The sequence below is a fragment of the Erithacus rubecula genome (assembly GCF_903797595.1).
Source record: "Erithacus rubecula genome assembly, chromosome: 3".
In the NCBI taxonomy this organism is placed as follows: domain Eukaryota; kingdom Metazoa; phylum Chordata; class Aves; order Passeriformes; family Muscicapidae; genus Erithacus; species Erithacus rubecula.
The window spans coordinates 93,785,529-94,073,886 of NC_136689.1; the positions used below are offsets into that span (position 1 = coordinate 93,785,529).

General features: G+C 35.3%; 3 protein-coding genes across 10 annotated transcripts; 2 read left to right on the forward strand and 1 right to left on the reverse strand.

Annotated features, from left to right (window-relative positions):
- Window positions 1–502: 502 nt before the first annotated feature.
- CCDC102B (coiled-coil domain containing 102B) lies at window positions 503–174,625 on the reverse strand. 8 transcript variants are annotated; one of them, XM_079301100.1, is made up of 7 exons: window positions 174,522–174,573; window positions 164,006–164,096; window positions 158,425–159,027; window positions 156,383–156,591; window positions 151,716–151,824; window positions 132,804–132,908; window positions 39,236–40,263 (listed from the first exon to the last, which is right to left on the reverse strand). In XM_079301100.1, the coding sequence occupies exons 3-7, from the start codon at window positions 159,013–159,015 to the stop codon at window positions 40,174–40,176; spliced, it is 1,104 nt and encodes a 367-aa protein (XP_079157226.1). In that variant the 5' UTR covers window positions 159,016–159,027; window positions 164,006–164,096; window positions 174,522–174,573; the 3' UTR covers window positions 39,236–40,173. The 8 variants fall into 8 exon arrangements, with proteins under 8 accessions (XP_079157231.1, XP_079157226.1, XP_079157225.1 ...); XM_079301105.1 differs by lacking the exons at window positions 39,236–40,263; window positions 164,006–164,096 and adding an exon at window positions 503–607 and having other exon boundaries at window positions 174,522–174,625; XM_079301099.1 differs by lacking the exon at window positions 164,006–164,096 and having other exon boundaries at window positions 174,522–174,625.
- Window positions 174,626–205,385: 30,760 nt separating this feature from the next.
- TMX3 (thioredoxin related transmembrane protein 3) lies at window positions 205,386–231,474 on the forward strand. The gene is made up of 16 exons (XM_079302741.1): window positions 205,386–205,491; window positions 205,684–205,738; window positions 210,343–210,382; window positions 211,379–211,502; window positions 214,261–214,306; window positions 215,263–215,343; window positions 216,205–216,304; window positions 216,557–216,634; window positions 218,850–218,916; window positions 220,849–220,947; window positions 222,815–222,872; window positions 223,572–223,625; window positions 223,929–223,985; window positions 227,351–227,480; window positions 229,609–229,677; window positions 231,045–231,474. The coding sequence occupies exons 1-16, from the start codon at window positions 205,392–205,394 to the stop codon at window positions 231,309–231,311; spliced, it is 1,425 nt and encodes a 474-aa protein (XP_079158867.1). The 5' UTR covers window positions 205,386–205,391; the 3' UTR covers window positions 231,312–231,474.
- Window positions 231,475–254,881: 23,407 nt separating this feature from the next.
- On the forward strand, window positions 254,882–268,118 carry LOC306798964 (protein-glutamine gamma-glutamyltransferase 5-like; the record flags this gene model as incomplete). The annotated part of the gene is made up of 14 exons (XM_079299372.1): window positions 254,882–254,901; window positions 255,666–255,706; window positions 257,134–257,346; window positions 257,668–257,910; window positions 258,840–258,958; window positions 259,460–259,588; window positions 259,823–260,000; window positions 260,924–261,056; window positions 261,765–261,868; window positions 261,971–262,213; window positions 263,877–264,203; window positions 264,717–264,874; window positions 265,204–265,337; window positions 266,339–268,118. 14 exons carry the CDS (start codon window positions 254,882–254,884, stop codon window positions 267,990–267,992), a joined length of 3,696 nt encoding a protein of 1,231 aa, XP_079155498.1. The 3' UTR covers window positions 267,993–268,118.
- Window positions 268,119–288,358: the final 20,240 nt, after the last annotated feature.

A 288,358-nucleotide genomic window follows, 5' to 3' on the forward strand; every position in this document is an offset into this window, starting at 1 on the left:
TCATTTGCTTTTCCATCTATGCATGCAGGTATGTATGCATGTATATTCTTTCTATTTGGAACCAGGATGTGTGAAAGTACAGAGGTCAAGTGTTCTTTCTTCAGTAATTTATATTTTCCTACAAGCTGTGCTGTAAAATGAACATTATTGCAACTGTTTGATTAACTGCTGCATTAAAACTATTTATTCTGGAAAGGAAAAAAGCAGAAACAAAATCTTAATGTTTTGACTTTAGAAGGAAATGAGAGTCTTTCTCAGAAGGGCTGGGCAAGATGTGCATTGTTAAAGAACAGGGAAATAATTCTTTATCATCCAAACCTTATTTCTGTACCCTGAAGGATGTTTCATGTGAGCAAATAAGTGGGGACAAAGACTGCTAGTCCTTTATCTGTAGGATGTGGTGTGAGGAGTAAATAATCTGATGAAGGAACAGTATAAACATATACGGTATTTATCTTTCAACTTACTGTACACAGTGTTGCCACTTCTTACCTGCAGTTACTTGACTGCTTGTTGAATAAAGGCTTATGCTGTCCATACAGCAGCAATTGAAGTACTTGCCTCCTGCGTGGCTGCTTCTTAAACAATAAATGGACTACAGTTGCATCTGTGAAGAAAGAAACCCTTATATCAGGAAATGTTCAAAGAAATGCAACACTATTGAGAATTGGAGAGGATGTGAATGAATTTTTACAATAGGATTAGATTTATGGTGAGATGTTACTAATTTTAAAGCTATGTGTTTATCTATTTTTCTGATTTAATAACTATTTTTCAGTCATAGTTTGTCTATCCCAATGTTAGCAACAGTGCAAATTGAGCTTCCAGCATTTTAATATATTGTCACATGGTTGGAGTGAGCAGCATTTAGATCAGAAAACTGTTAACAATGGGATGAATATAGTGTTGAGAAAGAATGCTAATTTTCCCATCACTGATGCAATGTCAGTGATTAATAACTTAAGACAAATTCAATTATCGGTTCTAAACCAAACTCTACTAAAAGGACATATGGAAAATTAGAATTGAAAACCTGAGAAAAACCCTATGACTTTCTTTATAACTAAAAAGGTAAGTGACCACTCTTTAACAGAGTTAATAATATATTTTTATCTGTAATTTATTGCTGGAAGAGCAGCAGCTGAGGTTAAATACATTTCTAGTGTGTGGTACTAGAACAACAGGACTTCTTCGCCTCTTCTGAGTAAGCCAGTCAATATTAACATTATGCCAAATTTGAAATCTGTGTTGCCATTGTAAATCAGATCTAAAATGGATTAATTAGAATTTTAATTCTAGTAAGGAAAAGAATAATTTCAATGATCATCAGTTTTATTTACTTACTTCTTAATTCTTGCCTGCATAAAGGGAACAAAAACAACTTTATGAGGATAGAAGAAAGAAGACATCTTTCTAACCTCTAGTTCTTAAAAAATAAGTTTGGGTATTTTTTAAGAAATCTTAGAGTTTACTCTATTTTGGCAAGTTTTAGATATCATACTATTATGGTTAAAACCTAGAATAAATAATGTATCTAGACTAACTGGTCTGTACCTAGGTATGGAAAGTGACCAAGCAGAAAAATACCTGGGAGTGCTGGTTGGCAGCGGCTGAGCACGAGCAGTGCCCAAGTGGCCCAGAAAGCCAATGGCATCCTGGCTTGGATCAGCAATGATGTGGCCAGCAGAACTTGGGAAGTGATAGTTCCCTGATGCCAGCACTAGTGAGGCCACACCTCAAATCCTGTGCTCAGTTTTGGCCACTCAATTCAGAAAAGGCAATGCTGTAGCAAGCCTAGAGAAGGGCAGCAAAACTGGTGGAGGGTCTAGAGGGTAAATCCTATGAGGAGCAGCTGAGGGAGCTTGCCTTGGGAAAGATTAGAAAAGGGAGTTGGATGTTTTAAAATTTTTGATGGATTTTTTTCTTGAACTGTGTAAATGGATTTTTGCTAAGAACGCTACTGTGGAACATTTCTAGCTCCACTGAGCTGCTTGATATGAAGGTGAGTGATACTACAATATTATAATCAAACAAGAATAAAAAAAGGAAATTACTTTATACTTTGGACATATAGACTCAACCCTAGAAAGGTTGTGAATCTGAGAACTGAGTATCCATCTACTCATTTTATGAAATAATTATTCCTATTTTCAACTCGACCATTGCTCTACAGATTGCTGCTCATTTATCGACCTCCTTTCTAGGTCAATCTTTTAAAGCAGAGTGTTTGGCACTGGGAGCTATACACACTGTTGTCTGTGACATTCCTTTAGTGAACACTGTGCCAGGAAATTAGTATTTCTGAGCCTGCACAGTTTATTATGAAGTTGTGATAAATTTTCATTCATATTTCCCAGCACGGATCAGTTGGAAGATTGGGGAAGACAGTGACATTAGCATCAGCAGGGACTGTGTCTGAGTCACACTTTCAGAGGTGTTTGGAATAGTGGGTGTTGTGTTTCCAGGTCTGATAGTAGTTTGCCAGCACTGTCCTGAGGGAATGCTTACAATCCAGTATTGTTTCTCAAGCACAGCCGTCTAACAACAATTCTAAAAAGAATAACTAAATTTAGAATCCTCTATTGTATTCAGCTCTGCAATATTTAATTTATCCTTATCACAGTCTGGTGCATGGAGCAAACACTTCCATTATATTGATAAGAAAGCACAACACTGCCAATTTCCTGTGAGCTGCTGGTTGGAAAAGAGCAATTGTGTCTTGTTTACAGTGGTCAATCTTTCTGGAGTTTGGAGGTCTCTTTGAAGTCAAGGAGATATCCAAGCCTCTAACCTGGAGAAAAATTATTATCTCTGGGGCATCTAATATAAGGCTTGTCTTCAACTAAGATGGAGCCAAGCTCTGAAATTTGAATCCAGATTTCAGTCATTTGCTCTCAATTACAAGGGGGAAAAAACTGAAACAAAAATAATGCAAAGAAAGCATGGACCAATTTTATTGGTTTCATTCAGGTACAAAAAAAAAAAAAAAAATCCACAGAAATCAAAACCAATAACTTTTGAAAAACTATTCAACAAAACAGCATTTTTTAATGAAAATATATTTTGCTGAAAACTTTTTAAAAGCTTCAATTATTTTATTTCCAGTGTTTTACTATGTGATTTTATGTAGCATTTCATTATAAATTCTATGCAGCAGAAGTACTCTTATCTTTTTCACTGCTGAATATATATTCAAACACATTTATATAGGAAAAATATAATATATATATTATATATATATATATATATATATATATATGTTTCAGAAAACAATTGTTTTCTATGTATCAAAAAATAAAAATTATACATATTTTTAAAAGGCTTAAAATATGCATGTGGACAGATAACTACACACATATACTAGGAGTCAAAACTGACTTTGGTCCTAAATAAATGTGGATCCATTTATTTATAATACTGATACTGGGATGCAACATCCATGTGCTCCTTAGGCTGAGGTAATGGTAATATCCTGATACATGTCCAAAGTTAGACTAGCAGAAATAGGGCCAAGGAAATCAGCAGGGAAGAGTAGTGCCAAGACTTTTTGGGAGTATTAGGATACTGAACTGCAGACCAGACTACCCTGGGCTAGCAAAGTTTGACATTTCCAGACTAAGCTTGGGATATGAGAACAAGTAAATTGGAATGTAAATTTCTGGGTAGCAAGTGGGAAGAAAGACACTGAATATAAATGATGACAGAGAATGTAGACAGATATTGCAATGAGCAATCTGCTCACTTCAGTATAAAGATGCAAATAAGTGGGCTAAATGGAAGGCAAGAAAGCTTTTTTTGGGAAAAGTAAAGAGGAAAGCTTATTGTTTTGTGCTTTCATGCTGTGGGATATTTATTGTGAAAAAATACATTACAACCTGTCTACTCATAACTTTAATCACCCTGCTGTTCATAAGATGCTGGAGAGGAGAAAAAAAAAATTGCTTCTGAAAGGAGAGTTCAATTCATGTCTTCATTTACTTAACGTGGAGTTGTGCTGTTCCAGATTTAAGGTAAATTAAGGCAGTCAGATTTACAGTACACAGACTTAAGATGTATTTGAAGGAGCCTGACACTGCTAAAGCCAAAAAATACACAGCTAGTCATCTGCAGCTGATGTCTTGTTCAACATTTGAACAAGGAGTCAGAACAATTTTTTTGTTATGAGTAAAGGTAGAGCTTTAAAGAGTTTTGAACAGGGACTGTTGATGTAGGGACTGCTGCTATTACTGTCATTAGTGTTGTCATGACATGTATTTCATGCTGTCCAGAGACAGCAGAACTAGAACCTAATCTGCATTCTTCTGTATTTTTGTAGTTCACAAGAATATCTTAAGTCTATCAGGAAAAAAAATGATGAAGTTAAAAGCAGGAACACTAACTTGTTTTGTTGGGTGCTGTCTTCTAATACCACAAATCAAGAAGACATTCCAAATGAAGCAATGTAACCTTGTAGGAAAATAAATTTCCTTCCTATTCATCCTAATTCCTATTGGAATTCAGGCTGAAAACCAATTTGCAGGTACCTACTAAACAGGTATTCAGAGTTGATTGGGTCTTTAAGATTTGTTTTCATACCACAGCATAGTTCTTGTTAATTATTTGAAAAAAATTTTCATCAATGCTTTATAAATTAAAAAAGTAGAAATGTATTTATATAAATGCATGTATTAAATCTTTCTGGACCAGCATTTTGTCACACCACAACAGTGAAAATATTGACACAAAGAAACATGCTGTGTAAAATGGAGTAATTCAAAGGGGAAGAAAACCCCCAGCCCTGATTTCTTCAAGGCGCTGTGTAAACCATACAAAACACTGGATAGGAAAAGTAAACTTCAACTTAGTCCTAGAAGTGAAAGCTCAGCAGTTCTGTCAAGACAGTACGTAAAGAGGAAGTAGATCAAGGGAATTTGTCTATTTGCATTTACATCAGCTCTTTAGAATCTATTGTTTTTGTTAGAGTTAGTTGCAGTACCTGACTGAACAAAATAATTAATTCTTTTCAGTTCTGCTGAAAAAAACCTGGGCCCCTTGGGACCTTATGTCAGTGCAAAAAGTGTTGTAAGGGTCTATAGATCTCCTTCTTGATTTCTCTTTCAGTGTTTCCTTTCCTTCAGTTCGCACTTAAATTTAAAATTTCCTGTCTTGGGGTAACAAGTACTTTTTGAGTGCAAACCAAATAGGATGAGAGAGGAGGGGAGGGGAAGAGAGAGGAGGGGAGAACACAACTGCAGCGAAATTTATATACCTGGCAATATTTCACTGGAATAAGGGGCTTTACCTGCTGTTGTTTCACATGAAAAACACTAAGGAAGTTCCAAATCAGTGGAAAAAACTTCTAAATCATCTAATGAGCACGGCACCTGGAGTCACTCTCAATGAAATCAAGACATACAATTGGCTGTAGGCAATATTGGTGCCCACTGTGAATCAAGCCAGTCTGTTCCTGTATAGAGATCAGTATACATGGAAATTTTATTTTTGTTCTTGCCGTTCAGAAATTTTCTTCAGTGTGTAAGGAAGAAAATTCTGTATCTCAACAATGTGAAGTAAGCTTCAAGGCCAAAATGTCACCTTCAGCCTTTTAAAACTTTCTTTGACAACTTAAAGAAAAAAAAGAAAATGTTTGATTTGCAGCCAAGTGTTCTGACACTGCACAGTAGCCCTGAGATGAACTGCAGGATGTTCATCCAGTGTTCAGCACAGGGTTGGGAGTTCAAAAAGGTACTGGTGCTAGGGGATGCAAAGGCAGATGACTGGAATATATTTGTGTATATTTATTTTTATATGTTTATACATAATTACATATATATATATATGCATATATAGTGCTTTAAAAATAAACAACCCATCAACACTTATTGAGATTATTTACTGTAAGGAGAAAAAAATAATCTGATTCTAAAATATGGATGATTAGGAAAAATACATGCAGATTTTTCTGTATGAATTTAACTTACTCAAGTGGTAAATGAGGTAAGCACAAGGAAATAAACAGCAGTTCTATAATGCACAGGTCATGGCATACCAGATTTTGAAACACCTTTTCAAGTGCTTTAAGGTACAGAATTGTACTTTTATAATCTCTGGTGGACAGTAGCTCTGTATTTCATAGAGTATGCTGAGTTGGAAGGACCAATCAGGATGATGGAACATTTACTCTACATTCCTTTAAAATGGGAGAAACTTGTTTTGGTGAAACTCCCTAAAAAGGAGGAGCTTTATCCTTTTATTCTTTCCTGGAAGAAACTGAGTAAACTCAGTCCTTCAGACAGCAGATTTTGAGACAGGAAGATCTAATGCAAGGAGTTGGAAGTTTTGCAGCACAAAGAGAAATTGATGAGGAGAGCACACAGCAGTTAGGAAAATATCGTAAGTGACAGAAGGGGCTTTCTGAAGTATTTGTTGAAGTTTCTACAAGTGAAGTTATTCAAAACTTTCAATCCCTTCTTCCCTTATTTTGAATTTTCATGTTTTAATTTAAATTTTAATAATGATTGTATACATTGCTTAGTTATGGCATTTCATCTTGGGGATCTTAGTATGAAGAAGAAGCTAAAATATATTCATCCCAAAATTCCAGCTTAGCTTCATTTAGTCAGTCCATACCTTAAGGATTTTCATGACTCTATGACTGCCAAAAAAAAAAAAAAAAGAAAAATTCTTATCTCCTCTACACTATCTTTGTAGCCATATTCCTGTACCAAGAACCATCAGTAGTATCTTTGCCCCTCTCCCTCTTCTTGCTCTAGTTACTATAATGGTATGTATATAATATAAAAAGGTCTTAGAAATATTCTGGAACAGCAATTACTTTGGGTACTTGAAATTAAGGAAGCAAATTTCTTGCAGTTAAACCATGATGTGCCCCCTTGTGTTTATATCAAAAATAACTTTTCTACAGTGAAATGATTCATTCTGGTTTGGATGAAAGGTTCTGATATTCCAGGATGGCAAGTGGCTTACAGAGCAAGTAACAAAGGTCCTAAAACACTTCATTTCTGAGGCTATATTTTACTTTCACCGAATATTGCTCAAGAAATCTCAAATCTAATTTACATAAGAATTTAATATCTTTAGCATAAAGTTTAAAAATCTGAAAAATCAAATGTGGATCATTAGGTGGGAAGAAACAACATGAGCCATATGGTAATGTTATATGCAATACTATTTTTCTCCAGTCATGAGTGTTTTAGCTCTCACTTTAAAATTTAACATCTAAAAATGGAAGAAAAAAATCCTCAGTATTGTTTTCTAGGCTAGAATAAGATTACAGATGACCATGATTAAAAGGATAAAAGGGAATAAAGGTCTTTCAGGAGAGTGTGTCCTCTGGCCACAGGGACAAAATATCAATATTAATGAAAAATTATATTCCTTTGCAAAATTATTGCCACTGGACTTGGAGAAGTTATCACTTTAAAGTGAACATTGAGGGTTTAATGACTGCATCATTTTTCTTAAGTAGTAGTGTAACAATCTTTCTCTATAGATCAGGGTGGAGCTGAAAGCAAGAAAGAAAAAAATGTTAGTTAGAGCTTGCAGTTTTTCTAATACTTCATGCTATTTATTTGGTTTATGTTTAAGTCTGGCTTCCTGCCACATGAAAAAAAGAAATATGGTAGTTATCAGTGGCTTGAGAGCTGTGAGAGTACACACCATCTATTGCAGGGCAGTCAAAGTGACAAGAATGTGGTTGCCTGCCAGAGGGTATAAGGAAAGGAAGGAGACACTAAGAAGATAGTGAATTAAAGAACATACGGGGGAGAAAAATGGTAGAAAGGTTAATGTAGGTTCAGCACAGTGTCAGAAATCAAGTCAAAAGGCTAAACAGTGAGTTCACTACCCAAAAATGAAATCCAGTAGCAAGCTAGGCAATCAAACGAAACTTAGTTATTAGAAACCAAGAGATATTGTGCTACTCAAAACATTTGGGAAGGGATCCACCATTGGAGCTGGATAGCCAGTTATCTTAGCTATCTTAGCTGATCAGTCAGCATAAGAAGAAATAGATGAAGCATCAGTTATGTGTAGAACAGGTCCTACCTGGCAGACCAGGTAGTCAGCTAGGAGAGCAAAATGTTAAGGGCAGCAAATAGTCTAGTGGCCATTCCTTGTGCCAGTGGAGATTCACTTGTGTGAGTGTCTTCCAGATTGCCCATGACAGAAAAAGTGTGAAATAGGTGCCCCTGGTTCCAACCAGATATCATTACTAAAAATCACAAATGAGGAGAAAGATGCTTAAATGACTCATAAAAAATAGACATGAGAATCACAGGAATTATTCCCCAAAATCCATTTCGTATGTCACAGTCGTAACTGACACTGGGTGCACGTGTGCTTGAATATGTGTATATGTGCATGTCCCTGGTTTTGGTTTGTGTGGTTGGATATTTTTTTGCAAGAACTACTCTGATGCCAGATCTTTGCTTCTGGAAAGGCTTAGCCTTGTCTGTCTAATCTGCTCTCATAAGTGCAGCCATCCTCAACACTTTCAGACCTCTCAGTGACCTTGGAATCAGATCAATGCAGGCTGAATTAAAGCATTTAGATTTTTGAATTGCACTATTAAGCGTAAAACCCCCTGCTGTTTCTGTATGCTGCAGCTTTGGAATTTGGAATTTTTATATGTAATGTTTATTTTCAGAAAGATTTTGAGTTCTAATTCTTTCCTATGAACCGTATTTCTCATTTTCATGTCTGTATGTGAGAAATTGTCCTTAATGTTTAAAAACTAGTTTCTAATATTTTTTCCACTTCTTTTGCTGGCTTATTTTGTTTTCTTCCAAGTCAATATTAGGACTTCTGCATTATTTCAGATCAGAGACAGAATTTCTGGCTTTCTGAAATAGACTAGTTTGTTGAAGATCATTGCAATAATTTTAAGTTTCAATGGCATAAATTATAGAAAAAAGACCCTTAATATTCTGTTTATCTTATATTCTTTGTCTTTAACAGAAGCAAACTAACCAGGAATATACAGAGGCATCTGTTATAATGACATTTGTTTGTCAAATGACAGCTACATGATGTTTATCAAATGGTTTCTCCTCACTATGTCTTTGAAAATTTTTGTGAATAATTACCACTTTAGGTCACATCTGCTTTCCTATCCAATTCTACAGTTTGCACAATTAAATTAAGTAAACATGAAAGACAATTGCTTAAAAGGAAAAAAAAAAAAAAAAAACCCAAACATTATTTTGAGAAAGAATTTGGAAGAAACAACAGCTCTTATCTGTCATCAAAACTGTCAGTTTGATGCACAAAGAGAAAGCAAATGCTTCAGTGCTGCAATAATGACCTTAAACATTATTTCTTTGAACTTGAGCACTGCCTTTCTGAAATACTGTCCTTTGGTTCCATGCTGTAGAGAAAGAAAAGAAGATAAATAATGTGTGAATGCTTAACTAATGTGTGTTCAAAATTGATAAGGCAAATAAATACACATTTTTTTTCTCTTGTGCTGTGCAAATTTTAGATATCTTCAGCAAAAGAGAAGTTCTTTCTTTTCTTACGGAAGATTTATATTCTATAAAATAATGTAGTTTGGAAGGATAAAAATTTATGTAAAATTTAAACACAGCAATAAATTAGGGATAGGAAAAGAAGTATAGAATGGATAAAGGAGTGGATACTTGATGGAAGGAATTGGTAATATCTATCTTTTATATACAAGCCAATAATGTATAAGAGCAATAACTGAAAATAAAATAAGAATATTAAGTACAAACACTGGAAAATCATCATATTATATGAGAAGAACATTGGGGTTTTTTTCCCTACCTCATTTTTTTTCTTTTCTAACTAGAATGTTGCATGCTGAAGCATATTTCATGCAGGGAATGTTTTCTAAATTGTGATTTTTGTATGCATCAATGTGCACAATCAGTTAATATTTGCTGTCATGGAAAGAAAAAACTTTTTTTTTTTTTGTCAGATTCATTGTGACATCACTATGTTTCATTATATAAGGAGACATTTCTCAGAGCAAATGAAAGCATCTGAAACCTATCTTCAGTGTTATAAATATGTCTAACTGTTTTATTCTTTTTGTTATGTACAATGAATTCATTTTAATACGATTTTCCCCCTCCTCCTTTAAGTTCTTCACTATTGGCAAACCTTGTATATGATCAATTGAAATTAATTTCTAATTCATTGTGGATTCTCCTATTCAAGGAGAAGCTTTTAATTAGAAATTATATCAAAGATCCTATCACAGGTGCTGTTGACAAGCCTAATGAGTTTGTTACATCCTTGAGGCTGGTCTAAATAGTGCTGGGTTCTGGAAAAAACCTTTCTGATGACATGCACACTGGCCAGACTCCCTGTGAAACAAGCTGGAGTGATTCTGCTGATTTAGGGAGCTAGAGCATTGTTGGAGGTTATAAACAGCAATTTGCTGATTCTGTAAAAGTTTTCTGCTTTGGCTGCTTTTATGGAAACTAATGAGAATGTCTCTGCTAACATTCACATAACTAGGCTAATGGTCCCTGGCTTGGGAAACATAACCCAACAGAATATGGATCACATCAAAACCAGCAAAAATCTTGTAGAAGAGGTATTGTCAACTACAATATGCAATGGTTAACCAGCAAAAATACAGGCCAAAGCAAGATAATTTATCTGAAACCACAAAGAAATCTTTAAATAGCTTTAGAAATCAGACATAAAATATGTCCTGCCTGAAATCCATGGGCCTTGAAATGACATCAAGAAAAAAAGAAAAAGTTGTTAAAACAAAAATGAAAATCAAAACATATCTCATTGAAAGCACAAATAAAAACATATAAATCAAAATCAACAGTGAGATCCATATACAAATTTGAACCCAAAACTCTCAGTTAATTCATTGATTTGGATAATAGGATGGAGGGCAGCATTCTGAGCAGGTGCAAGATGGGAAAATATCCATGGCATACTTTTAATAAAATCTGTCTCCCTGGAAAGTTATCAAAATGACTTCAAGCCCGATGTCATCTCTAGCAGAAAAAGATCTAGCTAAACAGAGAGAGTAATAGCACTGGTGTTCTTTAATTCCCAAGAAATACCACACCAAACATGAAGCAATTTTGAGTAGACTGTCAGTTCTTCAGGTCAAAAGACATGTGTGTAGTTACCTAACAAACCAGGACAATATATCTATCAAAGTCTGAAGGAAGACTATTCTGTGCATCATTTGAATTAATATAATACTATTTTATAAGCAATTGGGCCCACAAAGAATATTTAAATTCTTATGTAATAATGCATTAACAGTTTTGCTGCTGCTAATCCCATTCTGCCTTAAACTAAAAGCCCAGCTCACTGCTTTCCATCTCTTTTATTCCCTGCCTCCTTTGAAAATAGTGGGTGGGTCTCCACCTTAAGTGATACCAGATCAAGTTATGAAGTCCATAGACAGTGTTAAATGATGATAATATACACGTAATTTTTTATAGACAAACATTTTTCAAATAATAGCAATCTCATTCTGATTTGTGTTTCTAAAAAGCCCAAAAAGACAAACTATCAAACCCATAGAATCTTCATAATTGCTACATCTTTCAGAATGCTTTTTATTTACTCCAGACTAATCCTTTGATATGTGAAAACAAGGGAACATGAATCTTTGGGTAGTATCATGAGACCTCGGATATTTGCCATTAGGCAAGACAGCTGAAATAAAAGCCATAGTTTCTACAAATCATTACCGCTTTTTTTCCTTCTTCTTTTTTTTTTTTTTTTTTTTTAATTGTGTTAATGCTTCTATAAAACATTCAGCAAAGAAAAGGAAAACCTTCATAGACCTAGAAACATTTAGGATTATTTCCCTGATGAAAGCATTATTATCCCCAAAATTCACTTTTGTGTCTCTCCTAGTAATCTGTCTCTTTACATCCTAATTCTATTTAGCAAACAATATAGTTCACTATAATTGCAACTTTATCAACAAAAGCATGGCTTTTTCACTAAATCTCAAGGCAAATTTTCATTAAATGTTAGCCTGTTATTTCTTTCACAGATATTTGTAAAAACCTGTGATTTTCCTGTCTAATATAATGGTAGCACATTTTTTCTTTTCCTTCATGTGGGGAAGGATTTTATTAGGTTTATGGTTTTTTGTTTTATTTAGCTTGAATTTAGACCTCCTGAGGTTTCTATTTCATTTGGAATGATCTTATAGTTGCACACAAACCTCAGTATTATCTGAAGACATAAAAACCATACATCTACCAGAGACTCAGCCTCAATCAGTAATTCTGTCACTGATCACTGTATTCTTTGAGTTTGAAAATCAACCCAAATTTTATACTGAAAATCTCATAAGGTTTTGTTCAAAGACCTCAAAAGAAAATACACGGAATATTTCAGGATCAGGAAGAAAAAGCCAACACCAGCTCTTGGCAAAAGCTTGACTGTGAGAAACTGGCTAAGGTTAAAAGCAATAATTCTTTTCAGGGGCTCACTTTTACTCTAGGCTTGTTCAGCTTCAGAAGACAACAAATGTTTCTGGATTTCTTATGAGAAATCTATTGTGCTGTTGCCTTTTCCCCAGTCTGGGAATGAAACTCGAAATAATTTTAGTAAGGAGGTAATGTAAAAGGGGGATATTCATTTTAAAACCTTCAGAAGCACTTATGGAAAAATGTCCACAAAAGTCCACCACCCCCCCAGGGGTGAGTGTATTTTATAGGTTTTAGGAATTTGGAATTTAGTAATTGATACAAAACACCAATTAGAAGGACAAGAGGTGATGCAATTCCCCCCAGGTCAAGCCCTTTCTCTGGAGCCCCCGTTCAGCACTAGCTGTACTTTGTCCCTGAGAATGAATCTCCAAGAGTTGTTCTCAGCCTTGGTTCCCAGGTAAAACCAAAATAGCACTGGAGCCTTGTACCCCCAGGGCTTGGAGCTCTGGAATTTGTTTTTCTCCTTAGAGAAACACTATGGAAAAGTACTGGGAAATCTGGTCACTGATACAATAGACTGCAGAGCTACAAATATATGTGTGAAGAATGCAGACAACATATAAAAGAAAAACGGCAAAACTTAAATGGCATCAGTGCATCTCTTAGCTCTGGCAGTGAATTATTTATCAGATTCCAAAGTTAGATTTAATTGTCTTTCATTCTTTACCAAAGCACTGTGACTACAAATTCAGTCAAAACATTTTCCCATTTCTAAGGGTAAACAGAGATACTACTTTTCTTCTTGGTAAAAGGAATCTAATTTAGGAAAGCTTTTGAAGAAAATCTTAATTGAGATCCTGGGGAGGATAAAAAGCAGTAAGACACACAAAAGCTGAAAATGGATTTCAGATGCTTTAAAACTGGGGGTTTAAAACTACGTATCAGTAGCTACCAAACTTGAGAGACTTACAAATATCTTTAGGGATGTAAGTTTTATCTTACAGTAGACTTCATATTTTACATCTCTCTGTTCTGAAGAAAGATATTCTACTGCAGACTGAACTATATGTCATGTCAGCCTGAGCCATATTTAGGAATTCTGCTCTGAAAATTTATTTTTGAAAGATGTCCATAGAAGTTGGAAAGAAGGGCCTCCCTGTGTTCAAGATACTGGTAGATCAGGATTTCTTTCAGCAGGTAACAGCTTACTGGTGCTTTCCTTTTTCTTTCTTAAACACCTATTATACACACACACAGACACACATACATAAATACATACATATGTATGTTCTACATATGAATATACATGCACACACACACACATATATATATGTGTGTATGTATGTATGTATGTATGTATGCATGTATGTATGTATGTATATGAGGTGCCAAACTAACATTCTGGATTTAAAAAGCAGGAAAATTATTTAAGTGCTCCACCTCTTGACATAATATGTGCTACTACTTTAGGCACTTCTCAGTTGACTTCCAGAGACTGTTAAGTGTCTCTACCTCTGTAAATTTGAGATTGAGGATATGATTCTTTATCAGGTGTATTCTTTTTATAATTGTCGTGTTGTATTTTCAGAACCTTCAGTTTCAGAACAAAATCTTACTGTATTTCTATATGTGCTTATATCTTAGTTCCAGGGATCCACCAACAAAGAATAAATGCATGCATGAGCCATTCAAAATATAGGTCTCTATAGCTCCATACATTTGCTAATTCTGATTTTTAAGTCTGAAAGGCCTGGTTCTTTGTGGTTGTCATGAGAAGGGCTGCAGCATAGAGTTATATAATAGGTGTACACCATTCATCCAATGGGCAAAATCACAGGACTACAGGGATGCTGGAGTCTTCCACTTTCCACTCCATGCTGTTTTCATCCTCATGCTCAGTTATCTCATGCCCTCCTCTCTAACTTTGTGTGTAACCAGAGCAAACCCTCCGGCCCTTAAAATACAACTGTGTAGTGTAAGAGGGTGATGGACTCAATGACAGGCAGCATAGGCACACTCAGTGCTTAGATGGGGGGACATAAGGCCCAAGGACTTAGAGAAGTGTGTGCATTTTTTTTTTTTTTTTTTTTTGTGTGTGTGTGTGTGTGTGTGTGTGTGAATCTCACTGTCTTGAGAAACCTCATGAAATTTGACAAGTCCAAGTGCAAGGTGCTGCTCCTGGACTGGGGTAATCCCAGACTGAGAGAACTCATTGGGACCAGTTCTGTGGAGAAGCACTTAGGAGTTCTCATGGATGAAGACATGGACATGAGTCAACCGCGTGCACTCAAGGCCCAGAAATCCAAACACTTTCTAGGTTACATCAAAAGCAGGGTGGCCAGCAGGTCAAGGGATTCTGCCCTTCCACTCTGCTCTCATAAGACCCCTCCTGGAGTGCTGCATCCAGCTCTGGGACACTTAGCAACAAAGACATGGTCCTGTTAGAGCAGGTCCAGAGGAGGCTGTGAATCAGAGGGCTGGAACACCTGTGTTATGGAGACAGGCTGAGAGAGATGGGGTTGTTCAGTCTGGAGAAGAAAAGGCTTTGGGGTCACCTCACTGAAGCAGTTCAGTACCTTAAGGGGGCTTATGAAAAGTGGGGAGAGGGACTTTTTATATAGCTAGATAGTGGTGATAGAACAAGGGTCAATGATTTTAAACTGAAAGAGGACAGGTTTAGATTAAATATGAGGTAGAAGTTCTGTACTTGGAGGGTGGTGAGGCACTGGAATAAGTTGCCCAGAAAAACTGTGGATGTTCCAACCCTGTCAAGTGTTCAAGGCCAGTCTGGATGAGAAACATGAGCAACCTGATCTGGTGAATGGCATCTCTACTCATGGCAGGAGGGCTGGAAGTAGATGATCTTTAAGATTCCTTCCAATCCTAACCATTTTATATGATTCTATGTCTAAAGTAAGAGCTACCCCTCAAAAAAAACCAAAATTGGCAGTGTAATGTCCAAATCAACTTGTGATATAAACTGGCTGTAATCTTCCACTGGCAAGGGTATCTCAATTCCCCAGGAGTGTCCCAGCCACTGGACTGTAGCATATTGAAAACAAGGTGAAGAAGAGGATTTGTCTTATGAAGAAAAATTGTGCCTGTTATTTTATGTGAAATATTTTATCTCAATTATATCACCCTGAACGCTCCTGAAGAGGAGGATGAATCATCTAAAATGTTTTATTCTCAAATCTTCTCCAGAATAAATAAACCAAGGGTTGAAAATGTGTCTACACAAAGTAGGATGGAGTTCTCTACAGCTGAGCTTCTAAGTCTTGGACAATTTTCTTTAGACCATCTTTTTCTCAGGGTCAAAAGAGTATTAATAATCCATAATCCTGAGAAATTTGACCCTATGTTTCTTATTATTCTGATGGCATAATTATTAGGATATTTTTAAGTATCTGTGCATTGCTGAGAACATTTTATCTTCTTATATTTGAAGTGTCAAGTATTTGCATAGGGTATAGTCATCAACAAACTAGATTTGGGGGGAAAATGCTTTTTTTACATTAGGGAATAAGGTGACTTACAGATCTATGCAATACATTTTATCCTATAAGTATTTATAAAATTGTTCCCTCTCCTAGATTTTTGTACTCTTTGCCTATTAGGACTTTTCTCACCTGTGTAATCTTTATGATGAGAGTGCATGGTCCACAAAGCCACTATTAATAAAAAACATGGTGATTTCAAAACTTCTGTTCACTTTATCTCAGTTTTCTTAAAGGCCTTTCTTCATAATCTGGGCTATGAGATTTAGATAATTGCAATAAAGTAACTGAGAAAGAGAAATTCATTGATTAATGTAAATCCCTGTACTTTAACTGACTAATAATCGCTGCCTGCATGTCAGAGTATGGGAATTTGCATACTATGAAAAATTACTAAGATAGAACTGTTCTATCATTATGCAAATATAAGTGCAGGAAAACGACTGACTAAGAAATAAGTATACCTACTAAGCTGCAAGGGTGAATCAGTCAAAACTGTAACAGCATTCCTGGATTCTTACTGGCTGAAACATTTCCAATTTTGAAGCAATAGTGCTGAGATAGTTAAAGTATGCAGAAATATAGAATAGGAAGGGGATAAAAGAGCCTGAAACAGATTTCAGTGACCTTCCTGGGAGATAATTTTCTTCACTATTCCTGTTGCAAAATGAAGATAACATTTGCCCACCTTATAAAGATGCCTGAGTTCTTAAACTAGTAATGAGCTCTGAGACCCTTAAAAGAAAGAGATAAGCTGGAATTCCTAGGTGCTATAACAAAAATTATTAACATTAGGAATGTGCCAAAAATTGTAGTTATTTTATTCATGCTCACATTTAAGTTTTTATTTGAGGAAAACTATATTTTCATGACATTTGAAAATAATGGAATTTTGACTCAGGCTTATTAATTCTGGTTATCGTGTGGACCAAAGTGTATCATAGAAATGAGACTTTTCTTATTCTTTACTCATATCATGTTTAAAGCATATTAAATGGTATGTTAAAGTGAACCTTCACTATGCAGTCTAGATATTCTAATTGTAAAGCAGACCCCACTTGTCTCAGACAAAAATCATGTGGTAACTACTGCTATGATGTCAAACCTGTTACACATGATATAATGATGGGTTCGAGGAAAGGAACAATTGTGTTGACTTCTGTATAAGATTTTCCTGGCATTTAAACAAAATTTTCATAGTAGAAATCTGCTGTTTGAGAATACAATCAACAATATTGATCATTAATTAAACTGCATGATTCAGTATAAAGTCTCCTGGCATCTAGACTATAGGACTTCAAGGAGTCTCAGTCTCTGGGAGATTCTCCCCTCACCTAATTGCTTGTTTCAGCAGCAGAACAAATAGCCAAGCCCATAAAATCTCCTTGGACACAGTAGCAAACACTAAAAGAACCAGTTATAGAAAACTGTGGAGAAACACTATGGTTTCTGCCATTGACATCATTAACATCTTATATTTTAAGTCAGACTTGCTTTGCTTTTCTCTATCCACTTTTCTAAACAGCAATCATGATTTCACTGCCAGAAACTATAAAATATCACAATTAATTTTTCATTGCTACAATTGTTGTCCTATGTCGCACTCTACAGGGATTTCTCACATTTTATGTCTGCACAGTCTCAGATTATATACTTCTTATTGTGCAAGGATTTCCTCTTCTGAATAAGAAACATTGTCTGAGCTCACCAAGAGGAGGAGGAAAGGGATAGAAATCAGGAGAACCAAATGTTTGTCTGTACATCCTAGCACCCATGAAATGCCATCAACCAGATCCTGTTGTTACTGTTTGTCAATGTTGTGTCTACTGCAGGTCAAAACTGTCAAGTATTTTGCTGTCAACATGGCACTTTACCTTCCTGTTGCTTGTTACTTTCCTAGAGAAAATGACAGACCCAAACAAGGCATTACTACATGTTTCAAAAAGCAGCAGCAGAACCTGGAGTCACTTGCCAGTGATTCTTCCTCCAAAGGCCTTAGTATAAAATTCACGTGGTGATGTCAGGGTTTAAAATAGTCTTCTTTTTCAGCAGTTGGAAATGATAAGGACATTCAGACTTCAAGGTTTTAGGCTTCAATGACTTTTTCTCATTCTGTGAAATGAAAAGTCATAGTCATATGCATAACGATGAGAGAAATAATCACTAATAATTTCAGAAAGCAAATGTGTAAGGACATCATGTGAAAGTGAGGATAGCAGTAGATTGCAAGAAAGATTAGAAGATAAAAATGTTGGATGTGAGGGGTTTAATTTCTCATCATATCTTGTCTCATCATGTCTTGTCTATGCTGCTGGCCAGGGTAAGCTACATGAAATAGAGACCATAAAAAATAGGGCACTTTAATGATTAACCTCCAGTTCTGGAGCTTTGAAATAGCCAAAATGCAATTACAACATTGACACTTGAAAAAAAATTCCTATGCTGAAATATCTCTTCACAACTTTTATTTTTCTAAGTTATACTGGAGGTAGGATTATATAAGAAAAAAAAAATACACCTGCAAACATTGAAATTCAGTCATATCTTAGTCTGAATTCCACTGATAATTTAATCTGAATAGCACAGTCAGAAATCATGTCAGCTGCAGAAACCTTTAAAGATATGATTCTGACATGCAGAAGTAAGCCAACTTAATTGCTAAATGTTAACTTTTAAACAATATGTTTCAGGTTTGCAAGCTTTTTAGTTAGATTTTTTTTTTTAGTTTGATATTGAAGAGATACATATTCATATGAGTATTTTTATGAATATTTATCTGTAACAAGAATATGATAATCAAATTAATTCTAAATTATCAAAAGCAGGTCTAAAATACTTATCTTTCAAATGTTTGCTTCTTTTCTTACTTTTTTTTTTCTTTTTTTGTTTTTTTGTTTTTTGTTTTTTTAAGTTCAATGTTGATCCTGTTCTCTCCTAGACAATTTTGGACTTGGAAAGCATGGAGAGAGAGTATAAGAAGATGCTGTGTTTCAGGTAAAACCACAACATTTTTCATGTATATTTGTCATTTTATCTCTTCATCTCAGCATTCAATGCATGTTGAATAATGTTAGGGAAGTGAACCATTGAAAGCTTTCCTGTGATGGAGACAGATTTTTCTAACAGTATATTAGATTCATTCTGACACAAAAAGAAGAAAGGACAATTTTATTGTCCTTTAATCTCACGTCATGATGATACAAAATATTTGTGAGAGAGTTGTGACAGGCATATTTCCTTTTTTGATGGCAAGATGAGGTATTAACCCCACTAATTTAATAAATAATGATACACAGTATTCTGATCTACATCTCAGTTAACAGCAACACATAGATAGACAATAGGCAATTTTTAGACAAGCAAGTTGAAGATTAGGGAACTGTACTCAGTCCATAGGTTGAGCTAGAGGAAAGAGAGAGTAGACAGCAGAGAAAAAGCTAGCAGAAATAAAACCAAGGAAATTTATTTTAGAAGAGTGAGCTGAGATAATGGCTAAAGACATGTGAGAGCAGCCTTCTTCAAGACAGGAGGGTTGTAAACAGTTTTGAAGCCAGAAACATTATGTTCCTGACAGTGATGTAACTGGAAAGTTCCTATGCTATATGTTTTAGAGCTGCAAGTCAGAGTAGAGGTTTCAAATAAGTGCTGATTGGGAGAAAGAGTTGGTTTGTATTAGCACTTTTGTGAAATGAAAGTTTGCCTCAAGGGAAAAAATAATTGGCATCCTTCATATAACCAGGACCACTCTTTCTCTGCCCAGCACTATCCATCATGCTTGTTATTGATCATTCTTTAAAGCAAGGAACAGCAATAGCAATCTAATGTCCTACCTTACAGCATCTAGGAGACAAACTGATGGCTTGATGAAATTGAAGCACAATTTAGGCTTAGATTCTGACAGAGACTCACTGGTTTGACAGTGCACTGCCTTTGTTCCTCCAAAAATGCATGTAAATTTTCACTACTCCAAGCAGCTAGCATGATTAACATAGAATTCAGACTCCTTGGCATTAAACACCCAACAGGCCAGTGGCAACTTTCTAGAGGATTGTTAAGGAAACTTTCCTGTGTGACTGTCCAGGAGCCACACTGGCAGTCACATCCTCACCACCAGAACTGGCCCTTTTCAGAGCCCAGCTCCACTGAGCCAACCCCACTCATCTCCCTACACACACACACTCACACAGCCAGATCAGGCTTCCTTACCAGCTCGACCCCAGCTTTCCCATAGCAGAATCTCAGATGTCTTGATCCTTAAAATAATTTGATCATGGTGCAACAATAGAGTAACAACTCAGTCTGGGTGCTTCCAAGGAAGGACCCTGAAAAAAAAGAACCCCTAGGTTTTTATCATCTTGCAGTCCAAGTGCATGAAAGTCTGGAGGGCCTTGGCTCCTGCTGTGTCTCTCAGTGTTCAATCCCCTGGCTGGGCCACAGGTTCCTGTGACCTTTGTTATGCAAAGGGCTGGTGCCAGGATTTCTAGTATGGGTGTTATTATGAAATATCAATAATGGTAGTGTACTTTGCACATTCCCTTAAATAATAGTTATTGGGGATGATCATACAAAAGAAATCTTGTGGTCTTGAGTTTTCTATAGGATACAAGAGAAATTAGGAGACTACATCAATCGACAAGAAAAATTGTTGATGTTGTTGATGTTGTTGATATGAAAATATTGTTTATGTATAAAAACTTTGACATAGCTCCCACAACACCTTTTTCTCTAAATTGGAGAGAAATAGATTTGATGCATGGACTGTTAGATGGCAAAGAAAGTGGTTGGGTGGTCACATCCAGAGGGTAGTGGTCAGTGTCTCAGAGTCATGATGGATGTCAGTGGCAAGTGGTGTCCCTCAGGGGTCCATGTGGGATGAGTGTTTTTTCATTTCTTCATTAATGACATAGACAAAGAGATCAAATGCACCTTCACCAAACTTGAAGATGACCCCAAGCTGAGGGTGCAGTTGACACATCTGAAGGATGGGATGCCATGCAGGGGGACCTGGACAAGCTTAAGAAGAGGGACAATGGGAATCTCTCAGGGTTTAATAAGACTCCCTGCCTAAAAAGTCAAATGTGTCCTGGGCTGCACCCAAGGCAGCATGGACAGCAGGGGAGGGAGGGGATTCTGCCCCTCTGTTCTGCTCTGCTCTGGTGAGACCCCACCTGCAGTGCTGCAGCCAGCTATGGGATCCCCAGCATGGGAAGATCATCAACCTATTGGAGCAAGTCTAGAGAAGGGACACCAAGATAATTAGAGAGCTGGAGCAGCCCCTGTACAAGGAAAAGCCTAGAGAATTGTGTTTGTTTAACCTGGAAAGGAGAAGGCTTTGAGATGGCCTAATTTTGACCTTCCTGTACCTGAAGTGAGACTACAAGAAAGACAGAAAGATTTTTTCCAAGAGCATGTAGAGACAGGACAAGTGGAATGGATCCAAACTGAAAGAGGGTAGGTTTAGATTAGATATTCAGATGAAATTCTTGACTGTGAGGGTGGTGAGGCACTGGAACATGTTGCCCAGAGGAGCTGTGGATGCCCCATCCCTGTAAGTGCTCAAAGCCAGGCTGGATGGGGCTCTGAGCATTCTGGTCTAGAGAAAAGTCTCCCTGCCCATGGCAGGAAGATTAGAACTATATAATCTTTAAGGTCCCTTCCAACTTAAACCACACTGACTCTATGGAATATTTCTAAAGGAACAATTCATATGGTGTTTCAACATTATTCAGTTAATACTCATCTCATCATTTCCCTAGGAAAGCTCAAAATAATTTTTTGTAACTCAAGTAATAATTAAGATTTTTACTAAGGAGAGACGATGAAAGCTTGCTTCGTATCTCTGTGTTGATATTTTAATATCAAAAGTGGAACAAATATTTTTATGTAGTATTTTTAAGGGAAATACAAAAATAGTACAATCTTTGCTCCTTTGTTCTTTGATGGAAAGGAACAAAAAATAACAATTTCTGAAAAAACGATACTTCTCAATCAAGGAGATATTTATTGCATGCTAGAAAATACCCCAACCAAACAAAAAAACAAACACCACAATTTACTGTATTTTTAAAGCCATTGAAATAAAGGTAGAGGATGTAAAATGTCCCCATTTGTTTATGTCAATAAAAATCTGAAAATCCTAGGGGAATTACCTGCAGAGTCTCTGTCAATTTTAAGAGACTTTATGAAAGCAATATATCATCATTTTTGTACTGAGACATCTATTTCATGTTGCACAAAGTCAATTGTCATAAATGGGAATCTGTATGTGAATTCATACCCTCCTGACACTGAGCAAGGTCTGACGTTTTATCTCCTAACCTCCTGTTTTAAAATAAGTTTTTGAACTGTGGCATTCAGCTCATTCAGCTTACTTGGCCTAACCAAAATGAATTTTATATTTCTATGTAGTCATAACAGAAATAAACAAGACTATGACTTAATTAAAAAAATGTCATGGAAGAGATCTGGCATTGCATGTTTAATAAAGGTCAGGTTTATGATTGAAATTTATTTGATCATTTTAATAGTTTCAAGGGACTGAAGCAGTCTTCCCAATCAGTACAATTTCTACTTAAGAAACAATAACTGGGGCTTACTGAAGGAGTAGAATCAACTGGCAAATATATATTGCAGATGCTTGCTTAAAGCATTCTAAAAGGTTCTTCATGAATTACAGGCTTCACCTGAATACTTTCTAAAAGAAACCCTCATTATATTGTTTCTGTCAGGAACTGACATTTTTCACAGTTAAACCTTGCCAGCAGTTTAATCATATTTAATTCACGTAGCAGAGACACTGGAACAGAGCAATATCTCCTGCTTCCTCAATTCCTCATTTCCTTGAAAATGCTATGCTATCCCTCTTCATTGGGATAATCAGAAAAGAGTTCATTTACAGGGCAGAGAGAGAAGAATAAAGTTCTGACTCAACAAACAGGTTTCAAGCATTTTGCATGTTCATGCCAAAAGTAAAGTGAGGAATATCGACATTGTCTCCTAAGGCCTTGGGAATTAAAAGAGAATTGTATTACAAAACCCTAATGCAAATCAGACTTCATACAGATTACTGTAATTGAGCAATACTATATTACTGCAGTTGAAGACATGTTCCACAAATGAATGTAGCACATGAAATACAAATCAATTTTCCATCTCCTCTTATATCCTAGAAGCTTGAGAGTATTTCAGAAATCAATCTAGGATCAGCCCTTTCTCTCTGGAGAGAATTATTTCCTATCAGGGGAACACTGAACTCTAATAGAGGGTGAAAAGGATATAATACTGTCGTTCTCCCTGATTTATGGTTTTATCATTAAATAAAACAGACAACAGTGTAGGATTACTGGCACTTCTATATTGCAGTTTTCAGCATGCTCAAGCAGAGGCTTGGCCAGAGTTGCTCAGGTAGCCCTGAGGTGTTGCCCTGACCCTGACTAGAAGGAAAGTGAATACAGATCTGAGGGGTAGTGTAAGCCTCTGGCTGCAAGTGATGCCATCTCATTGGCCACAAAATCCTGTGCAAGTTGCCCTTGGCCTGATATATTTAGAGAGATGCTGCATTTTGACTAACAGCCCCTGAGGAAATGTGCAAGAGCAAGCTGCTGTGCAGCCTGTTATATCTGCATGCTCACCCTGTGACTGCAATAAACACCCCACAGGCTGTCCAAACCTGCAGAGCACTAATGGCCTTAAATGATGGGAATGGCTGCAAACGACAGAGGATGGGTTTAGACTGGCTCTTAGGAAGACATTCCTTGCTGTGAGCCACTGGAAATGCTGCCCAGAGAAGGTGTGCATGCCCCATCCCTGGAAGTGTTCCAGGCCAGGTTAAAAGGGGTTTTGAGAAACACAGTCTAGTGGAAGGTGTCCCTGCCTCTGTCCATGTTCAGGCTAATTATATGTCATGCCATCCTTAGAAACTTAGAAGTCCTGTACTCAGGTAGGTAATTTTTATACATGAAAAGTTCCCAAATATTTATGATGCATATAATTTTTACTTTTAAAGGATATGTACTCTGCACAATTTTTCATTCTTATGAGTAATCATCTGGATTTAAAAAGTGGATAGTTCTTAGTAACAAACAAAACTTCACCGTGTAATATGAAATAGATAAATGCATTTACATTTGAAATAAACATAATAATTTTAGGTGATATAAACTGAAGGTTTTTGGATTTATGATAGACATAAATGAAAAAGATATGAAGATATAATATAAGATATAAGATGTAATATCTTTTATGAAGAAGATATTAAAAGAAAATAACACTGGTACATTTACAAAGAACCCTATTTTCATAGAGTGATTTACAACTCATTTAAAGAAACCTGATGTGATATTTACCAGTCTAAATTTTCCTATATGTGATAGAAGTATTGTTTTCATAATGAAGACAGAGTACTATAAAGAATTTTTTAATACTAAGAGAAACTAAAGCCAAATATTCAGGTTTTTAATGTAATTTTATGGATAATAAAATAAAGCAGTAAAGAATATCTTAAATGCAGAGAGAGAAACAGAATCAGAGAATTTCATAATTTATAATGAATAATCCTCAAAAGAACAAATATTCCATCTGAGGGGCTTTTTTTTCCAAGTTATGCATTGAGGAATAACAGGAGAAAATAAAGTTCTCTTAGTATTTTTACTGTCAATTTGATACCTTTAGCACTACATTCAAAACCAAAACTTGTCTGAAGCTCAAACTGGACCTTGATGATGCCACACTTAACACAGGAGATCATAATCTTGCAATGTTTTATGGATAAGTCAACAGAAATGCCTAATTATCACTATTGTCTGGGACTAAGACTGAAAAGTTTTTCTGAGTTTGCTCATCATGCATAATCAACTCAGCAATATCATTAAAGTATGTAAAACTATTCTTTTAATGTCAAAAAAGTGATCCAGCAATGAAAAAAAGGGTAAAAATATAAAAAAGATTTTAAAACACACTGTAAACACAAACACAAAGCAATATTTGTTTTAGAAAAATCTTATGGCTAACTACATATAGACATTTTCAGGTATTGTAATGACACAATAAGAGCTAAACTGAGTCCAAAGAAAACTCTAAGAAAAAAAGTCACTAGAATGATTTTCCATTGTTCATGTATCTGGAACAAAAAATACTTCCCTTCTCTTTTGGTGAACTTTGAGTAAATCACAGAGGGTGTTTTAGGACTCAGGTTTTGACTGGCACTTGAAGTTGCCATCTGGATTGCTGTTGTGGAAAAAAAAACCAAAAACACCCATATATTTTTTTAAAAAGTAAGCAATGTTTTCCTTACACTGCAATTCTTTGTGTTTTCTTGGTTGTGTTCCAAAAGCTTATAGGCCATAGCTGGCTTTGATATAACAGCTGGGTCCAAGTTGTTAAGCTTTACAAGACATAGACTTGGCAACTCTATTTGCTGTGAATGAAAACATTAAAATGTGGGCAGGCTTCTTCAGTGATCATTTGCACTTTCTGTAAACACATTAATAAAGGTAAAATCTGGGTAATAATTTATAATTTCCACAAGGAATGACTTTATGAACCTAAAGTCAGTTCAAAACTTTAACTACACAGTAGAGAGTAAAAAATCTATTATGTGGCTTGTTTGCTGGTATTGATTTGGGCTTGAGACATATTTTCACTCACTCTATTGCACCTCTACTATATGTTATTTATGCTAATCTATACTTTCTGCTTCTCTAAGTCCCATTCTCCTCTCCAAATTTCCTCAGGTTTCAAAGATTAAGATAGGTTTTTAATGATGAGTTGAGATTAGTATTTGTACCTTTGTGAAGGAGAATTTACTCCTGTTGTGTCAATCTGCAAGAAAAGATATGAAAACCCCAAAGCTGCTAATAGATAGGAAAGGGAACTTACAGCTGGAAATCTAAGCAGGGCTGGTGATACCAGGAATCTTGTTGCAGGAAATGGTAACCCATGTGGGGATTGTACTCCAATTGTACCTCTGTGAGACTTACCATCATTCTGGAGTGATGAGGCTTCCTTAAAACAGAGTCTCAACAGCTAATAAAAGCATAATGCTCAGAACACATGCAAAAATGGTCTAGGATTTTAAAATTCATAGTTCTCATAGAAACAAGAGCACAAAAGAAATTATTTCCAAGCAGACTATAATCTTTCTATTAACTTTATCCCATTAATATTCTACATATGTTAGGCACCTTTCTGTTACTCTCTCATGGGTTTCACAGATCTGTCTGTACAAAAGGATGAAGCAGGGCTAGCTTTGAGATGGGCTTACAATTATGGTCTGTGATTGTGCCATGGCTGCAGTCTGTTTTGGCTGCTTTCTCAGTCGCTGGCATGGCCCTTTACAGCCTTGGCTGCTGTCAGGTGGCTCTGGGTCCAAACAGAGCCTGGCACAAATGGCACACGAGGAGGACCATGCCACACTGGCAGTTTGGATGCTGCCATGGTTTTGGGGGACAAGAGACCATGAATATGTGCATGTGAGCTAAGCTATGTCATTTTGATCTTAGAGCCAGTGAAAAGGTTTTGACATCCTATGCACTTAGCCCCAGGGACCAATGAATGATCTCCATCTTCACAGAGAAGAGATGTGTTGGCTTCTCAAATGCTAATAAAGCTTTTAGGTTTTTAATTGATTTGTGAAAATAAAATAATCTATGGTTTCATGGATCTATTGCAGCCTCATTGCCATGTCCTTCTGCTTTTAATACAATTGTTAGCAGCTACACGTTGCAGACCCATAAACTGAAATTAAAAAACTACCATAGTTACAATAATGCTACCATGTAAAGATCATTTGGGAAAAAATTGCTTTTTCTGGGTATTTTTATAATGCTTTGGAGATTGGAAAAGATATATGATCAGGCTACACTTCTCTAACATGTAAAGTGAATGCATTATTTTAGAGTTCTGGATGGAAAGGATAATGGCTGAATCAATAAACGTCTGAAAATTGATTTAGATTTTGAATAGAGCAGTGGTGCTTCTGTCAAAAAAGGAAGGATATATATTTATATTAATGGTGCTTTAAAAAGTTATGCTATAATGTAATTTATTCCATTGTGATACATTCCTGTTTGCCAATTAAGAAAGGAACACTGCTAAAGAGCACACTGCTCCTTTCTTGTTTTAAAGTGAAGATGATGTGAACAATTACCAGATTTGGCAAAAAAGGGGAAATTCCATTTAATCAAAACCTTTAAGTTTAGAAAATAATTATTTTTTTGAGGAGGTGGAGGAAACAGAAGGTGTGCTGAGAAAAGGCCATACAGAAAATATAGCTCATGGCCTGGTGCTTATGGCTGTCATCTAATTTTGTGGATGGCTGAGGTCCAGACCCGATTATGTAGGAAACATGCAGAACATTTCAATGGATGAGCATATGTTGAACAACTCCCAGAGAGCACCAAATGTTTTAGTGGTTGCTCCCACATAGAGATCAATTCTCCTGCTGTTGTCTAAGAAGTAAAATGTCAATTTGCTATTGGGTAAGATAAGGTTGATGGCAACTTTACTGCTGTGAAATGAAGATGCAGAAGACAAAATTATTAATGCAAGTCTTTCCTGTCATCAGCCTTGTTATTGGAGGGGCAGAATTCAGGTCTCTCATGTCACTTAAAAGCATATTTGAATACTAAGTATTTAAGTATTATTACAACATTTGTCAAGAGAGTGAATGTGTTCTGTATTTACTTAAGTCTGAAACCATGGGTTATTTCAAAGCACAGAAGCACTACGACATACATATTAGATTATTATGCAACTTATGAGGTTAAAGAGAAGACCATTGACCTCTTTAACAGTTGAGAAAAACCTCTTCAGCCTCATGAAGTCCTTTCTCCCATGTAAGGCAGCAAGGCTCTTCTGTCCCCATGGGATGGAAGGATTTCCCCTGAGCTCTCTCCACAGCCAGGAGCAGGGTCCACACCATTGCCAGCACTGCTCAGCTCAGCTGCAGGCTGAGCTGGCAGGGGCAGAGCCAGCTGTTTGCTGCATCTGGTGATTAATCCTCATCAGAGATTCAGGGACATTTCAAACATGTCAGGAAACCTTTTCCATTCACTCTACAATCCCAGGTAAACAATTTACTCCTAATATCCCAAAGGGTGCAGAATTTCAGAGAGTAGATGAAGGATCCTTGTGGTTAATAGGACTATAGTACCACACTTTCCCCTCGCTTGGATATAATTTAATATTATCATTATTTCTACAGTTTGGCTACAATATTTCTTAAACATCTTGTAGAACAAGAATCTTGGAACAGCATGTTCCATGCTTGCATTACATTATTGCAGCAGGAACACAATGTTACAGCTTGCAGCTGGGTTGATGGATTACTGCAGCCATTCAATCACTTTCTATCTTTCCTAATACATCAGACTAAACTCACACATTAGACTCCAGAAGGTCTTGCAGTCCACATTTTCATCCCTGTTCTAACACCATGTAATACACAATACTTAAATTTTGATGGAAACTTTAAAAAAAATTGATTAAATCATTGTGTTGCTCATGTGTGACATATCATAACCCCACAAGAAAGAGCAGACACCTGGTTTTTATTTTGAAGACAAATCTTTCATAGTCAGTTGATGGTCCTGTCATTGTTGCATGGCCTATATTGTTGCTTTTGCCCACATCTAGTGTCTTACTGACTCCTCCTCAGCTTTCTACAGTAAAGTAAAAGGAGACAGTTCTTCTAGTCAAATATACCCACATTCTACTTAGTAGCCCTTGACTGCAAGTGTTTGAATTTGAATTCTATTTTTCTGAATAACCAGAATTCTATGTAGTTTTATTATGTATCCTCCAGTGCATTTCATTATTATTTCCTCTATTTACAGAAAAGTACTTCTGAAATCTTTTGACAGCTTTCTGTATATTTGAATATCTTTAAATTGCTCTGCAAAACTTTGTAACTCTGTGGTAGTTTAACCTGTTTTCCTAACTGATGTCAAGCCTAAAGATAAGTATGCAGTAAAGAAAAAAACTTGTATTTTAAGTTATGTGCTTCTACACACACACAAACACGCTCTCACACACACACACAGTGCTATTCTAAAAGCTTTTTTCCACATTTCTCATTGTTGGAATCTTTATATGAATAAGAGCAGAGGAAGACGAGTTTTGTGAACATAACAGGTATATTTTCTTATATTTTAATTCAGATGCATTCAACTATCCAGTGGTAGTTCATCAAGCCTCTTGATATCAGTGCCTTAAATTATGCTAAACGCATTCAATTTGAGATGGAATCAATCATGGGACATGCTGGTTTCTGGAGATGATGTACATTTCAAAAATATGTATAGCTCCAGCAAACCTTTAATTCTTTCTTCCTCATTACAACAAAACCCTGTTATTCTGGCCTGAACTGCTACAGTCCTTTGACCCATGAGTTACCAGATCTTTCTGCCTTTAGTACTTCTCTTCCATTCTGGTGTCATGCCTTTGGTCAGGTGGCTTTGATGGGCATAGGAAGAAGTTTGCATTCCTGTAGCACTTTCTTATGGCCTTTCCTACTTTCATGAAACAACATCTGCTTTTAAAATTCAATATAAATTTATTACAAGAATAAATTTCATTGAGAAGTTCAGAAAATAATAGTCCTAAATCTAAAAGTTTAGAACAGAGAATACAGAACTTCTATATTAAGAAAGCAAAAAAAACCAGTGAAATACACTCTGTGATATTCCCATTCAGCAAAAAAGCCTTATATCAGCTTCTCCTGGTCACAAAACTTTTGTATTATATGTTTCCAAGATTGAATAAAAAGTGCAATTAGCAGAATATTTTTCTTATTAAACCTCCCCAATTTTTCTGATTAGAGTTTTTTTATGGGTGCAAAATCATTCCTAATGTATGATCATGCTGTACATACATTATACACCCACCAAATCAATAAACTGTATTAGTTTGATATGCTTAAGCTAATAGCTGAGATGGCTACTTCATCAAGACCTTGATTGTATACTAATCTTGAGAAGAACCTATCCTTTGAAAATATTATAGGGTCAATATACTTTTGGCCAGATCAAACAAATATACCATTTAAACAGTGCTTCAGAAAATTGTGCTGTAAAAATAAAAAAATTAAAAAGAAAAGACTGTTTTTGGAGTTCTAGCATCTTCTTTTACTGTGTGAAAATTAGTTAGGAGTAAAAAAATAAGTCCTTGCCACTGTCCCACAGGGCTCCATCTAAAGAAAATGGTTAAATCTTCAGCAGCCAAATATATCTTTTCCTATGGGTGAAATGTTTTATTACGGGAAGTCAAGCCTGAAGAAATGGCAATTAAGGAGGACTTTGAGTTATACTGTGCATTAGTTCTAAAGCAAAATGAAGCAATTTTTTTCCCTTTAGGAGCAGCTTCAAGAGGGGGATATCAGTAACAGTAAAAGCTTTTTTCACAAAGTGATAGTAGTCTTTAGTCAGCCCTTTTCGTGTGACCCTTACCCAATGCTCAGGTTTAGAAACTCCTTCTTGTAGATCTATAAAAAAAGGCAACTGACTTAGCCAGGAGTTGATTTTTTTTTTCTCTACCATCCTGAATTTAAACGCAACTGACTAAACACAAAAGAAATTGTTTCTACATGACTCAGATCAGTTTGTAGAGAAATACTTAGTAATTCAATAAAGACACATAAAGTTTTCAAGATTCTAAGAAAAAAAAAACACATGGAAAACTGAATCTGACTTTTTTATCACCGGTGTGGACACAAAAGGCAAACTACAATGCTAAGTTTTGAAGGATTAAACTACGTCTTGCTGAGAGAGTTGACAGAACTGAAATGTTAATTTTGTATTTCCATATGTACAAAAAATGTGAACAAATGAAAGAATGGAAAAAAAAAAAGAATAAATTATACTTTATTAGTACTTTTGTGCCAGTGTTGTACCTGAGAATCTTTTTCCCTGAAAATTCTTGGGTCATCTCCTATTAAAAAGTACTATGAAAATGAAGTCTCTTTAAGAACCTATTTTCAGTTCCATGAGCAGTAGTTTAATATATAAATAATTAAAGAGCAGTCACATTTATAGTTTCTGTTTATATTTCTTAATGAAAGATATTTTAAACCAAATTTTAAATAGTCTTCCAAACCAGCTTGCAAGGTTTTCTCTTTCCCTGAATGCATTAAAAGACTCTAATTGAACACATAGATAATATTTTCTGTTTTCCCTCTCACATAGGCTGGAATGCAGATTGTTGAAACTGTGAGAATTTAAATGAGTTGAATGAATAAAAATTGCATGTTTGCTCCATTATCATTGAAGATCATGGTGATTTTTAGCTCTGAGCTATCTTGAATCTGCCAAGTTACATGTCTAGTCCTCATTCTCATTGAAGTCCTGGTTATATTCCAAAAACACTCCTTCATTTTCTAATATGTTTGAACATTTTTTTAATTTAACCCAGAATATACAAAAAAACCACGTCCGTTAAAAACACAGTCAAGATCTGACTACTTAGATGTCTCTGCCTGAATTAAGGTGCAAAGGAGACCATATGCCAAAATCAATAATATGGATTCTATTTAACAGTAAATCTGACATAGAGAGATAGAAAGAAATAGAAAAGAGAGTGGAGAGAGAGATCAAGCAGAAGACAGTCACCATCCATGGATTCAGTGACATCCTGTTTGTCCTTCCTCACCCTGGGCTTCTTGGTGGCGAGGGTCCTGTCATTCAAAACTTTTCACTCTTTACAGATTTCAACAAACAAAGGAATTAAAGTTCATTGGTTACACCTTTCTCTAATGCTAATTACTCCTCATGCTCAGGTTTTGTCTTCTTTTGAGTCAGTATTTTCTTGGGTCATTGGGCTGGGAGATGGTGATCACAATGTGCCCCTGGTAGAATTACATTTTGTCCAGTCAGAGATGACTTCAGCACAGCTGATGAACTGCCTTTCCTCGTGACCCATAAATTCCTCATTCTTTGTGTTCATTTTCTAGCTATATTAGCCTCCTCCTAAGTCTGAGGTAACACCTGGATAACAGTATCCCTTTATCTTATCTACAGTCCATGCTCCAGGTATGCACAGAGGAATATTTGCAGGGCATTCAGTGGTCATTGGTGGTCACAGAAGCCATCTGGGCATAACTTTCGCTGTTCTTTCTTTGTCTATCATCTTATATATGGTAACTCGAGATTCTCAAAGATGAATAGCATTCAAATTTTTTTGCCTGTAGAAGAGGAGGCTCTGATGTGACCTTACTGTAATCTTTCAGGACACAAGGGGAGCCTAGACAAAATCTGAAGAGGGATGATTTGCAGAGGCATGTAGTGATGGAACAGGGGTACTTGGCTTAAAATTGAAAGAGATTAGGCTTAGATATATTAAAAAGAAATTCCTTGCTGTGAAGTTGGCAAGGCACTGGAACACACAGAGAAGTTTTGGATGCTCCATCTCTGGAAGTGCTCAAAGCTGGGTTGGATGGGGTTCTGAGCACCCTGGTCCAGTGTAAGGCATCGTAGGCAATGTCAGGGAGGCTGGAACCAGGTGATTTTTAAGGTGCCTTCCAACCCACACTGGTCTAATTCTATGAACTCATACGAGTGGCTGTATTTTTATTAAGAGAACAGAAATGCACAGGATGGCTCTTTGAAAGCCATTTTACTTTGCTAACAACAAACTAAATAAAATTTCCTATGTTTTTTAACCAAATTGTGTCATTCTTGTGCTCTTTCAGTAATTAGTATAATGAATGGCAGCATTGGAAACAGCTCATCACCATAGAGAAGAATATAAAATTTGACCTCTTTGGAAGAGCTCACTATACTGCTACATAGCTAGGGTTGTATTGAATAATTCAGGTAGTCCTGGTACACTGGTTTATAAGAGATCACAACAACAGAATAATGGTATATTGAATCTGTTTGAATAAGACAAAAGTGTAAATTTGTTCTAAGTTATGGTTTTTCCACAGTTCCAATTAATCCAGAAGGAAGTGTTTTCTATTAGAATAAAAACCCTTCTATTGTGGCTTTGTGGCAAGGTTTTGTTAACAGGGAGGGGGCTATAGAGGTGGCCTTTGTGAGAAGAAAACAGAAACTGATCCCATGTCAGACAAAGTCAATTACAGACAACTGGTAAGAGGTCATGGCATTGGCCAAAGTTGTGCCCACCAGTGCTAGCTCCTCAGTGATAAATTTAAGAATGGGTAAAAATGATGCTCAGCAATTGTGACAAAGAAGAATGAGATAAAGTGAAATCAACAGCTCTGGAGACATCCATGTCACAGAAGTAAGGGAGAAGGTGCTTGTTGTGGTGCTTTTTGTACCATTTGAAGTTGAGCCTGTTTTGCCTTCCTCCTAATCCTATCTCACAACAGGAAAATTTCAAATTGGAGAACCAAAACCACTACACTAAATTGGTGTTTCTACCTGGTTATCAACTGAAACCAGGACATTGCTCCAGGCACTAGAACAAAGTGCCCTGCAGGAGGGCATGTCAGGAGGAAGGTGCAGCACTTGCAGACACCATGCAGGAGCAGATTTTCTGGCAGGAGCTGCAGTTCAGAACTCATGCTGGAGCAGTCTGTTCCTGCAGGACTGTGCCCCATGGAAAGGAGCTCATTGGAACAGTTCATGAAGGACTGCATCCATGGAAGGGACTGCAACCATGGAAGGGACTGCATGTCACAGCAGGGAACAGTGTGGGAAGGAAGGAGTGACAGGGAGGAGCCATTGTGGGCTGATGCATGCCCCATCTCCATCCTCCTGTGCCACTTGAGGGAAAGAGAAAATCAGCAGAATCAGCAGAAATCAGGTGTGAAGAACTGAAGCTGAACCTGGGAAGAAGAGGAAGGGGAAAGGACTTTTAGTTTAGTTTTTTATTTCTCACCATCTTATGCTGTTATAATTAGCAATAAGCTGAATTCCACCAAGTCAAATCTGTTTTGCTTATGAAACTAACTGGTAAGAAATCACCATGTTCTTAGTTTGATTCTAAAGTTCTTTAATCTTATTTTCTCCCTCTGTCCTGTGGAGGAGCATCTTGGTGAGCACCTGGCAGCCAGCCATGGCTAGCCCATAACACTGCAAAAAGAGAATATGATTGATGATTGTTTATATGCAATTACCTGCAAGCTTTTGCAGGGCATTTAATTTGGAAAACAAATTATTTTTCTATTAGATGTAGTATAGGCATTTAAATTTTCTACTCCTCAATATGATTTTTAACAAGACACCTGACAATATATAATAGGAATAATGATGCACAGTAAGGAAATAAGAAAATATGAGATTAATCACAAAAGTTTATATTCTTATCTTAAAAAGTTGGATTAATTTCCTTGTTGCTTGTAAAGGGAGATTTTTTAAAAAAAGATGTCTAAAAAAGATTTACAAGAAATTACATTAAAATAGTGCTTCTTTTTTTTTAAACTTCTAAGTGCAAACACCTAAGAGCATAATATTTTCCCTTATTCTGAATTGTTTCTTAGAAAATTGTCATGTCACAAATTACTCCACACAGGGTGTTTTGGTCATGTTTGTTTTGTTTTGCTTTTTCTAAGAGAGAGGTGCATGATTTTTTTGAGCTCTAGTCAATGGCCATTAAGAAACAACTAAGAGTCTCCAGAAATATGCTGCTATTTCAAAATTGTCAAAATGGTGCTTCTTAAAATCTATTTGTGGATGCCAATAAAGTCGTGCAATGTGTAATGAGAAGCTTGGTAATATGCTGGCTTTTAAATCCATTTGTGTTTTTATTGATTATCTGACTGGAAGAAAAGCATTATTTGTTAACAGAGTCTATTGTATGTTTACCATAGCATTTTGTTAAGATGATTGGTAAATCCACTTTTATCTTCTCATGTGTTCACTGATTGATGGTATGCTAAAATTTCACTTTAATCTCCCTTACAAAGATAAACCCCAAAGTTTAAATGGTAAATAACAGGGTTTTCTTTGTCCTGTTCTTATCTACATTTTATTCCTTTCAAATGTTAATAGTCTTAAGAAATAATTGATTGAATTTTGGCATAAGCAGTCATTCATGGCCCTTTTCTAATTATAATCAATAGATTCCTGAAATGGCATTGCATGGAAAATATTTTATTCATGATTAAAGGAGGCAATTGAATCACATTTGCAGTCTTACATAGTTATATGTGTTGAATATATTCAGAATATCCTTTGAAATTAGTGTTGGATTTCAAGTCATTTTGATTTAGATTGTACAAAATTCTGAATAGACCTTTTTTATCTCAATTGACTAAAATTGCCTGTCTTCTTCCTGAAATCACATGATAAAAGGCCTCTAATGACAAAAAAAGGCATCCAAGAATCTTCATGATTTCTGAGAAATAATTGCTTACTGGCATATTTTAAATTCAGTATTTAAGGTTTCTTTCCCTTTAAAATGGGGAAAATATACTCAGGTTATTCTGAGAAAATTTTTCAATTGAGAAAGTCATGGAAACAGCTGGATTGGGGAATACAAGGGTAGAGATTTCAGTAGGAAAAAGTTATCAGTTCTTAATGAAATTCTGATAGCTGCCACCCTACTGCAGACACAACTCTGGACTGGTCATAGACCCTTTGTAGTTATTCTCTACTGTTAACCAAGTCAGCAGTGGAATAAGTGCACATTATTTTGGCCAGTATCTTGAAAACTGTTTCAAAGTACTGTAGAGAGAGATTGAGACATCCCTCAGAAAATCAGCTCTTAATTCAGGAAGAAGGAAATCAATACGGTGCAGACAGCATAGGTTCACAAAGAGAAAGTCCAATATAACTAATTTGATGTATTTCTATGATGAAGTCATCTGCCAGTGTGTGAAAGGAAGGTGTTAGATGTAGTTTTTCTGGGTTTTACTAAGGCTGTTAATACAGTGCGTCACAGCATCCTTCTAAACAAGTTGTCCAACTGTGGGATGAGTGTTTTCAGGGTGTGCTGGGTGAAGAACTGGCTGAAGGGCAATGCTTAAAGGGTACTGAATGGGGCTACATCTGTCTGGCAACTGACCACCAGTAGTGTACCTCAGGGCTCAATTTTAGGGCCAGTTCTGCTCAATATATTTATCAATAGTATATCAATATATTTATTAACTATCTGGATGAAGGTGCTTAATACACCATTAGCAGGTTTGCTATTGATACCAAGTTGGGAGCTGCTGCTGACTCTCTTCAGCATAAGATGCCTTGCAGAGGGATCTAGATAGACTGGAACATCAAGTAATGATTAATGGGATGAAATTTAACAAGAACAAATACCACATTCTCCTAGGGTGGAGCAATTTTGGGCACAGTAATAAACTGGGAGAGGAATGGCTGGAGAATAGTCTTGGAGGAAGGAGCCTGGGAATCCTGGTGTGCAGCAGGCTCAGTGTGAGTCAGCAGAGTGACCTGGAAGTCACAGAATTCACAGAATCACTAGGTTGGAAGAGACCTTCAAGATGATCAAGTCCAACCCATGCCCTAACACCTCAACTAGACCATGGCACCAAGTGCCACATCCATTCTTTTTTTAAACACATCTGGGGATGGTGACTTCACCACCTCCCTGGGCAGACCATTCCAAATCCTGAGGGTAAATCCCATCCTGGGATGCCTGAAACTGTGTATCCAGCCTCACCTTGGACACTTCGTGCAATTCTGCACCCCACAATTCAAGGTCCCTGAATGAATCTAGAGAAGGAAGAAAAAAGGAGGTGAAAAGGCTGGAGAGAATGTCCTTGGAGGAGCAGCTAGGGATTTTAGGCTTGTCTAGTTTGGAGAAAAAGAGGTTGAGGGGCAGCCTGATTGCTCTCTGCAGCTTCCTGAGAAGGAACAGTGGAGAGGGAGGTGCTGAACCCTTCTCCCCAGTGTCCAGCAATGGTTTCAGGTAGTGCCAAGGGAGGTTTAGACTGGACATTAGGAAGCATTTCTTTACTGAGAATGTGGTCAAACACTGGAACAGGCTTCCTAGAGAGGTGGTCAATGCCACAAGACTATCAGTGTTTAAGAGGCATTTAGACAATACCCATAACAACATGCTTCAGCTTTTGGTCAGCTCTGAAGTGGTCAGGCAGTTGGTGTAGATGATCACTGTAGGTCTCTTCCAGATGAGCTATTTTATTCTATTTTATTCCAAACACAGTGTTACCCACTATTTCCATATCAACTAGTAGGGGACCACAAGACAACATAAATAATTCTTTCCTGTATTTCTGCACATACAACAATATTAAGTAATACACATGTTTATGGCATCAAACAAGGTTTAATTGAGCACTGTGAAAATTATTTCCATGTTTTTCTATCACTGTGTTTACAATCAGTTTGTAATATTGATCTACATTAAAGATTTATGCTATTTATTATCTTAAAAAAGAAAATAGGAAAGACTATTTTTTCTAGTGGCAATCCACTCTTTCAGGCACCACATCTTAAAAGATGAAGAAGAACAGCTCAGTTGTTTGCAACCAGATTTAAGTTTAGTTTTCATGGCTTTCCCATAATTACGCTTGGTGACCTTGAGCAAATCACACCTGCAGAAATCTGTGTATCTTCACTTCCCACATGTAAAATGTGAAGAGAAATGGGTGGGAATACTGGTATATAGCAAATATCATAGCTGTATATTTAAGATCAGGAAGCATACTAGTATTATTATGGAAAGGTCATAAATTAGCATTCTCAAACATTCTCAACTGCAGCCAGGGTAATCATGCATCATCTTATTTTGACTCACTTTCAACTGACTAATTTATGGGTTTATTTCTTCAGAGAGGCCTCTGAACTTCTCTGTGTATATAAAGATGAAATAAATATTTTATTTAGATAATGGAAGCACCTGAGTTTTCTCTGTCTCAGGGAATAGGGAGAAATTATGAAAAAATTATGGTCATCTTATGTGATCTATGAGATGTAAGAAAGAAAACTTAAAAAGTTCTATTCAGAAAGCACCTGAAAGTAAAATATCATCAATAAGTGATCAGAAAGCTAAATGTGGGATAAATGTCAATATTAACTACCCTGAAAGAAGCTAAAATTACCTCATGAGAAAGAAAAGATACTGTACTGACATTCTGAAACATAAATTTTAAAACTAGCATCCCATGATGATATTTTATTATCACCATGACTCTTTAGACCAACCAGGTGCATCCCACCTGCTGGGTAGTATGATACAGTGAGCACATATGAAATGGTTTATGGTAGAGTTAGAGCAGCAGAAACTAGATTCTGGTTAGATTTCCCTCAATATCCATGTTACACTACCAAGCTGTTAGCACAGAAATGTTCTTCAGCACCAATTAAACATTATTTGTTTTTCCTACAGATTTAGAAATAGAGACAGGAAAGACAGAAACCAAACTTCCCCAGTAATTCATAATATCGTTTGACTTGGTTTACCCACATTTATTACTGTGGGCTGAAAAGATACTCTGGAGCTTAAAGGTATTTTGACCAGTGCTGAAACCATACTTTATTGCTAAAATGGTTTGTCAGAGGGAAAAAAAGATAAAGGTTTTATCTCTAAAGTTTATCTAAATTATACAAGGTTTTATCAGTAGGCTGTTTTGTTGCCATATTTTCAAGCACTTCAGTGTACATAGGAGTACATTTGACTGTTTGAAAATCAATAATTGTGCACTTTCCATTTCCATTGTGCACATCAACGTTTTCAATGCAGCCATTTCACACACTGTGATGTCATGAAGATGCTGGCATAAGAAAAGCAGATGGAGTTTTAGAGAAAGTCAGTGTGTCATTTCACAATGCATGGAACAAGACCAGAGATCTTTTGTCTCATATAAAACCTTGAACCAGAGAGCTAATAAAGGGAGGAAGTTTGAAATATGAAAAAAGCAATTATTAGTCTTATTTTATTGTCAGTTCTTGTAAGTTTTACATGTTTAAACTCCAAAACAAATTGTCTCACAGTATCTCTGTACCTTGTTCAATAACTTGTGAATCAGGTATTGTCAACAAAGACAGAATTCTGTCCCTGCATCTCCCTTAGTGTGTCCTGAGGGGTAATGGCTGGGATTAGTTCAGCATTACAAACATGAAAGAGGGTTAAGAATATATAAAGACAGTCAAAACACAGGTACTTCTGCTCTAACATACCATCTCCAGCAGCAGCCTAAAGCTCAGAGAGGGTCATATAAACATTTTGTTCCCAGCTTCCAAGCATCTGCAGCTCAGAGAATTCCTGGGAAAAATGTGATTCCTGAGCAATCAATAATCTTTAATACTTTTCCCTTTTTGTATGGTGCTAGGTTACAAAAGCAATCAAGAGATCTCACAGTTCCCTCTTAGAAAGGACATAGCTTTAAATACAACTAGAGCCCACAGATAAGTTTTCAGTTTATAGGGATATAAGGAATTAAACAAACATATTGCTGAGCAATTAGAGCCCACAGATAAGTTTTCAGTTTATAGGGATATAAGGAATTAAACAAACATATTGCTGAGCAATTAGAGCAGTCCTTGTGAAACGGAAACTGCACATATTCATTATCAATTGCACATGGCAAACAAAATTATAATTTATGTCTCACTTGATGGCTGAAAATTGCAGATGTTTTTATAAATTGTGAATTTTCAAAGATTTTTAAAATCTGCTTTTCCAGTTTATCTTAACATATTTATGTTACTTTCTATGTGACATTTGTAATTTTTTAAATGGATAATTAATAAAGTAAATTTTAAATAAAAATGTGATATGTAGACAGTAAGGCAAATTTGAGATGCATTAATTTTATTATATGGTGAGTATAAGAAACACAAGGAATGGACATTTATTTAATCAAATTTGCATGTGATAATATTTGGGCATTCAAAATAAAATATTTTTATCTTCTTGTTTTTTTTTAATGAAAGAAAAATGTAATACACATATCACCCTGGTAAAACTGATGGTCTTATGATACAGATTTTTTTTTCCACTGCAGCATGAAAGCAAAATGCAAACAAAGCAAGAAACAAACCACTGACTTCTATTCCAGACTTTATGTCTTCCCAGGACAGATTGTGAACCTCTCTCATATACCATGCACATTCTAAAGTCTTTTTTCCCAAAGGCAAAGGGACAGTTTCACTAAAGTCCACCTTTTGCTTTGGAAGAGAACAGTTAGAACAACTGGAAAGGAATGACAATGGCCAACATAACTTCTGAATAGGTGCACCCTGACTCTAACAAATTTTGGTTCTTATAAAAAATCAGGAATACATAGAAACAATGCATACAGTATTCCTACATACATCTGACATGCACTTCTTTAATGAAACTTTATGAACAATGTTTGCCTCTCCTGTTAGCCTTGTTGCTGCAGGGCTTTTTGGTGATCTCCCACATCTTCACTCACTGTCGTGGTAGAATCTCCAACAGCAGGCAAGGAACTTTGTCTGATTCCAAATCCTGTGTTCTCTTTCTTCAGTCTCCTTACTCTGAAATGGAATTTTTAAAAAGGTGTGACCACAAAATGAAGAAGAAAAGTCAGGTCAAGTTTAAACAGTTGCAGCTCAAATTCCTTCTAAGAACAGATTTCAGTATGAGACATTAGGATTTAGATGAGAAAAACTTTCCATATTGTAAACACTGGATACTTTTTCAGCTGATTCCTTAACAAGAAATGAAAAAGTATAAGGTTTCAGAACAATTACTTGGAATTGTCTTTCACATTGAGAAGCAAGCTACACATTTGATGAGTAGGAACTATTATGTATTGATTGGCAGACCTATTTCTATTCAAGTTACATTTAAAGTACTTACTTTCAACTCACAAGCCTTTTTATGGCAAGAAAAGAAAGTGGGAAATAGTGTAAAAGATCAAATAGATTTCAAACTCCTCATTTGACAGAATTCTAGCACTGGCTTAGCATAACGTCTTCATATTAAATTAATAGCAATAAGGAGATATTATAAGCACTATTAAATTTCTCATCGAGCCATAACTATGCTAAAACTATATTAGTTTTTATAATTTTTGAATTGATAAACCACATTCCTAATAATCATGTGCAGCAGACCAAGAGCATCCACTAAAACTGGATGCCAGAAATTGGCTGTTACACTCTGGGGAATTTAGAGCACAGTGAACAGACAGAGAACAACAGAGATTTACCAAAATTTAGGACTCAATTATGCCCAAAGTAGCTACACTACAAACTGACTCAAGATGATGTGTAAGAATGAGGAAATCATGTCAGATTTAAACTGTTTCTGTTTGTTACTAGTTTTTATCTCATCTATGATTAATTTATTGTGATTTAATCTTAGGGACACATATCTCCAATTCCCTCTATGTCATCTTTGCACTTTCATTCAAATCCTGTCAATAGCCATGGTCCATTTACCGTGTTTCTTGTCCTCTTGAAAACCTTGAACAGATTTTCAGAAAAGGGAATTAAAAAATGCATTGGTTTACTCTTGATTCTAGGACCCCAATAGTCTAGTGAGCAGAGTCTGAATAAAATGTCAAGGAACCTGAGACTTTTTACCAAAATGTGGAGACTTTTTGCCCATGATGGTACTCAACTAACAAAGAGTTACTTCTTTGCAATTGTAATCCATTTGTAAATCCCTTCCGTGGCGGTGTGGACAGGTCAGTCATGCCACTGTGCACATGCAACTAATCTAATCTGCCTACTATTTATAAAACAACAATGTTCCTAGAAAAAACAGTGTCACATGTCAAAGGCATTTATGCTGCCAAAGTGTAAAAGCCTTTGAACTGGCATAGCAGTGCAATTGTTTATAACATCAGGGACCCCTTGATGTTCCTGTCTACTGATTAACATCCCCACTAATTATTCCAGATACAGACTGATTTCCAAGCCCTACATCAGTAAGAATCGATAAGCTGGCAAGTTCTTCACCCTGTTGGATACACAAGACTAGGCTGTGCAGCAACTTTGTTGCTGTTACTGAATTTACTGGGATTCTTTTGAAAGAGATGGCTGTTTCCTTTTTAATTACTTTCATTGAATGATTTCCAATAATGACTTTGCCTTATAAAGAATTCTAGGTAAGTCTTATAAGCAAGTCCTTACTAAATACTGTTTCAAAATTGCTCATAGTTCTATCCTTTCCCATTTCCAAAAGTGGAATTCTTAAAACTAGCAACCAAAAAAGTTATAAATTAAATTTAAAGAAAATAAACTAAAATATATGAAAAAATATAAGGTGTAACTGATGGCTATGGACTTAAACTACTTTTTGATTTCCTGGAAATACACATGATAAATCTTCAGGACAAATCAAGTTATTTATTTGTTATTAAATATTTGCTATTAATAATTTCAGAAACAATTAGTCTGGCATTGCTAGACATAATGTAAGATTATTAACTTCTATAAAAAGTTAGGAGACTTTAATTATGCCTTCTGTTTCACATTTAAACTAATGCAGCTACACATAATGAGCTGCTACCAGAACTGCTGTATGAATATTAGAATGGTAAGCTTTGAATGTTTGGACAAAAGTATTCACACTTGCCAGAAATGACAAAATCTTACTTATAAGACTAGCCCTGATCTGTAATGTCTTATAAGACTTAAGAGTATCTATTGACCAGCAATTGTACAATGTCCTTTAATTTCTGCACTGGTTTAAGCAGTATTCAAACACCTCCAGTAAGAAGCCCTGAGATCAGTGCTGTAATGAAAGAAAATTTTTGCCAGGATATTGGCAAAACTGTCACATGTATGTCAAAAGAATTTGGCTCTTCTCTGCTACATGATATATTTCCTCTGACTACTTCTGGACTTCTGTGACTTCAGTGTGTGCATGCCACATGATGAAAACAATGAACAACCCATTTATGAAGACTAGGCCATAAGAAAATTAAGGAAACCTTTCCCTTTTTTTGGTATTCTGCATCAGCAAACTTTGAAAACGTGGTATCCAGGAAATGACATTGCAAGAACAGGAAGGGCACTAGGAGCCAAGAGAAATGGGAAACTTTGCTGCCAGCTGGAGCTGGTTGAGCTTTCTTGGAGCAGTAAGAGACGAAGCCAGTTGCATGAGTGCTCAAGTAACAAGAAAGGGAATAAAGAAAATGGCCTCAAGTTGTGCCAGCAGAGGTTTAGATTGAATATTAGGAAAAATTTCTTTACTAGAAGGATTGTCAAGCACCAGTTGCCCATGGAAGTAGTTGTGTCATCATCCCTGCAGGTATTCAAAAGATGTGTAGATACAATGCTCAGGGACATGGCTCAGTGGTGCTGGGTTAACTGGTGAACTTAATGATCTTGAAGGTCTTTTCCAACATAAAGGGTTCTATAATTCTATGATTCTGTGGTTGTACCATCCTGGTTGTGCAAAGCCTGGTGAGCTTTGCAGCTGTTGCTGTTGCTTTAGCCATCTGTTTGGCCAGCACTGACAGTGAGTCGAAACCCATCTGCATGTGAAATACTCAACTGTATTTCAAATTATTGCCAGACAGGGACTAAGACTAGGAAAAGCTTAAAAATAAAAGTAATAAGAAAGAAAATTTGAAAGAAATTTGAAGAAATTTTTAAAAATGGGACACAAATTAATAAGTAAAATAAAGTGTTTGGGTTTCAAACTCCAGATAAATGGGGAAAACATTTTAAAGCCCTTTTCCTGAAAGCAGACAAATAGAAAATGCTATCAAAGTCAGCTAACAAAATCGTAAAAATACACAAGCATATAAAAAGGCAGCATGCCATATGTCCACCAATATCTGGTACAACAGAAACATTAAGAAAGCCATTAAGATACTGTCCCCATTGTGCCCAGGTATACAATAACATATGGTACATTTCCTGCTTCACTGTGCATTTCCTTGCTTTTGTTATTTAGCATCACCAATTTAGACCTCAATTAATATAATTTGTGCGTGTATTTTTCCACAGAATATTTTTTAAAATTTCACCACTGTTTAAATAAATATCTTTTTTTAGTGCAAGTGCACAGTAAGTATTAATGAAAGGTAGGATTCTTTCCATACCTTAATTAGATGGAAGAGTTAGATGGGACTGTTTTAAGGTAGCTACACATTATACTTAAATTATTATTGTCATCTTATTTAATCCTCACACAATTTGCTGTAATGATTCTACAGAGAGGCATTACAAGGTTGTTGTTTGTTTTAATCAATGATGACTTCCCAAGGACAGATGTGTGTATTTCTCAGGAGTATAGATTATAGGCAAAATCGTAAGGGATTAGTGTAACAGTGTTAAAAAAAATACAGCAAGAAATATAAGTGATAGTCTGATAAATATCCACCTGCACGTGTGGACAAGAGAGGGAAATGAAGGCATATGAAATATTTTTCTCATTTAAGAACATTTATTCTTGCAAAAATAAAGTTTAAGGAATATCCATATTTCCAAAAACAAGATGAAAGTTATTCATAAAGCATATTATCTCCCTCTTTGCATTTATAGATTCCATATACCTCTTAAACAAGCTGAATTTTGGCACACCGGCTCAATCCTACCAAGGTACCTATCTGTATACAGGATTCCTATGGAAACTGAAATAGAGTCCTCTTCTCAAAGGGGTACTCTTAACTATGTCATGAGCCTTTCTAAAAGCTCATGTACTGTGGCATGAGTTTGATATAGAAAAGGAAATAATGAAAATGAGCCCTTAGCATTAAAATCTCAAATTATTGCATCAGAAACCTTTTGATCAAATATTGTAGACCAAATAACTAATATCCCAGGCATGTAATTTTTAAATATAAAAGATGAGAGTTATAATCAATAATAACTTTCAGTTCAGAACCACTTCAATTTGTCATTTACTGTCTCAACAGTGTTGCTATGCTAATCTATTTTCATGTGTGGATACAGAAGAAAGGGATCTCTGGTAGGAAAATAAATCAGAGCTAAGAAAGGAAATCACTGTAAACTTGAACAAGCATTTACTGGTTTAAACTAAACTACAATTTTAGACATTTATTTATGGATAAAATAATTAATATTCTGAGTGGAATTACAGGTAATGCTCAAGTTACAAAACATGGATTTATGTCAGGTTCTGCTTTAATTAAAATATATTTGTCATTTAGCACTAGGGGACTGAAAGATTATGAGTGAACATATGGATATTGAATAAGGTTTCATATTTTTCCACTGCAGAAATTACTCAAGCCCTCTGTAAACTCACCCACTACGCCATTCCAATCTCTAAAAATACTGTATGTGCTCTCCAAGAGCACGACTTTTTTTTAAAAATGTTGTATTTCTTTGACATCCATAAGAGCACAAATTATGTTTTTCTGTATTTTTCATTATTAAAAAAAAATTATTTAACTTACGAAAAATTATGCGCTTTTTTTTTTTTTTCCCACAATAAAATGTCTGTGTTTTCCTATATAATTATAATCCCTTTTAACTTCAAAATTTATGTCTGAATAAATTTCCCAAGTGAATTGCTGGGTACAGTGTATTTCAATAGGTACTGCTCAAATTTATGCAATATTTTCCCTGAATTAAAAAAATAAAATATGCAAAAATGAATGCTTTGATCAAACTTCTGCTACTAACCCAAATCCTTTGCTTCTGTATCACACTAGCTGTGCTGAAATTCTGAATAATTTACCCACTGTATGAATAGTCTTTCATAAACTCAGGTCTTGTTAACTGTGATTTTCCAAAAGAAGTATAATTTCTATTTATAACATAAATATTTCACTGTTCTGACATATAATTCTGACATATAATAAGAATTAAAATGACCTTTAAAATAAAAGTTCTTCTTTTCTTACATTGATAATTCTCATATATTCACATATTTTTGCTCATAATAGTTTTGCGTAATAACATCTTTCTACAATGATAATATTTTAGAATATGACCATGACAGGATATGGGATTACCAAATAAGACCATTTTTCCTTTTGACTACATGATGACAGAAAAAAATCAATCCATTCTCCCCAACAAAATGAACACAATAAGTAAAAGTTCCACATTTAAGGGAGTGATAATAATAGAGGAGTCATGGCCTTTCTACCTTTGGTTTCTAGAATACTTTGAACATCCTGGAATGAACTGCAATACTGCTATCATCTGCTCTCAAAGTGAAAGAATTCACAAAAAAGTACATTCTTCAAAATTTGCCTGAAAATGCTTTATTTCTCCTATGTCCATCTCCATTTATCACTCATGAAATTTTGCCAATAAATATTTAATTATTTGCATATTACAATAAGCCATCAGAAAATTTCCTTATGTTTGAAAATAAAACGTTTTTCAGCATTTTTACTCTTGCTAAGCATGCATTTAGGCTAAATACAAACTGATTTTGCCATTTTTCTCATTATTCAAAACACTTTCTCACTATTCAAAGCTTTCCATTCGTATTGCAAGCACTCAAAATTTAAGTAACTTTGAAAGTAAAAATGGAAGAAGAGATATCAGGAATACTGAAGGATGAAGATAGTATAGGTGGCTGTTTTAGCACTTCTAGGTAGATAGAAGAAGTCTCACTTGTATAATATGCTTTAATACTCCTTTTAAATGCTTTTATTATTTATTTTTTAAAATAATTTTGAACACAGGAATAGCTGTTCTGGTCCTAAAAAGAAAAATATATAAATAATATATACATTCCTTTCTGCTTTAAGAAGTATGATATGCATATAATGTTTTCTGTGAGCAATTTTTTTAAGAATTGAAAAAAATTTAAGAAAGTGCACTTGGCACAAGCCCTCTTCTCATTCACTTTTTAATACATTAAGATTCACGTGCCACAATAATATCTTCACCTACATAATCTCCTGGCCAATAAAAATCATGATCATTTCCCTACCCAGCAATTACATGGTTGCCAGGTTCAATTTATTTCCTTTTACCCTTTCAGAATTCTTAATTTTTAACAGTTGCTCAGCATGCATCTTCATTGCTTTCTTCTTACTTCTTTCAGGTATAAACGATATACAACTCTGAAGCAGACATTAACTTTCCTTCCCATGTCCCTTATTCATTTTTATTTTCCATCCAAATATGTCAAGAAACTAAGTTAGGTTATTTTCAGAATTTTACTGGGGAGGTTCTTTGTACTTTTCACAATGAAAACACTACAGTGTGCTAAAACTTAGATTGGAAATCAATTCTCCCCAAAATAAGGAAAAAGTGCATGTGCACTCAAGAAAAGAAATTATTTAATTCCTGAAAAAATTGCTTAGCATATTGTGGTATCATTCAATATTATGCCTCCTAGTTCTAGTCATTGAATGAAAATTATGTGAGAGTTCTGGGAAGCCCTAGAGAGTTATGGGGTAGACCATGTTCTGGCTTGGATCATAGCCCAAAACACTGCTCATCTTTGACAGCATTAAAGTCTGGTATCTCTTGAACTGGTTGGAGTAGGAACAAATACCCAGCACAAGTGCTGTGCTGCGATTACACTCTGCAACAGTGAAAGCATTTCTTTTGAAACTTGCAGCACCAGAGATAGAACGTAAGTGTGTGCTTTGCAATTAGTCATTCTGCTCCCTTCCACTCCTCCCAGCTTCAAATTCTGACATGATAGCAGCTACTGTCTCACCAGCTGTTAAAGATAGCATGCAGCTAGAAAGTCATATAACTGGAAGTTGGAATCTCAGCTGTCAAATATCACAAAGCACTAATCTCCAGCTCTGTGGGTAGTAAGGTTTTGACTGATGAAATCATGTGGGAGCTGAAGTGAAAAGCAACAAATAGTGATGGTAATCTGGTGACATGAAGGTTTCATTATCTTAGGACCTACCCTGCCTGATAAAAAAGTACAAGGACTCTCAGGACCAGTAAAATTATCTTATGTATGCAAACAACAGGAAGAAAGCTCTGATGCCAAAGTGGCAGTAGAGCTGACAAAGACAAAAGCAGTGAAAGAGTAAAGTTGCTAAAGATGAGGTAAAATGCAAATAGATAAGATATAGAACATGCTTTTTTTTTATTTTCCCCTCATCCATTTTTTGTAGCATTGTTTTATCTATTCACCAACGTGTTAGGAAAACAAATTGGTATTTGCCAAATACTATGCATAGAGCTGGTAAAGATTGACAATAGCACTTTTCTAAATTTGGGGGATTTTTTTTTTTTTTTTTTTTTTTGTAAGAAAAGATGCCTGAAAATTTCCATATCTCAATTACATCATTGATGAGTCTAATTCACAGTGCATTTCAGGATAAGTTAGCCTTTCCTTTGAAAAGTCTAATTTGAGTGTGTCTGGATCACGACAGTGCCAGGACAAAATTAATAATTAAATGACTGAGTTTCTATTGTCTGTTTATCTGGTACTCCTCTAGCATCAAGAACTATTGCATCAGGAATGTCTGAGGATATGTTCCTGCTTAGTACTTTCAGGATTCTCTTATTGTCCTGTTGCCCAGAAATCAGATAACTAGTTCTGGATGCAGAAATTGCATTTATTGTCCTCAGTCTGCTTGGAAATGGTTTCCAGGTTTAGCTGTTACCTTTTTGGGGGTCTGACTGTCCTGTGGCTTCCCATCTCTACCTTCTGTCCCTTTCCATGCAAAAGGCTGTGCAAGCTTCTGCCTCTGTTTGCTGCTTCTGCTGTGCTTGCTCTCACCCAGGCTTCAGTGACCCAAATTTCTCACGTTTGGCCAAAGCAGTGCTATGCTCAGCTCACCTCCTGCCTGCATGATTCAGTAAACCTCCTTCACACCCCTCTCAGCTCTCTGTCTTCTAGTGCAACACCCCAAGACTCTTTCATTACAAAGCACCCAAAGCCTTCACTTGACCCTTTCAGCAGGTGGAGCACACACCAAACAACTCTTGGTTTGCTGCACACTTATGCTTAAAAGTTAACCCCCCACACCAAACATACATAGATTAAGATGGAGTATTAGTGGCTCCAATTGTATATAATTGAGTTTAATTTCACATCCTCTGCAATTTTACTTATAACTTCTAATGATAGAAAAGGTCTTACATCTTGAATGTTCTTTCAGCAACAATACAGAAATCTTGTATTTTTTCTTTATTTTATAGATTAATTTTGTTACTGTCACAACTCTCTGTTACTTTGCAATTCCTTGTTTTTTTCAGATATCTGAATTTTTTGCTACTTCCAATGATGAAATTTTTCAAACTATTCTTTAAATGGCTGTAAATTGCTACTTTTCAAAATTATATGTAATAAATAAAAAACAATTATAGTTCTATCTATATAATTAAAATCAATGGATATTGGATTGACATGCTTTGAAGCCTTTCTCTGACCAGAAACAGAATCCAGCTTTCTGCAATGTTTTTAAACAATCATAGCTGAATCAATGTATTCCTTTATTTCTTGAAAATTGTGAATCACAGCAGGGAACTTACAGTGAGCATCATTCTGCTGGGATCAGAAATATCAAAAACAGTCTGAGAATATTGTCAGCATGGTGGATTTTCTTAGATTTTAGGAATTTTTACAGAATTTTTTAGAAGGTTCAGAAGATCCATACAATATGAAGAATTCAGAGGAACATACATGAGTTGTGCTAAGTTTAAACACCACAAAAAGTTAAATGAAAGAAAGTTAGTTGTTTCATAACGTGGTTCTGAATTCTGCTCACACATTGTATGTGCTGGATTTGGTTGGTTCTGTGCCAAAATTACATTAACTGCATAAACTGATGCACAAAGAATATTTAAATTATTCACTGTGAGAGTGCAATAATGAGTGTACTTGCCATTTTGGTAAAGTAAAGCAGCTCATCTCTTTCAAGTTACATTAGATAGAAAGTCGAGCACAATACAATAATATGTGAAAACAGAAACATGTTTGTTACAAATATATGTATGTGCATGAGTAAATTTACCTCTGAACAGTAAGAGGCATGAACACAGTATTTAATTATTCCTAAACCTGATGGGAGAAATATACTTTTCCCCTGAAAATTGTGAAACTCTGACAGCTCTACATGGATGTATCTCTAACATTTATAGAGATATATTCACAAAAGTAATACAAATCCTGAGCATATGCAAATAATTTCTGTGGAACAACTCTTTTAGCATTAGTAAGAATTTCTAAGTTTTCTTAAGCCTCCCCTTCTTATAACCTAGAAATTTAGAAACAACATACAAAGAATATGAATAATCTTAGCTCAACTTAAACTTTGCAGTCTTTCAGTTTGGCACAACTATCATTTGGAAATTTTTCATGACAAGTGCAACTGTACTGCGAAGGGAAAGAAGCTCTTTAGTGGCAGTGTCATCTGCAGAATGAGGTATTTAAGTGCCTCTAAGAGGAATGCATTTGCATTCTCCAAGTGTGAGATGCTGTTCTACTTAAAAAATCTTATGTCTGGGTGAAGAACAGATTCAGCTATGAATCTAAAGCTGTAAGAACATTAGAACGTTGGATATGCTTTTCTCTATTAATTTTCTAAATTTTGGAGCACAGCTCAAGCACGACAACACAAATGAAAAAATAAGTGGCAAATATTTTACAAATAATAAAGAAGCACAAGCCTATAAATCCCACAAATGCTGACAGACTCATGCTGACAAGTTATTCTTTCTTGATACTCTTAATTTTGGTAGCAAAATAGATTTTTTTTTTTAAATAAGGCACACCATGCGTGAATATAGAAAAATACATTACCATTTCTCTGCCTAAAAAGATAAAAGTTAAAAGTGTAGTATTTAGAATTATAGGCTCAAGAAACAACTTTGCACATCATCATTCATGATTTCTAAACATGATAGTCTGAGATCAGTGAAGTGACAGTGAGTCCTATTCAGTGAAAGGAATCATCAGACTGTCAGGATTCAAAAAAAGAAGAAAAAAGTCATACGGAAATAACTAACTTCTGATCTTCTGATTAGTTATAGATAAGTAGATTATGATTAATCTTAAATAGCAGGAGTTGAAAACATCTGAAATATTCCACTTACCAAACTAATAGCTTTTTCTAGTTACCCTATTGATTTTCTAGTGAGAACATGTTGCTCTCTTCTTTGAAAGAGAAAGATTTATCATTATGCAGAATTTGAAAAGTGATTAGATGCTGCAACAATGTTCTAGAATCGTAAAGCATGAAAAAAGAAAAGTGGACTGCTAGAAAATAAGTGGGGTTCACAATATTTATGCTACTACATTAATCCCATAAAATGACTACACGATGAATACTGAATACAATATTTACTGTATCTGACAAGAAATCATGCCAAAACAAGAAAAGGTTTGCAGAACCATGCAGACATTTAATACATATCTGGTCTGGCTTGAACAGCAGAGGTGACTAAGCAAACTTCAGAATGCATATAATGGAGTGAACAGGAACAGGTCACAAACTCAATGAATACTGAATAAATTTTAACAGAGCATGAGTCTTAAGACCTCTTGTATTAAGCTGTTATAAAAGTTTAACAGGGGAGCAAAAAGCAGCTGAACAATTTAGTAGAAGAAAAGGCTTAAAAGATATCACTTCTGACTGAGGAGTTCTTGATGTTGATTTTCCTGGAAGCTTGCCTGGTACTTCTGGGAAGCCTGCTTTGTTGCTAAAGTATTGTAGAGAACTACCTTTTTCCATCCCAGGAAAAGGATATCAGTTTAGATGGAACTTTGTGTGGTGTTATTTTCTTGCACTGCTGAGCATTCAGAACAACATCTGAAATCAAGCAGATTTTTACAGACCCATACTTGAGGTGGCATCAGAATTGTAAATGTGAAATGAAGTCTGCCAAAACTTGGAAGGCTTTTTGGTTCTACTGTTTTGTTTAATCCAACTGAATTTAAGACACGTGTCCTCACTGATCAGGGAAAAGCATTCAGATTTATAGGAACGGGTTTCTTTTTTACTTTAAAGAACTATCAGTGTCTCAAAATGCAGCATAAGAAAACATAAAAATCTGTCTTTTTATTTCAGATTGTGATATCTCTCTGTCCAGTAAAACCCAGTGGAATTTTGCCTCTATTATGATTTCCAGGATAAGGTGAAGACTCTGGGCTATTATCACCCTTATACTTCATTGCAATCAATGCTAAATTTCTTTCTAATATTGATGAATTTAAGTCATTCAGATAATTGTAGTGAATTTTATTTCTTTTTTTGAGATTAAAAATGGCCTTAAAAATGTTGAAAAAACATATCCCTAGTTGCCATTTGAGAATTAAAATTTATTAGTTAGCACTGGACTCCAACAAAGCTCTGATTTGTTTAAATATTTAAATCTGGAAACATCATGACTCTGGTAATTTTTGCTCCAGTTTCACACGACTTAGCCTATATGGCACCCATTTTGCAATATTGCTTCTCTCACTCCACACTTTCCCATCATACCATCCAAAGATATTTCATTTTTCATATCTAATGAAACCAGCTTTATCTGGCCTTCTTAAAAGGGACGTGACTCTGGAATTTGGAAGTAAATCTTTGAAACACTTATGAAAATAATTAATCATTCAAATGATAGATTTTCAGGACCTTCTGCAAAGTGCATTAATGTTTATAAATCCCAGCACTTGGTCATACATCACTTTCTAATTATTGTTCCTCTTTTATATTACTTTTCACATTTTCTTTTTTCTGTTGCATCTATTTATTTTGAATATGCAAGTTATTTTTTTAATTATTCTGAAGTTATATATTTTTCAACAAATTGCAAGCTTCATGGTAAATCTGTTCTGGGTAGAAGTTTTAATTTTTCATTTAGATATCAAACCACAAAATTTTTAATGCTTCTGAAGACTTTAAACTTGTCTATTTAAAACTGCAATGCAATATATATATTTGTGAATTGGTTTTTGAAATTACATGCCATATAATCAAAAACTTATCTGTGTGTGTCAAGCAAATAGTTTTGCTTAAATATTGACAATCTGTACTTCCTCAAATTCTTAATACTGATTCCATGATTTGCTCATGCTTTGTCTAGTGATTTCAAATAAAGAAATTTTACTGAAAAGTAACTTCAGTCTGTTTGCTGCTGTGATGAAATGATGCTGCACCCTGGGGAATTTTCTCAGAAATTGTGGGTTATGTTGTGTAAGACTTATCATAAAATTATAATGGTGGTCACTTGCAGATGTATAATGATGCTTCAAAAACCATCCATGTTTTTTATTTGCTTCCACATCTTTAAACACACTTCCAGTGTGAGGAAGCAGACAAAATCCATTCCTTAAATACTTCTCAGGAACTTCTTTGAAGAAAAAGGAGTAACATACACTAGTATTTTTTTGCAAGTGACAGCAAATGCAAAGCAAAGAAGGAGGTTTTCAAGTATGGAACTGATGGATGACATACATCTTACCCTAAAAAAAAGCGTATATAATGTAATTTTTACTTTTTGGAAATGTTGTTGAAAGAAGCTATATAGTAAAAATTCTTCACATTACTATATGAAAACTAGAAGAAAGTGATTCTTCTGGTCCCCAGAATAAAATATAACTGAAATATGTGCTAAGAAGTGATAAGCACAGCTAAAAGATTTAATTAAAGCTCTCAGGAATAAAGAAAAGAGCTGCTGACACAGAAACTGTCATGAAAAATTATCTTTTGAGCAATCTTTAAGAACCAAAAAATGCACAGTTGACTACAGAAAATGTTTTAAAATTCTTGCTGAAGACCATTACCTAATCTCAGCCATGATACACATTTATACTGTTCAGCATAAAGTCATGCATTCAGAAAAGCTGAAATTTTAAATGATGCATACAAAGAAGTGTTTCTTTTATAAATGTTTTGCAACTTGTATCGTTCTTTAGAGAATTTTTGTAAAATCACATTTCAAGATAATGATATTTACTATCTCCAGTAAAGCATTTTGCTATTAATTACAAGTTAATAATCTTAATAATCATTCTACAAATGATATTTCTATATAGTGACAGAACAATTTCAGGAAGGATCAATTACTCATTTCAAGAACATTCACGGTGACACTCTATATTGAAAAAAATCATCCAAAACTTCAGGTTAGATTTCATAGTAATGCACTGGTTATATCTACTGAACATATGAGTTAAATTGAAATAAAATATGTCATTGCCATCATTAAAAAGATTAAGAAAAAAATGATATATATTCATATATTGAAAACTAATTTTTTTTTTTTTCTTAAAAACTGTTAGTGATGTAGCCAAAATCTTAGTCCATTAGTGACATAATAATTTCTAAATAATAGATTGAAATATAAAGGATTCCCATGAAATCATGTGTTCAGTTTTTCCTTTTGGAAAATTTATAGAATGATGTCAAAATGTTGATGCTTGGAAGGGTGTGTGTTTAGTTCAGACACAAAATTCAAGAGAATATAATATAAGAAAAAGAACCTTTCAGATAAGTAGATAATAATATAAAATGCTGCTGATATTGAAGGTAATCAGCATAGCATAAAAATATCCTCATATACTGAATTTTTCCAGGCCTGTAAGAAGCAACTCAGTTGATGCTGTGGACATCACAACATTGTCAGTGACAATGGAAAAAAATTAAAAAGGGCTTGAATTATTGGATTACTAAATGCTTTTTCTAGTATTGAAATTTACTTCTGCACTGACATTAAATCACTAACACAAAGAGTTTAGCTGCTTTTAATTCTTTAGGTGAAAACTTCCTATGAGAGGGGCTAAATGCAGAGAAGCAAGCTGCAGTTTCAGCAGGTCATTGACCAGACTCTTGTTTGGTTTTCCAATTTAAGAAAGAGGACAAATACAATTATACTGTGGTAAGCAACTCAAACAACATGGTAACTCTCCTTTTGTTATGTTCCCTTAAATGTTCATAAATATTCACCTTTGATCATCTCCTTACATTTGCTTCTGTGTAAGTTCTATTGATCATCAGGAAACTAAAGATTAGTGATAAGAAGAGAGGTATGCATCCAAACAACACAAAAGTATCTTATTAAATGCCCTCTCAAAATCAGCCTACATTCCTAAATTTTAGAAATCTCAAACTAAAGCATATTTTACAAATGTATTTCTCAGTTTGAAAAACCTATAGGTGAAAACAGTCAAATTAGTTAAGAAACTTACTAATTAAATTAAAAATATAGAATAATTTTTAAAAAATCAAAAGTTACCATTTAATTTCCTTAGTTGATTTCCCAAGTGAATTAAAGACCTGAGAAAATGGATTTTCATCTGCATCTGAAAAATAAATTCTCAGACTTTATGAATGAAAACAAGTCATCCAAGGTCTTAATAAATATGTTATTAGATAAATTCATCGCTGATGTCAGCTTAAAAAACATTCAATTTGAGAATGAAGGACATAGAAAATATATGTAATTATAAGTTTGAATTATCTGGAACACTGATTCTAAATATATAGACTAACAATATTAGTGTTTTACTTATTTTGCAGACACTAATAGCATCAGGATGCTGTGCAATTTGTCTTTTGCCTGGAATCTTTGAACTGGTAGAAAAAGTATGCAAGATCTTGTTTTTACAAAACTGTTATATATCACTCGATATTCTTTTACTGCATTCATTTTGCCCAGGACAATGTAACAGCTCATGTTCATTGAAATAGTATCCTTGTGATTCCTGGCTGCCACTTTGATATAGCAAAAATGTGAATAATTTAAGCTGTGGATAGAGGAAGGTTTGCTATGGTGCTAGAAGTTTAGAATTAATCAATCCCCATGAAGTGACCCATTTCCCAAGACCCACTGGCTCAGAGCTCTTTGAATTGCCAACACCATTATGAAAAACAAGTATTTCCATTAAAAAAACCCAACTACATGAAAAAAAACCCCAACTTTATGTCCTTTCAAGGTACTTAGTATCTCCACTTCAGAGGCAACAGCATCAAATGCAATTCTTCACACTTTTTTACTAAGGGGAAAAGATAATTTTTGGGACCCAACTTTCAAATAAAACTTCCACTTTGAATTTGATACAAGCATAAAAGTTTAGCAATGTTGCTGATGTTGCAATGTACTCATTTGTGGCCATAATTTACTGCTCCTGCAGAATATAATACTGTAGTATGCACACCATTCATATTTTGCATCTTTTAGCTTTGCCTGTTCCAAGTCCCAAGTATCTATGTGTATGTAATTGAAACCTTTACCTTTCGTCACTCCCTGAATCTGCTTAAACCTTTATTTTTAGAAGAAACACATTATTAAAATTATTACCACAATACTTAGTCTAAAGGTTTGTTGTTTAATGCTGCTGATAGGTGAATAAATGATAGAATTTTAATTAAACTTTTTTCATTCCTCTGTGTGTGTAAATGTCTAAATATCTAACCCTCACTGAAAGTCTCTATGCATTAAACACAAAAAATGGAAAAGAAAGCAAACTCAAAGTACTTAGTGTCTGAATATTGGCTGAATATTTGATGGCTATTTGAGAAGGAAAGTTCTCAGTGAAAGGTTAAACTACATCCAATAAGAATACTGCCCCTGTAAGCATCTGAATAATTCATTTTTCATATAGTCTGAAACCTGGAAACTTATCCCCAGATGTCAAATTTAATTTTAAGAAATTAAAATTTTATATATTCTTTTCAAACTGTTCTTCCACGGAGGTAACTCATACACTTTCAAGAAAGAACTGAGTTACACTGGATATCTGACTCCTGAGATCACAGACTGGAGTTAGGAAGTCCCTTGGTACAGAAAAACCACTTACTTTATTTCTTTCAATCCTATATAAAGAAAAAGTTAATTTTATTCAGTAAAGATGGAGATATTGATCAGTTTAGTCAGCTACATCATTCTGAAACATTAAGTTTGCCTTCTCCCTTACTCTTGGAAAGCATATTGTTACTGGCAGAAAGAGAGTCATTTTGGGTGGATAGAAGTGGTACAGAACTTCAGAATTTATTATCCACTGAGGACAGGGGAAAAAGTGAAAAATTCAAATTGTGGAGGAATTGTATGATAAGTAAGACTTATGGGTAGGCTCTCCTCTTGCCTCTTGCTCCAAAATCAAAACCCTTGAGTCTCCAATGCAGGAATTTGATTTCTGCAGGCTTCATCAGAATGTTCCATGTTTTAACAGGGAAGGCAAAAGGCATGTATCTGACAGCAGAACAATCAATTTACCTGAATTAAAGTCTCTGCTCTAAAGCACTGTCAGTCACAAAGTTTAAACTCACACATTATTTTAATGTAAGCAAATATGTGTGTTTTCATGGAGTCTGCAAAATCTGCCAAGTATAGGGGCTTTAAATAGCTGTATATACTCACAGAGACACATACACACAGCTTCAGGCCTCCCCAGACATTATCTGCCATGGAAATTTGTCAAAGATAAAATATAGAAATATGAAGTTGTTATCATCATCATCATTATCGTCATCATCATCATCATCATCATCATCATCATTGTATCTAGGTACAAAAATTGCTATAAACAGAAGCTGTTTTTAAACAAAGCTATATAAGAAGGGTTTTGTTTTGTTTTGTTTTTTTTGTTTTGTATTTTTTTTTTTTGTGCATGAGCAACTATTGGAACCTGTGCAAATAGAAGAGTCCATGAGATTGGACATCATCAAGAGTGATGCCTCCTGTATAAGCTGTACATGCATGCTACTCTGCTGGAGCAGGAGCAGAGGTTTTCAACATTTATAGGTGCTGGTTTACAGATGGCCGTAGTTTCTTTCTAACCTTCTAAACACAGAAGTAAAATTGTATTCATTGTACAACTGCATTTTTCATTAATTTCAGAGAGCTGCAGGTTTCTAAATAGCCACGAAGTCCTCTTCTGGCTTAAAGTCTAACATGAATACAGGAGCTAAAATCTTGCCATCCTTCCATAGTAAGCTGCAGGACAGGACATGAAGCTACCACGTTCTTTCCAATTTCCAAAAGCCCACACTTAAGTGTTACACTGTTAAAATTACAGAGGGAAGAATCAAAATAATAGAAATGTTAGTTCATGTATTTCAGAAGAGTATAATTGATTTTGAAGGGTAAAGATCATATTTTTATTTTAGAGAAAATCCTAAATGAAAATTTACATTATACTATATTCTGAAATATAATATTAAAAATAAAAAAAAAAAAAATTGTATTTTGTATTGTATCAAAATGTTCCTCTGATTAGCCACTCAAATTAATTTGGAAATATTTTACTGCTGTTTATTTGTTTTTAATCTTCTTTTATACTGTCTTATGTTTTTAAGTATATGGGAAATAGAGTAGATGAATAGCTTAACAAAAGGAACTTCAAAGGACATGTGAGTAAAGAATTTGAAGTCTAAATCATATGGGAGTTATCAAATGGTACTGATTTTACTGTGTTTTACTTGATTTATCCAAAGTTAAACCATAATCAGTTAAAAGATGTGGGCTTTTAGTACCAGGTGCTTGCCACCATCATTAACTCTCCAACCTGCTGACTCTTTCCCAGACTTAATTTGTTTTTGAGCTGAATACACTGGTACTATTTCTGTCCCCACTGTGCACAGAAAGAAGAAGCACAAGATAGCACAGTCAGGATCCTGTGACAAAACTCAGGAGCCCTCAGGGTGGCAAGGAGGGAGGGAGAAGTGGGATACTCATCAGATAAAACAGTAGAAATAACACTAGTTAAAAATGAACCAAAAGTAAATACACTGAAAAAGCTCTCCTGTTCAAGAATTCAAATAAAAGCTTCAAGTTCCCTGAAGAGTAAATGAACTTAAAAATATTACCTCCCTTGTTATTTCAGGTTTTTCTAAAAATGTAGGTATGACTGAAATACCTGAAAGGGTTTTATCTTAGGTAAAGTTATATATATTTTTTTTTTAATTTTGAAAAGTCTAATTGAATTTCAGTAATATCCAAAAGAGTATGAGTATTTTACAGAATTTGTGAAACACCTCTTAATTTTTTCAATTTTTCATTACTTAGTATATTACTTAGTGTAAACATTGTGTAAACAAAAGGAGCAGTATCAGTATCTTGTCTAAAAAGGAGATGCAGCTATGTCACTTGTTTTCCTCCTAAATGCTTTTATTTTGTGTTTGAAAATGCAGCTGTCTTCAGACACTACAATAGTTACACCAGATGTCCATGTTGATCAACCCAGCATAATTTTATAATTTTAGTGTGAATATTCCTCACAATCTGCAGAGAGAGCCAGCCATTATATATATATATATATATATATATATATATGTGTGTGTGTGTGTGTGTGTGTGTGTGTGTGTATGAATTCTGTTAAAATTTGGTTGGAAATAATTGAATAATTTTCTTGTTTAATAAAAGATATTTACTTTTTGCCTTAATCCTGGGTTTAAGAGTTTTATACATCCTTTCCACGATCTATATATACATGCTGACTCTGTGTTTTTATCCTTGCAAGGTTCCAATCCTTTGCAAATGCATTTGAAATTGTACTCATTAGTATCAGTGGTGCCACAGGCTTGAAAGGCATTTCCTAATAATTTACAACAGAGTTTAGCTGGGATAAAGATGCTAGGAACTCAATTCCTGTTACTGCTGCTTTCTTTTTGAGAAGATTCCCCATGTTCTTGGAGACAAGACTATTTTCTTCTCATTCATTTTATCCTCTGTTAAACAGACACATGTTGAAATATGCTGACAGTCCATCATTTTTCTCCAGATGCTTCTGGCAGTTCTTATAATGTAGATACATCAACATCTCTGGGCTACTCTCATTCATGGTTGCTGTGCTGTAAATAACAACAGCTATCACATAAGTTGATAAAATTCCATATAGTAACAAAACTCAAATTTTAAATTTTTTTCAGGATAGAAATATGGTACTTTCTAAAACTGCTACCTAAGGTCATTAAAATGACACAACACTGTTAGAGAGTACAGGTTTAAACTATTTTGCAATGTGCCTCAGAAAATTTTTTCTATGGCCTCACTACATTGAAATAATATTTTTTCTGAAATATTAGTTGTATTCACAAGTCTGTTAAACTGGTTTTGTTCTAAAAAACAGAACCCATTTAGTCTTATAAACAAAAAACATTTATGCTATTACACAGTGGGACATGAAACCTGGAGTCAGTGGACACTCTAGGGAAAGTCAAAAAAAGATGAAAGGAAAATTAACAAAACACATAAGAAACACTGTGAGGGCACCTCAGAACGTTTTTAAAGATATATTTCCAAACCAAGAAGAAAGTTTGGACAATACAAGATTTGGATTAGTGCAGCATACTTTGGAACACTGATGCCTGGGATCATTATAGAGATGTCTAAGTTATCTGCCAGTTATGGTGTAAATCTCTTCACCACAGACATGAATACAGTCTAATGATGCATATGGTCTGAACAGTACTTTATTTTTCCTCATTTATATTAGTTTGAAGCTTACAGAACCTTGAGAAAGATAACACAAAGTAAACCAGAACAAAAGATAAAATATCAGGGGATTTAATGTATGAAGAAATCAGTAAGATCACCCCTGGAACAGCTCGTTGGTACTCTGTATTACCAGCAGCAGGAGTCAGTCAGTGCATACTGAAAGGGGACAGGAGATGGAGAAGGAGTTACAGGTTATGGTGCTTTGCATGGACTGTTTTATCAATTTGCCTTTGGCCATACAGCAGATGTGCACTCTGAGCAGTAGCTGTTAGAATATATCATGGAGATGACCCTCCTGCATGTAATGCTCATCTCTCCACAGAGCCAGCTACTGAGATTCCAGCTCTACAAGGTGAGAATAAGGCATATCCCAGGAAAAGCAGAAGTGATGCCAGACACAGTATACCAACCTCAGAGCACCACACAGATGGCACTTTGGAACAGATATTTACATGGTGCTCTATCTTTGCTTCTAGGTCTGGTAAACCCAGCAGCTGAGACCCAACTGAGCAGGATGAGATGCTGTGGAGAGCAAAACACTTCATGTCCTACTGATTGTACAGACCACAAGTAATCAGGTCAAAAATCAGCTGTGAAGGAAAGCTGGAATTGCATTTACAAGTAAGCAAAGATTAATTCTACCATATGACATTAAAAAAAAAATAATAGAACAATCCTTGAGAAGCTAAACTTCAACTGTAGAAGGAATTCAGATTTGCAGAGAGTGAATGACAACAAAAGACAACACTTTTTTTTGTATTAGTACTCAGGAAGCATCCAATGATTCTTCTTTCTGACTTCCTGGTGTCTACAAATGAATGCAACAGATTATAATACACTGTATTAGCCCTTTTGTACTTTGTTTTTCAAGAATCACTTGGTGAAATGAAACCTTGTTCTGATGGAAAGGTTCTACATGAAACACAAAGCTCGTAAAGCTTGTAATAACATATTTAGGGAAGGAATTTGCAAGAAATGGTTATTCATAAAACTCTAACATATAAACAGTGATAGTGCATCATCACATCTATTACTTAAAAAAATATATCAACCAATAAAATTTTTAGGTGGGATGGTTTACTCTTCATTATTCTTTGCCTCCATTATTCTCATCATAGTTACTCAGTAACATGCAGTTTTAAATATAATAAACAAATATTTTATATGAGAGAATTTTATATGATGGATTTCAATTTACTAAAACTACTTAACCTCCAGTGATATAGTTATATGTATTGCTATATCTTTTTAGAAATAATCAAAAAGAAATGTCTTACTAAGAGAAGTTATGAACTGATTAATTAAAAAAACCCTAATAATAATTACTCTCATTTCAGCAAGTTCCCCACTTCAGCTAGAGTGTTATTGGTTTAGAATACCGGTGTTCTGGTTTTACCCATGCATTGCCATGGAAGGCTTGGAATAGTTAATGTCACAATTAGAGGAATACAAAAATGTTCTGATAATTTGAAGAGAAATATTGTTGGAAAACGACCGGCAGTGTGATGGCCAAGAATCATTAACAATCTGGTGCTTATTTTTGAACAGGTGTACAATTTAATTATCAAAGCCAATGGGCAATATTAATGCCAATTTTAGAGATGCAAAATAGTGCTGAAGGTTCTGAGCCAACGAGCAAATAAATATCTCATTTCAGTCAGACAATCTAGGATAATCAGGAGTAGCCAACAGTGCTGTGGAAAATACTGCAGGCAAGAAATAAAAAGGGTACTTCAATTCTTTGTAGCAAAAATAAGCAACCCTGGTCATACAGACACATTCCTGCCAAAGTATTTTGCCCTTCATTAGCTCCTGAGACAAATCCAGAACTCATGCAGAATTACAAGGGGCAAGATCTAAATAGATAAGATAGGCATAAGTACTACATGCTATTATTTGGATTGTTTTCCATGTTTATGTAACTGCTATAAGTCACAAGCTTCTAGAATTTTTGGCTAAGAATAATTTATCCAAGAAAAATGCATAGGATCTAGATGATGGAATTTGCTAGTGTCTTAAGGAAAAGCCTTTCCAGATGCTGGAATTAAAGAGCTCTTAATTGCAAACGTCATATTTTTTTAAGAATACCATTACATAGTAAAGAAAAATATTTTTAATTAATACTTCTTGAAAATTTCTTGAATAAATTATGTTAGTATCTTTGGATATTATTCATACCAAAAAGAAGTGCTGCTAATAAAGGAATAAACAGTTTAAATGATTTCCTCTTGAAACTAAAATCTTGTTCCTACAAATTCTTCCATCTAAACTTTCTAAAATTCTTTCAAATTTCTAACTTATGTTGTTCATAACGCATCAAATATTTTTGTACACTTTTTAATAAGTTATTTTTAAAAATCACCCTCTCCAGTCTAGTTTCATATACCAAAGTCAAAATCATTGTTTTTACACAGAGTGTTTTTCTTAGATATATATTTCTGCAGAGTAGAAGTAAATCTTCATTTAATGGATCTCAAATTTGTTTTTGAAAGTCTCACTGGAGTTTTGGGGATTAAATAACACAAAATGTATCCCTTTTGCAAAAAAAATATGCATTCTCTGGCTTTTATGAGCAAGACACATGGCACTTGTAAGGCCCAGGCAATGTGTAATAAATTTAAATGACCAAACATTTGAACCAGACAACATTGGTCAGTGTTTCGAGGTCTGCATGAGTTTTGCATAAACAGGCATAACTCAGCTAAATTAGGTGCTCTATGGTCTATAATCTGATTTTCCTGTTGCTATCATAGCTGAAAAACAGACACTACTGAAGCTGCTAATACAAGGTATTAAAAAAAAAAATTAAAAGAGGGAAAGACAGAGTGGGGAGAGAAAGAGTGAGTGAGGGGATGAGAGAGATGGAAGAGAGCTTGAGGGGAGAAGAGTTTGAGAGACAGGAATGAGGTGATAATATTTCTCTCTTAGCAGCTCTCTATTTTTGCATTCTTGCCTTGATCTGGCTGAAGTGGGATTTTTCAGCTTTCAGGACACATTGAAAAAGAAAATTTCCCCTAAATGTTCAGCTATGGTAGCTCTGTTCTGAATTTATATGGCTGGTGTGAAGCCTACTTTATCATTACTATACCTAATTTTTAAAACTAAAAATATTTGTAAGTGTATGTAGGTAAATACATTTTTTACATGACTGCACACTGATCAATTAAACAAATTATTTCTGTACACCATATTGTCACCAAAATTTTCCAAGAAAATATGTTAGAAGACAGCTGTCAGGTTAAAGACCAAATTATTTTTATAACATTGTCAAGGGTTTTATTTTCTTAAACTGCTTTGCTAAAACCAGTTTCCTACATACTTGAAAGATGATTTGCAATCTCTGCCTAATAAAGTGCACTGACATAGACCTTACCTAAGGAAGGGATCACCTTCAAATCACAGAGAGAAAAAGATGCATCACAGAATCATAGAAGGTAGGAGGAATTTTAAAGATGAAGCAGTTTCAACTTCCCTGCCCTGGGCAGAGACACCTTCCAGTAAGATCAGGTTGTTCAGGGAACTGAGATTTAAGACAGATTATGCCTTTATTCCAGCCAGACAAGCTTGGTCAAAGGGAATCACTTAAAAGTAAAATGAGGGATAAAAGGTATTATACCAAGGTGACAACCAAAGTTAGCCTTCTGTTCTCTCCTGACCACTCAGTTTGCATCAAGGAAGGTTAGGGATGGTGCTGTCATTGATGTATATCAGTTTTTTTGTGAATATCTACTCCTCATGGTCATATGCATATATCAGTTCTTCATATATTCAAATCACTTCTTGTCTACCACTGAATATTATTTATATAAGGTCACAGGAGATATACTAGTTTTAGGAAACTTGGAGAATATTAGTTTTGGAAAACTCAGAGAGCTATTTCACAATCTAATATGGCATCATGCCCTAAGTTTTTTGTATAATTGTGAGAAATATCAACCTCAGTTTGCTCTCATATTTCAGAAAATTGACTGTTCTCCTAAATCAATTTTTGAACTGCTAAGAAATGCACTTCAAGCAACTATGCTGTGACTGACTAATAAACTTGAGATAGAAAACCTTCCTAATACTATTTTTTAAAATACATTTAATGCACTATAGTGTGACATATAGTGGTACTATATATGGGGGCACTATAGTATGCCACTAATTGCTCTTCGTACAAAACCATGTTTTATTTAAAAAAGCAGAAAAAAATACCAACAACCAGACATTATGGGCAAATCAATTTATTTTTATTATTGTTCACTTGCTGATTTTATGGAAATAGACTACAGCCACTATGTCTTAAGAGTTCAATCAGAATTTGATCACAAACCAAGAAAACCTGCTTTGTATTATCTCTGTTATTGATAGCCTTGCCTGCAGTGATCACAAGACTCTGAACTTTGGACTCCTGCTGAGCACACTGAAGGCTGTTTCTAAGACAAAAGTTTCTGGGTTTAGAATAGGAAACTTCAGGTTGCTCAGTTTGGAGGGATTCAGCAAGAAGCTTAATGGAGGATAAAGGAGTTACTGAGTACTGGAACTTTTCAGGAGCGCTCTTGTGGAAGCACAAATACAGTTCATCCTCTTAAAGGTAAGGGAAAGCAGGGAAAGCAAGAGACTCCCTTGGCCTAACTGCAAGCATCTGAGTCTGCTCAAATGCAAAAAATGAAACATGCCAGAGATGGAAAAGTGCACATCACACATTGAGAACCACAAGGGCATTGCCAGGGCATGCAGAGATGGAGTTAGAATGCAAAAGCTCAGCTCAAATAGAAATTGGCCAGAGATGTCAAAAAATACAAGAAGGATTCTTCAGGTATGTAAATAACAATAAAAATCAGGAAAGAAGGAAAATATTTGCCTGATGTTAAAAAGCAGGTCTTGAAATGTAGATGTCCTCAACCGTCTCTTTACCACTGCCTGCTGGCTTCCTGGCCTTGGGAACAAAAATCCAGGTTGGTGAAAACAGAGCGACTGTCAGTGAGGGAAGAGTTGTATGCAAATGAATATATAAGCACAACCCCTAAAAACTGATAAGCCCTGACATTATCTATCCAAGGGTGTTAGGGGAGCTGGCTGACAATTGCCAGACCACTCTCCACAATCTGTGAGAGATTATGGAGGTCAGGAGACATCCTAGAAGAATTGAAGGAGGCTAATATCACCCCCATCAACACGAATGTCTTGAAGGAAGATCCAGGAATTTACAGGCCCATCAGGCTTACCTCACCCCAGGGAGACTTATGGAATGACTCCTGGAGGTTCTCAAAAGTCAGATGAAGCAGGGGATTGGGAAAAGCCAGCATAGGTTCACCAAGGGCAAATTGGGCTTGGCAAACCTGATCTCCTGCTACAACAGTGTTGGGTTGATGCAGGGTGAGTGGTGGATCTTGTCCACACAGTAATATCCACCTAAACACTTGAAATAACTTATTCTGTAATTAACCACATAAGTTACTTAATTATAATATTTCTCTCTTTTTCTAGAGTGGTATTAACTGTTTTTCATGTTTTTTTGTTTCCCTATGTTGCATTTTTTGTGTGTGTTACAATGAAGTTTATTCAGAATATTTGAAATCTTGAATATGATGAGCTTTTTAAGGGCTTCCCTTTGTATTTCTACATAATCTTAAATAAAATGTTTCTTCAATGGTTTGTCTTTAAAGGGTTTATATCTAGATTTAATCTTTGTTCCAGAAACATTTTTCACAAGCCCCATTATTTTCATGTCAGATTAAAAATTTAAGTATGAAATTTGAAACTTTTGGGATCATATGATGTCACTAGAGGTTGGCAATAGTGGAAGTTAGTTAAACAGCCTGCAACATTTTCTCATATGTTTTTTAAGACCAAAAAATGCAAAAATAATTTTCTCATGATGGGATATAAATATACTTCTATAACCACAGAAGTGAGGGGAGCTGGAAGTTTGTTGGTTTTGGTATTACAGAAAAACCTAACAGCACTGACACAGAAAAAAAAAAACCAAAAAAAAAAAAAACCAAACCAAAAACCAAAAAATCTGTGCTCCAGTTATTCCAAAACTATTTGCCTCTGAAGAAGGCAATCAGAACAAGAATAACTTAGTAAGGCAGTCCAGCAGTTTCATAGATGAGCACTGCTATTATGTAAGAAGAAAAAACAACAACCTAAAGCCCAGCCTTCTCATTCAGCAGGCTGAGTGGTGTCACTCCTGACAGTAATTATAGAGTGCTCTGCTACATACAGCACATCATTCTGTGTTTAGTTGACATTTGGGAATTACAGAAAAGCCAACCCAGCAGCTATATTTTTGAGTCATTTTAATAATTCTTTATTGCAAGTCTTTCAACTCATATTTACTTTAAACAACTCATGTTCACTATATTTCTAGTCATCAAATGCTTAATTAAAAAAGTAACTTTGCATAGTTTTTAAAATTTTTAAATCTTTTTTCAATGCTCAGGGTTTGATGATGAGATACAGCATATAGAAGTATATTACTCTGGAGCTTATAGACTGGGAAATCAAGGATTTAGGCCAATGCTAACTGAAAACTCAAGAAGCATAACTGATTTTGCAATCCACATAAGGCTGCCTACTGCTCACTATCTAAGAGTCTTTAGTAAACCCACAAAATATCACAATCCAAGACTGCTAAAATTTTGACTGTTCACATGGGAAGCTACACCTTTATGAAATATTGCCATGGATTTTTCTTAACGTGTCCAAACAGTTGCCTATATATTGATTACACATGAGAATTTCTCAACACTACTAGAAAAAAAAAAAAAATTCTTGTATTCTGATGAAATTGTCGCATTCATCTTATGTAAAAAAAGCGCAAAATCCTCTAAATCAGAACTGTAGATTAACATCCTTTTAGTGCTGTGAATGTTTAAGAAAGCTCTTGAGCTTTTGAAAGGGAATTGGAATTATGAACAAGTTAATGGATGCTGTAGATAATTCCGTTACAAGTGAATAATTTCAACCTCAAATTGTGTCTAATTTCAGAAGATATTACAAGTGTAACCTGAAGATGTGTTGATGAAGGTATCAGGTTATGGCAAGAAGGTCCCTAGTCAGAAAGGACACACAGTCTCCCAATGTTGTGAAAATATCACATTTTCTAAGCTGCTTTTTGCAGCACAGACCATGCAGGCTATGGAGGCTGTACTATACCTTGACTGGAGAAAGTATGAAAGTCTTACACAAGTCTGTTTTCCTTCAGAACTTTATTTCCTACAGATGATACGATAGAAGACTTTCAACTTGTTTTTCCAAACACTGCCTCTGAATCCAAAAACCTCAGAGGAATTTGTTATTGCCAATGTGTTCATCAAAAGAAAAGAGAGTGAAAAGAATGCATATAGATTTGACCATCTATATTGTTTGAAAGCTTTGGAAAGGTATAGTGAGTACTTTCACATGTAATCTATTATTTTATCTCAAATGAGTGTCTTCATCAGTATTTTTCTAAAGGCTGAAGTGAAGGAGGTTTGAAGGTGACCTGCTGTAAGTGTAAAACCAAAAGGGACACAATAACTTAATCTTTCACCGAAAAAAGGCTACAGGCTGGCATAGAATGTTTCTTGTTTTTCTCTTAGTCACCCCTTAAATATGTCTCTAGTTAAAACTTCTAGTTAAATTATGAACTACAACCAAAACTCTGTTCAATGCTTGTCATGGAGCACCAGTATATGAAAAAATCTGTTTATTTATTCAATTAATTTGTTGGCAAATAACTCCATTGCTGTAGAACTAAAATCAAGATAAACGTCTACTGTTTTGTGATTGAAAAATATGACCAATGGCTGTAGAAGTGAACATTTTTTTATATCTGATAAATTATTATAGATATTAATTGCAAAATAAGGGATTTTCTGTACTTGAATACTCATGCAGAATATGATTTGACAGACAGAAAATGTTACCATACTGAGGCTGGGAAAATGCAATGAGATAAAAGCCCAAATATTTGTGGGCTATTTTTGAGTTTTACATCTGGAACAACAAATTGCTAATCTGAGTAGAACAAAGTAGGAACCCAATCCATCATTTCCTGATCGTGATTCTCATTACTGAGCAATTACAAGGTGATAGGAACACAGGAAATTCCAGAGTGCAATACATTTTAAAGGAATAGGTATTGTTTGAGAACATGGGTAGTCCTAAATGGCTGCAATAGAAATCAAAATTCCAGCTAACAGCTTCTTTCCATCTTTTTTAATAAATGATGTGGAGCTGAATGACAGGAATACAGTATATATTAGCACATTATGTTTAGTATGATCCTGACTGAGGCTGTTATTAACAGATTACATTTGATTTTCAGTGTTATTTTTCTGAAATGTTGCATGATGTCATATTTACCTCTAGCTAGCCCTGGGAACCATTCGTAACACTGTTTGAGTTCCAGTATTAATTTCCACCCTTATCAGCTCCAAGTTTTCTAAAGGACCTAGCCTTGGGTTACATTTTCTTTTGAAAACCTAATTCTTGCTTTCTTTGCTTTCTGCAATTTTAAGCTTCATTTTTTATTCTAATTTTGACATGAAAAATTTCTCAGTACTTTTAGCTATAACTGCTATTGTAAAATGCAACGTTGTGAAGAAACTGGTTGTTATAACTCCTGTTATAACTCCTGTTATAACTTGTTATTAAAATAAAGCTGAAAGTGCCTTCAATTCTTGCTTCAATTCACATAGAAAAACCAGTTTTCAGGTTCATGGCTACTCAAATCAGAAAGGAGCAGGAGCAAGAGCAAGAGAAATAAAACAAGTCACAAAAGAAAAAAAAAGGTTCCTCTCAACTAGAGAGATGATATGTTGTGAGAATTTGTGAATTCAGAACACTTCTTCATTTAAAAAGTCAGAACAATAGTAGAAATAATAGAACTTATAACATCATCTGAAAAATTCCATAGACAATATTTATTTCCATTTTGCTCACTTTCTGATGCAAGTACTTCCATACTAGATTTCCATACTAGGAAGATATCTGTTAGCAACCCTTGCAATGACACAACACTGTGGGACTAAAACTCAATACATGATGTAGCACTGCACCTCCTAATATGTCCAAATGTCAGTTTGGTATCTGTTTTTCCCTTCATCATTCTGGAAGCACAATTGGAAGGTGCCAGAGGAAAGTTTTTCTTCCATAGTCTTTCAATTTTCTCCACTTTGCAAGTGCAAATATTCAGTATGAATTATTTAGAGGACTGCATAGTTATAAATAAGAAATGCCAAAGCAAAGTAAGGTTATCAGGCTATAAATATGATAGTAGTGTTCAAATATCTAGCTGGATGTAAAATTTGGATGCCAGGTCTTTCTCCCCAAATGGTAAGGGCAGTTCCAAAACAGCATATTACTTGCTTGAAACAATGTATAAACCAGTTCTAATTTGTCATTAACATATGCCTTGAATCACCACATAACTCTGACCTTCCTCTTCAATGTGAGCTCTTATTTAACTACAAAATTCATATTGGTCTATGCCCATGATTAACCATAGTCTGATTAGATATGGAAAAATACTGACTGATGAAAATCTCCCATTTGCTTTTACATTACTCTTTATTCCATGTTTCCTTTCTCAGCAAAAATTTCCATCAGCCCTAGTTTCCTGCCATTACTTTATGGTCTATGTAGCCCCCTTGAGCATGATGTATTGCCCATTAAGCAAAGCAAAAGTTCTGAATATTATCTGAGAGAAATGCAGCTGGTAGCAATGAGACCTCAATTAGTCCTATGCCATATCCTTCTATTACATTCCTAGAGAAAAGATGTTTGATCTCCAAAAATCTGTACTCCCAGTTTTGTTCCAAATGGCAAGTGGGTTTTGCAATTGTTGAGAAGCATAAAACTCAGGAAATTAGATTGTTGGAGATTACAGCTTTTGAAATATCAGTTCAAGGAGGATAACCCTGCTTGAAATCTCCCCCTGCTGACTGATCAACTGTGTTTTAACAACTGATACCTCCCTATTAGCTTCTTTTTCTCAGGCTTGTCCCTGAATGAAAATGTCCTTTTCCAGAATGCATATTCCTTCTGTGTAGGAGGACAGAGGGTAATTTTAGTATTGTACATTTGCATTTAAATTGCTGCAATGGAATATGGGGAATATATTGCTATTTATTTTTTTTCTTATAAAAAACTCATAGTATCAATATTCATTTATTGTGCTTCCTTCTCTATTAGCACAGCAGTACAGTGAGTCAATTAGTCATTTTAATAAAATGTGACTGTTCCCTAAAAGATAATTATTAAGCAGAAAATTGAAGCTTATCAGCAAAATACTGGCTTTTCTTCCCACAAATTTACTTTAAAAAATTGATTTGTCACTATAATGATTATTAGATTAATTTTCTCATGCTTTTCCTTTATTTATGCTAAAACTGAGCAACCATCATTTTTTCAAACTACTTTTTAAGGTTTATTAAGAATCTTTAATAGAAATAACATTTTTATTCATTAGTTACGTATGTTCATTGAATGCTGATGTGAAAATGTGACTTCAGTTTTACAAAATCAGCAGAACAGGACCATAATTAACACTTCAGTGCATGTATTAAGTGAGCATTTTTCACCTTTCCAGTTTCCTGAAATGAACTTACATTGGGCACTAGATCAATCTTCACTTATTCTGCAGAATATTGTCAAGAATTAGGAAGTACCAGCACTTTAATAATACATATTAAATTTTGATGAAAATACTGCGTTTCCCTTTCTCATCACCTAAGTTTGCATAGGTTTTTATGTATGTATCTGTAAAAAATAAAGTAGTGGAAGGAAACTACTAACACATTGAGACTAACCAGAATGGCCACCATAGCCCTATCCCTTTGCTCAGAATTTGTCTTTCCTCTTACATTGCATTTAGATTAAGAACTGCAGATTAACTATGGACAGCTGATGCTGATTTTATGTCCAGTTGAAGCTAGAAACCATTATCAAGTAAAAAAATGTACATCCCATTCTATGCAACCAAACTTTTCCCTGTCTATAATCCTACATTCTTTACATTTTCATATTCTATACATTTTCAATATTCAGAATTTGGGGATGTAGGGAAGAGAAAGATTAAGGCCAAATATAAAACACAAACAATAATTATATAAAGTACCTGCCTTTGTATTCTTATTTTAATTTCAGAAAAAAAATCACATTTCAAATTTTAATTCAACAATTTCAGTAATATTGGTTTTTTTTGTTGTTTTTATCCCCCTTTTTTATTATTTTCTGTGTTCTACATTTTCAACAATTACATCTGTACCCACTCGTTGACAAACAATGATACAAAAAACCCACAAGAACATTTTGCTTTAACCTCATCACTAATTAGGTCACAGTCACAGAGTTCATCCTAAACTGCAGTACAGAAGTTATACAGAATTCTGTTTTGCACATTTTTCAATGGTAGCAAGGAATTCAACAGTAATAAAACACAATTTACTATTATTTTAAAGATCTTTTGAAAAAAATTATGAAATCATAGGATTTTAAGGTTGAAATGCAGCTCATTCCTCTCTACAGTCTATTAACCATACCCAGGATTAATTCAGTTTCTCTGAGCATATACACATGTGGGACTTTTGTAAAAGTATAAATGAGATGTTCATGTTAAACTACCCTTATTTTAATCCTTTCTCAAGAGAAAAAATACATTGACTACATCAGTAGTCTAAATATAAACCTAACAATATGTTGTCATGATGAAAACATTTACTAAATGTTACTGATAATGAAATAAATTCTAAGCTTATGAAAGGCTTCAATTTATTGCCATCTCACTTTTACAGCACATTTTCTTGTGGAAATTTTTAGAAAATGCTAAAGCAATAGGGAAAATTAGATTCCACACCAGAGAATTATAGTCTTTGCAGATTACTGTATATAAATATATATAGGAATACAGGGTGGTTTGAGTTGGAAAGAATCTTAAAATCGTCTAGTTCCATCCTCACTGCAACAGCCAGAGAAACCTTCCACTAAGAGCAGGTTGCTCAGAGCTGTATCCAGCCTGACCTTGAGCATTCCCAGGGATAGGGCATCCACAAGTCACCTGGGCAACCTTTCTCCAGTGCCTAGAAATCTTAGGATTTCCTCTTAATAGTTTATCTAAGTCTATCCTCTTCCAGTTTAAAGACATTCTTCTTGCCCTGTAACTGCATGGCTTTTGCAAAAAGTCCCTGTCCAGCTTTCCAGTAGTCTCTCTTTAGGTACTGGATGCCTGCTGCAAGGTCTCTGTGGACCTTTGTGTTCTGACTGTGGAAGATATTTCCCGAGATACAATGTCTTCTGTATTTTAAAATTATATTATTCTATCTCTTATTAACTTTATAGACAAAAAAGTTGCTTTTTGCCTAGCAGCAAATATTAATATTACACAGCATTCACAGAGTGAAAGGAGGAAAATTTACAGACAGTGTTTCATGACTGCCTGAGAAGAACAGATGGTAGCTGCACAGATGCTGCTGAAGGCAGATGACTACTCCACTTTCTTGAAGTAAACAATGGTCTAATTACTGACAATGGTTTGTCATTGTAATAAGAGCAAACAGTAAAATAAAATTGAAGCATCATAATTTTCAGGAGCAGATGCATGCTCTAATCAAACTAAACAATACTAATTATTACATGTAAATTTTAATAGCATTACCATCGACAAAATATAAGCTGAGTTGAAGGAATAGCAGCTACAAAGAAATGTTTCCTCCCCTTGACTAGCTAACAGCAAAAGATGCTATATGTTTTAAAGGACACAAAAATGCATACTTTAAAAAAGACCCACACCAAGTATGACTACATATTGTCATACTCAAAAAGTTATGACTACAAATGAAGGACAATACAGACTTTTATCAAAGGGCACAGAAATACAGATATGTACTAGGATAGGAAAAGACAAGAAAATTAAATTAATTATGTTAGGAAGTAATATGCAAGATCATATCATTCTGGGGATACATATATTACTCAGTAAATAAACCAGAAATGCTAACAGAGATATTTTGCACACTGCATTTACTGAAAATACAAATGTACTTCATGTTTGTCCTTTACTCCTATTTTTTATTTTTACTTTCCATTGTCAGGTAAATTTCTAGGTAAAAATATTAGTCCAGTGGTGATATACAAATAGTCTTCTAGGTCACTAAGCTTGTAAAGGCTCAGTGCCCATTTGTTTTTTTTTTGAAATATGAATTCGTTGAATAGACAATAATTTATTATTGAAAACAAACCAAACAAACCAAAAAAAGCAACAAAAAAACCCCCAACAATGAAGTCAGACTCTTCCTCCATGATTGTGGAAGTATTATAAGTAAAAAGGACAAGGAAAGGACATTGTTTTGTTTGTGCTTGTTGCTTTGAATATTTGCTGTGTTGTATTTTTTCCTTTAGTTTGCCTTGCTTTGACTGACAGGAGCAATTGACATAAAAATGTAACTAAGTATTTGATAAATCTGCTCTCAGTGTTCAATTCTCATTTCAAGAGCATCCATACTTATGAAAAATGAGTACTATGACATTCAGCTCTTCACTTTTGGTATCTCAATAATAGCTCCTCATATTAATTTTGAATGACAGCCTCTAATGAAGGGTAACTCCATTAAAATGGAATCGTAAATGAGTTTACCTATGAAATCCATTTAATCATTTTGCAGATGGAACATTTATTCTTGGACCACAGGGAAAAATGATACAGTAAGCATCTGTGATTCAGACAGCTGCAGAAATGTTGTCTGTTTATTTTGACTGCAAGGTAATTGTTTTGTTCAGAACACAAACTTCAGAATTTTTCTTTTTGTCCTCTTGAGAGACAAATTCACTTTGGCACTGAGAATGTTTATTGACCATAGAAAAGTCTAAACAGAGACATTGTATATCTAGCCTCTTGTTCCATCCCAGTCCTGGTAGGAACAAATACATCTTGCCCTTTCCTTCAATGCTAGAGACAAAGATCCTTCTTGCTGACTGTAACAAAAACAGCATTAGCCCTAACCCCATTATGTGGTATCAGATATCAGTTTCTAAGTCTGAGAGTTTCTTATAAAAAAGAGAACTTACATTACACTCTTGCATCTTGTGGAAAAAAAATGGAGCCACCTTTTTCAATTTATCAAAGATTTTTCTCCTTATTTTATAGCACTGGTCTTGAAAGCCTTATAATTATTCATATTTTTGGCACATTTAATGAATGACAGTTGTCATAACCAATATGAAACCAGTATGAAAAAAAATATCAAAACTATTTATATAAGAGTTAAGAGGTCTTGAATAAATAAAATGTAATATTGAATGAATAAATAATTAGATGAAAAAACACTGAACATAAAATTAAAAACAAACTTAGTATGAGATTACAACTAACAAGGTTTAAAGAAGTTCCTGGGCTGATATAAAAATGCATTGCTTTGACTAAATCAATGGCATTAGACTTGCTTAAAATAGTTGCTGATTTATCCATTTCATTTACTGTCTTCCAATCTTTGGAATCTCCTCAAAAACTTTGCTTTATTACTGTAGAACTATTGCAAATATACAGGTAAATGGTATCTGAGAAGCACACTGTGCTTGTTTCCTCAGACAATATTTACTAATCATTTATTAATCAGTAGTGATATCATATATTGTGTTTAGGATGAGGATTCTTGTTGAATGCACACAGGTAAAGTTCCATAAAAAGAGGTGTTCTGGAGAAGTTGTGGCATCTCTGCTGCTGGAAACACCCAAATCATTGACTGGCCCTGAGCAACCCCATTTATCCTTGAAGTCAACTATTTGAGCATTTGGCTGAATCTCTTCATTTTCTTAGGTCCTTTCCAACTAAATTATAATCTGATTCAAAAATGCTACTGAAACTGAAATATTTATGTCTGACTAAAATGTAGAACTTATTTTTTCAGTTTTCCTTCTGATGAAAATGTAATGGTTGTTAAGGACTTTGAAAAGTTTTAAAAACACAGTATGTTGTTTGATTTTCATTATTGTATATTTTAATTAGCAATAAGAGATGATACTGGATTTTATGGCAGAGTGTCAGGAACACTTAGATTCATTGACTATTTTCCAGTGTGTTACTAAGCATAATGAGTGCAAATAGTATACATTAATTAGCTAGATTTAAAAAAATATATTGGGTTGATAATAAAATAGAATAAAAGTAGATGATTAATTTGTACAATTCAGTACTTAAGACTTAAGTGCTTTTGTAGATTGAAGATCAAATGCTATCAGTTTTAAATTTAGATTTGTATCAGTTGCAATTAATTTGGTTTAAAACATCCTGAAAATATAATTTCATTCTCTAAAATCTATATGAAGTCTAAAACTTCAATTATATTTCTTATTAATTTCTGAGAGAGAGGACCTACATTTCCAAAGACAAAAGGCATGAGCAGGGATTTGCTTATGTAAGAAGTATAATTTACTGAGACTATCAGATCCTCTGTTGTACAAATTGAAAATAAATTATTTGATGTATCAAGTTATACATATGAAGTATATTTACTCATATTAAGGAAAAATGTCAAAATAAACAGAATTTTAAAAGAAAATAAAAATTGTGAAATGCAATTCAAAGTTTAAAGGCATACTTTAAAAAATAAAGACTTTCTTTTTTTCCCTCCTCAAAACTTAGACTAGAATTGTTATTTAATTCTTAGTCTCTTTTCCTGATTATTCTGAACACAATTTACTTTTATGAAACAGTTAATTGGCCTGTTGCCTTCTTTAAACAGATTAATTTTTATTTTTGCTCAGAAGCCTTGCAGACTTTGGTCATTTCTGAAAGTAACAACAAAGAAAGAGTGATAAAACACAATGTGCTTCAACTTCTACTGCAGACATAAAATTCCACAGAATTTTTGGAGCAGTGAAACCTTCTAACAAGTGCAGCTTGAAACTAAACATGCCCTCTTTTACCTAAACAATTTCAGTCTGACAAGGAAGAAATCTGAAGAAGGAGAAAACCCCACAACTAATTAACCAAATTAATAAATTAAAAAGATTCTTGATGTTTAATAAAAAAAAAAATTAAGAAACACTGATGACTCATCTTGATCAGTGGATGAGTCAGGGACTCCTCACATAAAAAGATATCATCCAATAAGTAGGATTCTTTCCAGAGCAGCAACAGATACAGTATATGACAGTGTACCATTTTAATTATCCCCTTCAGCATAGAATTGCACTTAATATCCTTCACCTATCCATATAATGGCAGCAGTAAGAGTATTTTCTCAAAATTCCTCTTCTGCCATTTCTCTATATGTCAAATTTTCTGCATTAGCCCCAGGCTCACTGATGAAAATACCGAAACACTCCTTTGCAAACAATAAAGAACAACATCACCATAAAATATAGTAAGCAATTCCAGGTCCAATCCTATATATTTTACATTACAATGCAAACATTTTCTGGTGTTGTCTCTGCTACAAGAGTCCCTTTTGTTTCTTGTAATAAGGCAAAAAAACCCCCAAAAAACTAACAGAAAAGAAAAATACTCAGATTAAATTAATAAAGGAATTGGAGTTCTGTATTTTCATCATGAAATAATGGGAATAAACACATGCTCAGAGAACGATGCTAATTTCTGAAAGGAGTGGAATACAGAAAGGATTCAAGAGAGTGTAAAGCCAAGGGAGAAGACTGATAAAAAATATGTTTGTCCTGTCAGGGATGTCATACACCCTCTCAACCTTGAACCTGCACACTAAAAAGGAGTTTTTGATTTTGTTCCAGACTGGAATTCCTGGAAGTGGACTGGGTTTAATTTGACTATAAAACCAGTGTGTTATGAAGTGATGAATAAGGCTCTCAGGAAAAAAAAAGAGTATCAATAACCAATAATATTTTATATAATAGCAAAATACAGATATTCTATCAAAGAGAACAAAAAAAAAAAATTTCATAATGTAGTCAAGCCTTGGATGTAGAAGTTCATACTGACAAAATTTGAACTTGCAGAATCATGAAGAAGTGCATTGGAATAGACAAGGCTCTTAAAGCACTTAGTGCTTATAACCATTTAAACTTCAAAATAGACACAAACAGCAAAATAAATCTATCAGTGAACTAACAAATTGATGTGTTAGAGCAGTGACATTAAAATTTTTTCCTTGGAAACAGTCATACGACCAAGACAAGAAGAAAACATGGATAATCAAGTTGTCTGTCCACACAAATATTGAACTTGAAAGTCTTGAACACAAAAGTAAGAGAAGTGTGAACTTGCAGGAGTTAGAATAAATTATGTTTCAATTGCTATGCCATAACCTGAAAAGCAACATTGGTTTTATATGCAATGAGCAGATTTACATGAAACTAATGATCTACAAAAACTGAGCTTGGAAATCTCGGATGGTGTGAACTACAGCTGAGTCTTGGCAACTAAAGCCACAGCATTTAATGCTTTATGAGGGATGTGATGGAAAACAAACAAACCCAGGAATCCCAAAGTAGAAATCACCACAGAGAAGAGGGAACCAGCCTCCCTCCCCCCCACCTATTATTGTATTAATTATACTAGACAATGTGGTAAATGAATAATATAAAAAATAACAATGATTACTGAGGTCTACAGAATTCTTTATCCTAAGGACTTGAATTGGAATTTAAAAGCACCCTGAATTATTCTGAATATACTGTACAACTCAATATTATCATTTTATGCCAAAGGAGGTGTCACTTTAAGGACCTGTAAGTATTAAGAATATGAAACACATGTTAATTACCACAAATAATCTTGAATTTATGTGGTCAAATATTTATATTATTACTTTTTATTTGCTTTAAACTTCTATTTTCTGTCATTTGCAAGCTCCACATAAATTATTTTCTTTCATTATCCATGTGTTCTGTTTACAGGGCATACATGAATTTTCAGTCTTTCATTAAATTTCATAAAATCAATTTTAAATCTGAGGGGTTTTTAGAAAACCATATGTAAATTTAGTATTTTCAAGGCAGAACACCTCAAAAATCTCCATATCTCATTAGAAGCATGCTGCTAAATACTTTTTGATCAATTGCAAAGAAGATGTATTATTTGCAGGATCAGACAAAAATAAATTATTTCAAATGTAGAAGAACAGTGAATATAAATTTAAAAACTACAGAGGTAATTCAGCTTAATCATTGTTTTGTCGTATAATTCATGGAAATATATCAGAGAGCCTAAATCCATGAGGTCATAAATTCTTATTTATCCATGCAATTCTAAAAAAAATTGTTAACATTTTGATACATGAAAGATAATAAAAGACTGAATGGAATTAAGAAGGCAACTCATTATTCATATTAGGGAACATGAAACATTATCAGACTGAGAAATGTTAAATGCTGCTTCATTGCAAAAATTATTTCAAATATCTTTGTTATATTTTTGAAAAAGCAATTAAGATTTAATGTACAACTTGATAATTTGTTCATGAGGCTTGATTAAGTTTGATTTTATTTTAATTCCTTTGTGTCACAAAGAATTTAGTCAGTAGACTGTGGGTTTTTTCTTTTGTGTACTCTTCCCAGCCAACTCAGGCGATAAAACCAGAAAAAAAGTTCATTGAGGAAAAAAAAAAAAAAAGAAAACCTAACACAATTTAAAAATGATAGAAAGAAGTTTCTTTCTTGTTGAGATTTCTGCTCATTGTGTTTCAAAACCTCTGTTAGTAACAAATCTTTGCAGGTAGAGATTTGTAACAAACACTAAAAAGGATTCCCTAGCACACACCTAAATCTCTGCTCATCCACTCCACCCAGCCATACACTTAGAAGAACAAGAATATTCAGTGAAAATCTGGTCTATTTTTTGCAAGTATTAATCACAAAGAGCTTTGAAAGACAAAATATTCCATACTCTGTCCTTACTTTAATTAAATATCCACAGAACCATAACAGCCTACTGACTGTGCAGAGAGAAATTTATTTGAAATATTTTCAGAATATTTTGCTTTTTATTATTGTAGTTCAGTTCTCCATGAACTTATTTATGAAAAATCTCACTATGTCAATTTTTCATTGTAATATCACCAATGCACAGCAGCATGTCCCCATCTTTCACCAGAACTTTAATTACAATTGGACAGCAGTTCTAGATTCTAAAGGTAACATTTCATTAAACTTACAGTAAATATAAAAGCTTTTTTTTCTTAAGATAAGTCCAGTGGCACATAAAAATTCCTTCCCTAAAATTTTAGCTGAGAATAATGTCCAGACTCAGCACAGAAACTAAAGAAAACAGGAACACTTGCCTTTCTACAATACTAAAATGCATATTACTGATCTATGGTAGTCAAATTTAATTCAGTCTATTCCAATAAAAAATCATATTTATTGAAATGCAACACCATGTATTTGAATCTCAGAAATTTTTCCCTTGGCTTCAAATGCCACATAAATTTTATGTAAGCAGACACTGCTTAGAGTAATGGGAAGAATGATACTCAGAGATAAAGTGAAAAATCATTGATTTGAAGTAAAACATGATACTTGCACTGAGACATTTCATGTTTTCATGGAGAAATTTGTTAAATTTAGTTTTCAACTAGCAAAATACTTATTTTGGCAGTTTCTGTCTAAATTATTTCAGATTTTCTATAAAATTATTTAAAAGCAATACTGTACATAAAAGGCCAACATAAAAACAAATTCATCTTCCCTGGCTCTACTACAGTCTGGAAACATCAAAAGTTTGCCATATATATTGAGCAACTTTAGAAAAAAACCCTGTAAATAATAATATCTTAACTTTTTCTTCTGAAAATTTCTCTCCATGAAGGTATGAATACTATTTCCAAAGTCTGACTCCAAGTTTCAACTGCCACCTTTGTAAAAGGAATAATAAACTTGGTCCCAACATTTATTGCACATAAATGAATGTGAAATATGGCAAGTTGAACCATTTCTGTATGATTTGCCTAAAAATATTACACAGTTCAAATGGCTGTAATGGCAGGATTTCAGAAGTCAGACTTAAAATATATGAAGATATAAGGGCAACAAGCTACTGAGAGAGTCAGAGTACACCCAAGCCAACATTAAATTATACTGAAGTTCAAAATTATCACAGAGGGAACGGCATAGTCAGTGCTCACGGATACATTTCCATGGAATCTGACTCTGAGCTCAAGGAAGGAAAACATTTTAGTATACATGTAAAAACAAATAAGATATTGGCTATTAAAAAAAAAAAGGACTAGTTGGCAGAACAGTGCTGTAATGAGAAAATAGGAATAAAAGTGTTTCTGGATGATTTATTATCAGCATCCTCTCTAAAATGAGATGAAATGCCTGGAGAGATACATAGTCTACTCCCTGACCTTGCTGTGATATGTCTCGTGAACAGCAGAACCACAAAGCCCATTCTCTAAGGAGACCCATAATGTATTTATTATTTATTTAACTTTATTTAGTAGAACATGGTTTCTAGGTTATCATCCTACCCAGTGAGTAAAGAACTTAGTAAGTTAGTATAAACATTATGGATTGAATATCATTGATAGATGTTATTCAGATGTGAATTGGTATTACAAAGAAGACATCAAGTCAGGAAAACATATTTAAACATATTTCTTTCTCTAATTTTTAATCTGAGGACAGAGATATATCAGAGAAAGTACAAACAGAAAACTTATACACTCTGAAACTGAGCTATGATCAATTTTCAATGTCATCCAGCTCATTTGTCCTTCCTAGACCCATTCTGAATTTGGTATAATACAGTACTATTCTTGAATTTTATTTTGCAAGTATATTAATAATTTATAATTATTGTTAGAATTTATTCTATAGTGTAAGGTTGGGACTCTTTTCTACAGCAAAGTTACTATTAGTTACAGATAAATACAACTCACAAATAAATGAATAAGTAAAAATACTTTTGGTCCTTGGTACCCCATGTGCTCATATGTAGGCAGAATAGATTGCTCAAGACATTGAAATTAAGTTACTATTTTAAAATAAGCACAATACATCTTACTAAAAGTATAATTTCTGACTTCCCAGAAGATTTAATATATAAGAACTGTTGTGCTTTAATACTGTAATCACAGTTTATGTAAGGCATCAAAGTTCAAAAATCAGGACCTTCCTTTATGCTAAATTCTACTCCAAAACAACATCAAATCAGCTTCCTTCTCAGAAAGAATCAGTGCACATTGTTACCTGACTGTGAGACAGATCTTCATTTCCACCATGTCTAAACAAGTGCAGAGTAAAATATATGGATATTTTGTTTTCATTCTGTTCCCAGTTGATTGATCTGGAACTCATAAAACTGGCAGCAACATTTGACTTAATGGAGTTTGGTTTTATGCATCTTAGCACTTCATTTGTTACATGCACTGGCACAGCTATTCAAAACCTGGTATCTGAATGGAGTGCTGTGATAATCTGTACTTAAGAAAAACATCAATTTTACATTATCTAACTTCCAGTGGAGTCAAAATTCCTCTTAACAATTGAATTGATATTAAAAGACATGTGATAGCTTCCTGTCTTAAAAATAAAAAATAACAACAACAAACCCCACAAAACAAGGCTACCAAAGAAATGAGACTGAAGGAGAGAATAAAGGATTAACGCTTGGTGCCAAAACACCCCCAGGAAAGAAACAGAGGAATCAACAAGCTACTATGCAAAACAGAGAGAAGTGTTAACAACATGCTTTCTCCAATCAAATAGAAATTTGAATTTTAAAAAGAAAAAAAAAGAAAACCAAGTCAGGGTAAACAGTGGGGGAGAAGGGGAGAGCGAGAGGCTGAAACAGTAGCTGGCTGCAATATTTTTTTTTACTCCTCAAGATCACAAAAGATAAAAGCAGACTTGGAGGATCCTCCAACAATAAAATGAAGCGATGTTCTGAGACAAACTTTGTGCTAAATGTTTCAGAACTCAGCAGGCTAAATTTTTACAGCATTGACTCAGGAAAGTTATTTTATCTTAAACACTTCATATAATTGTAATTATCACAACCTCAGTGATTTTAAAAGTCCTTCAGGAATATTTATATGCTGAAGTGCTAAAATTACAGCGGAATTTAGATCCCAACTGTTCTAGATGCTAGAGAAGTGCATAATAGGGAGTATTTCACAGTCTAAAAAGACAGGAAATTAAAATTAAGAGACAAAGAGAGGATGAAAAAAGGGAAGAAGTGATTGATTCAAGAAGTGAGAATCATCAGAGAAATGATTGATCCAAGATCTACTGCAGAGTCATTGTCAGAGAGCAGCATGTCCCAAATCCTTGTGTAATCATACAACTGATAGCCCACAGCAGCAGCATTTGTGTCACCACAGTAAATGGGGCTTTCATAACACAGCCAAGATACCTTATTCAGTAGACATATATAATTACATGTAATGAGAAATGGGAAAAGCATTATAGGTTTGTTTCACATATAGACTGTTATTTTTCTTTTTGACATCACTACATTTTAGCTGAATCTTTTAGAGCTTTAGTTTTAGTTAAAACTAAATTTAGCTAGGACCTGCCTTTGCCTAAAAGTCGCAGCAGATCTAAGGGAGGCTTTTCAGTTTCACGCAGATTTTTTTGAGTTCAGACACACTTCAGTACCATTCCCAGCATAAATTTGTCATCCTTTTAATGTCAAACCTCAAATTTATCATAGGTATGCTGTTTCACATCTTTATTGGGAGCAAAAATCTGTTTTTCTGAGTAACACTCAAGAGCGAACCAATCTTAAAAAATATTGACAGACACTAAATTAGATGATTTCACAGCCAAGATTCTGACTGTGGAAAGGCTAAAATGTTAACACCTTGTGTCAATAAAAACTGACTTAAATTGAAATTGAAAATTCTTTCAAATTGAATCAGTGAACATTTAAAACTATAAACTTAGTCTAGTTAAGGGCAATGTGCAAGAGCAGTTGTGTGCCAACTTACTCCCTTGCAATCTAGTTTCTTGAATTTAATCTGTTATTCTATTAAATCTAGTGGGCATTTAAAGATACTTTTTAAAATATTATTTTATTTTAAACAAACATAAATTAAAAAAAAATTAAAAATATCAGCCAAAGTTGGATATATTTCTGAAGTAATGTACATAAAGGATTTTGATTTGCAAGAAAAACAAATAACATTGAATCTAAATAATACCTGTATTTCTTACATAAAGAAATATGTAAAACATCTTTTTGATATTAGGTAGAACTGCTATAGAAAGACTTTAAAAAGTTTATATTGTCATAAAATAATCTTCTGAAAGTGTGAAGTTTCTGCTTCTAAAAATACATGAAGGCAGTTCACTTGGCTGCCCCTAAGACTCAGACAGAAGCAGATTAAGCAAGATATTCTCTTTTATGACTTATTTAAGCATCTGGATTACTTCCTGATAAATTATCTTCTTTTCCTTATTACTAATTTAAGATGCTAAGTAACTTTGACTTGACTGCAGGGAAATAACATTTGCAGTAGGAAAACTGTGGAAAATATCTTGGACTGGTTAGGAGTGCAGGAATACATTTTAAAAAAATGAGTGTACAGGAAGATGAAGTCAAGTGTCAGGCAGTGCTTAACTGCAATAATTCTATTTAAGCAAATAAGACAGCATAGAACTTTTCTCACTTTTTTTTTTTGCATTATTTTATTATTTTTTCTACAAAAACTTTTTTTTTAGGGTAAGAAGAACCTTAATTCTGATTAAGTGGTAAATGTTGAAGTTCTGTACAAAGACTAAGACCATAGTCATAGATAGCCTAGTCATAGACAAAAGCCTCTGTGTATCTTACTAGTTACATAATGTTCTGTGACAATCCCATAAACTTAATCACTGTCTATTGGGACTTCATGACTCTATAATTTATACCTTATGCAACCTGACATCAACATTTTAACAAAAATGCCAAGAGTGCAATCTGTGATATTTATGCATATTCCTTTCCTTGCAATGGTGAATTTCTCCTCTATAGTCATATTTGATTTTATGTGAGATCTTTATTAGTCTATACAGTAATATTTCTTTATGAGTATTAATTACAAAAATAATAAAAATAATAGAAATATAAAGAAATAAGACCTTTTTTCATTAAGTGTATCTAGGCTATTTTACCTAGGTGTATTTACTTGGGCAAAACCAGTACTATGCTGTTACACACCTTTGTTTTATATTATTCCATAGTTAGATGTAGCAGTATAAAATAAAGAGCAACACACAAATAAATTTTTGAAAAGCATGTTTTAACATTCAGAGTAACCATGGATACAGAAAACAGCTGGTCATTAAAAGCTCATGGAACTGAACAACTCCAGCAGTAGCCCAAATTTTTATTGCAACCCTGCATTTTCAAACAAAATCCCATCTGCTGACATGAATATAGAGGTCTCCTATGTGGTTTGGAGCTTTTCCAATAGCTGCAGATTCTTTCAAAAGTGCATTTAGACCCCACTGAATTGTGAATTTAATATATTAATTAACACTTCCTTTGTTTATTAAATACATAAGCCTTCATCTATCCTGAGAAGGTAGCACCACAAAAGCACGAATAATATTGCAATTAGGAGCTCAACTGTTTACTTGTGGTAACCAATTTTTGTAATGTAGCTGGCAGAACTGACATTTAAAAAAAAATCCTGATAGCCAGCTGATCTGCTTTTTCATAAAGTGGATCAAGTAACTGAAAGGACATTTAGAAATTGAGTAAATGCTAAATCTTTTGGATTTAACACATTGGTAATTGTCTTCTTCTTTCCCCAAAAACAATTAAGAACGGGCACAAGATGAATATGCACAATCAGCTGTCCATCATGAAAGTGCTTCTGCAGAAGCATGAGATTTTTTCCTCTCAAGAACAACACTGCTTGCCTGTACTCTGTCTTTACATTTCTACATCCATCTGACATTAAACCAAACATTTTACATTTGAAACACAGACGTAGAAAAATTAAAAATCACCTTAACTGTTATTGCGACCCGTAAATCAAAGTTGTGAAAGCAATTCAAAATATAGTGCATCTTCCTTTAATATGAACACCACCATTGAGATCCAGCTAATAATGTAATCTAAATACTTTTCAAATGCCTAGGCTGAATTTGCAGGTTTTCTTTTGCTTCTTTCTGTTTAATCCAAGAACTGTTGTAGCTGTTGAATTTAATTTAGCAAAACACTAAGCTCAAAATACATAGACTGATTTTCAAATATCCTAAGCACATTTTTACTTTGATATTGATTATAGTGCAAAGTAACATCCAAGAATATTTGAAGCTGTTCTCCATATATGTATGTTTCACTTTTAAGAATGTTTAACTTCAAAGAGTAGTATTCTGCTTCTCATGTTGAAATAAAAGTTGACAGGATTTAGGGCATGTTTTATTGCATATCATTGTACAGTATGTTCTAGGCTACTATATATCTTAGCTACCTTGAAATAGGGCATTACACACATTTTTCCTTTTAATGACAGACAAGAACATTTCTTCAACTTATTGTATTTCTCCTGTTTCTGTGCCACTGTCAACAAAACATTCACAATACTGGAAATGCAATGCAACGCAGAAATGGCTAGAAATAGGCCAGATGTATCTTTCATCACGGGACTGTTACTTGAACTCTATTAAATCTTTCCAATGAAAACTAGTAATGGATGAAATTTTATTTTGTTGTTGTTTTGTTTTGTTTTGTTTTGTTGTTGTGGTTTTGATACATTAACAATTAACGCATAGTCATTTATTTTTAAAGGAGTCATCAAACAACTGCTAACTCAACTTGAGCTGCTTTCCAAGTTCCGTGGCCTTGTGTACTTTCAGAGACTGAGGCAGCTATTCTTGGTCTCAAGAACAAACATGAATCTTGAAGGAGAAGTGTCTATAATATGTCAAGTTTCTCAAAGGCATAACCTGATGGGTCAAAATGTTGCATTCATACTTCCAAAAAATAATTCTGAATGCATTCATGTGTATACATACATATAGCCACAAAATTTAATAAAATAGAGGAAGATCTCTTAATGAGAGGATTGATATGGCTCAGAAACCTTTCTGATTCAGGAGATTCTTTGCAACTACTACTGAGCTTCTTGTAAAATATTCTGGTTATTTTCTAGGCAAGGGCAGTAAAACAAGATGGTGATTGGCATACTGAATTGTTTCTTGTTGGTTAACAATATGTCATTTTTTTCAAGATATTTCAAAAACCTTTCATAATTTATCATACTACATATAATGCCATAAACTACAATTCTTGAAAACATGTCCTACTGATATTAAAATTAAAATGTTTGATATACCAAAATAATTTTTTAAAAATCAGTTTAATTCCTTATATATATATAATTCCTTATATATACTAAATTAGTTTTGAAAATATTGATTTTATGGAATAGTATTCAATCCTAATTTAGTGTATTCTCATTAATCAGGCTATATGCTTTACTCTGCATTGTATAAGACAAATATACATCATTGGAAACATGATTCAGACATGCATAATATCCCGTATCAAAAATGTGACTTGAAACACAAATTTAAATGGAAAAAACACTAACATTTCAACTCAACCTTAATTCCACTAGTTGCTAAAAAGAAATAATTTGTATAAAATAATTTAACTAAAACAAAAACATATATAAAAATATAAATGTTATTGAACAAGCAGTTCTTCCAGATATATTCTTTTATTCTTATGGCTCTGTATAAACATGACACATTTTTATTGTTTCTATGACTATATTGTAGTTCTGACTGTTATCAGTCATGGTAGAAGCTATTGTTGCTTGATTACCTTGGAAAAAAGGACAAAATGATCTGCCAACCTTTGACAGGTCAATGACTGCCTAAATTTACCTGACCACTCAAAAGTGCAAGGGAAAGAGACTGACAGCTCTGCTTTACATATATATTTCACAATAAGGAATATTACTTCTTCAGCCAACTTGGAACTTGAAAGAAAGATAAAATATTCTTTTTAATGATCTTTTTAAACCATTCTGTCTACAAATAGAAGGCACAGAGAACTCCTTAAGTCCTCCACTAGAGGTAGCAGTTTTGCCAGGCTTCATTTCCAAGTAAAACTAACCTCACATTTATGCTTTGACCACACATTAATAGGACCCTAGAAACAGAGTATAAAATTTAAAAAGTCATGACTATGCAATAATTAAATAGATCATTTCTGTACACAGCATTAATAACTTTTATTTGTCATGTCACTTGTACGTATCCTAGAGCTAATATGTTACCCACTGTTTTCACAAGGGAATTAAATCTTGATAATATAATTCATTGTTAGAGCTTGAAAGAATTAATAGTGATACCCATCTCAGTAACGGTATGAAGAAAGCAATTTTCCACAAGAGACAAAAAACCTGATGATGCTTACCAATAAAAATAATAATAAAATAATACTTCTTTTTCTCAAGAATGAATAAACCAATAAACAGGCAGGTTCTGAATGGGAAAGAAAAAGGAAACACTTGTGCAATTTTATAGCTTTCTCAGAAGAATGAAACTTACTTATTTAACAGGAAAGAAAATTAAATAAGCATGGGAGAGTTAAACTTTAAAGAAAATAAGTTTTTTTAAGAACCATTCACAGCAGTGTTGAGGAAGTCATCAGTTGTCACAGCATGGTGTTCACCAGACTTAAAATGAAGGAAGCAGGAAACAACCTCAATGTAAAGACTTTAGTGGCCTCTAACGACTTGTCTAGATGCAATGGACACATTTTCAGCTTAGAAGTTCAAATATTCTTCATTTCTTAAATTAATTCCCAACAAGTAGTATGATTCATCTGCCTCTCCAACAATGCTTGAAAATTAATGGCAATAACTAGTGACTCTAGAGATAATAGCTACCATGCTGGTGGAGGGAGGAACCAAACATTGTCTTCTCTTTCTGAGTTTTTAGTGTACAAGAGAGCTCCTCCTACACATAATGCACATAGCGAGTTTCATTTTATACAAAATAGACCAAGTAGCTTATTTCATCCAAAGGATGCCTGGTTCATTTACTGCAAGTTCTATTCACACTAGAATAATATAATGAACTTATCTGGGAGGATCTGACTATCCTTAAATATGGCTTATTGTGAACAAAAGCCACAAAATGAGCTGTGTTAGCATAGTCCCTAAGAAATAATAAAACATGTCCCAGCCAGATGCTTTAGTCACAGTAAAGGAGTCAAGAGAATAAAACTCTCTAAAAGAGAAATAATTTAAAAAGTTACGGATATGTAACTGTCTTTTCTAATCATGACCTCTGGAATCCCTGAAGATATCCTGTGAATGTTTGAGCAGTTTCAGATAAATGGGTTCAATGGAAATATAACATATAACTTAATTCCTTACTATAGTGAATCTTCATCTGGAAGGAAAGGCATGTAGTCAATCTTAATATCTCCACAAGATCATATGTCAAGCCCCACAGCATTCAACTAAAGGTAAATGTAAAACCAGAGGACTTTTGGTGAGTACATACTTTGCAATTTGCAATGATGGATGATATTAAGAGGCTAAGAAATAAACAAGCATCTAAATACAAATATGCAGGAAAAGCTGATCATTGGGCAATTTAACAGATTGCAAATCACTTGAAAAGTTTATTGGAACTATAAGCACTTAAAATCAAAAATTTCAGTATACTTTTATAAGAATACAGAAGGATGAGAACATAAGAATGTCACTGTTGCTAAATTTAACTAAAAACTAAGGTCATGTCCACAGTTGAATAGTGAAGTCTAAATAGTAAATACCTCAAAAGAGTATAATTAACCTAATATTTGGCACAAATCTGCACTTTCAGGTAAAACTTTGGTTTTTTATACTTATGACAAAAAATAGAGGAGGAAGAGAAGTGGGAATTCTTCAAGGACTCTGAAAAGGATATTTCTAGCATAACATTAACAGGTATGAGAACAGGGCTCTCACTAAATCTAGAATTAGTTCTAGTAAGATTAGTAATCATTGTAACTAATTCTGAAAGCACTTTTATAGCCTATGCTTACATGCTTAATTTTTTGCTCAAACAGAGATATTAATTTTTTGTACATTATTTATTCTGGTTATTGCTTTCCTATCTTTAGGCTAGAACTTAGAGTAGACTTTTCTTGTTTCACATCTGTTGTTCTTAACCACAATTATTAAAAGAGTGAAGCAAGTCATCAGCTATGCATTTTGGAACATAATAATACTTTCTAATAAAAAGTGTTTTGCCTTGTTTTGTTTTCTTTTGCCTTTATTTGTTTGTTTTTTGAATGGTTTTGTTTGGGAGGGTGTTCAGACAAAATAAATGTTGTTTGGCAAAATAATTAATTTATATTACTCTACAAAGCACACCATCCTTAATTCTGTTTGCTTGCAGGACTGGAAGAGGTATCTTTTACACTGGAAATATATTTCGCATTATATAAACACAGTTGCCAGGCATACTTTAATATATTAGAACAATTAGAACAATCTAAATGGATTCTAAGACTCTCAAAACCTGTATTGTGTTTGTTTCTGTGTAGAAAGACTCTCAGCAGGCTGCTTTGCTATAAATAAAAAATACTGGTTTAACTATAGCAAAGTATCCATGAATCCATTAAAAAACCCAAACAGGTTCCTCAAATATGAAAACTGCTTAGCAATGAAGAGGATGAAAAATTCTGAACTGAACTGAAACTGTACATAACTGTAGTTATGTAGAATGTAATTACCCAATTTGGAAGGAGGCCAGAGAAACACAAGACAAATTCTGCCATCTGTTGCAGTCATATAATCTCAGTAAAACCAATGGGCAGAGTTTGGCACAGCACTGATTAAACCCTTTGAGCCTTGGGCCATAATCACTGCAAGTGGTCAGTACCTTGGCCCTGTGCCTCTTTTGGAGCATTAGGCATTCAACAGATTATCTCTAAACAAATGACTCTCATAGAAACCCTCCCAGTCTTCTAAATAGTAAGAATCTTGAATTACCACCAAAATTACTTAAGGCATGACCTGCCAGGCTGGAGACATTGGAGGGTAGAACCTGGTATCTCATCTGAAGTGGACTATATTTTATACTGATAATAGTTCTTTGGAGAACTAAAATTCTGAAAGAAAAGTAATCTGTTGTTTCTTAAGTTGGATTTGTCCTGTGGTTTGTAGCTGTTTGAAATGGAACATTGTAAAATATACCAGAAGAGATTTGATTTGAGACATGCAATTATCTCTATTTTCAAGGCTGTCAGTTTGAAGTACAGGCAAGTGACTCTCTTGACATCATCATGCCTCAATGGCTGAACTAGAATGAGAATTCAAGGTTTCTGAGTATTAATTCAGTGCTTTATCATCTGTTACATGGCAGTGACCTTCATGGCCTCAAAAATCTCTTAGAGGTTTTATGACATTTATCTAGAACAAAATTTAATAAAATATTTGATTAATCTTACTTTTAATATCTTCTAAAAGTTTCTTTTTCCTATTAAATTATTTGTCTATTACTCTCTCAAGTGAATTCATACTGTTTTGAAGGACAAGATGCTTCAAGAGTAGGACAATAAACTTTAATTCCACACAAAAAAGGTGGCCCTTTTTATGGGAAGGAATTTCACAAGGAGGAAGGCCTTGCTTTATCCATACAACTGCTTTAAATCTTCATCCACCTTACCATAAAAACATAACCTAAATTGTATATGTAGAGCAGTGCACTATTATTACACACATCTGAAAATTGTTTGTTATTGAAATAAAGAAAAAGCTTGATAAACTCTATACCACACTGACCATATTTTCAAACCATCTATGACAATGTTGAACCGAAAATAAATACATTGAGCCTGTTTTGGGGTTTTTTTCCCTAATATTTGTCTTAAAAATGTACAGGGTATAAAGTTCTAATTGCCTTCAAGTCAGTGAAAGAAAAAAAATATAAATCTGTAAGAATTTTGCTGCTGGATCCTATTGTATCCTGAGGTATGAAAGGCAATTTTACTTATTTTCAGGGAAAGGAGTTAAAAACAGAATCAATTTCTCTTTTCACCTATATAACAAGATGTGATTCTAGAATGCAGCAAATTTGTTGGTGCTATTCTAGGTATAGACATTCTTTATTTTTTTTCTTATTTTACAAGAATGATATCGATCTTAGGAGCTTTGTGAAGGGCCACATATTCAGCTAACAGAATTATTTATAAAAATGATAACCTCCTAGTAATGTCTAAGATCACTCAATCATTTCTTATGTTTAGATATAATCTTTCAAATTATTTTCACTCTATTAAAATCATGTATGTGCAGAGCAAGTTCCTGCTGAACTTGTTATGAGGACTGTTACCTGGAACCTTGCAGAAAAAAAATTCAGATCTGTTGGGCTGAGAACTTTGTTTACATTCAAATAAATGCTAGCATGAGACTGTATATTTAATTTCTCAGAATTCATCAGCTTTCCTAACCATATCTAGAGATCATTTTGAAAGACATTGAGTTGTTATCATGTATTTTCTTCATCAGAACAGCTCAACATCTTACAAATCTGATGGGTTGAAACTATAGAATAGTTTGGAACAATTTTCACCCATTTACATGGCATATTAGTTCAGTCCATGATCCTAGTAAAAATGAATACAGAAAATAATTTATTTCAAATATGTTTTTAATATTATATAACATTTTAATTCAATTTAAAAATTATTTTATTCCTTTCACAGACTTTATCACTTAAAAGCTGTGAAAAACTGCATTATTACCTGGTGCTTGATCAATTAGTTAACCTTACATGATGCAGGCTAAAATTATTCATCTTTGCTATGTCTTTTCCTCATTTGGAGCCACAAAATCTAGTAACCAAACTGTAATCAAGACCAAAATCGGAGAATTATTGGTCTTGACTCTGCCTAATAGGAGATTCATTATCTCATTTGCAATTGGAAGCTTCAAGGTTTCACCTTGAATGACTTCACAGAAAAAACCTGTAGTGCAAAAAAACCAAAAAAAGTCTGGAGTGAAAGAAGACTTACAAGTAAATATTTCTCATGCAATCCACTCTCTTGTCTCGATTTTTTATTTTTTTTTTAAATGAAGATCACTTCACTCATATATGCATATGCATTGTGCATCTCTCTGGTTCAGATCCTAGTTTTCACAAAATTATCCCAATAGGTTCTACAGGGTCTGCCTGCTAGCCAAGCATGTGTTCAACTTTTAGAGTCCACGCTGACCACACCCAATGAATTTCTTGTCCTTGCCTGGAAGCTGTTTGCTCTGTCACCTTTCCAGGGATTGAGATGGGGCTGACTGGACTGTAATTCTCTGTGTCCTCTTTCTTGCCCTTCCTGAAGATAGGAGATAGCCCAGTCCTCCAGCATCTTTCTCAAACACTATGGTTCGACAAAGGTAATCAAGTGGCCTTGGCAATGACAACAACCAGCTCCTTCAGCACTTTTGGAGCATCCCATCAGAGCCCAGACTGTTTTTCTATGTATGTCCATTTTTCTTACATGTGTCCAGTTTTCTTATGTATGTCCGTTATTTTTATGTGTGTCCAGTTTTCTTTCAAATTCCCTGATCTGATCTGCTCCCAGCAAGAGTACATTTTTATTGCTCCAGACTTTCCCCCTGGTATTCCAAAAAGCTGATCTGGCTAGTAAAATGTGAGGTGTAGATACATTATAAACCATTCAAGACCATGGTCTTTTCCATATCTTTTTGCCACAGTGGTCCTCACCCCATTTACTAGAAGGCTCTAATTTTACTTAGTTTTTGTTTTACCTGCTATGTATTTAGAGAAGCCCTTCTTGCTGCTCTTGTGATCCCTGGTCTGATTAAATTCCACTTGGGTCTTGGTTTTCCTAGCTGTATCTCCTCATGCTGGGTCAATATCTCTGTATTCCTCCATAATTACCTGTCCTTACTTTTACCCTCTGTAGAATTCATTTTTGCATTTGAGTGTTGCCATGAGCTCCTTGTTCACCCTCCTAGGATTTTTACAATTTCCTGCTCAATGGGGAGCTCAGAGAAAATCACTGAATATTAATTAACCAGCAGATTTTGGGGTGATTGAAGTCCCTAAAAGGACCAGGACCTGTGAACAGGAGATTGCTTCTAGTGTATGTAGAAGTCATTATCCATTTATTCATCTGGTACTCCCAGAGTAAGATTTTAGCCAATCTCCTTTTCCATCCATGGATTTAATGCACCTGTTCTGTTGCTTCTTAGTTCATGGAGTACTCCTATCTTCTCCATTGCCTACCATTCCAGCCACAAGTTTCCAAGTGTAAAGATTCTCATTTTTCACTGGGATTAAATACGGTAAGGATGATAATTAAGCATATTTCCCGTATTTGAAAGACTTAAATCAGTTCAACTACTTGTGTGAAGCACAAACCTCACTACATCCATAAATGCAGATTACTGTGAGAAGGTACAGAAGACAGGCTAAACATCACTCTTGATATTTTAATTCTTAATTTTTTTTGGTTTTTGGTTTGGGTTCTTTTGCTTAAAGTAAAATCACAACCTGATAATACAAGGATTTTTTGAAAACTAAATTAGAACTAAAATGTAGTTCTAAAGTGACTACGCGAATAAAATACCTCAATTATTTACTCATTCAGAAAATAGACTACAAGACACTTCACAGAGTAGAGCATAAATAAAAATTCCTACTCACAAAAGAAATAAATAAATAGAGAAGAATCCTACAATGCCCTAAGAGAGTTTAAAAAAATATAAACTTTTCTGATTTTATTGAGATAAAAAAATTATTAATTAAAATTCTCATTGCTTCTAGCCACATTACAATCAACGTTGTTTTGGGGAGAAAACATTCTCTTTGTTTATAAATAACTGGTATTGCTTACACCTTATTCTGCATGCACACTCCACTTGTATGTGTTTTCATACAACAAAAAATCTTTAAAGGAGTATCTTTTTGTTGCCTCTTGTGAGAAAAAATTGTTTCATCATAAAGAATTTAGTCTAAAAGCACATCGTAGGTTTTAAACCTCTACAGACAGGAAGAAAGAAAAAAACACTCCCTTGTACAGGGATTTATTATAATGAGCTAATACACCATCGGAAACAAGGTAATATTACTATTTGCAGCAATATCTACAGCTATACATAAATATAATTTCACATACAAAACTCGAGTGCTGCATATTTTTAACATGCATTGTAAAATTTATTTCACTTGAGAATAACATATGTAAAGAAAAAATGAACCTCTTTAATTTTGTAAGTGTAGATTTTACTGTCAATTCACTGCCAATATTGTTTGGAATCACACTTACTTGCATTGATCACTTCAATGATTTGTGTCCTAAAAAGTGCACAAAACAATGAGAAAATCTGACAGCACATGAGATTCTTGCATTAATCTACATAAATCAGATCAAATATTAATTGCATCAAATATCCCTTTAAAACCTGCTAGGTTAGGGTATGGCTATATAAATGCTGCAAAGAAGAGCAGTGGAAATTAATATGCATCATATAGTAAAATGAAAAGTAGCAGAGTCAGAAAAATGAAGAACTTTTCATTTTCCTGTGAGTCTCAGAATACAAATAATCACATTGCACAATTCATCTGAATGCACAAGATAATTTCCTGACAATGAAACAGAGAAAACAACTAACTCCTTTTGTGGTGTGTTAAAGACACACTGCCTATAAGTTTAAGTACAATTCTTTTATGCAACGTATACTAGCAATGAATATGTTGTGGCTAAGTGCTATCTGAAGAAAATTACACTAGCATTAATCTTATCCCTTTATTCCTACCACTCACATTTAAACTGAATGATCTTCATGCTTTTTGCAAAATCACTGATAAATGGCTGTGTTAGGGAAAGGAACAAAATAAATGTGATACCTTAAAAATACAAGTTCTCTCTCCTTTTAAACAGCTGTTTGTTTTTTTTAAGCAATATAGGGAAATATATTCTTCCAGTACTGTAGGCATTTTTGCTGTGTTTTACTTATTACTCCAGAAAGATCAGAGAGGTTTTTATTGAGGATCAGGGAATTCAATAGCTAAACAGTATTATAGATTTAAAACCTGCATTTTTTCACACTGTAAGGAAAGTTCCAGATGAGGGGTAGTTTAATAAAAAAACAAACACAGTACCACAACATCTATATTTTAGAAAATTAAGTTAAATTATTTTGTAGTCATTCCTTATATAAACGCTTTCATGACATTTCCATGAAATATGGCAATTATTTTCAGAATAAAAAAATTCATAGAAGTGCTGAGGTTGGAAGGTACTTCCAGAGAAGTTCTACTACAGAGGTCTCCAAACAGTTTTGATCAGGTGCCATTATTACTAAAAATGTTTGAGCAGGCATCCCAAATATATGTGTATTCTTTAATAAAGCACTACTGTGCTTTATTGATGCTGTGCAGATGCTATTGATAAAGTGTCACAAGACAGGATTCCTAATGCATTCTGCAATTGAGTCTTTTCCCTGGAAGAGAAGACTGTAGTGATCCTTGTTCTGCTGCTCAGAGTTGTAAAGATCTTGGAATCTGTTGAAGCTCAAGTCATGAGCAGTTGCATCTGTGTACCTGAGCTACAATCAGCCTGTGAGGTCAGTGTGGAAGCAGTGGTGAGGTTCATATTCAGGCTAAGGAAGATCCTGAAAAAGCAAGTTTAGTTCTTCCAACTTAAGTGAGACAATTGAAGGTTTTACATAGGAATACAAATAGCAAGGATTCGATCTTAAAACAGTCAAACAAAACGCCAAACTTAATGAAACCAAACGTCCAAATCCAAGATACTCAAAACAAGCCTAAAAATCCTATCAGTCCCCACCATCCCATATTTTCCTATTATTCCTATGATTTCCTATCTTTCCTTTGAAATCTCTATGCTTGGGTCTGGTCTTTGTATGGATTTAACTGTCAGAAATTCAATCACAGGAAATGAAATACCTAACAAAAGCTCAAGGAAAAATAACACTTATTCTTCAGGATAAAGAAAGAACTTCTTTATTTTTACTTCACCTCCACCTGAGATTTTTGATGCATAATATTTTTTACAAGGGTCATATTGTTTGATAAGGAAATTTTTATCTTTACACACTTTATAAGAAAGAAAAACTCAAGGTAGGGAGAAGCCTTCTTTACACTGTATCATGACTATGATTACAAGAAGGACTGTTATAGGTTCCAAAATACAGCTTGTGATTAATCTCTGCCTCTTCCTTTCAATGAAATCAGAAGAAAGCAAACACAGAACTTGAATCCACTTTAGATGAAGAATGATTCTTGGCATGAAGTCCTTGGCATAATGAAAGTCCAGCCATTTTGCAAAGAATGAAAGGCAGCTACTTTCAAGGTTTTACTAAGAACACTTTATTCACAAAAAGAGCAACAAGAAGAAACTTTTACTCTGAGACTGGTTCAAGAGCATTCATTAAGCCAGATTATTTTCAGAAAGAGGACAGATGGGGAAGAAGGAAGAATAAATACCTTGTACATTCAGATTTAAAGGTTGATTTCTTTCACATAATGTTTCCTTTGAGAGAAGTATAAAATTAAATATCCAGGAGAATCTTATTCCTGAATTCTAAAAAAACCCTGAAAATAATTATTTAGAATTTAAGTTCATTAACAAAAGTGTCTTGCTTCAGCACAACACAATTTTCTAGATAAATAAATGTAGTTTAATTTCCTTCTTGATAATAATTTTAATTTATAACTGCTTCAGTTTTCATCAAAATAAATAATCCTGAGATTTGAGTAACAATCAGCTTCTTTTGATTTATGCTAACATGACTATTGAAATTTACTTACATATATTTTAAAAAACATTAGGATTTTATCTTAAAACTATGCTGTGTTTTACAGATTAGCCTGTCATGGTCTCAGTGACTTATACAAATAGAGACATTTCAAATGTTATACATACACTCACATAGAGGCAGGAAAGCAAATATGTGTATAGAGGAAAAATATAGAAAGAAGAGCATCAGAAACAGATTAGTCTAACCCTTGTCTAAATTCAGATATAAGCCTTGATTAATTTCCAATCAATACATAAATTTTCCAAACCTTGCCAGCCAAGTGCTTCTGATAAAATAGTATACTACTAGCAACTTCTACTTTGATGTACTTCAGCTTTTGACTGTTTAACTCCCTAAGATCTTCTGAGAATTATTTGAATTTTAGCTTCAGTTTCAAGGTATTCTATTCCTTTCCTGGCATATATCAGTTTTCCTAGTTTTTCTTGATCATCCATTTTTAGCTTGCTGTAAGAATGGTGTAGATTTTTGAGCTACTTTTAATTAGGAACAGAAAAAAACCCACAACTGTGATTCCAAGATCTTATCTAGAGTTATGCCAAGGAATCTGACTACTGCTGGGAAAAAAACCATTCTAATATTTCCAGTATGTATGGACAAAGACATGGCATAATGATACATTGGTAGTTCTTTTACTTTTTAATCTGTACCTGTTCACATTTGCTATACCTAGAGTAAGCTAGACTTTTTTAGAATTACTAAAAAAATTCCTGCTTTATTTATGCTAATAAAATGAATTTATATTTTCAAGTATGTTTTTATATTTGAAGTGCAAGCAATGACAGAAATTGTTTGGAAAAAAAGAAAAATATTAAAACAAAAACCCCAATCACACTATCATTATTATATTGTGCTGTCCTACCAATCCTGTGCCACAATCTGCTATTTCCTCCAGAACATTAGCATTGTATATGTACATTGAGACAATACCATCCCTCCCTTGTGAAAATTGTTACCACTTATTCAGAAATAATTATTTTGTTGCATGTGGAAAAATGACATTATGGTTAATTTAATGTTTTTAGTTTGTAGAGGCAGATAATGGACCAGGTTTTAAAATTAAAAAAAAAAAAAACACCAAAAACAAAAACAAAACAATGAAGCCTATAAATGTGTAAAAGCAACTTAAGAACAAAGGGTGTGTTTTTAATCACACTGGTATTTGGGTACCATTAGGCTAAAATCATGCAGTACTCTGGTGATAGCAAACAGAAAAAGAGAGCCTTATCCTAAGCAACATAGAACACAAATAAAATGAAATTAGATTGAAGTTGAAATTTGAAGAAAACCACCTCATTAGCTGCAAAATAAAACAACTATTATTGGCTACCATATTGTTGATTTCTCTTAGCATTTAAAAAAAGCCACATTAGTGATTATATGAAAGAAGTGGTCCATATTTCCCACCTCCACCATCTATTACTGTAATTTTCAGCTCCTATAGTTCACAAATGGTCAACAATACGTCAGAATGACATTTGTAATGACTGAATTGAATAAAATTTGTTTTGAGGTTTAAGTGCAGAGAACTAATACTTTCTAGACCTTGAACACTCAAACCTCATCCACTGTATTGATGTGTGACATGTTAGATAACAGAAATTTTCAGAAAGACATCCACTTTAGGATGAAATGAACTGTAGCTTAAAACAGCCCATTCTGCTAAATGAAGTTAAATGAGTTTCATTATTTGTATCCAAAGTTACATTTGAAGTCTGAGCTGCATTCATGCAGGCAGGAAAGTTGGACACTGAAAGAAAGCCAAAATGGATGTTTCCATTCAATTAAAAGTAAGTGAGAAATACTACCATTATAGTAAGCAGTTATTACATAGTAAGTGGCCTTTTAAAATACAGTCTATTTTTCAGCTAATTGCTGTTACCAGCTTACATCCAAAAGACCAAGGTTACACAACCCACTCCCTTTCAGCTAAGGTATAAAAAAATGTTCATCCTCTTTTTCAGACTAGACCCCCAACAGTAATATTATTGTCTACAAACAAAAGTTAGAATTCTTCTGTAATTTATTGTTAACTGTTCTTAATTCACTCCCTTCCCTCACACAGATAAATATAGAGACAATATTATCAGGAGAAGTGGTCTGCAATAATCTAAGAACCTTGAAATAGGTTACTGAATCAATCTCAAAGTTAAGTTTTTCCTCCAAATACTTGAAAATACTTACATCTGATTCTTTGACAGAACCAAAGCACTTTAGAGATAACAGTTTCTGTAAAAAGCTATGATACAGTAAAAACAAAGATTAAAAATTGATTAAATAAAAAATTAGCATACAAAGTTGCAGTCTGTGAATTCTGAATATTGAAACACGACTTTAAAAATTGTTTTAATTCTCTAACATGCCTATATTTTACCTGCTGCAAATTTCTTTAGCTGCTGTAAGTACATACAGACATTTCAGACATCAATATGTCTGAAACTGTTTTTCAGTTTTGCTTTCCATAGCAATTGATTCAAGAATATTGTCTAGATGAGGATAGTCTTTATTTACATAAGGACCCAGAAGTTAATGTTACATAGATGCTTTGAATGCCATGGGACCTTCAAGAGTCACTGTGAATGAATCCCAGAAGATCACTGATTCTCAGAAAAGCAGAAATATGTGCACGAGAGAAAAAGAAGAATTCCCTTATTATCTGAACACTGTTTGCTTTTGGGATGACTGAATAAAAACATATTTTTCTGATGGTGACCTCTCCTTTGTAAGTCAAGGTGATAAGTAAAGAAATGGACAAAGTTAATATTGGCATGCAATGACACCATTTATCCACACTAGAGTGTTTCAGTACTACAAACACATCTCAACCTAACCTTAAAAATCATAGCTGAAGGAGGAAAGAGAAATTATTTCTCAACATCCATCTAACTTTTCATCTAGAAATTACATCAAGAACAAACTTTTGATCTGTTTAATGCCACAAGATTTGCCAACACTTCATGAAATGCCAAGTATACTGAATGGTCAAGGCACACCAAATAACTGGAGAAACATTGTTTTACTGCATTTTCTTGTTTCACAGGTGTGAGGTTCAATTACATCAATCTAGATTGTGATAATGAGCCATCATGATAGCCTTAGATCTGCTATCTCCTAACATTTCTAAAAACCGTCTGTCAAAGTAAGCTGTCTTTTTACATAAAACATTAAACCAGTGAAAAATACAAAGAATTTTATCCTTTTTGCCTGCCAGAGGAGCCAGCACAAAAGGAAAGTGACTACAGATATGTCATGAAATGCTCAGTGCAATATGTAAAAATCCAAAACCTTAGAGGAAACAAACATTTGCTTAAAAAAATAAAAAGGAAATAACAACAACAACAAAAGCAACAGGACAGCAGCAAAAATTTGATTACTATTTGTACTTATCTCTATAAAAACTCTTCAGGGCACAGCTCAGGGTCAAATAACTCTTGTCTGGGAATGCATGAATGAAAAGATTTGTTTGTGTGTGGTTTTGTGTCCACACAGTGAGCAAGAGCAGAAGCTACGTGGGAGTAAACCAGCACAGCCTGTATTACAGTATTCACACATCATAATATCATAATTTAATTTTGAACTGTGCAATTTTTTTTGTAAATGCAAATCTGTACACAGATACATTCCATTGAAATTGAAATCAAACATGAAAACATGTCAAAAGTCAGGATCAATAGCTCAGCTCTGGTGTATTTAGAGATTATATTTGGAAAGGTTTCTACTATTCCTGACCTTCCTGCATTCTGTGTTCTACACCATGGCAGAATTTGAAGACAGATGTTTGACTCCAAAATATAATTTTAATGAAATTGGTGAGAAATTCAAGCTTTATGCTAGTTTGTGAGCTTCATGCAGTGAGGCAAAGGTGCTAATTTCTCTCAGGCCACTTGTACTACGGATAAGGGCACTGGGGTATTGAGCTAACAGAGCTTCACTGAGGAACATGGGCACTCTTCCTAACCCTATATAGCACCCACCAACCCTGTTATAGGTGAGATTCAGCTGTTTGTCTCTGTCTGATCTGTTCAATAATCAGGAAATTCATTAAGAAATTTTCTTTAAGTGACACCTAACCATGAGTGTAATGCTTTTTCTTTTCCCATATTCCATAACTATTTGGAAGACCTCAAGAAATCTGGTAAGAGAAAAAAAAAGAGAGTCCATTTCTTGAAATTGTTCTGCTGGCACATTTTCATAGTGCATTAGTGTGATTTTCACACATTTTTCTCCAGATTCCTGTGATGTTTACCAGATCTGCTGTGGCACAGCTCAGGTCTCAGCAAGATTTTAGCCATGATTGTTGAGGTAAAATTAAAGGAAGTGTCTTCTTTTTTGTCATTCTCCTGAGAAATGTGCAATATCTCAACTTTATTTCTGGAATACCTTACTAGACCAGCCTCAAGAGTGACACGATTTTTATTGCATCAATACTACCACACCATGGCTTCAAGCATGCCATCGAGGTGATGTTAATTTAAAAGACTGCTATTAAATATCTTGTGCATAGAGGATACAATCTGCCCTCATAAGAATGTCAGTTCAAATCCAGTACCTACTAGCCTTAGAATTCATATTTCTTCTGCTAAAGTAGCAGCTTTTAACTAATGCACCTAAAATGCACTATTTAGTAAAATATCTATTGCATATTCAGTCAGATTGCACCAGAAGAAAACATTTCTTTCATCTGTGACCATTTTATATGCGGATGAAAGAGAAATTTACTGTCTCAGTGAGTTACAATGCTGCCAGATTTTGGTGCATTGGGACTGCAGATGAACTAAAAAGTGAAAAAAAAAATCATTGACCATTCAGAAACAACAAAATTTTAAGACCTTTCCCCCACTCCATACTCTGATGAGAACATAAAACTTTTTCAGTTATTCCTGATAACCAATATCACTGTTGGTTTCCAGAAATTTTTCTGAAAGTCATCACTTACTTTACACCTACCACCTGATGAATTCTTTAAAATGGTTCTGAGGTAACTAGCATGCTACTTGTCTACTTCACAGTAGAGCATATCCTGCTAAACACTGGTGCAAGACTCCTCAGGGAAAGAATCTGCAGCAGTGTGTACTTAAGCCATCAGTGCTCTGTGGCTGATCTGAAGGGATCAAATGCTTTAGTACATAACACCCTGCCCAGTCTGCTGGGCAATGGCTCCATCAGTAATTAGTGATGGCACAGGCTGGGGTGGGTGGTGCATGGAGTGGGGGTACTGCAAGATGGGGCAACTCATTGTTAATTTAAGAGAGTTAGGTCAGGCCTATGAACTCCTATGGGATTTGGAATACAACTCATTTTAGTCTCAGAGGTAATGTGACAGCAGAGAGTAAGGATTGTGGATATTGGAGACATATCTCTGCCTACTGATGCCCCAAGCTGGCAAAGAGACAGGTATTAATGAATTTCCTGTGTTACTGCTGCTAATGTTCCCCCAAGTATGGAAAGTATTACCCACCCAACCACTGATGGCTGAACAGAAAAATTTGATGGGCAGGAAGTTCTACCTGAACACAAGGAATAACATTATTGTTGGTCAAGCACTGGAACAAATTTCCCAGAGAGGTTGTGGAGTTTCCACCGCTGGAGACATCCAAGACACACCTGGATCCGATTCTGTGCCATGTGCTCTAGGATGACCCTGACTGATCAGGAAGATTTGAGCAGATGACACAACTGTGCTCCTTTCCAACCTTACCCAGTTTGATATTCTGTTACCTGTTCAAGAGAAAGTGCCCAGTCATCTTTCCTATTGGCTGTTTCAGCAACCAATTAGACATTAAGAAGTTTTTAATTATAAATTTTCCATCCTTCTCATTTCACTGTTCCTTGTGCTTATAAATTCAGTACATACAGAAACTTTAATAAGGTCAAGCAGTTCAAGCTTACCTCTTTTCATTAGCTTCTCTAACACTTCATATTTTACAAAATAGGGATCTGACTTTTAGGATATTTCCATGTTCATTGAGCTGTAATGTTTTAAGACATGGGGTTTATTACTTTACTTCCATAAATGATTGACTAATACCCAAAGAGGCCATACAGAAAGTACCCAAGCTAATATAGTGATAGTCCACAAATGCTTCTCTTTTATTGCCTTAAAAACAGATAGTAAATGGATTTTCCTGTATTAGTATCCTGAGACCATTCTCTGTGGACAGAATTAACTGTTGACAATAATATTTCAACTACTCACTTTTGCACTTTTAAACTAAATGTTTTTCAAGTCTCACTTTGAGTTAAATGAATGATTGATCTATTTAATCTGAACAGTTTAATTTACTGCTTTGTTCTTTATGATATTCACTGAATATCACAGGAATATGTATGTACCCTTTAGCAAGTAACATTTTTTTAATTCACTCTCCTACACCCTTTTGAAATTTATACAAACATGTAGCCTCAACATTGACTCTGTACACAGTGGACTAATCAGGAAAAAAATTATAATACTAAATGTTCATCTAGCATAACATTTTCTTGTTCAGACTGAAACTTTTCTGAATGCAGAAGACTGAGGAGAGTAGTGAAAAATTAATATACAGAATTTGGAAACTAAAATATGGACTGATAAGAGGAGAAGAAGATCTTGAATATCCAAGTAACTTGATGGAGGTAAAGTAAGAAGAAGAAGGAACATAGAAACAGTGACTGTAGTTCTAAGTATCAGATGACAAAGGACATTTGAAAGTGAAGAATAAAGCTGTATTTCATGGCACTGTGTACTTCTGGATAGCAAGCTGAGAAACAGAGTCTCATGGGATAGGAAATGTGATGATCTGAAGGATCACACACAGCTATTTTATGGGAGGTAAAAGAGGAAGATGGCCACTAAACTGGAGGGACAATGAAATTTTATCATGAGATTTTACTTCCATTAGAGACAATAAATTTTGCATCTATTAAATTTCATTTTATCACAATAAGGAAAGCTTGAACAGGCATATCCTTTCCCACTGTTTGGAGAGCAGGAAAGGTAGGAAATGAGTAGCACTCACACTGATCATGTTAGATTCTTTGTGGTTTTTGACTCACGGTAACTTCTCTCACACTCTGATACTCTGCATGTAACATCATGGAATGAGGTCAGCTCTTCAGGAAAACTAATGTAGCAAGTGATCACAAAAGCCTTTGTAACCATTTTCTGCCCTTATGTTTGGCTAGTGCTGTACACACACCCATCAAATCACACAAATTAATTTTCCTTTAGTTTTCTAAAGCACCACATAAAATGTTACATAGAACATTACACATGAAAGTTTAACATAATGTTCATGGAAGTTCTGAGTGCAGAAAAATTAATAGCTTCAACAAACTACTTAATAGAGAAGATATGTTTGTTTTAGAGGAAAATAAAAGCACAGAAATATTTCCATCACTGTTATAAATTTTCATCAGTTTATTAAATCTCTTATTATGCCTAGAGATTCCCCAGCAATCTGAAATGAAATGGCCTACCTCTGAGGTGCTATTAGGATAAGAATAACTTACAGAATAAGCTTTGCAAGACACGTAGAATCAATCATTTTTACTATTATAACCAAGACAAATTCCCATTAGAAACTATGCTGCACTTACAAGCATCTATTTAAAATTTTTATATACTTGGTGTGCCCAACATAGCAGCACTGTGTCTCAAATTACTTTTGTAAATCTAATTGATTTAATAAATTCACACTTAAATTGCTATTCAATTACTTACTCTTCTCTCCAGCAATTTTACAATCTTGAGCATATAGCAGAACGAGAACATAATTAAAGGGCTTATTCATTAAAGAAATTCTTCTCTGCTGGTAGATTACCTGGGTTTTTCTTAAGATATTCAAGCAATAGCACTTCTCTGCAAAAAGGTTAGCATGGCAAATTGGAACATTATAAATATTTGGTACTACACAGACAGAGATATGCCTTATCATGTAGTGAATATAGAGAATTTATGTACCTCATTTGATCCTATAATGCATAAATATTCCCCATGTTTATTAAATATTTATGTGTTGTCAGCTAAATCTAGATACATTTTTCTGATTTTTTTAAATAAATTGAAGTTTCAAAAATGCATCAGCTTTCATATAATTACATATGTGAATGATGTGTAGCTAAAATCAACCTAAAAACTTTGTTTTCATCTATGTACATAGAGATGAAAGGCAAAGATACTGACAGCCAATTATGTGTCACAGGTGAATTGCTCTAAATCCAAACAAACCAGGGGACAACCACTTGGCAGAGGTCACAATACAATGAAGAGATATTAAAATGAAAGTATGTAGAGAATATAATATAGAGAATATTATACTTTATCGCCAGAACTATGGACACACAATACTAGAGCCCTTATGAGGAATTATTTTTGCTCATAGCAAGCTAAAAGAGTAGGAAAGGATCAGCTGTTTTGATTGATGAGAAATTTGAAGCAGGGAACTGCAACCTGTCCTCTTCAAGTCTGTACAAAACTGAACATACAGCACAAATCAATTAATCTTTAGAGCAGTACTTTGATCAAGACAACCACATCCTCTTTATATATATATATATATATCAGGAAACTGGTTTCAGCTTGAAGCTGCAATAAATCTTGCTAAAGTGAGATGTTACTCCTCTGAGCATAGACAGATTGTCTTTTCCCCACAAGCAAACAGTCTGCTTGCTCTGCATTTCCAGCTTCCTAACTAGCATTGCTCAGAGTAGTTTCCCAAAAAGCTCTGCTACCTAGACTAAATGTGGAGAGGGAACACTGGCACTACTTGTGCCTAGGGGCAAAACAAAATTTTCTAAAGGACGGCTTGACTCTGCTGCTAGGCAGTGGATAAGCTAATTCAGCTTTTCCCCACCTTAGCACTTTTCAAGAAAGTCTGCACATATATGTTATGCTCCTATAGATGTCCTAATGCATTTGAAGACACAACATTGCTTTCTGCATTTGACTTTCTGTATTTTCTTATTGTGCTTACAGCATTCAGTTAAATTCAGAAAGAGTGAATCAAAACCACACTGCATAAGGAATAGGACTTTTTTCTCTTAATTTACAAACACTACATACATAGATTTCTTTATGCCATGAACTAGAGTACTCAGCCTCTTAAATGTGATCAATAGAAAAGAAAAGCAACTAAAAATAATTTAGATTTGTTTTCTCTACAATTTTAATAGTCAAATACAAACTTGTAAAAAATTACAGAAGTTCATTTGGAGCTCTCCAAAGACATTGCAACTCTCTAAGATCGCATATATTAATTCTCTAATTAGCATATCTCCTAGTTTGTTTAAACTAGGAAAAAACAGAATTCATGAAAATTTGGCTTTTGCCTAAATAATCCTGCTTAAGAGTATTACGACCTCTTTGTTTTTTTATATAGACACTTACAGAAGTCTGGATTTTAGGTTAGTAACAGATTTAATGGTACAGTATCTAATCTGGGATTTTGGCCAGAATTGTGTGTTTGAATCATACCTCACTTCTGCACAAAGCTTTTATATCATAAATCTATTTTGGAAAATTATGGGTTCAGGAGTTTCATATGTTAGTATGAGGAAAAGGTTCACTTACTTTGATTTTATCAGTTACTTTGACATTTTGATGTACCAGCATTTCTTTTCCCAGACCAAACAAATTAAACTTTCTTATGTTCTTATCTGACTGTTAGACAAATCTTGCAAAAGGATTACTGAGGCTATTGGGAATGATGGCTCTGTTCTACAAAATTTTATCTGGATTTTGCCCAAGCATCACCTTTATGCATCTGAAGAGCTTGCTATGAAATTTGGTCTACCTGCAGATGGGATACAGTCTATCAGAATTTTCTTTTTTTTCTTCAAATCCTTCATTGGTAACACAATAGTACAATTAATATACAACCATTTATTTTTAATAAAACTTTGAAAATGCAGGCAAAAAACCAGAAACATGCTGGCATTCTTGCATTAAATCTTTTTTCGAGAAAAAAAATCCATAATACTTTGTATCACAAAATATTTAGTGATTTTTAAAATTTTTTTTCATTTATCTAAGAAAGATGACATTAGTATCTGGGATAAAACATGATGTCAACTACATTTACAAATGTATTTTGGCATCGTCTCAACAACCCTTTAAGAAACAGAAAATTAATATTGCAACAAGTTAAGGAGGAATAGCTTGAAAAAAACATTCAGAAAACACTAATATCTTCTTTATCCCTGATATACTTCATCCTCTTTTCCTACCTTCATGAACAAAAATTATTTAAGTATTGTGAAAATGACAATTCCTGGTTCTATAAGTAAAAAATGGAGGGAATTATAAAATCCTGTAAGAGCTACTCACAATTTTTCATTCTAAAACAGGGAACTGCAACTTACATACAGAATAGGAATGCAGTTCCTTATCAAAAAGAACCATTTAGCTAGATCTCAAACTGCTAAGTCATTTTAGGTCAAAGCAAAACATTTTAATCATCACACAACAAATTGATTAGCAGCCAGGAGTGAGTGAGAAACTCAGTGATCTTTTTGCCTGAAACACCGTTTAGTAATTGGACTCCCTCTTATTTTACAAATCTCATCAATCATGAGAACCATGGTGAAATCTCATTTTCATTTCTTCTCACATATAAAGTATTGCACCATTATGTTCCATTGAGCTTCTGACAAGTAAACTTGACCATGTGCAAAACCATAAATGCACCAGCAGAACCAATAGCCAGAGCCTGAATATCCAACAATTCACACTCCAAGCCTTTTTTTAGCCCCTGCTTACCCCATTGGAAAAGGACAGATCACCAAATGCAAGGAGAAATACCCACTGTTAAGTCTGATGTTGATCAAGTGCAAAGCTCAGCCTTTCTGAGGTTAATGATTGCTGCTGCAGTTTGCAGTTTTGTCAGCAATATCTCACATTTGATTGTTTCCACAGTAATCATGGAAATGGTGGTGCTAGAGCAGCATGGAACCATTTATCTTCCTTCAGGATAGCCACTGTTAGCTAATCAGCAGTAGCTCTGGTGCTATTTGTCAATAACCAAAAATGTAGTTGTGACCAAACTGCCTGAGACACCTGTTAGCAGGGCAATGCTTCAAAGTTTCCACAACTCCAGCAATTCTATCTTTCATTTTTCTTATCAACAGCTCATTGTAGGAACTGCTTTGAATGGCACCTGAAAATGTCTGCATTCTCTAAACTGTATCCATGGCAAATACCAAAGGAAGATGATGCCACTACATTCTCCCCATTTATTTTTAAATTACTGTTATAGAAAAACTGATAGACTCCCCATGTTCTTTGATTTTAGCAGTTGCACTTTTGTCTGGAATATTCTTAAATATGAACAGTATATTCTTAATATTCACAATAGATTAGATTAATTTTCAACTTCGGTGTTTCAGGGTTTATATGAAAAAGCCCCAAATATTCAGAATGCAGAAAAATTAATTTGCAGATGTTAATTTAAAGGCTTGCTTAATTTTTCAGCTTTAAATTGCAGTCTTTTCCACTTTATCAGGGTTTTTGTATTCTCAGAATGATCAATATGCAGAAACCAAAGGAACCATTTCCTACAATTTAAAACCTACAGATTTTCAGCTTTATAATCTCAATTATTTTTATATAAACTCACTTGTTTTCAAATCAAAACAATAAAAAATAAGGAGACAGCTTTGCAAATAAGATTACTTTAAGAATCAAGATATTAAAAATTACCCTCTGCTAGAGAAGGAGAACCATCAGTGTAAGCTAGCTAGTCAAAACCAAAACATAGTAATTCCAGAACCTATTCTATTCAGACAGTGTGGGATTTTCTACTAATCCTTATTAGAACATTATTCAGGGAGACTTTAATTTCTTAAGGAAAAAAAAAATGTCATTGAAAATCTAGAAACTCTAAATCTAAGTTTCCTCTATTGAATTACAGCAAACTAAATTTAATTTTTACTGAATATAACACAGCATGATTAAAGTTCTTAAAGTGAAAATTCTTCCTTTTTTACTTTGGTAGAACATAAATAAATACATACTTATGGTAGTTACTCACACTTTTATCCTATTTGTCTACGAGTTTTTACAGCAGCACTCACAAAATAAAAACAAAGATTTCCCTATCATTAAAGCAATTGTAGCAGTTCCTAAATTATCTGCACAACTAGAAGTTTAATGCTTAAAAAATCACTACTTTGCAGAGACCTGCTGATTGCAGCAGTTACTGACAGTATAGTATATCAACACCAAAGCAAGCCAAAAAATATGTTTTCACTTTTATTTATATTTCACTTATAGTCATATCTCCTTTGTAATTTTTTAGCTTTGAATGATTTCTCAGCTACAGTTGACAGATTGTGTAAATATAAATCAATATTAACACCCCTGAAGCACAGAGAACTAAGCATAATCTCAAAGCTAAGCTTTATTCGTATGGATAGTTTTAAATCTTTATTCATGAATTATAATTTCAAGTCACATTAGATACAGGAAACAGACTCTTTAAATTATTTGCCACTACTCATCTAATCCACTAATGCTGGCTATTAGTAATTACTGATTAAGATCAACTACTGAGTAACAATTACCAAATATTTTATCTTCTACATGTTTCTCTTAGGCACATTGCATTAATATACAAATTTGGGAAGATTGAAATTTTTTGACTTTGCAGTTAATTTTATGAGATACAAATACCCAATCACCAGAATTTGATGTAACACAAAACACAAAGTGGTGTCCAACGAACTCTGTGTTACAGCAAGCAGTCTGTGTTGATCCTTCAGGCCATTCATGAACTTTCACAGAAATATGTGCAATTAGGATTTACATGTTGTTCAGGCTTAATCCAGCACTTTATTCCTAAATTACCACCTCATTAACGATTGACAACGAATGATATTCAGAAGGCAAAAGCTTTAAGGAGCAATTCTCTCAATGAGTTTATTGTGTAGGGAAGGCAAAGGAGATGTACCATTACAGAGCTCAGCTAGCTCTCCTCTTTAACTTCACATAGTTTCAGAAGTTTGGAAACATCTCTGCAATATGGTTATGTCTTTCAAAATTATACACATCATATTATGTCACATTTATACCATGCAGACACTTAGGAAAAACACTGTTGTGACCTCCTTCTAACATTCCCTGTTGAGGATTATCATTGTTTCCATGCTTGATTGAGAGTGAAAAAACAATAGTGAGTTTTTAGAGTACTGTTATTAAAAAAAAAAAAAAAAAAAAAAGAAAAAAAAAAAAGAAAAAAGCACTGCAAATAGTCTATCTACTGACACAACTTATGTGTATTCCACTCACAAAGATCAAAAATTCTCCAGGGCAGGATAAAAGGCATAAAATACAGCATCCATCCAGACCCTCCATCCTTATTGACTGTCAGTTTGGTAGATGCAGTAAACAAAAATCTCATATCATCATATAATTTACTGCTCTCAAGGCATGGAAATTTCTCTTTAAGATATTATTAATTAATTCCAATAATTACTTCTCCTAATCCCAAGAGGTGTTTTCAACATCATTAACAGATACGTCAAAAAGACCAACAAAAATCAGTAAGCAGAAAAATTACACAGTATGATTTTCTATCCACAAAGGAGTATAAGAAATGGATGTTACTACCCTTCTTTGCATAAAATATCTATGAGCATATCCACATACCTTTAATCTGGGTCAAAAGGCAGTTGCTTATATTACTTTTATTTTAGCAAATACATGGAGAATGAATTCAAGTTAAGACATTCCTAGCTTTACATAAAACTTTTACTAAAATAGGGCAAGTCTCCACAGATTTAAAATGCCAAACAAGAAATTCTGCTTAGCAAGCACAAAGTACACCCTAACAATAGCATTACACCTCTACCACATTTACTGATGCAAATATTGCAAAATTTTGAGTCTTTTTTCTTTTTAGAGGTTACAGAACTGATAATTACATTTCATTTAACTTCTTTAAGCCTGCTGCAACAAAATTGTCATTGTAAGAAACAACAAAAATACTTATACAATCCTCCAATACACAGAAATAGAAAATAAAATTAAACTGCTAATGTAGCTTTTAAGACTGCAGTGCAGATATTCATGGTGTACAGTGATCCCTACCTGCAAACTTGAACAGGTAGAATCCATCATATATGACCTAAGCCACAGCATCATCTTAGTTTTTCTACCCAGAGCAGTTTTATGCATCAAGCACCAAGATTTTCAAGGTAAAAGATTTATTATCCTCTCTGCTCAGAGGACATAAATAACTATCAGCTTATTGAATAAAAAGTCTTTAATTTGAATGAATTGGAAAGAGAAACTGGGGAAAAACTGATTTCTACAAGTGTTCTGGACAGAAATAGTGAGAAAAAGCAATTCAAAGATAAATTTTACGCCTAATAGTGCATATACTCTGAAATTACATCCTCCTTTTCTCATATTTTCTCATATTTGTCTCTTCAAAATAATCTTGCTCAAAGGTTTAAGTCCATTCAAATCCATAGGAATCAAGCCAAAATTAGTAGGCAAGGTTTCTTCCTAAAAATTTTTGTTTGTTTTCACATTTATCAACAAGTAGTCTTAAACTTTAAAGAAAAACTTGTCATTTTGACTTTTTTTCTCCAACTTCAGTCACAGCAAATTCCTTTCAGGCAGTATCTTTGCAATATCTTTGAAAATGAGTTATCTGTGGCCAGATGAACCTTTGCTTTTATTCCCAGATCAATTAATTTCTCTTATGTGCATCAGCTGAACCACTTCACAGCCTTTATCAGTCACTATGTGATCAGACTCTGCCAGGATGCATTATAAATAGCTAAGTATGGGTGTAAAATAAGCTACCTTTAAAAGAATCCATGGACCTCAGGCCATTTAATTATAGAGATTTACAGCACTGTAGCAATTTTTTTTTGTTTAAGACCCCATGTTCCTCAGGCAACAGAATTTTGAGAAACAGAAGTCTAGGACAAGGTACATAAAAACAACTTAATGTTATCACACTCTGAAAGAAGGCATTTTAGACCAAAGGGAGAGAGAATTTTTTTGTTATTGTTTTGTTATTAGGTAGGAGCTGTAAAAGCAAACTGTGAGAAAGGCAAGCTGTTTCACTGAAGCTGTTTAGATTCATAATACATCACTGGAGACATTGCTTTCCATCACTCTCCTTGAATGAAAAGTTAAAAAAGGAAAAATGATTACTGAGTAAGGCTGTAGAACCTCAAATCTTGCATATTCTAAAGAGCAGGAGCATGGATAAGCTCATAGGGTTCTTTCTGGTATTCTATATTGAGTTATATTTCACTTTCAATTGTTCAAAGCTTAAATTTTTATTAGTCTTTTTCTCCCAAATACTTTTAATATATTGACAGCAAATCTGACGTTTGATGCGACTTGATTTGGAACATTTCACAGTTTCACAGAATCACTAGGCTGGGAGAGACCTTCAAGATCATCAAATCCAACCCACCTAAATATAATAACAATTACAATGTATCTTTTCTATAGCTTCTTGTCAGAGGATCAACAAGTTGCTTTCCATCTAATTTCATTGATTAGCCCTAAAAGCAGAACCACCCCCCCCACCCCCACAAAACCACACCAAAACACCCTAAGGCAAACAAGAGATCAAACCTCAAATTTAAGAGGCCACACAGTAAGGAGTGTCTACATGGAATGTATTTCAAAGTTTAAGCCAAGAGTGTGGTGGGGTGATGCCAGTCCAAGTAGCAATTTGACCTCACTCATGAAAGGCCACAGAATTTCTATTAGCTAGGCAGTGCAATATCCCATGTCTTGTCTTGACCAGAATTGAGTTTAAAAATGTGGATATGATTTATGGCTAAGATCTGACATCTATAAGGCTGATAAGTAGAAAACTTTGCCCCTATATATTGCTCTGGGGTTGGAGGAGGCCATCACAGAATCTAAACTAATAATTGCAAGCTGCCTTCACAAAGGACAAACACAATTTAGGTAGAAACCAACAAACGGAAGTCAAACAATGGCACGGTGCTTGAAAATATTAAAAAACATAAAAATCCCATGACAAACTCAAATCTGAGGAGAAATAAATGATCACCACCAGTCATAAAATTCTTCATTTTAAAAAATCAGGAAAGACAGCTTCCTGTAATACTCTCCCTTATTTCCCGCCTTCTGGGGGTGTGTACCAACCCAAAATATTGGATTGACACCAGACAGATGAAAAACAATCAGAGAAACTTGAGTCATTTATGTACCACAAATTTAACTGTATTTCTACTGAAGTTTTTGTTTGTATTAGATATTTCAGTCTGTAAATATCAGTGTCATTGTAACTGAGATAGCAACTGCCTATTTGGGCTACACAAATAGACTTTAATTAGACTAACTTTAATTTTCTTTGGTATTATAACATAATCCAAACTGCTCATGTGCATCCTGAATACATATCAACCCCATTATGATCCTCCTAACATCAAGATATCCTCATTATGAACTCCTTGATTTATTTTCTGTTTTCTTTCTTTGTCTTAGTCTGATACTGCAACCACTCCACAACATTCATCAATTACTCATAAAGAAAAGGCAACAAATCAGGAACAACTTCAAAGTTTACTATGCTTAAAATAATGTCAACAAACTATGGTTTACTCACAGTAGTGAAGTCCAAATCTTAAGCAGAATGACAATGAAGAGTGTGATTAAGCAGCATTTAATTAATGATTTCCTCTCTAATGTCTATTACTATGCTAGTAAAATAAAAGTCAAAAAGGATCAGGTTTTTGAAGAGATTACTTTACTTTTTATTCTCCTTCCAATCCCTCTTAGATGAAAAGGAAAATCAGAGAACCCAGAACAATTCAAATGAAGCATTTATTGCTGTGACTCAAGAAGCAAATGAAGTTCAAAAATTAATATCCTCATTGGTTTTAACATAAATATCCATTTATATTGCACATAAATGCCCCAAACCCTTTTTCTTTCTTTACTTTTGACGGATATTCTATTATTAAGCTAATAATTTGGCAAACTGGCAGATACTGCACAGCTAACCAGATGTTTTCTGCTTTATTCCAGTCTTCTGATTTTAGAATGTGAAAAAGAATTTTACACAACTACAGACAAAGTGTATAGCATGACAACTGCATATCCCTCAAAAAAGGTGAAGATGGGATTTAATGCCCTTCCAGAACTCAGCTGTTAAGAATAAAATATAAAAAAAAAGCCCATTGCTCTGAACACTCTTGATACATAGTGAAATAGAAACTGAAATAACAAGCCAAACTCTACCATTTCATAGAACTACTCTAGTATTTCATGGAATCTGTTTATGTTGATGGTAGACAGATCTAAAACAAAATTATTTTAAAGATCTAAAATACCACAGAAGGACAATAATTGGCAGTGGTTTTCTTTTTTTCTTCTTAATTCTGACAACAGAAGAAGCAATCTTACTTTTAGACATAAGTGCCTGAAAGGAAATGCTGACGTTGCAACTAAGACAGAACTAGGGCAAACAAAAAAGGAATTAGGTTGGAAAAGTAAATCTTCAAATATGGTCAACTAATTAGGGACAACGATAATTTTTAAAAGACAGATTTTTTCACAGAGGAATTGTGAAATAAGAAGAGAAACCAGTTAAGAGCAAGCCAAGAAGCTCGTTTTAACTTATATAGTAAATTTTGCCTTTACCACTCACAAGTTTGTTTGATTTAATAAACATAAAATTTAGACAGAAACCAAAAATCTGTAATTTTTACTGATATTAAAGTATAATTTGAGATCCCCTGCCTTCCTCCCACCGCCAGTATCAGGCTCATTTAATCAATATTTTCAACTTTTATTGTGCTACACACTGAACGTGAAATACTGAAGTGACAATGGAGATGGCCCATATAATTATTTATTAGGAGCATGGAATTTTTGATGTAGTGGAAAAGAGTTCTTGGGTGAATTAGAAATCACATGATAGAATTATTCTTCAAACAGATTAGAATAAATATGTGAAATAAATAAACATTTTTCTATTTAAATAGTAACAATTTACTGGTTTCCTTTAGCTTACCCTTACTAAGGCTGAATCAACTAGAATTATTATACTAGCCATTTTCTAATGCAATCCTGTTCAAATCACAAAATTTCTCATGTTACTACAACATGGTCATGATATTACCTCAAAAACTGTAGATACAGACCAATAAAATATAGTTTTGCCTCTGCAACATATTGTAATGGAATGAAGTAACAGAATCTCACAGTATTATGCAGCCATCCTTAGCTGCACCGAGATGGTACTTTTCCCCCAAAGTATTATTACTTTGTTGTTGTCACCATATGTTATATAAAAAAAAAGAGCAGATGGAACATTTATTTTTTAATAAAGATGGGTACAGGAATCCTAGTCTACCTCCAGATTATAGTTAGAAGGTGTTTTTCTAAAGGCCATGAATCTATATCTGGCAAAACTATTAGAAGCAAATGTCCAATTAGAAATGCATAATGATAGTTTTCTATAAACATAATTAAATAAGTATATGTCATTCACATAGTTTAGTTTCATGCACTCTTTTTTGTAGGTTTTTTGTCACATTCTATCGACATGAAGTAAAATAAATTATTGAAAGAGATGGCTTAGATAGACAAGTGATGTCTCATTTTAAGAAAAGTAATACTGCATTAAATCATCCTAAAACAAAGAGATCAATTTAACCTGAAGGAATCTTTCATAGTTGTACTTATTTTGCTGGGACAGAGCTGATTTTCTCCATAGCAGCTTCTACCATGCTGTATTTTGAATTACTGAACAAAACAGTGTTGTAACATCAGCTGTTTTAGCTATTGCTGAGCAGTACCTGTACAAAATCCCAGCCTTTTCTGTTTCTGGTGTTGCCTTGACAATGAGGGAACTGGGGATAGGCAAGAGGCTGTGAGGGGACACAACTGGGACAGCTGAATCCAATGGGACAGAGGTATCCCATACCATGTCATGCTCAGCATATAAATCTGGAGGAAGAAGAAAGGAGGGCAGTGCATTCAGAGTAGGAAAGCTACATAGCAAAAATCTGGTTTTGTCACCACTGACCTTTCTCAGGTAGACATACTGCCCTAGTGTAGCAACATGTACAGATTCCCTACTTAGCAAATGAGTACAACAAGTCAATAGATGATAGGAGAACATTCAGGATAGGAAATAAATTTTTCTCAGATTTACAGTGCATGGTCAAACCAACAATGCAGAGCACTACAACAAAACTTCTGCTTTTCTTAAAATCAGGGCACCACTGTACAAATCCTTATGAAGCTGATCTTCATAATGGACCTGCCCTGGATCCTCAGGTTTTCAATTAGGAAGTTTTGTAATCAATTCAAGATTTACAAGACCACTACCAAACATCTATGAACAAGACCTCTGACTGCCACTTAAACACACAATTTCTATGTGTGAGGGAGAGAAGAGATATGAGCACCATAACATAAAACACCAGTGTGTTTTTTGCTTGCTTGTTTTTTATTGCAGCCTTGTACTACATCTTGAGATGGGTGCTATCACACTGACAAAACCATTAGTTTCGTCAGTTACAGTCATTCTGTAAATAGTCCTTCACATATCAGCATATATATCTAATGCATACATTAGTCTAGCTCAGTTTACCAATTCCACACGGCCACTGCACATTCAATACATATGGAAAACTTAAAAGTGACATTTCTATCTAGATTATCTTACTGACTTGTGCAAGCAATTTCATATAGTTGTCCTAAATACAGATTAGCACATCATATTAGCACAATACATTAATATATTCATACTTATTAAACTTTTTTTCACATATTAAACTTTTCTGTCTTGCTGATTCACAGGAAAGTTTTTTGTGAACAACAGATATCTGCAGTAACCACATGGAAATGATACCTGGCACAAAAGGTTAAATAAAACACCCCAAAACTGTATCATTTTGATATGTTCCCAGAAGCTATTTAGTACAGTGTGGTGGAAAGAATTCACCATAAGCAATTTTCAGAGCACATCCAAAGCCAAGGTAATATTTCTATTTCTGATCTTGAAAAGACAGTGTGTAGCACTATTCTTCCTTCAGATAAGCCAGAAGGTAACTCTAATATGTGTGCTATGAGAACTGTAAGGCATTTTTAACAGGTCTCCTGAGCAATTTACCTGAGGACTATTCTAAAGCAGCATAATTTTCCTGTCAACATTTGTTGGTGCCATCAGGGGAGTTATGCCTGATTTTGCAGCAGGCAAGGGTGAAAGGTAAGAGGACTCAATACACAGAAAAGTTCGAAAATTTAAAGATTAAACTATTACAGCATTTCTCTTGGCTTGTGAGGAAAATGAATACAAAAATAACACTTTATCATAAAAAATATTATTTGGTATGTATGCTTTCCAACATTTCCCTTATGATTCTCACACTAAAAATTCCTTTTTCCCAGTCTATTTCTCCCTTTCTCAGAGGGCATTGTTCAATCAGACATTTAAATTCTGCTCAACTGTTTCCTACATTGCTAATGACATGCTTTCTACCATACATATAAATAAAAATCAATGATGTTGAGGCAAAAAAAAGGTAGATCTCTTTAAAAATACAGGGTTATTTTTTGTTTGGGGGGGGGTGGTAAAATTATTTAAATATTAAAGACTAAATAAGAAACAGATTATACAACTACATAATTTCAACAACAAAAATTTTGAGTGAAAGGTTATATTTACCTTGGGATATATTAGAAAAGGCCACCATATCATGGGTGACATTTCTAAATATCAATTTAGCTGATCTTATGAAATAGCTCCTCTTTCTCTAGAGCCAAACTGAACAAATACTCCACTGCAAATTTCTTAGCCCAGCAGCACTGTTTAAAAATAAGAAAAAATACAAATTCATACCATTTGTCCACAGTTCAAAGGCAGTTAGGAAATATTGCACCCTACGTGCACATCCAAGCTGGACTCTTTCAGCCTCCTTTTACTAGTCCAAATCTACAGTTCAGTTGTTTACACGCAGACCACTCATTTAATTTAATGTACCAAATATCTTATTTTATAATAATTATTGTGTTAAAAGAGAAGTACTTCAGGTAGGTAAGAGATCACAACAGGTAGACAAGTGACTGTGTAATATCTATTTTAGTGTTCAAAAATAGCATCCATAAAGACATCTGATTCTGTTATTATGCTGATTTACTGCTTGAAGGTGTAAGAATGTTGAGTTCAATGTGCCTGAGTTTTGGAACATGCCATGAACTGAATGGTTCACAATTTTCCTATGATTCTCCACCACTACAAAACAATCTTGTTTCTATTACTAGTATTTATAAAATCAAACTATATTTTCTGTACTGTTCTGCATTGGGACCAGAGTAATTTAATATCTTCATAAATGACTAAGATGAAGAAATTAAGTTCACCCTCAGTAAATTTGCAGTTGACACCAATCTGAGTGGTGCAGTTAACTGACTTGAAGAATGAGATGCCATCCAGAGGGACCAGGACAAGCTCAAGAAATGGGACTGCAAATCTCACAAGATCTCACAAGACCAAGTGCAAGACTTTGGGGTGACCTAATTGCAACCTTCCAGTACCAGAAGGGAACCCACAAGGAAAGTGGAGAGGCACATTTTACAAGGATGTGCAGTGACAGGATAAAACTTCAAACTGAAAGAGGGCAGGTTTACATTAGATATTATGAAGAAATTCTTTACTGTGGCAGTGATGAGGCACTGAAACAGGCTACCCAGAGAAGTTGTGGATGTCCCATCCCTGGAAGTGTTCAAAGCCAGGATGGATGGAGCTCTAAACAAACTGGTCTATTGGAAATTGTCCCTGAACGTGGCAGTGGGGCTGGAACTAAATTGTCTTTAAGGTTCCTTCCACCATAAACCATTCAATGATTCTCTGATCCTATTTTTCCATATATGCTACCTGGGAGTATATAACATAGCTATATTTTTTAAATTTATTTGTTATTCATATCAATATTTTAAATTTTGTTTCCTCCTTGTCTCACCCCTCTTCAGAAAACTTATTTTTACCTTCTATATAGGAACAATTCTAACCTCAAAGACGTTTATTTAAAGTACAATATACATTTACAACACACCAGTTAACAACTGTTTCATTTTCAAAAAACAGCCCAAAGTGGAATGTGCTTTCCACCCAAACATGTTTACAATCTTTTTTAGGGCTGTGTGATTTTAAAGCAAAATTATATTTTCTTTTTATTTGCTCAAAGCAAGAAAGCCCATATAAGAAAAAAATTTTACTGCGTGTAGTTTTGTATGACACTTTATAGAAGTAATAACAAGTGTTCCTAACATAATTAATTTAATTTTTATTTCCTTTTCAGGACAAGGAAAAAACATTAATGTCCTGTATTCAAACATTTAGTAATTTAGAGAATACAAAGAACAAATGAAGTCTTGGCTTAAAGATTGAATACCAATATTTTTAAAACACCTTTTAAATATTACATTTCTTAGGTTATAAATATTTGGGTTTTTTTTAATCAATTTATTCCATTTTATTTTTTCAGTATGTGGACCCATCTTTATAAGGGAAAAAAACAAATGCATAGTATAAATATACCTATTCAGAAAATTATAGGAAATTATATAGAATATACTTTATTATTCCAAAGTACTATATGCAAGATAGGCAATCATGTCCAAGGCTTAGAGACAATCTTGTTTAATCTAGTTTTCATTACGAAGGAAAAACAGAGGTTTGTTTGGGTTTTTTTCCATATGAGGGATAAGAAGAATTTGAAACTATTTCTAGACATTTCTCCTCATAAACTCCAGTTTTCACAACTTCTGTTTGATTGGCATACGACCTTCAGCATTCCAAAGTGTAAAACTTCTGCTTCATGCACAAGATCCTGATTGGTTCTTATGAAATTTAATATAAACATGTCCTGAAGCATTTGATTTAACATTTCTGTGTGAGTTGCATCCACTTTTCAGTGAAATTAACTTATCTGCATTTAGAAGCTAGTAAGCACCACACTCTTGGAAAGGTCTCCTTGAAAACCTCTTGTGTCTTGTCATCATGTATTTGGGTCACTAGTAATAAATTCTTTATAAATAAATTAGAGGCTAAATTTCATGGACAGAAACATTTCAGAAAAATAAACACTTGGAAGAAAATAATTTGTTCTCGGATAAGAGCTAACTAATATAGTGAAAAAAAATACTAGAAATACAGAAAATATATTTTCTAATCCTTTGTGATCTAATCAAGTAGTAACAGAATACTAAATTGTAGTCACAATAGTGTCAGGGCATATAATTTCTTTAACCTATCACTCTTCCTATTCCAGGGAATGCATACATTCATAAAAAATAAAAAACAACCTATGCTTATAGGTTCAAGGCTTTTTGTTATCTTCACTATCCTTCATCTTTTAGTGTTAACACCACAATTATTTGTACATTATTGAATATTTCACTACATTTTGATGGAAACAAAATGAACAGTTTTTAAGGTACAACTTTTTTTTGGAGTGTTGTGAAAACAGAAAAGAGTAGAGTGAAAACTACTTTTGTTGACAATTAAAAAAATAAAAATGCCTCATTATTTTACTCTAGGACCTTATGTTCTTTCTCTTCAAAGTACATTTTCCTAAAAATTTTTAAATTCACAGAGTTGATATTTTCTGAATAATAAAGATGATTCTTGTATATAAAATAAAATCATTTATTTATTAGACTTAAGAAGTCCCAGTAAGGTCAATGGAAATAAAGTTTACTCTCAGCACAACCATCAGTTTCTGAAACAAACAGAAACATCAATAGCTTTCTTCATCCAATCAATGCAGACAGATTGATTTTTCAGAAGGCAGACTATTATGTATGTCTGAGTACCATGACCTTTCAGATTTTACCAACAATATTCTTCATGTAAATTGATCTGCCTTCTACCATGGGAGCCAGGGATGCAGAACTGCCAAAAGCACTCACTTCCACTTAGTTAGCTGGAAATATTACTTCTCACTAAAAAGCACCTTCTTCAATCATGGTGTGTCGTGTGATGAGTTGTAAATGTCTAAGACAATTCAGAACTGCAGATACCTTTACACCTAGTAATCATAAAACCACAGGAGTGTGAATGTAGAGTAATTGATTTAAACTTATCAGTTCTAGGCCATTAGACTTGGTAAAAGGTATTTCCACTCAACTATACAGGAGACCATTACAGTAATTTCCATTTGAAGGTCAGCAATCACCTGTGTTGACCTTCAACATGACAGAAAATTTACTAATTGATTAGTTTACCAGAAAACCTAACAACCACAAAACAATAACAAAAAAAACCCCACAAAAAACCATACGCACACACAAAAAAAACAACCAAAGAAAACCCCACCAAAAACCCCAACAAACAAACCACCAAAACAAATCAAACCAAAAACCCTACCCACAAATAAATCCACAAAAATAACCCTGGAAAAAAAACATCACCAAAAAAAAAAAAATAGAAAATAAAAACAGTTCACATTTAATCAATCTGAACAGAAGGAACTTAATGTTTTGGTGAATTAGGCTGGGCTGAAACTATCCCTGTTTAACAGTTTTATAGCCTCTTAGCTGAGTTCTAATTCAGATGGAGTCCTTTGATACTAAGTGATGGACAGTGGGACTCCAAGGGCAGAGACGGGGCTGCCTGGGCTTTAGGCCAATTTAGAGACAGTATAGCTGAGGGCATGCCCCTGCTCCTCTTTTAGAAAGGACCTTAAATAAAGCTTGAACCAAATGCTCTGCTGGAAACCAAAAGCAGGTGCTGCTCAGCTCCTGGCTCTGCTTCTCTTGGGGGACAGATGCCCCTCTGACACATTGGGGTAGAGGTTAACATACTGGTTGTGAATCTGACACCGAAATTACAATAGTGCAACATGAGAATTCTGGATTCTAAATACTTATTGCCATTACACATCTATACAACACTGGCAAAAAAAGCAGTCTCCACAGACTAATCATTTGCAAACTCTAGGACAGAAAGATGTTTTCTAAGATAACATTTGAGAGTGTTTCTACAACCTGCTTAAGGTGTACAACTGTGTATTAAATATAGCATACTATCTGGCACTAAAGAAATTGCATCTTCCAACATGGTTGCAACTCATTCCTATTACACATTTGGTAATGAAAAAATAATATCCTTTGTAAGATGTAGAGTTGGAAGTAAGGATTGATTATGGTACCTAAGAGTTCATGCTAAATGACTACGATTGATATTTCTGCTTGTAGAGAATAGGTCAAATAATGTTGAAGATTATTTATTTTCCTTTTCAATTATGTTATTTGTCAACAGTGCTTGAGAATGTCTTGAAATTGTTTTTTAACATATTCACTTCCCAACTATGTTTAAACAAAATACTAGAAATTTTAAGTGTTATTCCCTTAGCAAAAAACAAAGGAATTTCTTTCACAATGTTTTTGAAATAAGAAGTGCAGTTTTAGATTACAGCAAAAAAAAATCTTTAGCATCATCAAATACAAATAAAGCATCTTAAAAAATAAAGATAATTAATTTTAAAAAAATATTTTGCCTTTAGGTAGAGAAATAACTACCTATCTTACATAAACAATTATTTTCCTTCATCACAAATTTTTTGAAACAGAGAAAGACAGAGAGGTCAATATTCCTAAACTGAGGAAAGCAAACCATATGGGAGGAGACGAGGTCAGACAAGGGGTGCTCAGATCCATAGATAAGTATTTATGCTATAAGGGATTATCTGTTCCCACTGTGCACAAAAAAGTGTTATTTTTAAGAAATTGAATCTTGACAAAATTAACTTAAATAATAACAAAATAAAAGCTGCTGTTTCTGTTCTCTTCTTTGGTACAGGACTAAATTTTAATGAAATTCTTCAGCTTCAAGGTATTGTGCTCAGTTTTTTGTTTGTTTCTTAGGGGTTTTTAAGTAAGGTCTAATAAAGAAATACCAGAGTATTTCCAATTAGATTTAAATTACTCTTTTCATTTATTCATAGGATCATAGAATTTTTTGGGTTGGAAGGGACTTTAAGCATCATGTGATTCCAAACCCCTGCCATAGACAGAGACATCCTTCACTAGACTGGGTTGCTCAGAGCCCCGTTCAATCTGGCCTTGAACACTTCTGGGGATGAGGAACCACAACTTCTCTGGGCAACCTGTTCCAGAGCCTTGTCACACTTATAATGAAGAATTACTTCCTAATATATAGTCCAAGCCTCCTCTCTTCCAGTTTGAAGCCATTCTGCTTCTTTTTGTCACTACACAGATAGTCCCTTTCCATCTTTCCTATAGGCCCACCTTAGATACTGGAAGGTACCCCTGAGCCTACTCTTTTCCAGCTCTGAACAAACCCAGTTCTCTCAGCCATGCCTCGTAGAAGAGGAGCTCTATCCCTCTGATCATCCAGACTTGCTCCAACAGGTCTTTCTCATATTGAGGACCCCAGAGCTGGATGTAGCACATCAGGTGGGGTCTCACCAGAGCAGAGCAGAGCAGAGGGGCACAATCCCCTCCCTTGCTATGCTGGGAATGCTGCTGTGGATATGGCCCAGGACACATTTGGCTTTCTGGGATGCAAAACCACACGGTTGGGTCATGTGCAGCCTCTCACCCACCAGCTCCCCAAATCTTTCTCCCTGGGCTGCTCTCAATCTGTTCATCCCACAGCCTGTGTTGATACCAGGGTTGGCCTGACCTAGGTGTAGCCCTTTGCACTTGGTCTTGTCAAATCTCATGAGATTTGCAGTGTCTCACTTCTTGAGCTGCATATACCAGGATAAATAAGTAAAAGTGGAATGGAGGAAGGGATAAATAAGCAAGAGAGGTAGGGAGGAAGAGAGAGAGAAAGGGAAAGATCAAAAGATGGAAAAGGAAAGAAAGATGGAATAAGAAACATCCTGAATGTTTACATAGACACATAATCTTTATACAAACTTGGCTAAAGGGGTTAGAAAGTGAGAGGGTAGATTGGGGACAACTGAGCCGTGATCTCTTCAATGAGTGTAACCCAAGACAGTGCTCTGAAGGCAATGAGCTATGCATAGCACAGCAAGGCAAAGTACAAGATATTCCAAACATTTACTGCTGGCTGCTTAAAGAACTGAAATTTCCAAATGTCAAACACATTCAAATCCATTAGCATGCATTTTTAAGAGAGATACTGCTGAGGAACAATTGCTTTTGTTCTTTTTCCAAGACTGTGGAAAGATCTCCCAAATTGAAGGATCAGTTAATCTTTCCTCACATTTTAATTTTTTTTTTTTTTATTTCTTTAAAAGTCATTTGAATCACAGAATATCCTGAATTAGAGGGCCCCCATTCTTTTTCCTACAACAGCTGAATTTGAAAGTCTGCTATTTCAAAGAAGTTGAAATTTAATCAGAGGAAGTATTTTAAAATATTCAGCAACTGTAGCAAGTACCTTTCCAAGACAAGCTTTCAGCTATTTCACATAAAATTTCTGTATAACTGAAAAGATTAGTCACTGATTAATCAGATTTGACAGGCTGAATTCAAAGGAATGAAACTTGAGCAGAGCATTGGTGCTCTTGGGTGCACATTTTCCCCTTTACCAAATGACAACTTAATCATGAGATAAAAGAAAAAAAAAAGCAGAATTCATGACCTTTTATCAACAACAATAATGTTAAGAAAATATTTTAGGAATTAATAAAATGGGGAAAAATGGAATTCAAGATCAGAATTTTAACTTATTACAGATTTTGGGAACAATCTGAAAATATATTCAAGTCTGAGAATAGAGCAGAAGAAAGTTAAATCAGTTCCTCATACATATATTTTGGGGTAGGGTATACTGTGGTTATTTCATAAGGTAACTAGATAAAATATTATACCACATGAATAGTGTAACTATCTTTTTACAGGGGGGAAAAATACTTCCTAAGATATGGCAGTCCTTTTATAAAGATAACTATGAGAGGTCAAATAGACCAAGAGGAACAATTGGCCATAATTATAAAAACTATCATTAATCCTTTTCCCAACAAATCAACAGCAAGAAACCTCATAGTCTATTGACAATTACATAAAAAATATCAAAAATTAAAGAAACAAGAAAGCTACTTGAGTTTCTTCTGTATTCACATGGGAGAAGCATGGAAATAATTCTGTGCCCATATTATACATATATATATATATATATATATATATATATATATATATATGTATACGTACATCAGAGAATGTCTCCCAAACTGAATATTGTCATAAATCAAGGAGACAAAATGGGTAGTTAAAAAGTCCTGGGACTAGATACCAGACATTAAAGAATTAAATAACCCTAGAAAACAGCTAACACAAGGACAATTTTTAAAGTGCTTCAAGAGGGTATAAAAAACCCAGAAGGAACTGATATTGACATTATTAATTACAGATAAGATGAGGCATGGTGAAATATGGTTTATTGAAGAAGAATCATAACAATTTTTATTCAAAAAGTCTTAGGTCTAAGTAACTTATGTCAGTTTTCTGAATGAGTAAATGAATTGCCTCAGCCAAATCAGAGGTCTAGACAGGCCTTCAAATGGCATTTAACAAAGGGCTTCTACAGTGATTCTTAGAGAAACTTAGCTGACTTAAAAAAGGCCCTTACATACAGGAATACCTAGTTACTAAATTAGGAAAAAATAAGTGAGAAGAGAAAGAAGAGAGGAATAATTGAGAAGTTTCCATGGTGTTGGAAGATCATACCAGTGATGGTGTGAAGAAAGAGGGAAATGAATCCATTTTCTGCTTCCGTATCATGAAAATGTAAAAGTAGATGTAAAGCAAATAGTGTAAATATTTTATTTATGCACAGCTAAATTTATAATTTTTTGTGGCAGGCCACATAGTGGATGTTAAAAATGTACATGTGTTCAAAAATAATTTTAAAAAATTAACAAAATATATTCAGTAAGAAGTATTACAGTTGAATAACACTGATCTCATTCTGGAAACTTCTAAGACATAAATTGCTAAGAATCCATGACAGTTCTCTGAGACAATATTCCTGTGCTGCTCTTAGTAAGTGTTCTATACATATCCATTTTTGGTCAATGTTAGAAATGGGATATGGGACTGGATGAACTTTTATTCTCATGACTTGAAAATGCTCTCATGCCACTCTGCAAAAATAAAAATGGTAACTGGCTTTTTTAAAGCAAGCTTTCCCAACTGACTGGAAAAAACAGGGAGGGAGGTGGTGTAATAGAGTTAGGAAAGTACAGAACAATAATAAATATGCATCTTTAAGTGAAATAAAAATATTGCTTTAAAAAATATAGTATTGAATAGCTAATTATACACATGCATCAAAAACCTTATAGCTTTTCTGGTTTCCATCATCACAATAAATGTGTAATTAAAAAGTATTTATAAGATCTTTGAAAAATGCATCACTACAATTTACAGGTCCATTCAAAAAGTTAGAAAATAGGTGATAAAATAATAAAATGAAATGAAAAATTTGAAGCCTAATAATGTTCTTAAAGTTATACCAGTAGTCAGATGTAAATGAGAGATTGATCTTTAAATGGATTCTTGGGCTTTTAGCTTTTCTTGTCAGGAATTCTGACTTAAATCTTTGAAACTGGAAACAAATTACTGAGAAAAGTGCTGAGCTTTGATCCATAAGAGTTTGTAATACAGTATTTTTTTCACTTTCTTTTATTAAACTTCAGCATAATTTGCTAGAAGAAACATATCTGTAAAACTCTATTTTTATTAGTTTTAACTCTACAATTTAGTCAATTTTCTATGGAATTGAAATGAGCATTTCACCAGAAAGTAATTAGAAAACAAACATATTAAAACAACTGTACTCTATGTTGCAATTCTGACAAAATATATTGTGTTTTAGAAATCCATTAAGAGAGCAAACTGTGCAGCCTGTACTGTTTTATCATTGCAACAACCAGCCCCAGTGGTCTTTGTTGAAACAAATATATTTGTGATGAACAGTGCCAGATGAATATCAAAGGGTTTAACAATATTATCATAATTACATCTCCTCTTGAGTTTTGTTCTGATGAAGAGTAAAAAGTATACAAAAAACTCAGTCCTAGAGATTTGTGACACAAAACCAGCAATGAAACACGTGGCAATTAATATAAGCCCTTAGTATTCAAATTCCTCTCTTATCATCCAGACAAATTATAAAACTCCTCCTCTGTTCTGTGGTGCTTTCTCACAGCACATCTGGCACTCCCCAGGCATTCAGAGTGCAGACAGATCTCTGCCTACACTCTCTCAATGTGCTCACCATTGACAAGCAAGGAGTTTGCAACTCCTTTCACATTTGGCCTGACTCACACCCCTAATTCAGCACAGCAGATATTGGTAAAGAGACCAGAGCAGCAAATGTTGAACCCCAGACACAAACACAAGAGCCAAGATTTTTCCTGCTCCTGTGGCCCTTAATGCATATGTGGCATTAGGCCATCCCAAAACTCTCAATGCTCCATCCATATCCACTCCCTCAGGGCTTAGAGCAAGGACTGCTGATACCTGAAGAATTCCCATGTGGTTTCCTTTAGAAAGAATTGATGTACACAAAATCACTCTGAATTAAAGCAATACCAATTCAAGTGGGGATGATGACAGAATTTGCCTTAAAGCCACGTTATTTTTTACGTATCTATTATTAGTCTTTTAAACAAAATATAAAGGTATATTTATGCAGCTGCAGCAGTTTACATCTAATCTTGCTCCATTTATTTTTCTTGACCACTTCTTAATTTGATTTCTCAACTGTACTTGCAAAAACTATTCTAGTTAATAACTTGTGATACATTTCTGTGTAGCTCAGAGTAATGAGGCTGTCTCTCATCAAAAGCATTCCACAGTAGTGGTCTAGCTTTTATTAAAAAATAAATCTAGAAGTGAGTACAGTTGAGTAATAACATCTTCTTTAAAGATCTGCAGACAGAGGATTTTTGTTTTAGGAGTTTTGCTTTAGAGTTTTTGTTGATTTGATTTTTCTAGCTCTTGCAAAGGAAATGTTTGAACTTTGATTTCTTATTCAACTAAAAAAATAGATTTAGGGAGTAAAAATTTAGTCTTATGGACTTTACTAGTTTTATCTTGTTTTTTTAGTTAAAGGAAGGAAGAACGTCATTCACATTGTACCTATTCCCACACCAAAACTTTGTATCCATAAAAATCAGAGTTTACACAGGGATACTGTTAGGAAAACTTCATGGCTACAGCAGAATAATTATTTTCTGTGTATAAAAGAGCATCATATAATCAGGAAGAAGAAATATCCCTTTCACCTCTAAGGGAGGAAAGGAAAGGGTCCAAGGGAGGGGTGACAGTGGATAATGTTTCTATATTTTAAAAATACAAAGAAAACCAACCTCATAGAAGTTGCATCACAAAATGCAACTTTTGCCTGTGAAATGTGAGGAACACACCTATCTCTGTCACTATAATGGGATGACCTTGGCTGAATCCCAGATGCCCACCCAGCTGCTCTCTCACACCTCTCTTCTACAGGACAGGAGTGGAAAAGAAGATAGAAGGTTTCATGGACTGAGATAAATTTACCTCACAAGAATAAATAGACTTGACTAGGGGAAAATTAAATAGATTACCAGTTAAAAATAGAGTAGGATGGCTAAAAACAAAAACAACAATAAAATCATCTTCCTTCTTTCTCGCCCTTCCTCTCAGGGTCAATAGCACTTCTTTACTAATTTTCTCCATTGCCACTTTCCTCTATGCTTACAAGGGGAATGTCAGGATATAGAACAATCCACAATAGCTTCTCTCTGTTCTCCTTCCTCCTCATTCTGTTTCCCTGTATCAGAGTGAGAGGTGTCACTTCCATGGGAAGCAATCCTTCATGAACTGTTCAGACATGGTTTCTTCCCTCAGTCCACAGTTTCTCAAGAATTGTTTGAGGATGGGAGCTTTCCATGCAGTAAGTCTTTTAGGAACAGAGTTCCAGAGTGGGTGCCTCATGGTCTGAGATTGCTGCCAGCTCCTGCACGTGCTCTCACAGGCTGCACTTTCCTTCAGAACAAGTCCACTTGCTCCAGCACATCCATGGGCTGGAAGATGGCCATTTGCTGCACCATGGATCTCCATGGGCTGCAGGGGCATCTCACCTTGGTCTCACCATGGGCTGCTCAGGAATCCGTGCTCTGGCTCCCAGAGCACCTCCTCCCCTTTCCTGCTTCACTGGCCTTGGTGTCTGCAGGGTTGTTTCACACTGGCTCAACTTTGGCTGGTGGTTTTCTCTTGGAGCCAGCTGGAGCTGCTCGTATCTGGCATGAGGAAGCTCCTAAGCTCTTCTCACAAACTCCATGGATACAAAGATCCTTTTGCTAACAAGACAATAACCTTATCATGATACAGATAGACTGCAAACTTAAAATAAATATTAGTTTATGCTTCCAAAAGCTCCACAGTTCAATATTCTGGACCACTACAAAACATATTCCATTCATGTAATACTTCATAGCCTGCTATTTACCATAATCATTAGAGACAAGACAAAAGAATAGCTACTATTCCTCAAAATAAATTTATAAGTTTGTTTCAAGGTCATATTCACAGATGAAAGAGAAAATATATTTCCATAAACATCATGTTTTGGGTATTGATTTATACCATCAAGAAGGTGTTTTTATCTTCATGTTATCCCTTCCTAGATGAAGCAGTTAGATCCATTTAATATTTATTACCATTATATTAGTCAAATAATACATCTATTAACTTAAAAGGTATTCTCATTTCAAGAAGTACAATCAATAAAACTGTACTGTAACAGTATTTGATCTGAATTGTTTCATCAATTCTGCTCATCTTGTACAACAGAAATTAACATTTTAAAAACTGCACATGGAAAGATTCTAAACCAATATACTGCCATCTAAGAATAATAATAAGAATTTACACTTTTTGAAAAACGTAATTAGTATTAAATTTTATGGTCAGAACTTCAAGCTACCTGGTTTGCTACTATGAGTGGGATGAGATTTCACAAATTCTATGTCCTATGGAGGTATGGACACATATTAAACACCAAGATAATTAATTGTCAACATGAAATTATTTAGACAAGGATATAAGAATTTAATTTCTATGCATTAATGTTTAATGTATTAATATTAATGTATTAATATTTTAATAATACTATAACTGTTACTAAACAAAAAATATTACCATTGTTTGCTTATACCCTCTACAAGTATGAACCAACCATATATCAATTAATAACACTGAATATTGTTTTAAACAACTACAATGGATGCTCCAAGTAAGCTCACAAATACAGGTTTTGGAAAAACGTAAGATACTAGGCAACTGTGTTTTTCTTTGGGATTCATTCTATAAAAATTCACCTATATAGACATCCACTGTGTCTACTTGCTAAATAAAGTCATAATCATACAATCAAGATGCACAAAAACCTTTAAATAGCTGTAGTTTCAATTTTTGCTGACTTAGACATCTAACCATCACCCACATTAAAGGAGTCATTCTTTCCTACTCCTCTAACCCTGCTAATAATGTTATTTTAGTTGAACTTGAAGCTACCATCCCAGAAATAATAGGGTCTTGAATCAGAAGTCAAAGCAATTGTTTTCAGATTATTCGTAGTATTAGAAAAAATCAGAAACAGTCTCAGAACTTAGCAAGGTTCAACAGCAACATTAAGATGTCTCTACAAAGGAGTAGATGTGTTCCATCTAAATTGAGTTAGACTGGAATCCTTGAAAAAGAAACTCTCCTTTCTTAACACCTGTTTTGCATTTAATGGCAATAGCAAGGTTAAAAAATATGCCAACTAACTCTACAAACCACTGCCTTCTCCTCAAATGGCTGACCAAGTCTCCAATGCCATGACTGACATAGAGAAGAACTTGTTGAGAGAATAATTTTCCTCCTAAGACTGTTTCCTTACTATTTTTCCAGCTGGGAAGAGTTAATTTTCTCACTAAGGGTCTGCTACAGCATTTTAATTCTGTTGATCTTTATTTTTACTCATGTTGCCAGTGGGTGTTCGGTGTCACAGAAGACAATTTTTGGTGGTACCACTCACTCTCTGCAGCCAGAGCCCAGGAGCCCTGGACACAGTGAGAAGAATGCTTAGGATACTGTGGCAAACTCTGGCAAGGATGTCTGGCTGGAAACACTACTGAAGACTACAAAGCAGCTCAGCCTTGGGGATGATGCACCACCGGGCATGGTTCTCAGCCTAAAATGGAGAAACACAGGGCGAGCCAAATTCATAGATCTGGAGGGAAAATGTTACCACCAAGGTCTTGCTCTGTGTCTGGGGCTGGCAGAGGCATTACCCTTGCCTGTAGGTAGGATCAAGGAGTTCTAAGGTTAAGCTGGAAGAAGGGCACAGCAAGGACCTTGTGAAATTAAGCAGTGACAAAGTCCTGCACCTGGGAAGGAATAATCCCTTGCAATGACATAGTGAAGTTTTTTCCAAAGCAGCTGCTGCTTAGAGACTGGCTAGGCAATCAATCTGCTGGTGGTGTTGATTGCTTCTTCATCACTTCTTTTTTATTTTTCTTTTTTCCTTCTTTTCTCTTCTCCCCTTCCTATTATTAATCTGTCTTTATCTCAATCCACAAGTTTTTTTTCTCAATTCTGCCCCTCCAGTTCTTTCCCCCAACCCAGTGCTGGGGAGTGGATGAGGCTGGGTGGGAGCTTAACTGCCAGCTGGGGTACAGCCATCACAAACCAGCTGCCCAGAGTAAGTCCTGGATGTTTTTGAGATCTAGCTTTGAGTAGGAGGTAGGACTGAAGATCTCATGATGTCCATTCCAGTCTAACTTGTCCTGTGATTCCATGTACTGCAGTTATTTTAAATTAAATATAGGGGAGCTTTACTGACAGAGAGGCCTGACACTAACAGAGTTGATCACAAATATCTAATAGTCTATGCAACTAACTGTTTGTAAAAGAAAACCAAACAAATAAATAAGCCAGCCCAGACATAGAAGCAAATGAGATTTGAAATACAGTAATAGGCCTAAGCTGATGAGCCTCTTTCTGACCATATCTCCACTCAAGTTACTTGCAATACAAGTAAATCAAAAAAATACTGATGTGATATGCATATGTTACCATAAAAATAGTAGTAAGGTCAAACCCCATTGTTTGTTATGTGAGATATGTTATAAACGTATGTTTATATGCATGAACTTCCTTTTGCTATTACTTAGTCATGATGGAAACAGAAAAATCTTATGATTACATTTAACAGCAGACATCAAGTATAAAATTTCTCAGTCTTTCCCAAGAGAAATTTGCTAGTTACTAATCCCCAAATCTAGTCACTTAGAATGTTATTATTTAACAGCAAATGCATACAAATTAGATTAAATTATTAGTTATTTAGGCAAAAAAATAAAAGTTACTGTTTCTCACTCCCCAACTCATAGCATGTACATTTAGTGATTGGTTGGTGAGTTTGGGGGCCTTTTTACTTTCCCTTTTTTGAACTTTCAGAGTCTCAATGAAAGCAGGAGCCTTCTGGATCATTATTTAGTTATCAGCATAGAAAACCATAAAATAAAGTCCAAGAGTCTCTGAATAAACTATCAAGCTATTTTTAGGAGGATAATAAATGAACAGATCTTTGGAGGAACAAAAAAGTAAGGAATAGATGCTTCCTTCAGTTGTCCCTCTCCCAAGAAGAGATTCAATGCTCAACAAGACAGAGAAATGATTTGTCTCATAGTTTGTTTTTTTTTGCTTTGACCTTAATCAGGACTCTGCAGCTTCCAAAGCTTACTTAATCTCTTCTGTTCCTCCCAGCCTTTGCTTTTGGTTCCTAATCTTGTTATACTCGTCATTTCTCCCGGCTCCTTTGAAAAATGAACAGACACTATTTTCTCTTTCTGTACCCCACAGAATTGTTCAGGTCTGGGATGCAAAAAGGCTGCTTTGTCTTATATAATCTTTGTTTAGGGATGCATTTTGACATTTTGAAATAGTAATTTTGGGTATGAATGCTCCCCAAATAATCCAGCTAAGTAATACCACTAAACTAAGTAAAAATAAGCTCATTTTCAACAAAAACCCTACTTTGTGCATTTTAATGATCACATTTCAGTTTAGTTAGTGTTGCTTTTTTTTTTTTCTTTCATCTCCAGAGATTCCTGAATTTCTCTTACCTGCATTTTTATTTTTCTGGTCTCTTCTTCCAACCTTTGTTTTTCTGCTTCTAGTTGTTTTCTCTCTCCCCATTCAGAAGCATTCTTGCACTGCACTGTTTCCAGCTGGGAAGGTTGAGGGTATGAGGAAGAATAACAAAAAAAAGAAAAAAAAAAAAAAAAAGAGAGAAATAATGTGATTAAAATCATTAAAATCCCCAGGTTTTCATTGGGTGAGGCTAATGGCTTAACCTCAGAGTAAGGTGGGCACCTTAGAAACCCAACCAAGGTGAAAGTATCCCAAGTTTCATAAAGTTAAATATTTGAATTTGAAAAGAAAATAACCAAGATCATCAATTTTTCATCAAATGTACCTTCAAAAAAGTAAATCTTAGATAAATATTTTAATACAGTAACTGGTAACAAAGTCTTGTTCTTTTCCTGATATTTATGAAAAAATAGTACTTAAAAACAATAAAATGTTTTAAATAACACTGAGACTGATTTTGGCTTGGCAATGTCAAAGTTCACTTTTTATTTTTCAAAAACCAAAAAAATCAACATGTTTTATTCTGTTTACAATTTAAAAGGACTGTAATAAATGTTCATTAAACTGAAGAAGTTCTGAAGTATATCTTCAATACTAAATACGGTTTTCCTCCTAATCAGAGGAAAACATTTTAAGTTTTCCTACCAATGTTTTTCTTGTGGTCACAATTAATAGTCTTAAGGGAAATACTATCTTTCATGGTCAATGATGTAACCTTATTTTAGGATAACTTTATGAATTTGATAATCAAATCCATATACAGGGTGAATTAAATTAAAACCACACATTATTAAGTCATATAGAGTAATTATCAAAGAACTGCTTCCTCATAGACAACACAGAGGTTTTTGTCAAGGCTGCGTTAAATACTTATCAGACTTCAAATGAAAAAATGGTAAAGTGAATTTATGTTTATAATACAAACCAGGTATTTATCAGGTACTAATGGAAATTTATTATAAGATTATTATTGATAAGTACTTACTGTTAACAAGTTATTATTAACTAGGTCTTGACAGAAGATTAAAATACATTAAAATAGTTTAAAAACTGTGAAAATAAAAGGTTCCATTGCTAATATATTTTAAAAGGCCATAATTTTAAGAACTTTTTTACAATTTTCAGTCCTTTGAGAACTAAAATTGATGGTTTAGAAAAATGGACACTGAAAACATTGTGAAACATTTCTTCATTGAAGAAAAAGTATATCTGTGCCAAGAAGCCTTAAGAAAGAGCCATAGAGGTGTATTTTTTCAGTTCTATTGGTTATTTATTCTAAAATCAATTTCTGGCAAACAATGAAAAGGTACTGAATGTAGAGCAAAGAGAACAAGCTGCTACAGAATAAAAGAAATGTAATTCTGTTCCTGTGAATAGTAACAATGACATTATCTAGCTAAATCAAATTGTAAACTGCTCTGTTCCCACCTTATTTCTGAGTAAATAAAAACAATTAGAAATGAAATAAAGTTAAAGTGGGTCATTCAGATTTTCAGAGGACAGTGAAAGTTACTGTTCCACTCTGCACTGTATTGGTGTGGCCTCACCTCAAGCACTGCCTGCAGTTTTTTGGCACAAGTCATCAAACTATTAAAGTGGGTCCAGAGTGATGACTACAAGTTGCTAATTCAACACACAAATAAATGTTTGATGCTCACATGTTCCTAGTGAGGACTTTGAAATCTATCCACTGAATTTCTGTACAATAGTTGGAAATCAAGGAATCACATTCCCCTATTTAGCAGCAAATATTATTTCTTTCTCACCAAAGTTATACATGTTGTTTAAATTCTGTATACTGGACTACAATCATAAACCCCATATTTTTTCCTAAATAAATATGCAGGCATAATTATTATTAAAAGTATCCATGAAAGTTCCAGAACATGAGAAACTCTTCTTGCAAAGCACCTGCCAAAATACACAGCTGAAATTCTAAGCCCAAAAGTTCACCTTTCCACAGTGTTGACAGTAATCAATACAAATTCATTTTTGTCAGACATCAAATAGAGAGAAATCACAAAACCATCCAAGGCTGAATTTCAGTCAAGAAATTAAGCAGAAGATACTATCACATGAAGATCTGATGTCAAAGATAAATTTATTTACCTCTTTCTGCAAAATTTCAATTCATTACACCAAAGATGCAATTATGATAGATTTACATAATTAACAGTCCAGATTTCAGCTGGGATAGGAGTTCATTTTCTTCCTAGTAGCTGGTAAAGTGCTATGCTCTGAATTTAGTATGAGAATAATGTGGATAACAGAGGGAGGATTTCGCTGTTGCTGAATAGTGTTTAACTTAAGTCAAGGCAGTTTCAGCTTCTCCTACTGCCCTGGGAGCAAAGAGGCTTGGGCTGCACAAGAATCTGTGGACAGCTAATAACCCAAAGCAGTCACAGGGATATTCCATTCTATGTGATGCTCTTGTGTGGAACTCCAGATCCTGATTTATAAAGAAAAGTGAAAGCTTAAGAAAAAATTTGCAACTTGTGAAAAAACCTTGAGATTTTTAACTTTTCCTTAAAATGCAAATATTTTCTTGCCATGAAATATGTGTGCAGACTTGCAGTGAAATTTACTTTTTAATAAGAAGACAAGAATAATGGTGGAAGGACAGAATGAGGTCAAGGTAGTGTCAATGAAGTGGGTAATTGCAAAGGTGAATGGTGGAAATTAAGTACAGTGCACTGACCTTTTGAAACTGGATAATTACATCTTAGAGTAACCTACACCATTTTATGACTAACATGAAAGGCAGAACCCTGAAAAAACCAGACACAGAAAAAGGAACTCCACCTTGTACAGTTCATTAGCAGGAAAATCTCAAAGCTCTTGTTCAGTTTAAGGCAATATAACAGTGGTTGAGGTTCCAAAAGCTTTATTGAAATGAAGATTTATCTCCTTCCCCTTAGTCAAGAAAATATAGAGTAGGATGCGGTGCAACAATTAAGGTGTAATGAATGCAAAAATAAAGATGATGACGATGAAATGTAGCAGTCAACATGATTTCAAATGGAAAACAACAAAAATTTGACCTACCCTTCAGGTTTTTTTTAGTTCAAAGATTTGTTAGGTTCCTATTAATCTTGGAAAAGATAGGAAAATGTATTTAGAGAATTATGGTCTTTAGCTTTTTAAAAGAAGTATTTAAAATAGAGTTGGAAAGAACACAATTATTATATTAAGAAAACCCTGTAGTTTTGATCTGATCTGACTTGACAACAATGTTAGAAATAAAAACCTGCCAATCCAACCAGAAGTTCTCCCTGTAAAATTTTTCTTCTAACAAAGCTGGCATTTTCCTTACCAAAATCATGCTCTGTGAAAGAATATCAACATATCTCAAATAAAAGCTAATTTGACTGAGAATAAAGGAGTTTAATTTATTTATTTATTTATTTGATTTCCTATCTGAATCTTACACAACCACAGAAAATCATTAGTTTCTAATGCTATCTGTCTCTATTTGGAATCGATAGGCAAGCCAAATGAGGTCTACAGACTTGTGACCCAGAGATGCAAGAATTCCTGTTTAAACTAGAGACCTCAGGCAGCCTCACTCAAGTACAAATGTAAAACATCTGCTCTGTTGGTGAAAATCTAAAATGAAAATTTAAAATCAAGATGATTTTTTGTCCTTAAAATGTATATGCAGGGCTTTTTCATGTTCCAAAGACAAATATATGAACACGTATTTTCAGGATTCGTGATATCCTCACTCATGTGTTGTGAATGGAGGTAATTTCCATTCATCTATGCTACAAATTATTCTACAGAATTTAAGCAAGAGGTATATTAAACAGAAAATTTAATAAGCCACAGGTTTATTATGAACTAAGGACCATGACACTCTCCTAAATAAAGAAAACCTACTGAAATAACCATAAATCTTTATAAAGCCACAAGTGAATTTGATTCATACAGATTTCTTCCCCAAAGTTACTCATAAAATTCAGTACAAGAAGCAAATTTTCCTTTTCTGTAACTCAGACAGGAATACTGTCTCTCAAAAAATGTCATATCCAACAGTTTTTTCCAAGCCAGAACTCAACAACTGTGTGGTTTCACCATCTTCCAAATTATTGCATATTGGTAAGAAGTGCAAGGACAGAGAATCTGCCCTTTCCCAGTAGTGGTTTAGGAGATGTCATCAACTTCCAAAGCATGGAATATGCCCAGCTGCTGGAAGGAATGGCAAACATGCAGCTTCCTTAAATATGGCACCTAGGTAGATTGGATCAAATGAACTGAAACCAAGCTCTGCCTGAAGATCAAGCAAACATCATGCAAAAGCACCAAATTCCTTCACTGAACTCATTGTGAAACATTGTACTGAGTCTGAAGGTATTTTATCAGTGGTCTAAAAGTAATGGTATAAAATGCTTAAAGATAGTCTCTCAGCACAACTGGGAAAAAATTTCTGTGTTGCAGGATCAGGAAAAAACTCATACTGCCAGAAGAATCTTCAAAGAGATACACAAGAGAAGAAAATAATTACATTGATGAATCTGGTTCTCTGAAATCACAACCAGTTTTAGTTCAGTCGTAACTACAGAACTTAGAAGATGACAATGGCTCCACTCCACTGCTCACCTCTGTTTGAGAAAAGTGAAAGAGGAAGATGGATTTCACATAGCAATACAATCATGTGCAACTGGATGGAAAACAGTTCCAAGGATATTTGTGACTTGCGAGGTAACCACTATTTGTTTGGGGCATAGGGGAAGGAGTCTGGTTTTGGTGGTTTTTTTAAAATAATTTTCTAAATTTTTTTTGTTTGTTTGTTTTGAGATTTCTACTACTAAAAGTCTGTAAGAACATGAGGAAAACTGCCAAAGTTCCTAAGGTCTAAAAGAAAACTCATCAACTTTCCTTCTGCCAAGATCAGCGCTCCTGTACTCAGGTGTGATGTTTGCTGGCAAGCAAAATTATTACTTAGCATGTTTGACACTGGGCAGTTCTGCAGTGATTATTTCCAGCATGTCTGGCACTTTCTAGAATTCTTTTCTTTGTTCCCCTAAAAGGTGCAATCAAAGACTACCAGAATCCATAGCACTTCTTCCACAGGAAAGGGAAGACAAATGTTGGCTACCTTTTTATTTGACAAATGCTTCAATACAGTAAAAAAAAGTTACTCTGTTTTTTGGGTTTTTTTTTATTATTGTATGCAAGTCTGCCAAGAACACCATTTAGTCCATCAGCAACTATACTGAAAGCTTGATAAATGTTGTTGTGCCTGACAATATCTTGAGACACCAAGCCCTGCAAGAAATTGAACTTTTAAATGAATGCTTATATTCATAACAATGCCTAGCAGCAGCATATTTAGTAATCAAATATTTATTCCTCCTGGTTCTACTCAAATGCTTAAGTCTGCTGCAAGCTGATATCATTGCACTATTCTGACATTAAATGGAAAGTTGCTGACTTACCAGTAGTTTTTTCCTCTCTCCTTGTCAGCAGAGAAAACTCTTTTGTGTGTATGACTAATTTAACAGAATCGATTTATGCAGGAATATAAGTTGTCCATAGATATATAAAAAGCTTTAAGCATGAAACTTTACAACAATCAGAAATAATATATGCAGAGAAGCATAAATAAGTTCAAAAATAAGAACATAGTCAGTTGGAGAAAATTACCTTTGATCTTACAGATCTTTCTTTCTCACTGAATCTGGCACTGCTTCTCATGTTTCTTGTGAGTTCAATTGCCCGTGGACTATGTATTACATTAAAATTAACACTTCCTGTTGAGGAGAATCTATTATTCATTCAAGGAAAACACATTTTCTGCCAATGTCTCCCACAGAAAATTATCCATTATGCTTATCCAAAATTCTATTTTCACCAATTATTTGTAAATAATTGAATACTTTTGAGGAACTACCTTTACCTACCTAAGCATTTGAGATAGGTAAAGAGAATACTAACACATAATGCACTCATTTCTACTTTAAAATTATGAAGGGCTTTTGTGCTTGATCTCATTTTAAACAAGAGATATTTATATTTTTCATGTGGAAAAACTTAACAGGGTGACTAAACAAATATTGGAAGTTTACTGTGGTATCACAGAATGCATGAGGTGGGAAAGACCACAGTGGTCCATCTGGGTTGATGTCCCTGCTCCTGCAAGGTATGTTACCTTTTTCATTGTATTCCCTATTCATAACAAGATTGAGACTAGAGGAATGTCCAAACTATCAGTGTCTACCAAGCTGTACAGTGCTGTTTATTTAGTGAACATTTTCAGGCATTAAAAACAATTTTGAAAATTATATAGGAAAAAAGTTTAAACTAGAAAAGACTGTTAAATGAAGATATAAAAATATACATTATAAATAAAGTATCTGATAGCCATAAAATGTAAGGACAATTCTGTCAAGTAGACATTCTTATAAGCTTGCCAGAAAAGCATGAATATTGGCATGAATATTTAAAAACAAGTGTGATTATTTTTTTCTGATACATTATGTGCTGTTCTACTATCCTCAATGTTCTACTGACAGATAAGCCAAATGTTAAACCATTTGTAGGCTGTCTTGGAAACTAAGGGGCTTTCACCCATTGTTTAAAACAAATACAAAAAGGCTGGTTTCATTTTTATAGCCAGACAATATATTAAACATATCCACATGTCCTGATCAGCCAAATCACTAATGAACATGAAAGATGAACCATGTATCATTATCTTCCAGAACCAAATTCAACAGTCTGTAGCTCAGAAAATGGAAAACTCCTATATTACCAGTCCATACAAATACCTATTATTTTTGTTATGAGTATAGTGTGTTTCAGCTGAGAGAAACACAGGAAAGATTCCTTTATTTTTACTGGAAAATGTACACCTGATAATTATGAGAAGTAATGTATATTCTATATGAAAATTTAATTAGTGAAAAGAGTAAAAATAATAAATACTAAACATCAACACCTTCACCTATCTTTCAAATTAAAACAGAGTATCAGCCTCATCTCAGTGTTTATCTAAAGGTAGCAGGCCATATTTTTGCATACCTCAAAATAAAATATTTGGGTAAGAACCATTCCTCAGTTTTGTCAATTATATTGCTATTGACTGAATTTCAAAGTAGCCTAGATAAAATCCCTGTGAGTACATTCTCCTGGCTGAAGTTGAAAGTGTTCTGGTTTAAGACTCTTCCCAGCTTTCCGGGCATCCTCTCAGAGATTATTGAGGGACTCGTGGGAGCCCTCTGAGATACTTGTGGGTATCAGCTGCTGCCACATAGAGAGCCATTGAAGTAACTGTCCCTTCACCACTACAGAATGTTGTTTGCTGCATCTTAGACAGAATAAATGCCCACACAGGAAAATTGAAAACCTAGATTTCTAAATTAGAATAAAAGATACAAAATCTGTAATCTGCTCCTCCGACATTTTAAAAAATTTGTTATAACAACTAGTGCCTTTTTTTTCCCCCCTACAGATGTTTTAAGATTATCTCTCAGTTCCAAATATCCTATCTATCAAGATACTGGGAATTTTCCAGAATTTCCCTGAAATTCTCCTCTCTTCCCTCATAAGATGAATGTGATAAATGAGAGCTATTTTCTCACTGAAAAAAAAAAAGCAAAACGTTACAATTAAATTGCCAATAATAAATTGTCCATCACGTCATTCTTCCTTTAAAACTTTTACTGTGATTTAGAAACAAATATTCATATTCTCTTAATTTATATATAGCTAAGCCATATAATTTCATGCAGACCTTATGCCTATATTGTAATATGGGCAACAGCAGATGGACTTTATTTTCCATCTCTGTCTGGGACTAAAACTCTCACCTCTGGCTCACACCACAGAGGCCCTCACAGTACAGACCACTTGGCTGTCCTAATCTTCCCTGGACCACCCCAATTCTAATCCCACTTCATCAGCACCTCTAAGAATTCTCTTTGGCTCAACCTGAAGACAAATTTCTGTCTCTGGGGCAAAGAACCTCACCTCCAGAATTTCTGTCAGCATCACTCACTTCTCCTGCTCTGTATTTCTCATTCTAGCTTCTGTTCGGCTTTATTCCCCTCCTACTTCTATGGCTTGCTGTATTTCAAAAGTAACACTCATGGTATGAAATTTACCAACATCTACATCAAATGTACCTTACTCAGCTGCACCAAAAAGGTGCTTCAATTAGCTTACTTCAGTAATTTGACTACAAATTTACTAAAAGTCACCTTTCACTATGGTCTTTCAAACTATCCAATATCAGGTTTCTATTCGGGTTCCTTTCTAGCCTACTTCATACTAACCACTTCAAAAAGCTTTCCCATTTTCTGGAAACTGCCCATAAGTCTTTTCTCTTCTGTACATCTGAAGAGAGTGGTTCTCAGAGTAATTCCTGACTTAAGAAAGAAAAGTTGAAGCATTGGTTCCATAATTCAAGTACTATTTACTGCTAATTTTAATATTAGGCATCCTTTAATTAGCCTTTGACTTGAAGGCTATTTTTTTAATAATGACAAAGCCAATCAGATTCAAGTGGTTACTGCACTTCCCATAATTAGAAACAGACTGAATCTAAAGTCATTTGAAAGCACTGGACATCTTTTTGCAGCATATCTTTTAATGCAGGCTCTTCAAATTATCTTGTTGTTGCTGCTGTGTTTAGCAAAATATTGGTGCTTAGATAATCATGGCCTTATATAAAAATGGCATGTACAAGTTGATGTTTTCTATATTCCTAAATGGAAACGATATCTGAGGTGGGAGTAACATGACTAAATTATCAAGCTGCTTTTCCTTTTTTGACTAGGGATGAACATAGTAATTAGAGTTTTAACCAAGATTAATCTACACAAACATTACACAGTGCTTTAGGTGAATTTAAAATGTTCTCTGATCTCGTTCAAGGAAAGAATTCACATTTCAGCTAATACCTTGAAGAATACTGCTTGAAATTTATAAGGGACACATGCCAACCAGAACTCAAAGCTTGGCAAGCCATCACTCATTTAGAGTGAGAATTCCAATGTAGTAACAAATTACTATTTCCTTTTGCTACTATGCAGGGAGAAGTAAAATTTTTAATCCAGGGAATAAAAAAGCATAAATTACCATATTAACTAATAATCAACTGATCTAATAACTGTAGCTCAAGTCACTTAAAAAAATAAAAAATTAAAAATTGCACTTTAATACTTATGTTTCATTAACAAACAAGGTTCAACTTGAGCTCTTGACATTTACAACAAAAGGTTTGATTTGTGTATTTTACAAACAGTGGCATGCTTTTCTTGTAGCTGATTTGATTATGGCAGAACACAACAGGGGTGACAGTGGTAGCAGAATAAACAAAATGTTAAAAATCCTAAGTAAGTAGCAAAGATTGATTTAGACATAGGATTACAGTAAATATATTTTCTAATTTGAAATGTCAAAGGTAAGATGATTTTGGGCATTCTTAAGCAAAAAAAAATATGAAACAAAGCAGAAACTTTCACCCCTTAATCTTCCTCACTTATCATTCACACATCTTAGCTTTATGAGAGGGAAGGAGGTGGGGAGGACTCCTCACTGTGTGCTGTAAAGTTCAATTCCAGACATTCTGGTTTGTATTTCAAAAGAAGGTAGAATAGGCTCATGCTGAGAACCCTTTTTTTTTTTTTTAATGGACATGAAACTTCTTATTAAATTCTGCTTAATTCCCTTTCCATATAAATATTGTTGCAAGACTGAAGTTTCTCAGTTTAAGAATTTTTATGATCTGCATTTAGCTTATATCTGTTACTAGTGTCCTTATGAGGGGGAGTGGACCATGTATGTGAAATTTGGGTTGTTTTACCTATTCAAACCTAATAGAACAAGTTTCCTGAAATAAGGAAGACAGACTAAGCCCTAGGAGACCTGAGACTGGCTAATTCAAAACTCTTATTTAATAGCAAGATAGAAAATAGATTTGTATGTCTGTGAGTAGAAATACATGTACAGATTTCAATGGAAGCAAAAATGAACTTCTATTCTATGGAAATAAATGACCAGACCAATTAAATTTTCATTCATAACTTTCAGAGCAATAAAAATTTATGTATCATTTAGACAGGATAATTTTAAAATTTGCTATTTTTACAAATAAAGAGCCTACAAATTTAATTGCAATCCAGACTATAAAAGCTTGCCTCCTGTTACTTCAAATAGTCATCTATTGCTCTGTGTTTATGTAGTTATTATTAGTAATTAATTTAGGAACTAGAATGCGTCATAAGCCATTCTAATAAATACTGTAAAAGGAAGTTGATAATAACCCTTCCTCAAAAAATACAGGGATTTGTCATAAAAAGATGAATGCAGTCATGCAGAAAATCATCTGGAAAAAAAGTTTGTTTGTTTGTTTTTGAAGTTTTATTTGCTGTACAGAAGGTCAATTACTCTTTTGCTTACAACCAATTTTTTAGTCAACTTTCCATCCTCAATATTGTTGAATTGAGAAAAATGCATAGCTAAATAAAGAACTGTGAGGAAACAAAAAAATCAATAATAGCATGATTAGGAAACATTCAAAACAAGTTCAAATTGTCCTCTGTCTCATAAATTTCCTAAACTGTATGGGCATTACACGTTGCAGATCAGAACACTGTTTTCCCAAATTTAATTTTTAATATGAAATTATTAAATTAATGCTATTTAAAGATATAATAGGAATGCTAATTGATAGATTGGAAAATAAAATACTAACTAAACAACTTTCAGTACAATTTTGAATGTAACTTCTAATGCATCATAAGAAAAATACATCAAAATGACAGCAACAGTCAAAGCCTCTACATTTAACTTAGGGACTACACAAGTTCACTTATCTTACAGATGAGGACTGTTGACTTTTCAGATTAATGGTCAGGGGATGCTGGGAATAGGATATTTTCTGTAACTGTAGGTCTCTACAAATAAATACATGTCAGATTACTAGAATACTAAACAGCGTGAAAACACACTAGAATTTGTAATCATTACTTTCCTGTTGGAAAAGCATCCATACCAACATATTTAATTAAAATTTACAAGTCTGATTTGACATAATGTGAAGTATTAAGGAAAATCAAAACAGCATCAAGGATCCTTGGTGAGTACCAGGTACATTATACCAATGTTACTTAAAGTACAGATGAATTGTACTATATTACACCAAATTCCAAAAGCTGTCATGTTTTCATGCAGTGAGTTTTATCCTTAAGCATTAACAACCAATGCTAAAAGGGAAAGATTAAACCAGTGTTCAAGCTTGTTTTCTGAACTGTGAGTTCAACAGGATTCAAGAAATAGAGGAGATGACTTTGCTCAAAGAAATTTGAAAGTGTTGTGCTGCTTAGAGTTTAGGTAAAGACAGCATAGGACATTTCTCCATACAGCTCTCCTTGCAGAGTAAGAGCCTGAAATATGCAGCTTTAGTCACTTGATAAGCAATTGCATAAAATAATTTCTGTAGAGAAGTGGTCTGGTGGCAAGTGCCTGCAGCATTTGTACTGTACTGCCTACAGTTTAAATGGCATGTTTTCTCTTTTGTCAGAGCCTTACCCCCAATGGAACATCACACTGGTACTCTGAAGTAGCAAATGTCCCTGAAGAATCCTCTGTTACAATTCCTAATCACTTGTTACTACACAGGAACTGATCCAAAGTTCATTGGCATCAGCAGGTTTCTCATTGACTTTGAAGTATCCCCCAGGATGTTACTTGAAGAAATATGCAGCACTTCACCAATGTAAGCATGGAAAGTTTTTTCCAAAACAATGGCATTAAATTATCTAAGGCTCTTTTCCCAATCAAACCTCCTCCCAAATTAGATTGTTAATTTTTAAGCGACACATTGTTATCCTTATCCAGGTAAGGACAGAAAAAACCCTGAATCACTAAGAGCAAAATGCTTGTATCTTCAATACCTTTAATATCAATTTTCACCATTCTGACTGTCATTGCATTTAATTCTTCAGTGGTTCGTTACTTTTTTCAAGTAATTTCAACCCAAGTTGATTTTATGTGGATGAATAATAAGTAAGCACACTAGCAGAAATATTTACTTTGACAACTAACTTAATGCTTAAATATATTACCAAAAGGTAAATTCAGGACACTTAAGCATATATTAAAAATTAGACATTAAAAAGACTTTTAGTTTATTAGTTGTTTTTTTTTAAACTATAGACTGCAAAGAATTAATTTCTGATATAGAGAGCCATATGGTCAACTAACCACACTAATGCATTATTAAAGAAGCAACTTTGTCATAATCTTGGGCCTTTCAATCTGAACTAGAAAAAAATTCTTTCCACTAAAGATGCAATCATAGAATCATAGAAGGACCTGAATTGGAAGAAACCTCAAAGACCATTTAGATCCAACTCCCCTGCTCTGGGAAGGAGCACCTTGACTAATTCCTAGGACCAAGATCACTCCATGTACACAAGCACATACATACATACACATCTCTAAGTTTGTGTATTTACACATTCCTCCCTCATATTCTTCATTTCATCACCCAGTTATGCTCTCTGCCAGTGGCAGAACAGGCTAAACAAACCTCCTCAAATAGTTTTCCTTTCACAGAAAATCTGTGTACAGAAATAAGTTTCAGTATGCATACACATTTTTTCTGAACATGCTTTCTCACAGAAATAACTTTTCATCTCTCAGTTGTCTTTAAATAAAAAAGAAACAAAAAATAATTCTGGTCTTGCTTGGTGTTTCCAATGTAAAATGTGTAATGAAGACAGGAAAATATTGACAAGTATGACTCAATGGAGTTTGAATATTTTGTCAGAAACCAGTATGAGCAAAAGAGTCAATGAAACTGTATACTTATCCTGCTGCACTTTCCAAATTAGATTTGTGGGATAATAAACATTGAATGGAACTTTAATTTTATGCAGCATGAAAAATTATACTTTATGCTGGACACTAAGAACATTAAGTACATAATTTCCAGAAATAAAATTAAATATGAATGAGGACCTGATTTATGAAAACAGTGAAAAGAATAGTTAACTCTGAAAGAATTTCTGCTGAAGCAACAATGCAGAATTCTTTCCTTACTCTCTAACCACCTGTCAATTATGGTAATTTACACATGAAAAAAATGTGTATATTGAAAGTAATATTTAAAGTACTTTTATCAAACCAGGAGTCAGATGTGTAGCACCATTTTCATCCCATTTCAGCCAGTATGAAAATTCCACAAGTCTCCCAAACAAATGAAACATTGAAACAGTAAGGAGCACTGAAAATACTAGACCAGACTTAAAATAATGAGATTTTTATTACAGGAAAATTAAGTGCACCAAGATTCCATTCTATAAAGTCAATTGCATTCTAAAATAATTCAGATATTGTTTACAGAAAATTGCCTAATGATATTTTAAATCTCAGCTTTAAGGCTTCTGATATCAAACTTCATAAAACTCCTTTAGCACACTAAAATAGACTACTTCCTATTCTTTAGTGTATAAAAACACTATAAAATTGTTTTTTATAATAAATTTGTTCCTATGATAGCCATGCAAAGTACATAACTTTTCTGGGCATCTTAAGTAAGAAATTAAACAGAAATTCACAGTAACCAGTACAGCCATTCAGGCTACTGGTTTATGTGTGATAATTATTATGCCTTCTGCAGAATTCAGGGGACAATCAGAAGGTATTTTTTGAGTCAGATGAAGAGTATGGGACAGAATAAATTATCTTATTATATCTATATAACGAAATTTTCTGTAAGATTATGAGTATCACTTTTTCTATTTCATATATGTACTAATTTAATGAATAAAAGTCATTTCAGGTAAACAGCTTCACACTATAAGGTAATTTCAGAATAAAGATTTCTGGAGAAGGTAGAAATCATGCCAAGACTTTAACAAGTTCTACCTGTGGACAGCTTGAGCCTCCAAATAGGCCATTCAGTTTTAAAGAGCATTTAAATGTTTGCAGTGATAGTAGAAACCTTGATTTATCCAGAAACTTCACTCACATCACTGGGGCTTCCTTCACCTGGGAAAAATGGGTAGGGAATCATTCCCAATCTCTTAAAGAAGGTAATGGTCCTAAGTAACAATACACAGACTGTTGTAATATAGAGTAAAATATCTATAACCAGAGAGACAAAACTGAAAACACTTGTTTTAAAATATTTTTGAAGATGGGGTTTTTTTTGGCTCTATCTCAAAATCAATACCTGGTGACTTAATTTCAATTTAAAAAATGTGTCTGCTAAATATACAAAATGCTCATTTAGGCTGCTTTCCTTTTTGTCTAGGTATACTTTCTATCACTGATGCTCCAAAAATATTTAAGTACAAATTAGTGTAATTTTTGCCTCATATCTGACAAACTGGGATAGGAATTGCCCTCATTAACTACCAAAGCACTAGATAATGTAGAGTAACAGTACATTCTGTACTTTAGCCAACTGAAAATTCTTTTAAACAACACAGAAGTCGCTGCCTATAGTGGCATTTGTAAGTCTACAGTGCACACCAGTGGAATATAGTAGTACATGCATTTTTCCACTATTTTGTTGTGATAATATATTGCAAATTTTTTTGTAAATATTCCATCTTATTTAACTTTTAAATGACCAGAAAAGCACATCTTTCAAGATTTATAAAGATATAAAATTTTGAAGAAAATTTGCAATGAGTATAAACAAGAATGTTTTACTGCACATAAGATAAAATGAAGATTCTAAAGCCTAAAACTTCAAAAGGCTTGCTCACTCCAGTTCTGTGTTTGCAAACATCACAGCAACACACCAAGGATTTGCTTTGTTTTTTAGAGTCCAAAGACCTAACTCATCAAACTCAGACATACCTTTTGTGTTTCTCAGACTGATGATTTATTGATCTGTAAACTAAACTGTATCTGAAAAAATCAGATACCCAACTCCTGGGGACATTCAACAAGTATAGTTACACATGTCAAAATTCTTATGTTCTTCAGAGAACTTAAAGATTCTTACTCTTTCCAACAAGGTTTACTTTAAACCCAAGTATATCTAATGTCAATATCCTTTATTTACTCAATAATCTAACAAACAATTTTTGCCTTTCTGTGAATACTCATGCAAATACAACAATAAGTGTAATTTTAATATTAATTGCTTTCCTATTTTTAAAATAACAGAGTGTTTTACATCTTTTAATGGGTGAATAGTGTTCTTAGAACAAAAAAAGAAAATTATTAATTACAACACGAAATGCAACAAGATCAGTGCTAGTGTCACACAATTCTGCCTATAATGCTCATTGTTACTATGATCATACATTGTCACTTAACTACTTTTTTTTTACTTTGAAAACTTATTTAAAACTTCCAAATTGATGCTGAATGGATAATTTCTTAAAATGATGATCAGCGAGATCAAGGCTTTCCATATTTAGTATATTCCAAGGTGAGTAAATACTTGTCTTTTAATGAAAGTAATTAAAGGAAGTGATTAGTTTCTGGGAGCACTAATAAACAAGTCTTGGTAGCTGTGAAACTTCTAACTTTCCCCAAAATCTCTCCAACTTCCAAAAGGCTAAAAGAGCCATCCATTCCTAAATATGGTTTAATTTGCAGTGGCACTGTCACTTGCAAACCAAGCACTTTTTTTCACATTCACTGTGGGAGTGTTAGGCAATATACCAAAGGAAATAGCAGATTAATTTAGTCAAGGACATGAAAATAATCAAGATGTAATGATTGATGTAATGATTGTTAATCTAGAAAGTCCTTTGTGATTTAATATTGAAAATACACATTGGAATCAGATTCCATGTTTAGCCTAGTAGATGTCTGCATTTTATTTAATTTTCAAATTTTTCACTGTCAAAAATCCTGTCTGTTCTTGCAGCATCCACTTCTCAACAGTAATATATAGTGAGTAATGTTCACATCTATGTTGTCAACACACAAGGTTTGGTTTGTTTCAGTAGAGGGAGAGTTTCCACTTACAGAAAACCCAGCCATCACACTATAAAAATAATTTCATTCACGTTAGTCAGACTCATACAGATCAGTGTTTTTCTGTAATTTAAAAATGAGATTTATGTCATAAATATCAGAAGATGAACAGAATGTTCAAAATATCACTTCCTGTTAGCAATTAAAGCGATTGAGCATGTTCCCAAGAAAAAAGCAGCAACACACATATGTAGGCATGCACATGCATAAATGTTGTTATCTATCTATCTATCTATCTATCTATCTATCTATCTATCTATCTATCTATCTCAAATGAATTCTCAAAAAATTTTTACTTCCTGTTCTATTCCTGGTGACAGTGCCATAAAGCCTTTCACACAGATTGCATTTCTTAAGCAAAACTATTAACTTGGTGTACTCTTTCTGTTTTGCACAAGTATAACAAACTAAAATCCTACTTAATGAGCAAGCAGAAAATAAAGAACCAAAATCTGAAGGAATTAAAATATGAAAGATAGATGTTAGTTTGTTGCTGTGTTGCATATGCATCACCTATTAACTACAACTTGAGATTTAATAGACTACTTGCAATTCTTTCCAGAACATGAAAGAAAACTAATTAAATTCCCTCCATTATTCCAAATCTGATCTATTAAATTCATAGTACATTTTTAATTCACTATGTTTAGTTATATAGACACACATTTAGTTATATAGACACACATTTTGAGTTTTGTTGGATCAAAAAGGTTCTCTATCCATTGTCCTGAAAGCTAAAACCTGCAAACTGCAACACAAATATTTCTTATTCTTCTATTCATGAAATGGCTAATTGAAATGGCAGATTGAAATGAACATGTATTTAGTAACACCAATCTGGCACAAGGAGGCAATGTTCTTAAATTAGTCCTTCAAGGCTGATCTTTGTAAAAGTACATTGCTTTCTGGCATCAGAACTGCACCATGAGTCTCCTGACATATCTACCAGCTCTCCTGAGCATAGGAACAAGCCTGTGTTGTACTCCAAGCCCGGACAGCTTTGGCTGACTCCCTTCTTTATCCCATGCTTCCCATGGGATCCTTCCCAGCAATTCCCTTACCAAGCCAATATCCTACTCTCCTTAGGTTCAGGGTCTGTACTCTGCTGCTTGTCTTTCTTCTTTCAAGACAACCAACACTGCTATTTCAAAATTACCACTTGTGAGGAAATTATTCATCCTCACATGCTCAGCTAGTTTCCTTCATATTTTTCAACAGCAGATATTCAACAGCTATTCATCACCATTTTGTTGGACCTTTGAATACCTTCAGCAAGAATTTATTCCTGAGACCCCACTGGAATCTCTTTGTCTGCAGCAGCTATTCTACCTTTCTAGCAGCTGTAGTCACCCATGAGAACTGGGGTTTACAACTCCAACAGCTGAGTTCTTTAAACACCTTTTTTGTTTCCTCATTATGTGGTCTGTAACAAGCTCTTAACACTATGATACCCTTACTGGTTTCTCCTTTGGTCCTAGAGTCACAAGTCTGATTACCCCCCATCCTTCTAGAGGCCTCAAAAGACCTGAGCTGCTTATAGGTCTGAGGACAACTTCCATCCCCTCAGCCCTTTCTTGCCAGTGTTTCTGGAAGTCCTTCACAGTACTCCAGTTGCATGGATTTGGCACAGTATTTGAATTGTTCCAACAATATTGTACTTCTGCTATCACATACAGCTCAAATTCTCCCTGCTTGTTTCCTAGGATGTGTGCATTTCTTTACCAACTTGAGATGGGTTTTTTACCCATTCTTCACATCGGTTTATCATTCCCAAGGTAATTTTTGCACCTATCAACCTGTGCTCTGAGCTTTCCAGCAGACCATCACTTCTTCATTTCACTGTGGTCTGTAATTTCTCATTGCCTCCTTTCTTAGTTCAAAGTTCTCCTCGTTATGTTACCCAGCTGGCAGGATCAAGGAGACAAGACCTGGGTTCCCATGACCTCAGCCCCAGAGCTGTGATCATTCCCAATATGCTCCTAGCCCATGGGGGTGAGCAGTAGTGTTGCAGTCTAAGGACTGGACAGACTGGGGCAATCTCTCTGCAATGTTCTGGGTCCTAGCCCACAGCAAGCCACAAAACCCTCAATAAAGCAAATGTGGAGCACAGAGGTTTCTATCCCCACAGGAGCAAGCCGCCTACTATCACCACTTGCTGTTTCCTCCTGATGTTAATGCATGGTTTGTGTTAAAACTGGCCCTGATACCTCACAAGTCATGGCTTTCTTCTACTCCACTACCAGGTGTTTGAACTTTTTTACATGGAAAAAGAGCCATCCTACAGTTGCTGGAGAACATACTTTTCAGCCCTCCTGCTGTGGGACTTTATTCACTGTGAAACTCACAGCCTCTGACTGCTTCTCCCATGTGGATGTGGTTCAGACTGTGAGGATCCAGTTAATCTCCTCTTTGCCTTCTCTGATCCTGCCCAGCCTTACTTCATTGTCCAGGTCTATGGGGACAACAGTTTTTCAGCCAGTTTCTACACCTCTACTATTCTATTTCTCCATCCCCACAGGAAGGCTGGCACGGCTTTCTTGAGCATCCCCTTACCCCACATGGGTCCTTTCTCTGCAAACACAAGCCCTGCTGGACTCTCATAACACACTGCTGTACATTGGGACCACCACCTCACCACACATGGGGATGGGGCACCAGAACCTGCCTCCTCTGGCTGGTCCCTTCCTGTAAGCCTGTGGAGCCATCCCAGTAGCACTCCCAAGCTCCTAAGCACCAGTGCTGACATAGCAGCATCCACACACACTCATCAGGTCCCTCCCATCTGGCTACACAGAATAATAATTGATAAATGGTGGATTTGTCACACTCATAAACCCTGGACACAATTTTACTCTTAGTTACAGCAAAGGAAATCAGAAGTCTAAATTTTCTTTTTTATTTCATGTGATCACAATGTACTGCTAACATACCTGTTTCAGGCTTTCCAGCTTGGTTTGTCTTAGTTCTTCATATTTCCATTTCCAAAGAAATAATTCATTTTCCATCTTTTCCATTTCTTTCTCCAGAAACACATTCATTCTAAAAAAGTATTTTAAAATTTATCATTGCACAATTTTGAAGTTGACAGAATTAATATTACTTTGAATTTCCTTCTTTTGAGTTGTATTCTCCTGCCTTTATCAATGGTCTATCTCAACTTTTCTAAAAACCTATATTATCACTGCATAATTATCCCAAAAGATTCACCAAAAATAATAGCTAAAGAGAAAACAGAAATCCAGTAATACAGAATTAAAGCTTTAAACGAAACAAAATTTTGGGATAAACCAAAGAAAATTTAACTTCGGTTCAGGCCACCCATCTTATCACAAGTATCTTCACAATTAGTGAAGATCTTCAAAGAAAAGGTATTACATCACTTGTGTTTAGTATAAACAGCAGATTAAACACATGTGTACAAGGGGAAATACACACTATAAAGACCAGAAACCAAAGATGATTGATGCTGAATGTTAAAAGACATTATTAAAAGATGTATATTCATGTTTCAAAAAATAGTTGCTCTTGGAAGAAAATGGTAGAATTGTAGGAAAATGTACTTAACGCAGAAGTACTATGCCTATAAAATGAAAAAAAAAATTAAATGGTTGAAAATTCTAATACTGGCAATTAAAGAAACTTGTGTACCACAGCAGTTATTTTCTATTCCAATGGAGGCTAATGGAATTTTTCAACATTTTTAACAAAGATGTTATTGCGGACTTACTAGAAATATATTTTGAGAATACTTGGTTTAAATGAAGTGTATTAAATAAATTTGGTTTAAAGAAAAGTGTTTAGATGGAATTTGTCTGTGGCATTTCAATGCAGCAGACTGAAGGCTTGTACAGAGATAGCAAGAGTTGCCACTGGACTGACTCAGGTTCTGGAAGCAACTTCAGCTATATTAATGAAGCAATCCACTATAGTGAAGTATCTGCTTCTGTCTTCTTTTATACCTAAAACTAATGTTCTTGAATCAGGGATCTCCTTTTTCTGATTTAGCATACAGCACAGCTTATTTTAGCAAACATCTAGAACTCCCATAACAATACAGTTATAAAATAAACACCATTATTCACAAAGCAAAATGGAGCATTTCAGCTCAACAGTTTTCCTTTCAAAGTAATGGGATATTTCATTGGAATGATATCATTACTTCATTGGAGAACCAAGAGAACTATTAGTGGGACATTTATTACAGTAGAAAGTGAAAGCATGAAAGATGACATTCCAATACTTTGAATAATAGCCTATTGACTGCACTGAATGCTGTGAAAGTCCTCAGAAATGGTCTAAACTGAAAAGTAAAAGATAAATATACAGTATGTTTTGCTTATTTAGAAGACACTAGTGTTTTTCGTGTTACAGTACTTCTTAAGGGAGATCAGCTCCTTCTGATACCACTAATTGAAAGAAATTATTCTGATTACATAAAGTTTACTATTTAAATAAAGAAAATGAGTGGAAGAAAGATAGCACACATCATAAGAAGCTAACTACTAGGTAAAAGAATCAAGTTCAGAAAATTTTTCATGGATCTTGTAATGAGATATTTTAACTCATTATCCAATTAAATCACAGAATTATACAGAATGGTTGAAGTTGAGAGGGACCTCAATGAGGTCATCTGTTTCAAACCCCATGCTCAAGCAGGGCTGTCTAAAACTGACTGCTCAGGACCATGCCCAGATGGCTTTTGAATGACTCCAAGGATTCAGATTCAGCAACTTTTCTGGGAAACCAGTTCCAGTGTGCAGTGATGCATGCAGAAAAAAAAAAAAAAAAAAAAAAAAAAAAAAAAAAAAAAAGAAATCTTGTTGTTCAGGCAGAACCTTTTGTAACCACTGTCTACATTACCCAGTCAGTCTTAAGCAGTTCCTCTTTGATATTATTAGCCATCAGTGGGGCTAGTTAGTGGGCTTTTGGTTTCAGAGGAAATAATTTTTTTTAATTTCAAAACAGAACAAATTATGGTCTTAAAACTAGCAGACATTTAGATGAGAACACTGACACAAAATATGACAAAAGATTTTAAGCAAATGATTATGCAAAATACTGAGCCACTCATAAGGTTTGTAACTTCCATTCATATTAATGGGACCTCAAATGTATAATTGATATAAGCTGTTAGTACCTAGTAGAGGGTGTTGGTGTGTAATTTTACATTGCAAACCCAAGCCTGATATTTTTTGAATGTCAAAACATAGTTTTTCATCTCTTTATTTTTATTATTTTTTTTAGACTTTTTTTCTTTCTGTCTTTTGCAAAGCCTGATCTGTGTGCATAAGGCTATGTCATCATTATTGATTATAATTTTAAGCAGAATGCAATAAGCAGAAGAACTCTCAGGGTGAAGAAGCAAAACATCTTATGGAGAGATTAGTTAGGAAACCAAGAAGGTTACTAATTAGATAACTGTTAGGTAACTTAGGGGGAAGTTCAAACACTGGATTTGCATAAGCTAACTTGACTCTAGAAAAAATGCAGTCAGAGTGCTGCATGTAAACCAGGAAACTGCTGAGAAGTCCTCTGCTGAATGAGTAAGATCATACTGACTGCTAGAGTAACTTTTGGCCTTGGGGTTCAAGTTGTCTAGGATCTGTTTGCTCTTGATGCAACACAGCTGCATGTCCTTGGCTCGAGTTCACTGAGAAAATTGCTAAGTTGTGAGAAAGAAGCTGTGAGAAAGTACTTAGGCTAGAGCCACATAAGATAAGGGGAGTAAAAATGCAAACAGGGGTGAGATTGTTGAGATAGTCATCACTAGCAACTCCAGAAAACAGGAGTAAAAATACTGATGTGAGCAAGAATAAAACCTAAGAGAGAAAACTGGAAATCTGGAGTTGGAAATTAAGCAAAATAAGCCAATTCTACTAAACAGTGGAAACCAACCCTTTCTGAGATAGCAGGTGACAGCCTGCCCAACCAAGATTCATCAGCTATCTCAAGAGCCTGGTGATTATGATAATACTTATCCTAGAGACATTATTCCTATTTGCTATCTGAATTGCCAAATACAGTTGCTTCATACTTAGAAGTTGTGTATGTTCTGCTTACATAACAACTCTTAATGCAGGAAATGTTGCCCTCCTGGAGAGGGAGTTGCTGTACCAATCCCCACTGTTATGTGGAAATCACTGCTCTGTGAGCAATTTTGCTTCCTGAGGTTGCCATTGCACATGTTGCATGTTATAGGTGTGCCCCTGTTCTTACCATATGCCAGTAAATTTATTGCCTAATACCACAGTCAGTATACACCTAGGCACAAATGAAAAAATCTGTCTCTGTGAAGTACAGCTACAAATGGGTTAGAGAGGGATGTGAACAAACAGACAAACCAAAACCTATTAAAGTTTTGCCTGAGAAATGACTAAAAGTGAGTTGAAAAATTATCCATTTTCTTAAAGAAAATTATTATATATCTAAGCATACTGTGATTGCTGATGAAGTACCTAAGCCCAGGAAAATGGGTATGTGAGGCATCAGTGTTCTAACCCACAAGCATATTTGCTGCCACAGAAAAACTAAATACTTTTTAAGGAGAGAGAGCATGGCTATCTTCTGCTCTGTGATTCAACTAGAGAATTACTGTATGCTTTCTAAAACTGTCCAATTCATATAACAAAGCACATCAAATACTAGTTAGGAATTCAAAGGATTTTTTTACCTCAGATTTGTACTATCTACATGACAAGAATGAAATAAACAGACAGGCAAGAAATATGAAATAAACTGACAGGAAAGGAGTTCTTCAACACAGTTTACCACTACATTTCTGAACAGAAAGTGTTGATTATATATGTAATAGACAGGGAATTTTCTTCCTTTTAATTTTCTAATTAGCTTAAACTGATTTTGAAATTACCGTCAACTGCAATTACAGCCTGAAGTCTGCTACTACATCATCATACATCACATGCTGCATGTTTCTCTGAAAAGCCTTTCTGTGAGATTCAATCTTTCTCAATCTTTTTCACAACCATTTATAAAACATACAACTTCTCTTAGGCCACCTAATTGTAGATTTAGTATTTATACGAGGAAAATTTTAAGTGCTACATAAGTGTACAATAAATGTGTTACTCCTTCTTTGTTACCATCTTTTATCACAGACTTTGGCAGAAGTGAAGAGGTCAAGATTAGCAGCATTTTGCAGCTGATTCATGTATTTTGAATGCAAAAACAACCTTTGTCATTCTGCAGTTGGTCTCTTTCAAAGTCTGCTGGTAGAGTATATGAAAATTTGTTATTATGCACGAAGCACTTCAGTAACTGGGTATAACAAATATTAGATATCATTGCATTGCAAATTGCTAATAAGTACATATTTGTATGGAACACCTCTTATTTAAATGACAGACAAGCCAAAGAAAACAATAAACATTCTATGCTGAATTGTTTATCTAAATTCTTAATAAAGCCTTTTAAATAGCAATGAATAAAACTTAGAAAATATGAGCTATAAATGCACATCATCATATTATATAATGCACATCATCATCATCATCATATATAAACATCATCATATCTGTCTTAGAAACTGTCTTCGAGCCCCACATGAGAATTTCACAAGTAGGATATATTTTGTACTTACTCTCTTTCCTTCTGTAAGAATTTTCTCATCTCAGCCAAATGCAAATTTAAGACTGATACATGTATTAAATAATTTTCTGTTGTCTTAGCTGTAGTGCCCAAACTTATTTTTGATTCCTCCAAATAGATGCTGGGAAGTCCATTGGTGAAGAAGTCAGGAGGGTATGGATTGAAATTTCTTTTGTCATTGCTTTGGTCTTTGTTTGCATCCTGAGAAAACATAAATATGACACCTGAGTAAAACATAAATGTCGGAAAAAAGTCTAACATATTTCCAGCGGGGCCTACCAAAGCTCTTCTAGACATTTAAGGAACATAGGACAAAAAAATGAAATAGGTAATATTTTAGATAGTTGGACTGTATATAGATGGAAGGTGCAAAAATGTCAGTATATTTGAACAACTGTCATTTTGTGATATCTCACAGCTTCTGTTATGACAAGCTTCATATCCAAAATATTTCTAATGTGTCTTTATAAGGAAATCTATTCAATTTCTTTTTTGTTGACTATAACTCTGGTGAAGACAGAATCATGTAACTAATAAAACCAGCAATGTAATTTATCCATACAAATAATGTATTGAGAAACCCTACATTATGAAATCTTAAACTTTTTATGTAAAGTGTGTTGAAGCAAGCTTATACAAGTTTTTCATAAGGAAAGAAGTATATAGATATTTATTTTGAAGACAGATGTTTTGCATACAAAACATAGGAAAAACTAATATCAAAATAGGAAAAAAATCCAAATACACATTTCTGAGGAAAACTGAATGTCACTTATAAACAAGTTTCCCTTAGAAATGTATTTGCTTTACCATATCTGAGGAATTTTGTTTCAAAGCTAATCAATTTTAGCAGTTTACTGACAATCTTCCCTCATATCACACTGTTCTTTTGAGGTTTTTGAATAATGCTCAAAATTTACATCAGAAAGTGCTAGAAACCACTGAAAAGATAGAAATGTTTTCCATTGACATATAACATTTCAGTTTTCAAGTAGAAAATATTTTATAGTAAGGAAAAATAGTTGAAGTGTATTTTGTGGTATTTCCTTCCAGTAACACATTTATCTGCCTGAAAATATGAAAGACATACTTTATTTGGTAAAATTTATTCTTGCTACTAACATAATTTTTTTTTCTTTCTTTATTTCTTTTTTTCTTCTTTTTTTTTCTTTTCCCCAGATTTCACAGGATTATAATATTGTTCATATTAGTAAAATTTCCAAACAGAATACATTCAGTTCTAGGATCTTGGCAATTTGCCTTGAAGTAAAAATTTTCCTACTATCAACAATGCAGGGAAAAACATTTTCCAGCAATGTATGAAAAAAAAAATACCTATATCTACAATGACTGAAATCTATCAGAAAACAAATAAAGTTTTTACATGGTGCTGTCTATGAAGACTATACAGTGCATTCCAAGGCACAGAATTAAAGGTAGTTAAACATGAACAAATACCTCAGTTTTTGATGAATATAACTGGATCTTTTGTATAGAGGTAGGAGCTGTTTAAACAGTGCTGATACTCAAACATTTAATTCTATATAATGACTTAATTGCTCTCCTTATCAAACAAAAAGTCTTGCAAATTTGCAAAAGAATTGCCTTACTTCTTCCCCTGCTTTTGAAGTTCAGGGAGAATTAAATTACTTTATTTTAGAAGCCAATAACCTAATTTGCTTTGGGGGGGGGGGGGGGGGGGGGAAGAAAGAATACAAAGCATGATTAATTCAGATAAGAGAGGTAACCTTTTACCATAAAACATGTGAAGGAGTCAAAATAATATTGTAAATTATTGGATACAACAGTCTGCCTCTGTTCCTTAAATGTCTAGTCATAGTGCAAGAGTATGAATTATTTTCTGTATTTTTCTGTATTAGAAATATTTAGATGGGGGTTGAGGGGATGAAGGGTTTTGCTAATGAGTGGACCAGGTAGCATTTTGTTAAAAATTCTTGAAAAATCTCATTTCTACATACACATCCATACTTTGCCACTTCTTCATGAACCATAAAAATATTTCCCATTCTTTACCTTTGTGTCTTCTGCCCCAGGAATTCTGATGATTTTGTTTAGGTCTTTTGGAGGTTCTGGTTCCAGAAACATTAACAGATTTTGGTCTTTTTTAAAATAGGATATTTCAGAACAAGAGCATTCTGTTTTTGAAGCAGTTCCATTCTCGCTTGCTAAATCCTGATTTATTTTTTTAAGCACACTCAGCTCTTTTATGACACTGTCCAATTTGATTCTCAGTTGTCTTGCTTCCTCTCGTGCCTTATTTCTTTCTGCTCGAACTTTGCTCCATTTCTCCCTCCAATTAGCGGTGCAATCTGACCACCAGCGCATGGTCTTCTCCATTTGGGCAGCTCTGGCTTTGACTTCCTCCAGTTCCTGAATTTTTACTGCTTCGAAAATTTCCCAGTCACTGCTGTAACTTGTATGCATATGGGCATAATGAGGTGAGTTTGGGTAGAAACTTTGAGATGGAAGATTTGAATGACATAGATGGTCACCCAGCTGCCAACATCTATCTAATTTATCAGATTGTGTTGGTTGGGTCCCAAAAACCTCCATCTTTTCCGTTTGCTTCTGAATGGAGTCTAAATTCATGTTTTGATTCATCATCTAATTTCACTCCTAAAAAAGACAAAGACAGACAATAATCCAGCTTTTCATTAATTATATTGTATGAATAACCTTCAACAGTTGGGGTTTTTACTGCTTTAATAGTGTGTTAATGATGCTGATCATGTTTTAAAAATGTGCTTTTTCAACAAGAAATAGCTATTCAAATATCTTTCATTTAATACTTTTTGAGTACAGCATAAACACACATACCTATTATTTGGCTAGGATTTTTTGCAGAGAAAGAGTCATTAAATAATCATAATGCACTCAAAAACATTTGATTCTAAAGAAAACAGACAAAAGTTTTCTTCTTTCAAGACAAGATTGAATTAATACATATTTTAAATATCTAGTAAGAGGAAGTTATTTGTCTAGAACTACAATCACAAATCACTTTCCTTCTTTCCCAAGCTGTGAAGTTTTATACTAGGCAAAGCTTGCCTTATAATTTGCATACCTAAGAAAAAAAAATTATCAAAACCCCTGTGACCTTTGGATTTCCTGCTTATCAAGAGAAAAATGGAGCATTTTTTATATGGGGCTTTATTTTGCTCTCTGTATTCCAGAGGATTTACAGGTAGTATATTCTTCTTATATTCTTGAAAATGTAGCACTATCCTGCTGTACTGTACAGCCTACCTCGTAATGGTATGACTCAGCTAGTAAATCTTGCTGCATTCTTTTTCATTATTTATCTTTTGATTATTTATTCCTTATTTGGCCCAGAAGAAAAGTAGTTTCTCAGAAATTGCTTCCCTATCCCAGTGCGGAGAAAATGCTGATATGGACAGTCTGTAGAGACTAGCCACTTATATCTCCTTGGTTTTTTCCCTCTTGGTTATGTTAAAAACAAACCAGAGGAACCAAACAAACAAAATTCAGACAAATAAACAAACTTAAAAACCTTGCTACTTCAACAGAAGATTAAGTTGTAAGAAATAAAAAAAAAAAAAAAGCCTTTACATTGTGATATCCATTTGTAAGAATATGTTTCTATGTTACAGCAATTAGTGCCAACACCTGCATTTGAAATGCAGAAGGCCAATGCTGCTTACAAAACACTGAAGAGTAGATAGTTTTGGCAGTATGATTCAGTTGTGTCTCATTTCAACTGAATAGAAGTTTTTGCAGGTTTTGTTCCAGTTTTCTAGCTGTTTTCAACTTTTCTATGATTTTCAGGACATTTATTTGCCATTTGTTAGAAGCTTATGGAGAGCTGTTGTAGTGGAGTACAGATATGAGAGGAGGAAAAGGACAATGAAGGACTCCCAGTTCCCCTCATTATCACTGTCTGGTGTAGCACCATCAAGCCCATAGCAACACTACACAGATGTAGCAGAACTGCTGCCAAAGCTTCATCAAGGTTGAGCCTTTCTTGTTTCTTGACCTACTTCCAGAAATTTAATTTGAATAAGCTTTATCCAAAATATAGAAAATATTGTTACCCACAAATTTGTATGAGGCCCAGTAGAGCCAAAGTAACTAAATATTAAACTCCTGCAGCCAGTTGTTAATTTAACTTCTGGGTTGTGGTAATTCCTTTGTTTCCTAAAGCTCTAGTTAAAAAACAACCAAACAAAACCACAGTAAATTTTAGATACATAACAATATATATAAAGCATATTATATAATGCAATAAATACATAATTAAGTAGTTGAAACTTTTGGATTTTTAAAAAGTACAATAACTTTTTCTTACATTTTTGGTATATGCCCCAAATGAGAATATATTTACAGAAGTGTTTATTACACTTTACATAATCAGTAGATTTTTTTCAGTGGATTTTGTTAGCTTCTTTGCATATTCATTAAAAGAAGGGAGAACTTGGGGAATGCTCAGTTTACAAATCTGAAAAGATGGAGAAATAAGAATGGTAATATTTTTCTTTGACTGAAAATTTGAAGGACCTGAGTTATTAATGAATCAGAACAGCCTGCTGCTGATGTTTCATTACAGGTTTGAGGTGACTTTTTTGACATTCTACAGCTGGAGAAATAATGTCACAGATCACAGGATACTAAAAGGAAACACTGGCTATGAATCCTTGCTCCCCTCCACTGTGATGGCTCATGTGTTCTTGAGCCTGGGGCACTGCCAGTCAGATTAAACTTACAGCTGCAATAATTGAAGTAGGCTTGTACAGTAAGCTGGTGGTCTCTGAGGCTTCTAATCATCTTATGAATGTTGCCTGCACTTTCTAGCATGAATAGATGATTCCAACTCTGTACCTAAAATTTTAAAAAAATTAAGAGTTAAAAGAAGTCATTTCTCCTTCAGAAACCAGAAGTGCTGTCTCATTCCAAGGTGGTAAAGAGAAGGAAGTGTTTCTATTTTATTGACTTAACTATATCTTTTGCAGTAAATCTAATCAAAACAGGTTTTTTAGATACCTTCTTTAGGATTTCAAGAGGTAGAATAAAATATTATTTTTCATTAGAAGAGACAGATCTCAACACAACCCATTTCAAAGACTGGCTGACTCAGCATAAAACCAAATAGTAATAGAAATATTTGCTGGATAAGTGAAACAGGTAACAGGAACTTTATTAAAATATGAATTATGAAGATTTGTGCTTGTATCCATTTTTTAAAAAGTGGATTAAAATATCAGTTTTAAGGGAAGCCAAGATTTAAAAACTAGAAAAATGTGTTGTTTATTGTAAAAGTTCTGAAACTGTCAAAAATCTCACAGTTACAGGAGAATGGTTAGGACGGACTTATTTTATCTTATTTATAGTTCATATCAGTCTACTCTTTCATGTTCTCAAAAATAATGGATGAAATTATAACAAAAACAAATCCAACAGTCCAACTGAAGACTGTTGTGGAATCTATTGATACTGAATCTTTAGTCATCTCTATAGATGTAGTGGTATCTATAAAATATTAATTTTCTTCTCTGGTATATGACCAGTCCATAGAAAACAGCACATATCTACACTGAACTCTGAAAACTCTCATCTATAAAATATCTATAAATGTTCCAGAGAGAACAAGAACAATTTTTGTATGTTAAAAATAATTCAAAGAAGAAAAGTCCATGTTAATGTCATTAGACAGATCTCTTAAATCAGAAATATCACAGGTTTAAAATCAGCAAAAAAAAAAAATACTGTATGGGGTTTGTTTCAAAGTCACTACTTGAGTTTACAGCAACTGACTAGCTAGCACAGCACATGTAGCTCAGTGTACATAATTACTTTAAAAAATATAATTGGACAGAAAGATGAAATAAACTTAGAGATTGGATAAAAATGGGGGTTTTCTGATCAGTGAAACCTTCTGATAGTTCCACTTGTAGCAGCTGACTGATAAGAAGGAACACAACATCCCTTTTAAAGTTGTTTTTCTTAAAGAAATAATTTAAAATAAGTATGAACAATGTACATGAAGTAACATTCATTGTGTCGTGAGTGAGGTGTGATGATAAGGTGAGAACAGAGTGATGACTGCTCTCAGAGGAAAAACCGACAAAGACATTTGGTGAACACTAAAACGAACATAGATCTCAACCATATTAAATTATATTGCAACTTTTCCTATTTACCTAATGATCCTGACCATCAGTAAGAAAGAGAGGAGCTCTTCATTTATTTTTGCAACCTATTGTTTTAGGTAAGCAGCAGTATATTCACCCTTGGTAGCACCATTAAAATAATCACCAGGAGAGAAAAGAATTATTGCACTTTCCTCATGTTAATACATGCTCACTGAACTCAGCTTTTTCAGTCAGTTTAGTAGTTATAGAAGTGCTTGAGGATACAATTTCAACATCCTTTTACTAACTGCATAATTTAATCCTTAGTTATATGTCTCTTAATTGTAAAGACCTCAGCCCAAACTTTTTTAAGGTATTGTCTTCAAAGAAAATGTCTGCTTTAGATTAAACCAGTTAATTTTCTTTTGTGCAATCTATAAATTTAATAGCACAGAGGAATCATAGAACTGAACATGTTCTTTTTTAAGTGTAACTGGAAAGTCAGAACTTTCCATGGTATTGCTGCAGATCACCCATCAACAAACCCTGACAAAGAGAGAAGGCTTTGAGAAAATGGGCAGGGGTGATGTGGTCATTATGGGAAGAATATAGGAAGTGATTTAACTCACCCCCTGAAAACGTGGCTGTTTACTAAGGGCTGCTAACTATCAAGCCATCAGCTCAAGAAGAGGAGATAAAATTTTGTGTGTCTGTTACTGTTATAAAGTTGGTTTTAATTAATAATGCTTAGGGGTCCCACCCAGTGGCGAGATGGAAAAATATTGCCAAGTAAATGATTGAAAGGCATGGTGAAAAAAAATCACACTGGAAAGTGATTAATGATATAGCTTAGACTAAAAACATATCCATAAAAAATTGTATTCAGTTACCAAAACACTAAAAATCCTGGCAACACACAACCAGGAGGCTGATCATTTGGTTTGAAAAAATACAGCACAACACTGAACAAATACCTGGTTACAGGAGTGGCTTCGACACACAGAGGATTTATTTTAACAGACAATAAGAGAGGATGTCAAAAAAGAGGAGTGGCAAAAGTTCTGGTGAAAGAAATTGTATATTTGTGTCATTTTTAAAAAATAATAGTACAGCACATTTCCAACATTGCACCAACTTCAAGGAAGGTATACTAATCTGGGAAACCTCTCATGTACATTACCAGAAACACCTGGGGGGTGAAAATAAATCCTTACAAGAGCAGAAATAGTGGTGGTCAGACTGTATTCCCTTCCTAAGCTATCACTGGTCTCACAACTGATTTAAGCCAGTGGTTTGCTACTTCTCCCTTATCCAGAGAAACATAATCTTAGCATCGATAGCATTTTAAGAATAAAGTAGGACAAGCTTGGTTTAGTTCAAATCTTGTACAATGGATTTTCCAGCTAGTGCATCAGCCTCAAAACAGCAGGACAGTAAATCGATGGAATAAACTACTAAACCAGCAAATACACAAGAATGGATCTATTCATACTGTGTGGGAATTATACCTGTGAGTACTTGTAAGCTGGCTACACAAGTGCCAAACTCCCACAAGAAGAACCACAGATAAGGAATTCATATCAGTAGCTGCCCAAAGTCCTGTTCAAACAGAAATAAAACCCTTCTGAAGTCCATATAATCAGGCTGCAGTTAAACATACAACTCAGTGTTCACAGTTATCTGTGTGCCTCTCCTTTTACAATGAAAAATGGAACAAGTTAAAAACAATTGAGGCTTGGAATATGTCCAAGACCTGAGTGCCTTCCTCTTGCATCACCATGGCAACACTGATAATTGTAACATATACCCAGAAGTTATCTATAACAGATCCTGCATTTTGGAACAACTCAGCTATTGTCAGATCCATGACAACCCACCTTTAAACTGGTTACAGAAGAAATACCATCTGCAACATCACAAGGACACGTATTGACAGTGGGTGATAATGCTACACTAAGATCTAAAGTTAACCTGAACTGACCTACACGCAGTTAACACTGGACATAAAGATGTACATGGTTGTGACAATAACAGAGTGAAAGGGGTACTACAGGCATGTAAGAAAACTAATCATATACTAGTGGCCCAGAGCACTTACATCATATGTACACAATGAGAAAATACACAGCAATTATTTCATAAACACTCCTAAAAACCACTGTGCAAATCAATGTAAATAGGCAAAATAAAGCTACCATTAAGGTGCACAGCTCATGACTGTATCTTAAAAACAATCCAGCCTACTTCTTACTAAAAGTGCCCTTCACTTAATGCAGTTGCATTACTTACAAAAGCCTATGACTTATGGCTCTAAAATTAATTACCATGAACATACATTGAACATAACCATGTATACACTCCTGCATGGAATGAAAGCCTTACTGATTACAGTGACCATCTCTATGATGATAGATACAAAGTCATTGGCCAAAAGAACATGGAGGTTAAAGACATATTACTCAAAATACATTGGGTGAAACTGGAATAAGAACTGAATTAAACTGATACTAAAATCCTACCAAATAAATGTCTTAATATTACAAGACACTGAAGCTAGGATAACCAGAATGACTTGTAAAACTCTAAGAGGAAAGAAAAGGAAAAATATGACAATAATGAACATACAGCTGATGCTAATGTCTGACACATGCTGAGAGTGAGTGGTCAGTGGGAGAGCAGCCTGTACCTAGAGCTCAGTGAATAGTAAGAGATAAGGGCTGATGTTAGCTGCAGCCAGCAACTTCTGCATCTTCAAAAAGCAACTACCTGGCAATTTCTTCAGGTTACACTAACTCATGGAAATGCTACAGAGCAAACTTCTGAGCTGGAAAGTGAACATGCCTAAGGTTACCCCCAGTGTTTTTGTATCAGATCCAACATCAGGCTGACTGATGAGGCCTTTGTGCTTTTCAGTGAGAAAGAATGACACTGGCATTGACAGCTTGGTAACTAGTTTGTTCACAGAAAAAAATATGATTTAGAGAACTTGTAAATAAGAGAACTTGTGCATTAGGGAAATAATGAATTAGTGAGTTCATGTGTTTGAAAGGTCTGTAAAAAGATGATTTCACCATTGTTTGATGTCTTTATGTTTTGGTGGTGTTGTTTGAGGCAGAGGATTTTTTTTTCCATGGTTTGTTTTTTTAATGAGCTCATAAGCTCATAAAATAAAGTTCTATTTACAAAGTACACTGTATTGTAAATTTGAGAGATCCAAACAGACTGTGACATCATACAAAGATTATCCTACTTCATGAAAATTAAAAGATAGTGCTTTCAAGACTTTTTAATGCACAGCCAAAGATAATTGTGTTTATTTTTTTTTCCAACAGCTATAAAAAATATTAACAATATTAAACCATATGGCATATTTTAAGCTATGTTGTTTCCAAACATTGTATGCCTTACATGTGTCATAACTAAAAATCAGCCAAAAATGGCCTGAAGAGACAAATAATGCTAATTGTTTACTTCCCATTAGGAGATATGTGATAATTTTTCCCTCTACTCATACTTCTCTAGTTTCCTTTTGACATAAAAATGTCAATAAAGATCTAATTTATTTCCAAAACCTGTTTTATTTTCTTCTCCTGTCCAGTAACTGAAAACAGTTATGCTATGAAAATGAGAAAATATAAAGTTATGTTTTTTAACTTCACAAAGAGAAGGGGTTTTTGGGTTTGTTAGGTTTTGCTTCAGAGAGGTGTTGTAGTTGTTTTGTGATTTTTTGTCCAATGGGGAAATATAAAAAATTCCTGAAAAAACTTTTCATCCTAAGACATTAATTTGGATAGTATGTGCTAACTGTCTCTTTGAGATACAATGAAATCACAGTGGCAATTCATTAATGTCCTGATACATAAAACTAAAATTATGCAACCTCCACTTCCTTCTATAACATATCACCTACCTGAATATTTTAAGTGCAAGTGTCAATGACAGACCTAAATCTTAGTTCCCGAGTTCTTTAATTGTCAAAGTTCCTAAGGAACAGGATAAAGACTCAAATGCTCTACCAAAAAGAAAAAAAAAATTATATATATATATATATATATATATATATATATATATATATATATATATATATATATATATATATATATATATGTACTTGAGAGGTTTGAGAGTAAACAGTAAAGAGAAAATTGATAAGTAGTGTTCCATGTTTCTTATAGGTCTGACCAAATTCATAATCTTGGAAACACAGAATATCACTATTTGTTCTCATTATTTCTTTATGGTACAGACACCTTTGCCTTGAAACCAAAAAAATAAATTTAATCTCAGGAGATACTAAAAAACTCTAGAGGCAGAAAAGGTGTAGGACTAAATATAAGTAAGCTCTTGATAGTAGAATCGATGTAAAACTGGAGTCTGATCTCACTTCTGAGTTTATCAATACTAGATCATGAGCTGGAATAATATGACAGAGATGGAAAGCAAAAGCAGACACCCAAGTTTCAGCTTGGCTTTCTATTAAAAACTCCATAAACAAAGTTTACCATTCATTCTATCAGGCCTAAAACGTTAAAAACTAGAAAATAACTTCAGGAAAGTTAGCAGCTCTGCAGGGAAAATTGCATTTTACTGCAATACAGTAAACATTGTGACAGTCACAAAACGTGACACAAAGGCATTTCTGAAGTAACCCCAGAAAGTGCATCGTTATTTTAGCTGCCCATGTATAGCTAAATTCCCAGGAGAAGAGGTAAAGATAGTGACTGAAAGACAATAAACCACAGAGGAAACAGTAAGTGAAAAGACTCAGAAATGGCTTTTTTTTTTTTTTTTTTTTTTTTAATTTTATTAGACTACCCAGAAACCAAAGGAAATCAACATGATGCTGAAAAAAGCATTTTGCACTATGTGACAGGATCAAGTATACTGCTTCTGGATATTCCAGTATCCATTGTGATAACCAAAGTTCTCTGACTCCAGAGGAGGAATCCTTTCTTTCTATTATTGATAGTAGCAGCTTGCTTCTCCTGAAGGTTTTAATAATTCACATGAAGGCATGTAGGGTAAAATTGCATCTATATAATTTATATCTTAAAAAAAACCAAAACAAAACCAACCAAAACCAAACCAAACCATGAAGTAGCCCTAAGTGGCCCTTATGGTAGCCATTCCAGTCACATTTCCAGTATATCCTCATTTTCTATCTTTTCCCACAACCTATTTCAATCCTTTGAGATGAGATTTACAATTCTAGGTGTAAGTCACCCCACTCATTTTAGAGAAAATAAAAACTCTAATGTGACAGAAATTCTCATGAAACAAAGGCATGCCATGTAGAAGTCCTAAATATGATGCTCTGAGCAATGGGGATGGTCTCAAAGGTTCCCCCTATCATGACTCTTCTGAGCAGTGTAATTTCCGAGAAGCCTGCTTCTCCCAGTTTTAACAATGTTGCCACAACATCCAGGAAGTGAGACAAAGTTAAGATCACAAATTGTGAATCCCAGAATACACAACTTTTAGGCAAATGGGTCACAAAACACTATAAAAATATGGAAGAGCCACAAGAAATAAGCCCCTTTTGTGACAACACTGAACTGCTTTAAAAGCAGCAATTCTGCACTGTTGTCAGGAACTAGCTTTAAGGAACATGGGAAAAGAAGAAAAAAGGCTTTATCCCTCAAATCTATTCTGCCAACAGAAACTGCAAATATGAGAACACTGTGTACAAAGGAAAGGGGTGAACAAGATAATCAAGCATTCCCAGATACTTCCCAGGCTGAAGGTCAGTTCCAAGCATAGGTGGAAACAATCCAGAAAAAATATGCTGGTAACAAGAACAATAAGTCTCTTGCAGAAATATTTACTTCTTCATGAAGTTTCACAAAATTTTACATTTGGAATGATGCTTTTATTGAAATGATTACTTATGCCATGGTTTATCTAACCATGAGGTGCATGAATTGCTTCTGTAAAATACAGTGAAACTTTCCATGCCAATAGGAGAATTTAACCATGGGACTGGTATAGCTGTCATGGTTCAAACGTTTCAAAAATTGAGTGATTGATTATTTCTTTCCACAGAATAAAAACATCCCCAGGTAAAGTGAATTTTTTCTATTAAGTAACACTAAGAAAACAGGTTTCAATAATTAAAAGCAGCAATTTAGGACAAGATTTCTTTCACGGCATATTTTACATTGTTGTTGTCAGGGGCAGGGTGAGGGAGTGGTGCTAAAGCTTGGTCAAAAGCAAAAGCAAATGCTGTAATTTTCTCTGAAAAAGGATACAACAAAAAAAGGACATGGCCCACTTAGCTGTGGTCTTACGTACAGTTTTTCCTTTTTTCCTTTCCATGTCTAAATATCCATTTTAAAGTAAAATCCAATTCAGTATTTCATTTGTTTTTTAAAATGCATGCATACAATATATCTTGTATAATATTGTACAGACTATATAGATATTGTAAATATTATATATAAATACTGTAAACATATGCATTCATAAAAAGACACTTGGAAGGTAATCATAGATTACAATAAATGTAAAGACTAAACAAATGTTACTCTTTCTTTTGCCTCTTTTTTTTTGGCTGCCACTTTTAATAAACTTTATATAGTCTGGATACTATTTCTTCAGATGAGAACCAGAATTATATACTTACTCTGATTTAGGTCTAGTGGGTAATACAAGTGATTACATATCATTGAAATATCTTTCAAAGTCTTTTATAGCAAGAGGCTGATGTTTCTTCACATCTTTGAAGTTGTATTCAAATTCTTAGGGTGAAATACGGGTGAGATAAATATTTGTACATAAAGATATTGTCATTTACTACCCATAAGGCCAAAAGAAGCTCTGAAGTACTGCCCTAAAGATAATTTACAGTAACTTCATTTCCCCAAGAATGTTTTGTTTGATTACAAACTTTCATAACATTTCACCCATATTTTTTTGTGCATTCAAATCTGCAGTACTGATGCTCATTCCTTAGCCACTACACTTGAAAAACATATTGTATGATCATATTATGCAGGGAGGGAAGGGACTGTGTATGACACCAACAACTTTCCCAGACAATCTCATAAAGCACAAAGTACTATGAAGAAGCTAAACCAATTATAACCCAACTAAATTTGGTATCTGTGGCTTTTGAGACAGCTTTTTTGGCTAGTTCACCTTTGATTAACAATTCTTACTAGGTTATGATCAATGAAAAAAAGAGGCAAAATAAACTCTCAAAATTTTACATCCTTTCAGAGTAAATGACTAACAAACAAGTTAACTGAACCTAGTGTAAACTTTTGAGTTAAAAAAGTAGCCAAGTCCCCTAAACTCTAATCTAATCTCAGTGATTCTATGTGAATATCTGTAATCTCCGAGGAATATATTGTTTGAATTATTACTAGGAAAAATAGGTCATGAATCAGAATATTAATAATAGCTTCATTTGGGAAGAGATTCAGAATGTATTTAAAATAAGGCAATGGTTAATTCATGCAAAATAATTAATATGAGTTAAACATCTGGTCTAATAGGTATCTTCTGAATAGCACAGTGAGATTACTTTAGAACAATAGTAATCTGTTATTCAAACTTGAAACAGGTAATTGCTTCAGAAGAATAGGACTCATATTAGTTAATACTAGTTCACTATACTGAAACACTATATTTTTCTAATGTTTATAGCTAAAGATACAAGCAAAATCTTCCTGTGATTTATAGACACCTACAGGTATCTTGTTCTGCAGGCACAATGAAATGTGCTCTTAGTAACATTAAGATGGTATCTTGAATTTTTATTTTTGTTTGTTTTGTTTTGTTTAGTTTTTGTTTGGTTTGTTTTCAGCAATTCCACAGCTATGACTAAAAATAACCAAGTGCATGAGTCTTCTTCCTCTGTTTACACAGAAAGCAAAGCTAGTTTCTGTGAGTGTTTAGCATGACAAACATTTTTTAGCCCACATTGAAATGAGCTGCAGTGCTAACAGGGTCATTCCCTTTCCTGGGAACAAGCAGGAAAAGTAGGTAGCTTCTTACACCACTCAGTTTAGTTACAAGAGAACCAGTAGTGAGTCACAAGAGAGAATCTCAGAAGAGTCAGCTCGGTCGGAGTTGTCAGTGTGGTATTTCAGGATATGAGCCCAGCCAGTGCACACTCTCACTGCCTTGCCTATCCTGACAGGCAGCCCTTTAACCTGACACAAGAGTGTCTTCCATGGAATCCCTCTGAACTTTTCAGAAAGAAAGAAGACTATACAAATGTAGGGAAATAATACCCAAGGTATGCATCATCCACCAGCTTAGACCTGCTTTGAGTATGCAAGTCATAATTGGTCTTAGAAGTCTTTACAAGCATAAAAGCCAGCTGTGAGCTCAAAGTCAAAGAAGACAAGAAAACTAAAAAGATTTCATTCAGCTGGTAATTTTCATGCAGGGTATTAGTTAAACAATTTAAGCTAAATGAAATATAAATATTTGCAGATAAGCTATAAATACGATTATAGCACACCATTAGGACAAAAGACCATTGTATTATGTTGAATTCTCAAGGGTAAAATTTCTTTCCCAGCTATTGAAAATATTAGCATTCTACTATTTCATGTTTCATTTACTTATGTTCAAAAGCCAAATGCACCTCTTTTTTTGTGAGAACCACCATAGCTTCTTATTGAATACAGCTGAGGAGGCTCAACTACTCCCAAACACAACTGAGGACTTCATAGATCTGTGGGATTTTTATCACATTTTTTGATTGGGCTACAGATCAGGTCAGCTGGGCTTCTTTCAGTCTCAAAAGGAAGTTAAAAAAAGGACACTGAAGACAAACTAACCATTGTGAAAAGCACTTTACTGAACAAAAATTAGGTCAGATGCAATGCTAAAACAAGTTCATCCAAACAGTAGAGGTCACTTAAATGTATAGAGAAGCTTCATTATTTAGACAAAATCATCACGTTTATTTTCTAGAGTTTGTACCTCAATTCTTACTTCTTCTATGTTACTCATTTGGAAAGTGAGCTTGAACTGGATAGCTTCACTTTCATTCTTTCATTTATAGGCTTTTTTGCTTACTAGAAAAAACCCACTCACTGAGTTGGGGGGGGTATGTTTTGTTTATTGGGTTTTTTTGGAGTGTCTTTTTTGGTTTTTTTTCTTTATTTTATTCTACTTCCAATAAAATATGAAGATGTAATTACATATCCCTGAAAAAGTCAAGTTTCTAATCCGTGCTTATACTCTAGGAAATTCTTCAGATTTAAAAAATCCTTAACAGTGTCTTAAAACCATATGCTTTATGATATGAGAGATCAAGAATTGTATTGTTAGAGTTGAAATCATTTATGATGCTTTCCTGTTCAAAACATTACCTAGTTTTAAAAGAAATTTCATAACACTGGGAGAAGGGAAAATTAATCACAAATATCTGATGATTTATGTCAGACCAAGACATAAAACATTCCAATGCTTATTAGGACACAAAACAATTTTTCTTCAAAACACTACTCAGAGTCTAGAAACAAGTGATTTTCCCACCCACATAAGTAGGCAAGTAAGAACACTCATGAGTATTTTGTTTTCTCTGGGTCAGAGCATATCCCTTTGGCTGTTTCAACTATTCTGATATAATTGCATCAGAATTAAAAATTCTGTTGTACCGAGATGCTTTTGTTTTTTTCAGAATAGTTTTAGAAGCCATATTTTCTATAATTATTATTTTAAGAATATTTCTTACAAAAAGATTGCTATTTGGACATTTCTATGTAATTATTCTTTTCCCTAACCAGCCTAGTATTTTAACACCATCTCATGTCTTTCAATAGCTCAAGGACTGTGATTTAACATTTGCATGATTTAATGCTGTAAGATATTATCCCATGATGACCCAAACTCCCCTAAATCATCCTTGAGGGAAATGAGAAAAGGAATAATCCACATTGTGATTTTAATCTGGATTCCACAGTTCCTAGAGTGCTCAAATAAAATAAAACACAAAGTATTATCTATTGTATCCTAGATGTTATTTAAACCCATAGAGAAGCATATATCTATTCTCTCAGTGCCCACTGAGTTCAATAGGTAGTCCCACTACAAGAGAAAAAAAAACATTTGAATCATTGGTGACTACTTAGTGTGGCAGAAGGGAAGCTGGCACTCTTTTTGCAAAAATGGACACCTAAAAAAGTTATGGAGAAACATCCAGGTCAACTGAAATTACATTTAAAAAAAAAAATTAAAACAATGGGAGCTTTCATGAAAATTCCTTCCTGGTATTCCTCCAGTAATGTGATTGACATTAAAAAAGAATGTGTTTGGCAAAAAACCCAGTCTTACTTAACCTAGTGTAAATCAGACCTAGATTACTTAATTAGCATGAGCAGAGAATGAAGCTGTTCAGGAAGGATCATTTTCATAATAAAGCAGTCAATTAAAGATCATTGCATGGAGCAGAAAGGGAATAGGAGGGAATAGATTAGGTGAGCCATTGGAACAGGCTTCCCCAAGAAGTTGTGCATGTTCCATCCCCAGAAGTGTTCAAGGCCAGGCTGGATGGGGCCCTGAGCAATCTGCTGTCCTGGGGAGCTTCCCTGTCCATGGTGGAGGGATTGGGAACTAGATGACCTTTAAGGTCCCTTCCAATTCAAACTTTTTTATGAATCTATGATTCCATGAATATAAAATTTGTACACTTCATATGGTTTCAGTATCTACCCTTCCTATGTTGAAGTAAATTTTAGCCTGTTAATTAACAGCTTCTTTAGTGCATTCATTTTCAAGGGATTTTTTTTCAGATTTACCTGAGGTTACCATTAGTATTTTATACTTAATGTGAAAGAGTGGTCTCAATTATAAGCTGAGTACATGCAAATACACAAAAAAAAATCCCCCCAGACAGCTAATTTCACATTTTTCAATTTAAAATTTCATTAGATATTTCTGGAAGTAATATGACTAGTTCTCTTAATGATACCTAATATATTTTGTAAATTAATTTATATCCATTATATTAGGCAAAGAACTGCATTCAGAAATACAAAAGGAACTTTTTTAACACAGTCAATCTAAATCAAAAACAAGGAGTCTAGCTATACAATTATTTATAGCAGAGTCTACTTCATAAAATGTTTGTAAGTATCAGTGAGAACTAATACAAACAAAATGCAGCTATCTGGACAGTCAGTAGGAAGCCCATTAGTACTATTTGCTATATCTGCTTATTAAACTCATGAACATTGCTTTTGATATTTGACCCTTGGTTCTCATTGCTAAAGGATCATCCACAATGCCTCACATCATCTCTGATACTTGCCTTTAAAATAATGACAGACTGAATATACTTGTTCAGCATCAACAAATCATAATTTCAAAAAAGAGGTTTCATTGCATCAGAATAATACCGCACAGCTAAGAACACATTTTTCTTATCCCATCTCCAGTTATTTTCTGGAGGAAGTTAGGATTATACAACTCATTATTGAGTTGCATAACTTATGAAAAGAGAAACACTGTGAAAACACTGCTTTCCAACAAAAATATGCAGTATGAACTTCTGCAAACTCATAACAATATTTTCATGGCATTTATATCCATAATACCACACCCATTTAAAGGTACCAAAGTTTTACTAGTTTATGCCATTACATATGCATTTCACAAAGTAATTTTAAAGAAGTTTTCAGCAATAAAACTGCATAATCTGTAAAAATTCTGCATTTATACTAATTTCTAATCAAAATTAAGAAATAATTTTTAACAAACTGTCATTTAGAAAAGTTTTAAAACTTGCTTGGTTATGGTAAGTAAGCATGCTAGTACCCTTGCAAAATAAGCTATGTTTAATGGAATGTTAGAAGTAACACTTCATGATAGTAGCAAAAAACACAGAAGAGAAGACTCCAGCTAGATATAACTTAGTCACATACTTCAGATACTGTTCCCTGATCTTCAGTACTTTTGCTGGGCATTTCAGATTGTTTTCCTCCTTAGCATCAGCCTGATAGTAACTCATACTTGAAGAGATTTATAGAAATTAAACATTAAACCCACAAGCTTAAGACCCCTTACCCTGTGAGTTTGCTGGGCTCTTCTTTCTTCTCAGTGCAACAGACACATGTGTAAACAACAGAATTTCCTACATCCTTTTCTCATCGGACTGTACTGGGACCTGGCCAATTGGATTATTTACAGCATTAAGGCCACTCCACAGTAACTTGAAAAAGATTCTCATTGGTCAGGCATTATCAAAACTAAAACCACATTTTTGTTTTAAACACAAGTCATTTGTACAAAATAAAACGTTTTTGTCATACTGTTCTTCACTAAGCATTATTTGTTCAGTTTTCATTTCTCCCTCCCTTTCTAAACTGAAACTGTGACCCCAGTCCTCCAAATATTATGCATAAGATGAAATTAGTTATTTGAATCACAGTACTTCAGCTCAGATCCTAGTACTCAACCAAATTGGTTGGATACTTACACTACTACTTATTCCTGCTATACCTCCTGAATTTTATAATAAGACTATTTTTTCCTCCATCTGGATGATATGAGCTTGAAAATACATGTACTTTCATAATTAGCTCTGCAATTAGCCAGGGGCTTTTGGAAGTTACTATGAAAAACTGTAGTATTCTAGATTATCTGAGAGGTGAAAAGACCAAGGCAAGGAAAGCTAGGAAAAAACACACAAAACTTTGAAAAGCTACTTTTGCATTAAAATTTACAGTTACATATTGAAACACAAGGTAAGAAATATTTATTTCTGGAATACAAACTCCAGCATTTTTGTAACCAACATGGCAAATCATGACACCACTGTCAGAAGCCTGATATCACAGGCTACCTAACTGGCAGGTCCTCAAGGCATAAAACTGATACAGTTAGACACAAATGGAATGATTTGCCATAGCTGTGAAAAGCTATGAAATATTTCTCATTTAAAAAATCTCTCACAATGTACAGAATACTGACAACTACTGTGTCACAGTCTCAGAGTGAGAAGCCAGACTTCCTTTAGCTTCAAGGGACATATCTCTACTTCCCCACTAATAACCCAAAGCTTTTAGCATTACTATAGCAGGTAGTGTTTCCATCATGAAGAGTAGCTGTAGCTGCAAGACTCTTCTCTTGTCTGACACTAGGACTTCCAATTAATTTTTTAAAATTATTTTAGGGAAATGAGCTAGCAAATCCTCCCACTCTTCAGTGACTCACAAAATCTATTACACTACCCAGAGACAAAAGACATTGTCTTCCAAAAGACATAAGTAAAATAGGTGAAAAAAATCTCTGTATACATTTCTGTTGAAAACTCAAACCAAACAAAAAAATATGCAAACCAAAGAAAAATACCCCAAAATCCAAGGCAAAAAATATGACTACACACAAAACAACACCAAACAAGCAAAAAATCCCAAACCAAACCTAACACCACAAAAAAACAAAACCACAAGTCTGCATCAAATTAAGAACAAATAAACACAAAATAAAACCAACCCATCCCAACAGAACCCAAATCCAAACAATAAAATAAGGCAACAGCTACTTCATGCATCTTGCATGACTTCTTTAGCAACTAAATAAATCCCATCTCCCACTAGAATACTCTCTGGCTACATTCCACTACCCCTACTGATGGAAATTGCTGCACATTTAAAAAATATCAAGTTATATACACATCATAACTTAAGCTTCTAGCTACTCACATTTCAACCCATTTATGAGATTTCCCATTCATTTTCCACCATTCTTCACTTGCTACATTCTCTGAGTGCATCCAAGAAGGCTGTTCCATTGTCCCTATTTAGAAAAATTCCTGGTTTCTAAAGAAATTGATACACATCTATTTTGTCTGAAAGGAAGTGAATTTGGTCACAACTGAAAGTGTCTTCCCAAGTGAAGATGTGTAACAGGGAATTTATCATTCAAAAAGAAATAAACACAAAGGACAAAGTGTCATTACAGCACGTGAAGGACCTAGTGCTCCTGGAAGTGTCATTTAAGTACCTTTTGGGAAGGAAAACTACTCTTCAAGAAAAAAAGGAACAAAAGAGAATTATGTATAATAGACCAATAGTAAAGCTACAAAACCCCCTCAGCTTCTACTCTGTTGCATTCTGTTGTAATCAGTAATTCTTGGAAGAGTCTTGATTTTGTACCATTATTAAAAATGCATTCAAATTTAACTAAAAAGTTACTGTAAAATTAGGAAGTTATCATGTAGTTTTGCATCTTTATTTGCAAATATATTCTTGTTTTTTAGTTTCATTTGACCATTTAACTTGATGCTGTCTCACTGCAATAACTGCATAATATGCAAGTTTGCTAATGCATGACCTTCACATATGGAGGTGAATTTTCTTCCTAGAAGTCTCCATGTATGTAAATAATTCTTAGTTCACACTAAGAACATTTATATATACTCATCAACAGAATGATGAGCAACTCTGGTCATTATTTTTGTAATAAAATTGCACTGAGAAAATATGATAAAGCCTATAGACAGTATAAATAATCTAGAACATATGTGTTCATGTATGGCCTTAGCTGTCAGTTGTGCTGCTGCACTCATGATTAGGGTGGGACAGACTTCCTTCACTTTGAGTACATTTGAACTTTGGCAGCATGCCTGACCTGCTTTTTCCAAGATCCATAGCGAAACACTGAGAGAACATGAAAGCCAAATTTTTGAATTTTTATTTGTCAAGACTCATCCCTTTGGGAGTCACAAAGGAAGAGACCTGATCCTTTTCAGGATCACTGAGCCAATGAAGAAGATTAAATAATTTGTCTCAGAGGAAAGTTAGGGCAAGTCTTTCTCAAAACATGGAAGTTTACAATATTTACTGTATTGATGCAATTTCCTTAGCAGATATAAGAAATTATCATTCAAGCCAAAAACAATAAAGCACTTCAAATACAAATGGCAATAAAAAAGAACATTCCTACTATTGAAATTGGAAAATAGAGAGGGATATGAAGCACTAAAATTGTAACCCTTTGAAACTGGGCTTCCTCAAGTATTCTAAAAAACACATACATATGCCAGTTCTTTTTTATTGATGGAAGTAATTTTTAATCTTACTGTTTCATACTATTCCCAATTTCCACACAAGCATGAAGAAGGAGAAAATAGAGGCAAAAAAGTAATATAATTTTGAAACTCATCTCTACAGCAGCATTAGCAAAGCCAAAATTTACATAACAGAAAAAGCAAATCTCTGAAGATATAGTTACATAAGAGATAAGTCAATTAAACAAAATGATGGAAATTGAGAGTCTACCAAACCTCATGCACAGACTACTCAGTGTGGGAAAACACAGTGTGGTTCTGTTTGATAAACAGTCTTGGAAAAAAGTGCAGGGTAATTATTTCCTCACATACCTCTTTAAAATTAGAAATGCAAGAAAGGGATAACATTCTTCTTTAATTTTCTTTTAAATTTTAACACCTACTAAACAAGTGATCTTTGCAAAGCTTTGCTTTCATAAGGTTTAGGTAGTGCATGTATGGAAGGGATGGCTTCTGTTAGAAGCTCCAGAAGCTTCATCCAGAGGCAAGATGGACACAAGGCTGGCTAAGGCCAAGCCAATCTGCGATGGTGGTAGAGCTTTTGGAATAATGTGTTTAAAGGGAAAAATCCACCCTGCACAGCAGCAATTGCACCTAAAGAGTGGAGTGAGAATGTGTGAGAGGAACAGCCCTGCAAAGAAGGGAGAGGAGATGCTGCAATCACTAAACCAGTGTCCCTCAAAGCCTGTGGTGCAGTGAGCAAGCTGTGCCCAGCAGCTCACCAAGGCCCATGGTGGACACTGATCCATCTCTGGGCTGTGGAGGACTCAGAGCCGGATTAGGTGGATGTGTGAGGGAGGCTGGGACACTGTGGAAAGCCTGAACTGGGGCAGGTTTCTGGCAGGACCTGTGGCCCTGGGGAGAGAGGATCCCTGCTGGAGCAGGTTTGCTGGTAGGACTCGTGATCCCCCGGGGGACCCACACTGGAGCAGCCTGTTCCTGAGGGACTGCACGCTATAGAAAGGGCTGGCACTGGAGCAATTTGTCAAGAACTGCAGGTCACAGAAGGACTCATCTTGGAAAACTTCATGGAGGTAAGTCTCCCTGGAAGGACCCCATATTTGAGATAGAGAAGAGTTTGAGTTCTCCTCCTGAGATAACACGCGATGATCTGACCACAGCCCCCATTTCATGCCTCTTTGTGCTGCCTGGGAGAAGAATTCAATAATAAAGTTAATCCTGAGAAGAAGGGAGAGGTAGAGGAGAAGTCAATTTTAAAATTTAGTTTCACTTTTTATTAGCCTATTCTGATTTGGTTGGTAAGAAATGAAAATAGCTTCCCTGAGTCTCTTTTACACCAGTGTCAATTGCTGAGTGATCTCTCCCCATCATGAGTCTTTTATCGTGTCTTCTGTCCCCTGTCCAGATGAAAAGGAAGTGATACATTGGCTTTGGTTGGCACCTAGTGTCCTGCCAGAGTCAGTCCACCTGAATAGGTTACATGCAGGCAAGATTTCATGAATAATACTATCTATGCATGTGACAGCCCACTCCTAGCTAAGTAACTTTAAAACAGATCATCAAACTTAAAAGCAACATCAAACAGCAAAGATTAAAAAAAAATTAGTTATTTTTATTCCAGCACAGTGATAAAGCATAACAGGAAGAAGCTTATCTAGGGCTAATACTTAGCTCAGCTTGTTAGTTTTCAGTCCTGACTTTGCCTGTGCAAGTTAATTTGATTCACAAGCACAAACAGTGATAGCAGATAAATGTAGACTATTTATCTTGTACAGATAAATGCTGCTGATTGAACTTCTTTGCTTATTAGAAGTGAAACAGGAAATAACTATGTATTACATTTGATGTGTTGGCCTGTTAATATTTTTCAGCACATTTCGTGGCAGCAAATATGTAGTAAGCAAAGATGTGGTAAAATTACTTACATGCTTAAAGATTCTCAGTAAATATTAGCTTAGCTTCCTGTTGTTCATTACATTTTTTAGTGAAAATTAGCATATATCACCTGGAAATGGATTCCTTACTATATATACTTCAAAAAGCCTCAGTTCGGCAGAACTACTGATTCTCAACAAGAAATATTAGTAGAGCAGATTATGAATATAGGCTCTAAATCTGAAGATTTCTCTTCAATGGAAGTTATTGTCACATGATACCAGAATTGCAGTATTTTCTGGTTAAGAAAAAGAATAAAATCAAGTCTAGCCACCTCAGTTATTTTGTCTGTTCCTCTTTTATTTCCCGGTGTCTCCTGACCAACTGATAGTTAATATTACAAGGGCATGTAGGGATAGCGCAAGGGGCAATGGTTTGCAACTGAAGGAAGATCAATTTAGATTAGATATAAGAGGGGTTCTTTGGTTTTTTAATATTGAGAGTTGAAACACTGGAGCAGAGTGCCTGGAGAGGTAGTGGATGCCTTCTCATTGGAAACATTCAAGAGCAGCCTGGGTGGGGCTCTGAGTCAACTGATGGAGTTGAAGATAACCATTTTCATTGTGAGGGGGAGTTTAGACTAGATGGCCTTTAAATGTCCCTTCCAATCCGAGCTATTCTATGGCTTTTAAAAGAAGTATGAAAAATTGAAAGGAATTAAATAAAAAAAGATATGGCTATTCCTGCTCTTCAGTGTAACCTGAGTGTAAGGAGATGCCAAACCAGCACACCCTGCCAAATCTTTTATTAACTGCACACAGGTGTGATGCTGCTGTGGTGTCTAGATTTGTCCACAAATGCACTGATTAGAAAGACTTGCATAGGTGGGAAAAAGAAGGCACAGACAATTGACAGCAATTTGCACAGCATGATTTTTCAGTTCACCACCTTCAAACCCTAAAATATGACTTTGAATAAACCATACTAATCAACACATTCCTATAAAAGAAATCAAATAATTTGTACATACATTTCTGATGAAAAATGCAAAAGATCCAACACACAAATAAAAATTATCAAGTCTCATAGTTTTAGAGGAAATATATTTCTTGATGAGTCCTCCATATGCTTAGGTTTTGCAATTTTTCTCCTCAGGTATTGATTATAAAACAAATATTAAGGTTTTTTGTTGGGTTTTTTTTTGTTGTTTCTTTTGGGGGGGGGGGGCTGTTTTTGTTTTGGTTTTGTTTTTTGGGGTTTTTTTTTTCAGAAAAAGTTGACAAATACTGCAGTGAGGTGTACAAGAGGCATATGGATCTTCTGACATCATGTTGGGAGGGCTGCAGGATGAGATGCTCCTTTTTTATCCTGAGAATGTGAGTAATATTAATAAGTACAGCATTAGAAACAACCTTTTCTTTCCCCCGCTCCTTTATCCTAAAATTAACACACCCCTGCTCTATAGAAGGGATTGTAACAGCAACATGATGAAACCAGCATGTCATCTCACCATACCTGAAGCAAGAAAGATGTCTAAATGAGTACTAGAAACACTGCCTACCCTATTCTGAAAGAAAAAATTAAAAAGACACTTTTTGCAGTAAACGAACAATCATAATTTTTCTTTCTGGTCTAAAAGTAGTTATTCCTTTTACTAGGATAGCATTGCTGCTGGCACTCAATATTCAAACAGCGACAGCGACTACCACAAAAATATTCATCACTTTAAAACAGTTACTGATTTAAAAAGTAGTGGTTTACTCACTTTTACATGAAACATCTCTCTGTCTTTAAGGCTGCCATTCTCAATAATGAAAACATCTTGTATCTTCAGCACTTTAAGTGACAAAATTTGGCAAGATGGAAGACTCTATATCATTAATGCTAGAATGTTTTTATTTAAGTTTAAATATCTGGACTGCATTTGTATCTATTTCAGAAAGGATGCTAAAATAATTAGGTGTTTGAATCATCAGATTATAAATAACATCCGAAGAAAGATGTGTTTCTGATTTTTTCCTGTAGTCCAAAACAAAGATGAACACCATCAGCATACAGATGCTGAAAATTAGTGTCTTAGTACTACTTATAGGTCAACAGCAATTAGAGAGGCCATAAAAAACAAGAATGTATTTAAAATCTTTCTATACCTTCCTGTGATTATCTTGATTAGGACAATTGTCTTTTCCCAGGATTAAATGGAAATTGGAACCTGAAACACATTTATATGTAGAAAGTCAAGCATCTGCCTGTTTTTTTGTTTTGGATGGGATCAGTGTAATTTTGGATGGTTTGGTTTGCAAGAATCTTCTTGCAAACTTTCACTCTATCTTTTGTTATCCTACATTTTTTTTGTAATGTAAGAAAAATTAACCACAGCTTCAAAACTAACACCATTAATTATCTAAGACTATTATATACAAGATAAGAGAGTACAAAAAAAGAGATTCACATCTACTTCCAGCAGTGTTACTGAAGAGCATTGGGGAAAAAAATAAAAAACAAAGCATTGGTCTGGGCAGAGTGTCAGGCAGATGTCTTGAATTACAGTTGTGGTGCACATCACTCTCAGTCATGACAGCAGGAACTGTATTTGTGGGTGTACTCGTATGTCACAAATAGGCTGCATGAACTAGAAGAGGTTGTAAAAGAGAGCTGACATTCATCTAAAGACCCCATTTTTTAAATATAATTTAAAATACCCTCTTATTGAAAGTACAGTGCACTTTTTTTTTCTTTTTCTGGTTCTTTCCATACATTCTCAGAGCCATACTTACTAATATTTCAAAGTTTAACTATCAGCAGTGATCTAAACAAATGAAGGTCCATGAAGATGAAGGACATATCTGAGGGTCAAGATTGTCACAAATGCCCCTAAAATAACCCACACCTTTTGGAGTACATCTAATGCAAAAAAAACTCTTCTACATAATCCCTCAGTAATGAGGAGCCACTGGTAAGTGAAGATATTCTAACTATACCCTTGAGAGCCCTAAAGTTAACACATATGGAAGGGACTGCTCTGGGTTAGCCTGAAAAGTATATCCATTTCACAGGAAAGATTTCTACTGAATGGACTTTTTGAATGCTTATGTTCAACGGGAACATAACAATGAAAAACCTGAGTCCAGTTTAAACTTTGTTTTTCATATTGTGACTAAAGCTATGGCTGTGTTGGTTGTACAACTTTTTTATAGAAATGGAATAGGACACTGCTTATTATCTGTGCTTTGATTTTGTCAGGGGCTTAAATATCTCCATAATTCCCAAAGAAATACTAAATACATTAAAATATATTTACTCTCTCTCTTAGCACCCTCTTTTAAAGTTTAACTTCTTTACATTTTTCAACAATTTAGCAAACTGCTCAGCACAATTTTGTACTGCTTCAGATTACTCTCTCTCTAATGTATTCTGCTTAATCTAATTCTCTCTTTCTATTCTTAGTGACTTTCCATCATATTTAAACACAGGAATGCCCAGCAGAAATGAAAGGATGAACTTTCCCAATATCCAAGATCCTGTCAAGATAAGCCAAAGAAATACATTCTGTACTATTTAACTTGACCTAAATTGATGGCTAGCATTTCTTTTGAATGAGAAGAAAAGGGCAGAGCAAATGAGACACAGAATAAAAACCATTCTGTGGAAACTTCATTCATTAATGCATTTCAGATAGATAATGTGAGCAGCTATAAGGCTCATTTTAAAAATATAAATTAGTAATTTAATCCCTTACTCAAATATCTGTGACAATTAAATAAAGATGGCAATAATATAAGGAAATTTTGTGTGCAGGAGGGGAAACTAAAGGAAACCAACTGTATTTACGTATGAAAATATCTATAAGGATCCCTTCACTCTTACAGCAGCATCTTCACATATAATCTAAGAAAAAAGTTTTTCTTACAGTGCAAGCATCCAGTCAGAAATTGTTCTTTGGTGAGACATTTCCATTCCTTGTTCTGTTAAACCTCCACTCCATCCATTGCCTAGATTTGAATCACATAATTTCCTAACACAAAAGTTTTGTTCTCCACCCCTCTTAATTTAGCTATGAGGACTCAGTTCTAATAAGCACTAAAAGCTGTATTGTGAATAGAAAACATGCTTTAACAATATGAATTTGCAAGGAGAAGAAATATGGAGGCCAATTTAGATATCAAATTAGAAACAGAAACTGTCTATAAACTAATATAATATTAACTCAAGTATACTTAGATTACTGATAAATTTAGTTTTATATATGGGTTGTGCCTACCATCAGCCTATCACAGTGGTAAGCCTTGAATCTCTTAAGAGTCTTGATTTCTACTGTTCTACAAACAGGGAATAAAAGCTAAGGCCAACATCATTGTGAGTGATCATCTTAAACCAAGTATCACTTTGTCTCGTGTTAGAACCTTAAGTCAGAGGTAAAGTTCTCCAGGTAATATAGTCTTGAAAAATATTAGTAATTAAAATTAATTGCAAAAGGTCTTACAGAAATGCTTAAGGAGATTTGTAACCCTATCTTGTACATCTAGAGATTTTTATCTAGAAAGATCAAAGCATCTGTATAAAATGGTTGCTTGTGATATGTCTTAAAGACTAAGAAATACCCAATACATGGTTTCTATATTGCACTTTCCTGCTCTTTTTTTTTTTTTTTTTTGTTTTTCTTCTCTCTGCTCATCCTCCAAGAGAGTTAAAGACAGAAAGGTGGTAAGAAAGGAAAATACAAGCAGCTTTTAAACAAAAAACCCCAGCATTATACTTTTCTGGTATTTTGATATATTATTGTACTGTAACAATTTATTTTGCTACAATGAGGAGATTCAGTGACAATTTATCTTATTTATCTCTCTTTTTTGCTAAAGCAGAAAAATTGAAATCTATACAGTATTGTGAAGGAATGACAGGACCAAGTGAGATGGAAATTGTCTTTTGACTTTTCAGATAAGCAAAACAAGAAAATTTCCAAGTTAGTGATAATTTTACTAATGTATATGGTATTTAGAAAAGCAATTATAATTCTGCTTTCAGAACACCGGATATAATAACATTTTTCTTAAGGAAAAAAAATGCTGGTTCCTTTTAAATTTGTCAGTATTTGCTTTTATTCCTCTGGCAAAAAGAAATGTAAATGGTAAAAATTTGCCTTCGGCTAAATATATCTGTTGACAACCATGAATGTGAGTGATCTAGTTGTCAACAGTCCCATGACTAAAAGAACAGATCCAAGAAATAAAACATTTATTTTTCCATTTTTTTTATACGCACATGTTTTCTATGGCTTGGTTTTTTGGTTTTATTTTTTTGTTGTTTTTTTTTTAATCTGTGGCTGATTTAAACCACTGATGTCAGCCTGAAGAAGTTAAATTTGTTAGTTTAACTTATGGGTGGTTTTGACCTGGTCTTTATTCACAATTAAATGCTGTGTTCTGCTATGTATTTTGAGACAAAATTATCTTTTCACGGTAGGAAAAAAAACCTAAACCCATGTTCATGTATATGATGGTTAAAAGTAATGTTATAGTTAGGCTACAAAGTATTTTAATTGATATGAAAATATAAATTAGACAGCAAGGTGAATTCAGTGAAAAATGAGATGAAACCTACTGCCTGCTGATTACCATTCCTGAAAGTTGAGCATATAATTAAAAGAAGAATATGTAAGATTGTAAGGCAGAGATAACACTAATGGATAAAAAATATTAATAAAACTGAAACTAATAGGCTTTAATAGTCAAGAAAACACTCAGGAAATAACAACAAAATCACCTCATCTTTGACATGATCCTTTTCTTCCTTATTGTCTTTGGAAATTGGCTTTAGATTCCAAGAAGAGACACATGACCTCAGGAAAATTTAAAATCCCCTAAATGCTTTTGACTTTAAATAATTCATTATGTAAACTGAGATATGGCTAATAAACAATAAATTCTGCTTTATACATCTAAATTAAACAGTTTTTAATCATTATTGTCTTTATTTATTGATTTTTCCAGTTTCAACACATATATACTTAGAATAAGGAAGGGCAATGAAGTTCATTAAGGGTAAGTAAGTTCTATGAGGTGTGGCTGAGGGAGCTGAGGTAGTTTGTTGGAAAAAAGGAGGCTCAGAGGAGACCTTATCCCTTTCTACAACTGCCTTAAAAGAGGTGGGGGTTGGTTGCTTCTCCCAATAAACAAGTGACAGGACCAGAGGAAATTACCTCAAGTTGCACCAGGGGAGGTTTAGTTTGGGCATTGAGAAAAAATTTCTTCACTGAAAGGGTGGTCAGGCATTGGAACAGGCTGCAAAGAAAGCAGTGCAGTCACCACCCCTGGATGTGTTCAAACAGTGTATGGATATTTCAATGCATCAATAAGCCTTGTGGGTTCCTTCCAACTCAGGATATTCTGTCCTTCTCTGTTCCACCTGGAGATATGGTTTAGTGGTGAACACAGTGGTGTCAGGTTATCAGCTGGATTTGATGACCTTAGAGGTATTTTCCAACTTTATAAATGCTAAGTTATCTGATCTGAAAGGTTATTGTCTTCCACAGCTTGAAATTCTGAGCAATATGTGAAAATACATGTTTAATAAGCAAGAAGGATAGAGAAAATGGAAAAAAACTTCTTTCAGCAGATTATAATGCTGTGGAGGTCTGACTGTCATGTTGAGTGAAAACACCTGCATTAGCTTTTTACTGCATTTCCTGCTGTGGGTCTCTCTGGGCAGCTGTGAGGACACTCTGCCAAGTGAAGATCCTTTCTGTCAGGGAAAAAATGCCAGAGGTGCCTTGCACTAGAGCTCTAGATTTCTCTAAAAGAACGGAAAATTACTTCATTCCAATCCTCTTCCAGTCATTTAATACACCCCCCTTGTTCTCTCTGTCTTGTGCAATGTTTAGATGAAACCAAGGAGATTCACAACAAAGTTTCCTCTGCTTAATTCCTTTCCATGCTTTTCTCATAAAGGGCTGAGCACACAGTTAATTTGTACTAGTGTAGCATGTAACATTTCATCATGTTTGACTAAAATATTTTCTGTATCAGAGGAAGACTAGATTAAACTGAATCAGAAAGAACATAGATAGAAACCTTTTAACTCCTAACTGAGGCTAAAAAGCAGGAAGTATTATGATCGTGTTTTATGCTACAAAGGAATTACTGTCAACCAGTGTCAGCAACTGCAACTAGAAAAGAAGTGATGATAGCTTAAGTCTGGTTTTTCTAATGTTTGAAGACACTAAACAATTTTGCATTTTTAATACATATTCTGATTAGATGTCCTTTTCAAGTGCTCATCAAATAATAAAAACCTTGTTAAAGGTATTATTTAAATACATGAAAGAAGATCTTTGGGAGAGGCAACATATCTTCAAAAAGCTTGCCCAAAAAGATGACTATTTTTTTCAACAATACAAAAATGTCTATCACAAAATATTAACGATCTGTGCAAATAGTATCTTATTCAAAATTTATGAATTTATGGATTTTATATATCTCTTACCAGTTTCAGATCCTGACAAAGAAAGCTTGACTATAGTTACACTAAAACGGTAGCTTTTGTTGCCATGGCAAAATACAAAGAAAAAATGTTGTAAATGGAAAAAAAAATATTTCTCCATAAAACTGACTCAGTAGAAAAATTTTCTGACACAAATCAGGACATGCCAACATTTCTAGCCATGTGAAAAACATCTGTCACCTTTTGAAGATTGGAGTTGAACATACTGGTGTTTTCAGATGTTTGTTGCTTAAATATACGGCTACATTCTTGGAGGGATGTGAATGGATATTTCCATGAAGTTAGAAACAAACTGTGTTTCAAATTGACTCTGTGTGTCCCCTACATGGGAAATGACTACATCAGCTCCTATATCAGTTGTATCACAATTTTTGTGGTTAAGTTAGGAGAGTCCTGATCAGAGCTGTGAAGCTGAGAAAATGGTACAGGCACTTCAGCTTAAGAACAACCTGTTTTAAATGAAGGATTTTTGGAAAGCATGGAAGGAAATTTTGATAAACTCTTAAGTAACTTAATAAATTATTTATCCATAATTATGTTTACCAGACTTAAAAATTAGCAACAAACAATGTTTTTCTATTCTGTGGAACACATTGTACTTTATACATTGTGAGTCAGACCATGGTCTGACTGTATGATCAAAACTCACTGTTACCATAGGGTCATATAAAATATTTGTGCTGTCAAAATAAGCTTAAAATTCAAATATTATATATTAAAATTAATATGCCAGAAACGTTGCCTAGTTCATTTCCAGAAACAATGTGAGCAGACATTGAAGTGTGAAGATGAACAAGATGGTTCATGGAATTACACCCACCCTGAACCTGCCATGAGACTGGGACAATAATGTATTTTTTTCCAATTAATATTGGATATTTTAAAACAAATTAATATAAACCAAATCATATTACAGAAATCTTGGTCTTTGTTACCTTGGACAATTACCTTTCATTTATCATACCTTGATACTTGTCATGACTTTATACCTGCATTCAGGGACATGATATTCCAAGCTCAACTTTGAATAGATTATACTCATATGGAAAATCCAGTGTCTTAAAAAATACATATATATACTATTTTTTCTTTTGCCCTTTTTATCCCCATCTCTGACTTTGATTTTTTGTTTCACTGCCTTCTTGGCTTCTATACTTTTTCAGTACTTTTCTCACAGTAACTTTTCTCATTAGTAGCTCTGCTGCAGGGTTCAGCTGTCCCTGGTTTGTACAGCCCCTCTGCCTGACCTTGGCTCTGGTTCACTGAGAAAATTCTTGTTGAGGTGTGAGAAAGCAGGCGAGCTAAAATAAGCAAAGATATGGAAAGTAAAAACAGATGGAAGTGCAACTGTTGGAGCAGCGACAGCTAACAGCTCCAGGACTCTGAAGTACTGAGTAAAACTGAAAGACCTTCCCCTCCTGCCAGCTCCAGGGAACTGGAAGATAATAACCCAGCAGCAGCAGCAGGAGCAGCAGCAGGGCAGGTCGGCCCATTTGGAGAAGCCTGGCCCTTCCCCAAAAAACAGCTCATCTGGTCCAAGAGGACTCAGCTGTTTGCAGAAGGGTTGCAAACACCTAACAAAGGGGCTTACAACTTCTAGCCTGCTGTCACATGCATTGTCCAACAAAAAATCCCTTTGTACCCCTCAGATGTATCTTGCTGGAGTCTCACGGTGAAAACTGCATAACTGAAATGATGAATCAGGGTTTTACACTACCTAAGAAACAATGCTGTGGCTATTGCATAGCTAGCAAAACTTTTTCCTGTCCTATGAGAAATTAAACTAAGAAAAGCAATTATTATCTGGAAATTTATAACAATCAAATATAAACATATAGAGCAGAAATTTAGAAAGGATAAAATGTAAGCACTCAATGTCCTTATGTAGCCATCTCAAAATTCTAAGTTGGTGACTGAAAAAGATATTTTACAAATATTCAAGGTAATATAATTTTTAGATTTTAAGTCCCCTTTTCTCTGCACCCATGATATATTAATTTCAGACAAAACCTTTTGCATCAATAGTTGTATTGCTGACATGCATTCTCTGTGAAAAAACATTTTGCTGAAACACATTTCTATCTATTTGGATTTGGTGTGGGTGTTCCATTAATATAAAGAAGACTAAGGCATGCCGTCCACAGAACACTGAAGTTTTTAAAAGCCACCTAACAACACTATGGAAAAATCCCCACAGAAACTAATTTTCAGTTACTGGCACCCATGTTCTCAATGTAAGCAGCTAATAAAAGTACATCCAAATCAGCATGAAGTGATTCACGCCATTCTGATGAAATCCTGTTAAGAAATTCCAGCAGGAAGGTGGAAATACAAGATTCTCAGAGTATCTAAATTCTTGCAAATTAATGTTAGCACACTGTTTCCTTTTCTTCAAACTAAGACCATAAAACAGTGACTGTGACTTCTCACAAGGAAAGTTTCTAGCATAGCAGGTTATTAAAGTCTCTCCTTTAAATCCTACTCCAGATTTTCCACGGGGCATCCATCTCTCACGTTTTCCTTGACGTTCATGAATATTTCCAATTCATCCATATTGTATTATGAGGTTTAATGATAAAAACCATAAAGACAGATGTTATTACAAATACAGAGAAAAAAAATAAGACTTAAACTGTATTTTATAAACAATGGTAACAGGGAAAATGTAATATCTGGGATAAAAGAATGACAAAAATTACAAATTTTTTTTTCTTACAATGTGACAACTTTTTCCACATATTCCTTTCATTGTGTAAATACTTGAACTCCTTAATACTGTTTTTCAGATTGATGTTGGTCTAATGCATAGAGTTATCTATAGATCATATATAATACTGATTTATTTAACTCAAAGCCAATGTAAATCTTCTCATAGTGTGATTTTTAATTAGATGTTCAGTTTATATATTCATATTCTTCAGAGCTAATGTTCTGAACAGCATAAATTTTCTCCCATGAGATTTCTCAGTGGAAGGGATCAGAGCAGCTTTTATAAATATTAGATCCCATAACAACCTTATGATAATAATATTTTCTGTGCCTTTGCAGATGAAGTAAATGCATATAATCTATGTCACACAGGAAGTAAATGACAGATATGGAATTCAGACTCCTAGACGCTGTCAGATTAGAATCTTAAAAAAATGTGCAAAAACCCAAATCTCAGATATAGGAGAAAAAGAGAGTGCCAAAACAAGCAAATATATTTGAAAGACTATAACTAAAAATGCTGGGAGGGTCCTTTTATTCTTGAAATTCAATCAAGACTGTATGATTGCCTGCCAGAACATAATGTTTTCAGGTCAATAAAGGCACAGAATAATGTCTCACATGAACAGAAGAATCAGAACAGGATAGCAACCCTCAAATATATTTTTAGCAGATATCTCATTTACTTCCATATTATGTTAGCTCTTCCAGTTTCTGCTGCTGCTAATAATCACAGAATGCCAACATGTGTACAACTAGTTTCTGCCAATCCAAGCAAACCAAAGAAAGCATGCTGTAATTTACAGTCCCAAGATGTTGACAGACTGGTTCACCAGCCAACAAAACATTACTTTCTTTTGCAGCTTCAAAGCCTGGAGGGAGGACACAGAGTTCTGTGAAAATCAGTGGGATGCTGGAAAGCTAGGGCATAAGCTACGTTGCTCATTACAAAGATGCTGGCTATTATTCCATGTGAGGGGATATCACAGATCTAACCTCAACTAAACATCTGGCAACAGGGTTGTTTTCTACACAGGCTGTAAAAGAATAGGCTGAGAAAGATTTTCTTAGGGCCTTAGCCTGGTGTCCAGCTGTGTGTCATTTTTGTGTACTACCAGATATGTAAAATAGTAATGCTTTATTCATGTCTATGGAGTATCTATTTCTGTATCTTGTACAGGTGTTTTTCTGATTAGTATGTTACTTTTGAAATATTGGTAGTTTGAGACAGCATTTGGAAAATTCTTCTGTAATTGTTTTTTTGTAAACTAAATGAGGTTGGAAACCTAAAAAACTCTAGATTGCTGTTGAAACTCTTGTCTAGCAAATGCTGAATTTTTGCATGTTTAATTGTGTCCCAAAAGCAATAGATTATATGTTAATACCTTCAGATTACATTAAAAAAACCCAAACAAATCTTACATTTTGAACCATGGGAAAACATAAACCCTAATTCTAAGCCTCCAGCCTTAGGCCAACAGAAGATGACAAAGTTAAGACAGAGCAAAGGTGTTTTGCAGTCTTAGGGACTTGGGCTGTCACTGCATGCCCTGGCAGCACATTGTTCAGCTCTTCAGCTCATCTGCAACCAGGGAAAGATGTCCTGCAGGTAAGATGGTGAATGGGACATGGCTTAAGTTCTGCATAACAGAGTGCAGTGGCTCTCTTTTAAAAGAGGACTACCCTTCTAAAGCGGAAAGTGTACTGAGAGATGTAACACAGAAAATCATAATAGTTAGCAGCCCAAGAGCTGGTTTTCTTTAATACAGTGTCTGTTTTTTATCATGGCTATTAAATTAGCACCCCACAATCTACTTGCATCCTGTTGGCTCTACAAATAGAGCTCTGCAGATGTTTGCTATTATCCACAATTTAGAAACTATTTCACCAAAGACAAAAAGAACCCTGGGAATTAATCACCCTCTTTGTCAAAGGGCCCTTGAAGAAGCAAAAATGTCAGAATCATTGCAAAGAAATAAAAATGTGTTTGGATGTCCATCTAAAACAATACAATGTTGTTTTTATTAAAACAAAAATTTCTTTTTTTTTTTTTAATTTTTAAATTTTTTTTATTTTACCACACAAGCATATTACAGCTTATGTTAGAGTATGTGTATTAACACCACCCATCAGAAGGAGGAAGAAAACACATAGGTATTTGTTGCTGACCATGAACTATGTGGGTTTATCCTTGTGTAGTTGATGAGATTGACAGGAACTAAAATTACAGTGGTCAGTATTACGAAGTTATTTTTTCTAACATTTAATCTGATATGGCACCTTATTCTGAAACTGCAAAATCATTTTCCATTTTAACTGTAGAAAAGTTTAACTGTGGAGTAGCCAAAAAAAGACTAAGGAAGCTATGGAACAATTGTAATTATATTTTGTCCCAATTCTTCCTGCAGGTGTTGCATAGCATCTCATTGACATTATTTTCTGCATATGTGAGGGACAAAATCAGATCTTTCACAGTATCAGATAACAATAAAGAGCAAATTATTAAACAAAAAAAAAAAAAAATACTTCTTTTCCTTTGCTTTTACTTACACTTGTTTCCTTCAGCCCATCTATCCTTTACATAACTGGAAAATTGTATTTATGCACGTTCTAGTTTAGATTCTGAGCATAGTGTGAATAGTAGCTGACTGCTTTGGATGGTAGGATCAAATAAAATTAAACCTCAGGTTCTAATACAAGTGTTTGTTACATTTTATGTCAATAGTTCAGACATTTATGTAGATTTGCTTACTGAAGACTAACTATGAAATTAAACTTAGCACACAGAATACTACAAAATTGTTAAAAGTATATTTTAAGTAAACTGATTAATACTGAAAACTATTAGGATATCTCATTATTCACCCTATATTGAATGCAATATTTAAGAAATAAAAAATCAGAATCCACTAGCTCCATAGGTGTTAAAGCTGTCTGCTTGATTGAACAGGCTTAAGTAATTTTTTTCAAATGAAAATTATATAAAATAACATTTATTATTATTATTATTATTATTATTATTATTATTATTATTATTATTATTATTATTATTATCTGGACTCTCAGGTGCAACAATAATGAAGCCACATATAGGAAAATGAAGTATTTCAAACTAGAAAATATAGTTTTCATACTTTTTTTTTGTCCCTGATTTTGAGATACAATATACAATTTGCTGGGACTATTTTCAAGGCAGTGTAGTCATTAGAAGAAAAAGCCTTTGGTATAATTTTTGCAGATTTGTCTTTCCTGTAAGACACCCTGGGCTCCTAATAGCAATGCAGTGTATTTTCCAAAGATTTAGCCAAATGGCTACTTCCTACAATTAGTGATTTTGCAGCCCAGGTGCTAGTTCTGGCTTTTGACATGGTTTTGTTACAGAGCTCTGAGTTATCTCTTAAAGTTGTAGTGAATAAATACCTGATTGTGTTTTTTATGTGCCTCAGAACTCTCATCTCCAAATCAGGAATTTTTTTTAAGATTTTCTAGTAATTTTCTTTATGGAATCTACATACTGTTACCTTTTTGGGAACAAGGAGGAAAGTAAGGGACTTGAAAATCTGAGATACTCTCTGCAAATACGGAATCAGGTAAACGTATATTTCATCAGAGAGCAGCTCTGCTTTGATGAACAAAAATGTTATATGGAAGTCCTAAAATAAAGAAACACGGTCTTCAGCATGCCCAGACTATTTGTGCAGAATTTCAGTTCTGCAAAGGCTGTAACTCAAGGGTACCTCCTTCTGACTGCACTACTGTATGCCAGCTGACTAGAACATGATTTATCCCAGAAGTCTCTGATGCACATCTCAATCTCTTTAATGGCACTAGTCCCTCTCCACCAACCTCATTTGTCCCTAGGCCATGACTGGAATTCTTTTATAACCTGCAGTGCACCATAACCAGTGTATTTGCTCCTGGACTCCTGAGCAGCTGCTCGATGTGACTGGTGAGCAGCACCATCAGACACAGGGCACTGCCCACGGAGGCAGCAGCTGGCACAGAAGGGTGCTCTGAAAGGAAGGGACAGATGCTCTGCTGAGAAGAGCCTTCCTGTGTTCAGAAGTGGTGGTGACATCCCACAGGGCATAGCTCCCAAAATCCACTCTGGAGGAACTGATCCTACACAGCACTGGCCTTGACCCAAAGTGAGTTCCTGAAGGAGCTCCAGCTCTGCAGGGATTTGACTTCAGGGATGTCTGGGGCTTCTGGCTGAGACAGAAGGTGAGCTGGGCTCCCTGCCTGCCTGCTCTTGTCACTGCAGGAGCAGTCTGCAAAGTGTCTGCAGGAGTAAGTCACTGTGCAGCACCAGAGATAAACTATTTGGTGTAAGGTCACATGAAATGGGAGAGTGCCTTCTTCACTAAGATCATCATGTGATCAAAACACTTTCCAATACATTCACTATTCTTCACTCAATCAAGAGGAAAAGGGGTAACCAAAAACAAGAGCCCACAGAGACACAAACCTGATCACAGAAAGGGTCAATAGAGACAGTGCCAAGGATAAGCCTGGGACAAAGAACCTTGTCTGTCTTGGCACACTGGGATGTTCCTCAGTAGCCAGGCAGGAGGAGCCCCTGTGCCAGGAGCTGATGGACATGATGGTCACTTATTCCACAACACCTGGATCATCCCCATCTGCAGAGTCAAGAACCTAACAGTAATGAAAGCAGTGTGAAAATGGAGCCCCCGTGAAGACAGAGGCTGGAAGCTGGTTAGTTCTGCACTCAGAGGATGGCTCCTGCTCCACTTTTAGATTTCCAATTTTCTGACATGCAAGTGACATCATTTACATGACATTACCCAAACAGACAGTCATCAAGATATCAGAAAAAAAGCTATGCAACATTCTTATGTTATGCAACCTTTACTCTAGGAACACTTTCATGTCAAACACAGATATAACTGAAAAGTCTGAAAAGGGAAGGATAATTCTACTAGTGCTAAGAAACAATGAAGTATTTTGTAAACTGAAAAAACCTAATGAGAAAGTGTATTCTAATTTAACTTCACATTCAGTGTGCATTCGAAGTGTATGAGGCATGTAAGTCATCCATTTTCTAGCATGGGGAGACATTCCCTCATTAAGTAAGTGTCAATAATGAAAGCTTTCTCAGGTCCTGGATTCTGCACAGCTCTATCAGTTAAAAAGCACAGTTCTATCAGTTAAAGAACTTGCCACACAATTTCATGTGAATTCCAAAAGGATTATTTCTTTGTCTGCAATCATCTTTATCTGACAAAATAATCAAATACATGCATTCAGTTCTCTAGCCCAGGTCAAAAAATCTTCAAGATGTAATCTTTGTGTAAACCATTCTGAATCAGGTCCTCAAGAATTCACTAACTGCTTGGTCCATGTGGAATTTTAAGTTTTTGTCTGTGTGCTTACTCAAGTTGCAAGGTTTTTATTTGTCAGGTAACATCTCCTGCACACCAAGAACACTTCTAACTTTATCTGACCACGTAATTACTAATGTGCTTTAAGTTACACCAGGAGCTATGTTAACTAACATTAATTTAAAACATATTTTGTTTTCTTGTTCTTGCCTCCTATATGCTGAATATTTTTGCATATAAAGATGTGGCCAAATTAGGAAGAAAATACTGTTGAATAAATCTTTGTATTTCCTCTGTATTGCCCAAAAATATTATGAATATGTTTGGTTCTTTCTTTCTTATAGTGATGAGCAAGCATTCTGGCAGCCAGTAGAAGGGTGAAAATTAAAGTAAAACAAAGCTAAATAAAAATCTTGCAGAGGACAGCTCCTGAGAGTTTCATACATTTCTTTTGCATTAATTGTTCTCTTGGAGTTCCAAATACAACAAAACACACTGAAAATCACTGTACTAAGCATAACAGAAAATCAGATGTGAAAACCATTCCTCAAATGATGCATAAATGTAAGCATTGCAAAAAATGACTCCAACGTGTCTATAAACTTTTCATTAAAAAAAAAAGGAAAAGAAAAAAAAAACTGCATTAATTAAAGTACATCATGGGCACAGGTCTGATAACTGTTAAATGACAAAAAACCACACACACAAGGATAAGTAACAACAAAAATACAACAACAATTTTGTTTTACTAACATAAAAGCAGTAAATGCACATGATACATTCAGCTAAGAATGTTCCTATGTTATTTGTATTTCTTTATGTGAATAGTGTTTGCTTTAGCAGCAAAAAACCCCACCAACATTACGATGACTAAAATATAGATAGCTACATTTGAAACTTTGCAGAACATGTGTATGAGGACGTCTGAATGGATGGAAGGGGGACCTTTTACCTAAAATCCAAACCTAGCAGCTGGTTATGAATGCCATGGCTGGATGACAGCAGTGTGTTGTGGCCGTGCCCAGCTGCATTACAAGGAGGTCACGAACCTGCTGGAGCTGTGCAAGCAGGGCCCTGCTGTGGGTGGGTGTCAGGACTGCTGTGACAGGGCAGGGACAGTCATGGAAACCAGGAGAAGCTGCTCTAGCACCAGAGATGCTGCTCCAGGACCTGGGTGATGCTGTCTGCCTGACAGTCTGGGAGTGGTGTGAGAAGAAATCTTACATCAGCATCCCATGTAATTGCCTGTAATTACCTGTAATTGCCTATTACTTAGAAAATCTTATACACAAGAATTATTATTAAAATTTTCTATAGTAGTATAGTCCTGTCCTTGCCAGTGTTTTTAGCCTAGAAAGCTTTTCCTTCATATGCTAACATGCTGATCTGGACATTTAACTCTTTCTGATATAAATTTTTGGTCATCATTTCAATCTCTCAGAACAGACAAATCAGAAACAAAATTCAAACTGAATGCTAAAAACACAAAACCCAAACACACATTATTCTAAATATAAATTTTGGATAAAATATATTTTTACACCTCTTAGTTAACAATATGCTCAAATGTCCCTTATAGCTCTGATAGGAAAGATTCAAGAAAAATACCCATGATCAGCCATGAGAATCAATATCTAGTGATACTGGATAACATGTAAGTGTTAGTCTGATTGTCAAATTAAATATTCCCATAATGTAGAAGATTGTAAATCAGTGGTATACTATAAATGGTAGAGGAAACTTTAAAACAAGTCCAGTCATAAAAAAGGAAAACACTCTTTTTGTAAATACACCCAAAGACCACCAGGTGTCTCTGTAATAAAAGGAATGCATATAAAAAGACATGAAAAATAATGAATTTAAAAAAATAATAATTTTTTTTTTTTAACAATCTTCAACATATACTCACAAACCCAAGGAAAAAACCCCAAAACCCAAAAAACCCAAAACAACCCCACACAAAAAAACCCCTCTACTGATAAGCTCAAACTGTTTTAAAAACTAGAGTTATATGGAAAGGTTAAGTGTTAATGCAAGACCAGGCAAACCCTACTGCCAGCCAGTGTCAGCAGTATTAAAATTATGCAGCAGTATCCAAAATTATGCTTTTAATTCAGATTGTACTTTATGATGCACCTTGCAAAATCTGAAAGGAAACTTACGTCAAGCACATTAAAAAATCCCCAGTGTACCAGATCATGTATAATTGTCTGTTCTTGTAATTAAACATGAATTTATCTCACTACAAGTTTATCACTATTTTGAATTTAATTATGATTTGTGACAAATGTGTTACTGATTAGTTCACTTTATGGCACAGAGTAAAGTACTGATAAAGTTATATTGGTACAAACCCATTATCACAGATAAAGTCATTATGAGAAGAATCTGCAGATCACATACATATACATATAAGTATAGTTTATTCTTGTACTGAAAAAAGTACTGATATAAACACTTCCAGTGTCATAAATTTGCATATTTCTATCAAAATCTTCAATACCAATTGATGCAATTACTGATAACCTTGTTTGTGAAAGCACTGGTATAAAACATGAAGACAAACACTTCTGTAGGTGGCATGTATAACAATGTATAAAAATATAACAACAGAAGTATTTCTTCACAAATGTGAAGAAATTTCTTCACTTACCACTATCAAATTAAAGTACATATATTCCTTTCCCCTTCACTGCTGCAGTTTGATACATATGAAAGGCTCTTTGAATAATATGTGTTTAGATTATTGTTCTGCTTAATGTCTTTCACAGCAGTTCTTAATTGTGAGCATTTCAATCTTAACCATTTGATACCGTGTAAATACCAAGCAGATGAATATTCTCAAAGTACAGAGCACCTCTACCTAATTAAAGAGAAAAAATATTTTTCCATACTTTCAGAATATCCTTTAATTTATAAATTAGTAAATTAATTCTTGGATTATTACTAAAATTGAAACATATTTTCCTATACTTTCTCAGATTTCACATAACAGAAAAAAAACATGAATATGTGGAAAACTTTTTGTATAAAATCTTTGTGCAAATGTTCAGAAACAGCATTTTGTAAATTTCATTTTGATGTTTATACATTTCATATAATAGCTAATATATTTAGTAAATAATAAACGATTAAGTAAAAATATACAACAAAAGGTATATAAAACAAATATTCAAATATAACTGAAAAATATTAGCATCATTGAGGGATACTACAGGAGACAATATTAGAACGTGTACAACTTCCTTGGTTTGCCTTCTTCATTAGACAGCATCTCAGCTCCTTGGCTTTTTGTGCCTTCTCTTCCTCACTCTCTATTTTAAGTTCTTGATGCAGGCTACCTTATCACTAACCACCAAATCTAGCTCCAAAACTTTGTTAGAACACTCTTACATCTTCCTCTATGCCTCTTTTGCCTGTTCAAGCTTTCATTTTGCTTTCTTTCTCCTTTTCCCTTGTCTTGTCTGGGCCCAGATGGGGGCTCCAGAGGCTGGTGTGGAGCATTTCCTCCAGTGTGCCAGGGATTTGTGGCCACTGCCAGGCTGGGATAAGGCCCTGTGAGCAGCAGGGCATCACCTCACCAGAGCAAGGCCCTACCTTCCCTTCACACTCATGCACCCAAAATGTTACAAGCAAGCAATCTCCTCCATTCTGTCACAGCTGCATGCCCAATTGCATCAATGTATTTATGCATTTATGAGTTCTTATTCAGCATGAATTCCTCTATCATTCTGTTGCCTGCAAAAGTGGCACTTCCTTGAGTACCCTTTTCCTTGAGCCTTCTATTTCCCAGACACAGTCTGATCTATATGCATTCATTTTGTGTGTGTGTGCAAGGAAACATCACTACTGTGCCATAAGAAATCTGAAGAACCTTTTCTCTTTATGGAATACAACCCTGATGGTGTAGAAGCACGGACTTGGCAGCAGCTGGACAGACATTTTAGGAAGGCAGCCCATTTGCTGCAAGAGCTGCAAATTACAAGAACAGGGATGCTGTCAGCTTGTAGTTGAAATATGGAGCTCAGGTTCTCAGGGTGGTGGAAAAATCCTGACAGCAGAGGCACAGGAGGATGTGTTGACGCACTGATGAGCTGTGCAGGGCATCTCACATCCACAGAGCTCACATCTGACACAGCTGATGCATTCCAGCCTCTGTACTGTGCTCTGCAGCACACTGGCAGGGTAGCTGTTCATATGAAACAGTACAAAAGTTTATTTTTCTGAGGCCTGTGCATACTTCAGCTGATCCCTTGCAGGCCCACAATCATGTCTGCATAGTATTTATTCTGGAGCTGCAAGTGGACACAGCATTTTATCTTGGGCTGTACTGGCTATGGAGGGGTGCTTGCCTTTTCCTATTCTTTAAGTTGCCCTTTGTGGCTAGCTCAGGATTTATCATAAGCTGAAGGAGGTCCAAAATATGTATAGTATATTGCATTTGTATGTCAGCATCTGAAACAGAAAATAAACAGTGTATTATTAGCAAGTGCTTGATAGATAGGACTTGGCCCAGAACCTACCAAAACTGGATTTTTTCTCTAGGCCTTGAAAGAAAACAGTTGTAAAGGCAAAAAAAAAAAAAAAAAAAAAATCAAGATGTCTGTGACATGCTGTGTCACTGAACTATTTCCTAATTGATTAGCAACTTCCAAAACCAATGTGAAAAAGACAGAGATTTAAACTTTCTGCTTTTTAAGCTGTTAGGAGGTAAAGATCAGAACTGTCTACTTTGCAGTCTCCTTACCTAGAGGACAGAGTCACAGGAATTCACCAGAGAAAACCCTGATTTTTTTTTTCCTCTCCCTCCTTCTTATAGTAATTTTTTTTGCAAAAGGATAGGGTCATGGGTGATTACAATGAGACAGGTACCAAGCACTGTGAATTAGGAGAGAGGGTCCATGGCATCAAGTTTCCCAGGGTTATAAGAACATGTTTTTCAAAAATCCTCATGTAAGTCCCAGATGTCTCCCTTTCTGATATATGACAGATTAGACTGAGTTTGAGTTGCACTAAAAGACAAAATTCAGTGTTTCAGGATGTAAGAAGCAGCAATGCTAGAAGAAGGGCATTAGGTTTCTGTGTAAATTAAAGGATATGCAGGAGCTAAGAGGTAACAGTTCTGATACAGTGAAGGGACAAGCTACAGTTTCTTTGAGAAGAAATTATGTACAGATAATTTTTCCCCACATTACACTCCCCCCTCCCACATACACATACACTTGTACATAATCTGAACACTCACAGCCCTTTTGGTCCTCAGTTAGATGTCACTAGCTAGGGTTAACCTCTGTGCATCCTACTCTCCTGCATTGGGCTTAAATACAGCTCTCATCCTCTCTAAAATACTGTAGGCTGGGAGATCACAGCCAGTGTTTCTTCTCCTTTACTTGCACAATCTCTCAAGCTGCACAAAAAATCTGGTGGCAAAGAATGAGAGGAAAGAGAAAAATTGTCAGCAATTCACTGTGTTTTTCACCTTGTCATTCTGCTGCCTTCCTTCCCAACATCTGCTTCTCATCCCTTATCTGTTGATAGGCTCTTGAGTAGTTAAAAGTGTCTTGACAGTGTCCTGTCACAGTCAGAGACAGTGCTGAAGGCCAGGGTCCCTCCTGCAGTTGCCCAAAATAAAGCAGTTATATGTTCTATAGCCCATATGTGCCTTATGCTCCTTCATCCCCTCTGCCTGTATCACAACAGAATATAATTTCAGCAGAACTCTGTCAGCCAGCAGGAACAGGGAAAAAAACCACCTTGTCTTGCCCTGCCAGCAGACTGGAGAGGATAAGCTGTGGCTGTTCGTTCCCAGGCTTCTGGAGGGCTGAGCTAGGCCAGCCACAGGGACAATGGGACGGGAGGGCCAGCACAGGTGTGCCCAGGGTGGAGCACACCCTCATTACTCACCTCTGCCACAGGGCTTGTTTTTGCCCTCACTCCTGACACTGTAAAAACTCCTGAACACTGCCTGGCAATGCAAAGGAAACAGGACTGGGCTGGGAAGGAGGCTTGGGCTTGCTGATGCAATCCTTTCCAAAGGGGCAGTGAGGTGCCCTGGCCTTGGGGACCTGTGGCAGTGAAGTGGGGAGGGCTCAGTTAGGGATTCCAGGGCTCCAAAGGGAAAAGCAGGGTGTGATCCTGGTGAGTCACAGGGAGAGCTGCCATCTCTGGCTGCTGGGGTCCATACACCAGAGGATTGATTGGGGGGACGTGAGGGTTGGTGCCATGGTACAGATCACAGCATGATGCAGAAGGATCACTGAATCTGACTTTCAATGAACTTAAGGAAAAACTTAGAGTTACTCAGAGATCGAAAATAAGGAAATCTGCAATGTAAATTTTAGTAAATTTTTGTGACTTCTCTTAATAATTTTCTGCCTTCATCTCTTTATCATCAGTGTGACTGATGATATCAGCTGCTATTTACCAACAAAAATGCTAGAATTGAGATTCTTTGGTTCTTTCAGTGCTAGCAACTAAGCTCAGTCTATTGGCTGTTGTGGTCACAGAGTTAGGACTGAAGACCTTATTTATGTAATACTTACACTAAGACAATCCTCAGTCATGTGTGGGATTGTTAGAGTTATCTTAGTTTCTCTACAGTCAAGCACCTCAGCTTTTGCTCTTTTAATTCTGAGGGACATCACAGAAAATTGATGTACAAATTTTCTGGTCAAATAGAAACAGAATGTATTCCCAAGGCAAAGGAGTAGATGAATGTGCCTGAAATAACTAAAAAAGGGGTGGATAGATCTTGGATCAGATTCCTAGAACTAACAGACTTAATTCACTGTAAAAACTATACACGTCCTGAATTGCTCCTGAGATGGTGGCTGGGAGCATATTGACACTAACATATAATTTACTAGATTAGCCACTGGCAACTTTCATTGTCTCAGGAATGAAGGACGGCATCAGGAGCAGGTTATAAGCCAAAATAACCTTTGAGGTAAAGATGATTAAAGGCCTGGAGCACTTCTGTGGAGACATGCTGAGAGTTGGGGTTGTTAGCTTGGAGAAGGCTCCAGTGGGGCTTCAAAACACCTTCCAATACCTTCAGTACCAGATACCTTCAGTATCTTGAAGGTCTGAAGGGGATCTACAAGAGAGAAGGTACAGAGAATTTCTACAGGGGCACAGAGTGACAGGACAAGGGGAGTAGCTTTAAACTGAAAGAGGGCAGGTTTAGATTAGATTTTGGGAAGGAATTCTTTACTGTGGCAGTGGTGAGACAATGGAACAGGTTGCCCAGAGAAGTTGTGGATGCTCCATCCCTGGCAGTGCTCAAGGCCAGGTTGGATGGGGAGCGTGAGCAACCCATTCCAATGAAAGCTGTCTCTGACCAGAGCAGGGGGGTTGGAATTAGATGGTATTGAAGGCCCCTTCCAACCCAAACCATTCTGTGATTCTATATCTGTTCTGGTGAGTCATAGCAAGCTCACAGACCACAGGTTTAGCTTGTTCATAGGTATCATCATTCAAAGATATGCTTCCCATATGCTTCATTTTAAGTTACCCTTTTTATTGCATTGCCTTTGGTCTTCCTGGGACTGGGAACCTTCCCACAGGAAAATCTCCTTTAATATGGTGTCATGGACATGTTATCCACTATATAATAATAAAAATGTGCACAAAGAATTTTAATTTACTAAGTATTTTATTTATGCAAATATGTACCGAAATCAACCTAGATGTTTTGTTTACGATGTTAATGAAACTTAGGAAATTATTTGAAAGAGATTATTTCTCTTACAGCAAAAGTTCACACATTTCAGTAAAACTAAGTCCACATTGTATAATTTAGACACATATAAATCCTTTTCCATGCCCTTCATACAGAGAGGGAAGAGTGAACAAACAGACTGAAAAACCCTGCAACAGCAAGATTCCTCTGCAAATCCCCCTTCAAGGCAAGGCCACAAGGCAAAGCCTGCCTCTTTGTTGAAATTCCCCATCTGTAAGGTTCAAAAAAATAGGACAGCAGGACCATTAAATCATCCTACACAATATGGATTGGAAGAAGTCTTTGAATCCTTGTATATTCAATTTCCAATGTTTCATTGTTTGCTAATTTCCCTATAATTCCCACTTTTTCCTGCAATATCTCCCAGGATTTCAACAGTATTGTTTGTGCTTTTTGCTTCTTACCCTCCACTGTTATTTTCTTTTCATATCATATCTCCTGTTCAGTTCATATACCAAATCATCCTTTTTCTACATGAAATTCTCCACTGACATTAATAATCTATTAAGAATAATACATTAATCCTGCATTTTCTTCAAACAAAATGTCCATTGTATAAATAATAAAAACACAAAAACCTCTTGACATTTCTCTGGATGTCATCTATCATTATCCATCTTATTTGGTTTGCATGTTACATGCTTTTCCCATGATACTTTTACTTGGCTGCAGTCCAAGAACTACCTCTTATACAGATTTTACACAGTAAAGCTTCAGCAAAAACTGTATAAATAAATATAGCATAGAGTTGTCTATGTGACTGTAAATTTAGTTACAAAGAAGTAAATACACAGCAACTCCTTCAATTTCAAGATAAAATAGCTCAAGAAACATACGGGCTGATTTTTTCAGGGGACAAGTTTGGCTCACTAAATGCAGAATTTAGAACCATCATATTCCATTACCTGCAAAAAGAATAAAACTCAGAGCTGTGAAAAACAGGACCTAGAGGGTGCACAAAGAGCTTCATTCAAATCTCTACAAAGCTACAGAAAATGTTTATTTCCCTTTAAAAGTTATTTAAAGCCAGTCATGAACTGTCTGAGTAAGAGAACAGGATTATAGTAATTTAACAGTTACTTGGCCATGGCCATTTTCCCCCGTATGGATTTTCTACTAACGGATTGATGGAGTAAATTGTTTTCATTGTCCCAGTCTAGACAGCAGTTAGATTAGGATCAAAAAGATGCCATCTCTCATTTGGTCAGGCATAACAGTGGTATACAGAAGGTGAAATGCTGTGGAATTCTGAATGCTCTGCATTCAGTGAATAATTGTCACCGTTTATTCAATACAGATGCCAGGAACTTGTTAGTTCTCCCGCCATTGGAGGTTGAAGGGGTAAAAAAAAAAAAAAAAACCCCAAAAAATCTGAAATAGTCTTAATATTGCATAATCCTTCAGTAAAATGTGAGAAGGAAAAAATTTGTCTACCATAGGCCAGAGTCAGATATTTTAGAATTCCAACCTGAGCTGTTGCATATACTCTCAGGACTTGACCTATTTCTCAGCCTATATTATGGAAGTTGGCTTTTGCCAACTGGACAATTCTGGGGATTATTTGGCGAAACCAACAGATTATCTACAAAGCATTAAGTGAACAGCACATCTTCACCAGACCAGCTATGGCCCAGTGTGGAAGGTAATGAGTAGCCAAGAGAACACGTATGTACATCCATGGAAGTACAAGCACATGTGTGCACACACACAGAGCAGCCCAAAAATGAAGCATCTTCAGTGCCTGCTGCTTGTAGATATTATGCAAAGATAACAGGCAGAGATAACAAAAAGGCTTAAACACTTAATTCAGAGGAAGTGTATGGCCCCTGGATGAATCTGTCCTTTTCCAAGATCTCAAACATTTGCATGTACAGCTGAAGAACAGAATTCTAATATAGGGAGAAAGAATAAGAGTTCACACTACAGGAATCAAAACTGGAACGGGACGGATGAATCACAGTGGTTGAGGTTGGGAGGGAGCTCTGAAGCCCTTTGGTCCAAAGGCTGTGCTCAGGCAGGGCCATTTGGAGCCGGCTGTTCGGCTGATGGTCCCCCTGGGACCATCCCAGGGGCCGAGGAGTCTCTCTGAGGTGGGAGACTGGCGGCCAGCACTGCAGCCACCTCGCACTCAACAATGGTTTTCTCACCTTCTGAGACAATCTCCTGTGTTGCACTTCATGCCCGTTTCCCTTTGTCCTGTCACTGAGCACCACTGCTAAGAGCCCAGCTTTGGTCTATTTGAAACCGCTTTCTGAAATTTACACACATTAATAAGGTTCCCCTGAGCCATGTTTTTTCCAGGACTGAACAATCCCAGGACTGCTTTAATTGAGACTCTTAAACAAGGACTACTCGCCCTAAGAGGACGTGCAGTTGACACAAAAATCACCGCAGCTGAAGACAGAAAGCCTGTGATAGGTATGAACGAGCGAGGGAACGGCACGGCCATTGAGGGGATCGCGTTCCGTGCCCGGGCTGAAGGAAAGCTGCTGGCACAGCAGCAGGGCAGGGGGTGAGCTGAACCCACGGCACAGTGCAGGCAGCAGGACAGCCGGCACACCTGTTCCCGCTGGAGGCTTGTTCTTCCAAAGAAGCAGAGCACTGACTAACTGAACGAGAGCCTCCCCGCCGGGCATGACAGACTCTGAACACCCACACCCGCAGCCCGCCCGCCCCCGGCAATACCGACACCCCCGGCACCCCGGACCCGCCCCGCGCCCGCTCCGCGCCTGCGCATGGGGAGCGGCCGGCGCTTCCCTTTCCGGCCGTGCCGCGGCTCTGTCAACATGGCAGCGGCGCCGGGCTTGCGGCCGCGCTGCCTGCTCTGGGCGGCAGGTGACGGGCGGGCTCCGCCGGCCGGGCTGCAGGGCGCGGCGGGGAAGGGCGTGCGGCTGGGAGGCGGGCGGCGCTGGGGCAGGCAGGAGGGTGGGGAAGCGCTGGGGACGTGCGGGGCCGGGAGCGAAGGGAGCCTGTCAGCCCGGGTTGGTTCGGGCGCCACTCACGGAACGCTTCTCCTTTGCCTCGCAGTGGTTGCACATGTGGTGGCGTCAGTAGCGGGTTTTGTGGAGGATCTAGATGAGTCGTAAGTATTGGGGTGTCTTGACTAATTGCCAAGATATTGTTTGTCTTCTTGTGGGGAATGTGACCCCAGACTTTGTGCATAGTGTGCTTGTCAAGAAAGCTGCACTGGAAAAGATTGTGGCTTTTTTTTTTATAGCAGGAAGGACAGAAAGATTGTGGCCTGAAATATCATAGTGTATCCACAGTTGGAAGGGACCCACAAGCATCATTAGAGTACAATTCCTGTCCCTGCATAGGGCTCCCAAAAGGCCACACCCGTGCCTGAGAGCGTTGTCCAAAGGCTTCTCGGGCTTTGTCAGGCTTGGTGCTGTGACCCCTTCCCTGGGGAGCCTGCTCCAGAGCCTAACCACCCGCTGGGAGAAAAACATTTTCCTGATTTCCAGCCTAAATGTCACCACCACAGCGGCATGCTGTTCCCTTGGGTCATGCCACTGGCCACCAGAGACGAGAGATCAGTGTCTGTGCCTCTGCTTCCTCTCTCGAGGAACTTGTAGACTCCCATGAGGTCTCTCCTCAGTCTCACCTGTTAGGGAGGTTCAGTGAATGAAGCTGAGGAACAATTTAATTTTTCAGCCTCTTTAAAACTGTTACTGTGGTGGTGTTGCCAGAAATCTTCTTGGGCCTCTTTGCTTGTTCTTTTGGTGTGATAAATACATCAGCGTATATTGGTGGGTGTCTGCCCCAAATAAAACCTGATTGCATTTAACCAGGTTCTTTGTTAGAGTGTGCAGCACATTAGAGTTGGCTGTCAGGAGGGCTTGGAAGAACAAGTCTAAGTGGGTTCATGCATGGCCAGAAATAGAAGAGAGAAAGAGGCCTGCAGGACTAGTTCATGGCTGCTTGAAGTGCCAGTAATATTTATGTCAAAATGTGCCTTAAAAACAGAATTAGTCCAGAGACTGTGCTGGAGTTGAAGTGGGTAGTCCTGCCATGAACATGGTTGTGTGGTGTCACTGGTGGTGTACTGGTTTGCTGTAGCAGTTTGATAGCTCCATAGTTGGTGTTTCCCAAGAAAAATGCCCAAATGTTTTTTGTTTATTTTTTGTCAGATTAACAGCATGATATCAAGCGCTACAAAGCAGCACAATTGTTGGAATTGAAAGAGAAAGTATGGAGAAGAGTAACTGATAGGTGACAAGTTGGCATTAGATGATTGCTTTGGGATAAATTCAGCCAGTTAAAGGTGACTGATTTTCATGAGAGTTCAATCCATGATAAATTGCATCAGAGAGCTAAACTGTCAGGAAACCACTCACATTTTTACAATATTGCTTGTTAATGGTAAGATCAGATGATGTGTAGTGGTTTTATGGGTGAGGGGATGGGAACATATAAAAGGAATTCTCAGGAGAGACACAACAGTGTCTCTGGTGTTGTGAAAAAGAAATGACTGAAGCATGGGACTTGATTTTCAAAGCTTGTTTTTAAAACATGCTCATGTTTTCAAGGAGTGAATATGTATTCACTTTGCCTATCTGCTCCTACTTCACGTTCCCATATGTTTCCACATGTGTGTATTTAAATGCATGTGCTGTTTTGGAGTGAAGAATCGTGATTCTGCTGTCACATAACTTTTAAGTAACTGATAAGGGGAAATCTTATTTTAGAATACTTGAATTTTTTAATTACAAAACTAGACAGATGCATATATTTGCAGTTGAGAGTAAGAATTGAACAATTGTTCAAGGCAGGTTTTGTGGGAGATTTTTTGAAGTTTTTTAGTTAATTGGCAAATTGCAAGGGATTTCAGGAAAATAATTGAAATTAAAATTTAATTTAAACAATTTAAATTTTAATTTAATTTTGCACCAAACCAGGGAGCAGTGACTGGTGGAGTTTCAAGTTTTCCATTTTATAGATCCCTAAACATTATGGATGTTCTGCTGTTACTGTAAGCTTTGTGTTCTGTTTGAATTTTAGTAGTTGTAAACAGTGTAGGTCCCTTTCCTAAGCATACAGGATATGGGAAAACAAGTAGCAGAGCAGAGCTGACAGCAGTGCCCAGCTGGGCTGCGGGAGGGATGCACAAAATGAGCTCTGGTTCCTCTTGGCTTGTGCTGCCCTGATAGCAGATCTGCTGCCTCAGGTCAGTGCTCATTTTGTGATGTGTGTGGACTTGTTCTGGTGTGGTAATGAAGCAGATAAGTAACCTGACTTAAAAGGGAAGTGTTTTTCTTTCTGTGGGCTGACTCAAACCAGGATCAGAAGCCTCAGAAACAGTGCAAGGGGGAAGCATGGAATAGAGGGAGCAGCTGGGTTGTTTTAAGGCCCTTGGGATTGTGACCTTGGTGTTCAGTTTTGCTTCGTGCTGGTTTCTTTTAACTGTTCATGATTAAGGGGGTGCTTGGTTTAATTGGGGGCTGAGAGAACATTAGATAGTGTTGTTGGGAAGGTGTATGGCTTTGAGACAAATGATTTTGATTCAAGGATATGCAACACTTCCACCAGTGTGATTGTGTTTCTGTCAGCTGATGAGATTGCACAGGACAGTTACTGAAATTTTGTGCAGGAAAAACATGTGTATAGAATCTAGAAATATCTTCAGAAAATGCTTGACTGCTCATTTTTAGAGAGATTTCTGGTTTTCTTTAGCAGTGTGTTGAACTTTCTTAATATTGTCTTGTAATTTATTCATTGATGTTAGCAAATAACTAGGGCAAGTTTTGATTGTTGGAGTTTTCTTACACTTCAGATTTTAGTTTCTGTGGAATTGGAATAAATAGGTGTTTGTAGATGAGAAGTACATTGAAATTTATTGTAAAAACTACAGTACTTTTTATACAATCTTAAGTCAGAGTTATTAAACTCTGTTGGAAAGCTCAGCCTCCAGATGTTTCATTCTCTCTTTTCTTTCTGTCTTCTGGTGAGGTTGCAGCTTACTTTTCTCAGTATGTTAATGCTCTTTACAATTTGCCATAACAGTTGTACTGTGGCAGAGGAAGGAGAACATTTAATTCTAAATTCTTTTTATACGAAGAAAAAGTGATGTTCTAAATTGAAGCACAGCCTAGGGTCTTATGATTCAGTAACTGCTTTCTGCCTCTTGCATCATAGCCAATTATTTGGCATTGTAATTGGAAGTTAGCTGTAGCTCTGTTTAAGTTCTCAGGAGATGCTGGGCTCTCACTGGTTCTTTCATTATCTCGGTAGTGCTTAGGGTGGTGAAGTACATTTTTAGTGAGGTTGTCAACTAAGGAATTTAGTGACATTAAAATGCTGCTTTCTTTTAGCTGTTCCATAGCATAATCTCTGCAAATACTTTTCCTGCTGCTGTACAAGCATTGCAGCTTTGGTATGCCATCAATAAAATAGGCTAGAATTTACCAGTGAATACTGCAATTCTAAGTTTCAAACACTCAACACTGTGATTAGATTGTATTCATGATTTCTGAATTGTTTCTCTCAAACAGTAAGCCAATATCAGTATTAGTATTTCTTCAAAACCATTATGGACTATTACTGATTCAACTTTAAACGAAATACAGTAAATTCTGCCTTCTGCTTATGAGCCATTAATAGGCATGCTGCATATTGGGAGCTGACAAGTTGGGCTATAACTTGTATAACTTGTGGATCTTAGAGTGTAAATCCACACTTACTGCATAATTATATGTAAATATCTCATTTTGCAAGGAGAGTGGTGCAGTAAGAATGTTCTATCGTGTATGTTATAGTGTGTGACTTTAGTCCCAGTCCTAGCGACTTTTACAATGCCTGTCTTTTAGAAAAATAAACCTTAGATTAAAGTTCTAGCTAATTTAATTCCCAATATAGAACTAGTTAACTAATACAGTAATTCACATGAACTTGTAGTGACAACAGTGAAATGTATAAGCAGCATTTTGGGATGTACCAAAGAACTTTGATTTATCAAACTTAGTGTTAAGAGATTTTAGAATTCAGTGACAGATTTACAGTTAATTAAACCAATCAGTTAATTTGAATGCCATTTATTTAGCATTAAGAAAATTCAGTTGTACCTGTGTATCTGGGTTTTATCAATAACTTGATCATTTTTATTCCATTGAGTTGGTTTCTTGGTTGTGTGCAACTTTAATAGAACTATAAACTGACACACCTATAGTAGAATGTTGAAAGAGGTTAAACTAAAGTTGTTTTACATGTTAATATTAAAGATAATTTAGTTAGTTTACATTTAGTAAAGCTAAGATTAACAGTTTAAACCAATGCTCAAAGAATTTGTATTAGTACATAAATAAAAATACAACAAATGTATTTAATATAACTAAGACAACTGCAAAATACTTCTTCCCCCTTGATTCTACATGCTAGTCTAACATCTTCTGTGTGTTTTGGTGTGGATTCTTATTTCTTGCTGTTTTTCTGTTGGGTTTTTGTTTTTTTGTTTTAGGAAATAGAGAAATTTAATTGACACAGCTGTGTATGTAGTATCATGTACAGGGACAATATTAAAAATAAGCATCTTCTCTGTTTCCTTACCCTCAAAGAAAGAAACAAAACAGAAATCTTGTGTTTGTAGTTTTATACTAACCTTATTGTAGACTTCACCTGTTTCACACATACTCTTCACTATTTTATTTTCAGATACATAATTTATTGCTTTGATTTTTTTCCTCTTTCTAGGTTTAAAGAAAACCGTAAAGATGATATTTGGCTTGTAGATGTGAGTATATAAGAAAAATGGGAAGATCTGCTGGTGGAATCAAAAGACAGAATGCACAGCGCTGCACCCTGCAGTCAGGCTGCTTCGTCACTTGGAAAGTTGTTTGTACATGATGCAGAAAAACTTCATGACAGTAATTCTGGCAGGATAGATAAGAATGGTTCACCCTGACTGCTGTTCAGGGTGAACCAGGAATAGGCTGAATAGACTTCTGAATAGCCTACTGAATAAGCTTCAGTCTATATTTTGCAGTCCTAAAAAAAGAAAAGCAGATTACCTAGCAGTCAGAGGTGATAACCTCTGGTGAGACTTTTTACAGTCCTTTCGTTAATTATATCAGCTGATTTGTGTTCTAGACTTCTGTTAGCACTGTAAGATCAAATATATGAGAGCCCTCTGATTTTTCTAAATTACTTGGAAAGATTCAGTGCCCCTTTTTTCAGGGACAAAGTTTTTTAAAAAGTGAGCTTGCTTTTGAGCAAGGTAACATTCCTTTTCTCACCCAAGTATGTGCTGTGGTTCTCAAAACTATATTACCCAGATTAGTGATTTTTGAGTGGGAAAAACTGTATGTACTAATCCATAGTTATCAGAAGTGTGTAGCAAAACAAAATTCAACTTCTGTTAAATTGTGGCCTTATGTTGTTATACCAAAACACTGATATCTTCTGCCTGTTGACAAATCCATATTCCTGAATAGATTGTTTTGATTAGATTGATCTTTTAAAAAAAATGTTACCATGCAGTCTATTCATAAATAAGAAATAATATATTAGTGCAGCAGTTTAATGTATTCTTTTCAAACTTGTGCTTTCATATTAGAAGTAGGACTAACTCATAAATGCTGCTTGTCATGATAACCTTACAACTAACTTCCAATTTTATTAAGACATGCAGAGCACTGTGACTGGGAAATGAGTCTTGCTAATAATATGAGGGTTAATTGTAGAATAAATTTCTACTAATTTTTTTTAATGAAATATATTTGCTTCTCAGTTTTATGCGCCTTGGTGTGGCCACTGTAAGAAACTAGAGCCTGTGTGGAATGAAGTGGGCATAGAAATGAGAAACATGGGTTCTCCAGTAAAAGTTGGGAAGATGGATGCAACTTCCTTTTCTAGTAAGTGTGATTTGTTTAGAGGTAATTTCATCACAGCCTCTGTTTTGAAACTATTCTTTTTTTTTTTTCTTGTAGTTGTTCTGTCATAGCACAAATATGCAAATAGTAATTGGAGAAAAAATTCCCGATTATTTTTCTTTCTAAATGTGACAACTTGCTGTAGTATGTGCCTTTTATCCCATTTGTTTCTGCTTGAGTAGGGAATTCTTCCTGACAAAGAGAAGGTAAAAGCTTTTCAAAGATCTGCTTTTGATATGTGCTGTTATACAAGCACTTTTATGTGGTGTGTCTCTTGGGAGCATCCAGTTTTAGGCTCCTTCTGTTGCTGCTGGAGGAGTGCCTGTGTTCTTGCTCTTACTCATTTCAGGTAATTGGTCCTGAAACTGTTGCACAAAGCCTGCTGGAATAACTGAATTCATTACATCCGTGATCACTGCTCAGCTGATTTCTTCCCATGTTTGTAAATGTCTCCTCAAATAACCAAATTCAGTGCTTTCAGTGCTTTTTTTTTTTTTTTTTTTTGCTGATGCCTCTCATATGTATTGACCTTTACAGAGAAAGCCCCAAACCTTTGATAATTAGAGAAGTGGTTTGGGGAGATGTGAGAGCATTGTTGAAGGCGTAACAGTACTTGCTTTGTGTTTGTGTGCTTCTTTATTGTCAATTCACTTAAATCTGTGTTGAACCAGGAGGCTATTCAAAAGGAAAGTATAGGGAGGAGTGGGGCCCAAGTGAGATCTGTATGTAATACAATTTCCTAAATACATATAGTGTTTTTAGTTAATAGCCATTAAATCTGGCTTTTCGGGTTTGTTGTACTTACCTAAAATGTTATGCAGGATACTTTTCTCAGTGCTATTCAGTTACTCTTATGCTTGGATAGAGGGGAGTTTGGTCTTTTGAGATTAAAATGATTTTATCTCAAAGACCAATTTATTGTATATATCTTTTTTTTGTAAAATCAATTAAATATGACTTCATGTTTCGTCTTGAAGATACTTATTTTCTATAGAAAAATAAGTGGAGAATTATAAGTTTCAAGTTCATGCAACCAGGTAATTTAAAAACTGGGAATAGATTTCATGGTTCTCTAACTTTTCAGTCATGTATATAAAATTCTAAATCATATAAATTGTATAAACTCTTACCTGAAATATTTGTATTTGTCATCCTGTTACTGAAATCTTGTACCTTATATCTAGAACAGAATTGGCTCTATGGTTCTGTTGTATAATTCATATTTTTACTTATATAAAAATTGCTAAAAGCTGCAAGGGTTCCTTGGTACCCTGGAGAAGTTTTTCTTCTCAGATTTGCTACCAGGTTTATAATGTCTGATAAATCTTTTGAGATAGTATTATACTTTCATTTTGAAAGTGGAAATTTTACATCCGGATATGAAAAACTTAATTCTGCTTAATCTTTTGCAATCTAGATTTTCTGAAATCAAGTTGAGAGAATTTTGGGAATTCCCACGGCTGCTATGTTTAAAAACCGTATTAAAATTTGTCTCTTTTAGTTCTCTTAAGCACACATAAGAGCATACAAGGAGAAATAAACTGTTGCCAGCTCTTGTGATTGAATGTTCTAATACACATTTTAACACATTATAGTTCTATGTAGTACAGCTGTAAGAGAAAAGAATCAGAATCAAATTGATCCTTGTATTCTCATATGGTCCTCATTGATCCTGTTATTTCTTAGAACAGTTGTCTTTAATCAGATGCCTGTAGGTGAGCTGCTAGCTTTATTTGTTATGCTGTGCAATAAGGTACTTGCACCTGATGCAGGTGAACAACCTTAGGGTCAATTTCTAAACTCTTACTGAGAGCTTTGCACACAAGGCATCCAACATCTGCTTGCTGTGGCATGCCACTGGTAGCTTCAGAATGGTTTTGTAACAAGCATTGACTGTAGGTGTTTTTGAGTGCAGGGATTGTTATTCAACAGGGAATTGCACAAGTATTGCCACAGTTTTAGACTTACTTAATCCTTTTTTGAGACTGTGTAGTTTAACTTGTGGTAAAAACTCAATTTGCTGGAAGGTGTGCTTTAAGCTCTAAGTTGCTGTGTTCACAAGTGGAAGGGTGGTTGCAAATTGTGCTCCACCGATCGATGGAAGCAAGATTGAAGGTTTTAAACACGTCTGAGGTGGGGGAGAAAATTCTGCAGTTGTCTTATGTTTTGCCCTTTAGTAAGTGGCAGAGAATTATCTGCTTAGAAAGTGCCTACTTCTGTTAAGGTTCATGACAGTAGGCATTAACTTGTGTAGAATATGATTTAAAAACTTTTTTGTAACATCTGCAGTATAATACTGCACTTCTCATTAGCCATTACTCTAGCAAGAGTCGTTAATTGTCTTTTAAGTTTCTTTCAAGCATTAGCATTTACAGCTCTTCATCCTCAATGCTTAATTTTTGCTTCTCATATTTTCAGTCAATGGTATGTGCATGTTCCATACATGCTGCTTTTGGTGAAAGCAGGCCAAGCATGTCTGTCCAGGGGATTCTCATAACATTTGAGTTGTGGCACATGTATTGAGAGGCTATCCTGGGACTCTGCAGCACCTCTGAAAGAAGTCCATCTTTTAATGATGTAGCTACATAACAGCAAGCTTTTCCTTGAAAGCAAGTAAAGTAATTCATATTGAGCTAATTTCAATTGTTTATGTGGCTTGAATAGTAAACCATGTTTAAAGACTAAGGTATGAGAGAAAAAAAAGCCTTGGTTCACTTTGGCATTAACATATTTCTTTCAGGTATTGCATCTGAATTTGGAGTACGAGGCTATCCAACCATTAAGCTGTAAGTTGATCATTCCTATTGAATTTCTATCGATGATTTAATTACAAAAAATTTAAAATAACCCTGTCCATTTAGAAATCTCAAACTCATGTAATGTATAGTCCAGTACAATGTCATGTTAAATAAAGACTCAATAGTTTTGGGTACTTTTTACTGTGGACTCACTGGAGGTTTTAGCAGGTTATTGTTTAAGCAAACAGTATTCCTAATAGGTAATAATCTTGTCAAATTAGTCTCCTCAAAAAAGGAAGCAGAGATGTTCAGCTTGATAATCTTTAAGGATGAAAAATTTTCATGGCATATAGAAGCGTTGAAAATTCCTCTGAATTTCCTAAATCCATATGGATTCAAATAAAGCCTATTTGAATTAGTAGAGCTTGCTTAAATAGTTTGCTAATGCAAGCATGCTGCATCCCCTCTCAGCAGAGTACCATTAAGCTGACCAGCACTTCACTGAGGCTTAATTCATAAATTTAAAAGGTTTTGCAGATTATTTGATACTTTTCAATTGTAAAAAAGCATTAAAGAAGTTCATATTCTTTCCTTTTACAAGGACTAATCCCTGAGTAGTATAAATGTTGAGTGTGTTTGGTTTGGTTTGAGTGTGTGATGTTTCATTGTTTTGGGGGGGCTTTTTAATATGGTCATAAGTGTTCTAAATTATCTGTCTGCTTACAAAGTAAATGCCTGCTGTGCACTAGAAAAAATAATTGTAGAAGAATGTTAAGTATTTCATCAAGTCAGTAAATGACATACTGTGTAAATAAGCATTTATTCCATAATTCCATTGTATTGCATTATTGAGTTTTATATTTTGCTGACCACTTCTGCTTATCATTTGCTGAAAGGTGACTGTAGTAAGCATATGAAGGTTGAGGAATTTTATATGCATGAATGTAGTACAGATGATTGCTTTTCTGTTCTTTACTTGTCTTCTTGTCTTTCTGTTTATCTAGTTTGAAAGGTGACTTGGCATACAACTACAGAGGACCTAGAACCAAAGATGATATAATTGAATTTGCTAATAGAGTGGCAGGGTAAGTATACTCTTCTCAGAGACTGATTTTGCTGACTTTAAACTTATGTGGGAGTTTGAGGTGGGCCAAGACTTATTGGAAAAGAATAAGTTATTAAAATTAAACCTAGATGTACTGTATGTGTGACTGCATTGGAAACTGGTGCTGAGTTAAAAGTATTTATTTCTAAGGCCACATTTCCTGGCTGTTCTACTTAGATTTGGAATTCTCTCTTTCAAATGATGGAGACCTTATTGTGGCATTCCACTATATAAAGACATCTTCTAAGGAAGACAGAGTTTTTATCAAGGTCTATACTGACAGGGTAAGGGGCAAAAAAAAAAAAAACAGGTTTAGAATAAATATTAGGAATAAGTTCTCTACTGTGCAGGTGGTAAGACACTGGAACCTGTTGCTCAGAGAAGTTGCAGATGCTGCATCTCTGGAAGTGTTCATGGCCAGTTTGGGTGGGGCTCTGAGGAACATGGTCTGGTGAAAGATGTCCCTGCTAATGATGGCAGGGTTAGACCAGATGGTCGTTAAGGTCCCTGCCAGCTAGCCCAGCCTGTGATTTTGTGACCAGTAAAAGGCATGCATGTTTATGTTGTAGCAGCCTTTTTGTAGTAAGATCTGAATTTCATATTTAAGTGTGTGATTTAAAGGACATAACACGTTATTTGGTGGGGAGGTTGGGAATGTTCTTTTTTTATTTTAGTATACATTGCAATCATAACTTGGAAAAGTAAATTAATTTTCATTTTGGAATTATTTTTTTTTTAAACAGCGGAAAAAACTGTATGGCATTTTCTTGTGAATTTTTATTTGTTTGGGTTTTGCAGGTTGCACAAACTGAGATTTTTGTCTGTTTTTTTCCTTTTCCAGACCTCTCATCAGGCCACTTCCTAGCCAGCATATGTTTGAGCATGTGCAAAAGAGACATCGTGTACTTTTTGTGTATGTTGGTGGTGAATCTCCTTTAAAGGTTTGATGCTGGATTAAATAAAGTTACTTTTTTGCTATTTAGGGGGTAATTTTAAAAATCTCTCAAAAGAACTGAAGTGCATGCTTGTAATAAATCCTTGAATTTTTTTTTTATGTTTATTAAAGTGCTTTTACAATGTTATGCCATAAATGTTATCTAATTGTTCTTTGAAGATAAGGTATGTCACAAGGCTTTTGTTTGATGCATACTGAAAGTGCAGGAATTAAAAAAACACTGTTTGTATTTTTTCAGGAAAAATACATTGAGGTTGCTTCAGAACTAATAGTTTATACATACTTTTTTTCTGCCTCAGAAGATGTGCTGCCTGAGGTAAGCTGTTTCCATTCCTACTGCTTCCCCAGAAATGGCTTTTTTCTCCCCATCTATATAATTGCTGTTTTGATGGCACAGAGATGGCTTCTTAGAGTATGCTTGCCTTGGTAGATATCTAAGTAATTACACTGAAGCATGTAATGTTTGAGTCTGTATGGGGAAAGAATACAACACAAATATCAGTCTGTCATTGCTTTGTTTTTGCCAAATTACTTGTTCAGTCATATTAATAAAATTAATGAAAGGATGAGCAGAACTCAATGTGGGCCACGCAACTTGCTCAAGAAAGTAGATTCTTTCATTGTTGTCAATGAAAAACTCTTGTTGCTCCAAACAGTCCTTTTGCCAAACACTTTTATAGCTAATTAAGGGGTCTGTGGTATGAGTTACTGCTGATACCCTAGAAATCAGAAGTAAGTGAAGAGCTAAGTTACTTACATCTTTTAAAACACAGCTGATCAACACATTAGTCTGCCTAGGGATCAGGCAGTCCAGTCCACTGGCTGCAAAATTCTCTCGTGGCTTTTTTTGAGGATTCTGTGACAAGGAAATTATTTACAGTTCATCACAAGGGTGGAAAAAATTGATATTACTATAGTGAGTCTAACCATTGTTGCTTACTTGTTATAGTAAAATTAAAAGACTTTTTCATTTATTGTTATCTCCAAGTCTGCCCCATGCCTACTAATATGCAACTTTGAAATTAGTTGGTGATTAATGGGGTGAGAACTAGCATAATTTGGTTTGTTGTTTTGGTTTTTTTTCTTTTTTTTTTTTTTTTTAGGCAGCTGCATTTCACGACACCATAGGTAGAACTGCCCTCGGTATAAATAGTTAGTTGTTAGTTCTCAAATTGTTAGTTCTCAAAAAGCTACCTTAATTTAAATATTGCTATTTGCACTTCAGCTCTAGCTGAGCAAGAAAGGTACTGTTCAGTTGTGCAGTAGAAAGAGTAAAAAAGGCTGGAAGTCTTTGAGGTTGTGTGATCACACTGATGTAAGCAGTGAGCTTTTTTTTCCCTCACCAGGTAATTTCCCACCTGTGTCATTTAAGCTGAAGTAATGATGGTATTCAGTATTCTATGGAGAGAAGTAAAAATGTTAAAAAAATTCTGGTTGCGAGTTGTAATGAGCATTTGCACTATGGTGCTAATTGTTAGGCTTTGTTTTGTCACCTTAGGTAATATTGTTCCAAGCTTTAGGCATCTTTCACCAGCTTTAAGCTGTACACAGATTGATTTGCCCTTCAAAGATGTTAAATTATGTTTTGGGCAAGTAAGAGAGCAGAGCATCGTCTGGGACTACCTTCTTGCTTGTTCATATCAGCTATTGTATTATAAATTACTTCTTTTACCAGAAAGTTAATGCAGAATGACAGAAGGCATGTCATTTGGAAATGATGCTGTCCTTACCTTTCCAAAACATATCAGTAAATCAGACAATTCAGATGACTGTTCAAAACTTAGTTTATGATGCAGTTCTTTCATAACCACAAATGCTGTTAAAATTTTAGCTTAGAATGCTAGCAAGCAGTAAGAAGTAGATGTAGTATTTTTTCTGGCTTTTCACTAAAAACATGAGCTGAATAAAATTATTTTGAGTTCCAAGAAGACAGGTTCTACAGTTTATTTTTTAATATGTTGCTGACCATCTTAAATATAATTTTTAGCACAATAAGGCTTTTGTTATTTGTCTAAATTAGGTCTGTTTGCAGCCCTGTGTGCTCAAGCTGTTTCTTTATATTCCCATCAGTTTGAAGCAAAGGAAATAGCCCAGATTTAGTGGCACATATTACCAGTGGTACTATTTTACTCCACAAAATTGGGTGTCCATTTAGTAGAAGTCACAGTATGGCAAGTATGCTGACAACAGCACAAATTGGGAACTGAGAGCATGATTGATAAAACCCTCAAGTTACAATTTCCTGTCTAAAGTCCATGTCCAACCTGTAAACTATTCTTCATGCTACTGCAGATACCAGTAAAAATCATGTTTCTATTGTGCTTTGTGAGCTCCACCTCTCAAAGATATATTTATGTTACATTTAATATACAGCAGCTGATGAATTTATCTTAATTCATGTAGACAGAAAATAAATTTAAGTGTCCTTAGAGATTTTTCCCATGAACTATGTATTCATGTTTTCAGATGTTTTCTTTTTGTTTCAAAATCTTTTAATCTTCCATGGATTAATTGAAACCTGACTCTTTCAGTATGTGACATTGCCTGAATTGCCTGCTGTTATGGTCTTCAAAGATGGAACTTACTTTGTTTATGATGGTAAGTAAAAGTGGACATTACTTTAAGACAAGATATTTAAAGCAGATGGAGAAACTGGAGGAGTTGGGAGTTTTTGAAAGGTGTGTTGGCATGCTGGAACATTCCAAGTTTTAGGATAAATAGCAGCTTCTTCATGAAGGAAAAGAGAAAAAAGTTACTAGTTCTTCTGCAACAAAATGAAAGTGATTTGGTTTAGCATTACTGAAGTAGAAGTGATAATATTTGCTTTGTGTTTTCAGTAAGATGTAGCTTCCAATATTGCTGGAATAAAATAAAATATTATTATTTTGCCCACATTAAAGTACTTAGAAAAGTAACTTCTTCCCTCACTGTATAAATCCATCATATATGTAGACTACTTTACCTGGCTTGTTCAGTGTTTAGGCTGTAGAACAGTCACCTGAAACTAGTAGTGTTTTTTAACACTGCTATTTCTACAGTGTGTATATGCAGTACATAATGCCAGTACTTCTGTAAAAGTGTATATCTGTATATGTGTGTGCATGTCCATATAAAAGTATTATATTGTACTCACACTCACAGTTACATTACATAGCCTGAGCTTATAAGCACACCACTTACTTGCAAAAGCATGTACTCTTGATTCAGATTGTTTTAAATGCAAGTTTTCACTTTAAATTGAAAACACATCACTCAGAAGATTATTCTGCAGGTTTAATTTCTTAGGATAAGTAGTACCACAGCAAAATATTTCAGGTTGGCCACCAAGGATGTTCTTTGTTTCCTCATAGGACTTCCTCTTCAGTTTGTTGCCTCCAGATAAAAATTCACTCTACAGCCTCCTTGATTTGCATTTATTTTTTTTAATCTCTTTTAGCAAGTCTGGAAAAGGAAAGCTTGTCAGCAAAAGACTCCTTTTACTGTGTGGCCTGCTTGCTTTTTCCATACCTTCTAAAACAAATACAAAAGCTGTAATAATTAATTTACTTCATAAAAATTTTACTTTTTTGTAATGTACCAGGAGCATTATTGGAAGTCAAATCATGAAGACACAGTTTAAGAGACTGAATAAGGTTTTATGTGCAGCTGTTATCACTGGCAGAAATTTGAGGAGTTCACTATGAGGAAAAAGTTCTAGGAAAATGCACTTCAGTGCTCTGACCTTGCCTGGTGTTGTGGTTTGGGTTTTTTCCTTCTCCACAGTAGGGGAAATAGATACAGATCCATGGGATGAATTGTGCTTGGAGTTGTTTGCTACTGTGTTACAGCAGATCATTATTAACCTGAAATTTTTGATACTTCAGTCTATACAATAGGATTTAAGACAAATTATTTGTTGTGCATTTATTCACAGAAAATACAACATAAATGTATATATATTTTTCTTTTCTACTTGTGATTTAGTTCTAGTTGATAGTGTGTATTAGAATAAAATTCTTAATAGATTAAAACAACTATCTAAAACTAGCCTTCAGTATAACTGATTGTCAGTTATACATGATTATTTGTTCATTTACATTCACAGTGCTGCATAATGCTTCTGCTTTTTCTTGATCTTTCTGTCTCATTTAAAGACTCTCACAAATACTCCTTTCTGTATTTTTATATCTCTACTTTGTTTGGAACTTGACAAGTTATGTACACACACTCCTTTAAAAGCAGGGTTTGAACCTGTTCCTTTCCGCTCTGGGTCACAGCTTCTAATATAGTATCATTTATCCTTGATTTAGAAAATAAAATCATCTTATCAACTTTTCACACTTTTCTATAATACACTTTTTGTTCAACAATTGAAAATAGCTTTAGAAGTTTTAAAAGTTGAAATGCCTGTGAAAGTGTGACAGTTGGTCTAACAATAATAAAAGGAAAATAGGAGAAAAATTAGTGGTTGCCTCAATAGTACTGAAGTAGTAAGTCTGATGGCCCACCTCTTTGTAACCTTTTTTTTTTTTTTTTCCCCTCTAATATTAGAGTATGAAGATGGTGATTTGTCATCCTGGATAAACAGAGAAAGATTTCAAGGTTACCTTCACGTAGATGGCTTTACACTGTATGAACTTGGAGATACAGGTGAGATGATGCTGCTACTGAACTCTTTGACATTGTATACTAAACAGTAAGAAAAATCAGAAGAGTACTAAGAACATGTTAGTAAACTTCAGGAATTCATCAGTATCAGGCTAGAGCTGAAAGTGGTAGTGTAACTTAGTAGGACTTTTAAATTAAGAGCACCTGACATTTTGCATAAGTTACATATTAACTGTCAGAATACATGTAGGGAGTTTTAAAGCTAGATTTAGAAGTATCAAATATGGATTGTCCAGATGTCTTATATCTAGTGGAATTAGGTATCTTTGAAATAGATGTGTCAGGAAAGGAAGAGGAGGATGTATTGAAGTGGACTTGTCCCAGAAAACTTCAGCATTTCTTTAGCAAAAGTTCTGCAGGCCAAATGAAAATTTTGCAGCCAGGTGGCCTCTGGAAAAGGCAAATGGCTTGTATTGTTTTTAAGGTGTGTACACACTCTAAGGTATCAGAAGAAATGCTGTTAAGTGTTGATTTTTCCAGGCCAGGACAACTTATTATCTATATTCCTTTTCAAAATACTTACATTCAATCAACATTGAGTTCTTTGAAGCTTTTTAAAGAGTATGAAGCATCTGTGTTCCTACCTGTTCATGAATTTAACATTGTTGCACCTACATTTTAAACGGTTATTTACCGAAGTGCTGTTGCAAATTGTTTAAATGTTGCATATTTCTTCCTGATACATTTCTGACAAACAATTCCTTACATTACAAAAAAAAAAAAAAAATACTTTATTGATACCCTGGAGAAGATATCATTTTCTTTAAAGAGCTTTATGTATTAATACATAGTACATGGAATTTATTTATGTCATCTTTTGCAGTCTAAAAGGTCTCCTAGTGTATTCATTAAGTAGCGTCTTAGGGTGGAAAGAAATGGGGGAAAAGTGAGAATTTATGTGTGGAAGAAGTGGGATGGGGAGAAGCTACTGTTATTTCACAAGGAAATATGGGAATGAATCATAGGTCTTGCCCTTAAAACCCTTCAGTATTATGTGAATAAGAGTGGCTATTTTTGAGGGGAATGCTTCCTGTGCCATGGTGATGGGTAGGAACTGAGCAATTGGTTGGCTTGATGGGGAGGGTTTTAAATGAACTGTGGCATCTGGAGGGAACTGAAAAATCAGCCCTCTGGAGCCTTGGGTTAATCTGGTTGATGACAGCACTGTTAACAGATCTGCTTTTTTAGCTGCACGTGCTTGATCTAGAGAAACTTTGGCCAGCTTTTTAAGCATACTTTTGCTGATTGACCATAGCACTCCTTGGATTTAAAGGTTTTTTTTCTTTTAATCTGAAAAACTTCACAAAGGAAATACTGAAAAGATCAATATATTCTGGTGTTGACCTTTAAGCTTCTCTGACAGTGTTTCTGATGTCATGAATTCTGGGCTCTGCCAGTAAATTTTCCAATTTTTTTTCCATATTACTCACAACAGGGTGAAAAATAGTCATTATTAAATCCATACAACAGTGATTTAATCACTTAGAATCAGTTTGTAATTGATGCTATATAATACAGGTCTCCATAGCCTCCTATTTAGGTATATGCAAATATGCAGCTTGAGTAGGAAATTAATTTTTATCTGCATTTTCTCCCTTTTGTCTTCTTTCTATAGATAGGCTTTTTATACAATGCTAGTGGTGTGACATTAAACCCCATCTTAATTTATTTTCAGTAGCTTTAAGACCACAGCATGGTCAGCTTAAAGAGGCTCTTTGGCTGTGAAGTTTGTACTTAAAAACTAATTCCTGTCCCTGGAGAGTACCTAATCTTCTAAGTTGACATATTTCCCATTGGAAAATGTGTGTTTCTTTTTAAATGGTTTCAAGAATTTTATTCCTTATTTTAGGAAAACTTGTGGCTATTGCAGTCATTGATGATAAAAACTCTTCAGTGGAACATACCAGGTACAGAATTGGTGATACTATGGGAGAAATGTGCTGGTGTGACATGTTGGAGTTTGGAAGTTTCTTAAGTATTGAGAAATATAGGTTAAATGAGTGGATTTAACTTGTAAATGCTCTTTAATTTCTGACTGAGTGTACTGACTTTACTTAATTTATGGCTTGGTTAAAGCACATGTGAGTTCACTGAGATGGTGGAAGCTCTCTATCACTCTTCTGCTGTTTGTTAATGAGATCACAGGAGCAAATGGTGATCTCATAGCTTTTAAAAGCTATTGTGTCACCTTGTAAATGTAGACAAAAGTGCTTGAGTTGACTTTGGATGACTTTGCAATGAACTTAGTGAGGTTAAACAAATGACTGTGCTACAGTTCACTCACACTGAAAACTGAGCTAGCAGTTTTATATATTAGTTGTGAAACTTTAAAGAAGGAATGCTCTTCCTGGGGTTGGAGTTTGCTGTGGAGACTGAGAGGAACAGGACCTTCCCTTGTCCTTGCATATACAGACTAAAATAATGCTGTTCAAGTACTGTGTGTGCTATTTTTCTTTAGGAGCTAAGCAAGATGAACAAGGTATTTTTCTTAGTACTTGTTGCTGATGAGGTATGAATTGCTGCTTACTGGGGAAATCTCAATGTTTATTGTTTGTATTAAGAAAGAGTTTATCCTGGATTGTCAATGCCAATTTTTTTTCTTCCAGATTAAAGTCTATTATTCAGGAAGTTGCCAGAGATTATCGGGATCACTTTCACAGGTAGGCACACATGGTACTCTGATGTTTTAATTGGACTTCTGCATTAATCTTTCTAATACATCAGTCACTTTTTTTCTTAAGTGAAAAATGTTACAGTGCCTGCTTTTATATTTTTATACTGATATTTAATGGGACCATTTCATTAACTGACTATGTTCCATAATGCTGTGTTCTAGGTCATCACTTTTTTTGAATTACATTGCTGAGTGTGTGCTCTTGTTTTCAGTTACAGGAAAAATATTTAAGGAAGAACTCTTGCATTATTCTTTGTCATAATTTTATTTTTAACCGCTTCTCTTACAGGGATTTCCAGTTTGGCCATATGGATGGAAATGATTACATTAATAGTTTACTGATGGAGTAAGTAAATTCTCTTTTGAATATTCTTTCTTCTCTTGTGTTTGTTACCAAGTGTATTTAATTGAAAATAATCTTACAAAATATTCTTGGCTTTCATGACTTAAGAAAAAATCACTGTCATCAGAATTCAGCCTGTACTACAGTAGCAATTATTTGTTAAATTAAACTGCATCAATGTAATATTAAAAATTTAATGTTAGACGTTTGGCTTGCTGACTGACAAAACTTATCTTTTAGGTCTTCTTTGTTAAATTATGGTTAGAATTGTGAGGCTTTAATTCTTGATCTATTTTTAAGACATGCATAGAAATGCACATCTGCAGAGCAGCATAGAATGCATGAAAAATGCTATCTGCACTTGATATGTACATGGTAAATTTTGAAGTATGTGAGTAGTTTAACAAGATGCTTGACAGGGTCCCTATGATCTTTTTCTAAAAGATGCACAATTAGAGAGTTGAGTTGCTTGGCATTTATAGTTAACCACTACTTTTTCCTCTGGTCTTTGGAGTTCTGAAAGAAAGGAAAACCAGGAACCAGTATTATAATTCTGTAAGTTTTCCAAATCCATTTCTCAGGGATCAAAACATTCATGCCCCTAAAGATTCTAGGAGCTTCATGTGGACCCAAAAGCACAAGGTGTGTATTTTTTATAGAATGTCTGTAGATTAACACCTGATTTAAAAACAACTGTCTCTCCATTAAAATTATGTGATTTGATTGAGCTAGTGCTTTATAGTTGCCAAAAGGCTTCCTCACTTGCTTAATTTCTTTTCCTGTTCAGGCTTTTATGTCTCTCTGCTGAGCTGTTACCTCCTGTTTATCTGTCAGAAACGTGTTTGGTTTTTTGTCTGGGCAAATGGGGAAGTTATTTTGCTGATTCAACAATGTCATTCCCTTCTGCTCTGCTGAGTACCAGCACGGATGTGCAGAGAAGTTGGGGAGGGAGATGATGCAAGGAAGGAAATGGGAGGATGGGAGGAAGGAAATGAAGGGAAAGAAGCCACTACTGCCTCATGGAGTGGTTGTGATCTAGTGATCTAGGGTCTGTGCAGCTGGGTTGATTAACTGAATCTGCAAAATGCCTGATTTTATTATTTGTAGTTCTGGTAAAGTATTCAATCTGGTAAAGTTATGGTTCAAGTACTCAGCAACTTTTAATTATTTTCTAAACCCAGTGTATGCCTTTCAAGCCTAAATAGGAATTTGCAAAAGAATGCAGTGAATTACGTTCAAAGTAGCAGCTCTTCATGTTGCTGCATCAATTCTTCGGATTAAAACCAAGAAGTATTGCAACTGTTTTGGTTAGTCACCAGATGGCAGCAAGTGGAAATAGAAAAAATCAGAATAATGAGAAATGTATCACAACACACTTTTTTACTGTGCTAGATGCACATGGGACGAAATTCTGTTTTCTTTACAAAGGACAAAATACGTATGATGGGGATAGAGTTAGACCTTAACAGAAGTACATTTATGAATTTGGCTATAACTCTTCTGTCTTTTCAGCATGCTTTTGTTGGATTAGAAATGGTACATTTAAAACCATGCAGAAAAGAAGAAATCAGAATATTATGTATTTTAATTGAAATACATAATTTGGCTGAAGTTATACTTAAAAATGCTTTTCAGTATTTTGCTGAAAGCAAAAATGCAGCTTTTTATAAGCTGAGGTGTATAACATCACTGTTAGTTATAGGTGCATGTAGAACTTTCTTCTGCTCTTGAAAGTAACATTAATTCTGCTTTTGTAAACTTCTGTCTAGCATCAAGAATCTGTATATGGATGTTATCTTTCAGCTCCAAGAACATCAGTTATCAGACTGTTACATGCAACAGAAACACTGCATCCAGTTAATAAAACTTGTTCTATTTTGGCTGGGAGGTCATATTTTGGGAGAAATTGGCAATTTGTTACAGATGCTTGCAAAAACACCTGACTTGGTTTGAGTGCCTTCAACTTAGATTTCTACAGAAAAAATTATTTGTCCCTAGTAAGAAAAGAGTAAAAATTTCAAGGGGAAAGTTACATGTAGTGATTCTTATGTTGCAGGTTGCCTTGGTATACAAAGTTGTGTTATTTGGGAGTTTTTTTCTAAAGTTCATTTAAAGCATGGCATTATTTTGTTAACCCTGTAATTGCCCTTATGTTTTTTGAGGTGCCACTGTGCTTTCAGCTTAAGTACTGGGAATAGACACAGCACCTTAAAGTGTTCAGCTTTTTACAAGTTCAGAAAATTGTCATATATAAGTATTAAACTTTTTCACTTTTAGGTTTGCATTTGAATTAAAATCAAAACAAAAAACTCCACCTAAAATGTGAGAGAAAACTTAGGATCATTTCAGTGAGTCCAAAGAAAAATGGGCATCTTGAGTAAATAACCAGTATTTTCATTAAATAATTTTCTATGAACTGATAGTGGCAGATAAGACTAAAATCATCATCAATTTCAGATGGATTGCAAACATACATGGATGGGACACTTTTAGACAAGGGTGACAACATAGAAAAACAAGGTTTGCATTGCTTCTGCTGTGAAGGAAGTACTTTAATTCATTACTGACAGAATTTTAGAAAATTGATAAAGACGACAGGAGATTTTAAACTTGTTTTAAATGTATGTAAATCTTTCTTTTCACACAGTCTAGTTTTACAGTATTAAAGTTTTTTAAACCTGTTCCTATTTTGAATTTAGTGCTACAAGGAATAGAAGATTAAAGTAGTTTGTGTCCAGAGATAATTTCTAACGTTTTTTTCTTTTTTCTTTCCAATTATAATGTATTGCACATGCACATAAAGGTTAACTGCTGAGTAATAATTCTTTAAAAACTCTGTTCCTTATTATCCAGTCTAAAAGATCTGTAGAAATGCTATGCTTGGCATGGTTTATTCTTTTGACTTGATCAGCAGAGTTTGATTGATAAAGGTGATCAATTATACAATGGTTTTATGGGATTAAATTCTTGAATTGCACATCTGCCTTTGTGAACTTAAATACTTAATGCATTTTGTATACAAAACTGCTATTTGTGATCTCTTAGTATTTAGAAAGGTGTAAGGTACCTGATTTGCAGTTGCTCTGGGTATGTAAAATGCTGTAAACTTCAATAGTATCACTGACACAGACATGAAGGAAAATAATGCTAATGAGGAACATGCCCATACCATTCATGTCCATACCATACCAGGGTGAGTATCTTCCCCCTTTTCTCTTGCTTTCTTGTTTTTAAAGAATTGCTGTGAAGAACATAACATGCAGTGAGGATTAATGGATTCTCTTTTTAAATGATCTAGGGATTACTTGAATGGAAAGTTTTGTATGGTAATTCTTTAAATATATAAACTATCTGTTTTATGTTTGCAGTGACTTGACAATCCCTACTATTGTTGTATTGAATACCTCCAATCAGCAGTATTTTCTGCCAGATAGGCACATTGAGAGCACAGAAGACATGGTTCAGTTTATTAACAATATCCTGGATGGTACAGCTGAAGTAAGTCTTCATAGTGGCTTGGAATATATTGGTTAGTGTTATTTCTTTAGGTGCTAAAATAGGGGAAAAAATGGTTACTCTGATAGTTATGCATGTGTTTAATATTCCTGTCCTGTTTTACTGTCTTGGGTGCAGTCACTGAATATGTGATTGTAAATTCTGGAGTCATGGCTGTTGCATGTTGTACAAAGCAGGCTTTCTTTTGTTTGTAGCATAATGTTAGCTGGCTTCTTTTGATATTCCTTTTACTGGCGCAGTTGTAAATGGAGACATTTTTATTCATCTCCTGGTTTGGATTAAATTCATTTGTTTAAAATTTTGAATTCTAGTGCATAATTCAACTGCACTCTTTCTTTTGGGATGAAAATTAATAAATAGAATAGCTGGAAGAATTACAACTTGAGATTCAAAAAAAGTGTTATACTTGCTTTGAATGTTAGAAATGGCCACAAGCTTATTCCTCTCTGCTCTTTACTAAAAGAGAGATGTCTTTTGTTAAAACAATGTTAATGTACCAATTGGAGTTGATGACTTGGATTATTTTTGAATGTTTATTCTGGGCAGAAAGCTATGTTGTGTGGATGAGGAAAGAGGTCGTGGAGCAAAATTTCATTTGTGCTTCTGGGGAAAGAAGGCTTTCTCATGAAGGGGAGCTGATAGCTAATAGTTTGGCTGCCTCGTGGGAGAAGCCTGTTTTTGGTTTGAGTGTATATTGAGTGCTTCCTGTGGTAGCTGAATCCCACTTGACATTATGCCAGCAATTTTAGGTCATTGACTGGTAATGGCAAATAATGCAGAAGATGCTTGGGGTATATGAGGTATTTCAATTTATTTAATCTGACTGGTTGATGTAGAAACATGATACAGGTGGATTTATGTGCTGTTCAGGGCTTTACTGGTCATGCTTGCAGTTGCAGTGTGAGGGGTATTGCTATAGTTTGGTGGTTTTTACTTCTTGAATTCTCACTTTTTTAGTGGTTTTTCAGTGCATTGAGTTATATCCAAAGAGAGTCTAATAGATGTTGATATCTTTCTGGTTGAAACAACAAATCTAATTGGTTTCTGTCTTTTTTTTTTTTTTTTTACTGGAGAAAAATAATTTGTGATGCCTTGTTTGTTGCCATAGTGTCACTTAGGCCTTTCTGTCTTTTGTTTGCAGTATCTCAGCTAGAGTGATTAAAGGTCAGTCTAAATTCACATCTCTGTACAATACAAAAAATACAGGATATGACTTCATTTAAGCTGTCTATATTTAAAGTGTCTCTAGACATAAAATGGCACTACTTTGGCACTACTGCTGCATTCTCTGCCCAAGAAATTGCAGAAATTGTGCAACTGTTGAGAAGTGAGAGTCTTCAAAGTATGCTTGTAAACAACTAATAGGATGCAGGCTTTCTGAGCCAGAGAGAAATTTCTGAGAAGTCTGGCATTCCCCCTGCTCTTTTTTGGGAAGTGTTGGATTGTTCACCTGGACTTGATTGTTTAATACTCTATAGGTAACTTTTTGTGAGTCTGTCTCATCTTAGTGGACTGTCTTTGCTATTTGAGCAGTCTTGGTTTGCTCCCACGCTGATGAGTTGACTTCCAGATACTTTCCCTGGCTACTCAAGGAAAGTGAAAACTGGTGAGACTGCCTTCTGATTTGTGTACTGCTCAGTTAGGGGGCAGTGTAGATATAGTCTGTCATTGCTTGACACAGGTTTTATTTATTACACCTTCATATCTTCGCTTAGTTCTTAGATTTTCCTAACTGTTCTGTCATAATCCATAAGTGGATGTTCAACAGCTGCAGGAAAGTGCAGAAGAGCTCTGCAGTTTTACCATTTTACATCAAGAGGGTTGCTAGTTTTTGTTAGTGTTTCTTTATGGTAAGAGTGAGAGTGTCAGCTCATTGTCCAAGTTGGCACTGATTGTTTAAAATAATTGTGAGAGATTTTTCATGAGACTATTGAATAATCTTTGTCCAAGCTTGGCAAGTTGGGAGTGTCTGGGCATCATGAGATATAAGAATAATTACTTTTCATTTCCTTCTAAAGGGACTTAAGATTGCAAGGTCTGAAGAATGAACTTTTGGAATCATAACTGAAAAGTGTCAGCAGTTTTGACATGGTTCCATTTGAAATTTCAGGCACAGGGTGGTGATGGACTTCTGCAACGAATCAAGAGAATAATCTATGATGCCAAGTCTACTATAGTGGTAAGTTTTATTTTTTGTTGAATTAGATGGTGCCCTTGTCAATCAGGATACAAATACTTTCAGAGCGCTTTAAATTTTTATATGAATTGTTTTATAGTGTATATATTGTGTACATATTATATGTGTAGGTTTAAGCCAAATGAACTTCTTGATTAAAAGTTTTAATAATACATGTGATAAATATTCAACATGTCTTAGTTTCTTTATTTTTCACTGATCTTCTCTATGCCTGACATGTATTTTAAGGGATAGAAGAGAGAGATCAAGATCTTTTACTTGACCCTTTTGACATCTTTTCCTGAAACTAGTACTTCACTGTTCTGAGGAATGTTACATTTTTAGTTTAATTGCTTAGAGCATTGGGGAGTTAAATACTACTCTTTGTGTGTTTGAAAGCAAATATTTTTATCATCTTTTCATAAATTAATTATGCTTGACAGAATTATGTTGGGAAGTTGTAAATAAATGCATTTCTTCACTTGTCCTATACAAGCAAATAAACCTGTGCTGTGAATTTAAGTTGAAACTCACTTGTTTCTAAATGACTGTCTTCCAAACTTATGTGAAAGTACAATATTTAGCCACCACTTTCTGAAATCATAAATCCTTCTTCCTGTGCCATTAAGCTACTCCTCAACAGGAAACTCTCTAGAATTTTTCTGCAGACTAATTTTTGAGAACCAGACACAAGTAAGAGATAAAACTTTTTTCTTGTGTTTTTTGACATTCTTACAACTGTTGTTTCTAAAGCTTAAAAAAATGCATAAGATATGCAGTTGGCATGCAAACATTAACTATCCCAAAGCAATATTGTAATATTTGAACTTCTGTGACATTTTTATGAACTTATAGTAGAAATTTTGAAGTTGAGGACTCCTTACCATTTTTTCAGAGGAAAGCAAACAGATTAACCGTATAAAAAAAGACCCACAAAGCAACAACAATAATAAAACCCAAAACCCAAACCAAAGAAGCAGAAAAACCAAAATAACATATCCATTAGGACAAGAGGACACAGCCTTAAGCTGTGCCAGGGAAGGTTTAGGTTGAACATTAGAAGAGGTTGTTGACAGAAAGGATGATTAAGCATTTGAATGGGATGCCCAGGGAGGTGATGGGGTTCACCATCCCTGGAAGTGTTTAATAAAAGACTGGATGTGGCATGTAGTGCTGTGCTCTTGTTAGTGGTGTTATGTCATAGGTTGGGATTGATCTGAAAGGTCTTTTCCAATCTAGTTGATTCTATTATCCCTCTAAAAAACACTGATTCTCATATTGGAGGGTTTTTTAATAAATACACAGAGTATATTATATTACGGAGAAGTAATGCAGTAACTGAAAGTAATTTTTGCTTTCTATTTCCACAGTCTGTGTTCAAGAGTTCACCACTGCTGGGATGCTTTCTGTTTGGGTTACCCCTGGGGGTCATCAGCATCATGTGTTACGGAATCTGCACAGCTGATACAGAGGGAGAGGTATTTGAGCATGAGGGAGCTAAAAAGGAAAGTGGTGATCGAGAGCTCACAGACGAAGGCAGTGAGGAAGAACAAGAGGAGGAAAAGAATGGAAAATACACAGAACTTTCAGATGGAGAGCTTAAACAGAAAGACATTATGGAAAAGAAAAAAGACTAACTTGTTTAGCAAAAGAATTCTCTAGAATTTCCAAATAGACTTATTTATTGGCGGTTGTCATTTATTATCTTCATCAAAGAGGACCGTTTTATCTGCATAACGGTAGTTTTGACTTGCATGTATTCACATTTTCTCAGAAATTGACAGAAAAAAAATGGATGTTCTTAGTTGTCCTTAGTAGATTAACAAAGAGCAATTTAAACTGAAGAAATTTTCAGGTACAGTTCTACACCATTTTTGTAAGAGTTTTGAATTGTTAATTTCCAGGACAGAAATAATGTTACTCAACCTTACTATATGTGATGAACTGCTACTAATATAGTCATCTATGCATTCATTCATATAAAATTATAGCTGAAAACAAGGAAAGGTTAAGAGAGCTATAAAGTGTTTTAGGGCTTGATAGCTGAAGCCAACTTTAAAGTTTTCTAAGAAGTCACATGTTCTACCTATTGCACATTATTATGGGAAAAGCAAAACAAAACCAAAACAACAAACTTTTCTATTTCCTCAAATTAAATGTAAATTTTTGGGAATTGGAGGACTGTTCTACCATGTAATAATATAATTATTGGCAGTCAAGAATGTTTACTAGATACACGATATGGGAATTATATGCTAAGTTAAGTGTTTATTAATGCTTTAGCAGCTAAAAATATCGCAAAATTATGTTAAAAACCTTTTAGAACATGATTGCCTCTTAAGTACTTTCTGTGAGTGCTTGTACACTTAGAGTTCAAAAGATCTGTAAGTTTTCTGAATCTGCAGCACAGCTTGATGAAGGAAGACATCACTATGAACACCTTCTGACTATTTGTTTAACTCTCTAATGACAAGCTTTTTGAATGGTGTATATTTATTTTATAGTGTTTACTTGAGATTGTTGTATATCTTTTGAGATAGATAGTTGTGTTTGAGACTGCTATCTACTCTGAAGGAGAGAGTTAATGGAGCTTAATATTGACATTGATAGAGATTGATCAGTATAAAGAATTTTTGTTACCTGTTTCATCATAAAAGCCACTTTTAATACAAACCTGTGACTGCAAAAACGATTAATTAGTATGTAGAGCTAAAACTCTCCAACAATAAAGCAGCTTTTGGCATCAGTGTCATGGAAAGTACCACAAAAGTAAATCTTACATTGCTCCTCTTCCAACTATTCATGCAGGAGTTTTTCCTTTTTTTTTCTCTTTTTTCCTTTTTTTTTTTTTTTGAGATTATATTACTGTATGATAAAAAATATGTCCTCCTTTTATAAGACAGCTTGATCATGTAAGAAATTGCTATGCTATAGCACTAAATTAAGGAATTTTAAATAGTAACCAAGCTTAAATAGACGAGTTCTGTGTTTGAGTAAATTTGATGACACTCTAGAATCATTACCAGGGAAAATGTACTGCATCCTTTTTCCCTGTGGAAAAGAAACTTGTTTCTTCTGTTTAAGTAGCTTGATAACAGTTGGTGTCCAGTTGCCGTGCAGAGAACCTTAAGTAGATCTCTGACTTGAAAGATTTTGATTATCACACAGTATAAACACCATGGAAAGAGATAAGGAATTTTTTTTTAAAAAAAATTCCATGTCTGATTATGAATACAGACTTTTTCCTTTTTGGAGGAGAGATTGTAAATGAGATCATAGAACACTGAGTAGCAGGTATCTGGTAAGTTGTTGCTTTTTTTTTTTCTTTTTTTGTTTTCTCTTTTTTTGTTTTTCTTTCTCTGAATAGCCTTTTTTAAATTTGTATCATAGCCAGTTTTACATAGTGACTTGAGTTTTCTTGCTTTTTGTTGATGTTTTATTATTTTGATAGAACCTTTGAGAGGTGTAGGTTTAGCATACACACGAGGAATAGGTGCTTAAAAATGTGTTTAGAAAGGTTTTTTTTTTTTTAATGGTATTGAGCTCCTGAGCTGTTTATTAAAAAGAATATTGCAAATCACATGATGAAAAACCTGTAAATTTCTTTGGACTTCTGCACTGCTCAGTGCTGATAGTCAAAATGTAGGACTATTAGGGCAGTAGTTTGTTTACTTTGTCTCTTAAGATTTTAGTACAGATTAGTTGCATATTTAATGTTGGCTCAGGCTGGAAACCTGGAGTTTTTGACTTCATAAAAAACCTGAAGTGGTAACTAGAACGGTGCTGTTCCTTATCTGGAATGTAATAAAAAGGAAAAAAAACCTGAGTTCTGCTGTACTGCTATGAACTGTTTCAACATGGGGCTTTGTTTTTTTGTGGTTACTTTTGTTTGTGTTTATAATCAGTAGTAGCCAGCTGACTTGCTGGGAAATATTCTGAGATGTGGGCCTGAATAATGATAAATACTGTGGAAGAAACAGATGGCACTGGGATCTGTTCAAACTGTAGCACTTAATAGCTGGAACAGGGAGGAATGCCTGTATGTCAATCACTTCTGAACTCTAATACCCATCAGATGTGTACTGAACTGCTGGAAATTAGTCTTGAAATGTACTGCTGTTTTCATCAAATCCTTCACCCAGCTACATTGAACAAATCATGGGGAGAAGGAAGGGGGACAAGTCATATACTTGGTATCAGAAGTGACATGAACTTAAGGTGTTTGCTGTGGTCACTCAAGTAATCTAGAATGCTATGTGAGGAGGGGCATTTTATTTCTTCAGTCTCTAGAGGTTTCTTAAAGCAACTTCCCTGTAATAACTTTGGATTCATAAAATAATGCTGCTTTTTTTAAGTCAAGTGTAAGCCTTCTGTTTTTCTGTAATAAAAAGGATTTAAAAGAGATTGTTTCCTTTGGATTAATTTACAGTGTCAAGCTTAGTTGCTGCACGTTGTCTAGGAGGCTGTTCCCTGGGATAGGAAAGTGTAAGTGAGGCCCCCAGTCTTGCATTGCAGAAATACAGCTGGTATTCTGCAGGATTTTCAAAATAGTCTCTAGAGACAGGAGGTTTATATTTGCTTGTCTGTGATTTAGTGAGCACTCTAGCTGTATAACACAAATGAATTTCTGAAAAAGATTTTCAAATACCAGACCTGCAGGAGTACCTGTAGTAAAGGGAACCTGAGTCAGCCTGTCCTAGCTTACATTTCCTTCTGGAAGCACTTGGGTAGCCTTGGCACTTGGACGTGCACAATGTCATGCTGCTTCATTGTTTACCTGGGCTGCTTTAACAGCTCCTGTCCACACCGTGGTGCTCACTGCTTAAAGGACAGGAGGATGGCACTCTGAGACATCTGATGTGATGAAGATGCCACAAAAGTGCTTAATTCTCATTAAATACTTAAGTAAAAAGTTCAGCTGTTTTGGTCCAGAACTAATTTACCCTGTTCCTCTTTTGTCAGCATGTTTGGAGAAGCAATTGTATTTGGAGGAGTGGGAGGGTGGAGAATTGAGCCAAAAGCTCAAGTCAGTGAAAATGGTGCAAAACCAGAATGTATTTCCCTTAAGCTGTTGAAATCTGCTGAGACTACAGATTTTTCAGGCTGTATTATCCTGTGATAGACTGGTACTGGCTCTCAAATCTCGGGGAGCAGAGCCACTTCCTGCAGTATTGTTTTCATCACTGAGCACATCCCTAACAGATCAAATCACACGGAGCTGTGGCATCTGACATTGCTGGAACCAACAAAGACAATTTTGACTATTGTGCTGAATGCTTTGTTGGGCTCCTCAGAGGTTTTCCTAAGCTGCCTAGGCACTATACATGTCCCTGAAACAATTCTCTGATTTCTGAAATTTTAACCATTTTAAAGGACTACTGTGACTATCTTGTATACAGTTTACTGACAAAAAGCACCATTTAGTAGCTGATGTGAACTCTCCTGTTATTATTAAACTTCCTTCTGCTTATGCACTGAGGAGTAGAAAAATGCAAGGATAGCCAGGATACAGAGACTACAAGTCTTTTACCTAAAGCATTTTTAAAAGGAGAACTGTGGCTTTCAACAATAAAACATTTAAAGAGAAGCAAGGAAGACTTTCAGGTCATTATTAGTAAGAGAAATAGAATTGCATTGTAGCTCAGTTGTAAGGTTGGCATAGTCTTCATCTGGGTTGATGACTGTCCTGCCCAAAATGGTGGATGATTTTAGGCTGTCTTGAGTTAAGGGATGGAAGCTTTGCTAAACTACAGCTGACACATGAAGGGGATGAAAATGCACAGACAGAAGTAATGGGAATGGGAGAAAGGAATGGAAAAGGGCCATATTTTCATACCAGTGTCTTGTGCTATGAGCTATGTTTAACATAAACTCCCACTGGTGTGCATGCAAGTCCTTTCAAAGGAAATCTACTCTCTACTTACTGTACAGGAAGCCTTTGGCTGTTAAATTTGCCTGCCATACAGTAAATAGCATTACTACCAAATCAAGGGTTTTTGTGGAAGTTTTTATTGTTTCTCCACAGAAATATACACCCTAAGTTAGTCATAATAAGGTACTTTAATGGTCATCATTTGTTCAAAACATGACCTGAAACCCAACTTTTGTTTTAGATTGCTACACCTCTACTTTAAAGGAATGACAGTAGCATACTTAAATTTGTGCTAAGGTGGCAACTTGTAGTCTTAATGCTTTCAGGAATTAAAGATCTAATCAATAACGTAGGATGTGTATTTATATCTTAAGGAAGTGCTTTGGGTTTTTTCTGAATTAAAAGAAAATTACATACATAGAAATAGTGGCTGTAATTCTATTCTTTACGTGAATAGTAAATGTTGACTCTTAATCTAAAATAGACAATTTATTGTTCATAGACTGTTCAAACTTTGTCACTACACTAAAAGAAAACAAAAAGACTTTATTGCTTCAGTACCTAAGTTTTTGTTCCCCTCCCAAAGTAATTGTTTTTTTCTTTTGTCACTGAGTTGTTTTGACTTAGAACTGACTGTAACTTTTCTGTTAATCTTCTTTTATAAAAGCATTTGTTTGAATACTGTGATAGCATACAGTACTTGAAAAGTTGAAATTGAAATTTTTCAAGTAGACTTTTCGTGCAGACTGGTGATTTGGATGGCCACTGGGTAATTTTGTTCATTTCCTCTTTGCTTTTGTAAAATATGCCTTTTTTTGATCTTAACTTTGCATAATGGGCCAGTTGAGCCACTTCTCTTTAGTGCTTCTTGCAGGATCAGACAATTCACTAAACATATCCTGCTGTCCTCAGGTCTATATTATGATCTACTCAATAACATTTTCAGAAAGCAGACTAAAGTTGAAATAAAATCCCCATAGAGATAACACTATCAAAATATTCAGAGAATTTTTGTGAGACATTTTTGGAGATAATTTTGTCAACAAATTGTTAAATCTGCAAGCATCAGAATAACTTTCCTGTCCCTGAACAGAATATTTGATAGAACAGGAGATATTTCAGCAAAAGGGTGTTCCTATAGTAGACTGCATCTCAAAGGATGTAGATAGTCTCTTCAGAAATATAAAGTTTCTAGGAATAAAATTCCACTATGAAAAAAAGATATCTTCTTTACATAAAGTGGAAGAAAGCTAAGGCTTCCTTCTTTTCAGTCACTATGAAAATTAAATTTAAGGGCATTTTCTGCAGAAGATGGGAGAAATACTTGTTGGCCCAGACAAGCCCTTAACAATGCATTAGTTGCTCCTCAGATGAAGGAAGAGAGAAGCTGCCTTCAGCAGATTTAACATGTGAAAGCTGTGTCGGGCTCCCGGTGGACAAAATAATTATAAATTATGCTGTGCCTTCATGCAAAATTGTGCTTTATGCAAATAAACACTTGAAAATTGAGCTAAACCTTGAGATGGCATTGTCGTGGTACACATCTTCCCCTTTGCTTTCCCATCTTTTAAAAATACCTTTTTAAAAACAAAAGCAGGATTAGATATTTTTAGTCTCCAGGGCTCATGTATGAAATCCCCACATGCTTCAATTCCATCCAAAATGCTGTGGGTTGCAAGAGATGGTTCAATATATTGTGGTGTTTACTTCTTAAGATTTATCTGATGCTACTGTGAGGTAAGAGGATATAAAGTGTTTTGGAGTGGGTTGAGGGAGAAGAGGTAGTATTTTCTAGAAGATAAATAGAAGTATTGTTTTCAGTTCCTTTGACAAACAGAATTACCAGAATATGAGATGTTCTCTTTGTATCTTTAAGGAGCTGGGAGCTTCTTGTATCACATTGTCATGATTTAAAATAGAAGTATTTCTAGCAGAGAAAGAGTAAATACTACTTGATTTCTAGAACAGGATATAAATGAAGATATGAATCTGGAACATAGTATATTTCTATTTTTGCACATTGCATATGTGTTGTTATAGTTTAAGTGGTCTGTCTAAGGAAAGCTGCCAGTGCATTGATATGAATCTGTGTTGGATTTTACTTTCTAGAGGGCATCTGGAATTGAAACATAATTCAGAAGCATGGGGTTCTTTCTGTAAGCTGCAGCTGCCTCAGCTTCAGATGTCAGAAATCTAAATGCTAAGATACACTAAAAATAACATTTTGAGTTGCTCACATAGCTTTGCAAAGCTCAAGGCACTATGGAAAATGAATCCAACTCAGGCATTGTGTGTTAGCTAATGGAGAATGATTATCTATGACTTGAACAATCTCAAGAAGAGAAGCCTTTTGCTTTTGCAAATGGTGGTTATGAGGTGGGAGGAATTTTTTTACTAACATCCTTAACTGTGATATCTAAAAGGTGTGCTCTTGGCTAGAAATGTGCAGCAAGGCTCATAAGGGAAGAAGTTTGCAATGAGGGCTAAAGGTATGGTGATCTTGAAGTAAGACTATTTCTCATGTTTAGTTGCAACGCAGGCTAGGAAAGAGTTGTAAAGTTAATGCATAGTAAAACAATGAAGCTTGTAATTTCCACATTCAAATGATATGCTAGTCTACCATATCATCTTTAAAGAGTGTTCGTAAGCCTGTGGTTCTGTCGGGATATGATGTACCTTGTTGGTAAGAAAAAGGGAAGTTTCCACAGCACTGGCAGTTCTTTTCCCTTCTTCCCTTTGTAAGAAGGAATGCCTCCATGCTGACTCCTGGTGTGAGCCAGCACTGCTGATCTCCAAGCCAGTTGCTTTTCCCACACCATTTCCCAGGAGCAGGAGCTTGACTGCACAAAATAGTGTCTCTGGTGAAACAGCAGCGTTGGTAGCCTGTGTCTCACATGTGTGGGTCACCCGTGGTGGTTTTCAGAAAGAATTAGAAGTGAGCAGGAGCCAGAAAAGAGGTGGTAGCAGAGACTTTGGGAGCCCCAGGATGTGTGCTGCTGTGCACAGCTTTAATGGCCATCTGAAAGGACGCTCTACACACTTCAGAAAGTCATCATTGCATTGATGTGAGGATGTATCATAAGGTGAGGAAGGATACTAGAGGTGCAGAGGTGAGCAGACACAAAAGCCTGCGGGGTATTTCCTCTGCTCAGGCCCATGCATGCTTGTTTGCAGCTGGGACAAGGCCACTCTGTTCTGGGGACAGCAAGTTCATGATCACAGACAGAGGCTGGTCTGTGCCTGTTGGTCCTTGGGCAGTGACTTGCCCTCTCATGTTTCAATTAGAGTGTAGACATGCCATGGAGCATTAAGTTCAGTTTCTGGCCATCTTCCTTTGACGTGAAGTGCAGTTTTAAGTGAGTTACTTAGGCCATAGTTTCATTATACTGCAATTTTAATGACAGTGCTGGCTTAAGGAGTTTCTATCCTCATACCTTTGTAGGCTGTCCTTCAAATTATGGCAGGCAGGCTATTGGAAAAGCAGTGCTGGGAGTGGAGCAATAAACTGATCCAGGTGAATACAACTCCTTGGACAGCATAGTGTATGAGAGAGCAAGAGTTCGGAGGAAGCAGCAGAGTGAGAAACATTATAATGATATTTCATGACAAGCTGGCTATGCTGACATAGATACTTATTTTGCCCTTTACTTGCTCCCTTCAGAAACCAAAGTTGATTTGCTGAGTCCTTACAATGAAGAAAGTGTGGGTTGCTATCCCAAGGTCCCTCTTTCAGTAGTGAAGAATATTGTTTGTAATGTCTCTTAACATCTTTCTAGGAGAGTTAAAATGGAAGAAGAAAAATCTGAAAGCTTGTCATGTTAGAGAAAATGAATCTTGCAAGGGATATAACTGGGTAAGAGTGGGAAGGATGTAGAGTATAACTGTGGGGAGTCACTGTCATGGGATAAGATGACTCACTAGGTTATACATTTGTAGACAAATTCTGCTTTACAGTTCTGCATGTGCATTTCAAACCATAAAAGGCCTGAAGTCTGAGTCCAGACTCAGCAATTCATTTCATTTGTGCATGACTACTTATGCAAATAACTAAGAGAAACTGGAGCTATGTTATAGGAAGGGACATGATTTTCAGGCATGCATTCTAAAAGAAAAATTTGTTTCGTGTGTAGAGAAAACAACTAAAGGAATTTTAGACGGATCCATCTGGCATGTAGCAATTACAAAATTTTTTGCTATAATTTTCTGTATGAGACTCTAAGAGCTTTATGAGCTGGATGGATTTAAGGACTGTTGCAAGAGAAAGTCAAATGAAAATCTCAAATGTCTGAAATGCTTTATTTTGGAAACACTTCCTAAGTTAAATGAGAACAATGTGGTTGTAACCTTGAAGAAGCAGAGGAGACAGTACTAAATGTTATATATCTTTTTCACTTTAAAATTTTTATTCATTGTAACTTGACAGAAAAGCAAAAGGAACCTTTAACTAGTGGTGGCCAGAGATGTGTGCTGACCAGTAGGGACAGCATTGACCTGTCCTTGTAACTGAAAAGACCATTCTTCAACCAGGGGATCACTTGCCTGTTATATCTAGCAATTTATTCTGATTTTTTTCACTACTTTTTCCCATTGCTCTAATTTTCATTGTCTCCTATTGTAATTTGCATTCTTATTCTTTTACCATCTTGTTTCCCCTGCCTTTTCCCAAGCTTTCTTTTTTCTTTTTTTTTAATCTCTCATTATTTTCGTCTCTATATAATAGCAGTGATAAATATACATAAAAAACAGATGCCACTGTAACAATAAATAATTAGAATCTTCAGTCAGGCTACTGTGTGACATCTCACTTTGTTTCATAAGGATTTTGTTTCTTTAGTGGTCCAACATGCTCAATATTCTGTTTTTACATAGATTTGCTCATTAATTTTGACTGACTGAGTTGAAAATAATGGGCTGTTTTATCATTTAAATAAGATAAAAAATTTTCCAGGTAACTTGCAGATTTGAGATTGAACACATTTGTATGCAGTACAGAAAACATTTTATTAACTTTTTGCTTAGGAATTACCACATTTCACTCCTCCATAATTATAAAATTGTAGTAGTTTTTATTTGCTTCTTTTGAATTTTTGCTGTAGTTTGTGCAGGATTTAAGGCTTCCTTTCAGTGATGAACATAGAGATAAGCATTTACTGATTAGTTTTATCTTGAACTCAGATGATAAACATGGTCTTGCAAGCAACTTTCTCCCCAGGCATTTATTAATTTACACTATTACTGTAGAAACAGTTATTTGTTATTCTTGGTGTTCATATAGTTAATCTTAGGATCAGCAATTGATGCTGTATTGATTAGAATATGTATGCAGAACATATATTTTTCAGACTTAAAAAGCAATGTGGGCTTTTGTTTTATTCTTCAGTCCTTTTCTTTCCTCCTTGTCTCCTGTTTTTATAGTCGAGTGAAATCTACAGAAGACAATGTGATCTAGAAGGGAATAATTTTAATGCAATGGCACAGTGTCTCTGGAAAATACAATGGTTACTCTCAAAGAGCTGATGTTCTCTTGGCAAAACTATTTGAATTGAGTATAACTAATTTCTTTGTTTTTCCAGACTGCTCTAATGATGCTCTCATTCTCAAATAGCCAAAATGTATTCATGGTGACCTCTTTCTCCTTCCCCTTCTTTGTTAACATACATAGAAACAAACTACCTCAGAAGCAAACTACTGTGCCCCATGCAACTGATAAACTACAAGGGTAGTTCTCAGAATGAAATGATCTCATTTTCCTTGTTTGAGATATGATCAGTGCTTATGTAGTATTTACAAGAATAAATAATTAGTCCAAATAGTTTATGCTTTAGAACTACAAGATCTCTGTGGATTTTTCAAATGTTTCTACCACTGTAGTTTATTACCTTTTTGCAAGGTAATTTTTTTTCTGAATTGCTTATTTGACAGTGGTGTTGTGTTAGCAAACTTCTAATTGTGCAAGCCCTAAATTTCTGTGCAACCTACAGAAATGCAACAGAAAAAATGATGATTCAGCAAATGCCATCTTGTAGAATGCAACCCCCAAACATCACAAAAGTTAATTTGCCTGTATTCATTAAATCTTAGGAATAAGACTGCTAGTTAAGGTAATTTCTAGGGTCTATGTCTGCTGCAATGAGCTGAAATGTTCAATTTTTTAAATGGTGCTGCTTAGGCTATACCACACCCCAAGTCTCTCAGAAAAAAGTTGTATTAATTTCGTTCTGCAGCACTGTAGTTGAGGTCTGGTAAACTGTGGTTCCTTGAAATATCTGAGCCATGATCCTGGGAGATAAAAGACTAAGGTAATATGTAACTTAAACAGAAGCTTATCTACAGATTCTTCAAAGAAAATTACCTCTCCCTTTCAACTTTCTAAACCACAACTGATTGAAACAAAATTCTAAACTAATTTACTTCACTCTCATTGTTTTTGCATTCCATTTAACAAACAGCACCTTAATGCTTTTCTACAGTAACTTGCTGCATAATGGTAAGTAATCTAAATGTATAATTTTATAGACTCCATACAGCTACACAGTTGCTATGAAATGTCATTATATGTGAACAGTGGAAGCATAGAAACTATTGAACTGCCTTTAAAACTGAAAATCCCAATGAGAGACAAAATATAAAATTTCAAAAGAAATTCATAATTAATAAAATTTTATACCTAGATCAGAGGTGTTACTATCACACATGTAACAATAATAATATGCCTATTTAAATTAATATCTATATCTTTCCAGTTTAATATATTCATATGAGGGCAATATTAAAGGATTGTTTAATTATCCATCCTTTAAGTCTCTTAAGAGTCAAGAAAAAGTCACACTCATGAATAAAAAGATAAAAAGATTATACCTGTCAGTCATTTGTATAATTCAATTTTTTAACAACACATGATTCAGTTACTAGGGAGATTAATAGAGAAAATACAGATTTATTTTTTCCTCTTGAAAAAATATTTTTAGAATGTCATGGGAACATCTCTGTACTTAACACTTTGCATTTTTTAACAAAAATTTGGACAGTACTGGACAATTGCTTGTTAGATCAGACCATGGAATTTAATTGGGATTTCAAGTCCTAATCTTCCAATAGTTTCTCTCTGTTAACATGGTAATCTTAGTAAATACCAAGTCTCTGAATCTGTGTGTTAATATGGGACTTAATAATCAACAACCAGTCCTCCTAATTCAATGCAACTAAAATAGAATTGAGTATTTAGAAGTAATTCAACTGGGGGGAAAAAAAAACATAGCAAAGTAAAAAAGAAAGAAAGAAAATCAAATGTTTTAAAGTCTTTTTCTTTAATGTTTTCTCTTTGCAATTCATTCATTCATGATCCCCACCACTCAGAAGTCACTTTGTGACTCTTTAAAGTCAACCAGTAACATCCAGAAGTGGCTTTTAATGCATTATGTTTGAAAGTAATTGGTCAACAGTTTAAATAATTTGTATAATTGGTCAACTGTTTAAAATTCTAGTACAGATATTTGAGAGAAAGATGACTGTCAGTTAAAAAATCCTACTACTCAAAAGAGGGACTACTTTGCTCTAAGGAATCACAGGTTTTAAGCTCTAAAAGATTTCCATGTGTTTAAGGTAGGATTGAGTCAAAGTTGTAATATTAGTTGTAGGGCTAAATTATCTGCTGCAAGTGGTTTGCAGGATTTTTATAAACAAGTTTTCAGAAATGCTTTGATTACCCACTTCAGCTGTCTTTTGAGTAATCCAAAATAATACCTTTCTGTAGAAAGGTTATACACCTAAAATGGTACATTCACTTGAAAATTGCTTTGCTGTGCTGTTCCAAGTGGGCTTACAAAATGTCAATGATGGTGCTATTTCCAAACCCAAAGAAAAGAAAAATATGTCAACCCTATTTTTTTTTCTGAAGCATGACTACTATAACTCCATGCATTTGATTTTACTGTTGTGACTCATCCATGAATATGCTATTTTTCTCCATGCTGGGATGCTCTTCAGTAGTCTGTATTTGGGACAGAAGCAGCAAAATGAAGTGGGATATATTTAGATGCTTGTTAATTTTAGTATCTTTCTCCTCACATGTATTCTACTCAACTGTAGTTCATGAATGTAGGTATTTCTAGTAAGAAGACAGTCTGTCCTGTCCTAGAAACACTTCTCATGGTGCACTATGGAATTGTCACATAACTGAATTTCTGGGACTCTTACACTCTTTTTTCTTCTAAAATGCAACTTTTAGAGCTGTCTACCAACTTCTTTTTTCCAAAAATACTTCTAAACAGTAGTGTGTGAGCTCTTTTTCTGGGTACTCAATAGCTCAATGTGTAAGACATTTAGGCAGTTCTTCACCAAAAGAATGGAATGCCAGTTTGAAGGAAGCCAACACCCTCATCTGCTTAGGTGTCTGAATGCTCTTCATAAATGTGTCTTAGGTCTGCATCATGCTGATAATATATAAATGTCAGCTGCTTTGGCAATCTGACCATAAACTCTCTATCATTCTTGTGTAGGAACTCCTGGAAAGACAAAAACTTCTACTCTCTGTGTGTCCCCCAATATTTTCTAATTTAATGTTTGTTTTCTGTGCCTGTTTCACTAATAGGGAAAAAAAATCCCGAGGGGACTGATTACACTTTGCCTATTTCTTTTGAAATTAATAGTTAAGTAGCTAATTAATGGTGGGCAAATAAGTCATCAGATTATTCCAAAATGTGCCATATGTGCCTTGCTTGGCTACATATTTGCACTTCAGATACAACAAATAGTTTGTATTTTATCGTGACGTTTTAAATAGAAAGGTATTTTATTCTAGTTGTGTCTAGACTACCTTTTGTTTCATAGTGTTTCTTAATAAAAAATAAAAATTTATATTCCAACTTAGAGTATAGCAAGCACTCATTTTTTAAAGAAATAATGCATTTTTTTTCTGTTTTATGGAAAAGCTGTTATTTTTTTTAAATAAAAATTTTTATCTACTGAAATTTTTTTTAAAAGTCATTAAGATTAATAATATGATTAGTAAGCAATAATGATATTTTTAATGTCATTTTTACCTACTCTTTTTGCTCCAAGAATTTCTGTATATATTTTCAAATGAACTTGAAAGACTGTAAGCTGAGTATTTCAGAAAGTTAACTTGCCAGATATAGCTTAACTTGTCAGCCAATACTGATGGATTGTCAGAACAGATACTTTTGAAAGGTTAGTACCGTAGCAGGATACAGATTTTTCATTATATAAATAAGGATATTGTATTATATAAGGATATTCATTGCATAAATAAGGATTGATATATGAACAAGATAAATTTGTATCAATAAACATTGAAGTCCAGGAAAGAATTATCTAATTTCCAGCAGATTACAAATTACTTTAAAACTAAAGTATAAATTACTTATAAACAAATGAGTGTGGTTCATAACTTTTTCATGATTTCCACCAAATCATAAATACTAATTGAATATGTATGGGAAAAACCATGAGAAGAATATATTTTGGTCAGGGGTACAGACAGACTTTGAAGGACACGTTGGATTTACTTATTTAAAAGATCTAATAAATCTGTTTCTCAGTGTGGAAAATCTACTAGAATTTTTAACACAAAAGGGAGAAAATTGGGCAACAGCATGCATTAGAAAAGACTTGTAAATTATATATGTGTCCTAATATAATATGCAATTTATAATACGTATATGTCCATTTTAAAAAATTACTAAAGACAAATTCTGCCATAGTGGCTCTGAGATCCAGATCAGCCGTGATGTTTTCCTAGATTGGAAGCTCTTTGATGTCACAATGAAAGCAGTGGAATTTCAGGACAAATGTGTAACCTGTTCTGCAGGAGTGATTTGTGGGCGGTGGTAAATGACAAATGTGAGATAGACGTGCTCCTGAGAGCTGCCAGCCTGTTCCTTCTGCTCACGAGGCTTTTATAATGTGTTTGCCATTCCTTACACACAGCTAAATGGGAATATCCTATAATTAGTTTTGTGTGTCCATCATCAAACATCTGAAAAAATATATATCTCTGGTTATTGTGCTGGGATTAAACCACGGGCTGTGTGTTATTAACTTGCTTGTAGTGCTTAATGCAGATTGTAACTACATTGTTTGCAAATCTTGCATAATATCCTAAACCATTATTGTTCTTGTCCTGTGTCCTATCTTTTACCATACTTTACTGGGGTTGTGTTTAAATTATATTGTTGTGGAGGGATATCAGTTTTAAATTTTTTTACATCACGAGTATGAATAGCAGCCATCACACTTTGGGAATTCTTCAACGTGGGCAATAAAATGCTTCAGGAATATGTACAAACCAGCTTCATCATGGTGAGGTTGATGAAATGCAGTGTGTTTCTTTGTGTCTTAACATGCCTGTGGTTTGTATGCAATCTCTTGGCTTAAGAAGGGCAAAACCTGAAGTGTATTATTGCTTGGCGGAAGAAAAACAAATACTTGCAAGGGGAATAGTTTCAAGTAGATTTGATGGTATTTACCTTTTTGGAAAAAAAAACCAAACCACAATAAAAGATTGATCAGGGTATTTGGAAAAGAGGAAAGTGTTTTTTACTTAAACAATAATCTCCCAATCCTGCCTTGTTATCTTCACAATTTTTGCTAAATTTTCTTTCTCTGCTGATGTGTCTTATGCTCAAAAAATAATTTTTCTGAACAAGTTCAAAATTAGCATTAGATGAAAAAAATTACTTATATTGGAATGTGTTCACCCATTGAGGGGAAATTCACCAAAGTTTGCCATACTTGAGTTAAGAGAGGAAAAAAAAGTACTTATTTGATTAACAATATGATTTTTCACAGATATTGTGGAGAGGACAAAACTTTGCTGTAAGGACTTTAGGATTAGGTCACACATAATTTGGAAGATAAGAGCCCACACTGTTAGGTTTAAAACAGCTTTTCCTGTATCTCTAGAGTCTGGTTCTCCTAAGTCCCAAGAAAATGTTACGGTCACTGTGCATTGGTCATAATACACACTGGTGTGTATCACTAAAAAAACTGCAAAGAAGGTACCAGTTGCAATTGGTAGTGTCAATTGCAAAAGAATAAAAACAAAAAGAAAATAATAATAATAATAATAATAATAATACCAAGAGTTGGTAGCAGTTACTTTGTTATATATTTACTTGACACCATGACATTAAACCAAAACCAGCTCCAGATTTCATGTCCATCAGGTACTTTGCTTCCTGTGCATGTAGCAGGAATTATTCTTGTTCTCAGAAAAATGGAGCAGTAAGGCAGCCTGGGAGGTCTTTTCCATTCCTCCTGGCAATAAGTGAATAAAAATTGGTCTGACTAGAAAGAGGAAGGTGATGGTTATTCCAAGTTATCTTCAGAGAGGTGTATGCCTGAGCTCTTAGGTGTTTAAAATTATTGTAGTAGTAATAGATACACTGCTACTTTTTCTGTGAGATGGTTTTGACTCCTTTCCCCCCATAATAGGGATAGTCTGGATAATACAAAGATGTTTTCCCAGATCAGTAAAGCGGAAGAGATTTGTTACTAATAAAAAGAACAAGATTAATTAGCTATACTTGTTTTCTTCTCCAAAGAAGCACGGAGAATTTGAACTTTGGCATCATCTGGCTTTCTCTTCCAAAGGAAGATGACAAAGTTTGGGGCTGGTGAACAAGGCTGATGACAGTCACTACCCACACCCTTTGTCATTTTCCTTTTAATGATTTACTATTTGGCTGATCATTAGCTGGGAAGAAAAAATGTTTCCATAAGCATACAAGACATCCAGGCTCATATCCCTAATTACTATTCTTTGGAAAGATGACAGCACATTTCACTGTAATTACTCCTCAGCTGTATGTGTGCTTATGAAAAAAGAACTCATTTCAGATTATTGTATGGGATGTTAGGATGGCATTCTCTAATGTGTGGTGTTTGAAACCAGCAAAAAAACAGACTTGATACTCTTATTGATTCCTTAGTGTAGCAAAATTATTTGCCATAGAACTTGTGAGTGTTCAGTTTCTTTGCACAGAAACTGAGAAATTTGTTGTTAAAGGAAGGCTTTAAAACATAATTGAGCTCACAATCAGACAAAAACATTGCTGAAGGCAGCTGTATTAGTTTGAAATGCAGCAAAACAAGGTTAAGGCTACTGTAACTTCAGAAAGCAGAGAATCCATGCTTGTAGGTAGCAAACTTGCCCAAAGCATTTTAGTACGTCCGTAAAATGCAGACATATTTAAAAGCTGACTAGAAAAACTGGAAAGTGCTGCTTGAAGTATGTGATATCTGGGTGTGTAGGTGTCTCCTTGCTTATTTTTATGATGCAATTAAGTTGTCATTCTACTACTTTCATCATCATGAAATTTTGCCCAGATGCATTAGGAGAAGTTGCCTGTGTAGAGAGGGGAACAGTACATGGACAATAATTTCTGAATTACTGGTCATCTTGGTATAAAAGAATGCATATTCAGTCCTATGCTATATTTTTCAGTGTGTGAAGGAATTTCATTGAAAGTTAAGAAAACAAGCTGTCCATGACAATTTTCAGGACAAAAAAAAAAAAAGCATGGAAAGATGTTAGCTAACACCTTACACTTGTCTAAACCCAGTTTATTAACTTATTTAAAATTCAGTCCAGTGAGCATAATAACATTACATACTGCATCTTGCTAAAAATCTCTAACCAAACAACCAAAAGAGCTGTCTTCCTGTGAATTCTGTAATGTCTTTTGATGGTCTAAATTAATGCTGAATCAAGAATAACCATGCAAAGTTTTGCCAAAATGCTTGCACTATGATTACAACACCTTAGTGAATAGCAGCTGTATATTGAATCTAAATTAAGCTAAGGTAGTTTCTTAATCTTAAACCTTTCTTAAAATAATCTTGTAAGAGTGTTTGTATCTTTCCATTTTAAATGTGTAGAACCTATATAATCTAGTAGAACATATTAATGGGTATTTTGATTAGTAAACTCATTTAATGTAAAATTAGGTGTGTATCAGAAACTGTTGTAGAAAAAATAAAATATGAAATGTTTGTGTTAAAAAATCTAATTGTAGCCATTCTATGTTAAGGTGCTTTATGACACCTCATGTGTCACCACATATGACATCAAGGATCTTCTTGCCAAAAGGCAGATACCTCAAAGTAGGCCAGGAACATTTACTGCAGTATAAGAAAGCCTACTGACTCAGGAACTTCTAGTAAAGGGAGAAAAAGGCCTTCAAAGAAAGGTGTTGGTGTTTATATCTGTGTCTGTACAGATGGATCTGTAAAAGAGTTGCAAGTATTTGCTGCACCATTCTAAGATTATGTTTGTATCCATGCTTGTACAGGATCTGGAAGTATTTTCTGCTTTATATTGAGAGACATCAGCTGTGTTCATGCCAGTCCTGATTTATGTCTTGACCTCCTTTCATACATTGCCATTAGTGGTTGAGGTGACCTGTCTGTCCCTTATGACAAAGTAATGAACTAGAAATAAAAATCTGTTGCAGGAGCAGAGTTGGAGTTGGATGAGCAATCAGAAGTGGAGTAGAACCTATAACACAGCTAAAAAATACATAAAAAATTATTCAATTAAAATGTAACAATAGCTACTACTTCAATTTGCTTTGCTACTGCCCATCTCCATCTAAACCACCACTGCCAGCTCCTTACTCCTCTGACACTTTTTATTCTGTGTCTTGTGCTGTATTTATGCTGCTGAAAACAGAGCTCCATGTTTCACTAAAATCAACTGCTAATCCCCTTCTATTGGGAAGACTGAAAGCTGAGGCAAACACCATTAGAACAATGCCATTGATTGGTATTCCAGCAAATGTGTTAGTCTGCCCAAACCTGCTGTCTAATTATTCCTGAACAAGCAGAGAAAACCCCAAAGTGACACCAGACCCTACAAGTGAGTTAATATGCTATTTCTCTTTGTAGGAAGTGTGTCTGTATATGTTAAAAAAAAAAAAAAAAATGGGGTTTGCATTTCTGGAACAAGGTGTCTTCCTTAATCTTCATACACATTACCGTCTTCTTTATAAACCATATTGTGTATATGTGTAAGACATCTACTGTAGATATCTGAAAGGGGATAGAATTTTAAGAGTCTCTCCCTGTTAATTTTAACTTCTGTATCTTCTACTCCCAACTGCTTAAATTAAAACCAGATTATAACTGCATATTTTTAAATTCAAAATAAGCAATGCATGGAAAATATTTGAAATCTTGAGAAAGTTAGATCGGTCAGGTGTTGAACTCTGTTTGTTAGAATAAAATCTCATCTTTGTTTTTAACATTAAATACTTCCCTGTCGAAAGCAAGAGTTCTTCATATTGCAAATAACAATACTTGAGACTCACTTTTTTGCTGGGATGTAGATCTGTATTTTGGACCTGTGCCCCAAGATGTTGAACTCTACTCATATACAACAAAATTTTAAACAAACATCTACTAAAAAAAAATTAGAGGAGAAAACGGATATTTTTAAACAACAAACAAGCTTCATTGAAAATTAAAGCTTTAAATTAAGTAACTGAATAGGAGCCAATCTGCATTCTTCCAGAGAGCCTCAAATCTTCCACGATCAAACCTGGTAAATGTCTCACCTCATTTTATTCTTTCCACTCCCACTGCTCAGAATGAGTCTTTCCCAATTAGCATTGCCTGTACAGGTAACAGATCCATGGTATCTACTGGACTGCTGGGGCAGTTAGACTGGTGGGTTATAATCACAGGCTGGGTGATTTATAGGTTTCTCTGTATGGGAAAGTCACTGCTCAGTGAGCTGAGGTTTGAATTTACAGTAGTGCTAGCTTTTTAAATACAGTTGAGAACAAGCTCATTTGAAAGTGAATTTACAGTACTTAGAGTAGGTTGCCTGGCAAAACACTCAGCTATAAATTCTAGCTTCAGTTTGTGAAAAGAGGTTGGAGACCTTTGTTTGTTGGAGTTTTTTTGTTCTTTTTTTGTTTGTTTTGGTTTTGTTGTGGGTTTTTTTGGTTGTTTGTTTTGTTTTGTTTGTGATTTTTGAGGTATTTTTGTTTCTTTGTTTTGGTAAACGAATAAAATTTTTCTTTTTATTATAACCTACTAATTGGAACTTATGTAATGTTTATGGTTATATTTTATTCAGTTAACCCGGTCACTGTTGTTACTCTTATTAAGGTACACGGGTTAGCATTTTACCCAGGTTCTATTCTAAATATGTTGACAATATGCCTTAAGCACAAATGATGTTGCCTGCTGTCATGAGGTACATGTCCTGTAATTGACCTTTCTGAATTCTACATATACTGCAACATTATAGGTGTGTGCTCCTCATCTGCACCAGAGATATTGAAAAACATCCGACTGCATGGAGCAAAACAGTGGCTTACACAGTTAATGGAAACCCAGTAAAAAGGCTGAGACGAGAGCAAGTAGGTCCATCAGAACTCCAAGTGATTGTGCAGCTTGGATGGGAGCTTCCTTGAAGGAGTTTTTGGTTTCTTTGTAAGAAGACTGGTGGTTTCGTTGTGCCAGAAACCACCTATAATTATTTAATGCTACTAATTTCCTCCAGCTTCTAGAAAGACAAAGCTGCCATGTACTTCTTAAAACACACAGAATTCTTGTTTAAGATTTCATTTGAAGCATTTCTTTGTCCTAATTCATCTTTAAAGATGATGTTGTAATGCTTGCTTACACTTAACAGAGTACTTTCCAGTGCTTTCAGACTCTTTAATGAAAGGCAACTTCATTGCAAATTAATTTATGAATTTTAAGAAATGCTGGGTGTGGACTGTGACAGAGTTCATGTTAGTTTGCCAGCCTGTGGCCCTTGTAATATGAAGCTTCTGAATGTCAGATGTGGATTCCTAACAAATATGCTTATTTTAGAGTTAACCAGTGGCATCTGATTTCTTTTTCTTCTCTATCCCCTTCTCTTGTTAGACATGAATATCCCTGAACTCTCAGGAGCAGAGGATGATGCCACTTAATGATTTTAAATATACTGTCTTGACAGGTGTTTTTCTATATTGTCAGTCATTGCTATGAGATCAACTTCAGCTCCAGTAACCAAAGGACTACAATTATATGACCAAGTACAAAAAATGAACTTTAGAGCAGCTTGTTGAAACATGCATAAGTTGAAGAGTGTTTTTTAACGACTGCAGTTACCCCAGCTTTTCAGTAGATGACACTTTCACCAAAACACTTTAATCTCAGTTCTCATAATTTCTGATTCCTTCCTTTTTCCCCTATTGAGCTGTCATGTTGTGTACCTTTTTCTTGAAAGGATTCCTTGCTTGGAGGCTTGATTACTGTGACCTCCCTATTGTTCCCAAATATATTAGTGATGCTGCACTAGTGGAACTGCATCAGTGCCATTCACAGGTGTTCCTTCTGTGATTGCAATGCCCTATTGTCCACTCCTCACCCTTTCCTGGTGGCTTAACAGCCAATTGAAAGCTGTGGAGGTTTTAGACCCATAGTGGTCCCACCACTTGACTTTGTAAATGCTCTGCTCATCCCATGTCAGTCTATTGTGACTAAAGTGATATTTAAAAAGAACACCAAGCCTACTGTAAAATGTAAGTGTAGTCTTACTGTTGTAAGGCCAATGCCAAGGTCATTAAAGAAACTCAATAACCTAAATGGCTTAAATTATGGAAGTGCCCAAATCTTCACAGTTAGGCTATCCTGAAGAATATTCAGGCTTGAATCAGGCATATCATCTGCTTTGTACATGTCAGAGAATTTTGGATGTGTACTGTAGGAACCTCGAGGACAGCTTGTGTGAGTGATAAGTAAAGTGTGAAACAAAAGATGGAAGCAGAGGGGAAAGCACCCTCAGCTGGGATCAAGGGATCATGAGCCTCAGCTTGACAATGTCACTGGCAGTCAGGGTGGGGAACTGTTTCTGTCCAGGAGGAGACACCTTGGGCAAATGTCAGCAACCTGCCTTGGAAGTCAGCAGCCAGGAGACATCAGAGAGGCCATAAGATGAGAGGCAAAACCTTTCTTTGAACCATTTCTGTGTTTCCTGTTTGTGCTCAGTTTCCCATGGCTCTTTTTTTTTTGGGTGGTGGCACTGTTGCAAGGATGACCCGAATGCAAGAAATGTGATGCAGGACTTAGTAGGCAAAAGGAGTAAGAACAGACTGAGTGCATCAAGAGAGCTAGAATGCTGTGATTTTCTGCCTTGTTAAAGATTCTTACTTTAGGTGCATGAAGCTTGTGCTTGAGTGAGAGGACCAACCAGTCTGATAGCTGTGAGCTGGCAGCAGCAATTGGATGGCTCTGCAGACACTGATAGGCAGGAACTTGGGTATCTGGGAGGCTTTCCTTTGGGGCTGGGCATCTATATAATGATCCTGCAGAGACAGATAGGCACCAAAGCAGCTTCAAGGATCTAAGCAAGCATACTTACTAAAGCCAGTGACTCATATCCATACAGAAAGTGTTCTTCTCCTGATTCAGGTCTTTATTATTTTAAACGCTTAATTAAGTCTCTTTGAACCCACAGGTGCAGCCACTTACTGATGCTTATTTGTTTTCTTTTATTTGTCACAGGCTTTCATTTACCAAGATATTTCAGTCAGAAGCTTGAACTAGATGTATTTGAGGGGATTTTAATCTATTCTTGGAAACTGTGACCAACTTTGGTACTTCTCTGTTCTGTTCTCTGGATGCTAGCACATGTGAACCTGCTTGTAGACAGGTCTCTGGTGGCTGACTTGATCACTACCATTCCCATTTTGCAGGCTGATTGAAAGTTGATTATTGTGTGTATGCCTGCTAAATTATTTCTTCTGAAAGAGTGGTGGTTTTGATTTTTCATTTTTCAGTGAGTTGAATTTGAATAGTAAAACGGCAAATACTAAGAAAAAGAAATTTTTCAGATACATGAGGCCAGTGACATACTTAGGATTCAGACTATTTTATGTCTGTCTACTGACTAGCCAAATATTTATAATTTTCAAAATATGAACACATTGAAAATCATATTCACTTTCATATGCATCAGTCATACTAATTTTTTAACTGCTTTCTTCCAGACTCACTGTGGATGTGCTGATTTTTTTTCTTTGTATTAATTTCTCCAAAGTTTTTCCACAATACCTGAGCTGTTAGGTTAACTAAGTTATTTTACTGTTTGTTAAGCTTTTTTATTTAATGATTTCTTAAAGCACTGTCTAGAATCAGCCATTGTGTCTGAATCTTTCTATATAAATGAATGATTTTTGTGTTTAGGTTTTCTTGGTTTGTCTGAGATTTTATTTTAGGGTTAGGTTTTTTTTCAATCCAAAGAATAACTTTGAGGGTTTCAAAAGATAGCTCATGGAGTAAAGGTTGGCACAGAGGCAAAGGAAGGACAGGAGGAAACTAGTAGCACACGTTCATTCTGGTTTTGCCAGAAGAAATTTCAATCCATGTCTCCTATTTGCAGGCTAAAGTATTCATCACTGAGAGTGCAAAGAGAACACTGTTGTGGTTGTTCTATTTTATCAAATATATCTGGAACCTAAATAAAATAGCACAAATTTTCTATTAAAGCCTTAACATGGTTTTTATTCACAGATATTGTTGGAAATGGTTTTCAAAATTTCAGGAGAACGGAGGAGGAGTAAGCTAAGAAGCTGCAAAACTGTGCTAGGAAATAAATACATACAAAGTATAAACAACTTATGTAATTTTTAGGTTAAATTTTATTGTCAACTTCAATTTACTGCATGTTCTCTGCATTCTTTGCAATTCAGTTGAAAAAGTTTGTAACTGATCATTCTTTTCTGACTTTCCCATGGAGAGTGTGCTCTGCAGACTTTCTGAAACCTATAAGCTTTCTGCTTATATTATGCTAAAAATATCCACTGCTTATATTCTGAGAATATAAATTCAGCTTTATTCCAGTGTTCCTTATTGTTTTCCATAGCTGTCTGAAGATGTCTAGCCAGAAGGGAACAGTAGGTGCTAATATTTATGGCAACTTTGGATGGCTACAAATAATGGCTTACCCTGAAATGTGTTAAGATTCATCCTGGCTTTAAAGTATTTTTGAGACAGGGCAAGCTGTGGGACTCCGACAGCACTGTGCTGTAGGTGAGGTTACCAAGATCTCTTCCCTCCCTTCAGCCGCAGGACTCTCCCTAATAATGCTGGAAGTTAAAATGAATCATTTATGAGCATCAGTAGACACATGGGTGGGGCCTCCTTTAAAACTGGTATTTTGTTGATGCAACACGTGTGACGGCCTCTTAGTTCTGAATATAAGTGTTACTGAGAGGAAATTAGGTTGGTTGGCAGAGGAGATCAGCCAGACCTTGCCGTGCGTCTTGCTGAGGAGTGCTATCTCCTCCAGTTCTGTGCCTCAGACACCAGTACATGTCGAAGAAAAATGGAAGGTAAGTGTCCTGAAACTTTAATATCCCTTAGAACAGGATTGAAAACAGAAATAATAAAACTATCATGTGTACAGACCTAAAACATTGCACATATTTTTGTGTAGGGAATGCTTGTATGTTTGGATGTTCTTTGTAGAACTAGTGAGAAAGAGGAAAAAACAACTTTTGAAAAAAAAACTACTATGAAGGAGAAAGAGACCTATGGAAAAGATTTAGTGAAAAAACAGGCAATTCATGCTAGAAGCAATTATTTTTCAATGAATACCTGAAGTATTCCATCTTGAAGGAAAGAAAAGTATGAATTGATAGAGAAAAACCTTTGACTGGTAGTGATGGTCAGGTTTCTACCAGAGGCAGAAAACCAGTAAGAAATGTGAAATTTAATTGTCTTTCATATTTTTTTCCGAGCTGTTTCTGCTTAAGAAAGCAATCATTAGCTCCTTTGTGATCCAGTTGCGATACTTAATCTGATAAGCAAACTGTGGGCTGACTTTAGAGAACGTCCCTGGGAAACATAACATCTCAGCTCCCTGATGTTCCAGTTCAGCTGGATTACTGAGTGGATGAAGACTAGTTGTCTTGGTTTATAAACACCTCCAGAGACCAGGCAAGGATCAGGTTCTTTCAGTGTTCTTGACCACAGGAATTTGCCATGTGTGCTATAGGCACTTTCAGTTTGACCAGAATACTTTGTGTTATGGTTAACAGCTGTCATTAAGATATGACATTTTCAGTTTAATTCTGTTGCTCTTTCTTGTCTGTAGGTATGCTGTATTCATGAGCAAAGATGATGTAATGCACCCCTGTATTTTTTGGTTATTGTTGATTGTGTGCATATTTTTATCGTGGGTAGCACCCAGCTCTACACTTGTTGATGATCTCCATTGAAGATCTGAATGACCAATGCATTATCAAATTTAAACAGCTGAATGAAAAATAAGATTATTTTTATTCAAGAAAAAAAAAAAAATTAAAAACTTTTTTTTTTTCTTTTTTTCTTTTTTTTTTTTTTTTTTTGCCTCTTCCCTGCCTATTCCACCCTCCTTCCTCCTGCTCCCAAGTAATTTAAATTATTATTTAATTGACAATGTGATCCTGGAATACTCTACTGGTTTGTGTTAAAAATGTCCTGCTCCCAAGGGCTTAGCTATGAGTATCCCCTTGAGTGGATACACCCTTGTTTCTGGATGGGAAACATTATTTTCCCTTAAATATTAATTCTGTATTCAATGAGGTACCCACATAGTTAGAAAAGTTGCATTGTTGGATTTTTCTTTAAGTTTAAGAGGATCAAACTTAACCCTTTAAAATTATAATACAAAAGACTTTGTACGTCAGCAAGCCCAATTTCTAAAACTGCTGAGAATCTGTACCTCCCATGGTCTTCAATTAGAGTAAAGAACTTTGGAAAATAAAAAGTTGTATGCAAATAAGTAAAGATGAATGTTGCCACCCATCCTTCTGGCACCAGTGTCGTAATTACACCTATGAAATGACTGATATGCAGGCAGGATGCCTAAGGGGGAATCAGCCAAGATTTTTGTCAAGCTAATCACAGCACCTGGAATAGATTGTCAGCATTTTAAAATGTCACAATTTGTGAATATTTCCTTTTCCATTAAATTTTTCAAATATATCAGCAAACTTTTTTATGACTTTGGAAGTGCAGACTGAGACATTTGGATGCATATTTAAAATTATTTAAAGCCTTGGATAGATATTTATACATATCTCTTTTTAAATAAATTATTTAAAGTGCCACTTAAGCTTTCAAATACATACAGATTATCAATTTTTTAATTTATTCTATTTAATTTTTTATTTATTTTATAAAACAAACCCAAAAATCTCAAATGATAGCATGTGCAAAATTGTAACTATTTGTAGACTGCACGTTGTAATGTGTGGATAAAATATTACAATGCAAAGTTAACTTTTCTAGTAGAGATACTAATACTGTTCCTCAGCATCAGGTATTTGTAGTACAATCAGGCACAAGTGAAACTTGTACAACAGCTTTAAAATCAAAGAATTAGATAAGTTTCCATCTGCAAGCTAGGAGAGTGATGAACTTGTAAAGGAACTTTTATGGATGTATGTCTCAATTTCAGTCTTATTGAATTTTGAACAAAGTCTTCAATGAATTTTGAAAGAGTTATCTGTCTTTCATTATTGTCTCCTCTTTCACCTAATCTCAACCACAGTCAAAGCTGGGAACTTAATTATATGGAGCTTTTTCTTTGTGCTCCTTTCTCTGTCCTGCAGTTATTGAGCTGGGAGAAGTCGACTTGAACTGTCCTTCCAATTGTCAAATACACAATACCCATTTCTTTGGAACTGACAGACAGATAATAAGGAGAGGGCAAGCCTTTAGCTTTTATGGTCGTTTCCAAAATCGGGAATGGGATGACTCCGTGGACCAGGCTGCTTTCACCGTGGAAACAGGTACTCACTCCTAAACACTCTGTAGTCTTTCCTAGTCCTTTGCTGGTTAATAATATTTCCCTTAGTCTTCAGAAGACTTCTTTCATAGTCTTCATATTCCCATAACCTACTCATGTTCCATGTAAAGAGACTAGCTTCCCCTAAATCAGGCAGTTCTTCTAATATGCAAAGTCTTCTCACTCTGCTTAGAGAAGTGACAAGTGAAAAAGAAATCCACCCTTGGGAGCTTCGCCTTGCAAATGATGCCTAAGCAAATTACTAGCCTTTTACATGTGCTTTGTTTAGTAGTCTGATGAAAGTGGTTTTTATTTTCCTGGAAAGGCCTCAGACCCTGTGAATCAAATGAGACAAAATGCACCTTCCCAATGGGCAGATGTCTGGATCAAACCTGCTGGAGTGCTTCCTACAAAGTTCATCAGCCAAAATGCATCAGTATCAGCGTGTTTCCTCCCTCCAATGTCTGCATTGGCCGTTATATTCTCAACATGCAAATCACATCTTGTGGCCACACGTACCAGCGGTGTCTCGGAGATTTTTATGTTCTTTTTAACCCTTGGTGTGCAGGTAAGAACTCTAGTGACAATCAGACTGTTGTATGAAAAATAGCTAGTGATGAGTAAAACTGTTGAAGACATTTATTATTTAGCTGGTACGTAAAGAATGCAGTAGCAGAAACAATGACAATTGAGGAGAGATTTCATTTTGTTATTTCAATTTTTTTCCTCTAAATTCAAGACTATCTGAAGCCATTGTTTTGATTTGTTTCCTTAGTGGTAGTAGGGGTGAGGTATAATTTTTTCCCTCAACTTTTACAGTGCCTTGACAGGATACAAAGCATTGGGAGGTTTCCTCCATTCATCAGGAAACACATTTTTGCTGTGAGAGTGACTGAGCACTGGCACAAGTTGCCCAGCGAGGTTGTGAAGTCTCCATTCCTGGAGATATTCAAAAGCCATCTGGATGTGGCCTGGGAAACTGGCTGGACGTTGGACCAGATCACCTCCAGAGCCCTCTCTCAACCTCAACCATTTTGTAATTCTGTGAATACTGTGTTATCATCATAAAATCATATAGTACAAATACAAATTAAATTCTGTAGATCTGTCTCTGGTAGCAAGCAATTCTGGAGTCTGTAGGACTTCGCCAAAATCATTACATGACAAATATTCACATTGTCAGTGATGATATGATCTAAACCAGACACACAACTCTATGTGTTGAGTGTTTGACTTGTAGAACAGCTTAGTGTGAAGATAAATTGCAAGCTCTTCCATTCATGTGTACTACAGCAGGGAGAGACTTAATAAAGATATTATCTAGCTGTAAGTAGGAATGAATTGTCTGTGAGTGTTTAAAGAGCCCACAACCTTCAATACGTTTTAAAGTATAAATCAAAAGCTGGTAGGAATGGTAAGAAGGATACAATGATGCAGAAACACAGAAGTACTAGAAAGGTACATTTTGTCTGAATGAATGCACTTCAACTTTTCCAGATGACCCTGTATATTTGGACAATCAGGCCCATAGAGAAGAATATGTTCTGAATGAACATGGAATACTATATGAAGGAGTTCACAAGCACATAACCTCTCGACCATGGCACTTTGGACAGGTATGTTTTTAACACTTGTTCAGAAATAGATGTCATCCATCTACTTATAAATGAAATGTTGTCTCTATTTTTTTCAGAAATGTATGCTCTGTAGTGCAAAAGTTTTTAAGATCAGTCCAGACTATGCATACATGAACCAAAATATCTGAGAACTTTACTGTAGCCCAAATAACTGGAGCAAAGTTTTATCCAGTAAAATGAGGGAAATTGCAGTATGTTCTGAGAAAAGGTGAAACAAATATTGTGCTTCTAATGGAAAATTCTTGCATTGGTCAAACATAAGTAAAAATGACATGGTTTTGCCTTTGGTTTTCCTTCAGGCAGATAGGTAATACCATGCAGACCACTAAGAACAAAGTACATGATTTAACAAAAGAAAAAAAAAAATAAAAAGCAGGAGAGAGCAACTCATATAAGTGAAAAAGACTGGATTATTACTAAGAAAGGTACTCTAGCAATATCAGCATACCATGATGCCCACATTATCCTCTTTTTCCTCAGTTTGAAGATGGGATTCTGGATATCTGCTTGAAGATCTTAGATATGGGTGCGAGTTACCATCATGGCTCTGACCGTGACCACTGCTGGCGCAATGACCCTGTGCATGTCAGCATGGTGGTGAATCACATGGTAAGATCTGTAGGGCTGTGAGACCTCTGAACAGATCAGACACTTCATTATATTGTAGAAAGACAAACTGCACAGTAATCTAACACAGCAGGCAAGCAGGGAAAATCCTTCCTGTGCTCAGATTCACAGGAAAATTAAACTTGTAACGCTAATCTCTGAGGATTTGGAGACATGCTTAGAACGTGAAGACACAGTTGGCTATTTGAAAAGGTTGTTTTTCTTTTCGCTTTCTAGATAAGCAGCCATACCACTAACAGTATCATGAAGATTCCAGAAAACAATGATTACCTGAAAGGAACAAAGCCATTTTCCTGGAATGGAAGTGTCCCTATTCTACAGCAGTGGTACAGTGGCAGATGCAGGCCTGTCAGATATGGGTACTGTGGATCTCTTGCTTCAGTAATGTGCACAGGTATGATCTTTCAGTTTGCCCTTACCTAGTTTATAGAGAAAAGAAGGGAGAAAACAAGGATCAAAAACTTCTGACCCTAAGAACTACTTGAAGAATTTCACTTATAAGCATTTTACTGATAAGAAATTGAATACTTTTCTCATGCTCTTGATATAGTGTTTATTATCAACCTTTTGCCTTCCTGCACAGGCTGAAGAGCAAGAAAAGTAGTTGCATCTTCTCTGTGACCTTTATATTATGCAGTTATCAATACTGAAACTTTTATTAAAATACAGAGCTAGTGCAGCATCATTGAATGATAGAATAGTTGGGATTGGATGGGACCTTTAAAGGTCATCTGGTACAACCCCATTGTGGAGCGAAAATTTATGCTTTGGGTGGTATATGAAGGATGAGAAAAAACACTGTTATAAACAGGAAGATCTCTAGTAATGTCTTCTCCAAAACACAAAAGCATTAGGCTGTATTCTTCTTTTAATGCAAAACATTAGATAATAGTTAACTAAATTCCACAGTTTAGTGAAGATCTGAGATTCAACTTTATATCATTTATCTACTCAACATGAATGAAAAAAGTTAAGTGGATGAATCTAAATGTACCAACTATTTATTTAAAAAAATATTTTATTAATGCAGAATCAGGTTAATGATTTCTGAATTTAAAACATCTGTTTTTGTGGTTGTTTTTTTGTTTTTATTTTAAGATGCAAGAGTGAAAAAACCATTCCTTTCTGCTATGCTTTTTTTCAAACTGGCTTCTCAAAAACTAAAAATAATTCTGAAGATACTGCATCCCAAATATTGCTCCCTATCCACTGTGTTTCTATGATTCCAAATTAGAATATAATTATTTATAAAATAAGTGAAGGATTTGCCTGATTAATTGTGATTTATAATGATTCATTCATACTTTTTTCTTACAGTGATGAGGTGTTTGGGAATTCCAAGCCGTGTTGTCACAAGCTTCTGTTTTCCTTGCTCAATTGAGAATCCTCTTGGTATCAATGAGATTTTTGATTCTACTGGTAAAAACCTGTGTGGCAAAGACAAACTATGGTAAATAAGAAAAATATAAAGCTCTTATGCCCTTTTAAAAAGTTACATGATTGAAAAACTGGCATAAATTTAGCAGATCAGTGTCTCTCTTTGGTGTATCTCTTTTTAGTGGGCTAATGCTCTTCAGCTTCCTAATAATGCACTTCAAAACCATGAAATTACTAAAGAGGCAGTCTACTCAATGTAGATTTTCAAAAAAGCAAAAAGCAAAACCTCTTGTGAGAATCCATGCTGCTTGCTTATTCTTCTCAGCTGAAAAAAATAAGGCCATCAAATTCAGTAGCTGTAAAAGTATAAAGCAGATCATTAAATGCTAGGGAAAATTTATCACTAATTTGGACTTTTGTCTTCAATCACAACCACTTGTTTCATACCTATGTTGTCCTCCTGATGTTCCTCGTAATGGATTGCTTCATTCTTACAGTCCTTCCAATTCCTGTCAAACTTAAAGAACTGTCTTGGCATGTTATCAACTAAAAGCACCATGTTTTGCAATCAGGTCTGTGAAGTTCTGGAACAAATTTCCAGGCTGAGTGATATAAAGCAAACAAAATCACTCATGCCACAAGCATCATTAAAAATGTTAAGACACACAAAATCTTCAGTTGATTAAAAAAAAATTATCATTGACATAGTTTTCCTCTGTCATAGGCGTTAAACTTGGTAATCCAAGAAACATCCTTAACTGTATATTCCTTCATTCTACAGGCGATACCACTGCTGGAATGAATCGTGGATGGCTCGCAGAGACATAAATCAGTGCTGTGGTGACTGGCAATGTCTGGATCCAACTCCTCTGGAAACAGGCAGAGGTAACTTTACTACAGTTGGAATAATTTTTCTCAGATTACGTTGCTGAGTTTCCCTACTACTCAGGTTACAATGTGTTGTAACATTTTTGTTCTCCGGTTTAGGTTCAGCTTGCAGTGGTCCTACATGGGTTCGAAGCATCAGGGAAGGAGAACTGGACTTGGATTATGATGGTCATCATATGTTTTCTCGAGTAAATTCAAACTATGTTGGCTGGCTTTCCCAAAACAATGCCAAAAGAACAAAATTTTTCTGTGACACATGGCCATGTGGACAACGTCTAATCACCAAGAGTGTTGGCAGTGAGCAATTTGAAGACATCACTGGAGCTTACAAGTATGAACTAGGTATGATGAAAATGTATTTATTGGGTTAGAGGAAATTTTACAGCCTAATCACATAAAAATATCAAAGTAATATGTCCTGTGTTTAAACATGCAAAACAATCTGAAATTGTCTTTTTATTTTTGAGAAAGAGGCACATGCTTTTCTCTTCAAAGATCTTGATTTTAAAAATTCTAAATATATTTAGATGATTCAAACAAAGCAAATTCTAATGGATAGGACAGGACAGGACAGGACAGGACAGGATAGGATAGGATAGGATAGGACGGGATAGGATAGGATAGGATAGGATAGGATAGGATAGGATAGGATAGGATAGGATAGGATAGGATAGGATAGGATAGGATAGGATAGGATAGGATAGGATAGGATAGGATAGGATAGGATAGGATAGGATAGGATAGGATAGGATAGGATAGGATAGGATAGGATAGGATAGGATAGGATAGGATAGGATAGGATAGGATAGGATAGGATAGGATAGGATAGGATAGGATAGGATATTTCACCTGGAAAGACCTACAGTGACCTACCTCTCATCCAACTGCCTCACATGTCAGGACTGAGTGAAAGTTGAAACATACTATTAAATACCTCTTTTTAAGGGATTTACAACCGTGGCCCATCAACTGCCTCTCTAGGAAGCCTGTTCTAGTGTTTGACCAGCCTCACAATAAAGAAAATATTCCTAATGTCTAGTCTAAACCTTCCTTGGCACAGCTTTGAATCATTCCTATGTTTCCTGTCACTGGACATCAGGGAAAAGAGCTCAGTACCTCCCCTTCCACTTCCTCTTCTCAGGAAGCTAGGAACAATGAGGTCACTGCTCAGCCTGCTTTTCTCTAAACTAGAAAGAGCCAAAATTCTTAGCTGCTCCTCACAGGACAAGGGTTCCAGTCCTTTAAATAACACTTTGTATGTTTATGGTTTGGTCTCACCTTTAAAGTAGTTTAAAATATTAGCAGAGTCAAGATAATCTAAAAGAACCCACAATTTCTTCTAAACCTAGGATTAACACCTTATTTGTTGCTTCTTGTGCTAGATCTGCCAGAAAATACTACTACAGAAAGTACTACTTACTGAACTAATGTATTATTAGCACGTTCTGCTGTTCTTACTTTGGGCCATGGATTACTGATTTTCATATTCCACTAGACAGGAGGAGTCCAACCAGCAAAACTGCATAAAGAAATGAACAGTACATAACAGCTGATTGTACATTTGCAAGTGTGGTTTTTTTTGGTTTATTTTTGGTTGGTTATTGGAAAACAATTGATGGTTTCTTTGTTTTAATGCCATATTTTATCTTTTGAGAGAATGGTAGCATTTTATATTCACCCTTATCCTTTTAAAGAGTTACATTTTGAGTTTTGTACTAACTATACATTTTGAGATTTACATGACCATTTTTATATTTAACTACTAGAAAGTAAAATAAGGTTTTAATTTTTTTTTTTCCCCCCCATGAACTGTTTATTTTCTTCTGTGCATTCAGTTTGCTGACTCTCATATTTCATTATCTGGTGCATTTGTTCTACAACAACCTGCTACTTTGGGTTCCAGGAAGAAGAAGCAATAGCTTTAATTATCTTTATTATTTGGGTAGAATAATAATAGGGTTCTTGCATCTCCAGCAGATTCATTATCATGTATCTTCTTCAACAGGTTCTGTGAAAAACAAAGAAGCCTATTACCGGGCTTACAGAAGAATTCACCCAGGGTACTGCAACGCTTCCAACTGTCATATTGACAGAGAGCTATCGTCTCTGAAAAACCCATTTCTGAGCGACTCCGGAATTAACATGAGGTTAAAGATGGCTAACTGCCCAATGTATGGTGAAGACGTCCAGCTGAACTGGCTGCTTGAAAATCTGCGTAATGAGAACAAAACCCTGAAGTTTAATTTGTGCGCACAAATTATAACCTACAGTGGTTGCCCAATGGATCAGTTTTGGAAAGACAGTGTGAATGTCACATTGGGTCCAAGGGAAGGTAAGAGGGTGAAATTGTCTAATACCAAGTTGGTTTTGGGAGATAGTTGGTTTTTAGGATTTGTAGAGACTTCCTAAAAGTGGTGGTGCAAATGTGTAGCAGAACATAAACACCAGTTTCCATGGTTAATATCTTTTTCTGGAAGAAACAAGATCCCTTTAATTAAACCACATCATTATAAGACAAAATTTCATACATATATTGAAATTCTATTTTATGAGGCTTTAATTTGCCTATATGTGAATTATTGCTTTAAGAATTTCACTTATAGATTCCAAATTTTGCTTAATAATCATCATCATCATCAACTATTTTGCATATTCACTGATAGATTAATTGAAAACTGAAACTGCTGAAGATAGCAATGTATTACCCTAAGTCAGGAAAAATTCTATCTTGAAAGATGCCACAACTTAATATTTAATTAAGCCATTTTGAATAAAACTTTATGAAAAAGGAAAATGGGAATATTAATAAAAATTCAGAAAAAAATGAAATTAATTTGTTTTACAGTGAAAAAAATTCCAGTGTGTATATCATATAATCAATATGGATCTTATCTCTGCGATCACAACATCATGAAAGTAGTTGCTGTCTCAGACCCAGAATGTGGAGAAGTTCTGATGGTGAGCAGGGATATTGTGGTCAACCGACCACCTGTTATTGTAAAGGTAAGGAACCTTGATTATGGAATCTGGGATCTAAGGAACAGACCTGGGGGCTTTTATTGGCCACTTCCTAAGTACAATGCCAATAAACTTGAAATACTTCACATTTTTCTTTTATCTTATTGCCTTTTTTTTTTTAAATTTAGCAAGATTGGCGTGATTTTGAAAGTAAAATGATTGACTTAGTAATGTATGGAGAATCACAGAAGCAAGTCAGAGAGAAATCTGTATTAATAATCCTTTAAAATTGTTTTTTCTTCCATTTATTTACTTCACTGTCAATTTTCCAAGGATTAAAAAACATAAAATGTGTTTGTTTCTTTTCTAACTAGCTACTGAGCCAACCCAGACTGAAAGTACCATGTACTGCAGAGATCTCCTTCTGCAATCCTCTCCAGGAAGACATGAAGAATTGTGTAATGACATTAGAAGGTTGTGGTTTATTCAAAGAGCCGATGACCATTGAGTAAGTTCAGCAATTCTTAAAATGGGGACAATTTTGAGGGTTAACTATGATGTATAAGTTCAGAACAGGTTTTGAGAGAGACAGTAGTTCTGATATTTTTGGCGTTAAGCACATGAACAGGATATTTTGTCTCTTATTCTTTTGAGACTCCATTAAAAGCCTCACTCCTCTTGAAACTGATTATCATTTAAAGCTGGAAAATAATGATGCTGCTTCATTTTTCTCAAGATTTAATTTAATTGGGTACATCAAATATCAGTCTGCACGCTTGTCTTTACAAGAAGTACTAGCTGGGTCCCCCATCCCTTACAATCCTATTGACTTTATAATAAAATTCCTCTAAATATTCATGAACTGGCACTAACCACATATAGGAACAATTAGAAAACAACACAACAGTGAGAAATAACAATATGCATTCTAAGCCTGTAACATGCTAAACACAGGGAACTGGAAACTTCCAGGATGCTGTAACATTCTAGGAAAAGTAGCTGTTCATTAATATGCATTGCTTCTCTTCATGACAAGGAGAACTGACAAAAGTATGACTAGTTTTGAGGGCAAGAAGTTAAGAATTGTTCTTACTGAATAGTAATGAACTGGATTCCACAAAGCTGGCCTGTCGAACTGCTGGAAATGGTAAGCAATAAATACGCCTTTGAGGCAGAAGGGTGCTACATTTTTTAAGAATTCAAGTTAGTACCACAAATGATTTTCCAATTCCAATTACAGAACTGACTGTGGAAGTCTTCCAAGTCTTCTCTTGGGACAAAAGTTTTTACCATGCTTTTCATAACAGAGAATATGTTGGGGTTTTTTTTTTTGTTTTTTTGTTTGTTTTTTTTTTTTTGGAAGAAGACAAGTATAACAAAGTTGTCATAACAATTTGTTTCTAAAATATGTCACAATAAATCAAACTTATTTTGTGTGTTCATCTTGTAGCGCTTAGGTCTCTGAGCGCCAAGGATTAGGTCCTAATTCTTTTCTTTGTCTTGCTCCAGTTTGGGAACGCTGGCATCCAACCAACAGGCACGGACCATCGTGGAGTTCACACCTTACAGGCTTGGCAGCCACCGGCTCCTGGCTAACCTTGGGTGCCACAAGTTTGCCTACTGCAAGGGATGTGCCAAGGCCGAAGTGTGCTGCTCCGCAGGCCAGAACGGTGTCCTGCCCATCAGCCAGAACGGGTCACTCCCGGCGTGTGAGAACGGCTCCGTCCCCGTGAACGGCTCTGGGCCCGTCCCTGTGGCAGACCCCGCGTTCAACTCCATGTGTGAATACATATGTATCCCAGTGTGCAACCCAAACTGCAGTGCAGGGGGACAGCCTGTGTATGATTTCGTGTACCTCCCGGCAGGCCACCCCTTATGCAACTCCATCTGCAGCCAAGGCTTCAATCCAAGCATCACCCCTGGCTTTGAGATGGGATGCGATCCTGGCTTCCGTGTCATATGCGAGACTGTGCCTCCTGCCGCGTGTGCTCCAATGCCTCCATCCATGTACGGCTCCGTGCCAGCCCCACCGTCCAACCCTGTCTGCACCCCCATGCCTCATGTGGTGTTTGAGACAGGTCCTGCTCCCGCACACCCCTCCGGAGGCGGAGGGGGGCCGATGTCCTATTCGGTCTCTGTCCCCACCAATAATGCGGTGAGTGCGTTGCTGACCCACTTCATGGCTGGCCCCAGTCCCAGCGGGGCGGCCCAGGCGGTCCCCATGTCTGCTCCACCATCCTACTCCATGTGCTCTCCAGTCGTCCACACCATCGGTAATCCCATGCAACCCCCAACTCCCCTTTCAGTGCCCGGTGCCTCCATCTCACACGTCGTCTGCGGCTCCACACCCTCTCCCACCACGCAGCCCCAGTGTGGCCCAGCGGCCCCGCTGCCCTCCCAGCCCCTGAGCGCCGCGGCGGCGCACGGCCTGTGCTCGCCAGCGGCCTCCCCGGCGCCCCGCAGCAGCACGCCCACGGTGCTGCAGGTGGGCACCGCCTCTGCATCCCACCCGCTGTGCTCCCCGGCCCGGCCCGTGGGACCGCCGGCCTCCCACTCGCTGTGCTCGCCGGCCCCCCGCCCGGTGGGGCCCCCGGCCGCCCACTCGCTGTGCTCGCCCACCTCCGCCTCGCTGGTGGCCGTGGGGGCCCGCCCGGCCAGCTCGCCTGCCGCCCAGCCGCTGGACTCGCCCGGGGCAGCCTGCCTGCCGTGCTCCCCATCCCCGCGGCCCCTGCCCGGGACCACGGCCCGCTCCCTCTCCACGCCCACGCCCCGCTCCCAGCTCGTGGGCACCTCCGGGTCCCGCTCACTGTGCGGTTCCCAGTGGAGCCCTTCCTACGACACCACCACCCGCTTGGGCTCCACGTGGGCTCCCACCTCCCGCTCCCTGTGGAGCCCCGAGGGGCGCTCGGGCTACTCCTCCACCCGTGCCACCTACGGCACGCTGACACGGGCCCCGTACAGCTCCCTGAACCGCTCCTCCTACAGCCTGTCCCGCTCCGGCTACAGCACCCTGCCCCGCTCCGCCTCGCCCTCGCCCTCCGCCTATGCCCTGGCTCGCTCCGGGTCGTGCCCCTCCGGCAGCACCCTGGCTCTGGCCGGGTCTCGCCGGCCCTGGAGTCCCACGAGGAGCACTCTCACCTATTTCAAACGCAAATATCTGTAACGAGAGCGACCGGGAAAACCTAAAGCCCACGAAACGAAGCCTGCGTGCAGGTGCTTTACGAGAGTTTAGAAATAGGGTGATGAAGAGCAGCGTGCTGCTCCTGAGCATTTATCTATGGATTTGAGATGTGCCAGAAAGCAGGCTGCGAGCCAGCTGCTGAGGGATGCATTCGATGTAATACTTGTATGTCTTGAGATACGGTATGGTGGAAATGACAAATGGATGTGCTCCCTGCGGAGCCGTTGTGACAATAGTGGCACGGCGCAGGTAAATCAGACTTACTTGCTCAGTCAAGCTGTTTTATAAATGATGTGCTTTCACTCCCTCTTCTCTTGATTTTTTGCAATGCACATTTCGCAGATCTCCCTGGGCTACAGCACACATAGCAAATCTCTCTCCCTGCATGAAATGTGTTGTCCTTGGGAAGCTGCAGAGGTGACAGCAGACGTGCCTTAAGTCTCACCTAATAGACATTGGGCCCCTGAACCCCAGAGCTGTGGCTCAGGCCAATTCTGCATGCACTCAGTTTCCCTAGATGTGTAACACTGAAAACTGTGGAGGCTGCAGCGCAACTAAATAGCTACAAATCAACTGATGAGTTTAACTGCATCTTTTTTTTTATCCTTTTTTCTTTTTTTTTTTTTTTTTAATAATAATTTTAGTTTTACTACTCTTGATGTATTACAGACAGAGTTTCAGGAATCCAATGGTCAGGTTAGAAAGTCTGCAAAACTTAATGAATAATTAATACAATATATTGGCTATGACAACTGACTGTTTTTCATATAGCATATTTAAAAATTTTTCTCACATACCTTGTATTCATTTAGGTTACTAGGAAAAACTCTAATTCAACAGCTGTGCCTTTTGAGTGAGTATAGCTAGAAGTCTATTACTAGACCTGAACTTAGAAAAGGAAGTTCCAACACCCAGCCCTCCCAGATGAAGTTTAAGAAGGTGAATGGAATGTATGTACTGTGTCTTCTTCAGATGGTGGTACTGGTTCAGTGCTAACCTTCTCCAGTTCTTTTAGGAGTTCAAATTTTTCATTATCATCATGAAACTATCCCTGAATTTTCACTTTGCTTATAGGAATTTTGTATTTGCTGACAACACCTCCCATCCCTCCATTATTTTCCTCTAGTAGTCCATTAATTTTAGTAGCAAGTGTTAGTGGGGTTTCGTAGTAAGTTTGCAGGTGCTGCAGAATCTTCAGCCTTGTAGCAATAGTATTTCAGTAGTATCACTAGTTCACTCCCTTATGTGATGAGATTGAGTAACTTTCTGAGAATTTTGAGAAAGTGTGGTGTCAGATGGTAGCTATGAACATGCCAACATTATCAACTGCATAGTAATTCTGAGTGCAGTAGAAGAAAGATTTGCCTGGATATTGTAACAGAGTAATCATAACTCAGTGACTTGTTTTTTTTACGCAGTTTCAATAGTCTGTGTTAGATATGTACTGAGAATTTCTTTGCCTGACTGACAATAAAAATAGATATTTAAAAACCACCTGTCATTCTATTGGTTTTGTTTCCTTTTTTTTTTTTTATTGTTGTTTATTTGTTGGGTTGTTTTATAATACTTCTTTAAAAATGGGGACTAAATCTCTGCAAGTGAACTGGTTGGTGAAATCTTCCCTCCACTCAATTTCTGTTAAATTTCCTGTTCTTTTCCTCAAGGCCTGAAAACAAGGCTTCAGAGTAAGATCTGAAATTAGGGGAAATCTATAGAATTCTTACTTTACCTGAAATATTCAGTTTGATATTAGAGGAAAAATGAAGGCATCCTCTTTGCTCTCAATAAACTTTTCCACTTGTTGCATGAGTTTTTCCTTTGCTCTATAAAACTCTGAGTCTACAGAAATGCCAAAACAAACAAACAAACCTTTGGGTGGCAGAGGAAGAGATAAAAAAGATACCAACAGTATTTACGTCAGAAAAGAAAGTGGGGATTTTTTTATGTTAATAGTACATGGTAGCTACATAATTCTCAAATAACATTTATGATTCGTTTTCCCAGTTGTGGCATGTCTTTTCTGATGCTCTTAATTTCTGAGAAAGAGCCTGAGTGCATATTCAGAAATTCCAAAGATTTGGAATTTGTTGTTGAGAATGTGTGCAATCTGCACTCACACACTTCCTGCCATATATGCTGAGTATGCATTGCTTTTGAAAAATGCAGTAAGTGCCTTCTAACTAGAGCCATGGGGGAAGATGGAAATCCTTTAAGTTCAATGTTACTCTAATACTGAAGAAATTATGTTGAGGCTGCTGTTGTCTCACACAGCATTACATTAACAAAAGGTAGCTTGTAGTCTCCTATCAAAGTCCATTACAGAGTCTCTCACTCATTGGGGGGCAGAGAGGGTGGGCAACATGTGGGCTACTAAAGAAAAAGAGCCCCCAAAGCAATAACAACATGAAGTCCACAAAACAACAGAGTTTAAATTATCTCCTTCTTAGGTGTTTATGAAAGGAAGGCTCTAACCTATGTTTTATAAGGTGGTTCCTTTGTCAGGAGACATGGTTTAAATTTCCACAAAATTTCTGGTTTGTTTTGTGGTGACTTGGTTTGTTTGTGGGTTTTTTTCCATAACCGACAAAGTCAGACCAAAATGACTGTCTCAAATACACTTTATTGTAGTAAAACCCGCAAGAAATTGATTTTTTTTGCCTAATGTATTAAATATATTGCAGATTAACAGTATTCAGTAATGTGGTGTGATATATAAAGAAGTCTATTTCAGAGAATGAAAAGCCAGCTCAAGCATGACAGTTATAATCATCAGAAATTAAATACAGTACTGTCATATTTATGTGTTCAGGAATAAGTTTCTAATTTTAATCTCAGTTCAGGCATGATTTTATTTAAGTGAGGGAAATATATTCACATTTTTCCTTAGGCAATGAAGGTGAAAGAAGGTGTTTGCTCATGCATTGTTACAGTTACCCTTTCTGTGATTTAGAAGTGTAAATGGGACTAGGACTAGTGGAATTGGTTTTTGTGTCCAACTCAAATAAGGTTGTATTTATTTTAGAGATGAGGCAGACTCTAATATGCAGTAATTTTCAGTTCTTATCCCTAACAGTTCATTAGAACCTTACAAATAATTTTTAAATGAGACGTTTCTATGATTTATCTGCAAGTTAATGGTTTCACTTTTAATGCTTTAGGTTTGTGTTTCTTTGGACATTTGCTGACAGCATACCATAAAATGCTGAGTGAAATGTGATTTATTTTTATATATTTCATTACCTGGAAGAAAAATGTTGGAAGTTATAACTCAATGAACAAATTTCCTACCAAGCGTTAGTTACAGACGTAAATTAAATTTTATGTATTGTATCAGACAAGAAGATTAAATTAGGGAAACACTGTAGTAATTTTATTTAGTGTTAAAATAAACCAAATTATTTTGGAATATATACTATGAATTGTATAAAAATAAAGCAATTAAATATGCTGACCAGGAAAATGTGAAAATATTCAAAATGCAAAAGATAACAACATTTTATTTATTTGTTATACAGCAATTTTATGTCACCTATTGTATGCTTCCATTATATTTGACTTTTCAAAAGTTGATTTCTTCATGCTGCATTTGCAGAAGTATTTTTATAAGGAAAGGTCTTTTTTTTTCTAGAAGGAAATCCTATTCAAATACTTTAGAGGTATCCCTGCTCTTTCTTTCCTTCAATGCCTTAGATGGAGGAGTTTCTTCCACGCCTTTATATTTTCTTCATTCTTCTTTGTCTTTGAACTGCAAGGTGTGGTACATAATGTGCTTTTATGCCTATTTCTATTAAGTAACTTTCTGATTCTGAGTAGCATCAGAATACAAGTTTAGTACAAGATGCCAATGCAGGGCTGAAAGCAGAAACTATACCAAAACCAAGGATCAAATGACATTTGTGTCAAATATTATTTGTGTTAAATTATATACGTGGACAGCTGAGCCCTCATTACTATTCTGTTGCTTGTTTATGGAAATAATTTAATCTGCTACCACATTAATTTGGATTTTAAATTATGTTTTGTAATATTCTAACTGGCCATACCTGTCTAACTTTTCAGCTAATCATAACTTCTTCTTCTCTCCTGAGAGAAGATGCTGTTGATGGTGTTCAGTAGATGGTTTTTTGTATGTTCACTAGCCATCACACATTGGAATTTCATGGGTGTTTTCTCCATAAGAAGTGTTTAGTGCAGGCTTTCTATCATTGCTGCAGGGCTCAGATAAAGAGCATTCATTGCTGCATATGATTTGGTTGGAAAAAACAACAAAATTAAATATCTAGAAAACCAGGAGTTATGTGTAAAGTAGGGAAAATCTTCATGGTGTAAATAAATGTCACCACTATACACCATTTCCTTTTAGAAAACCTGTTCTGTGTTTCTTGTTTCTCTGTCTCCTCTTTCTGAATATCAAACATCAAATTTCATTAAAACTATGACAATATGTCAAGTTGGTTTTAGATTAATTAGAAATAAGAAAATTCTGGTCTTTGGGATTAATATTACCAGGAATCCTTGCTGTTCCAATCTATTAAAATATACCAGTAAACCTAATCCATCATCTGCAGCAGTTTCTTGGTGGAGAGCTGAGAGACTTGCTATTAACCCTGACCTAGAAATACTCTGTAATTCTGACTGAGCTAAATGTAGCATCTTCATCTCTAATTTTTGCTTATCTGTTAATTTCATTCTGACCTTTTTTTACCCTTCATCTCTTTTCCAAACAGGTGGAACAATTAGAATAGCTAGAGACTCCTCAATTGCAAATATCATCAAAATTGCTACAACAGCCTTCATTAGACATTTCAGAGTACCTAACAGGGAATTCTGTCTTCAGAGCACAAGCATTGCAAGACTCAGAGAATACTGAGCTTTTTGTAATGATTGCTTCTTTCCTTTAGGTGATCTCAGTCAATTTTATAATAGCATGAGTCATTAGGGGTCCCAACTGTACATTAGCTGAATACTAAAGTGCACTTCCCTGCATCACTGACTGAGGCCATTTGCCAAGGACAGTATCAATGCAGAAGGAATGATAAACAGGATTCATTGAGACTGGTTTATAAAATTTTTGCAGTGAAACTTCGTATGTTCTTATAAAACTAGATATGGAGTTTATTTGAAGACCATGGATCAGATGGAAATAAGACATAGAGGAGTTATTTCATGCAAGTAAAAATTTAGACACTAAATGCCTAAAACTACAATTCTGAAGTTTTTGTGATGGTTACTGCTTAATTCTGCTGATATCTAAACACTGCAGGAGCCTTGCTGCTTCTTCTTAAAGTTTTGAAGTGCCAAGATTTATGTCCCAATATGTATCAGCTTTTGAGCCAGTGAGATCTGCATTGAATCTGGTGTACTTCTTATTACTCTTAAAGCAAGTCAAGGTCCAGAAGCTGGGTATTTCCAAGCCAAATTCCTTTAAATGGTCTAATCCTTGATGTGCTCAGAATGAATACAACACACACATACCTGCAAAATATATAAATAGCCCTCATCATTTGTATTTAAACTACACTTTAATGTTCATCTTTAACTCCAAATGCAAGTACAGTTCCAATCTAGACCCAAAATCTAGGACACAGTTAGGTGTATTATCAATATCCCAAAGGATTTGTTTTCCTTATGTTTCATCCATGATATAATCTTTTCTTCCATCTGTAACAGGAGGGTGCTGTCTTTCTGTTCCCCATTACAGAGGAGACAGTAATTTTCTCTGTCTGTCTGGGAAGGGCATTTCTGGAGACAAAGGACATAATTCAGTTTCAGTAAGCAAAGAATCAGATAAGAAACTACGTCTTGATATAAATTTCCCAGGCAATTGATGCTGGTTGTGCACTAAAAGAAAGGTTTAGCTTTGTTCTGCTGATTCCCAGAAGGATGAATATAACTACTGCTTTGAGTGGCATTCCTAATCCCCACAACATAAAGTTTTTCCACCTACTCTTTTGCTAAATGTTTTTTTCTTGAGTGTCTAAAAAGCTGAAGGCAAACTATCTGCTAACATCTCCTGGCTCCTTGTCTGGGCTGCTAATACACTTGCCATCCAGATAACATCATATTCCTCATTTGTTTTAGAGGGAAAAGAATGCATTAATGAGGCAGAAGGGTCCTAAACATTAGTCTTTACAGAGATTATGTATAAAAGGCATTGTTTACTCAGTAGAAATTGCTGGTTCAACTTCTTCTGTCCTAAATGCATTAATCTCAGTTGCTTTCTTTTAAAGCTTGGCCTGTGTGCTGCTTTTTAGCAAGTGGCTATCTACAAGAAGATCTAATTTGTAAAGATGCAAGCTTGAGTTGCTTGTAAACGTCATCTTTATCTTCTGTCTCTTGGCTGATAGACCTCTAGAAAGCTGGCAGAGGAAAAATATTTTCAAAAACTTGTGCCAGGTACTGCCTTTGAAGATGAAATAATTTTTACAGTTACAAATATACTTATCAAAATGTATGTATTTACATTTTCATAGGTAAAATTAAGTGGAAGAAGTTAATTGTGTGCAAAATTTCCTCACAGCAGCAGTCTTTCAGTCATTGCAGCAGAATCTCAGTCATGTGCAGATGCACCAGCTCCATGGAGCCTGCTGCTGCCATGACTAAAGGATTAGTACACACAGTATTCCAGACAGACAGGAACCATATCTGGAAAACAAGCAAATTTGAATTTTTTGGTAATATCTATTCAATGTTTAGTGGTGGAAGTATTAAATAGTTTACATTTGTGTTATTTTGGCTGTATAGAACGGTTAAGAAGCTTTAACTTATTTTCCTTTTTTTTTTTTTAATTTTTAAATTTCAGTAGAACAACTTCTAATACTAAGAGTACTGGTAAATGAATGCTAATAGTACTAATAAGAGTAAGGTAAACCAACTTCTGAATGTATGGATGACACTTCTCTGCAACTTTTAAAGTTCGTTATTTATTTCCTATATTTTCATTTAAAAAGTTTAGTTCTACTCAATTTGGTCTTGTGTTTAAAAATAAGCTACAATAGGGCCAAGGCACTGATTTTCCTTTCACAAGTATAGGCAAACATGTATTGGTATACTGGATCTAAAATCTCTTGTATATAAATCTTAAAAAGTGAAAAGATTATACTTTCAGTTGTAGTGTAAATGATTCTTGACATCTCTACAGTGAAGAATTTCCCAAGCAGTTAAACTCCTTTTAAAATTATAAAGAGTATTTTAAATTGTGAAATTATCTGGGGTTTTCTTTGCGTGAATCAGCAAACATCTGAAAATAAGAATAAAAACATTAAATCTTTTAGTTGTAATATAAAATCAGATAATGGAAAGGAGGGTGTGCTTTTTTATGATAATTTAATTGTCAAGCACTTCAGCGTGAAGAGCATGGGTATTTTCAGCAATACATGTTGAATATAGTGGAAATTGTTTATCATCTTAAGACTCAGGTAGGAATGAGACAAGATTTGACAACCTGTACTTAACACAGCTAGAATTTTTTTCATCAATAAAAAAACTTGAAGAGGTGAACTCAATTTGGATTGCAAATTTTAAGATGCTTTTTGCTAAGCTTTTTTATGAGCACAAGGGTTTTGTCAGAAACTATTAAAGTGTAAATTGCAGCTGATAAGCCCCTATTATTATTTTGAAAAAGAAAAGGAGCTCTTCCTTAATGAGAGATCTGAGCCCTGCTTCATTATTTGGCACAATGTTGTGTTTGATTAAAAGATAATGACATTGGACACACATTTATTTGTATTTGAGTTGCTACTACAAATCAGGATATGAATCTATTTTAAGTGCACTTAAGTAGAATAATGTTTAAGTAAGCATTATCTTCACCTGTCTCATTGGGATTGAAAAGTGCATTTAAAACAGAGCAACTGTTTAATTATTTGATTGAATCGTACCTGATGTGAAACTACTACTCACCATATGGCTTAATGAATCTCTTGTTAATAAGCTGTGAGGGCTATATCCAAAAGATAATAGAGAGAGTGAAATATGAGCATTTTAATTCTTAACCATATGTCTCAGATATTAAAAGAAGGAAAATACTAGGTGGTTCATGATATTGGATTGGAAGAAAATAATTACTTGGTTTTCTTTAAAAAGAGTATAAAATATTACACAAGTTACATTTTTTATTATAAAAAATCTGACTAAAGTAATACTAAATAGAAAAAAAGGTAATGTAACACACTTACTAATGTAAGAATTTATATATTTTTTTCTGAATAAAAGCCATCCTGTGTATTGATTCAGTAGTTGAGGTGACATGGGGGACAGGGCTAAAATGTGTGTTTATATCTAAAAAACCATTTTGAGGGATGGCACTAAAATATTGAAGTATTTAGAGCTTGGATGTGAAGGGCCTTAAAATTAAACCTCATCAAAGCATTGAAGTGAGTTATTTGGAAGGAAATAATTGGCATCCTCTTGTATACATTCCTAGCATCTAAAATCAGCATATAATGATGCTAGAATGTCCTCTTTTAATTAAGAAATTTTGACATCTACTTTACAATGTCTGGTAGAATATACATACTCTCAAAAGAGTAAAGATTTGCATTGAATACACTTGATTTACTATTAAAGAAATCTGCTTGAGCTGTCTGGGAATGCAGAGCTAGTACTTCAAGTTTTACCTTGCCTACCATCTATCAATGTTAAAAATCCATGATTTTAAATTTGCTGGATTAAGGATTTTGCATTAAAATGTGAGGGTTTTTTCTCCATTTTGTGTTATTTATATCCAAGATTATTGAAGTGAATGTCAAACTCTTTCTTTGGCATGTTCTCTGGGAATATTTCTCCTTTTTGAGATTAGAAGACATTTGAATTTGTATTTTATATATGTGAGAGATGATTCTACTTGTCTGACCTCCTGTAATTGCTTTGGTATCTGGTATTTCACTCAGCTCCTGCTCTGCCCTTCCTGCTCAGGAGCCATGGGAGCAGATCCCATGCTGGTGAGGTCCCTGCCCTGCTGGCAACGCTGTCACACTTGGCTCTTGGCTTCTTCATTAAGCAGCATCCTGACAAGCACGCTGACCTCCAGTCAGAATTTTCATTACTCCCATTTTCTTCTAAGATTTATTTTGCTAAATATTCCTTGGACAAGTTTCTTTTATTCCAGACCTGACATCGTGTGGGACAATGGGAGACAACCTGCTGATGCATAAAATCACATAAGATGTTCTTTTTTCCTCGACTAATTCCCAGCTTGACGTGGCTCCTAAAGATATCAATGTCCAAAGTGCTGCTGTATTCAGTGGAGCAGAAAGAAACCTGTAGAATTTTACAGGATGAGCACTGAGTGTATGAAGGGCATATGAAACCTAATAAGAATGTTTGATCACCTGAAAATTGCATTCTAAGTATTCTAGTAGTAATTTATTACCTATATTTCAGCAAGGCTTTCACAATACCTTTTTTTTTTTTTTATTAGCAATTTATCATCTTCTTCATTAGTAATATATCATGTGCATAATAAGTATTTATTACAGTTTCTCTCTGGGCTGAAATTATGTTTGAGAATGAAAATATAAATGATTTATTGACACAGAAGAGTACTAATTACTGACAAAATCCCTGGAAAATTTGGATAACATAGAGCTGTGGTGTTGAGATGTTAACAATCCTGCCTCCAATAAATTTTCAACCTTAACGTGTGTCTGTGAAGAATAAATATCACAGCCTTACTCATAATAAATATTGAGAGAGCAAATATGTCTCAAGCAAAAAATTTATATAATAGAACTTTTGAAAGAATGAACTTGAAGTAAAATAAGAAGTTGTACTTGATGTGATCAAAAAACATTTTCTGTTGAAGTTATCTGCTTGAAAGGCAGAAGTTCTTAAATAAACCTTGTTTCCTCTTCCCTCATAGCTTAATTCTATAATAATTTGCCTTTTAAATTGTGAATTATTTGCTGCTTCTATTGTTATGGCTGTATCAATAGTGATTATTATTATTATCATTAATTATTTAGTAAAAATTATTATTAATTATTATGGTCCTGCATTTTAGGCCCCCAATGTACAGTATAAATGATTTACAGAAACCAGCAAGAAAAAGAGCAGACTCTTTCCAGATAGATTGCTTCAGTGCTGGATTTTTAGTGATCTGATCCCCCAAATGTAACCAGACACATTTTTGTGTCTAAGAAAAGCAACAATAGAAAATAATTTTGGAGTGCAGACAGGAAAACAGGGATTCTCTCTTCCTAGACTAATACCTTTCAACATTCAGCTACTCAGACATTGTCATCACTTCTCCATAGCTCAGAAATTTCATAACCTGCACATTTCTCTCAGTTCAGCAGCACAGATTCAAACTAAGAGGTGAAAGATACGTTAGATATGATGCACAAAATAGCCTAGGATGAAGTGGTGTATCATTCTGCTAGTTAAGGGTATTTCCCTCTCCTGTGAGGACGAGCTATTCAGCAGTCTGTGGAATACAAGAGCTAATGTCATCTCCTCCCCCATAAAGGAAAACAGTAGCTGCACTTTGTAGGAATATCAATGCTGTCAGTGCCAAGTGTGTTAAAGAAGGTTTAGCTTGCAGATCTTGACCTGGCTTTGGCACAAATCAGCTGCTCACACTGCTCAGAGAGTATGAGTGGGATGAGCAAGATGTAAAGTTTGGCCAGTTTGAAAAAACAAACTGGGCATGTACAGAATTACAGTGCCTCCAAGTAAAAGTCCTCAGAACTCTACATGGAAGTGCCTGCATTTGTCAGATCTCACTTTATGACCTTTAACCCACTGTGAAATTCACCTTTATTTCATGAAAAAATAACAAATGCTAGGGTGAATTCTTATGGTGCAAGATACCTGTCTATTTTTAAATTATGCAGGAAACAGAAGCTGGATTGTGAAATAACACAATTAATTTGTTGGTTTGGTTTTTTGGGGTTTTTTGTGGGGTTTTTTTTTGTTTTTTTGGGGTTTTTTTGTGGGTTTTTTTTTTGTTGTTTTTGTTTGTTTGTTTTAATATATGAAAAATTCACAGATTTCTTGCTTCTTTTTTTAAACCACAGATATATGAGCAGGCATTGCATTTTAATGTTTCTTCATGACATGCAGTCTATGTGATATGCTTTTTTACTTCATAGTTCACTGGTTTTCTTTAAGACGGTTATTTTCATTTTGCTTTAGGTAGCATTGTGTTCATTTTAGCTAATAGCTCTTTGGAGTGCACAGAATGGACTGATGAGGACATCATTTCATGTTAATTTAGGTCTGCATAAGGTGGCACTACTACCTGAAATTCTTGACAGTGTTTTCTTGACCCAAGCATTGTCCCTTGTGCTGTAAAAATAAATAAAAAAAAAAAAAAAAAAAAAAGCCAACACCACCAGGCAGCTGAAGAAGGTTCTTTTAAAAAACACCCAACTGGAAGAAGGAGGCTTAAATATAGAGTGGTTTCTTGGGTTTTTTGGGTGTTTTTTTTTTCTGTTGGCTTTTTTTCTCCCCAGGTTAATTATCTCAGATGACTTCCCTGAGGTATTTCATTGCAAGGCCATATGACTTCATGTGCCTGCAGTCATGGGTGGAGAAATAATCACCCAGGAATGAGGGGGTGGTGGAATGACTCTTTGATGATTGAGCTGGCTTATGTCATACTAAACTGGTTATGAAACTGCAGTGTAAAGCTACTCCAGTTAAACATGATAGTCAGGGTCTTTATAATTTATAGAAATTCTCTGTAAGTTGTATAATTTACACAGTAGTAATGAGCAAAACCAGGAAAAGGAGGGGAAAGTAGTTAGATGAACATAGTTGCTACTAAAATGTTCCCACTATTACTTATCTCTGAATGGGTTTTGGTAAATACACATGTATACATGAGGAGATGCCACAAAATTAAACAGGGGAAATAATTGTACTCCTTTGATTTCTGTGACTTCAACAGAACTTCTCATTCAAACTTAGAAGTCTATTTTTTGTCAGCAGAATACCTATGAAATTAGTTACCTTCTCTCTTTATGAAGATCATTTTATTGGCATTGCCTGCTCTGTGCTTTGGGCAGTCTGCAGGGTGTATTTACCACCATAACATGTATTTGACCATTCCTCTGAGTCTAATTGGTTTTTACCTAAGCAGTACAGGAGATTTCTTTACAAAAATAAGAAATACAAAGCCTTACTCCCCCTCAAGGAGTTACAAAGAAGAGGGATCATTGCAAATATGAGTATATAAACTTATATACTAATTTTACTGCATAGATGTACAAAACCATCAAAAAATGTAGCTCAGAAATGCTTAGTTTTTCTGTGCTCAGGCAAGTAGTCAGAATAATCTGAATGCTTTCACTAATAAAATGCTTAGAACAAGTGAGAGCAGGAAGTATTTGCAAATGTTTATTTGAATAAGTGAGTCTGAGTCACTTGGATAACATTTGCAACCATTTTCCTTAAACAAATAGGGAAAGAAGGAAAAAAAAAAAAACCAACAGTGCAAGCAAATTTTAATTCCCACTGTTTTTGAGAAAGACTTGTTTGTGAATGTTCCTGTCATTAAAAGCTTGGTCCAGATGTCTGTGTGTCCATCTTCAAATCTTTTCAATGTGCTTCCTCTGTTAATAAAAACTGCAGTCATCCAGTACAGGAAAAATGCTGTTTAATTAAGAAAAATGGAGAATACACATAACAGTAAGATAAAAATTACTCAAAATGAACTATTCTACTGAAACATGTTTATGCAATTTTGAATTTTAAAAAACCCAAAACCCAACTAATAAAGTGACTGATGCTTTACATTCTTCCATTTCCAGGTAGACCTGTACTGGAGTATCAGGAAATAGGAGCTGCGTTCTAAGGGCTGGACTAGCCTCCCTACTTCTAAAAAAGCTGCACTAAGTGCAGTACATACAGACCACTTTTTGTGCCCTTAGCTCTTAAAAGTATGTCTACTTGTAAATGCAGGTGAAATGGTGAAGTTGAGCAGTTGATGCTGAGATTCCAATTTCAGTAGTATGTGTAAATGAATGGAGCTCATTTTCCTGGTCATCTCGCACAAAATAAATGTTGTTCATGTGTTCCAAAATGGTTTTGAAATATAAAGCAAAGCACATAATGGAGATTTGAGAGGTTTGCTTTAAGAGTCCATCTCTCCCCAGTAATTCTAGTGCAAATAAACGCTATATGCACTATATATACACTATAAACACACTATAAACAATGTATATACACTATAAACATATGTGTATGTATCACACAGTGATCTTGTACAGCTGAGCATTCTGTTCACTCTCGAGCAGTACATTCTGCCCAGTCAGCTGGGCTGTTCTTTTCCTGTGCTTGATTTCACTGTTCCTTTCATATTGTGGTAAAATACGAGGTGAATGGAATATATCTTTCCTTGAATGCTTTCTAGGTTCTTCCCCTGACTGCAACTGCAGGAGCAATTGTTTGTGATTGCTTGAATAGGCATGATTTTTCCTTATCAATTCCTCATATAGCAGACTATGTCGTGCTGCGTCCTCTCAGCATGCCATGGAAAAATGATACAAACTTATTCATTCACCAACTGGAAACACTGCATATGCCATGCATTGAACTCACACTCCAGCGAGAAGAGATAATTTCAGTCAAGTTAAGGACCTATCAATCACAATAATTCCTGAGTCACACAAACCTGTGTGATTTTTGTCAAGATTAATTCCTTACTCTAACTGAATTTTAGCAGAAACAACATGAAATAACCTAAGTATTTCATATATTTTTACACCATTTCACTGCTAGCCTGAAAAAACCCACATAGCTTACATTTTTTTTACCACTTAAACTTATACAATTAGGTCAAAAAACTATTAAGGTCAAGATTGGATATCTAAGTCACTGGGAACTCCCTTCAATGCATAAACAATCCATGCCAAAAATCCCCTTCATGCTTCACCAGAAAGGTATAGCTGGAGTTAATATAGTTTTCCCAGGCAAGTTTATAAGCATCAGGAATTACAGGGTGTAGCATCACCCTAAATACTTCCATTTTATGTACATGACATACATTAAGTCTTCTGTTTTGGAATGTAAATACCACTGAGACTGGCAGCTGAGTTGAATCATCAAACAGGAGATCATCTTCAATTGCAGAGAAACAGAACTTACAGCATGTCCTACTTTGAGTATAATGTCATGCCAAGAGAAGGTGAGGGTGGAAGCACGGTGGAAAGAAAAAATATGATAAACAAGTTGTTTCATTTTTTGCTTCTCCATGTATATAGGCAAAATCTACTTCCTATCCTCTCAAAAGGGTTCCTACATTTATCATGTTCATACCTGATTTTCTAGCCTGAGACCAATGTAGACTTTAAGGCACATTTGCACTGAACATTTTGTACAGATGTGAAATTATATGAAAATATATTTTGTGGTTAATGGAGTAAAGTGGATTTGATATACCCCAAAATTATATGATTTGTTGTAGATTTTTTTCTTCCAGTAAAAACATTTTTTTTCTCCATTAAATCAGTGACAGAGTAAAAAAGGCATGGAGACAACAAATGGTTATTAATCCCAATGCACCCAGTGAAACTGAACAGGGTTTGGCATGATTATTTTTAAGCTACAAAACAAGGGAGAGCATCTCCTCTAGCTGGCTGCAGCCAAGGTGCTTAGCAGAGCATGGAGAGAAGGTGAAAGAAAAGCAATGAAACATAAAGCATCAGGGAAGAATTGAGACAGGATGACATGACAGCAGGTAATGACTGGGAAAGGGAAGGAAAGCAACGAAACAAATGATGTGTTTAAAGCATAAAATGAAGACAAGCAATGCTTCACATTCCCTGCTGACGGCAATCCGCGTTTCATTAGGATACCTGGTGTTTAGCAGAGGGAGAGGGACTGAGAGTGTGCAGTGTGGGACTGGGTCGGCAGGGAGGCTGCTAACAAGGTCCCCTCGGGGAGTGGGAACCCAGCTGGGAGCTCTGGAATTGGCTTCTCTCTTGGCAGTTCATGAGAAATGGGGTCTACACACCACACAGTGCACAATTGCACATGCAATCTGTACCTGCTCATTTTGTGGTGCTATAAATTGGTTTCATTTCAAGAATGTATCTGAAAATTATGAATTTTGAATTCATAATTCAAACTAGGTGGAGTTGCTTTTCAAAATTAGCAACTCCACCTAGTAAACACACAGAACTTGATCTTTCAGCTTAGCCAATAATGAGAAAACATAGATCTGATTTTTACATAAGGCAGGCAGGCTGTTGATTGAGATCAAAAGGGCTTCCTACATTCTGCAACTGACAGAACCTTCAAATGTCAGCATATAAATATCCAGCTTTTACTATGGAAACTTAATTATGGAAAGTTTAACTGTGGAAGCTTCCCTCCTATAATTCTACTCCTAAAATTTCTTTTTCCTCTGATGAAGAAACAGAATAAATTTGCTTCTGCAGCCCTTTTCTTCTGTGCACTTTGTCTTCTCATGCTGACAAATGCTACTATGTGATCAGAAAGGAAAAGAATGTTTGAGCTGGGACAATTGGTAGGTAAGGCATCATGACAGATGTTTGCCTACCATCTGTAGCATCTTTATATATCCTGAATGTATTTACATCTAGCTGTTCAACAAAGTGGGAGTATGTTCCTCTTGACACTAGGTGGGAAGTTTTTGCTGCATATATTTGGCTTATATTAAAGTGGGTTAGGTGATAATACATCACTCTTTCCTCTATAATGTCTGTATACTTTATATACCACAGGTTAGTAGAGATGTTTGTCTTTTTAGCAACAACTGCCACACTATTCTCAGCCAAAAATTGCATGGTTAGCCAAATGTAGGACAAATGTACAAACAAATTGTTGCAGATGGGGAAAATAAAAAAAAAAAAAAAAGATTCAGAGAAGTAATAAAAGTTTGTGTTTTGTATTCCAAAAGCATTTAATTAGGACTAGAAGAAATCCCACAAGAAAGTCTTTAGGGTGTGTTGTAGTTGTCCAGTTCTGACAGAAGATCTGCAGTGTTGTTTAGGACATTTCAGGCTCTCATTCCTTTAGCTCATGCCAGCTGGCAGCTTCTGCAAGGCACTGTTCATCAGCTAGAGAAAGCCTGAATTCCAATCTTCCATCTTCCAATACACTTTGCAGCATTACCCATGCATCCCTTGTAATACGGAGGTCAGATGAGTTATTGTGCATCTGTTAAGATTCCCCCCCTTGCTGGGGGCACTCAGAGCAGCCTTAATCAACAGATTTCTAGCCTTGTGCAGCTGCAAACCAGTAAAATACTGTGGGATTAACAAGAACATCTGCTCAGATGGTTATTCAAGGTTTAGTTGAGTTTTTCAAAGTACAATAGTCCCAGTGTTCACTGTGCTGGGATTTCTGCACATTTGGTGTGGAGAGAATGTCTTTGTGGAATATAGCTAAGAATGGAATTGAAATGGCTGATTTAACCTAGGTGCTTTTTACAATTATAGTGATTTAACCATGGTGTGGTTTTGATACTGTGGTTTATGGGAGCCTTACTCAATTCTGCAGCTTGGAATTTATGGCTGTTGACTACATAAGATAATAATAAGCAAGAGCTTTTTATTTGTACTGAATAATACTATTGTTTAAGCTGATATGGTATTTGATATATAATTCAGAAATTGTAATATTAGATCTCCTTATATCTTTTCTAGGTACTTCAGTGGGATGAGGAAGCTAAGTCACACCTAACAGAATAGTTGGAAGTCAAATCTAATTGGACCTTCAAACCTTGTAAAATCCTCACATGATTTTTTATTTTAGAGGCACACAGTGTTCAAAAGTGTGTTGCTTTAATAGTAGGGTATTAAAGGTGACACCTTTTACATTTGTCTAAAAATATTACATTGTCTTTGTATATCATTTAGTTTCTAAATTTTTAAAGATATATATCATACTGCATACAACTCATAGGATACTGTGGGTTACTTGACCTTTTCCCTTAGAGACTAATTCTAACATTCAGCTACAACTGATGGCCACATTTGCAGTGTCCTGCTGGTGCTGGGGTGTACCTCCTGAGGTGAAGGACCGAGAACAGAGATAAACCTTTTCCTCAGGAAGTCTTGGATGGTGCTTTTGGAGGCTGGGATTTCCACACAGTGTAGCCCAAAAATAAGAATCAAAAATGTTCTGGCTGACTTTTACAGGGTATCACACTTGGCCATCCAGGAGTATAGAAAGTAACACTACAGAAATGCCTTGAGGAATAAGACATATCCCAAATAAACCTTTATGATTTTATGCTGTATTTCATATCTCAAATGAGAACTTTTGAACAACATGGAGACATAGTTGTTTTCTTTTTATGCTTTTAGGCTTTTTCCCCCAAGAATAAGACAATTAGATAACTAATTTATCTTATACCTCTGCACAATTAGCTGCTCTCATTCATCTTTTATGCCATGTGTGTTTTCCAAATGGTATTGTCAGTAGAAGCTCATTCTGGAATATGTTTTTTTTATTCAAACTGCAGCACCCTAAATATCCTAACCATGGGTGTCACCTGGCACTGTACAGAAATCCATGTATGTTCACAGCAATCACCCTGACTGTGCTGCACATGTCTTCTGTCTATCACCTCCCTCCCCACACCTACTTTTAAATATATAAGGTAATGTCCAAATTGTCAGAGTTTTGGAAGCAGGGGAAGTCCTAATTGCCCTGAATGCTCTGTAATGTCCTTCTTTTGCAGTCCCTGCATCTGCAACTTCTCTCAAAACCCTTTAGAGAGTTTGAAGCCTGTGTACAAATTGGGCTCAGAGGTGCTACAGCTGTAACCTTGGAACATCTGAATGGTTCAGAGGAAAAGGAAGTGGGGGTTCTGGTCAGTTCATTACTCATTGCTTTTGCTCCTCCTCCCTCCTAAGGGAGGACTCCTCACACTCCTTTCCTCCTCGAACATGGGGTCCTTCCCATGAGACAATTACCTCCATGAACTGCTCTGGTGGGGGTCCTTTTTATGGGCTGCAGTCCTTCAGGAACATGATGAATTCTCCATGGGGTCACAAACCCTGCCACCATATCTACTCCAGCATGGCCTCCTCTCTCCAAGAGGCCAAGTCTTCGCCAGTCCAGTCTTCCCATGGGGCTACTGCATTCTCCTGACATCCACCTGCTCTGGTGTGGGTTCATCCATGGGCTACAGGATCTCTGCATCCCTGTTGTCCTCCATGTGCTTCAGGGGCAGAGGTGCCTCACCATGGTTTCCATGGGCTGGAGAGGAATCTCTGCTCTGACACCTGGAGCAGCTCCTGCCCCTCCTTCTCCACTGACCCTGGTGTCTGCAGGGCTGGTCCTCTCACATATCCTGATTCTTCTCTCCTTTGGCCCCAGTTGTTGCTGCACTAGCTCTTTTTTCCCTTCTTATCCATGTTATCCCAGAGACACTACCACTGATGTTGACTGGCCTTGCCAAGTGCCGGGCTCGTCTCGGACACGGCTGGCATTTGTTCATTTGGGAATGGGAGAAGCTTCTGCCAGTTTCCTACAAAAGCCATTTGCCTAGCCCTCCCACTACTGAAACTTTGCCATGCAAATCCAGTGTGTCCCTGGAGATGGGGTATCTCTGGCCTTGCTCTGGGAATGTCTCCTGGAAAGGCTGCATTTATTTCTCTTCATCCAACTCAGCTGAGCTGCTGGCTGTCTAGAGTCCATGAGGATAATGTCTGGCAGACACTCAGTTCCACACAGGCATTATCCATCCTCTTTCTGATGGTGAGTTCCTGCTTTGAGCAGCAGGGCTCTGTCTCATATTGGCTGGTCTGCTCTCCGACACACCTTACAGTCCTGTCTGGTGCTCCTTGCCAAGAAGCAAGTAGAGGTCATTTTTGTCCCAGTCAATACTTTGTGACAATAAAATCTCGCAGTTCTGACTGTGTCATTACCATTCACTGTCAAAGCATTCCAGGTGTGAGACCAAGAGGTTTTCTTCCTTCCCCTTCCTCATATGGATCTTCTTGGACATAATCTGCATTGTAACTTTAGCTCACACAAACAAACACATGCATTTGCCAGGAGCCTTTCACACTTCAATTGCAAGTGCATTGGGAAGTAAATTGCAGCCAACATTATTATAATACGTTAATACAGGAATATTGTTTCAAATAATCCTATGGCACCTATGTAATGACATAAAGACTGTGCGGCCTCATACAGGCATAGAACAGTCTGCAACAACTTGCAATGTTCTCAGGACCTGTTATGGTGTCTCTCTTATCTTTCCTTCCTTCTTTAGTACAGTGTTTGAATTAGTTCCCCACTGAAATGAAAAGATACTGGAAAAAAAGCTTTGTAAAGGAAAAAGAATGGTTACTTAGCTGTTGTTCTTGCTGTGCTTTGAAACAGTACATTTTCTGTCAGCTATTTACAAGAAAAATATTAAGAGAAGCCCCAGTATACTAGTCATCATGTTTGGACACTGGTGGCAAAGCTCTCACACATATTCAAATTTTCAGGACCCAGAGCTCATCAATGTACAAAAAAAAGTTTAAATTTTGAAGGCAATGAAATGTCTGTTCTGCAGACGGTGAGCAAACATAATGTACTGACCCTGGCCTTGGCAAACGACAACACTATTTGTAGACCTTACCACATGATTCAGACTGCACTGCTCCAGTGCTTGGTCTCTTGGCAATGACTTTATGAGTCAAAGTGAGTAAGTCCTGTAGTGAATCCAAGTCCTATCATTATCAGGGCAGTAACTCCTCTCAAGTTTGAGGGCTTCCTCACTTGTTTTCTCTACCTTAGTGCCACACTGTGTCCTGAATTTTACTTCCTCTTCTAATATTGCTTCCTTCTCCATGTTGCCCTTACTATAATAGTTTGCTATGTTCTTTCAAGCTTTCTGTTTTCAAGAAGGGATAAGAATTTCATGGTCCTTTCACTTGATTCATCATGAATTGAATTTAGGTTTTTGATTTTTTGTTTTACATATTTTAAATATAATCTTTTAATCATATGTATAATTAAATCAATTCTATGTATAAGTAACTCATATTTTTAATGTATACTGTTGTGATTTTGCTGAAGGACTGGGAAGTGATGAAAAACTTGAGATGAAAACCACTGAAGAGTTAGGGTAAGCCAGTGCAAAAATTTTACTTTTGTGCAACAATATGACTAGATTCAGATCCTTTTTGCCTGGCAGAAAGTAGAAAAACAGTGTATTTTTGTGCAGCTTTGGATGATCTCTGGCATTTCTTTTATTGCTGCCTTCATTGTTTCTACAGGTTTTTACAAATGTGCTGGCACAGGTAGGTGGCAGTAGAGACACATTTAGTGACAGGCTGGTAGAGCACATCACTTCTATTTGAGTAGCAAAGTTGTGTATTTAGGCATCATGAAATGACTTTTGTTGAACCAATGTCCACCAGTAAATGTCACAC

Bases quoted from the DNA above. Each gene is read 5' to 3' on its own strand.
- CCDC102B (XM_079301099.1), bottom strand. From the start codon at position 159,015: ATGATGAATCAAAACATGAATTTAGACTCCATTCAGAAGCAAACGGAA. The intron at 151,825-156,382 runs GTAAGTACAAAA...ATACTTTTTTAG, and splicing joins TTCTTACAGAAGGAAAGAGA to AATGAATGTGTTTCTGGAGA. The intron at 132,909-151,715 runs GTATGTTAGCAG...CAACCTTCCCAG, and splicing joins AGCTGGAAAGCCTGAAACAG to CTGGAAACAGTGCAGTGCAA.
- TMX3 (XM_079302741.1), top strand. From the start codon at position 205,392: ATGGGGAGCGGCCGGCGCTTCCCTTTCCGGCCGTGCCGCGGCTCTGTC. The intron at 215,344-216,204 runs GTAAGTATACTC...TTCCTTTTCCAG, and splicing joins TTTGCTAATAGAGTGGCAGG to ACCTCTCATCAGGCCACTTC. The intron at 229,678-231,044 runs GTAAGTTTTATT...CTATTTCCACAG, and splicing joins ATGCCAAGTCTACTATAGTG to TCTGTGTTCAAGAGTTCACC.